This window comes from Oncorhynchus clarkii, chromosome 23 (genome assembly GCF_045791955.1).
Source record: "Oncorhynchus clarkii lewisi isolate Uvic-CL-2024 chromosome 23, UVic_Ocla_1.0, whole genome shotgun sequence".
In the NCBI taxonomy this organism is placed as follows: domain Eukaryota; kingdom Metazoa; phylum Chordata; class Actinopteri; order Salmoniformes; family Salmonidae; genus Oncorhynchus; species Oncorhynchus clarkii.
Window position 1 is genome coordinate 17,127,060 of NC_092169.1, and position 208,763 is coordinate 17,335,822.

At 42.0% G+C, this 208,763-nt stretch overlaps 2 protein-coding genes and 1 pseudogene across 3 annotated transcripts; 1 reads left to right on the plus strand and 2 right to left on the minus strand.

Moving 5' to 3' along the window:
* The first annotated feature begins 21,433 nt into the window (after nt 1-21,433).
* On the plus strand, nt 21,434-81,517 carry LOC139381250 (formin-2-like; annotated as a pseudogene).
* A 2,644-nt stretch (nt 81,518-84,161) lies between these two features.
* LOC139381693 (gremlin-2-like) lies at nt 84,162-92,245 on the minus strand. Its single transcript, XM_071125395.1, has 2 exons — nt 91,924-92,245; nt 84,162-85,339 (listed from the first exon to the last, which is right to left on the minus strand). Exon 2 carries the CDS (start codon nt 85,336-85,338, stop codon nt 84,784-84,786), a length of 555 nt encoding a protein of 184 aa, XP_070981496.1. The 5' UTR covers nt 85,339; nt 91,924-92,245; the 3' UTR covers nt 84,162-84,783.
* A 1,251-nt stretch (nt 92,246-93,496) lies between these two features.
* LOC139381170 (regulator of G-protein signaling 7-like) lies at nt 93,497-207,033 on the minus strand. Of its 2 annotated transcripts, XM_071124554.1 has the most exons (19): nt 206,857-207,028; nt 205,866-205,981; nt 142,147-142,243; nt 141,370-141,441; nt 115,314-115,364; nt 112,217-112,323; nt 111,786-111,837; nt 110,537-110,601; nt 108,680-108,756; nt 108,400-108,481; nt 107,168-107,242; nt 106,966-107,064; nt 106,818-106,879; nt 106,309-106,419; nt 105,948-106,073; nt 98,050-98,236; nt 97,777-97,866; nt 94,598-94,634; nt 94,089-94,175 (listed from the first exon to the last, which is right to left on the minus strand). In XM_071124554.1, the coding sequence occupies exons 2-18, from the start codon at nt 205,941-205,943 to the stop codon at nt 94,614-94,616; spliced, it is 1,452 nt and encodes a 483-aa protein (XP_070980655.1). In that variant the 5' UTR covers nt 205,944-205,981; nt 206,857-207,028; the 3' UTR covers nt 94,089-94,175; nt 94,598-94,613. The 2 variants fall into 2 exon arrangements, with proteins under 2 accessions (XP_070980656.1, XP_070980655.1); XM_071124555.1 differs by lacking the exon at nt 141,370-141,441 and having other exon boundaries at nt 93,497-94,175; nt 206,857-207,033.
* Nucleotides 207,034-208,763: the final 1,730 nt, after the last annotated feature.

Genomic DNA, 208,763 nt, shown 5'->3' on the forward strand with positions numbered 1-208,763 from the left:
CAATGGCCGCCTCTTTCTTTTGCGCACAAGCCCCCACTTGTCCACTTACGCAATGTGGTTGTTCACGCTCATTCTTCATAATAAAAGCCTGAAACTATGTCTAAAGGCTGTTGACACCTTAGGGAAGCCATAGAAAAATGAATCTGGTTGATATCCCTTTCAATGGGCAATAGGGATGCATAGAAAGACAGGGGTTGCAAAATAAGAGTCACTTCCTGATTGGATTTTTCTCAAGCTTTCTCCTGCAATATAAGTTCTGTTATACTCACAGACAATATTTTTACAGTTTGGAAACTTTAGAGTGTTTTCTATCCCAAGCTGTCAATTATATGCATATTCTAGCATCTGGTCCTGAGAAATAGGTTGTTTACTTTGGGAACGTTATTTTTCTAAACATAAAAATAGTGCCTCCTAGCTTCAATAGTGCCCCCTAGCTTCAATAGTGCCCACTAGCTCCAAAATGTGGAAAAAGTCAGTGTCTGAACCATTTCCAAATTCACTATATGTAGGAGAGTTTCAATTGGTTAAGCAAACGGAGGAGTTTGCTCCTCTCCTCTGGCCAGAAATCAGATACAAAACAGATACAAAACTCAAAAGAGTCTGGATAGACTATATGGAGCTGAATAGTGGTGCTTTTCATTTCAGTGATTTCCAAAATTGAACATTTCTATCAATTGTACATAAAGTTATTTGGCTGTGCAAACAGTGTGATTTATGGTGATTTCTATACATGTTTTAATATCACACAGTGCTAAAATAATGTAATAGTTACATTTTAATGTATTGTTATTATGTGATGCACAGTGGTTCAGGCCTAAATGTGATGAATACTGTTTGAAATATTTTTGCTGTATAATTGTATGTATTACACTTAGGTTTGTAAAGGGATAGTGAAAACAAATACCATACATGTACCACAGGCATGTTGAGTATGTGATATTGAGTAGAATAACAGAATGCTACCATGTGGGGAAACACTTTCTAATAACGATCAGACAGGAACGTTATTATAAAGTGTCACCCAATGGGGTATGTAAGCCAGATAACGATGAAAGAGAAATTATTCAGTGTCTGAATTGCCAATGGATATTTCAGCTGCTTTCAACACCACGTGCTACGGTGTTATTATACTCCTGATCAAGGGAAGTGTTTATGTTTGAGATGTGAACTACCTGAAGTAAGATAAAATGACTAACAAAATATTACTTTCATTGTTTTTTGTTACATTTCAAGTATGCTAATCGTATCCATGTTATGTCAATAAACACAAATATTTTTATTGACAGAAGATGGTCTGTATCATGTTTACCGGCCAAAAAAACATTTATTTGAATGTTTATAAAATTGTATTCCTCCAGTGTCTGAGTGATATTTGAAATCACAGAATATTGAAGAAGATGACAGTGCAGTACAGTCCCGTAGGTCTAAAGTACAATTTGTATAGATGATGATCGAATTGTTTGTTTTAGCATATTAGAGCATTTCAGTTACCACCCCTTTTCCGTGGGCCTAAAAGCAAAGAAAGTAACAAAAGTCTAAATAAATATACACTGCTCAAAAAATAAAGGGAACACTTAAACAACACAATATAACTCCAAGTCAATCACACTTCTGTGAAATCAAACTGTCCACTTAGGAAGCAACACTGATTGACAATAAATTGCACATGCTGTTGTGCAAATGGAATAGACAACAGGTGGAAATTATAGGCAATTAGCAAGACACCCCCAATAAAGGAGTGGTTCTGCAGGTGGTGACCACAGACCACTTCTCAGTTCCTATGCTTCCTGGCTGATGTTTTGGTCACTTTTGAATGCGGGCGGTGCTTTCACTCTAGTGGTAGCATTAGACGGAGTCTACAACCCACACAAGTGACTCAAGTAGTGCAGTTCATCCAGGATGACACATCAATGCGAGCTGTGGCATGAAGGTTTGCTGTGTCTGTCAGCGTAGTGTCCAGAGCATGGAGGCGCTATCAGGAGACAGGCCAGTACATCAGGAGACGTGGAGGAGGCCGTAGGAGGGCAACAACCCAACAGCAGGACCGCTACCTCCGCATTTGTGCAAGGAGGAGCAGGAGGAGCACTGCCAGAGCCCTGCAAAATGACCTCCAGCAGGCCACAAATGTGCATGTGTCTGCTCAAACGGTCAGAAACAGACTCCATGAGGGTGGTATGAGGGCCCGACGCCCACAGGTGGAGGTTGTGCTTACAGCCCAACAAGGTGCAGGACGTTTGGCATTTGCCAGAGAACACCAAGATTGGCAAATTCGCCCCTGGCGCCCTCTGCTCTTCACAGATGAAAGCAGGTTCAAACTGAGCACATGTGACAGACATGACAGAGTCTGGAGACGCCGTGGAGAACATTCTGCTGCCTGCAACATCCTCCAGCATGACCGGTTTGGCGGTGGGTCAGTCATGGTGTGGGGTGGCATTTCTTTGGGGGGCCGCACAGCCCTCCATGTGCTCGCCAGAGGTAGCCTGACTGCCATTAGGTACCGACATGAGATCCTCAGACCCCTTGTGAGACCATATGCTGGTGCGGTTGGCCCTGGGTTCCTCCTATTGCAAGACAATGCTAGACCTCATGTGGCTGGAGTGTGTCAGCAGTTCCTGCAAGAGGAAGGCATTGATGCTATGGACTGTCCCGCCCGTTCCCCAGACCTGAATCCAATTGAGCACATCTGGGACATCATGTCTCGCTCCATCCACCAGCCACGTTGCACCACAGACTGTCCAGGAGTTGGTGGATGCTTTAGTCCAGGTCTGGGAGGAGATCCCTCAGGAGACCATCCGCCACCTCATCAGGAGCATGCCCAGGCGTTGTAGGGAGGTCATACAGGCACGTGGAGGCCACACACACTACTGAGCCTCATTTTGACTTGTTTTAAGGACATTACATCAAAGTTGGATCAGCCTGTAGTGTGGTTTTCCACTTTAATTTTGAGTGTGACTCCAAATCCAGACCTCCATGGGTTGATAAATTTGATTTCCATTGATAATTTTGTGTGATTTTGTTGTCAGCACATTCAACTATGTAAAGAAAAAAATATTTAATAAGAATATTTCATTCATTCAGATATAGGATGTGTTATTTTAGTGTTCCCTTTATTTTTTTGAGCAGTGTATATAATTGGTTTGTATGTGTGGGGCTTTAGCTAAGATTGTTCTTTACAGAGTCAAGTATCTACTGTATGTCCAGGCGACCAGGCCTCAATTTTTCCTTGACTAGCACCATTGATTCTCACTGTCGAGTTTTAATGTTATAACTTCTTATAGTAACAGAATCCACTGGTTAAATGGGAGAGAGTGAGGTGGTTGGCATCTTAGAGACAACAGTGTTTCCCTTCCAGCAGTAATCATCTCTGATTGATTGAGAAATTCAAGGGGCTATCATCATTAAGTAACATAATAGATGCAAAGCATTGACTATTTCAATTCCTGCACTTCAAAATATTTATTTTGACTTTTCCCCAGAAGCATTTAACTGCAGGGCACTACCACATCACATGAAGGAATGTGCCTGCCTGATTTAGGGGACACAGTAAACATTTGGGAGTTGGGGCCAATTTCATTGTAAAATGTTTCCTTGGTGTTAAATACAGTCTGTGAACAAACTTAATGTATACGTTGATGGTTTGGATTACGGGATGCCAAGGTCATATTTTTTTCTTGCATTTGTTATTGTTTTTGTTTAGATTTTTAAAGAGATGAGTATCCAGCATCCTGATAACATTGTTGTACATACTCTGCTGTTCTATTGCGCGTGCAATGATGTCAGAGGGACCAAAAAGCTGTTTGCTGTTTGAAGTAACGTCTTTGTTGTTGTAATATCGCAAAACATACGTGGCAGTTTCACCACTAAGGATTCCAGCTTTAATGGGGACAGCGGCTATCCAACTCACAACCACATTCACTTTCAGACAGGAACACTTCAATTTCCACGTGCTTTGTCAAATGTAACACTTTCCGTAGGACTAACACTCAACAAACACTTCAATGTAGTATAAAAAGTATGCCTAATGCGTTTTGCTTCTAAAGATCCTTGCATTGCATTTTGTTATACAAGGGAACCATGCACTATCCTCCGTAGCGCAGCCCCATAGTGGGACATTTTCCTGCAAACACTTCCGCCACAGCGCACTCAAACACAGTAAACGTCTGCAGGAAGCTTAGGAGACCATCGAGGCGGTGAATGCAAAGTGTGCCACTGGGGAAGACCAAGTAGAGGCTTAAGGGAGAGGTAGAGTACCTCATGATTGACGTGGAGAGGGACAACACCTTGGCTGCCAAGCCTGACAAGAAACAGAGGAACTTTGACAAGATCCTGACAGAATGCAATTAGAAGACTGAGGAGGGCCAGCCTGAGCTGGAAGGAGTCTCGCTCTCTCAGCACTGAGCTTTTCAAAATGAAGAACTAGCATGAGGAGGCTCTGGATCTGCTGGAGACCCAGAAAAGGGAGAACAAGACAGTATATCGCCAGGAAATCTCATTATAAACCAATTGTGTGTGCAAAGGAGATCTCTGATCTGGCTGAACAGATCAGAAAGACTGTCAAGATCATCCATGAGCTGGACAAGGCAAAGAACACTGTGGAGATTGAGAAGCCTGAGATCCATACCGCTCTGGAGGAGGCTGCTGTAGAGCCTACTGCTGTTCAATAAGAAAGGTTGAAAGCACTGTACGGACACATTTTATGGACAACTTTGCCTTGTCCACCCTCATGGAAAAAGTACTACTAATAACCAACAATGACGAGTCAGCCTATAGCGAGCAGGTAAGTGAACTGGCATTGTGGTGTCATGACAACAACCTCTCCATCAACTTCAGCAAAACAAAGGAGTTGATTGTTGGCCACATCAATAGGATTGCAGTAGAATGGCTTCCGTCTGGTCACTCTACCATAAAGGCCTGATTGGTGGAGTGCTGACGAGATGATTGTCCTTCCGGAAGGTTCTCCCATCTCCACAGAGGAGCGCTGGAGCTCTGTCAGAGTGACCATTAGGTTCTTGGCCCTTCTTCCCCGATTCACAGTTTGACCGGGCGGCCAGCTCTAGGAAGGGTCTTGCTGGTTACAAACTTTTTCCTATTAAGATTGATGGAGGCCACTGTGTTCTTGGGGACCTTCAATGCTGCAGACATTTTTGGTACACTTCCACAGATCTGTGCCTCGTCACAATCCTGTCTTGGAGCTCTACGGACAAACGTATATAGACAGGTGTGTGCCTTTAAAAATCATGTCCAATCAATTGAATGTACCACAGGTGGACTCCAGTCAAGTTGTAGAAACATGTCAAGGATGAACAATGGAAACAGGATGTACCTGAGCTCAATTTCGAGTCCTATAGCAAAGGTTCCGAATACTTATGTAAGGTATCAGTTTTTATTTGGAATACATTTGCAAAAAGTTTTGGGAAAAACTTGTTTCCCTTCCTCATTAAGGGGTATTGTCCAAATTCGATGAGGAAAAACATACATTTAATCAGTTTTAGAATAAGGCTGTAACGTAACAAATTGTGGAAAAAGTAAAGGGGTCTGAATACTTTCCGAATGCACTATATGTCTATGGTTGAACATTACATAAACTCAGACAAAAAGAAAACGTCCCTTTTCAGGACCCAGTCTTTCAAAGACAATTCGTAAAATCCAAATAACTTAACAGATGTTCATTGTAAAGGGTTTAAACACTGCAGATGTGGCCAGGGAAATAAATTGCAATGTCCGGACTGTGAGACGCCTAAGACAATGCTATAGGGAGACAGGACGGACAGCTGATCGTCCTCGCAGTGGCAGACCACGTGTAACAACACCTGCACAGGATTGGTACATCCGAACATCACACCTGCGCTACAGGTACAGGATGGCAACAACAGCTGCCCAAGTTACACCAGGAACGCACAATCCTTCCATCAGTGCTCAAACTGTCCGCAATAGGCTAAGACAGGCTGAACTGAGGGCTTGTAGGCCTGTTGTAAGGCAAGACCACACCAGACATCACTGGTGCGGAAGGTAGCCTAGTGGTTAGAGTGTTGGGCAAGGTAAAAATCTGTCATTCTGCCCCTGAACAAGGCAGTAAATCCACTGTTCCTAGGCTGTCATTAAAAATATATTTTTTTCTTAATTAACTGACTTGCCTAATTATATAAAGGTAAAATAAATTCACTGCCAACAATGTCGCCTATGGGCACAAACCCACCGTCGCTGGAACAGACAGGACTTGCAAAAAGTTATCTTCACTGATGAGTCACGGTTTTGTCTCACCAGGGGTGATGGTCGGATTCGGGTTTATTGTCAAAGGAATGAGCGTTACAGCGAGGCCTGTACTCTGGAGCGGGATCGATTTGGAGGTGGAGGGCCTTCATGGTCTGGGGCAGTGTGTCACAGCATCATCAGACTGAGCTTGTCATTGCAGGAAATCTCAACGCAGGGGAGACATCCTCCTCCCTCATGTGGTACCCTTCCTGGAGGCTAATCCTGACATGACTCTCCAGCATGACAATGCCACCAGCCATACTGCGCGTTCTGTGCGTGATTTCCTGCAAGACAGGAGTGTCAGTGCTCTGCCATTGCCAGCAAAGAGCCCGGATCTCAATTCCATTGAGCATTTCTGGGACCTGTTGGACGGAGGGTGAGGGCTTGGGCCATTCTGCATTTGAAGAACAATGGAAAAGGTATTCTTCTTTGAAAGTTGATAGACTTGTAACCCCACTTTTGAGAAAATGGACCTTGAATATTTTGGTATACCCACTGAAAAGCTCTTCTTCGTGTACACACAGTCAGCATTGTTCACACCCTCTTAAGCCAGCACCAACCATCTCTTTAAGGATTCACATGTGAGGTCATGTGCTAAACAATGAGTAGTGTAGTAAAGATTAAGACTAAAAGTGGTAAACGTAGTAGCCTACAATAAGGAACAATTCTACGTAAGCAGTATCGATAAAAATATTTTATAAATGTTAGATGACGCTTACCCAGACACTCGTCTAAATGGATGGGTCATGTGAAAGAAATGCTATAACACCCAGCCACATCTTGCTAAGAGGATGTGTCTCTACAGAAGGTGTAAACGATACATGAAAATGGTTACTTGCATAATAGTAGCAATATCAAAAATATATGAAGAAAAATCTTTAAAAAAGGGTCATTGCGGGCCTCCCGGGTGGCGCAGTGGTTAAGGGCGATGTACTGCAGCGCCAGCTGTGCCATTAGAGTCCCTGGGTTCGCGCCCAGGCTCTGTCGTAACCGGCCGCGACCGGGAGGTCCGTGGGGCGACGCACAATTGGCCTAGCGTCGTCCGGGTTAGGGAGGGATTGGTCGGTAGGGATCTCCTTGTCTCATCGCGCACCAGCGACTCCTGTGGCGGGCCGGGCGCAGTGCGCGCTAGCCAAGGTTGCCAGGTGCACGTGTAGCCTCCGACACATTGGTGCGGCTGGCTTCCGGGTTGGATGCGCGCTGTGTTAAGAAGCAGTACGGCTGGTTGGGTTGTGTATCGGAGGACGCATGACATTCAACCTTCGTCTCTCCCGAGCCCGTACGGGAGTTGTAGCAATGAGACAAGATAGTAGCTACTACAACAATTGGATACCACGAAATTGGGGAGAAAAAGGGGTAAAAAAAAGAAAATAAAAAAAGGGTCAATGCCAGTAGAGAAAGAACAAAATAATATACAGCATGTATACGAACAATATCAATAACAACATCAGTGATAGATGAGGTAGGTATATACATACAATCAGGGGTAAAGTGGCTGAGCAGCAGTGGCTGAGCAGCAGGATGAATAAATAAATAAATAAATAGGAGCAGCATCGTATGGCATGTGTGGTTGGAGAGAGTTATGCGAATAGAAGCACTGCAGATAATGCTGATGACTGAGAGCTCACCCCAGTGATGAACTGGTCCAGCTGAACCGCGCATGAACAAGGGCATTTCTGTTTCTGTCCTGCCCTTGACTTTGTCCCAGGGCATGTGATGTCCATAGCCTCTTCATTGCAAAATTCCCTGATCTTCTCAAAAATATAAGTTTGTCTAGCTTTGTCCAGTCAAGGTGGTGCTTGTACAGGCAGACCATCTATGGGAGGAAGGATTTCAGCGTTGCGCAGCAGCAGGTCCAGACTGAGTCCGAGCGCTACTTGGAGACAACACCAGGCTCCAGAGCATCGAAGCTGTTAAACACAAAATAATAAAAATAATTTAGAAGACATTACAAACAGAAGAATAACCTCGTACAATGCAATGGAAATGACATTCACCTGAAGTGCTGATACTGCTTGATCTGTGGCAGCGGCCTGAAGTATGGAGTCAGGTGTTTCCAGCCATAGCTTTCCGCCAGCACTGTACCATCCTCCAGTCCAACCAGCTGTGAGATATTGACCCCTGTCACAGTTCTGTCCTTCACAACACCAGCAATCTCAGACAAAGTGTTCACAATGGTCTTTCTGAAGCGCTGCTTGATGAGGCGCCAGCACCAGTCGGGGGCAAACTTGGTGTGGCCTGTGATCAGGAAGTGAAGGCCCAGACTGTGGTGGAGCTTGAGCATCGTCTGCCATGCACAATACCAGAGCACAAACTTGTTCTTCTTTTGGCCACTGCAGTTATCACAATTCAGGTCCACACATGTTTCCCCATTCCGTAGTTGGTGAAGAAATGGTGCATGTAGTTGATGACTGCTGCTGCCTTTGCTGGATGACATGCCTTCATCAATCAAGTGATTTGTGGTATTCCTTCACAGCAGACACCAAACAAGCCACACTTGCGAGGAGTTAAATAGTAGATAGCTGCATAGGGTCATACGGATAGTGCCCCTGCAAACAAATTAACTCTTCGGGATAGGGGGCAGTATTCGGAAGTTTGGATGAATGAGGTGCCCAATGTAAACTGCCTGTTACTCAGGCCCAGAAGCTAGGATATGCATATTATGGTAGTATTGGATAGAAGACACTCTAAAGTTTCCAAAACTGTTAAAATATTGTCTGTGAGTATAACATAACTGATATGGCAGGCGAAAACCCGAGGACAATCCATCCACATTTTTTTTTCAGCTCAGCCCTGATTACTATGGCTGTAAATGGGAATATAAAAGGAATACCTCCCAGATTGCAGTTCATAGGGCTTCCACTAGATGTCAACAGTCTTTAGAAAGAGTTTTCAGGCTTGTTTTTTTGAAAATGAGCTAGAATTTGTAGTTTTTGTAAGTGGCTCCCATTTTGTATGTAGAGTTTGTATCGCGTACCGGTGAGGGCGTGCACTTCGTTATATATCTCCGGTAACGAATATACTATTCTCTGTCTTAACTTTAATTGTTTATTTACATATAACACAGAACCCAAACCAGCTGCGCGCGTGCGCCATCGTGCACTATCGTGTATACATTTAGTTTGCCCCCCCACGCCAAACGCGATCACGACACGCAGGTTAAAATATCAAAACAAACTCTGAACCAATGACATTCATTTGGGGACATGTCGAAAAGCATTAAACATGTACGGCAATTTAGCTAGTTAGCTTGCACCTGCTAGCAAACATTAATTTGTCCTATTTAGCTAGCTTGCTGTTGCGAGCTAATTCGTCCTGGGATATAAACATTGAGTTGTTATTTAACCTGAAATGAACAAGGACCTCTACTCCGACAATTAATCCACACATAAAATTGCCAACCGAATCGTTTCTACTCATCTCTCCTCCTTCCAGGCTTTTTCATCATTTAATTTATATGGTGATCGCATCTAAACGTTCATTGTTTTACCATGACTACAGGCAAAACATTTCGTCTTTCATTCACCCACGTGGGTGTAAGGACTTGCAGCGTGATCTGCGTCAGAAATAGAAATGAGTTATATTTTATCCCTTGGCGTCGCAGACCCTCGTTGGCACGCGCGAGCAGTGTGGGTGCAATAATTGAATAACAAGGATTTCTAAATGTATTTTGCGACGCTCGCGCACGCGACGTGTCCGGTCTGGTCTGCATGTTAGGGTACCTGAGGATCGATTTGGAATATTTTTGACTTGTTTGGAAGAAGTTTATTTGTAATTTATGAGATTCATTTGTATGCATTTTGAACGAGGGGAAACAGGTGGATTACTGAGTGAAGCGCGCCAACACAACTTACTTTTTTGGATATAAAGAAGGACTTCATCGTACAAACCGACCATTTATGATGTAGCTGGGACTCTTTGGATTGTAAACAGAGGAAGATCTTCAAAGGTAAGTGATTTATTTTATCGCTATTTCTGACTTTCGTGATGCATCTGCTTGGTTGGAAAATGTTTTTAATGCTTTTGTATGCGGGGCACTGTCCTCAGATAATCGCATGGTATGCTTTCACCATAAAGCCTTTTTGAAATCTGACAAAGCGGATGGATTAACAAGAAGTTAAGCTTTTAACCAATGTATAACACTTGTATTTTCATGAATGTTTCATCATGTATTTGTATTTTTGAATTTTGCGCTCTGCAATTTCACCGGATGTTGTTGAGGCCGAGCTCTAGCGGTACGCCTTTCCCTTTAATTGCAATTTATTTTCTCACCCCTGACAGTGTCTTTACACAGCTTAGTGTAAGGCATTTCCCTTCTTTCCGTATATATACACACAGTATCAGTAAAAAGTTTGGATACACCTAATTCATACAAGGATTTTTCTTTATTTTTACTATTTTCCACATTGTAGAATAATAATGAAGACATCAAAACTTAACATATGGAAACATGTATTAACCAAAAAAGTTTTAAATCCAAATATATCTGAGATTTTATATTCTTCAAAGCACCCACCCTTTGCCTTGATGACAGCTTTGCACACACTTGGCATTCTCTCTGGTAGACAGACATGTTCTTGCTTGGGCCAGCTCTCTTTTTTGATGGGAGACATTAAACCATTCTCCTTGTATGACTGGTGGAGGAGAGTCAGGTGCATTCTACTTATGCTGAAAGACAAATTCCAGAGACAAATATTTTAGCATTATTATACAATAGATAGCCGTAATCACCGTCAGACACACCTGGATAACTTGATGGGTCATGTAATCTGACGAAGTTGAGTCTTTTGTTTAGACATGTAGCTAACTGGCAATTTTTTTAACCATAATCCCAATCCATAGAGTACTAGCAATACAAACCGATTTTCATAGCTAGCTAAAGTTAACCAAATAGGTTAAATGTTAGCTCGTTAGCTAGCTAAAATTACCGTCAGACACACCTGGATAACTTGATGGGTCATGTAATCTGGCGAAGTGGAGTCTTTTGTTTAGACATGTAGCTAACTGGCAATTTCTTTAACCATAATCCCAATCCATAGAGTACTAGCAATACAAAGCGATTTTCATAGCTAGCTAAAGTTAACCAAATAGGTTAAATGTTAGCTCGTTAGCTTGCTAAAATTAGAATATAACTAACTTGAGCCAGAGAGAGCCAGCATGGTACAATCGTACAATCCCCTGAAAGTAGTCCATCACAACTTTTCCCCCACTGACCTTTGTCAATAGCGCCTGATCAATTCCTGGCAGGAAGGTTATTGAGAGCAGTAGCAACATAATTGCAGTTCTCCATGGCTTACGCTATATCTTTCGGGAAAAAAACTGCATTAGAAAAGATTATCCACCCATAACAAGCAGCTCATTTTATAGACATGGCAGACCAATCCGAAACTAATCTCTCGGCATGTCCAGCCACCAAAAAAAATATCATTTTCTCAGCCAATCACGGGTAGGGGAAAGGTTCCTGTCTTTCTCTGCGGCTAAACCAACGAGGCTCATAATTGAACAACGTTATTCGTATTTACAGATGGCATACAAGTTTGTTGTTAAGGCACATGAAAGCTCAAATGTTTAAGAATGCATTTCTGCCAAAAAACGCATTTAGATTAAAAATACATGTTCAAACGCCTCTCCTGTGAAGTCGTGACTTGCGACATATGCCTAGTTTCTTGAAACGAGTCACATATTTCCTACTCAAATCACTACAAAATCTTTCTTTAATGGCTACTGTGTAACTGAGCTTTTGGGTATCTACCACTTAAATCCTCCACATTCCTCCATGTTCATCAAACAAAAAAGAAGCTTATACAAACTTAATTGCATATTTTTATTAAATTAATTACATTTTACAATCCTTAATTACAATTATGCATTCAGCTTTGACTTAACTATCTTCAGATCTTATTTTTTGTTGTAGACACATTTCTCCACCACGTAACCTTTTAGAAAATAAAGACATATTAAGCCAGTACCAATCAGACAACACAAAACAATGATGATAAAAATGTTTAATCTTATCAACAATGGCCTCCAGTCTTAGGTTGAGGGCCTCCGTTGCAACAAGTCAAAAGAGGTGAGGGTAAGCATACTAATTTGAAAATATTGCACATTTGCATACAAACACATAAAGTACTTATTAGCTAGTATGACAAAAACAGAGGTACATAGCTCATTTCAATGGGGCTAGCAAAAAGGTATGTATTATGTTTAGCATCTCTTTTACAACGGCTAAGACCGTTTTGGCAAGAAATCATTTGGATATAGTAAAAGGTTAAGCAATGACATAAAGGAAAGTCACCTTACAGATGGTGTCAGCATAAGGGATATGAAAGACAGAACGACAAAGGATGTAAGGTGATTACATTCAGGATTGTGAAACAGTATCTAGATAACAACAACCAACTACTTCCTTTGTCTTCTTCTGTGGTCACAAGCACAGGAAGTGCAGCCACAAGTTGCAGAACTCTACTGATCCCTACTGAAAAGCGGGTGTAGTCTACCTGTAGTGTTTTGTCTACTTATTCATGATACACTGAGGGTACAAAACATTGTGTGTTCAACCTGCTCTTTCCATGATTTAGGCTGACCAGGCGAAAGCTAGGTTCCCTCATTAATGTCACTTGTTAAATCCACTTCAATCAGTGTAGATGAAGGGGAGGAGACAGGTTAAAGAAATATGTTTAAGCCTTGAGACAATTGAGACATGGATTGTGTATGTGTGCCATTCAGAGGGTGAATGGACAAGACAAAATATGTAAGTGCCTTTGAACAGGGTATGGTAGTTTCCCATGTGTATCAACAATAGTCCACCATCCAAAGGACATACAGCCAAATTGACACAACCTTGGGAAGCATTGGAATCAATATGGACCAGCATCCTTGTGGAAACAACTCCCAGGTAGTAAGTGTCAAATGTCATCCCCAGTTCCTATCATTTGACTTGTACATTAATGTCTCCCACGATGAAATCGGGGATGGGACTGTGGATCGGTCTCCATCCTTTTGTTCGACCGTTTGTTCGTTCGTTAGTCACTCGCGATATCTCAGACAGCAGTAGCCCAATTTTGACGAAACTTGGGTAAATGATGCATCTTGCAATAGAGATCCGGCATTTACTAAATTAAAATGCAACCTCTTGGGCAGGGAAAAAGGGGGGTTGGTAACCCAGAGCACACTCGAAGGGTCACATACCTGACGAGGTGCTGGTGAGGGTGTTGTGGGTATATTCAACCCAGGGTAGCTGAGCGCTCCAGGAGAAAGGGTTAGCAGAAGTCATACAGCGTAGGGCAGTCTCCATCTCTTGGTTGGCCCGTTCGGTCTGGCCGTTGGTCTGGGGGTGATATCTAGAAGAAAGACTGACATTGATACCAAGAGCTGAACAGAAGGATCTCCATACCTGGAAGGTATGCTTGGGTCCTCTGTCGGAAACGTTGTCAGTGGGGATGTCATGCAGACAAAACACATGGGATACTAACAGGTCCGCAGTTTCCCTGGGGGACGGGAGCTTGGAGAGGGGAATGAAGTGAGCCATTTTGGTAAACCTGTCAATAATGGGGAGGATGACAGAGTTACCGTTAGATGGGGGAGGCCAGTGATGAAGTCCAGAGCTATGTGTGACCAGGAGTGACTGGGTATGGGAAGAGGGCTGGGCAGACCAGAAGTGGGTTTACTGGAAGTTTTGTTCCGGGCACAAGCGAGACAGGCTGAGACAAACTCCCGGACATCTCTCTACATGGTGGGCCAGGAAGGCGAGTGCCTGGTTCATACCAGAGTGACAGATGAGACGGGTAGAATGGCCCCACTGAAGAACATCAGAGCAAACACAATCTGGAACAAACAGAGCATTACTAGGACCTTTACCCAGGTCAGGCTGGTTCTGCTGAGCCTGGCGGATACGGGACTCGATCTGCCAGGTGACGGCGGAAACGATGCAGGTGGATGGCACAATGGCTTCTGGCTGAGTATCCATGTTGTCGGTGTTGAACTAGCGAGAGAGGGCATCAGGCTTGGTATTCTTCGAACCGGGGCAATAAGTGAGTGTAAAATTGAATCTACCGAAGAACAAGGCCCACCTGGCTTCAGATATTTGGCAGTCTGGATGTAGGATAGGTTTTTATGGTCAGTACACACGATGAAGGGTTTTGCAGAGCCCTCCAGCCAGTGACACCATTCCTCCAGAGCCAGCTTAACTGCCAGGAGTTCCCGGTTTCCGAATTCAAAATTCCTCTCTGCAGGTAAGAGCTTATGAGAAAAAAATGCACATGGGTGGACCTTCTGATCCGAGTGGGAACGTTGAGACAGAACAGCACCTACCCCAGTGTCAGAGGCATCCACCTCCACGATGAACTGGAGTTCTGGGTCGGGCTGAGTAAGAACCGGAGCGGAGGTGAAGCGACACTTGAGTTCCAGGAATACTGCCTCTGCCTCAGGAGTCCAGTGGAACGGAGTAGAGGTGGAGGTGAGAGTGAGAGGTGAGAGTGGTGAGAGGTGCTGTCAGACGGCTGTAGTTACGGTTGAAAATTCTATAAGAATTTGCAAACCCCAGGAAATGCTGTAGCTGCTTCAGGTTGGAGGGTGCAGGCCACTCTGTGACTGCCATGACCTTGGCGGGGTCCATACATAACTGTCACTAGGAAATAATATAACCCAAGAAAGACTTCAACCACCCAGTCTGCTGTAAGGATGCCGCTAAACGACTCGTTCCTTGTCCTCCTTCTCCCTCTGTCTCTCTGGAAATCACCAGGAAATCACCAGGAAAAGATCAGTTTCCACATAATCAACTGTCCTTACTCTCCCCTGGTTCTTGGCAATCCTTGGTTAAAGCTACACAACCCACAGATTGACTGAACCGCCCGGAAAGGTAACCCCCTTAAAAAACCCCTTAAAAAAACTGTGGCAGCATGGGACTCACATTTTTCAGGTTTAACAAAAAGCCTATTCTCCAACAGCCGTTTAAGGACTTGGCAAACGTGTTGCTGGTGAGCCTCAGGGTCCTTGGAAAAAAATTAGGATGTAAGATAAATAGACAAAAAGAAAGCATCCAATCGCATCCCCATGCACATCATTGACTAGGTTCTGGAAAACAGCAGAAAGCATGACCAAATATGCAAGGTGACCAAGTGGGGTGTTGAATGCAGTCTTCCACTTGTCCCCCTCTCTTTTGAGGACACGGTGGTGGGCATTCCGGAGGTCGAGTTTGGCAAACACCGTGGCACCATGGAGGGAGGCAAAAGCAGAGCTGGGGTACTTGTTCTTTACAGTGATATTACTCAGCTCACGGTAGTCTAGGCATGGCTTCAGTGACCCATATTTATTCTTCACAAAGAAAAACCCACCAACCACCGGGGAGGAAGATGGCTTGATAAGTCCTGCAGCCAGAGAATCCTGGATGTACCTCTCCATAGCCTCTTGCTCGGGACAAGAGAGGTTAAACTACCGGCTACTGGTGAGGGGAGCTCCAGGCTGGAGGTCAATGGTGCAGTCGTACGGCCGATGAGCCAGCAGCGACAGGGCGTGGTGCTTGCTGAACACAGGAGCTAGATCGTGATACTCAGGAGGAACTGATGACAGGTCCGGAGGTATTGGAATGAACTGGGGCACAGACAAGGCAGGGAGAAGGGCAGAATGTAAACAATTAGAGTGACAAAATGAACTCCAAGGGGTTACCTTTCCGGGCGGTTCAGTCAATCTGTGGGTTGTGTAGCTTTAACCAAGGATTGCCAAGAACCAGGGGAGAGTAAGGACAGTTGATTATGTGGAAACTGATCTTTTCCTGGTGATTTCCAGAGAGACAGAGGGAGAAGGAGGACAAGGAACGAGTCGTTTAGCGGCATCCGTACAGCAGACTGGGTGGTTGAAGACTTTCTTCATCTCCTCTGGAGTGGGAGAAGCAGATGGGGGGCTGTCTTTCCCACACCGCTGTGGCCAAGGATAGCACTGCTCCACCGAGGCAGCCAGTCAGACAGGAAATCTTGGCCCGTTCGCTAGCATAAGAGTAAAGCTGTTGCTCAAATACTAGTGAACATTGTACCAAAAGGGCTCTTTAAGCTCCGAGGTTGTCATCGTAATGCTCGGGAGTCAGAACAAACGGCTTCCGGAGCGGAGAAGAAGGGCTTGGGACTGGTTGTGAGCTCTGGGCGAAGGTTCGGCCCTGTAGGTCAGACAGGCTCTGTGAAAACTCCTTGATGTGCTCCAGAAGGGTTTTCAGAGCTTGGTTAAGTTGCTCGAGCAGGGCGCCTTGGCTGGCGAGGGTTTGGTAGAGAGTATTTAAGTCTGCTGGGTTCATCTCTTTGGCCAGATCGTACTTTTATGCGGAGTGGAACAGGGGAGCCCAAGAGCAGACTGAGGTGGGGAGACTAGGATGAAGAAACCAATGTATTTATTGAAAACACGTGGGAAGATGGAGTGCAGGCCAGGGGAAGCTGGGGCTGTTAACAGGAACCCAGGTGTGGAGGCTGAGGCTAGAGGGGTTGGGACAGGATAAGCAGGTCATGAGGGGAATCCAAGGGAGTAGTAGAGTGGGGAATCCAGGACAGAGTAGCAGGATGACGAGACGTGGGACTGGAGACAGGGACCAGAGTCAGAGAGGGCAGAACTGTAGGGGAGAGGAAAACAGCGTCAGGCAAGGGAAAACAGGCACGACTGGATCTAAGCAGGAACAAACGGCTAGAAACATAGACTGACTGAGCAGAGATTACGATCTGGCAGCGTGGAAGTGGCAGGGCTGAGTATTTGTTAGAGGTCTTGATAATGGAACAGGTTGCAGCTTGTAGGGATCTGCTCTGACTCCAGCACACCTGTCTCCGCCCACACAATCACACACACACACACACACACAGAGAGAGCGTGAGAGGGAGAGAGTACTGGGGGAGTGGCAGCAGGTCAAGGAGACACAGGATGAGCAGTAGAGGGGTGTTGCAGGAGCAGATGTGACATAGTCACCTCATAAAAGTACTTGGAAGTATGGCAAGACTGTTCACTGTGATTCTCTCAGCAAATATCAAAGCTGCAGACTAAAGTTAAATCTAGACTTGGTTTCCTCTATCATAATCACTCCTCTTTCACTCCAGCTGCCAAACTAACCCTGATTCAGATGACCATCCTACCCATGCTAGATTATGGAGACATGGAGGGTGCGGAGGGTGCTCTCCAGCGGCTAGATGTTCTTTACCATTAGGCCATCAGATTTGCCACCAATGCTCGTGGCTGGGTCTTCCAGCATGACAACGACCCAAAACACACAGCCAGGGCAACTAAGGAGTGGCTCCGTAAGAAGCATCTCAAGGTCCTGGAGTGGCCTAGCCAGTCTCCAGACCTGAACCCATTAGAAAATCTTTGGAGGGAGCTGAAAGTCTGTATTGCCCAGCGACAGCCCCGAAACCTGAAGGATCTGGAGAAGGTCTGTATGGAGGAGTGGGCCAAAATCCCTGCTGCAGGGAGTGCAAACCTGGTTAAGAACTACAGGAAACGTATGATCTCTGTAATTGCAAACAAAGGTTTCTGTACCAAATATTAAGTTCTGCTTTTCTGATGTATCAAATACTTATGTCTTGCAATAAAATGCAAATTAATTACTTAAAAATCATACAATGTGATTTTCTGTATTTTTGTTTTAGATTCCGTCTCTCACAGTTGAAGTGTACCTATGTTAACAATTATAGACCTCTACATGCTTTGTAAGTAGGAAAACCTGCAAAATCGGCAGTGTATCAAATACTTGTTCTCCCCACTGTATGTAAATGTGATATTTCAGTTGTTGTTTTTTACAACATTTGCAAAAGTTTCTAAAAACCTGTTTCTGCTTTGTCATCATGGGGTATTGTGTGTAGATTGATGAGGATAAAAACTATTTTATACATATTTTAAGAATGCTCTAAATAACAAAATGTTGAAAAAGTCACTGGGTCTGAATTCTTTCCGAATGCACTGTACGTAGCATTTCTGGTTGTTTTTTGCCCTTTTTAATACAGTGCATAGAAAAAGTCTGCACACCCCTAGCACAGTCTTCAAAATGTGTTATCTTGAAATGTTATCTAAAAAGGGATACAACCTTCAGTAATTATTCACACCCCTTGACTTAATCCAAATTTGATTGTATTACAGCCTAAATTCAAATTGATTTAATAGATGTTTTTCTCTCATCCATCTACACATTTTTTTTCCCCTCAAAATTTATTGAAAATGAAATACAGAAATATCTAATTAACGTAAGTATTCACACTCCCGAGTCAATACATGTTAGGATTACCTTTAGCAGCAATTATAACTGTGAGACTCTCTGGGTAAGTCTCTAAGAGCTTTGCACACCTGGATTGTACAATATTTGCAAAATTCTTCAACCTCTGTCAAGTTGGTTGCTGATTATTGACAGCCTAACCAGCCATTTTCAAGTCTTGCCACAGATTGTCAAGCCAATATTAGTCAAAACTGTTCAGTGTCATCTTGGTAAGCAACTCCAGTGTATATTTGGCCTTATGGATCACCTTATTGACCGGTTTTCTGACAGGTTTTCCTCTAGAATTGCTTACCTCTATTCCGTTTCTTTTTATCCCCAAAAACTCCCTAGTCCTTGCCAATGACAAGCATACCCATAACATGATGCAACCACAACTCAGTGGTGTGTTGTGTTGGCTTTAGCCCAAACAAAAAACGTTGTATTCAAGAAAAAATGTTAATTGCTTGCAACATTTTTTGCAGTTTTACTTTTGTGCGATATTGCAAAAAGGATGCATGTTTTGGAATAGTTGTATTCTGTACATGTTTGTCATTTAGGTTAGTATTTCGGAGTAACTACAATGTTTTTGATCCATCTTCAGTTTTCTCCTATCACAGTCATTTAACTCGGTATCTGTTTTAAAGTCATCCTTGGCCTCATGGTGAAATCCCTGAGCGGTTTCCTTCCTCTCTGGCAACTGAGTTAGTAAGGATGCCTTTATCTTTGTAGTGACTGGATGTTTTGATACACCATCCAACGTGTAATTGATAACTTCAGCATGCTCAAAGGGATATTCAATGTCTGCTTTTTTTATTTTACCCATCTGGCAATAGGTGCCCTTCTTTGTGAGGAATTGGAGAACCTCCCTGGTCTTTGTGTTTGAAATTCACTGCACGACTGCACGTAATTGTACATGTGGTGCACAGAAGTGAGGTAGTCATTCAAAAATAATGTTAAACTATTATTGAGCCGCTTGCAACTTCTGTGAATTGTTAAGCACATTTGTACTCCTGAACTTATTTAGACTTGCCGTAACAAATCGGTTGAATACTTAATGACTCAAGACATTTCAGCTTTTCATTTTTAATTAATTTGTAAACATTTAGAAAAACATATTTCCACTTTGACAATATGGGGTATTGTGAGTAGGCCAGTGATAAAAACATCATTTTTAAATGGAGGCTGTAACACAACAAAATGTGGGGGAAGTCAAGTGTGTGAATATCTTCTGAAGGCACAGTATGTTGCGCTAAACGTTGTCCAAGGTTAGTAGAATCTTAATCAAAATTACTCACAGCTGTAATGGCTGCCAAAGGTGCTTCCATCAAGTATTAACTCTGAGGTGTGAAGACACGGAATCAATACATCCTCATTTAGTATTTTTTTGTCATTTGGAACAATTTCTATAATTTTCTTTCACTTTGATTCAGAATCAGAACATGTGATGATGAACATCACTTCTTCATGTTACCAAGGAAAAGGAAAAGCCCAGTGGAGATCACAAACACTTGATTGTGTTCCACTCAATGCTGGAGAGAAACTGCTAAGGCAAGGACTTTCTTTATCTTCTCTCCTCTGTGTGTAGCGGGACTTCTACTATATATTGAAGGTATGTATATCTAGTATATTATTAATGTAAACTGTGTTGTAGATTTTCATGTTGGCCCATTGTGATAATTGTGGCGTACAGCAGGTCAGCCACCAGGGGGAGACTCGTCGAGGCCTGGTGACAGACGGTATATACATCACGAGGCAATGGCTCTATCTGCTGGACGTGCCAGGTCTCAACGGGTGCTCCAGGCCAGGACTAATTGCGGCTGATTAGGAGTTGGTGAGTAATCAAGGGCTGATTGCTCACCAGCTGTGCAAGGCCCATAAAACTGTCAGAAGGGCAGCACACAGGGACACAGTGGGGGAAGAAAGGACTCCCTTATAGTTGGGGACGGTTACAGAGGTAACAGGAGTGAGTGCAGTTTTGATCCCGACAGGATACAGCAAGCCCTGGAGCCCAGAAGACGGTACCCCAGAGAAGGTCTCACGGGGAGACCTTTTCTTTTTGATTTATTATTTAAATTAACACCCTTGAAACTAAGCTAATTCTACTCTGTCCGTGTCTAATCTGTGTAAACGTCTTGACCAAACCCCCCTGGTCTGCCACATGATGTATACAGATAAACAGTAGCCTACTGCAGACAGTTGCTTGGTGATGTTTACTGGGCAAGTATTTTATTGGTTCGACTATACTGTATGCGTAGTATACAGTAGACCTAATGTAGTTTTTGTTTATTACTATGTAGAAAACAATTAATATTCATGATAAGAAAAGTGAAACTTAAAGTAATTACACTGCTCAAAAAAATAAAAGGAACACTAAAATAACACATCCTAGATCTGAATGAATGAAATATTCTTATTGAATACATTTTTCATTACATAGTTGAATGTGCTGACAACAAAATCACACAAAGTATCAATGGAAATCAAATTTATCAACCCATGGAGGTCTGGATTTGGAGTCACACTCAAAATTAAAGTGGAAAACCACACTACAGGCTGATCCAACTTTGATGTAATGTCCTTAAAACAAGTCAAAATGAGGCTCAGTAGTGTGTGTATGCCTGTATGACCTCCCTACAATGCCTGGGCAAGCTCCTGATGAGGTGGCGGATGGTCTCCTGAGGGATCTCCTCCCAGACCTGGACTAAAGCATCCGCCAACTCCTGGACAGTCTGTGGTGCAACGTGGAGTTGGTGGATGGAGCGAGACATGATGTCCCAGATGTGCTCAATTGGATTCAGGTCTGGGGAACGGGCGGGCCAGTCCATAGCATCAATGCCTTCCTCTTGCAGGAACTGCTGACACTCTCTAGCCACATGAGGTCTAGCATAGTCTTGCATTAGGAGGAACCCAGGGCCAACCGCACCAGCATATGGTCTCACAAGGGGTCTGAGGATCTCATCTCGGTACCTAATGGCAGTCAGGCTACCTCTGGCGAGCACATGGAAGGCTGTGCGGACCCCCAAAGAAATGCCACCCCACACCATGACTGACCCCCTGCCAAACCGGTCAGGCTGGAGGATGTTGCAGGCAGCAGAACGTTCTCCACGGCATCTCCAGACTCTGTCACATCTGTCACATGCTCAGTGTGAACCTGCTTTCATCTGTGAAGAGCACAGGGCACCAGAGGCGAATTTGCCAATCTTGGTGTCCTCTGGCAAATGCCAAACATCCTGCACGGTGTTGGGCTGTAAGCACAACCCCGACCTGTGGACGTCGGGCCCTCATACCACCCTCATGGAGTCTGTTTCTGACCGTTTGAGCAGACACATGCACATATGTGGCCTGCTGGAGTTTGCAGGGCTCTGGCAGTGCTCCTCCTTGCACAAAGGAGGAGGTAGCGGTCCTGCTGCTGGGTTGTTGCCCTCCTACGGCCTCCTCCACGTCTCCTGATGTACTGGCCTGTCTCCTGGTAGCGCCTCCATGCTCTGGACACTACGCTGACAGACACTGCAAATCTTCTTGCCACAGCTCGCATTGATGTGCCATCCTGGATGAGCTGCACTACCTGAGCCACTTGTGTGGGTTGTAGACTCCGTCTCATGCTACCACTAGAGTGAAAGCACCGCCAGCATTCAAAAGTGACCAAAACATCAGCCAGGAAGCATAGGAACTGAGAAGTGGTCTGTGGTCCCCACCTGCAGAACCACTCCTTTATTGGGGGTGTCTTGCTAATTGGCTATAATTTCCACCTGTTGTCTATTCCATTTGCACAACAGCATGTGAACTTTATTGTCAATCAGTGTTGCTTCCTAAGTGGACAGTTTGATTTCACAGAAGTGTGATTGACTTGGATTTACATTGTGTTGTTCCCTTTATTTTTTTGAGCAGTGTATTTTCATGATCAAAAGTGATAATTCTCAGGTAATTGAATATGCATTTTACATCTGAGTGCAATGCTAACCATTGATAGTTGTATCATAGTGGACATTTTCTGGTGAAGCGATCTTCATCAATGATCTTCCAATGAGCCACACCCAAAGTTCAATTAGTTATCATTGTTTGAATGAACTAGATGTATTGATAACAGTGAACCTAGTGTGTCTAACAAGAGTCAACCGTGTCTAACAAGAGTCAATAGAATGCCCTTGTATAAATATCTTGCAGGTGTTAACGGTAACTACTTAGATAAAACACAAGTGATGTGTTTCCTCCCAGTTCAACCTACTGTACTGAAGATGGCACTGTGGTATGTGTTAGTTCAGGATCAAAGTAATATCAAGCTCACTGGGTTTGTACTAGAGCAAAGACAGGCAGGCTGGAATAAACACCACAGCTATTAATAGATATGCAGGCTGTGGAAATTGAATTATGTGAATCATATTGTCACTCAGACTATAGGCATGACACAAACAACTGCTGACATATTTGTTACAGTACAGGGAATACGCAAGATAATAAAACGTGAGAATGAACAAGGCAGGGTTAATAACCACAATGGATATTTGAAATGTTTATGATGCACAAACCAGAGAGCTATTATTATATTGTATTATTTTTCCAGACGATGGATTAATGATAATGGCAATAGCAGACACTTTGAAAGCATACATTATGGTCCGACTACATTATGTGACTGAAAGTGATAGGGAGTTTGAACAGGAATTTTCCATTGCGGTTTGTTTAGTGTCTTAGCTATCCCATCTGGTTTGCGCTTAGTGGGACTATCATTTGTTTTTCAAAAGCACAATGACCCAAAACACACCTCCAGGCTGTGTAAGGGCTATTTGACCAAGAAGGAGAGTGATGGAGTCCTGCATCAGATGACCTGGCCTCCACATTCACCCTACCTCAACCCAATTGAGATGGTTTGGGATGAGTTGGACTGCAGAGTGAAGGAAAAGTAGCCAACAAGTGCTCAGTATATGTGGGAACTCCTTCAAGACTGTTGGAAAAGCATTTGATATGAAGCTGGTAGAGAGAATGCCAAGACTGTGCAAAGCTGTCATCAAGGCAAATGGTTGCTGGAATGAGTAGGCGTGTCCAAACTTTTGACTGACACTGTACATAAACACATTGTCACAAACACTCAGACAAATATCATGCACACAAACTCACATAGAAATACAGAATGTCCCTGAAATGTATGCACACACACCAATATAGTATCATATAAACAGGCACAAATTGACACACGCTTTCATTCAAGACACACACACACAGGCTCCATTGAAAACAAAATGCATCTCATCTGATTGTAAAGATGTTTAAATATAAACTGAATGAATGGCTACTGAATACTTCCACTCTCTCTATTGTTCATTTCGACTGTCCAGCTTGTACCCTCCTGCAGACAGAATTCAGACCATACAGTCCGCAGAGTCCTAGGTGCTTTTCCTGACAGAGATCTTCTTCGCCAGAGCCTTTAAAGACTGGGTGAAGATTAGTGTGACCAAGATGTTCCGCAGACAGCAGCAACAACACCATCATCCTCACCGGACGCTTCCGCCTTCTCTGGACGGGGAGGAGCCTCGCATTGAACATGCTTGGGTGGGTCGCTCATCCAGCAGCCATTATGCAAGAGAGCAGATAGGAGGTACGGGGAGGAAGAGAGTGAGCCTGTCAGCCTCCTCTCAGAGACAGCATCCTCATAGCGGCTCGCAACAATGGTGAGCAGGCAGGGATTCGTGCTGAGCTCCCAAAGAGCCAGTTCAACAACAGGAGCAGCAGCCCCAGCCCCAGCACCATGGCCTGATTGTCACGGGGGTCCGCCTGTTTAGGAAGATGGGGAACCAGGAGGCCAAGCAGAGGAAGGCAGCAAGGGAAGATGTCCCCTGTGATGGGGAAGTTGAGGACAGGGAACCTGAGAGCTCCAAGAAAGGCAAGTCCAAAGGGGGAGATGGTGGCAAGAAGAAAATCTCAATCGGAAGCCAAAACCTCTTGTTTTTGGGCATGCAAATCAGGAAGAGTCTGTCAAAGTCAAAGGGGCTGTCCAAGGAGGATATCCTGGATGGCAAGGGGTCCCAGTTGGAGGGAGCTGGTGGGGTCAACCTTAGCCTCTCTGCAGACGAGCTGGGAATGATGTCGGATGGTGACCCAGAGCATGGCCACTTGACAATGTCGGATGAGGGCCGGAGAACGAGCTCAGAATCAGACGGGGACCTCTACAGCTTCTACTCTACTACGGATGAGCATGTGATTCATGTGGATCTGCTCTCTGACATCCAGCAAGGTATCAGGGGGAATCATGGGAAGACTGATGTGGTCCTGGATAAAGTCACTGTCCCTTTGGCTGAGGGGGTCACCTCCCCCACCACAGATGGTGATTTTAAATCCCTGGCTCTTGACCCCTCTGACCCACAGGAGGTAGGCTCCACTCTGGGGCCAGAACTGTAAAAGGGACAGGTTGATGAGACACCTGTTGGTACTGATACTGCAGGACCAGACCAAAGTGCTGAGCATAGACAATCAGAGGCAGAGGAAAGGGTTGCATCTGGGGGGAGTCAGATTTAGGTTCACTAAGCGACAGTGGCCCCTCCTCGGCAGATATGGAGGGGAGCAGCAACAGCCCCCTGCCCAAAACCACCAGCACCTACAGCTTCCCAGACACCAACTCCACCACCACGTCCTATGAGAGCGCTGAGGAGACCCAGGACGACCTGGAAAACCTGGTGCTGACCTCCCAGCTGACTAAGAGCCAGAGCTTTGATGGGGCAGGTAGCACCATTGAGGGGTTCAGGTTGGGACCGGGCTCAGGTTCATCCAGAAGTGTGAGTAACATATAACTGAATGTGTAGAGGGAGGGGGACATGGGGAGAGTCTTCCGGTCTCTGAGCAGGAGGAAGAGTAGCTATTCGGTCTCTCTGCTGAAGAGTTACAGTTCCAAAATATCTCTTTCCAGAAGGACGTCCTCCACTAGCTCCACTATCAAGCCCTGTCCTCCCATCCACCCTACCTACGTGAAGATCACCACCAGGCAGCTGCCCTCGTAGGACGGAGCCAGCCTCTGGGGCAGGATTTGGGGGCCACAAGCCCCAGGGATGGAGAACCCCCAGGCAGAGGTCCTGCAGTATCGCCGGGCCTTTCAGTCATTCTGCAGACTGGACCAAGGATATGGAAGGCCTCAGATTGAGGCATGAGGCCGCCACTGACCTCCAGGAGCGTGGGGGTTCAGAGAGAGGCTTTCCAGGGGCGAGTCTGACCCCATGCACCAGACAATGCCTCTCAGGTGTCCAGACCACTACCACAGGACCCTATCAAGATGTCTTCTCTGGTAAGTGACTGAGCGTAGAGGTGCTTCATGAGTTATAGAGTAACATTGGTGAAAAGGAGGTAAATATTGCGGCTAGATGCCTTTTTGCCCAACAGGGATTATGGGATTGTGTAATGATAATTATCATCATGTAAAACTACAATAACCATGAATAAATATTTAGATTTAAACATTAAACATCACGTCATGTAATGTAATGATACAGTATACTGAATTTGAAGATCGACCCCCTGTAAGAACACTGTGCTGTTCCTTATTAAGCAGTATGTTGACATGAATATCCTCCTATCTCAGTATTATTAGGCTACAGAATGCTGATGGTCTGTGGCTTAGCCGTTTTTGGCTCTCAGCTCCTGCAGCAGAGCAGGGAGTGTGAAAATGATCACTCACCCATGGCAATGCCATTCTTTGCCTGACTGTCTGGGAGGGATGCACACACCCACAATCACACTCCTTCACATATGCACAGTACAACTATAGCTAGCTATTCAGATCATTCCTTGATACAGTGGTAAGTTGCTATGTCTTGCCCAAGATTTGAGCTGTCAAGCTTGATGATTAGTTTATCACTCTATCCGGGTCAGCCAGACTATTTTGATATCCAGCCTGGCCCTGGTTTACCTCAGCTATTGGAGTAATCAGTCATGTGACATGGATCTGTTTCAGAGGACATCAATAGCAGAGTTTAAATTGGACAGAGGTCACTAGCCTGTCAACTGTTTTGCTGGTGCTGTTGTTGTTCTTTGTTCATGTGTGTCACTTTTATTCCTTTGGATAAGGTTGTTCATCATAATACTGTACGTGTATCTGAAAGAGTGGTGGCTATTGCATGAAATCGGAGCAACATCGTATTTTAGTAATCATTTCAATTTCTTCATGTTCTTTTAATCACACTGCTAGATAGCTAAAATAGCTTTCCATTTTTACCTGATCAAAATCCAACAAACAAACCAGAATTAATTTTATATTGCTAAATGTTTTTTTGCTACCTCGCGAACAAGATCCAATCGTATTCACAGCGCGGTTAAAACCTAGTTTGCAGCATCGCCACGGATATAACTTTTATACTCCTTCATTCCTTCATTGTTAGTGGTATGTAATTGAAATTTGCCAATATTTTCATTAGTAAATGTGACATTTAAACATTTAAACCACATTTTTCTCTGTGGCTCACATGTTTTAGTGTTAATTTAGCGCTAAATCAAGTTATAACATGTTTACAATAGCATTAAAGAGGATTTATAGTATGAATGTTTAAATGAATCACCTGCCAGTAGAACATGGATCAGTAGGGGAGTTCTTCTCCTCACCAAAGGCTCCTCTGGTCACAATGCCATGACTTGCAAGGCCCAAGTCATGGCATTGTGACCAGAGGAGCCTTTGGATTACAAAATCAGGCCTTCCCTGTCTCTTCCCTGTCTCTGTCTAGGCCTGTTCACAGATTTTCAGAATATCACAGTGATTTCTATAATAATTCCACCATCTGCGACTCTATAATAATCCCATCATCTACAACTTTCTCCATCACTTTCATACCACACACAGCTGAGCAATGTGGTATGACTATTCCTCCCCTCCTCCTAAGGCGGATTGACCAGGATGGCCCTGATAAATACTGTTATTTTGATGGTTTGTACAGTACTGTTTAAATGCCAGCTGTTAATGTGAAGGTTAAACTGTGGCATTTGCAGAAAGACATTTTCATCATGTGATTTCTAAGAAGGTGCCCTCTTTTGGTCTCCCCGGGACCAATACATGTTGTGCAGAGCAGTGGAAATCACAGTATATATAAAATAATAGTGCTAACACAATACTGTTTTACAATACTATATTTAAGTGTTAATACCAGAGAAGCCAGTGTTTGGAGGATATATTGGCACGAGTGTTGTTAGGCACGAGACAAAATAACACACAGTGATACATTAGCTACTTAGTGGGAGCTAAAACTATCCATACAATGTGTATCTGGTTTTGTTTCAGCATTTTGTAGGATAATTAGCACATGTCCTCCTCTCTCACCATGTAATGATGCAGATCAAAAGCTCGAGGCTGAATCTGATATCTGACATATCCCCTAAAAAAGCCCTCTGCTCTATCATCAATATTCATGTCTTTATATGCAGTATCTCTATCTTCATAACAGTGTGTGTCATCTCTAGATATCTATTGTCTGAATCTCTCTCTCTCTCGCTCACCAGCTCTCGCCCTGTTGGAGCGTCTATGTCTGCAGGTGGGGGAGGGAGCGAACGGTGAGGCGGAGAGATTGTGTTGTCGTATGATGGGCCTGGGGCTGCTGCAGCCCCTCAGTGGCTTTTTCAGAGAGCAGCATGAAGACATTGTCAGTCCAGTCACAGCCACCTTTAATGTGAAAACCAACTCTTTACTTCAGCACATTGTTTCACTGCTGCCATTTCAACAAATATCACATTGATCATTGTTAGTATTGTTCACTGAATGAGAGTACATGAAAAAAGTTATTCTAACAAATGTATTCTGGGTTATGTATCAACTACATTATAGACCATCTATCTCCCTATTTACTCTACCTTTTAATCTTTTAGCATTCCATTATGTTGAGAACTGTTCTTATGGACAGGCTTACCATATGAAAGCTGATTTCATAAATGTAAAAATGATTTTCCAAGTAACAGTTCACAGATGTAATCTCATGTGTGTGATTATAATATATCCCACATAGTTCGTCAGGCACGCACGCTGTCAGTGCCATTTTTATCACAGGCCCGTGGCAGCTGAATCCACTCAGATGAAAGGTTCTTAGAATGAGGATTCAAATATAGATTTCGCAACTTAGTATTTTTTCATGACTAGAAATACATTTCATATATTTTCTGTTAGCATGCATGTGTGCGTGTATGCACGTGTGTATAAGTGTGTATGTGTGTGTGTGTGCTCCCTGTTGCAGTATCTTCATAGGGACTGAACTTTGTGTCGTGCGGCAATGGGTTGTCATGTTTCCTTCATTGGTGTGACATGTTGTCAGAGCTGCTTTTCTTTTGCTCAGCCACCAAAGCAGAATTTGTATCTGAACAGTTGAGCATTTGTCTCTGGCTGCACTGTGTGTGTGTGTGTGTCACAGAATGACTGTTTGTAAGGCATGTGTGTGTGTGTGTGTGTGTGTGTGTGTGTGTGTGTGTGTGTGTGTGTGTGTGTGTGTGTGTGTGTGTTGAATGAAAGCGTGTGTCAATTTGTGCCTGTTTATATGGTACTATATTAGTGTGTGTGCATACATTTCAGGGACGTTCTGTATTTCTATGTGAGTTTGTGTGCATGTTATGTCTGAGTGTTTGTGACAATGTGTTTATGTACAGTGCCAGTCAAAAGTTTGGACACACCTACTCATTCCAGCAACCGTTTGCCTTGATGACAGCTTTGCACAGTCTTGGCATTCTCTCTACCAGCTTCATATCAAATGCTTTTCCAACAGTCTTGAAGGAGTTCCCACATATGCTGAGCACTTGTTGGCTGCTTTTCCTTCACTCTGCAATCCAACTCATCCCAAACCATCTCAATTGGGTTGAGGTATGGTGAATGTGGAGGCCAGGTCATCTGATGCAGCACTCCATCACTCTCCTTCTTGGTGAAATAGCCCTTACACAGCCTGGAGGTGTGTTTTGGGTCATTGTGCTTTTGAAAAACAAATGATAGTCCCACTAAGCGCAAACCAGATGGGATGTCGTATCACTGCAGAATGCTGTGGTAGCCATGCTGAATAAGTGCGCCTTGAATAATAAATCATTCCCACAACAATGTCACCTGCAAAACCCCCTCACACATCACACCTCCTCCATTCTTCACGGTGGGAACCACACATGCAGAGATCATCCGTTGACCTACTCTGCATCTCACAAAGACACGGCGGTTGGATCCAAAAATCTCACATTTGCACTCATCAGGCCAACGGACAGACTCCCACCGGTCTAATGTTCATTGCTTGTGTTTTTTGGCCCAAGCAAGTCTCTTCTCATTATTGTTGTCCTTTAATAGTGGTTTCTTTGCAGCAATTAGACCATGAAAGCCTGATTCACGCAGTCTCCTCTGAACAGTTGATGATGAGATGTGTCTGTTACATTTATTTGCGCTGCAATCTGAGGTGCAGTTAACTCTAATGAACTTGTCCTCCGCAGCAGACTCTGAGTCTTCCTTTCCTGTGGCGGTCCTCATGAAAGCTAGTGTCATCATAGCGCTTGATGGTTTTAGCAACTGATCTTGAAGAAACGTAGTTATTAAAGTTATTGAAATGTTCTACATTGACGGACCGTTGTACTTGGTCTTTTACCAAATAGGGCCAAATAGGGCTATCTTCTGTATACCACCCCTACCTGGTCACAACACAACTGATTGGCTCAAACGCATTAAGAAGGAAAGAAATTCCACAAATGAACTTTAAACAAGGCACACCTGTTAATTGAAATGCATTCCAGATGTGCAAAGCTGTCACCAAGGCAAATAGTGACTACTTTGAAGAATCTCAAATATAAAATATAGTTGTATGTTCATAGTTTTGATGTCTTCACTATTATTTTACAATGTAGAAAATAGTACAAATAAAGAAAAACCCTGGAATGAGTAGGTGTTTCCAAACTTTTGACTGGCACTGTACGTAAACACATTGTCACAAACACTCAGACATAACATGCACACGAACTCACATAGAAATACAGAACTTCCCTGCAAAGTATGCACACTAACAAACAGGCACACACATATTCACACATGTTTTCATTCAGTACCTACACACACACGCATGCATGCCGTAAAAAACAGTCATTCTGTGACACACACACACACACTGCTTGCGTAGAGCATCTGCTGACCGCTTTGCATAAGAGCTCCATGTTCCCAGGGCTCAGGCTGCTCTTACACAGCAGAATGCTCACTGTGCCTGGGTTGGTCAGAGCATTTTGTCCCCTCTCACTGTCCCTACCTGGTCCTGGTCCCCAGCTTTGCATTATTCAACATGACCAGAGTCAACATCTCCCCGTGTCTTTTGACAATGCTGCTCTCTCTCACCCATTGTTCTCCCTTCTCTCTCTTTTGTCTCTCTCTCTCACTCAATCTCTTGCCCTTTTTTCTTTTTTCTTTCCTTTCTCCCGTTTTTGTAATGCTACCTTTTATTAAGGTTGATGTTATAGAGTAGGATGCTATAACAGGTTTTGATCATGTTTTCCTCTGGGTCTGTTCTGTAGTTGTGATTCTAGTTGGTGTTTTGTTCTGGCATTAACTGCACAGAAAGAGCGATACCTAAGGTCAGCTCTTGCGTATTGTGTATTTGTCCCTAAAGTGTAGACACACACTCATAAACACACACACACATGCACAGTATTGGAATGGCTTGAGATTCTTGCATAGATGGATAGTCATTATGTAATGGTCTCTGAATTATGATTTGCAATACGTTCATACTAAATTGGGCCCTGAGAATTGTCCAATTCTATCTGGTTATGTAGTCAATATCATATTACTGTGCCGTGCTGAAACTGCTTTCTACAGTGGAAACCATTCACAGCCATTTCCCAGGAAAATAATTTGCTCAGTTGTTAAGGAATACACTCTCATGCATTAAGCGGAACTAATAGAATATACACAGTAACAAGAAGACTTTTCATACCTCAGATGAATGAGATTGGCTTTGAAGGTGGTGTTAACTTTTAGCTTCTCGCAATTTGCCAGAGCTTGCATTCTACCATAGGGAGCCTTGTGCTTAGCAAACACTGTACCTTACCTCACTTTTGAAAAGTAGACATTTGTATTTGTTCAATTCGGAAAGTAAAAGCCCTCTCTATTTGGCATTGTTGGTGAATGTCATCTGAACTGGAATCAACAGACATAGGATTTATTCCTTGAAGATAAGTAAATATGATTTCCTGTTTGTCTGTCAGCTATTGGACTGTACATTAAATAGATGTCTGTCCGCTGTCCTCTTTTGGACAATTTTCTTTATTTGTGTGTATAAGTAAACCAAATCAATTTAAATAATGTTGGTAAAACGTTCCGGTTATGATCACTGTGTTACTGTGAATAAAATATAGATCTAAAAGTAGATACTGAAAAATGCATGTTCATTGCCTTCTCTCCCCAGGAGGACCAGCTATATACCTGGGCTACTTTCGGCCTGCCCTCCTACCTCTGGGTGCCCCATGAAGGGCATACCCCAGGCCGCATCAAGGCCTTGAGGCACCCTCCACAGCCAGCTCAGGTATGTTATCAACACTGTTTTTTGTTGTGGACCACCTCAAGCAGAGTTTCAGAGAAGAACGTTTGTTCAAACAGGAAGACATTGAAAATGTTTGGCCAGATTCAACTGAATGGAAAATTACTGTGAGTGCCTCAGGAGGATAACAGATCTTTGTAGTCTTTTATTTGCTCTTAAGTTAACCAATACCCCGTCCCAGACAGGTTTTGATACAATACTGTCCTCTTGTGGTTATATTTTATATATTTTGTATAATGACAGAGCATGTAGATATCACTCCTGTTCTTCCAACAGAGGTCAGGCTTGTCCTATAATAACTATACAGGTTTCATAAGTATTCACCCACTGAATTTTTTCACAATTTTGTGTAATTACAAAATGGGATTGCTATAGATTTAATTGTGTTTTCTTTTTGCAATTATTCTACACAAAATAACCCATGATGTCAAAGTAAAAAGAAAGTTCTACAAATGTTTATCAATTAATGTAAATTAAATAACTAAAATATAGTTTTTGCATAAGTATTCACCCCCTTTGTTTAGGTAAGCCTAAATTAGTTCAGGAGTAAAATATGTCTGAACAAATCACATAATACGTTACATGGACTCACTCTGTGTGACATCATAGGGATCGACATTATTTTTTTATGACTACCCAATCCTCTGTCCTCCATACTTACAACATCTGTAAGGTCCCTCAGTCATGTATTGAATTTCAAGCACAGATTCAACTACAAAGTAAGGGGAGCTTTTCGAAAGCCTCATGTAAAGACGGGCAGTGATTGGTAGACGGGTAACAATAACAAATCAGACATTGAATATCTCTTTAATATACACGGTCAAGTTAATAATTATGCTGTGGATGAAACCACCCAGACACAACAAAGATACAGTTGTCCTTGTGAACTGAGCTGCAGGATAGGAAGGACACTGATCAGGGGTTCATAAAATCATTCATTTGCTAGTAACAGACATTCATATTCTGGCAATCTCTGAAATTTACTTAGATAATACCTTTGATGATACAGTGGTAGCAATACATGGTTATACGATCTACAGAAAATACAGAAATGCCAAAGGTGGAGGTGTGACTGTTTATATTCAGAACCACATTCCTGTAAAGCTTAGACCGGATCTCATTAAATACTGTTAAAGTAATATGGCTATAGGTTAATCTGCCTCATCTAAAGCCCATTCTGGTGGGAAGCTGTATTAGACCACCAAGTGCTAACAGTCAGTATCTGGATAACATGTATGAAATGCTTGATAATGTATGTGATATAAATAGAGATATATTTTCTGGGTGATTTAAATATTGACTGTCTTTCATCAGGCTGCCCACTCAAGAGAAAGCTTCAAACTAGTGCCTCCAACCTGGTCCAGGTTATCAAAAATGTTTTTATCTTTATTTTACTAGGCAAGTCAGTTAAGAACAAATTCTTATTTTCAATGACAGCCTAGGAACAGTGGGTTAACTGCCTTGTTCAGGGCAGAATAACAGATTTGTACCTTGTCAGCTTGGGGATTTGATCTTGCAACCTTTCGGTTACTAGTCCAACGCTCTGACCACTAGAATGCACTGCCGCCCCAATCAACCTACCAAGGTAGTTACAAAAAGCACAGGAATGAAATCATCAACATCTTTACTAATGCTGCAGAAATTTGTTAGAAAGCAGTATCCAAATCCATCGGATGTAGTGATCGCAATATAGTAGCAATATCTAGGAAAACCAAAGTTCCAAAAGCTGGCCCTAATATAGCTTATAAGAGGCCATACAATAAGTTTTGTAGTGATTCTTATGTTGTTGATGTAAAGAATATTTGTTGGTCTGTGGTGTGTTGAGGAGCTACCAGACGCTGCACTTGACACTTCTATAAATTTGCTTATCCCAGTTAAATAATAAGCATGCACCCAATAAGAAAATGACTGTAAAGCCTGTTAAATTATTAACCATGAAACAAAGATAAATAATGATTGTAAAAAGCTTTGGAGCACCTACGCCCTCGTCATTCATTGAATCAGATGGCCCATTCATCACAAAACCCACTGATATTGCCATCTACTTTAATCATTTTTTCATTGGCAAGATTAGCAAACTTAGGCATGACATGCCAGCAACAAGGCCAAGTATCAGACCAAATTATGAAAGACAAGCATTGTAATTTTGAATTCCATAAAGTGTGGAAGAGGTGAAAAAATTATTGTTGTCTATCAACAATGACAAGCCACCAGGGTCTGACAACTTGGATTGAAAAGTACTGAGGATAATAGCGGACAATATTGCCAGTCCTATTTGCCATATCTTCAATTAAAGCCTACTAGCAAGTGTGTGCCCTCAGGCCTGGAGGGAAGCAAAATGTACTCCCTTACCTAAGGATAGTAAAGACCCCTTTACTGGCTCAAATAGTTGACCAATCAGCCTGTTACCAACTTTGTAAACTATTGGGAAAATGGTGTTTTACCGGATACATGCCCGGCCTCTAGGTCACTTAGAGCTCCCTCCCCTCCTTCTAGGTCACCAGACTGCTTGGTATGGGGGCACACCTGTCACCATCATTACGCGCATCAGCGCATAATGACACTTACCTGGACTCCATCACCTCCTTGATTACCTACCCCTTTGGTTTCTTCCCCAGGCGTCATTGTTTCTGTTTCGTGTCTGTGTGTTGTTCGGGTTTCTTGTTTTGTATTATGTTTTGTTTATTGATTCATTTATTCACTCCCTGAACTTGCTTCCTGACTCCCAGTGCACACGTTACAATATAATTATATTTTACAGTAAACAAATTGACGACAAACTTTCAGCACGCGTTATAGGGAAGGACATTGAACAAGCACAGCAAATAGCCCCACAATCGTTTTATTATCTATTTCTATCAGTCAATCAACAGTCATAACAGTCATAACTGTTGATTGACTGATAGAAATAGATAATAAAACGATTGTGGGGCTATTTGCCTTAGCAGCAGCTAATGGGGATCCATAATAAATACCATGAGGCCATGGTGACAGAGTTCAATGGCTGTGATAGAAGAAAACTGAGAATGCATCAACAACATTGTAGTTACTCCACAATAATGACCTAAATGAAAAGTGTCTTGTAGGCACTAAAGTTATACTGCAAGAAAATACTGCATAGAAATACACTTAATGTCCTAAATGCAAAGCCTTATGTTTGGGGCAATCCAACACAACACTTCACTTACTAACTGCCTCCTTATTTCCAAGCATGGTGGTGGCTGCATCATGTTATGGGTATGCTTGACATTGGCATAGACAGGAGTTTTTCAGGATAAAAAGAAATGGAATGGAGTTAAGCACAAGTAAAATCCTAGAGTAAAACCTGCTTCAGTCTGCTTTACACCAGACACTGGGAGAGGAATTCACCTTTCAGCAGGACAATAACCTACAACACAAAGCCAAATCTATACTGGAGTTGTGTACCAAGAAGACAGTGAATGTTCCTGAGTGGCCAAGTTATCATTTTGACTTGAATCTGCTTGAAAATCCATGGCCAGATGTGGAAATTGCTATCTAGCCATGAACCCCAACACTGTGACCGAGCTTGAAGAACTTTGCAAATAATATGACTATCTAATGAAAGTATATTAGTGTTTCATTCATTTTTTGTGTAGACCGTTGATATATATTAATCCCATTTAGTAACACAGTAAAATGTGAAGAATTCCATGATAGGTAGGTCATTGTCAGAAGAAGGTCAATTCTTGATATGCTGTTGAGCTTTTTAGCTTGTAATGGTATCCTGAACTTCACTTAAAAATATTTGAACTGTAAACTCAACACAAACTGTAGAGTAACTATAGACATGGCTGGAATGTGTGCATCTAACTCTGGGCTCTGCACTCTTCACAAGGCCTCTTTGGAGCTCATTGAGACTTTGATCGTCTTGCGGGTTAAATCTTCGAAGAGTCTCCCCATCCCTGTTCTATCTACCCAGGAGCTACAAGAATGGAGTCTAGACATGTGGCCTTCCCTGATCCTGACCTTACCCTCAACTTACAATGGTCCAAACCCCTGCAACCAAACACGCTCAGTTGTGGGTGTTTACCCTTTTCACTCAGGGTGTGGCGTGTCACATCCACTAGCTTTTAAGTCTGAGAAATTATTCAAAATATAGCATGTGGTATACTAGGCCTAGAAAGCACATTCCTTGAAAAGTGTTAATGTAATCCTGCTTGACAGTTTACATCCTTCAAGAAGGGCTTCAAAACATCACTTCATGTAATATTAATATGTACAATGTTTTGTATTTTTTATTGCTGCTGCTGGAAGAGTGGGTCTGAAATTATTTTTTCCTGACAGAATTCATCAAAGTCAGGGAATCTGTCACAAGAAGATAATGGCAGTGATATTCCAGGGCTGGAGCGGATCATCAATGACTTGAGGATAAAGATTGCAGCACTGGAAATCCTGCATGCATCTCTGGAGATGGAGGTCCACTCTAAGGAGAGTGGGGATAGGGACAATACTGTGGCCTTAGGGGGTGTCAACCACACATGGAAGAAGAGGATGGAGGTTTCCGTATAGACATCACCTGTGAAGGAGGGATTTAGATTTGAAGTGCCTTTCAAGGGAGGATGAATCCCCTCCTCAACCTCTGTCCCATTGATCTCCTCCTCCTCCCTCCCTAACCCTGGCTTTGTCTGTATCTGCCAACAGCAGCAGCAGAGTGGTACCCAGCCACCACCTCCCCCCACCCCAGATATACCCCCTCCTCTTCTTCCTCCTCCCCCTCATCCTCTACCTCAGCTCTCCTCCTCCTTTACCTGGTATGTGCAGACCCTGTCCCCCATCTCCACCCCCTCCCCTGCAGAGCTTTGGACCTCCACCCCCACCCCCTCTACCAGGTAAGGGCCCCCCTCCTCCACCCACACCCCCCAGCAGTGGACCTCCATCTACCCCAGGCTTTGGCCCTCCTACCCCTCCCGGAGGTTTCAAGGTCTCCATGGCCCAGGAGGCTGGCCCCCAGAAGCCCCCCTTCGAGCCCCCAAGCCCATGAAGCCTCTCTACTGGACCAGGATCCAGCTGCATTCTAAAAAGTAATTACTAGTCCACTTTAGTCCAATCACTTTAGATATACACTGAGTGTACAAAACGTTACATTGCCAAACATTACATTTGCCTTCAGAATAGCCTCAATTCGTCAGGGAATGGCATTCCACAGGGATGCTGGCCCATGTTGACTCCAATGCTTCCCACAGTTGTGTCAAGTTGACTGGATGTCCTTTGGGTGGTGGGTCATTCTTGATACACACAGGAAACTGCTAAGCATCAAAAACCCAGCAACGTTGCAGTTCTTGACACAAACCGGTGCGCCTAGCACCTACTACCATTTAAGTTCAAAGGCACTTAAATAATTTGTCTTTCCTATTCACCCTCTGAATGGCACAGATATAGTACACAATCCATGTCTCAATTATCTCAAGGCTTAAACATCCTTCTTTAACCTGTCTCCTCTGCTTCATTTACACTGATTGAAGTGGATTTAACAAGTGACATCAATAAGGGATCATAGCTTTCACCAGGATTCACCTAGTCAAGGAAAGTGGAGGTGTTCTTAATGTTTTGTACAGCCAGTGTGTATGTTTATCCATAGTTACCTTTTTAGCTATATGAGAAAACCATCAACATAACTCATGGATGAGAATGCAAAAGGTAGAGATGGATCATTGACATTTATGGAGGCTTTCTTTACCAAACTATAGAAGGGGTTTTCTGCTGAAGATAAAGATCAGCCATGTTATAGAGATGGGAACCCAGTGTAAAATGAGAGAAAGATGTGGGAAAAGAGTGTGATGAGATGGTGTTTGAGTTGAAACGGGTGTTGTGATGTGCTTTGGTACTGATGTACTTGACTTCACACATAAAGATGTCATGCATGCTATAATACTGTAGTACTGTGACATGTCAGAAAATAAGTCCACCTTATAATAACCAGTGGACATAGTGGTGGGTTTATATTAAGTTATTGGAAATGTAATGTACTGTACAGTAGTTGTCTGAAGAGGTACTGTGGTACTGCTCTCTGCATTCAGGGGCTCGGTAAAGCACAACATGTCAGACATGTTGTATTGTAAGTTTGAGGTGCACTCTTTAGAAAAAAGGGTTCCAAAATTATTCTTTGGCTTTCCCCATTGGAGAACCCATTTTTGTTCCAGGTAGAACCATTTTGGGTTCCATGTAGAACCCTCTGTGGAAAGGGTTTTATATGGAAGCCAAAACTGTTCTACCTGGAACCAAACAGGGTTCTTCAAAGCGTTCTCTTATGGGGACAGCCGAAGAACACTTTTAGGTTCTAGATAGCACCTTTTTCTCTAAGAGTGCATACATCAACAGGATAAAGATCCAATGATAGAAATGTAATGCTGGGAGAAGATCGAGGAGCCATCAGTGGATTTTGATGAGTTTGTCGAGTTATTCTCCAAAAGTTCTATGAAGGAGAAGACGCCATCACCAAGTCCAAGGCCAAACAGGTACTGTACATTGTGTGTGCATACGTTTGTCAGTCGGTCCCATCCCTGTCTCTGTCTCTTGCTGTCCCTCTCTCCGTCACTCTAGTCCCTTGCCTGTGAATGACATGAGGAAGTGATGTACTGTAGCCAGACAGTGATTATGTGGTGTGGGGTCTGGCTCCCCCTGGCTTCTAGGCCTAGTGAGGTGCAGAGCCAGTGAGTGGCGTGTGGCGAAGAAACCCACACTGATGACTGGGAGACGCTGTGGCAGGCCAGTCTGTCATTTTCCTCCCCTGAGACTGCTGCTCTGTGGCTCTGACCCAATAGTCTTACACAGCGTCCCATCCTAAGTTTCTACTGTCCTTTTCTGTCAGCCACTGATCGAAAATAATTTGATAGATTTAAGTACCATGGTAGAGCACTAGCCGAGTATTTCAGCTCTAAGTGGTCACAGAGGAAGGGAGGATATTAAAGAGGGGTTAGTAGAGTATTGGGACAGAGCCTTGTGTGTGCTCTTCCCTCTAGAGGGACTACCTCTGTGTATTCAGAGGTATACAGACAAACTTGAATGAATGGCGAAGAGCAGAACCCAATGCTGATTCACTTTTCATACTCTCTCAGTCAGAGCTGCAGTGAAGAGCATACACTATATATACAAAGTACACTACCGGTCAAAAGTTTTAGAACACCTACTCATTCAAGACTTTTCTTTATTTTGACTATTTTCTACATTGTTGAATAATAGTGAAGACATCAAAACTATGAAATAACACATATGGAATCATGTAGTAACCAAAAATCAAAATATCAAAATATATTTTATATTTAAATTCTTCAAATAGCCACCCTTTGCCTTGATGACAACTTTGCACGCTCTTAGCACTCTCAACCTGCAATGCTTTTCCAACAGCTTTGAAGGAGTTCCCACATATGCTGAGCACTTGTTGGCTACTTTTCCTTCACTCTGTGGTCTGACTCATCCCAAACCATCTCAATTTGGGAATTGTGGAGGCCAAGTCATCTGATGCAGCACTCCACCACTATCCTTTTTGATAAAATAGCCCTTACACAGCCTGGAGGTGTGTTGCGTCATTGTCCAATTGAAAAACAAATTACAGTCCCACTAAGCCCAAACCAGATGGGATGGCATATTGCTGCAGAATGCTGTGGTAGCCATGCTGGTTAATAATGAATTCTAAATAAATTACAGACAGTGTGACCAGTAAAGCACCCCCACACCATAAAACTTCCTCCTCCATGCTTTACGGTGGGAAATACACATGCGGAGATCATCCATTCACCCACACCACATCTCACAAGGACACGGCGGTTGGAACGAAAAATCTTCAATTTGGACTCCAGACCCAAGGACAAATTTCTATCGGTCTAATGTCCATTGCTCCTGTTTCTTGGCCCAAGCAAGTCTCTTATTTTTGTTGGTGTCCTTTAGTAGTGGTTTCTTTGCAGCAATTCGACCACGAAGGCCTGATTCACAGTCTCCTCTGAAAAGTTGATATTGTGAAGTATCTGTTACTTGAACTCTGTGAAGCATTTATTTGGGCTGCAATTTCTGATGTGCAGTTAACTCTTATGAACTTATCCTCTGAAGCAGAAGTAACTCTGGGTCTTCCATTCCTGTGGCGGTCCTTAGAGCCAGTTTCATCATAGCTCTATATGGATTTTGCTTGAAGAAACGTTCAAAGTTCTTGAAATTTTCCAGATTGACTGACCTTCATGTCTTAAAGTGATGATGGACTGTCGTTTCTCTTTGCATATTTGAGCTTTTCTTGCCAAAGTATGGACTTAGTCTTTTACCAAATTGGGCTATCTCCTGTCCTTGGCTCAAACGCAATAAGAATGCAAGAAACTCCACTAATTAACTTTTAACGAGGCACACCTGTTAATTGAAATGCATTCCAGTTGACTACCTCATGAAGCTGGATGAGAGAATGCCAAGAATGAGCAAAGCTGTCATCAAGGCAAAGTGGCTACTTTGAAGAATCTCAAGTATAAAATATGTTGATTTGTTTTACATTTTTGGTTGCTAGATTCCATATGTGTTATTTCGTAGTTTTGATGTCTTCACTATTATTCTACAATGTGAAAACAGTAAAGATAAAGAAAAACTCTTGAATGAGTAGGTGTTCTAAAACTTTTGACCGGTAGTGTATGTGTACACCCATTCAAAGTATTTCAGCCACAGCCGTTGCTGACAGGTGTATAAAATCAAGCACACAGCCATTCAATCTCCATAGACAATCATTGGCAGTAGAAGGGCCTTACTGAAGAACTCAGTGACTTTCAATGTGACACCGTCATAGGAAGCCACTTTTCCCAAAAAATTCTGCCCAGCTTGAGCATCCCCGGTCAACTGTTATTAAGTGCTGTTATTGTGAAGTGGAATGTCTAGGAGCAACAACAGCTCAGCCATGAAGTGGTATGCCACACAAGCTCACAGAACGGGACTGCCAAGTGCTGAAGTGCGTAACAATATTCTGTCCTCTGTTGCAACACTTCCAAACTGCCTCTGGAAGCAACGTCAGCACAATTCATCAAATGGGTTTCCATGGCCTTGCAGCTACACACAAGCCTAAAATCACCATGCGCAATGCCAAACGTCGGCTGGAGTGGTGTAAAGCTCACCGCCATTGGACAAATTTGAGTTTGGCGGAAGCCAGGGGAACTTTACCTGCCCGAATGCATAGTGCCAACGGTAAAGTTTGGTGGAGGAGGAATAAGGGTCTGGGGCTGTTTTTTCATGGTTTGGGCTAGGCCCCTTAGTTCCAGTGAATGGTAATCTTAACACAGCATACAATGACGTTCTAGATGATTCTGTCCTTCCAACTTTGTGGCAACAGTTTGGGGAAGGCCCTTTCCTGTTTTCAGCATGACAATGCCTCCGTGCACATAGCGAGGTCCACTGTCACGACTTCCACCAAAGTCGGCTCCTCTCCTTGTTCGGGTGGCGTTCGGCGATCGATGTCACCGTCTTTCTAGCCATCACCGCTCCATTTTTCATATATCCATTTGTCTTGCCTTGTTACCATACACACCTGGTTTTCATTTCCCCAATCAATCTACTTGTATTTAACCCTTCATGTTTTGTGTGTAATTGTTTCATGTCATGTGGTGTTAGTTCACGCGCTTTATTTTTTTATGTTCCGTTTTTTGAGCGCGTCTGATTGATGTAGTGATCTCGTTTTTTGGAACTATAATAAAAGTGAGCCTGTTCATTATGCTTTGCTCTCCTGCACCTGACTTCGCCTCCATTGACACACCATTGACAGAATGACACACCTCCAATGGAGTCAGCAGGAGCAGGTACCCCGGTTAGAGTAGCGCGTCCAGGAACATTCGGCCATGTTACATCATCTTGGTGCCATGATGGATCACGTTGTCCAGACCATGGACCGCTGGGAGAGACAGGAAGTCTCTCCAGTGCCTGGACCAGCACAAACCGGGGTTGTCTCCACCCGTTCCATCCGGAGAGAATTCCAGTGGGATACGTCTTTCCCTTCCCAGGGAGTATGATGGAACGGCAGCACAGTGACAGGGATTCTTGTTACAACTGGACCTCTACCTGGCCACTGTGCACCCAATTCCCTCAGGAGGGGAAAGAGTGACCGCCCTCGTCTCCTGCCTCACAGGAAGAGCGCTGGAGTGGGCAAACGCCGTGTGGAGAGAAGGAGACACGGTGCCAGACCACTTCGAGGAGTTTACCCGTCGCTTCAGGGCCATCTTCGATCATCCACCTGAGGGCAGATCGGCAAGGGAGAGGCTCTTCCATTTGAGACAGGGGACGAGGAGCGCCCAGGACTTCACCCTGGAATTCCGGACCTTGGCCGCCGGAGCAGGCTGGAACGACAGGGCCCTCATCGACCGTTATCGATGCAGCCTACGAGAGGATGTCCGACGTGAGCTGACCTACAGGGATGCCACTATTTCCTTTGACCAACTGATAGATTTGTCCATCCGGTTGGGTAACCTGATGGTCACCCGCGGACGTCCAGAGGGGGCTCTGTCGGTTCCATTGTCCAGCACCCCCCACTCTGGTGCCCATGGAGTTAGGAGGGGCTGCTCATAAGGAGACTGTAGGAGGAGCCATCACGTGCACCATCTGTGGCCGCAGAGGACACACTGCCGGTCGGTGCTGTGTAGGTTCCTCTGGGAGTTGAAGCAACAGGCATGGCACTCTGGCGTCACTCCAGGTGAGTTTGCACCACACTCCTCCAGAGTCCTCTGTTGATCAACTGTTTGTGTCTGTTTGTTTCCCTGAGTTTTCCCCACATTCCCAGCATAAGGCGCTCGTCGATTCAGGCGCAGCTGGGAATTTTATCGACAGAGCATTAGCCATTAGGTTAGGGATCCCCATTTTTCCTATAGCTAGACCCTTCCCGGTACATGCTCTAGATAGTCAACCATTAGTATCCGGCATAATCAAGGAGGACACCATCTCCTTGGCCATGGTTATGCAGGGGAATCATGGGGAGAGAATCAGTCTCTTTCTCATTGACTCTCTTGCGTTTCCTGTGGTACTATGCCTTCCTTGGTTGGCTCTGCATAACCCCACAATTTCCCGGCAACAGAGGGCTCTCACGGGGTGGTCGTGAGAGTGCTCAGGGAGGTGTGTAGGGGTTTCCGTTGGTGCTACCACGGTGCTACCACGGTGGAAAGTCCAGACCAGGTCTCCACCGTGCACGCGGTGACTATGGATACATGTCTCTGAATCCCTGCGTCAGGGGTACATTCGGCCCTCTACTTCACCCGCCTCCTCAAGTTTATTTTTTGTGAAGAAGAAGGATGGAGGTTTATGCCCGTGCATTGACTATAGAGGTCTCAATCAAATTACAGTGATGTACAGTTACCCCGCTACCTCTTACCGCCACGGTGATTGAGTCATTGCATGGGGCGCACTTCGTCACGAAACTGGATCTCAGGAGTGCATATAACCTGGTGCATATCCGAGAGGGAGACGAATGGAAGACAGCGTTCAGTACCACCACAGGGCATTATGAGTACCTCGTCAGGCCATACGGGTTGATGAATGCTCCATCAGTTTTCCAGTCTTTTGTAGAAGAGATTTTCAGGGACCTGCACGGGCAGGGTGTAGTGGTGTATATCGATGACATTCTGATTTACTCCGCTACATGCACCGAGCATGTGTCCTTGGTGCGCAAGGTACTTGGACCACTGTTGGAGCATGACCTGTACGTCAAGGCTGAGAAATGTCTGTTCTTTCAGTAGGCCGTCTCCTTCCCAGGGGCGGAGATGGAGAGTGACCGCCTTGCAGCCGTCTGTAATTGGCCGACTCCCACCACGGTAAAGGAGGTGCAATGATTTTTAGGGTTTGCCAATTACTACCGGAGATTTATCCGGGCTTTTGGCCAGGTTGCTGCGCCCATTACCTCACTGCTGAAGAGGGGTCCTGTAAGGTTGCAGTGGTCAGTTGAGGCGGACAGGGCTTTTTGGCAACTAAGAGCTCTGTTTACTTCGGCTCCAGTGCAGGCCCATCCGTATCCCTCTTTGGCATTCATAGTGGAGTTGGACGCGTCTTTCCTAACGGATCTTCCTCCCTCACAGGGAAATAACACGATCCTGGTCGTTGTGGATCGTTTTTCTAAGTCCTGACGTCTCCTCCCGCTGCCTGGTCTCCCTACGGCCCTACAGACTGCGGAGGCCCTGTTTACACACGTCTTCCGGCACAACGGGATGCCTGAGGATATAGTGTCGGATCGGGGTCCCCAGTTCACATTGAGAGTTTGGAAGGTGTTTATGGAACGTCTGGGTGTCTCGATTAGCCTTACCTCAGGTTTTCACCCCTAGAGTAACGGGCAGGTAGAGAGAGTCAACCAGGATGTGGGCAGGTTTCTGCGGTCCTATTGCCAGGACCGGCTGGGGGAGTGGGCAGCATTTGTGCCCTGGGCCGAGATGGCACAGAACTCGCTTCGCCATTCCTCCACTAACCTCTCCCCCTTTCAGTGCGTATTGGGGTACCAGCCGGTTCTGGCACCGTGGCATCAACGTCAGACCGAGACTCCTGCGTTGGAAGACTGGTTTAGGCGCGCAGAGGAGACATGGGAGGCCGCCCATTTCCATCTCCAGCGAGCCGCGCGTCGCCAGAAAGCCAGCCCGGACCGTCACCGCAGTGAGACCCGTAACCAGCCCCTCCGCCTGCCCTGCCGGAAGCTGGGTCCGCGGTTTGGGTTCGCGGTGGGGCCACCGTCCTGTGGCCCCACCGCGTGTATGTTATAGATTACAGCTTCCCTCTGATTATCATATTAACCCCTCATTCCATGTGTCTCTCCTCAGGCCGGTGGTGGCTGGTCCGCTCCAGGAATCTGTCCCTCCGCCCCCTTTGGACATCGAGGGGGCCCCGGCGTACATCGTTCGTTCCATCCTGGATTCGAGGCGTCGGGTGGGGGGCCTTCAGTACCTCGTGGAGTGGGAGGGGTATGAACCAGAGGAGAGGTGCTGGGTTCTGGTTGCAGATGTTTTGGATCCTGAACTGCGAAGGTGAAACTCCCGCAGCAATTCACATCAGGAAAATGTTTTGAATGGTCAATTTACTGTAAATTAATAAAACAGTTTATGATTAAAGTGTTATTATATTCTCCAGGTGAATGGTTATTCTGTAGATCCTGTAAAAATTATATACAATGTGATATATCTTCACTATGAACACATCAGACAATATTATCTGCAGTGTAGTACCACCATTATGCACCCATAATTGCTCATGCTGTGCGTCTTTTAGCATTGAAATTAAATTATATCATGTCCACAGTGTGTTTGGAAACCATTTAGCTAGATATATAGGCAGGAGTTCAGTGATGTAACTGACTCTATGTTCAATTATTATATTTTTATCTCCACTGTGAGTTGTGTGATCTGGAGCACATCAAAGTGGTATGACTGAGGCTGGGGTTTACTATCTACACTCACCACACAACCTTATTACCCAGCAGTCACTCTGTATACTCAGCCTGACTGTGGTCACAGGGAAAATCTACTGTAAACCATACAGGTGTACTATCTTAATGTAATCACTGTTGTCACTGACAATTGCCCTGAACAGCAGGAAATGCACACTTGTAGTGTATTCTAGGTTATAAAGGCTTCTAAAGTTTGTAATTTCCACTTTAAAATGTCAGACTTGATTTGTCCTAACTAAAAATCAACCCCTACAAAAATGTCAATGAATTATAATCCACATTTTAATTCATATGCACATGTCCTGATGCGGCAGGATTATTTTCATGTTATGATCAACTGGTCAAATTAAGATCGAACATCTGTACTGTATATGATACTGTCCATGGCTGTTGGCTTACAGCCATGGACAGTATATGTCACGGCCGTCAAAAGGAGGAGACCAAGGTACAGCGTGGTGAGCGTACATATTATTTTTATTAGAAAAGACACCGAACAAAAAAATAAACACTACAAAACAAACCGTGAAGCTAAAGGCTATGTGCCATAAACAAAGTCAACCTCCCACAAAGACAGGTGGGAAAAGGGCTACCTAAGTATGGTTCTCAATCAGAGACAACGATAGACAGCTGTCCCTGATTGAGAACCCTACCCGGCCAAACATAGAAATACAAATAATAGGGCCGCCCGGGTGGCGCAGTGGTCTAGGGCACTGCACAGTGCTAGCTGTGCCACCAGAGACTCTGGGTTCGCGCCCAGGCTCTTTCGCAGCAGGCCGCGATTGGGAGGTCTGTGGGGCGACGCACAATTGGCATAGCGTCGTCCGGGTTAGGGAGGGTTTGGCCGGTAGGGATATCCTTGTCTCATTGCGCACTAGCGACTCCTGTGGCGGGCCGGGCACAGTGCACGCGAACCAGGTCGCCAGGTGCAAGGTGTTTCCTCCGACACATTGGTACGGCTAGCTTCCGGGCTGTGTTAAGAAGCAGGTTGGGTTGTGTTTCAGAGGGCTTTTGACCTTTGTCTCTCCCGAGCCCGTACGGGAGTTGTAGCGATGAGACAAGATAGTAACTACTAACAATTGGATACCACGAAATTAAAAGAAATTAAAAAGAAATACAAATAATAGAACATAGAATACCCACCCCAAATCACACCCTGACCAAACCAAATAGAGACATAAAAAGAATCTATATATATTAAAACTTCTTCAGCAGTTGTAAATGTATGATTTACTAGGCACAATATAGTGACATATAGTTGTCACGAAGCTCATCAGGGAAATGACTGGACCAGGGATATGACTGCAGCGTGGTGAGGGTACATTTTATTTTAATGTTATAAAGGTCGCCAACAAAACAAGAAACAACAAAAACGACTGTGACGCTGACTAGGGCTATACAGGCCACTAACACAGACAGCTACCCACAACTACGGTGAAAAAACAGGCTGCCTATGTATGATTCCCAATCAGAGACAACGATAGACAGCTGTCCCTGATTGAGAACCATACCCGGCCAAAACATAGAAACAGAAAACATAGAAAGATGTTAGAATGCCCAAAAGAAACTAGAATGCCCACCCTAGTCACACCCTGGCCTAACCAAAATAGAGAACAAAAGCCTCTCTATGGCCAGGGCATGACAATAATAAAAGAGAGTGATGATGGATAATTATTGTACAAGTAAACAATATTTTGAGACTCCACAATCTTAAGCAGTTAACTAGATATATTTGTGATCTGCCAATCTTTTCTCACATTGTTGTTGTGACATTTGACTTTTAAATACTCAAATGTCTTGCCATTGATACCCAGCCTGAAATTTGTGGTTTGTGGAAAACGTAAATTGATGAACATCTAATCACAGGAAAAAAGAGCACAATGAACGTATACTACTGTATATTTAGTGGGCAATATTTGGAAATGCTCTCCTACATATCTCCATATGAACTGCATTATCAGTGTGATGGGTTCAAGTGATAAATAAGTCAAGATGTCTCTAAGATCTACAAATTCTAGATCCCCCTCATCGAATATATGATATATGTAGAGAACTGAACTGGAAGGGAAAATTAATCACATTAATTCGACTAGACAAGTTTATAATTTGCATAATGTTTGTGGGATAAGTGGCAACAATTAATTTCCAATAAAATGAAAAGATAAAGGGGATAGAGATTGTTATGGCCTGTTTTGGACTAATTCTAAAGCTTGATCCTCTTTCCCTTCTCTGTTCTCTCTCTCTCTGCGCTCTATTCTCGCTCTCTCTCTCAGGTGGTGAAGCTGTTGAACACCAAGCGATCACAGAACGTGGGGATCCTCATGTCTAGCATCCACTTGGACATGAAGGACATCCAGAATGGTGAGTGGTGATGCTCCACCTCAACCCACTTCACTCAACACAGCATCATGAAATCATTGCAAGCAGTTTTGCCCAGCTAGTTTCCTCAACTCAAGTTTCTAAGACAATGCATTGACCTCTCAGGTTTTGGCATTGCGCCCGGCCTGCCAAAACCTCCCCTAACCTGAACGACACTGGGACAATTGAGTCTCCCAGTCGCGACCGGCTGCGACACAGCCTGGGATCGAACCTGGATCTGCTGTGAAGCATTAGACTGCTGCGCCACTCGGGAGGCCCCAACCTCTCTACACTTTTGATGCATACAGTGCATTAGGAAAGTATTCAGACCTGCTGACTTTTCCACATTTTGTTATGTTACAGTCTTATTCAATCTACACACAATACTAAAAAATTAACCCATTTTAGATATTTTTGCAAATTGCAAATTGTACAGAAATATCTTATACAGTATACATAAGTTTTCAGACCCTTTGCTACAACTTGGAGTCCACCGGTGCTAAATTTAATTAATTGGACATGATTTGGAAAGGCACACACCTGTCTGTATAAGTTCCCACAGTTGACAGTGCATGTCAGAGCAAAAACCAAGCCATGAGGTTGAAGGAATTGTCCGTAGAGCTCCGAGATAGGATTGTGTCGAAGCACAGATCGGGGGAAGGGTACCAAAACATTTCTGCAGCATTGAAGGTCCCCAAGAACACAGGGGCCACCATAATTCTTAAATGGAAGAAGTTTGGAACCACCAAGGGCCTTGGTCAGGGAGGTGACCAAGAACCCGGTGGTCACTCTGACAGAGCTCCAGAGTTCCTCTGTGAAGATGGGAGAACATTCGAGAAGGACAACCATCTCTGCAGCACGCCACCAATTAGGCCTTTATGTTAGAGTGGCCAGGTTGAAGCCACTCCTCAGTAAAAGGCACATGACAGCCCGCTTGAAGTTTGAAAAAAGGCACCTAAAGGACTCTCAGACCTTGAGAAACAAGATTCTCTGGTCTAATGAAACCAAGATTGAACTCTTTGGCCTGAATACCAAGCGTCATATCTGGAGGAAACCTGGCACCATCCCTATGGTGAAGCATGGTGGTGGCAGCATCATGCTGTGGGGATGTTTTTCAGCAGCAGGGACTGGGAGACTAGTCAAGATTGAGGGAAAGATGAACGGAACAAAGTACAGAGAGATCCTTGAGGAAAAACCTGCTCCAGAGTGCTCAGGACCTCAGAATGGGGCGAAGGTTCACCTTCCAACAGAACAACGACCCTAAGCGCACAGCCAAGACAACGCAGGAGTGGCTTCCGGACAAGTCTTTTCACCCAAAAGTACATTCATCTCTAGGAGACAGAACGCATCTCCTTCCTGATCGGGATGACGGCTGCGTGGTCCCATGGTGTTTGTACTTGCTTACTATTGTTTGTACAGATGAACGTGCTACCTTCAGTCTTTTGGAAATTTGGATGAACCAGACTTGTGGAGGTCTACAATTTTGATTCTGAGGTCTTGGCTGATTTATTTTGATTTTCCCATGATGTCAAGCAAAGAGGCACTGAGTTTGAAGGTAGGCCTTGAAATACATCCACAGGTACACTTCCAATTGACTCAAATGATGTCAATTAGCCTATCAGAAGATTCTAAAGCCATGACATAATTTTCTGGAATTTTCCAAGCTGTTTAAAGGCACAGTCAACTTAGTGTATGTAAACTTCTGACCCACTGGAATTGTGATACTGTGAATTATAAGTGAAATAATCTGTCTGTAAACAATTGTTGTAAAAATGACTTGTGTTATGCACAAAGTAGATATCCTAACCGACTTGCCAAAACTAGTTTGTTTACAAGAAATTTGTGGAGTGGTTGAAAAACTAATTTTAATGACCCCAAACTAAGTGTATGTAAATTTCCGACTTCAACTGTAGTCGCAAGTCAGCCAATATTTATCCCCATAATGCAACACACTTTGAAAGGTGATGACCAATAATGGTCATCGACTTCACCATTTGTTTGGTGGTACTTTTTACCCCCAATTTAGTGATATCCAATTGGTAGTTACAGTCTTGTCTCTTCGCTGCAACTACCGAAAACATACCCTACCAAGCCGCACTGCTTCTTGACACACTTCTCGCTTAACCCAGAAGCCATCCGCACCAATGTGTCAGATGAAACACTGTACAACTGTCGACAGGAGTCAGCGTGCATGCGCCCGCCCCGCCACAGGAGTCCCTAGTCCGCCCCGCCCAGCGTCGTCCCCTAACCCGGACGATGCTGGGCCAATTGTGCGCAGCCTCGAGGGTCTCCAGCTCGCAGCCGGCTGCGGCACAGTGGGAGGCACTATTTGTCAAAAAATCAGTAGGGAGTTTTTGGTTGACCCATGCGAACGTGACCAAATACGTCTAAACAGGAACCGATTCTAAAGCTACAGGCAGAATGAAATGAAAGTGAAAAAAAAACATTCAATCCCCACTTGGTCTGCTTATCTCACGTAGACAGATTTTGGGGTGAGGTAAATCCTCTCGCTTTGCCTCTTCCTTTCTGAATTAGCACACAGTCACACAGAGTATCTACGCATGTGCACTGGTGCGTTTCATGCTGCTACAACTTGGTAGCTACAGACCAAAACAGCAGAGAAGTTTAGCCTTGAAGTTCAAAGTTGTTGAGGAAATTGACCCACTACTACTGTATATTTTGTGCATCTGGGTAGCAATTAAGTACATTACTGTCATTGTTTTCAAATTTTTAAAAAATCATTTTTTTTTTTTTTTTAATTGCTTCTTAGCAAAGTGACATTTCTGAAGCTAGAATTTTGCTAAGACTGTCTGGGAGTGGTCTGAGTGGGGTGTGGAAAACAGAAAACTATGTGTTATTTGCAGAGATGTTTGGAACTCTCTTTTTATTATTGGTCTCTTAACTGATTTATCGCCTGGTGATGTCTCCTGGCAGGCCAAAACTCCATTCCACCAAAACAGGTTGAAATTCCAGCTTCTACATTTTTGATTTACCTAGGCAGGTCAGTAAAGAACAAATTCTTATGTTAATTGACGGCCTACCCTGGCCAAACCCAGACGATGCTGGACCAATTGTGCACCGCCCTATGGGACTCCCAATCACGGCCGGATGTGATACAGCCTGGATTTGAACCAGGGACTGTGATGACAACTCTTGCACTGAGATGCAATGCCTTAGACTGCTGCGCTACACGGGAACGCTCTTTTAAGTGTGTAAATATAGAAAAAACACCGAAAAATCACATTTTTGACAGCACTGGGGCTTTAAACCTAACCTATGACCTAACCCATCACCTTATGCATTGCCCCCCCACAGTGGCAAGAAGGTACATCGCAAAAACTACACATCATAAATGACTCCAAGCCTTCCACACACAGGCTACATTCTGTCCCTAACACTAAAACTGAAACGAAATAGAAATCTAAAACAAAATAGATTTTTTTTAATAAGAATTTCATTAAAATAACAACTAGTAAATCAGATCTGAAAATGAACTGAAACTAAACTTAATTAAAAATAATCATCATCTTAAAATGAATAAAAATAAAAGCTAATATTCAAGCATAAAACTTTAATTTTGATGTGTTACCCTCAAATGAGAGACCTCATTATTGGGTTATCACTAGACTTTGAAGTATAAATGATGTATGATTATCTTTGTCTCTGTGTTTCCATCTTTCATTTAGTTTACTATATTCTCCTTAATCCTGCTCTCGCTCTTTCTTTCTCTAATCTATTGTCACTCTGCTCCTTAGTCTAAAAGACCTTGTTAAAGCGGAACTACTCCAGACTTTAATGAGAATGGATTCTCCTCCTGTTATAGTCCTCTGATTGCCTCGCCATTCATCCCTCATCCGTGTGTCTAAACACTGCTTACAGGATCTACACTGGGGACGGTCTGTCTATCGTATAAGTCCTCTCTATAGGCTTATCTCAATGGGAGAATGTGTTGAAATAAATTTAGAGGATGAAAAATGCTTTCAGTGTAAACTTAAATGACCAAAATCAAATAGAAATTATGTAGAAAACATAATGAACCTATATATATTTTTTTACAATAGCCTATAATCTTTTGTTGCGTTACAAAGTGGCTTTGAAATAAATTCAACAGACTCACTCTGTTGGAAATAATAGGGGTTGACATGACTACCCCTTGCTCTGTACCCATACATACAACATCTGTAAGATACTTCAGTCAAGTATTGAATTTCAAGCACAGAATCAACTACAAAAACCAGGGAGTTTTTCAAAATATTTTCCAAAACATGCATATGTATGCAACAAGGCACTAAACTAATTCTTCACAAAATGAATAAACTTTTTGGCCTAAATGCAAATCCTTACATTAGGGACAAATCCAACACATCTTATTCTCTTACCTAATTTAAATAATTACTGCATTGTAACCGTCATCACTGAAGACTCGCTAGTCTATACTGGTGCCAAAATCTCTGCTGCAGTGTGTGCAAACCTGGTCAAGAACTACAAGAAACGTATGATCTCTGTAATTGCAAACAAAGGTTTCTGTACCAAATATTAAGCTCTGCTTTTCTGATGTATCAAATACTTATGTCATGCAATAAAATGCAAATGAATTACTTAAAAATCATACAATGTTATTTTCTGGATTTTTGTTTTAGATTATGTCTCTCACAGTTGAAGTGATAAAAATTACAGACCTTTACATGCTTTGTAAGTAGGGAAACCTGCAATATCGGCAGTGTATCAAATACTTGTTCTCCCCACTGTAGATCAAAACAGCGTGAAAAGCCGTTATGCGTACATGGTCTCACTGTGCTCAATTCCAGTGCATAACTCAACAGCTCAGATTAAACAAGGTAGACTCACAGGGTCTGATCGTCTTTAAACTTTCTAAGTATTGTACTTACAGGTGTACCTTGACAGAACTCATATTTATATTTTAGTTTAGGACTTCCAGTGTTACAGGGGATTGCTGAAAACTTTGAGACTCAGAGCCAATAGTACCTGCGGTGTGAGAAAGTAGTCTGTACTGCAGTGTGTGAGACAGTGACGTGTGGTAGATAACAACATAGCCAAGATAAACAAATGATAGCCTTCGATGGCTGCATATTTCATATCATCCGACAAAATGACACACTCAACTCAGTTCACCTCAGCTCAGTCATAGACCGTAGCATCGACAGTTACAACCAATAGGTGGCACTAAAAGAACTATATATGTCAACATTTCATCCGAATAGTTTGCAACACAAACTCCGTAGCCTTTCACAATGGATTTACAATTCTTCCAATTCACCGCACAAACATTCACACACACAATAATATTATTATGTTAAATATTATTACGCGCACATATATAATAAATAATGTTCTAACGAAAGGTCCATATCAACAATCAAAATGATTGAAAATGCAGGTCAAAACATAAAGAAAGTGTCTAATCAAAACTAAATTCTATCTTCATAAATCAAATGCGTCAAAGGGATGTTGTCTATTCTCATGTTCATTGAACCCGCAAATTGCAAAGTTAAATGCATTTAGGCCTACCTATCCTTGTAAATTAAGTCCATTCATCGTCCTTCACGGTGAACCTCTCTGTGATCCAAACGATCATAGAAAGTGTCAAACTCTTGTCTCCGGGCATCCACAACTTTCATTAGGTCACTGATACTGTATGTGCACAGCAGAACCCCATTCCATTATTTTATTCTGCATAACACGAAAGAGTGCATCAGTTTATCTGAAAATCTCCCAATAGACCATCAGCCGGAAGACGGTTGATGCCTTTGACAGCCAGATATCATATCCAGAGGCCATCAAGCAGTGTGTCATCCAGAATAATACCAAGTTTGCCTTGAAAATCAAACTTGGAAAATGATTTGGGGTGCAGTATAGTGTCTATTTGTCAGGTTGTTATTTCTAGCTAGCTAGATATGTTCAGTTCAAGGTATGCGATTACCAAACGATGTAGACACGCCTAAATGTGCAGAGCTTACCCCAGGCTTACCTACACAACATGTTTAGGCAATTTGTGTGCGCAAAATATGAAATTGGCTCAATGCAACAAATGAAGCTAGGCAAAGCAGCGAGGCCCATGCTGACCCTGTTCATCAACAGTGTCTGGAGTCAGTAACAGGCGTCAACGATTTGAATGGATGGGAATGAAGGCATGCATACTCTGACACCAGTCCTGAGGTTTTGTATGCAGTTTTAGCAAATAGATTTGGAGAATAAAAAACACCAGTATCATTGAGGAAAAAACATTAGATAACAACAAAGATTGACCATTCTTTATATAATTGTGGCTTTTCAAAATAGTTTTTTTTAAATAACGTTTTATTATCACTGGTTTCGCCAGCTCATCAGAGGGTCAGCAAGAACGGCCCTGGTACAAACAACCTTAAACCAAATGTACTTCAGATATGGGTATTTGTTTTTGTACTGTAGATTATTCATGTGTTGAAGTCACTGTGTTTACAGCAACAGGCCAACGTCTGTTTCTCATATTCGTCATGGAGAAAATCCAGGATCAATTTCTCCACACATTTTAATATCAGTATTTAGTAGGGAAATGGGACTGGAATCAGTTCAGATATCTTGACATGAGTTATCTTTCAGTCCAGCATGAATGATAACTCAGAGGGCTAAAGGTATGAGTTTATGGCAGATCTGCCAAGGTTGAAATACATTAAGTTGTTTTACTTGTCATGACTGGTTAAGAGTTCTTCGTGAGATGGGACCAAAATAATTTGTCCAATAGGAACTTGGTATAGCTTATCTTTAAACGTATATTCTTTCCCTTCCTTTACAGCCATTCTGAACATGGACAACACTGTAGTGGACCTTGAGACCTTGCAATCGCTGTATAGCAAGGTAAGTTGTTTGTAATGTATTCATGATTATATACTATGCTTTTTTGTTGTAAGTGTTTAATGACAAGAACTTTCACTGAGTGAAAATAGTTTTTGGCAGTGTTTATGACATGTGGAATATGGAAGATCAATCAATGGACAAGGAAACATGTCTACATTACCACAAGTCAGGTAAGATACATCAATTACATGTATGCACAATAATATGAAATCAAATTGTATTAGTCACATGCGCCGGATACAACAGGTGTAGACCTTACAGTGAAATGCTTACATACGAGCCCCCTAACCAACAATGCAGTTTAAAAAAAATATGGATAAAAATAAGAAATAAAAGTGACAAGTAATTAAAGAGCAGCGGTAAAACAACAATAGCAAGACGATATACAGGGGGTGCCGGGAAAGAGTCAATGTGTGGGGGCACCGGTTAGTTGAGGTAATATGTACATGAAGGTAGAGTTATTGAAGTGACTATGCATAGATATTAACAACAGAGAGTAGCAGCGGTGTAAAAGAGGGGGAGAGGGGTGGGGAGGCAATGCAAATAGTCTGGGTAGCCATTTGATTAGGTGTTCAGCGGTCTTATGGCTTTGGGTAGAAGGTGTTTAGAAGCCTCTAGGACCTAGACTTGGCACTCCAGTGCCGCTTGCCGTGCGGTAGCAGAGAGAACAGTCTATGACTAGGGTGGCTTGTGTCTTTGACAATGTTTAGGGCCTTCCTCTGACACCGCCTGGTATAGAGGTCCTGGATGGCAGGAAGCTTGGCCCCAGTGATGTACTGGGCCGTTCGCACTACCCTCTGTAGTGCCTTGCGGTCGGAGGCCGAGCAGTTGTCATACCAGGCAGTGATGCAACCATGCTCTCGATGATGCAGCTATAGAATCTTTTGAGGATCTGAGGACCCATGCCAAATATCAACTAGATTTGTTAAAATGTTTGCTCATGATTCATTATTTTAAGTTTCATGCCATATAAAGTGGGGTCTGAAATTATTGACACCATTTTTGACCCCATTTTTATTTAAAAAAATAATATAATATGTTTCTACACACTTCTACATTAATGTGGATGCTACAATGATTACTGATAGTATTGAATGAATAGTGAATAATGATGAGTGAGAAAATTACAGACACACAAATATCATACCCCCCCCCCCCCAAAAATGCTAACCTCCCCTTTTATTGTAGTGGTGAGAGGTTAGCATGTCTTGGGGGTATGATATTTGTTCCTCTGTAACTTTGTCACTCATCATTATTCTCGATTAATTGAGGACTATTACTGAGTACCGCTCTCCATATTTTCAAGCAAAGTGGTGGCGGCATCATGTTATGGGTATACTTGTAATCGTTAAAGAATGGGGAGTTTTTCAGGATAAAATATAAATGGAATGGAGCTAAGCACAGGCAAAATCCTAGAGGAAAACCTGTTTCAGTCGGCTTTCCACCAGACATTGGGAGATTAATTCACCTGTAAGCAGGACAATAACCTAAAACACAAGGCTAAATCTACACTGAATTTGCTTACCAAGAAGACATTGAATGTTCCTGAACGGCTGAAAACAACCAATTTGACAGAGCTTGAAGAATTTGAAAAGAATAATGGGCAAATGTTGCACAATCCAAGTGTGGAATGCTCTTAGAGATTTGCCAAGAAAGACTCACAGCTGTAATCACTGCCAAATGTGATTCTAACGTGTTCATTCAGGGGTTAAATACTTATCTAATCAAGATATATAGTGTTTTATTTTCATGTATGTTTTACAAATGTTCAACCTTTTCCTCCGCTTTGACATTACAGAGTATTTTGTGTCGATCGTTGACAATCAATTTTAATCCAATTTTGTAACACAACAAAATGTGGAAAAAGTCTATGGGTGTGAACTTTCTGAAGGCACTGTAGGTATCCGTCTTTCGACGCCATACAAGAGCTATATGCTATATGTTCATCTCACCTGGCCATAGCAACGCTTCCAATCCAAGTGCCATTTAGCAAACTCCAGACATATACATTTGTTGGTTGCTCTCAATAAAGGCTTTCTTCCTGGCAACCCTTCCCTTAAAGCCTATTGGCATGGGGGTGGCGTCTATTTGTAGATTTGGTGAACCGAATATGCCACCAGGTTATGTAATTCTCCAACTTTGGCCGTTTAATTTTTCTTTGCCTCCCTAACATCTTCCTCACTCTGTGTTGGGACAATATACGCATGTGACCAGTACCAGGCAAATTAACCACTGTTCCAGTGGTTTTAAACTTCTTAGTTGTTGCAATAATAGTGGTAAGTGGTATATAGTAATTTCATAGTTGTTGTTTTTTACCCATTGCCTGATTTATGAAGTTCAACAACCATGTGTCTCTCTTCGTGCTTTGCCTTTTCCCATGGTGATGGATGACAAAGGGATTTTAAATGCATGTCACCTCATGAAACAGGAATCCGTGGAAGGCCACAATGCAGTTCCTTAAGATTGCCAACGTGAGTAAGACATTTAAGCGTGTTAACCCTCGCAAGGCTGCCAGCCAGATGGATTCCCAAGCTGCGTCCTTAGAGCATGTGCAGACCAGCTGGCTGGAGTGTTTATTGACATACTCAATCTCTCCCTATCCCAGTCTGTCCCCACTTGCTTCAAGATGTCCAACATTGTTCCTGTACCCAAGAAAGCTAAGGTAACTGAACTAAATTACTATCACTCTGTAGCACTCACTTCTGTCATCATGAAGTGCTTTGAGAGAATAGTTAAGGATGATATCACCTCCACCTTACCCAACACCCTTGACCAACTACAATTTGCATACTGCCCCAACGGATCCACGGATGACGCAATCGCAATTGCACTGCACACTGCCCTATCCCTATGTAAGAATGCTGTTCATCGACTACAGCTCAGCTCAACCCCACCCTGTGCAACTGGATCATGGACTTCTTGAAGGGCCGACCCCAGTCGGTAAAGGTAGGCAACACATCTCCGCTATGCTTATCCTCAACGCGGGGGCCTCTCAAGGGAGCATTCTCAGCCCCTATCTGTTAACCCATGACTGTGTGGCCACGAACAACTCCAACTCAATCACCAAGTTTGCAGACGACACATCAGTGGTAGGCCTGATAACCAACAACGTTGAGAAAGCCTACAGGGAGTAGGGGGAGCCCTGGCGGAGTGGTGCCAGGAAAATAACCTCTACCTCAACGTAAAAAAAAAGAAGGAGCTGATCGTGGATTTCCGGAGAAAACAGAGAGAGCAAGCCCCCATTCACATCAACAGGACCTCAGTGAACAGGGTGAAAAGCTTCAAGTTCCTCGGCGTGCACATCACTGACAACCTGAAATGGTCCACCCACCCAGACAGTGTGGTAAAAAAAAGGGGCAACAGTGCCTCTTCAACCTCAGGAGGCTGAAGAAATTTGGCTTGGCCTTTAAGACCCTCATGAACTTCTATAGATGCACCATTGAGAGCATCCTGTCTGGCTATTTCACTGCCTGGTAAGGCAATTGCACCATTCGCAACTGCAGGGCTCTCCAGAGGGTGGTGCGGTCAGCCCAATGCATCACCGGGAGCACACTGCCTGCCCTCCAGGACATCTACAGCACCCGGCATCACAGGAAAGCCAAGAAGATCATTAAGGACCTCAGCCACCCGAGCCGCAGCCTGTTCACCCTGCTACCATCTAGAAGGTGGAGGCAGTACAAGTGCATGTTACTAATTATCTGATGTGCAAAGACTAATACTGGTACAGTTAACATTTTGAGTTCCACAACAATCTTGTTTTAATGTGTTATGTATATGCATGTGTTGGGCGATTCATTGTTCTTCAAATAGGCTAGTTGTCCTTTTCCTTAAAAAGACAAATATACAGCTTTAATTTGAAGGAGTAAATTGATTGTAAGGAGCAAAACATTTACTGGGAACGAGCCTAGTCAAGTCAACACCACACAGAGGCCTCCAATTCTTTTCAAAACAGCTTTATTCGGCTGTTGCTGTGTCTTTTTGTAAACTAAAATATGATATTATGTACTGTATGTCCAAAAATGAAAAACAAAACAAAGCATTATCATTGTACATTTTACTATAGCCAATGCACAACCTATTCATATCCCTGCTTTATTAGGCTACATTCTTTTCAATTATTTTCTTTTTACAGCTTTATTCGCCTTTTGATGTGTCTTTTGGCAAACACATCCATTAAAATCATCAACAGTTATGGCCCAAGCCCTTCTTGACTCTTAACACCCCCGAATTGCTCAATCTCTTGTCACTCACTGTATTTCTCAAGTCTTGACTTTAGCACAGAAAAACTGCACTCGCATGCTGCAGTGCTCACAGGTAATACAAGTGCAATACTGAAAGGTTTAAACATCTTGTGGAACACCTCCCTATATAGCTCAAGGAAGACTGTGAGCTCTATTAAACTGGTTGGTGTTTCCAAGCCACTAGTTTGCTTCCTATCAATATTTCGCTGAAGCTGAGCGAGCTCATATTCTAGATCCTCAGTGCTGCAGTTGTATTGTGAGGCAAATAGAAACACTACATTACATGCTTGTATCCCTTGCATTTTGACACAATTTTGTTCAGAAAATCTTCTCTTCACCTCAGAGAGAAGCACATCAACAATTGGAATGAATGAACCTGCCCGAAATGACTAATTTTCTCTGATGACCTGTCTTTGAACTACTGGAGTAGAAATGTAGTACCCTACAAGCCTAGAGCTTGGTGTGACATGACGCCCTGGAGGGCCTGTAGGTGCAACACCGATGTTGCATTGCTCGGCAAGGGTCACAGTATCAGTCGTGCCCATATTGAGTTGTGGGGGACTGTCAAATATCTGACAGATGTTTTATATCACCAAAAACATTGGTGAATGTTACAAGGAGGCCAACAAACTGTAGATATATTTGGGCTAATAGACCTCTTGCCTCTACAGCTCTGTCACCAATTCTCTTCAGATATTTCTTTCAGTAGATGTATGATGGCTGGCAGTCTGTCCCTCACTGTCTTGCAAGCATTGTACCTACATGCCCACCGTGTCTCCATCAGCCTCTCTCTGGGCTCGCTGAAACATCTCCCTTTGCACCTTTGGTGCACATATGACCATGACACAACGACATCGAGTTTCTGCAAAAGAGAAAATAAACAATAGGCTCCAGGGATGCATTTCACACTGTCAACTAATACTACATTTAAGCAATGTGCATTGCAGTGAACATAAAAAGCTAATTGGGCCTTTGATTTCATGTGTGCTTGCACACCTGTGTTCTTTCCACTCATGACAAATTCACCATGATATGCTTGCCCTACTAGGTGGTTTCTGTAGTCAAGGCTTCTGCAGTATTTGTACAATGTTCTGTGCTGCAGCATCCAGGCGCTCTGCTGCTTCAAAGGTGAGGAAACTTTGAAATATTGACCCATTGTAATAGTATTGAATTACAAAGGACATCTGTTCCTTCTTGCTAATGTCTTTGGTCTCGTCGACCATAACGCTGAAAGCCTCACTTTGTGCAACTTCACAAATGATTGAGGTGTGGATCATTTCAGCCAGGCAATCAACTATTTTGTTTTGTGTACTATGCCCAAGGTATGTTGCATTTCTTTGACTTGTTATTTTCTTTAGAATGTGTGATCATGCTTGGCTAGCAGTTCCATAATTAAGAGGAAATGTCCTTTATTCTGACCTTCCGTTTCTTCATGTGCTCTCTGTGCAATGTTTTGTGTAGCTGTGAGGAGCAGGGTTTCTCCAACAGTTTTAATGTACACTCTATTTTCCCTCACAAATGTATTATATTCTGTATTTAAGGAGGCTGAGAGAGAGCATTTGCTTGCAGTTGACTTTTCATATTATGCCCATGCTAACATAGCATTATTATGTGATTCTGATTTTGCATGGCTTACAAATCCTCCATCTTTGTAAGTTGCTTTTTTCCAATTTTTTAAACCCCTCTTCAGGTGTAAACACTGAATCACCTGAGGAGGTTGAGAATGAAGTGCCGGCAGGCATATCAGTAGGCAGAGTCTTTACTCTGAGACTGAGAGTATTCCAGCCATTTATGCGTACTGTACCACTCTTTCATGAAGCCCCTTCTTCTATCTCCCTGAAGGCGGGACCCCTCTGCTCTTGACTGGGATATATCTAGGATGAACAAGAGGCAAAATCAGTTATTCTGATTTTAAAATAATAAAAGCAATAATAATAATAACATGAGTAGCTAGCCCCTCTCCATAGTAATTACCCATTACATTTGTAATATCAGCCTATAGACAATTCTATTCAGACTATTCAAACTCAACTACCAATAAACATGAATCAGAAGGCTTTATGTGATTGTGTCATGACTCATAAATCAATGTAGACACACTATAACCATACATTTATCCAGATAATGTTACTCTCTAGCCATCCATTTCATTATCAGGGTCACTGTCACACCGTCCTAACTTCACCTGCTAGTCCAGGAACGGGTGGAATAGCTCTAGCTGAGTCCTGCCTCGCTTGGTTGTCAACCTCTGTGACTGTTGTTGCTCTCTGTTCCGCACGTTCGTGCCATGCTGCTGTCTGTTGTTCTTCACTGTGCTCTGTCACTGATGCTGCCTGTGCCTGTTCGTCGCTGTCATGTTCTGCCTCTGTTCTGTCACACTCTCTCACTGCCTCTGCCTGTTCATTGGCTTGCTCAATGACGTTATCATCATCTTCGACTGCATCCTCTCTAGCGTCCTCTCCTCTGCTGCTGGTCCCCTGTCGGCTGCGTCTCCACTGTACTACTTTTCTTCTTAAAGAAAGAAGAGATATCCATGGATGTTCTCTTCATTGTCTGACAATTGACATAGCTACAGTGACTAATCATAGCTAGTAAGCTAACGCTATACCAGCTCATAACGTCAGCTAGATGCTCTGGCAGTCCTAAGTTCATCAAGTGGTTTGAAAATCGTTCAAGAAAGCTACGAAAACTTTAACTATAGTTAGCTACCACTCTCTGTGCTGCAGAGTAACCTTAAGACATAAACTAGCTAGCTAGCCAAACCCCCCCCCCCCCCCCCCCCCCCCCATCCTTGTTTAATTAGGCCCGAGATGGCTTCGAGGGCATTATCACTTCTATACAACGGTTTACCAACATATTCAAATTATGATTGACATATATTCACTTTTTTTTTAAATGAACACTCTTGACATTCTCTCAACCAGCTTAACCTGGAATGCTTTTCCAAAAGTCTTGAAGGAATTACCAAATATGCTGAGCACCTTACTGGCTGCTTTTCCTTCCCCCTGCGGTCCAACTCATTCCAAACCATCTCAATTGGGTTGAGGTCAGGTGATTGTGGAGGCCAGGTCATCTGATACAACACTCCATCACTCTCCTTCTTGGTCAAATACTCCTTCCACAGCCTGGAGGTGTGTTGGGTCATTGCAGTAGTGTTTTCTGTGCAGCAATTTGACCATGAAGGCCTGATTCACGTAGTCTCCTCTGAACAGATGATGTTGAGATGTGTCTGTTACTTGAACTCTGTGAAGCATTTATTTGGGCCACAACTTCTGAAACTGGTACCTCTAATGAACTTATCCTCTGCTGAAGAGGTAACTCTGGGTCTTCCTTTCCTGTGCCGGTCCTCATGAGAGCCAGTTTCACCATAGTGCTTGATGATTTTTGTGACTGCAATTGAAGAAACTTTCAAAGTTCCTGATATTTCCGGATTGAATGACCTTTGAATCCCAGAGCTGACAACGTAAAAATCTGTCGTTCTGCCCCTGAGCAAGGCAGTTAACTCACTGTTCCCCGGGCGCCGAAGAGGTGGATGTTGATTATGGCAGCTCCCCGCACCTCTCTGATTCAGAGGGGTTAGGTTAAATGCGGAAGACACATTGAATTGACATGAATCACATTAACATGAAAGCATTCAGTTGTACAATTGACTAGGTATCCCCCTTTCCCTTTCCCTTTCATGTCTTAAAGTAATAATGGACTGTCGTTTCTCTTTGCTTTTGGAGCTGTTCTTCCCATAATATGGACTTTATGGTCTTTTACCAAATGGGGCTATCTTCTGTATACCACCCCTACCTTGTCACAACACAACTGATTGTCTCAAACGCATTAAGATGGAAAGAAATTCCACAAATATATTTTTATCAAGGCACACCTGTTAATTGAAATGCATTCCAGGTGACTACCTCATGAAGCTGGTTGAGAGAATGCCAAGAGTGTGCAAAGCGGTCATCAAGGCAACGGGTGGTTAATTTGAAGAATCTTAAATATAAAATATATTTTGATTTGTTTATCATTTTTGTTATTTGTTATTTCATAATTTCGATGTCTTCACTATTATTCTACAATGTATAAAATAGTAAAAACATAGAAAAACACTGGAATTAGTGGGTGTGTCCAAACTTTTGACTGGTACTGTATACATACATATATTTCAGACTCTGACATTGCTCGATCTGATATTTCTTAATTTCTTTCTTTGTATTTTTGGAAGTTATGTGTATTGTTTTGTTTTGTTCGGTATTACTGCCCTGTTGGAGACAGAAACATAAGCCTTTCGCTGCACCTGCGATTACATCTACAAACTATTTGTACACAACCAATCAAATTTGAATTAATGTAATTGATTCATTAAAAAAAGTTGAATGTTAATGCAGATTGTATTTTGTTTGTTTTTATTTTGAGGAATTTTTAAGGGTGCCAATCACTTTGACATGTATCTTTCATTGAGAAAATAAATATGACTTCTTATTCTCATGGGACCTAGTGGTTAGAGCATTAGGCCAGTAACCAAAAGGTTGCTAGATTAAATCCCCGAGCTGAGAAGGTAAAAATCTGTCTATCTGCCCCTGAACAAGGCAGGTTCCTACAGTAGGCTGTCATTGTAAGTAAGAATTTGTTCTTAACTGACTTGCCTAGTTAAATAAAACATATCTTCAAATTAACCACCCGTTGCCTTGATGACTGCTTTGCACACTCTTGGCAAAAAATATTTTTCTGAGTACAATATAATAATAATTTTTTGGGAGCATACAATAATAGCTCAGTATTTGTATGATTTATTTTATTTTAAAAATTCTTCTCATCTTTATCAAGGGAGCCAATAATTTTAGATCTGACTGTAGTTACAGGAAGCTATGGTTTTATTATATAATGAAATATGTAATAGTCAAGCCCCAGTACTAGCAACTAGTTGAAAATCAGTCAGTAATTTATTTTATTTTATTTGGACTACAAAACAAAAACCACAATTCCCATAAATGAAGTGGTCCTTCCTTGGAACATGTAGGAAGGTGACATTTTAATAACAATCTTTTAATCTTTAGTTATTTACAGTTTAAGGAATTTGTTCTGGTTGTCAGTTCCACAGCGTCTGCTCTGAACATTACTCTGTATCTGGAGTTCATGTTCCATCTGGTCTACTTGAAAGGCCAACTAAAGAAAATGTGCATTAAATACCAAAACAAACATGGAAACCACAAGCCCTACTGGTATGTGTGATGTTTGGCCACAGAGTCAGTCCGAGTGTACAGTATGTCTGCTGGAAGGAGATATACAGTACTATTTCTCGAGTAAACATCTATTTAAGCAATAAGGCATGAGGGTGTGTGGTATATGGCCAATATACCACGGCAAGGGGCTGTTCTTATACACAGCACGGAGTGCCCGGATACAGCCATTAGCTGTGGTATATTGGCCATATACCACAAACCCCCGAGGTGCATTAATGCTATTATAAACTGGTTACCGATGTAATTAGAGCAATAAAAATAAATGTTTTGTCATACACGTGGTATACAGTTTAAAGGAAAAACCTCGGTCTGATATATCACAACTGTCAGCCAATCAGAATTCAGGGCTCGAACCACCCAGTTTATGGGTTGAAAGGTGTTGTCTCCACTCTTATAAGACATGCATCATCATACAAGGGAAGTAGAGACATATTATCTCTTGGATTTGAATGTATCCCTCTCCAATGTTATAATGGGCACTTTTAGTAAGTACAATGAGATAACGGGATAATGTAATAAAGTGTGTTATTATTTAAATGCTTTAGAATAAGACTCCATAGTACACCCTGCTGGTTGTGAAGGTTCCAATAGCTACAGCCAAGCATTGTCATCAAAAGCCCTGCATGACATTAATCCTGTCTCTTTCAGCAGAACATTCAGAGCCCGATGCATTGTTATGTCAATAAAGAGAAGAGCATGAAAAGGGGCATGTTTTTTACATTTCAACCGTGATACAGTTTTAAGACGCTATGACATTCCTGAGAAGCTTTTGGCTGGACAACACAAGAGGCCCGTCCTTTGACTGCTAGAGCCACATTAATAATATTGATCATGTTCAAATTACTGTGACTTGAGACATGGTGTATTTTTTAGGAAATGTGTCACAACGGAGGATCAAAAAGAGTCTTTTAGCTGCTTAACCCATCCTCATCTCTCGCACCCCGCTCCCCACGCCCTTCTCTCTCCTGCCTGAGGCTATGTTATTGAGTTGTGGAGCCAAATTGTTTCTATTTTGTATTGTGAGACTCCATCCTGTCTCCCAGTCTCTAAACCCTAACCACAGTTGGCAGCGTAGCCACCCTGACTTAGGAATGATGGGTTCTAATGGTTACACCCTCACAGTTCTAGAACACACACACAAACACAGAGCCATGGAGGAGTTCACTCCTCACTTCACAGGAAGAAATGGAGTCACCCTGTCTGTGGGCTCGTACAATAAAACCACTTCTGCTCTCACAACACAAACCCACAGGCAGGAAGGGGTCACTGTGAGGTACCCGTCCCCGCAAATATCAGGAGTCGGAACCTTCTGACACGACTCTTAGAAGTTCAGGGAACCACTCCCAACACCACATCACTTTGCACATGATAAGCAACAACATGACAAACCACAACAGTTACACTCATGAAATATACTCATAGGCTGTGACTGCAGAGGTTGAGGGACATTATAACAACACTGTCACTTTGTATGGATAAACACAGAATTGATGACAGTGACATACAGCACCAGTCAAAAGATTGGACACAGCTACTCATTCAAGGGTTTTTCTTTATTTTACTATTTTCTACATTGTAGTATAATAGTGAATACATCATAACTTTGAAATAACACATATGGAATCGTGTAGTAACCAAAAAAGTGTTAAACAAATCAAAATATATTTTATATCTGAGATTCTTCAAAGTAGCCACCCTTTGCCTTGATGACAGCTTTGCACACTCTTGGCTAATGCACGCTCAAGGCTAATGGTGGCTACTTTGAAGAATCAAAAATATAAATTTTTTGTTACTATATGATTCCATATCTGTTATCTCATAGTTTTGATGTCTTCACTATTATTCTACAATGTAGAAAATAGTTTTTTTTTAAATAAGAAAAACTATTGAATGAGTAGGTGTGTCCAAACTTTTGACTGGTACTGTATTTCAGTGGTACAATAATAGCACCTCAGGCTACGTTCTCATAAAAGTCATTCATCAGAAAACAACATTGACTTGAAGTTTAGCGCCATACATGGGAAGTTAAGAAAAAAACTGTTGACCAGAAATGTGGGGACTGCGGTGACATGTGTCTTTCATGTTGTCATAGCCAAAGACAAATGCACCAATTGACAGATCTCACCATCATATCTTCTTGTCCCCAAATTACTGCTCACATTGGTACACCCACACGTTGAAAAGGGATATGTTTTGTGTTAGATGTATTTAAACATGTCGAAAACCAGAACCAGAGCTTGCCCTCGCGGACCCAAGGCTGAGTGTGTTGAATACTAATTTGCTCGGTGTTTGATGCCCATATTTGATGTGCTGCTGCTGAGTTATGCCTGGGCCAGACCCTGGAGTCAACGTCGGCTCCCCTAACCTGCTTCTCAGATGAACCGGAACTCATGAAAGACATACAGAGTTTACATTTCTCTTTGTCGGACGTTTTGTGGTTTTGCCAGCCTGCGCCAGGTCTGTCAACCTCTATTGTCTTTGTCTTTGTGAAATGAGAGGGCATCTCTGGCCTGGTTAATTTTGTATAAAACTGTGGTTTTGTGTCTGGAAAGTGGAAAACATGTTGGAAATCGAAACAATACTGTAGGTTTCACCCTATAGTGTTTATAAAGTATCTACAATGGCTGTATTTGCCTATATTCAGTTCCCCTGAAAGTGAAGGAACAGAGTTTGTGTGCATGTATGGTATATCTCAAGTACAGGGTATATTTTAAGTGCCACTTACTGTTTACCCAATATCACACTCCTTACTTATTTAAGAGAGTCCAGCAAGATGAGATGGAGAAGATTGAGAAGCACATCAAATCATCCAAAGGCAAGAACGACGCAAAGCCATTGGACAAGCCTGAACAGTAAGAGCAAATCTTTCTTCTGTAACAAGTCTGTCCAGTTTCTGTTTCTCGCTCAATTGCTGGTGATAGGAAAGGTCAGGAAAATGGCAATTTCTAAATAGGCCCTGTTTAAGTATTTTAACACTATAATTTTGTTCTTTCACTTTCCTATTTTCTAAGGTTTCTCTTCCAGTTGTCCCAAATCCCCAATTTCTCAGGAAGGGTGTTTGGCATCCTCTTTCAATCAACCTTTGTTGAATGTATCTCCTCCATCATCTGGAAAGTAGAAATCTTCAGAGAGTGTGTACAGTAAGTCTCCTCTTCTCTACATCGAGAGTGTTGAGTACATAAGGAATGAGAGCCATTTTCTCTGCAGATGGCAAATATACAGTATGCCTCATTGATACTAGAGGCACTGAACTGAACTATCTCTCTCTTCTTCTGTTTGTGTTTACACCTCTGTCTCCTCATTCTCTTTCCAATTCTCTTTTTTATTCTCCATATTTTTTCACTCCCTCTTCTCTACCCCTCTCTTATATATTCTGTCCCTCATTTCTCTACATCTTTCTCCTTTCATTTCTCCTTCTCTTCTCTTCCTTCCTTCTCTCCCTCCCCTTCCTCTACCTCCATGTCTTTCCCCATGCTGTCTATCAGACTCTGCAGAGTGATCAGTGTGTGTTGCAGGTGCTAGGTCTCATCTTAGCTTTTGGGAACTTCACGAACGGAAGGAACCGATCGCGTGGGCAGGCTGACGGATTCACTCTGGACATCCTGCCAAAACTCAAGGACATCAAGAGCAGTGTGAGTGTGTTGAGCTCTGACCGTAACTACCCTATTATGGTGCTTAGGCAATTATTTGCCCCCAAATGAGTGAGTGACTGACTGTTTATTAGATTTTAGTGTATGATCAGTGCTGTCATGTAAGAACATAGTGCTCAGTTTTTACGGTATTGGAATCCTAGAGAGATGCCCATAAAGAACATAAGACACGTTACCAGCTCTAAGTTATGACATTCTCCCCAGCAGAGATTTCACTCGTGTTTGATCCATTGCTTTGAGGTGATGAACTTTTAAGTCCTCTTTAGATATGTATATATAGATATAGATATAGATATATAGATATGTTCTACATACCAATCGAAACATTCTGCCCTAAAATGATTAGATGAATGACAAAAAGTAAATTATGGTTTATTTATTTGGATCCTTTTCCCCCCTCTCTCTTTCAGGATAACTGTCAGAGTCTTTTGTCATACATTGTTGCTTACTATCTAAGGAACTTTGAGGAGGTATGTTTTGGTTCCTGTTTATTTGAATCCCTTTCTGATTTACTTAGATATCTATCCAACCACCTTTTCATCTTCTCTCTCGCCCGAGGATAGCGTGGCTTTTCTTATCAAATTATTTATTTTCCTTTTCCTCATTTGCAAAAGAAATGAATGTCTCCTTCCCAGTTCGCCTGGACCTGTAGTACGTTAGCTTCCACAGGATCCAAAGGAGGCCTATTGTAAATAATTAGGTTAGCCAGATGAGATGAACTCAGCCAAAAGTATATTGCCAAAATCAACATACACAACGTGGTTCTGGGCTCCTAATGGCTCCCTAGTAATACTGATGGACATGACGAACGTATGCTTTGATTACAATGGCTCCACTCTAGCTGATGGCCATTACCACCATGCAACATTATCTTACTGGAAATGTTTGGACTACTGATAAGAATGGCAGCGACATCCATCCCAATCTTACCTGAGATGTATGTATCTTTGATGATGATTGCCTTTGACTGTGTGTGTGTGTGTGTGCGTGTGCGTGTGCGTGTGCGTGTGTGTGTGTGTGTGTGCATGCGTGCTCAGGATGCCAGTAGAGAGACCTGTGTCTACCCTCTCCCTGAACCCCAGGACCTCTTCCAGGCCTCTCAAATTAAGTTTGACGGCTTTCAGAGAGACCTACGCAAGCTAAGGAAAGATCTTAATGGTGAGACTGACTACCACAAATATATTCTGGTCCATTTGTAGCTCTATTTATAATCCTTGAGCTATATATGTTGAACGGTAGGTAGTAAACCTGAATCAACGTTGATTATGACAGGTGTCACATCATGTTTATGATACCGTTGTGTAGGATTTATGAAAGTATTACTTATTTTAAATGCATTCCTGTATCTCTATAACGGAAAATTCTTCAAAGTTTGCAGAGACATAGTGATGTTTTGATCACAAAACAGGGTCAACAGATAGCATCTGTTTGTCATACAAACCCCCAAACTAGAACCAGATGGAGATTCCGGAGCAGGCTCCTCCAGAATCTGCTAGGCGCCCTTTTACTGTCCTCACAACACGGAGCTCCAAAAAAAATGAAGGTTCAGGGTGCTTCTTCTACCTGTGCTCCAGCTCATGTCCCTCAGAGTGAGTCAAGGGCCTGGAGAGGCTGCCTTATTTATGCAGCACCCGCATAGGCACATTACAAACCATAAGATCTGAAGGTCCCATGATAAAAGCCATCAGTGTACTGTATGGGTAGCAATAATGTTTGACTGCCATCTAGTTGAACAAGAACAGAATATTTTTTGTAAGTCTGTGTATCCTTTTCATAATACTTCAAACCAAATACTAGGTCACTTCGCATATAATATGAGTCCAGGTAGCACTTATAAACATGTTAGAGGTTTACAGGGAATTACCTCGATCAGACTAGGGTTAGGCTGAAAGTCTTTCAAGTTTTTTCCCAGGGTAACATGAGTCAAATAGTAGGAATTAGGGAACAACAAAAATCCATGATGAAGTGTGGAAATCAGATTAAACATTTAAAGCCAAGTTCACGGTTAAACAAATTCCCTGTGAGACCGATTGAATGACTGAATGGGGAAACACGTACATTCATTACTCAGTTCTAACTCATTAACACATTATAGGGGTCAGGTGGGGGAACATTAATGCTAACGGAGTACAACTTTTTGTATGTGTCGATCAAGAATAGTCACCCAAATCTCCTCTGTTCTCTATCACGTATCTTACCGTTAAACCAATCAAGGCTTGTATTTTGCCAACTATGTTTTTTACTGCACTGCAATCAATCTTGTGAAGCATCTCATTATTTGTAGTGCATGAAGATCGAGTTGACCAGGTCCATTGGGATACTGACTTGCTTGCTCATTCCCAATAGCAGAGGCAGGTTGACATTTACTGTCATGAATCTTGTCCTGGAGGCAGAAATTAGTGATTTCTCCTTAGATAGCAAGCTGCCAAAAAAATAGCTTATTTTAAGGTTAATCATTAGGGTTAGCAGTGTGGTTAGGGTTAAAGTTAGGTTTAAAATCAAATTGTATGGCTTTGCGCCCGTACCAGCCAGTGACCATTCTGCAGAGCTGCCTCCAGAACAAGATTCATGACGAAATACACTAACCTACATGGCAGAGTACCATGATGGCGCACATAAATGCTTCATCACAAACTGTATAGGGTTCACTTTACAGGGACCAGCTGAGTGCTGTAACAGATGTGGGCTTCAATGACAGTTGCCTGGGGGTTAGGTTGAGTAGGCGTCCCATAGCAGTGGGCTGGGATGGCCCTCAGGACAACAGCTAGCTAACTACCTCCACAGAGGCGGCCATGTGGTCAAACAATTAGCTTCGGGAACTCTAACATGCACTTTTTGGATTCATCATGGGCGCTGATGGACCATGACTCTGGAGTGCTCCAAGGGATGCTTAAGGGGTCTGCAGGTTCCAAGGGCATCACTCATTGTTTGGAGAAAAGTAGTAGGGTGAATGGGAATGCATCATGACTGGTTAGCTTAGCCCGTTCCATTATGTTTGGTAGTTAGCTCTAATTACATAAACAGGTAGAATGTAATACTGCAATGTCAAAAATGGTCTTATGATTTACAAGCTCATTCTTTTTTGGACAGAAAAACTCATCAAAACATGTTTTTCTTTCTTCCTCATCCACTCCAGTATGCTCGGCCGAGACAGAGATGGTCAACCAGGTCTCTTCTGGAGAGCACTTGCAACCCTTTAAGGAGAAGATAGAGGAATTTCTGAGTGAAGGTGTCCCAGTTGTGGTTACTTTACAAATGACTCAATCACTGAGGCCATTTGGGGTTGTGGGTGAGGCAAATGGACCATTGATCATTGACAAGGGAAGCCATTTTGGTTTTTCAACTCAGAGTCAAGCTTCAAGATGGGTCATTGATCCCCCTTATCCTTGGTTAGCTAAACTATAGCTGCCCCAAAGACGAAGGCCAATGACTAATGTCTCAGATATCTCCCTGGATTATGTTCAGTGTCAGAATACCTGAAATGAGGAAGCCATCTTGGCACTGTATATAGAATAGAACGTAGAGATGGGCCATTGATCATCATGCTAACCCTTGGTTAGACTGCACTGCATCTGTCCAGCCAAGACTGATGTCTCAGTTGCTCTCCTGGTTAATGTACAGTGTTTGGAAGGAAGATGTGTACAGACCATCATTCAACGCAGTTTCCATGGGGACCTCTGCTTATCCCAGACTGTATTGAATAACTCAAGGCTATTGTTTCAACTTTTTCCATCTGTTATGATAGGTTGCAGCAGCACTTGGTAGTTGAGCCTTTGACCTCTGTCTGAAAGATATTTCAAGAGCAGACCTACATTTTAGTCATTTAGCAGACGCTCTTATCGAGAGTGACTTACATTAGTGAATTCATCATTAGACAACAATGTATCACAATCCTAGAAAGTACATTTTCCCTCAACAAAGTAGTTATCTGCAAAGTCAGTGCTAGTAGGAAAAGACAAGTGAATGTTAGTATTTTTTGTGTGGGGGGTATTTAAGAAACTCTTTAAAGAGCTAGGGATTAAAATATTTTCAGAAGATGGGCAGGGACTTTGCTGTTCGGACATAAGGGGGAATCTTGTTCCACCATTGGGGGCCAGGAAAGAAAAGAGCTTTGACTGGGCTGAGCAGGAGCTGCCATCCCATAGGGGTGGGAGGTCCAAAAGACCAGAGGTGGCAGAACGGAGTGCTCGGGTTGGGGTATAGGGTTTGAACATAGCCTAAAGGTAGGGAAGGGCAGTTCCCCTTGTTCCCCTTGCTTGTAGGCAAGCACCAAGGTATTGAAGATTATGTGAGCTTCGACTGGAAGCCAGTGTAGTGTGCGGAGGAGCAAGGTAGCATAGGAGAACTTGGGAAGGTTGAACACCAGGCGTGCTGTGGCGTACTGGATAAGTTGCAGGGGTTTTGATGGCACAAGCGGGGAGCCCAGCCAACAGAGTTGCAGTAGTCTAGACGGGAGATGACAAGTGCATGGATTAGTACCTGTGGCGCTTCTTGTGTGAGGAAAGGTCATACTCTACGGATGTCAATGCTTTGATGTTTGCAGAGAATGACGTGTTATCCAGGGTCACGCCAAGGTTCTTTGCTCTCTGGGAAGGGGACACCATGGAGTTGTCAGTCATGATTGAGAGGTCTTGGAGCTGGCAGGCCTTCCCCGGGAAAAAGAGCAGCTACATCTTGTCGAGGTTAAGCTTGGGGTGGTGGGCCGACATCCAAGCTGAGACGTCTGCCAGGCAATCAGAGATGTGCGTCGCCAGCTGGGTGTCAGAAGGGGGGGGGGGGGGGGGTAGTTCAGTGTCATCCACATAGCAATGATAGGGGAGACCATGTGAGGATATGACAGAGCCGAGTGACTTGGTGTAAATAATCGACGACTGAAGGACACCAGTAGTGAGAAGCAGTTGGAGCAGACACAGACCCTCTCCACGCCTGCTGGTAGGAATGTGCCGAGCCTGAGCTGCCCATCCCTGAGAGGGTGGAGAGGAGGATCTAATGATTCACAGTGTTGAAGTCAGCAGATAGTTCTCGGAGAATAAAAACAGAGGAGAGAAAGTCAGATTTGGCAGTGTGGAGAGCCTCCGTGATAAGAGGAGAGTGGTCTCATTTGAGTGAGCCACCTTGAAGCCTGACTGGTTAGGGTTAAGAAGATCATTCTGAGAGTGATAACGAGAGAATAGGTAATAGACAGCATGCTCAAGTGTTTTGGAACTAAAACACAGAAGAGATACCGTTTGGTAGTTTTTTACTTTGGAGGGGTCAAGTGTTGGTTTCTTGAGGATGGGAGAGACTCTGGCCATCTTGAAGTCAGAGGATGCAGCAAGTGATGAGTTGATGAGGGAAGTAAGGAATGGTAGGTCTTCAGAGATGGACTAGAGAAGGGAAGAGGGGATGTGGATAAGTCGGTAGGTGGTCGGGCTGCCAGACATCACTAGTCGCAGGATTTTATCTGGAGAGAGAGGGGAGAAAGAGGTCAAAGTGTAGGGTAGTTCTGTTAGAGTGGGACCAGTGGAGTCAGTAGGCTAAGTGAACGAGGAACAGATGTCGTCAACCCTTTTTTCAAATTGGTCAACAAAGTCATCTGCAGAGGGATGAGCAAGGGGCAGGAGGTGGTAGGCGAACAGCTTCTAGTGAGTGGGCAGGGTATACTAAATTAGAAGGGGATGTAACCAAGGGGTGGGGAGCGTCTGTAAAACCTACAGGGAGAGAAGAGAACAGGGATAGGAAAGACACACATACTTGACAAAGCTGCAAAAGAGCCCAATTGGATCATCAGAAGATAACTAGGTGAGATACTCAAGTGAGAGAGTGATGTGGAGCCTTCCTCCTCTTTCCTTCCTCAAACCGCTTGGCAGAAAGTCTTCATTTCAGCGACAACACCACCGCTTGACAAGACCGCCAGCTGCCACTGAATAAACACTCGGAGACTGAAGCACTAACACTAATCGTGTATTGCCCAGCAGAGGTGAAAGATGCAGCTCCCACCACTAATTGCTGGTAGAGTTGAAGAAAACACAGAAAACACCCCCTACAACACAAGACAATTACTGAAATAGGCCTGAAACTAAGTCCACAGAAACTGACACAAATAATGAGCGAACAGACAGTTCAAACAGCAATGATTAAGTAGGCTACTAGGTAGGACAGCACTTAAATTCAGTTGCCCTAGCAAGACAATACCAACAGATACTTATTGAATAAAAAACAGATACTTTCTTCTCTTGTAGGAGCTGATCTCCTTCCAAACTATAGATGATGTACATCCAGGCCAAATGTGAACACATAATGAGGGCTGTTGGCAGAATTGGACCCTGACAAGGTAGATAGTGTTATCTCGAGGCGAAAGATACGAACACCTATTTAGGCGAGGTGCTAGCTAGCGGAGTAGAACACTTGAAAAATGAAAGGAGAGCCACACACTCTAGGAGCTCAGATACAATCATTTAATAACCTAATATCCAACGTTTCAACAGACAAGCTGTCTTCATCAGGGTATAATGACAAACACTGCAGGGTGACTAGTTTACAGTATATAGTGTCAAAGGACACACACAGGTGTTTGTAATCATGGCCTGAGGTGGCCTGATATCATTGGTTAATTCTCCGATAGATAAAAAAAATAACATACCATGAATGGATAGCATACGATCATAGATACAATTTGGCTACAGAGGCCAACAGACATTTACAAACTGCAAAATCACAATAATCACAAGAATGGCTTCAGATCAAAGTCTGCATTGAGGCCGAAGTGAGCAAGGGTCTTCAAATTAAAGATCCAGGCAGCCTCTCATTTTAACAATAAATTGTCAAGGTCACCCCCTCTCCTAGGGAGGGTGACATGTTCGATGCTGATATAACTTAGGTACAAAATCGAGTAGGCCGCAACTGGATAAGTTGATTTTTTTGCACCTAATGATGCTACGATGCTACGAGATTAATACTTTTAATTTATGCTTTGTTTTACCCACATCATTTTTATCACAAGGACAAGTTATTAGATAAATAACTGCCGTAGTGGAGCACGTGATAACACCTTTAATTGGGATCTGAAGGATCTACATTTATAAGTGCCATTGCATTGAGCACATCCATTACACTCATAGTTTCCATCCAGTAGGAGTGTAAATAGACGTTGGGCAGGGATCAGAGTTTATCAATTGATCTCTGAGATTTCTGTCCCGTGAGAATATGACCAAGGAAGGGTCCCAATTAGAATGTGCCACTGTTTGTGAACGATTCCTTTAATTTGTTCAGAGCACTTTGAATAGCGAGTAGTTAGAACACAAGAATGCTTCTTTTTGCGAGACTGTCCTTGAAAAAGATAATGTCTCGGTTTGCTTTGAATTTTCTCAATGGCAGTATTAATCTGACAATTGTTGTACCCCTCTCTTATACCCCGATGAAGACAGCTTGTCTGTTGGATATTAGGTTATTAAATTATTGCATCTGAGCTCCTAGAATGTGCGGCTCTCCTTTAACTTTTCAAGGTTGATAGTGTAACCATAATGGCAACCTGGTTTATCTTTGTTTTCCTCCTCCTGTTCATTCTTCACCTCTTTCACTCCCTCTGCTCTTACTATTCCCTATCCGGTCCTTGACCTCTACCCCAGTTTCACCTCTTTTTTTATCCTCTTTCCTCAGCACTATCTGTCTCTCTCTATCTACCTTCTGAAGAAGCCCCTCTCTCGCCGTCACTTGTTTACTCTCTGTTCATCTCCATTCCTCCCTCTATCATATCAGGACATCAAATAAACACTTGGAGGGAGCTGTTTACCCTGAGAGCAGTTAAAACAGAGATTATGAATTAGCAGTGGAACGAGGGTTGATGATGAATCCACCTTCCCTCTGCGATCGGCCATGTTTGTTTTCATTTGACCACAGTGTGTTTGTTATCACCTTCCCACAAAGACCCATTCAACAACCTCCCGTGAAAGAGTACCTTTCGCCCCTGCATATCAGACCCTTTAACTAACTTACCTCTGAAGTAAAGCCTCCAAAACTCTAAAATAATGGAACTATTCTCATCATAACAGACAAAGTATTGTGTAAAGCCAAGATTAAAATGTTTATTGATGAATGTTTCACAACTCTTAAGTGTAAGGTTTGGTTGTCATGTCTATTAAAACATGTGGGATGTCTTTCTAGGCAGTTTTACATAGGCTTTGCGGCAGGCTATTTCTAGCTAACTGTTTCCATTCTTGTTGTAAGACTGAGCTCACTGACCCTTTCTCAAGTGCTTTTGTATTCAAATGAGAGTTGGTAATTTGTAACACATGTTCTTCCACTATGTCGCTCTCTGTCCTTGAGTCGCAGTTTAAAGGAAGCCTGGATGAAAGTGTCCCTCTGAAAGAAATATTGGGTTTTCCCTTGAGGCAAATGACGAGGTTGTCCACAGAGAGAGGAATGTTCGATATAACACTGACATGTGACTTGGAAGGCTCCAGACGAAATTCACTGGGTGCCTCCATTGCAGAAAAAAAAGCAACAACAGCAATGTCTTATTTGTGTTATTTCTATAATTTCAGACCCCGGGGTTAAACAGTTTCTGGCTCCACAGTTTCGACCACTCTTGTTTATTTTCTGACCATGAAACTAACCACAGAATAACAGTGGAAGCGGACTCGTAGGAACGGCACTGTTTGGTCTAGCTCGATTTTCCCCACTCGTTTCACAGATTCTCATGCGTGCGATGCCTTTGATGGAGCCTCTATTCCTCTGAACAGAACATTGGCCATGTGATAATCTGTTTCTGATGTAAATAACGATTAGTTATACTAGCTGCATGCTCTCTTCAGGGGACTGACTACTGCCTTGGCTAGTAGAGTTGTCTCCAGGAGTAGGCCTAATCTACACGTAACATCATGTCAGATAAGATCTATTCATTGTTGTCCTAAATGTATTTTGAAACCTCTAGACTAGCACTGTAAAACTCAAATGGGTCACTATATTGATTCACTGCATCATGGATTCCATACTCCTTTGGTGACTGTTGTTGCATTGATCTGATGACATCTATCCTGTTCTGATTTCTGATTGGTTATTGATGAGCAACAGAAAGCAGATGTAAAAATGGGGATCAGTTATAGGATGATTTAGTATGGGGAGCCGTGGACAAAAGTGATCGTCCCATTGGACATGTCAGGGTTCCTTAGATGTGGCTCTGGCTTCAATTACACACAGCAATTTGATATTCCCTGAATAAAGGCAGGCCAGAGATCCATGCCAGGAGAGATTCCTGATCGTCTGCTTTAGTGGATGTCTTGGAAAGCTATGAAGAGGTTATGGGTAATAAACGGTTTTAGGCTGCTATGGATTTGGAATATGCTCTTGAAAGCTACTAAGACATTTCTTAGAATTGTGTGTGAAAGCAAAACCAACATAACTGGAGAGACACGCACATGCGATAGGCTGGGTTTGAACCCGGGTCGACTGCACACCAAAATACTCGGTTGTTAGCCCAAGCGCCATTGTGGTTCACGGAACCAACTCTCTTACACTTCACCTTAGCTTTAAAATGTTCCTCTGCTCATTGCACACTACAAGACTGTGTTAGCCTGCTAAACTAAAACCTTGGTCTATAGGCATTATCTCTGGGAGCTAATGCAAGTCATTTCTCAAACAAAATTGGTTCACCGGACCACCTTGGCTACAGTATCACAGACTTCCTCGATATCTCTATGAAGTTAGCTGGAAGGAGAGAGAATTATGAAAAAATCCCTCCTAAGGCTAAGGATATCCTCTGGAATTCCTCTGCCTGTTTGAGGCTTTGCACAACGTGATGCTGATCTCTCACATCAAGTTATTCTGTGGACGAGTTTGAGGACATTTCATAATAATTTACTGAACTCAATAATACTAAATGTACACAAAGAATACTTGCCCAGAAAACCATGGAGTTCATCTATCAGTGGTGCGACCACAATCATTTCAACACTCAATTACATGAACTAACCCTGAAAATGACAGCAAGTGTTATTAATGTTGATGTGTGAAATCCTGTGTAAACCGTCTGTATATGCAAAACCAATCATTCTGCCTTTATTGAAAATGGTTGAATCTATTTAGTACTGATAATAAAACCTTGTTCTATGCCTTACGTGAAACCACATTGTTATCATCACCGCAATGTAGCTTTATGTTGTCCATAATGACTTAACTAGTAACTAGCTCATGGGCTGGAGTGCCACATGTTTCTATAATGATCCATTACTGCTGTCCTTGCCTTTACATAGCCTACTACTTCACTTCCTGATGTTGTCCTGTTGAGTGGCTTGTTATCTACAGTATGCCTATATTCTGACCATGTTTTCTTTTTATAGCTAAAACTGATCTGGAGGCACAAGAAACACAACTAGAGAACACTCATGAGTTGTAAGAATAAACCTGATATTATTATTTTTTTTTTAGATTTTCGAGCTGCAGTATGATAACATTGGCTCAAAGGATAATGTTGTGTCAGAACAATTTTCAATACAGCCAGCTGAGTTCACTCACTTCTATTCTCTACTACTGCATGCCAGTACTACAGGTCCTGTGTCGATGTTTAGATCCCGAGGCTACATGGAACCTCTACCTCTAGATGGCCTTGACTGCGGGTCCTATGATAGACTGAAGGCCTCCAGTGTCTGTGTTGTTTACCTAAGCAAAGCCAGAGTAGACAGCGTTGGCTCCGGGCTTCTGTTAACACTAGACAGGAAAGTGTTCCCTCCAAACTCCAAACAAAGGGTCCCCAAACTGTCCAGAGCATTGATCAAGCGCAACGCCAGGGCATTTGTCACTTTCACGTGTGCTCCCTCTTCCTCTATTTATCTTTCTCTCCTTTCTGTCTCTCTCTCTCTCTCACTCCCTTTCTTTATGTGTTTGTCCCTCTTGAGACTTGAGCACATCAAGATTAATTTCCTTTTAAGGGTTTATAACCTGTACGCCTAGAATTGTATCTGTGGAGGGAAAATATTTATGTTATCGACTTAGGAAAGAATGCCATTGTGGCAGCTAATACATTCTAATATTTGCTGTGTTTTATTACGAAATGGCCAGTCGCCTCTATTTAGTATACTTCCATATCAAGTTTAATGCATGAAATGGTCTTAAGATTAACTTCCACATTTCGCATAATTATTATAAGCATACAGGTTTCACAATGACTTAGTCTTTCTGTAATCTATTGTTGTAATTTTGGTATTTTAGGTTTGATTTCATGTTTTTGTTCTATCTATCCTCAGTTTCTTGTAGTTTAGCTTGTTCTTTTCAGTCAGGCAGGTGAGAAGGAAGTGTCTCCCAACACGCTGTTCTCGGTGAGGCATGAGTTCTCCACTGATTTCAAAGACCTTTGGAAGAAGGAAAACAAAGGATGTTACAGGAACCGTAAGGATTGGTGTAAAATACACTTTGCAGTCCTTTCATGTGTGTTGAGTCTAGCCTATTCAATGAAAGCCACTCTTTCTTTGGGGATTGTTGTACAATGTATGTTCTGACCTTCTACAGACCTACCACAGAATGACTGTACATGTCAAAATGACATGTCTACTGCACTACTATATCCCCCTGCGCATGAACACAATGAACATACTGTTTCACATTCACCTTCAAGCACATTACCTTGACAAGCCAATTGAAGTCATCTGTCAGCTTAATGTGTAGAATAAAGCACCTTGACTGTGGTCAAATGTAGTGCACATTGAGCTCTTCAACTCCCTTTGAAACAATAGAGAAGGGTGTGTGTTGTAACAACCACGGATGCTGTAGCAACCGAACAACATTAATCCCAGTATGCAGTATATGTTTTATGTAATCATTTCGTAGCAGGGAGAAGCATAAGACAAACTAACATTTTGCTTCCTATAGAAGTTAAAGATGGAATCTGCAGTAGGGGAAACAGCGCCACACCGCCACCGCCATTGTTATGGTTTTATTTGTTGACGAAGTGGAGGTGCACTGCAACAACAACAAATTGCAGTGCATATTCTGCTGTCTGTCGCGTGTGCAACGATGTCAGAGGGAAGAAAACAGTGTTTGTTGTTTGCAGTAACTTCTTTGTTGTAATATCTTAAACGGATAGGTCAGGTTCACAATTAAGGATTCCAGCTTCATATCGCTGAAAAGTTAAACCAACCCTGTTAGGTCAATATCAAGCAGAAAGTCAGGAGTTCTCATAGATGAGTGTTGAATCTTCAGTGTTGGAATGATCCCCAAACATGAGTTTCCAATAGCATGCATCACATGTTCACTATTAGATCCTATCAGAGTCATTCAAATTCATAGATAAGATGAGAGAGAGGAGGGTTGAAATGACCCAGATCGGTTTCTTAACCCCACCAATAAAAAGAACACATGAGTGATTCTGTTAGCTTCCAGTGGTTTGATGGGTTTAGAGATAGCATTTGAAATGCAAATTGTTTTGTTCTGCTGGATGTAGATTAGATTGTGATATGTATTTGCTCATTTGCTGGATAAGTAATAAAAACAAATTTGTAATCATTAACTATTTGGCCTACAGTGTACCACCATCTATAAAATTGAGAGCCCCCCCCCCCTCCGACTTACTACAAAGGCATACCAAATTTGGACAAACACGCACACACATTTGAATTTAATGGTCTAGAATTGGGATGGGCAACTGGTGGCCCAAGGCCCCCCTTTTATAGGCTCGTGGATACATTTCTGAAGGCAAAAAAAAGTATATTGAGAGTGTAATTTCAAAATTTGGTTGTGCATCAGAAGTCACTAACAGTCACTTAATTAGCACGTCAGCAAACATTGTTTAGATTGGTATGTTAGTCTAGCAGCCACCTATCTAAACTTGTAGAAATCATGGTCGATTTACCGACCGGGGGGCCCCCATTGATTTTATTAGTCACTCTCAGTCAGATATCATATTAAAAACAGTTATCTCTGCCCCATGGCAAAATGGGCAGGAAATTTGTTATAAAATTGCAAAATCTTCTCTCTGCCCCACCGCAAAATGTGTAGAATGGATGGGGGCAGAAAAACTAAATTTCGCTTAGGCCCCCGAAAAGGCTAGGGCCGGCTGTATGTGTGGGTAAGGATGTGGGTACGCAGAACTGCGAGCTACTGACGCCTCCCATGATGAGTTTAGATTTTTTTTATAGCCCCCACCCCCATCAAAGTTGCCCGTCACTGGTCTAGAATGTATCTTTTACCTCGTGCGGTGTGGAAAGTTGTGCCACTGAATGGTTTAGAGCTTGCACTATCGGTACAGTAGATCAGAAAGCGGTTTCTTAAAACAGTGAAACTGGTCACCCAAATCTTTCTTGTGTGTAAACAGCACAGACCCAAATCTTTCTTGTGTCTAAACAGCACAGACCCAAATCTTTCTTGTGTGTAAACAGTACAGACCCAAATCTTGCCTGGAGAACCTCATTGCTGAACTGCCTGACCTTTTACTACTGCAAACATACCCTATCTCCATTTCTAGGAGAATATACATTTTAAATGGCTGAAACTGTTGGTGTCTTTTCAGACTGAAAATGGCAGAGGTCTTCAATCAAGCCAGAGAGAAGGCCTCGTACAGCATCAAACCCAAACAGTCTTCTGGAATAGCGAGTTCTCTTTTTTGTCTCTTTTGTCTTTGTCCTAACCCCTTTATGTCTTTCTTTTGTCTTCTTATTCTTTGTATATTTCTCCCGTTCTCACTCGTTTTGAAAATCTCTGTATAAATTTCCCCCCACCCGTCACCACTTTGAGTGCATAGGATTCTCGCATACCTTATTTTTGTTTGAAAATGCACGGATGAATTAATTTACGTGCACCATTGTAATGTCTGTAACTCACTTTCATCTGTTTTGTGTTCCACAGAAAGCCAAACTGGGTCAGTAGATCTGAGCCAATGGACTGGTCTTATCCAGGATAAGTTTGCACAAGTGAGATCAACACAAGCTTTTTAGCTATTGTATTGTGTTTAAAAATATATTTACTGTGTTATTTTCTTTTTTAATTGTTTCTTTCAGTCACCTAACTGGGTATATGTATGCCTGACAGGTTGTCACCTTGTTGGAAAGTGTGATATTAACACAGTACCACACTTTGCCGTAATCTGTCAATGATACATTTCCCCTAGTTTCAAACAGCGCATTCTGCTGTCCAAAGTAAGAATGTAGATTTAATTAAAGAGCTAATAATTTTTGGACAGGTGCCATTGTAAAGAGAAATACATTGTTTTACAGTGAGACATGTGTTGTGGTATCAGCCTATCCCCTGTAGCTATAGATAAGACACCAGTTAAGACAATCATGTTTTACAGAGAAAATAAGCTATTTATATCAATCTCTGCACGGCCTTCAAGTATAAAGAGGAGCACAAAAGTGGGCCTATATAAATATTTGCCTACCGGATAGCAAGTGCCTAGTTATAGACAAATGAGCCAATGAAATTCAACTAAATTACTCTGCCAATACAACCTGTATGGAAACCAGTCCTGCTCAGTGAAAACCTGCATTGTGACAATCATCAGTTTATCATACACCATAGTTCAAGAATGATACGTGATGTACAGTTGTGGTTTATGCAATAAATCATGAAATGAACCGTGACTTGAGCTTAGCTGCTAAGGTATTTAGTACGTCATCAGGACTTCTCATCCTCCTCTATTGTTTTGATTAGCTACAGCGCCTCACTACGTTTTGTTGTGTTACAGAATGGGATTCAAATGGATTTCACTGCCGTGTTTTTGTCAATGATCTACACAAAATACTCTGTAATGTCAAAGTGGCTTTTTGCTTTGAACATTTGTAAAAGATGAATGAAAAATAAAACACTAATATCTTTATTAGATAAGTATTCAATACACCTTTGGCAGTGATTACAGCTGTGGGTCTTTTGGGGTAAGAGTTTTCCATACCTGGATTGTACAACATTTGCCCATTATAATTTGTTTAATTCTTCAAGCTATGTCAAATTGGTTGTTGATTATTGCTAGACAACCATTTTCAGATCTTGACATAGATTATCAAGCAGATTTAAGTCAATACTGAAACTCGGCCACTCAGGAAGATTCACTGTCTTCTTGGTCCAGTGTAGATTTGGCCTTGCGTTTTAGGTTATTGTCCTGCTGAAAGGTGAATTCATCTCCCAGTATCTGGTGGAAAGCAGACTGAACCAGGTTTTCCTCTAGAATTATGCATGTGCTTTGCAACATTCCGTTTATTTTCAAGCTTTCTCTTCCCTTAATCTTGTTCTGAACACCTCCAAAATGAGGGTCATGTGGTTTGGTAAGAAGAATGCCCCTCTTCTCACCGGTGTGATTACTACCTGTGAGGATTTAGAGCTTGAGGTAGTCACTTCATACAAGTACTTGGGAGTTTGGCTAGACGGTACACTGATCTTCTCTCAGCACATATCAAAGCTGCAGGCTGAGGTTAAATCTAGACTTGGTTTCCTCTATCGTAATCGCTCCTCTTTCACCATAGCTGCCGATCTAACCCTGAATCAGATGACCACCCTACCCATGCTAGATTACGGAGACATAATTTATAGATCGGCAGGTAAGGGTGCTCTCGAGCAGCTAGATGTTCTTTACCAGTCGGCCAACAGATTTGCCACTCTCCTTATAGGACACATCACTGCACTCTATACTCCTCTGTAAACTTGTCGTCTCTGTATACCTGTCGCAAGACCCACTGGTTGATGCTTATTTGTAAAAACCCTCTTAGGCCTCACTCCCCCCTATCTGAGATACCTACTGCAGCCTTCATCCTCCACATACAACACCCATTCTGCCAGTCACATTCTTTCTTTGGTCCCCCAAAGCACACACATCCCTGAGTTGCTCTTCTTTTCAATTCGCTGCAGCTAGCGACTGGAACGAGCTGCAAAAAAACACTCAAACTGGACCGTTTTATCTCCATCTCGTCATTCAAAGACTCAATCATGGACACTCTTACTGCTTGGCGTGATGTATTGTTGTCTCTACCTTCTTTCCCTTTGTGCTGTTGTCTGTGCTCAATAATGTTTTTACCATGTTTTGTGCTTCTACCATGTTGTGCTGCTGCCATGTTGTGTTGCTACCATGTTGTTGTCATCTTGTGTTTTCATGGGTTGCTGCCATGCTATGTTGTTGTATTCGGTCTCTCTTCATGTAGTGTCGTGGTGTCTCTCTTGTCGTGATGTGTATTTTGTCCTATATTTTTATTTAATTTTTAATCCCAGCCCCCGCAAAAGGAGGCCTTTTGCCTTCTGGTAAATAAGAATTTGTTCTTAACTGACTTGCCTAGTTAAATAAGTGAAAATGAAAAATAAAATGTAAAGTTGTTGAGCCTATTCTTATCAACCATTGTTAGTCAACCATATCCTTCAATGCCACAACATTGTTTGCATTCAGACCACACAGATGTTTCACATGAAATAGATTGTATATATATTTATAGTGTCTTATCTTTTGACATATACTTATATAGTACCACAGTTATACATAATATAATAATATAATTTCTTTACTGGTTAGCTTGATGTTTTTCAGAATTATTTCACAGACGGCTCTTGAATCCAAAGGCAGAAACTTAGACAGGCTATGGGGGCTTTCTCTCAGTCCGTAGCCTTATTGGCTGGAGAGTTCCCCCAGGTAAACCCAGTAAAACATGACACAGCCAGCTTAAGAGCTCCACTTTCAGTCTAGAACTTGTTTGTGTTTGTGGTTTTATATGTATGTTCCTTCTAGAGCCAACAGTCAGATGAAAGGGGCCATCAGTCCATGGCCCTAGGTAAGGTAATATCACAACCTGTATGAGCTTATAGAGAGTTGAAGGACCCAGTTGTTTCATATGATTGACTGCGTTGAACTGAAACATGCCTGCGCTTCAGTTGGTGTTGTGCTATGCATCCATCCATTTATGTCTGCACATTGTAGTTTTCACCATAGCTGTCCATATAGTCAAAGGTCTTATAGCTGGGTCAATCTGTACTATCAGTACCTGTCAGGTTCATTTTGTGTGACCAATCAAAGTGATTATGCAGAATAACCCAATATAAGGGAGAAGTACTAGCATGTCCCCTGTCATATCTATGCTATTCATGTTCATGTTAATGTTCACTTTCACTGTCACATTAGTATCCATGGTGACTGTCATGGTATGGTTCCAAAGAACTCCTCACAGTTTCCCGTTGCCAGTCACGTCCACCGACATACAGCGACACTGTTTGACACGCTGTACCTTGCGATGGCGAAAGGTAGGTTGCAGGCCCGGACAGTCCAGCTGAACAGTGAGCTGGGTAAAGCGGTGTGGCCTGCAGAAGGAACAGGACTGGAAGGGCTCCTGGACCTTGTTGTGGTTTTTCCGGCTGGACCCTGGGCCTCGATTTGAGCTGGGGCCCATGAGGTGGGGGATGTAGAAGGAGTTACACTGGCCGTAGCAGAAGCGGTTGACCACCGTACGACTTCGGCAGCCCTCCTCGCTCACCGTCTGGCGGAGGGGTTGCGTCTTGCACCAGTCACGTCGGAGGTACCGGCGCTCGGTGACCACCAGGGCCTCCCGACTTGACGAAAGGACTTCGGGTTTCCGCGGCAACAGGCGCTGACGATCTGACAGGTTGCCTTTGGTCTTGAAAGGTGAGGGGATGGAGCCTTGGGGACGGGGCTTCCTTGTTTCTGTGGCTACGCAGAGTACCCCAGCCAGTAGGACTGGAAGAGTGATTCTCCAAAACATTCTGGGAAAGAGAAGACAGAAAGATTAGTAACAATGTTACTAAACCAAGATTGAGCCTTGTACCTTCACAGTATAAGCAGTGAATCTACCGTGAGCAGCATCTATTGGTTTAAGAATGTAGCGAGGTTAGGTCTACTAGGTATCTATCAATCCTTAAGCTATTCCAGTGTAATAGCACTCCGTCAGTGTGTGAATGTTTTGGTGTTTAGCCTATGTATGTGTGTGAACGTGCCCTTTTCAGTCTAGCCTTTCAGGCATCATTGAGGAGATCAATCTATCATCTGCAACTCCATTTGTCAATGTCTCTTTGTCATTACTTATATGTGCTTCTCAGCTACAGAACTTTATCCAGAAATAAACACTGGATAAAATAATCAGGCGTAATTAATGAAATAATTAGGCGATGCTTACTCTAGTTATAAACCATGCACCAGATATGTAAACATGCATTAGCAGGCCAATCGTAATGCTATTAGGGGAGTGAAACATTACACTGTGAGTCCAGATCCCCACTCTGTGACCAAGCCCTATAGAGCACAATGAACTGAGAGTGACCTAGCAAGTCTCTGTCTCTCTCCACACTGCCGATAGACAGATGTGAGACTGGGATGAAACCCCCCCCGTAAACACACACACACAGACATACATATACACACACACACAAAAACATACATACACAACCACACACACAATTCACAATGTCATCTGAAACGTTCTCTAGAATTTGACTTTCTGATTTGTGTTGAGAAAAGTATGCTTTAAGTTGAATATCCTTGTTGGGACTCTGAGGATTACTGGTATGTATGTATCTGTACATAACTGTCAGTGTTAATGCCAGTACAATTTGTCAATCACTCAAGAATCTTTGCAACAGATGTTGTTCTTGAATTGCATAGATAGTATAAAGTAACAATTCTGAATGTGGACCAAAACGCCCCAAGGTAATTGGCTGTTCCTATTCCCTATAAGACTTTTACATCCCTTCTCCATTTCCTGGACTTGCACACATTTTGACAGGGGACAATGACTTTATCATAATCCACTTTGGGTTTCTGTCTCTGTTTAGTTTCTGCTCTTGACCCTGGGTCATGGCGCTCTACCCTGTTAAGCTCTCTCAGTCTCAATGAAACTGTTCTAATGTTCACAGTAATCTATTGAGCAGCTGGGTCTACTGGGTCTTTGACCAGAGAGTAATTAAGTATGGAACAGTATACCCAGGAACCATGAGGCTGGTGGAGGGCTAGGAACTTTGAGGCTGGTGGAGGTCTAGGTACACTATACACAGGAACCATGAGGCTGGTGGAGGGCTAGGTACAGTATACCCAGGAACCATGAGGCTGGTGGAGGGCTAGGTACAGTATACCCAGGAACCATGAGGCTGGTGGAGGGCTAGGTACAGTATACCCAGGAACCATGAGGCTGGTGGAGGGCTATGTACAGTATACCCAGGAACCATGAGGCTGGTGGAGGGCTAGGTACAGTATATCCAGGAACCATGAGGCTGGTGGAGGGCTAGGTACAGTATCAGGAAATTCATATCTTGAAATTCATAACATCATATCTTGAAATTATATCTTCAAATTCTCACTCATCATCACAAATTGTAAAAAGCTAGTGACAGTGTCTCCTGAATAAATGATTGACATTGGGAAAAGAGGGTGTGCTATCATCCGAGCAATGATGTTGATGATTGATGTAAATCTGCTAGTTAGCTAGCTCAATTTATTTTACTAATTGTGATATTCCTCTGTTTTTCTACCTCTCTCAGCTGTGTGTATCAGCCAATCAGACTGAATATTGATGATGATGTAGGCTAAATCAAGTGGTAATAAAATGTTATGCTGCTGTCCCACATGAAATAATACTACAGTTTACGGTAGAATACTAGAGTGCTTACTATAGAAACATATACTGTAGAATACTATACTGCACACTGTAGTATCCATTGATCATGTGTAGTACTTACTATAAAATGTTGTAGTACACTGTAGAATACTATTGTGAATAAAAAGCACTGTCGTAAGTACTACACTAATGTCCGCAAAAATACTACAGTCTGTCAAAACACTACACTACACTTCTAACTATAGTAAATACTACAATATTAAATTTGCATATACCTTGCCCATTCCCCTCTGGGTCTACTGGGTCTTTGACCAGAGAGTTATTAAGTATGGAACAGTATACCCAGGAACCATGAGGCTGGTGGAGGGCTAGGAACTTTGAGGCTGGTGGAGGTCTAGGTACACTATACACAGGAACCATGAGGTTGGTGGAGGGCTAGGTACAGTATACCCAGGAACCATGAGGTTGGTGGAGGGCTAGTTACAGTATACCCAGGAACCATGAGGTTGGTGGAGGGCTAGGTACAGTATACCCAGGAACCATGAGGTTGGTGGAGGGCTAGGTACAGTATACCCAGGAACCATGAGGTTGGTGGAGGGCTAGGTACAGTATACACAGGAACCATGAGGTTGGTGGAGGGCTAGGTACAGTATACCCAGGAACCATGAGGCTGGTGGAGGTCTAGGTACACTATACACAGGAACCATGAGGTTGGTGGAGGGCTAGGTACAGTATACCCAGGAACCAGGATGGTAGTGGCAGGTTAAAAGGAGAAGACTGAATGAAAGGTGCATTGTGGATAATGGTGGTCATGAGAAGGACAAGGGAAGTCGAACCTCACCTCTTCAGTGTCATCCAGAGAAGAATAATTTTTTAAACGTAATTTATGCGTTGATGTCAGTAAGATATTTATGTTACGCACGACTGAGTCTGGCTAAACTCTAGCATGAAGACAAACGTCCTACATGCACATACACACTCGACCACACAGTGTCAAACCTAATCATGATTTTTCCTTTGGTCCCCACTGCATCTCATTGTCTTAACCCCATCCATAATTCTGTAATTTATTCACCAGTTAAACAAATGCAATTTGCCCTAAAAATGTTCATATTGTATGAACTCAGTCCTGGAAGGTGTTGTCTCTCTATTTCCCCTTCATTAGATAAGACTATCCCAGGTCTGGTGACTTACAAGGCCCTGGGGGTTGGAGGGATATCCTGACTGTGTACACAGCAGATGACATATGTTATACAGTCACGGCTTCAGTCCCTTCCCACTTCCAAACTTTGCCTATGTATGATACAGCCGACCCTGCCAGCTATCGTCATCATTCTCCCAGCTAGACAAATTGTGGTTTGGAAGTTGGGGTGGAAGTAGGGGGGTTAATGATAGTGTACAGAGAGACTGTTGGAAAACAAAACAAACTCTTTAGCCCTGACTTTAGTACTTGAGGCCTCCCTCATCTACCCCCTGACTCTCTTTCTCTCTCTCTCTCTCTTACTAATCATCATGGAGACTGAGCCGGAGGGAGACTATTGCATTTTTTTTTATCAGTGAGACAGAGCTAAACTGGACCACGCTATTATTGCACAATTACAAATACTAGGGTCTATATGCTTGAATAAACAGTCTCAGTCCTCGGGTCTACAAATACTGGACTCCAAAAACAAAACTGGGATAGCCATCTCCCAGAGTAAGAATTGCCAATAGCAACTTGAGCTTTACTGACTCCAGTGGGCAGCAACACTTGGATGGACATTCCGTCTGCACCAAAGTACATAGTTCCTTTATTGGAGCAGATCAACCATGTCAGGTCAAGGGTCCTTCAATAATCCAATCCGCTAATTATTCCGTCAATAAGTTCAAAGCAGTACCTTACACATGGGCCCTGAAATAAATTGCTACCAATGACAAGAACTGGCCCAAAAAGACAGGCCAAAACAAAGCCTGAGCCAGACTATAATTATAGCTAGGTGCGCCAGGAAGTTTCATAGACAGATAACTCACGTCAATTATTGTATTCAATTCAACAGGCCAAAGCTCACACACAGAAAACAAAACTCTGTGTTTTTACATGAAAGCAATTACATTAGGTGCAAGCATGTCATTATCTTAATTTGTGGCTTGTATTTCCCAAAACTGGCCTCTTCCGGCTCATTAAAAGTGAAAACGTCCATTTTGAAGAACTTTGGGTGAATGTGTCGAATGCCAACATGCCATGAGGGGACCCTGAGCTGTTTGGACAGCCATTTGTCACCACAATCCATCTTCATAATTTCTACTAGCTGAGAGATGCTATGCTGGTCTATTACAGTTAGGAGAGGCAGTTTGGACTCCATCGCCCTCAGCATTGGTGGAGATGTTTACCCTGCTCTGTACAGTACACACAGAATGAGAACAACATATTGTAGCAAACAGCAGGGCAGAGAAGTGAACCTGGGTCACTGGCATGAAAGACAAACCACCAGAGGCATTGCACCAATAGGGTTTAACCCGCATTGTGGGAATTGTAATGTGGCTCATATAGCGAGGATCGCTACAATATCATTGAAAGGGTGTTCCCCACCTAGAGGGAGTTAATCACGGCATAACATAACCAACCCTAAATTGGAGCTGAACACACAACGACAGGCCTGTACAGTCCCTACCAGTGTCTGTTTGGATAACTTAAATCTGTCAAGTGAGCACAGGAGGTTGGTGGCACCTTAATTGGGGAGGATGGGCTCGTGGTAATGACTAGAGCGGAATAGATGGAATGGTATCAAATACATCTCAAACATGTTTTGATGCCATTCCATTTGCTCCGTTCCAGACATTATTATGAGCCATCCTCCCCTAAGCAGCCTCCACTGCAAGTGAGAAAAACAGTGTTAAAAAATATACCGATTACAAGTCTAGAGAAGGTGGTATTTGAATAAATTAAACTTGTGAGATTCAGTGAGAATCAATTGCTCTACTCCAACAAGGCAAGGCATTGTTTAAATTTTAAAAACAGAGAGTATGTTTGGAAATGTATATTTAATATGCATTTTAAATCTGGTTGTTTGGATCCTGGATACTGATTGGACAAGCAGCGTTCCCCAACCGTGCTGTATTGGAAGTCACAGTCACACTATGGCTGCTAACAGTTCCATCTGAAAATGATCACTGCTCCTCCATAAGAATATCATGTTCACATTGCCATCCAAATCATTTCTTGTATTTATCACTACTCGCACATTATTTCACCTTGCCTCCAGCCTAGCATTTAGTTTGGTAGAGCAGGGTTAATGTAAGACTTGCTGTCTGCCTGTCCAACCTCGGAAACAATGTGTCTCTTTAGAATTTCTATCACTGTAGCTACAATACATAGAGTAAACAGTGCCCAGACTAGACGAGACAACTTCTTATGAACCAGGTGAAATCACGCATCAATGTCATTATCATGGACATATCCAAGTAAATGCCAATAGAAAAAAAGCTCAAACAAACAAAATATACAGCTAACGTCAATGTGTACTGTCACTTCAGGTTCAATGTTTGACGTGACTAAGTTATGTGAAGTTGGCTTGCTAGCTAAAACATGACAATAACGTTATCCAGCCTGCACAGCAAACATTTTGTTTAGAGCTGATAACCAGTCCTTTTGCATAGCAACTATGCAAAAATCATTTGTAGCAACATGACCAAAATAACTAACAACCAGAATTTCGTCTGGACTATATCTTCTCGTGGAAGAATGAAAGTATATGTAATTCATTGTTATTTGTATTTGTCGTTAACAGTTTTATAAAAGAAATAAGGCACGAGAGGCAGTGCTGCATCATGAATTAATTAAGCAAAAAGGCACAAGAGGCAGTGCTGTATCATGAATGAATTAAGCAATAAGGCACAAGAGGCAGTGCTGTATCATGAATGAATTAAGCAATAAGGCACAAGAGGCAGTGCTGTATCATGAATGAATTAAGCAATAAGGCACAAGAGGCAGTGCTGCATCATGAATATCGGGCCGAACATCGGCATTTACCTGTGACTGTATTCATGATACAGCACTGCCTCTTGTGCCTTATTGCTTAATTAACAAAGAGCTTGTTGGATTAAATTGGATATAATAATGGTGTGGGAAGGGTTTATATCAGGACAAAGATGTGTGTCCTGCCTAAAAATCATCTTTGGAATTGACATTTCAGCCATTTAGCAGACACTCTTATCCAGAACAACTTACAGTAGTGAGTGGATACATTTTCACACTGGTCCCCCATGGGAATCAAACCCTCAACCCTAGCATTGCAAGCACCATGCTCTACCAACTGAGCCACATGGAAATCAGAGTCTGTGACGCTAGGTGGAGCAGTAACCGGTGAGTCAGATCAGAAGCCATGCTCGCTACTCACACAACATTCACTCATGTCACACACATAATTCATCTCTCACATATTCACACTCTCTCTAATAGACACATGCACACTGATGGATTTACACTTTGACACAAAGTTACATTCTTACCTTAATGCTACCATACCTCTCACACCTACGCACATCAAATCATTGCTTACTAAAGGTCTTTCATTCATTAGCCAAATCAGCAATCACCCACACACCCATTAACTCACAAACGGCTCTCACCTTCATTAACATTCAGGAAAATGATTCCTATGATTGAATCCCACCCTCTATACTTGTCTCTCTCCAGCCTGAATAACTGACCAGCCACCAAGGACCACAGCATGTCCTGAAGGAGAAAGACAGTGACTGTACCTCTTGCCACAGTGTCCCGGGACAGTGGGGTGATCCTGTCTCCGTTAGGGGTAGCTGTCCACCCTTACCAGTCCTGGAGAGTGAATCCTGGTATTGGTTTCCATGGGAACAGCAGTGGTTGCTGAGGTGGATTGTCAGTTGCGTGTCCCAAGGTCTGTGGTCCTGTTTCTCTCCACTGAGTCTGTATTTTTGAGTTTATTAATAATGCATGTCTATCTCATATCCATCTCAAATATATAATACATGTAATTATCTCTTAACCTTTCTCTGTAATCTTTCTTTCCATGCCAATGGGTTTCTATGTCTGTGTATCCTAGTTCTGTGTCTGTAGGTCTGTGCGTCTCTGTATGTCTCCTGCTGGGTTTGGACTCTCACTTCTGCTTCCTCCTAGACATAGACGGGGGCTTTCTATTGGCTCTGATCACAACATGAATCAAACCAAGCCTCACCTCTCTCCCTTCCCTACCTCTTTTTCTCAATACTTATCCCCCCTCCTCTTTCCACAAACATACTCACTGCTGACTCTCCAGTCTTGAAATCCCGTCAGTCTTTTGCTCTCTCCCTCCCGGTTCCCTTCTTCCCTCTATTACTCCCTCTCTTAGTCTGATACCCCAAATCCCTCTTGCTCTCCCACCATTTCCCCTTCACGCAATTTCCTCCCTGGCTTACCCTTCGTCTCTAGCTCACTTTCATACTCATCTCTCTCTCTCTCTCTCTCTTTCCATCTATCCACCTTTCTTCTCACCTGAACATGAGGTGGGTAAAATGATTAGGGGTGTTCCAGTGCCACTGGAAAGTCTTCAATACAGAGCTCTCTTTGGGTGTGTGAAATCACATAATCCATAAATCAGTCTTACTCCTGCGTCGACTCCATACTCCATACGTCGACAGGACCCTTTGAAATTGCCATTCCCATTCCTTTGGTTTAGGCATACAGAAGTAAGACAATTATGTGTGTGGTTCTGATTTCTGACCACTGGAACTAAGACAAAAAACACTGTCTGTAATTCACCATCAAAGATCTGAAACGTCTACAAAATAAAAGAGCGTCAGACTCGCCAAACAATAACTATTTCATCATTTCATCATACCAGTAGAGAATGGCACGACACTACAGCAGCAGAATTCAGGCCTCAGTCTTTGTCCATACTTTGACTAATGTCTTTAGTCATGGTTTCTCATTGCTTAAATATACTGAGTGGCCTAAAGGTTATGGTTGGTGAAACTTTGAATATTGTATTAGAATGAAGCCTTACTTTTTGTACAGTATAGGAAATGTCTACATTTTTTGACAAATAACACATTTGAACAAAATCAAGCAAAGCATAATTTGTTGTAAACATAAAACGTATTCCCTTAAGTTACAGTAAAATAATAGAAAACGAGCTACTGCTCTGTTAAATCTACCACCATCTAGCTGTAACAACTAAAACTGCAGATGACAGTCTGTCCCCTCAGCAGACAGAGCAGAGAGAGATTGATAATGATCTATTACAATGACCCCAGATCAGTATGTCCATCTACTCTTTGCTGGCCAGTACAAAATGTATTGATTCATTACCAGGACAGTGAAAACAGATAAAGGGACAACTTTAATACATTTTTAAGTGTCTTTAAATATGGTATAAAAATAAATGCAGGAGAGAGTAACAAAGAATTACGTTTTACATTAGACAGAAAACACCTTTTCTTACAGCTCAAATGTGACTTTACAAGTGTAATGAAAACTGTGCTAATTATTGTAGTGCAATAAAATCAATGCAAAATGAACATAACAATTTACATTTATGCATACCGCACAACACTTCCCTTAGCGTGACCAAAGTATCAGTGATTACAGATCGAGTATTGTATAGTGATGATATTTTGAATAGATTTTACTGTTAAGCTCATGTTTCCTTCATTTTTTTTTTCTGACATTATTAGCTCAGCGGGAGAGGGACATACGTGTCCATCAGATATGGTGTAAGTAACTGGACGCTGACTTTCTGGAAAGGCATTATCCAGCCCCAATATTTGTAAAAGTCTCCAAATGCCTCTCCTTTCCAATAGTAGACATAGATCAGGTAAAAGGAATAACAAGTCTTCTCCTTGGACATGCAACATCTGATGTACTGTCCCGCTCATCGTCTGAGTGGAAAGCAAACGGCGATGATGTAGAAATGATATGGTCCTCCTCTATATCCGAGAGTGGCTATGTTTTAGCATGATGGCACAAGACTGGTCAGCCTCTTTGATGTAAGGGGTTTCCCCTGTCAGAAGAAGAAGAGGATAGGGATTGAGAAGATACAGTAGAAAATGTAATCATATATCCATCCTGACACCATCCTGTAATCTTAGTGTGTGGAAAAGTCATACTGTATGTCAGCAGAGGGTGTAAGAGTTCTACCAGTTTGGAATATGGAAGTGTGTGTGAGGGAATGTCTGGTTTATACTGACATCCTATGGGCATCAAGTGTACAACTTGATATGGCATCATACTGTGTTATGTGATGTCAGACATGCTGTAGGTTCCTGAATCTGAGTAAAGTTCATTCAATTAATACAGTTTACATCAAGAGCTATCAAGAGCTTAATGCACTCATGTGAGGGAAAACACAGGATGACAGTAAGTGAGGTGAGCAACCACATGCAATTTACTGTAACACTCGGCACAGAGCTTTGGCATTATTACCTGGAAGCAAAATCCTTCAAAACAAGTTCTTACTTTTCTGTGGGGACAAGGAGAGAACACAGAATGAGGGAGGACATTTTGGCAGGTTGGTTTCAGAGGCCAAAATGTGAGACATGCAGGAGAGGTCACATGCCTCTGTCCTGAAACAGCTCAGCTGACTCATCTAACTCTCAGAAGAGTTAACTCATCAAATGCATCCTACATTAATAAAACATTAATAAAACGTGACTTCACAAGAATAGACGGGTTGGTTGTTCTCCACAAAACTGACATTTGTGCAACTATGGGGCAAAACAGACGGGGTTGGTTTAGACTGTTGACAACATGTAAACTATGGTTAATCTCCAAATGAGCACTTTTTTGCACAATGAGCACTTTTTTCTCTGAAATACATCGTTATAGTTGTTAGTTAGTTAGCTTCCGAATTTTTGCCATATTAGCATAGACATGACATCAGTCAAAACACCTTAAAACAAGACATGGTATCTATAACAAGATACGAGCTGAAACGAGCTACCTATGATACCCCACATGGCAGCTTCTTGTAATTGTTGCTAGCTATCTGACGGTTCAGAATCATATCAATGAACGCCTTCCGGCCACAGCGATGCACGTGCATAATTTTTGTGACGTTTACAGCCAACCCGTCTACTGTATAAAAACAATATTAATAGGTCATGTCCAAATATACACTGACGTTCAAAAGTTTGGGGTCACTTAGAAATGTCCTTGTTTTTGAAAGAAAAGTCCATTGTAGCTGAAAACGGCTGATTTTTAATGGAATATTTAGATAGGCGTACAGAGGCCAATTGTCGGAAACCATCACTCCTGGCATGTTGTGTTAGTTAATCCAAGTTTATCATTTTAAAAGGCTAATTGATCATTAGAAAACCCTTTTGCAAATATGTTAGTACAGCTGAAAACTGTTGTTCTGATTAAAGAAGCAATAAAACTGTCCTTCTTTAGACTAGTTGAGTATCTGGAGCATCAGCATTTGTGGGTTCGATTACAGGCTCAAAATTGTCAGAAACAAAGTTTCTTCTGAAGCTTGTCAGTCTATTCTTGTTCTGAGAAATTAAGGCTATTTCATGTGAGAAATTGCCAGGAAACTGAAGATCTCGTACAACGCTGTGTACTACTCCCTTCACAGAACAGCACAAACTAGCGCTAATCAGAATTGGAACACAGGAATGATGGTTGCTGATAATGGGCCTCTGTACGCCTACGTAGATATTCCATAAAAAAATCTTCCGTTTCCAGCTAAAATAGTAATTTACAACATTAACAATGTCTACACTGTATTTCTGATCAATTTGATGTTATTTTAATGGGCAAGAAATGTGCTTTTCTTTCAAAAACAAGGACATTTGTAAGTGACCCCAAACTTTTGAACGGTAGTGTACTTGTGCTCTTATTGCATCTAGCTCTTGAAATGTAATGGTGAATGTCTAACTACCATTGTTGCAAAATTATTGTTTTCATTATTAAATGTCTTATCAATCAGTTAATCGTGAAATATATAGGCACTTTTTTCAAATGAAACACAATAATTCTGTTCAAAAGGAACAAATCTCTTAGGGCCGGATTCAATTAGATCCGCTTTAGCCGACATCTGATGTTTCGATGGTGTTGGAGGTGGAACTGCTTTAGAGCTGTCAAATCCACAAGTATTTCACTTTTGTCCATGTTGACTTTGTAGCTTGACATAGAGCTGTATGTACCCAAAAGCTATTGTAGTTTTGAGAGGGATCCGGTCGGGTCAGGGAGGAAAAATAATGTTGTCTAAGAACAATGAGACCTTGTGCGTTATCTGGCCTACCTGAAAGCCCTTTAGGCCAGGATCCGTTATTATGGCCTCTGCGAGGGATTCTGTGGCTAGCACAAAAAGGAGTGGGGAAAGTGAACACCCTGTCTACTACCTCCGAAGAGTGGGAATGTGGCTGACATCATGCCATTAGTGGTGATCTTAGCTTGCGGTTCATGGTATAAAGTCATAACCCAGTTGACAAACGAAAGTTACATTTACCAAGGACCTTGAATAGGTATGGCCATAATAGGTATGGCCACTTGTTGGGGAATAATCAGAATAGTTGGGTAACATAGATAAGATGTTTTATTTTCATTATATGCTTGTGAGTTACTTCTCATCAGAATGTATCTTGTTGTACTATAGTGGTGGCCATTTGCAGTTATCTGTTCTCTGTCAAGGTTTCAGTTACTTGGCTCGCAGAGAGGGGAGAGGTCAAGCTTGTCTTCATATGTAAACATATCTTTTAAACCATGTTTAAGGGACGATTGAGTGGGAACCAATTATCTCTTGGCTACACAATGTCTGTGTGCCAGTCACAGTGTCTCTGTGATCTTATCAAGGAGGGGTGTATTTGATATATGCCTGTTGATGAGGTTTTGTTTTATGGTCCTGAGAGCGAGATAAGAACATAGTTTAGGAGACAAAGCTGAACGATAATTTATAGCCAATGCTGTCTGGCTATGTGTGTCTTTGCTATAAAGGATCTCAGTTGCAATATGTAAGGACTCTCAGAGAATTCATTTATAGATACTGAATTGATCCGAGAGTCACAGGGTTGTGATGGAGCTCATATAATTAAAGATGGACTTTATGATAACTCTGACTTGTGTGTGGTTTGCTCTCATGATTTGGTAAATACAGGAAATTTCCACGACACCTCTCCAGCCTATAAAAGGCCTTTTCAGCGTCTAGAGATACTGTTATACTATGATCACTCCTCACACTGTGAATTACGTTGAATAACCAGCACAAATGATTGGTGGAGGATCAGGTTTGGCAAATATTGTCCTAATCTGTTAGCCAACACCTTAGAAATTGATTTATAGTTGGCATTGAGGAACCTTATCGGCCTATAGGAAGAGCATTGTAGAGGATCTTTATTTTTTGATGTATAACTTTTATAATAGCCGTGGAAAAGGAGTCCGGAAGGCTCTGCGTCTCAGCAGATACATTTAGAACATCCATCAAGAGAGGAATAAGCAAATCCTTAAACTCCCTATAAAACGATTTCTGTTTTTGTAAAGGGCCGATCTAGTTCGTTTTGGTTTTCAATTGTAGACAGTATATCATTGCTGGTTCCGTTCCATCAGAAGTGTCTAACTTAGAATAGTATTGTTTAAATTAATCATTAAGGCTTTGAAGACCTTACCTTCTTCTTGGCCTGTAACAGCTCCTGATAGGCACTGGAACGGATGAAGCGGCTATAGGAGTCACTCTTCATCAGCTTGAAGATGTGATCCTGTAAACCACAAGGAAATGGTACAACCACAGGTCACGTAGTAAGAACCCTTGATAAGATTCAACGTTCCAGAATACTTTATGTTCTGAAGAATGTACTGAACAGTATAGTAGCTTATCCAGCTGATACATAAGTCAGTAACTTGCCTATGTAAAGTTCACTGACATATTATTATAGCGTTACCTGTGCGTCTTCAAAGGCATAGCGTCCAGGGTCCTTGACATTCTGGGTGGTCTTGTCGTAGCTCTTAGAATCAACATTGATGGCACTGGGAGCTCCAGAGGCCAGGAACTCCTGCCAGATCTCCTGAACCCGGGTCGGGACCTCCCGGATTGGCCTCTTCTTCACCTCCTGGACCGCTAGCCAGAACCTGCAAGACACAACACAGTGTGTAAAAAAATATATAGAATTTATATATAGTACCAGTCAAAAGTTTGGACACTCATTCAAGGGTTTTTCTTTATTTTTACTATTTTCTACATTGTAGAATAATAGTGAAGACATCAACACTATGAAATAACACATATGAAATCATGTAGTATGACTTGATGACAGCTGTGCACACTCTTGGCATTCTCTCAACCAGCATCATGAGGTAGTCACCTGGAATGCATTTCAATTAACAGGTATGTCTCGTTAAAAGATCATTTGTGGAATTTCTTTCCTTGTTAATGCGTTTGAGCCAATCAGTTGTTTTGTGACAAGGTATGAGTGGTATACAGAAGATATCCCTATTTGGTAAAAGACTAAGTCCATATTATGGCAAGAACAGCTCAAATAAGCCAAGAGGAACGACAGCACATCATTACTTTAAGACATGGTCAGTCAATCTGGAAAATTTCAAGAACTTTGAAAGTTTCTTCAACTGCAGTTGCAAAAACCATCAAGCATTATGATGAAACAGGAGGACCGCCACATGAAAGGACGACCCAGAGTTACCTCTGCTGGAGAGGATAACTTAATTAGAGTTACCAGCCTCAGAAATTGCTGCCCAAATAAATGCTTCGCAGATTTCAAGTAACAGACATACAGTTGAAGTCGGAAATATACATACACTTAGGTTGGAGTCATTAAAACTCGTCCTTCAACCACTCCACACGTCTTGTTAACAAACTATAGTTTTGACAAGTCGGTTAGGACATCTACTTTGTGCATGACACAAGTCATTTTCCAACAATTGATTACAGACAGATTATTTCACTTATAATTCACTGTATCACAATTCCAGTGGGTCAGAAGTTTACATACACTAAGTTGACTGTGCCTTTAAACAGCTTGGAAAATTCCAGAAAAGCTTCTGAAAGGCTAATTCACATAATTTCAGTCATTTGGAGGTTTACCTGTAGATGTAACATCTCAAGACATCAGTCAGGAAGTTAAAGCTTGGTCGCAAATGGGTCTTCCAAATGTACAATGACCCCAAGCATACTTCCAAAGTTGTGGCAAAATGGCTTAAGGACAACAAAGTCAAGGTATTGGAGTGGCCATCACAAAGCCCTGACTTCAATCCTATAGAAAATTTGTGGGCAGAACTGAAAAAGCGTGTGCGAGCTAGGAGGCCTACAAACCTGACTCAGTTACACCAGCTCTGTCAGGAGGAATGGGCCAAAATTCACCCAACTTAAAGCTTGTGGAAGGCTACCCGAAACATTTGACCCAAGTTAATCAATGTAAAGGCAATGCTACCAAATACTAATTGAGTGTATGTACATTTCTGACCCACTGGGAATGTGAAGAAAGAAATAAAAGCTGAAATCAATCAATCACTCTCTGTCACGCCCTGACCTTAGTTATCTTTGTTTTCTTTATTATTTCCGTTAGGTCAGGGTGTGACGAGGGTGGTATGTGTGTTTTTTTCTATTGTCTAGGGTTTTTGTATATCTATGGGGTTTTCGTATGTCTAGGTAAATGTAGGTCTATGGTGGCCGGAGTTGGTTCCCAATCAGAGGCAGCTGTTTATCGTTGTCTCTGATTGGGGATCCTATTTAGGTCGCCATTTTTCCATTTTGGTTTTGTGGGTTATTGTCTATGTGTAGTTGCATGTTAGCACTCGTGTTGTATAGCTTCACGTTCGTTTTGTTTCTTTGTTAGTTTGTTTAGTGGTTTTCCTTCATTAAAAGAAGAATGTATGCTTATCACGCTGCGCCTTGGTCTCATCAATATGACGAACGTGACAGAATAACCCACCACATCAGGACCAAGCAACGTGAAAGGGAGGAACGGCGCTTTGTGGAAAAATGGGCCTGCGACGAAATACTGCACGGTAAAAGATCCTGGACGTGGGAGGAGATTTTGGCAGGAGAGGATCGCCTACCATTGAGGCAGGTGGAAACTGCGCAGGAGGAACGGCGAAGTAAGAGAGGACATCAACGACGTCGGGGAGGTAGGCCACAGAAACCCCAAGAACATTTTGGGAGGGGACACATGGAGCAGTTGGCGAAGTTGAGGGGTGAGTCTGAGATTGTCGAGGAGTTATTGGACAGAATGGAGGAGAGTGAATGGAGGGGAGATTATGAGACAATCGAGGAGTTGTTGATGAAATTGGAGGAGAGTGAAGAGAGAGAGCTGTTGGTTTGGCGTAGTATGCACGGCATTCACCCTGAGGAGCGTGTTGGCTGTCCGATGCCACCTGTGTCAGTTCCTCGTACTCATCCTGAAACGTGTTAAAGTTCCGGAACAATTGATGCCGGCTATACACACCAGGTCTCCAGTGTACCTTCACAACCCAGTGTGTTCTGTTCCTAATCCTCACACTCTTCCTCCAATGTGCCTCCAGGGTCCAGTACGCCCTGTTCCTGCTCCTCGCACTCGCCCTGAGGTGTTTGTCCCCAGCCTGGTACCACCAGTGCCGGCACCACGCACCAGGCCTACAGAGCGCCTCGGCAGTCCAGTACACCCTGTTCCTCCTCCCCGCACTTGCCCTGAGGTGCGTGTCACCAGCCCGGTACCACCAGTGCCGGCACCACGCACCAGGCCTCATGGTCGAATTGCTGCAAAGAATCCACTACTAAAAGGACACCAATAAGAAGGGACTTGTGTCATGACTGTCCTGATCAGATCAGGTTACAGGAGACCACAACCCTACAGATTATCGCTCAACCCCAACAGAGGAGGAGAAATATAGGGGTATGAAGATGTGGGGGTTTCATGACCCCTCACGCCCATTGTAAATCTTAGGCAACAGACAAATTTCCTTTGTCCCCTCACTATGGAGAACCGGCCTCAGAACATTAAACATGCAATAAATGGACTTCGGAACAATAGTTTCCGTCAGCCACAATGATGGTAATGACGATAGATGGAATATGAAAATTAATGTCATTTTTGTTTTGTTTTTAAAGGGCAACGTTATTACGAAAACATTGTAACTTCAAGAGTTTTCCTAGTATATGCTTGATGTTTATACATTGTACGTTGTGTGTAAAATGTCCAAATCAAAGAGAATGTTTTGGTAAAGATGAAATGTGAAGTTAGTGGTCTAAAATTGGATTTGAATAAAATCTAGACCTTGCCTCTTAACTTGGTACGCCCAGAGAATTTCCCTAAAGGCGGTTACACCCACTTCTGACCCGAGGGTATAAAACCTCTTTGGGCTGCAATCCCATTAACGGGATGATATGACAACAGCTAGTGAAAGTGCAGGGCGCCAAATTCAAAAACAACAGAAATCTCATATTTCAAATTCCTCAAACATTAATGTATCTTATACTGTTTTAAAGGTATTCTTGTTGTTAATCCCACCACAGAATCCGATTTCAAATAGGATTTACGGCAAAAGCACCACAAACGATTATGTTAGGTCACCACCAAGCCACAGAAAAACACAGCCATTTTCCCAGCCAAAGAGAGGAGTCACAAAAAGCACAAATAGAGATAAAATGAATCACTAACCTTTGATGATCTTCATCAGATGACACTCATAGGACTTCATGTTACACAATACATGTATGTTTTGTTTGATAAAGTTCATTTTTATATAAAAACATCTGAGTTTACATTGGCGCGTTACATTCGCTAGTTCCAAAAACATCCAGTGATTTTGCATAGCCACATCGATTCAACAGAAATACTCATAAATGTAGATGATAATACAAGTTATACACATGGAATTATACCTGTCCTGTTTTTTTTAAACGTACGGAAAAAGCAAACCATGCAATAATCTGAGACGGCGCTCAGAACAATCAAGTCAAAATAGCCGCCATGTTGAAGTCAACATAAACCATAAATGACATGCTAAATATTCCCTTACCTTTGATGATCTTCATCAGAATGCACTACAAGGAATCCCAGGTCCACAATAAATGCTTGATTTGTTCGATAATGTCCGTTATTTATGTCCAATTAGCTACTTTTGTTAGCGCATTCTGTATACATATCCAAACGCTCGTTCTGGTCAGCGTTACGTCGGACAAAAACTTCAAAAAGTTATTACAGGTCGAAGAAACATTTCAAACTAAGTACAGAATCAATCATTAGGATGTTTTTAACATTAATCTTCAATAAAGTTCCAACCGGAGCATTCCTTTGTGTCTTCAGGAGCCATGGAACGCAGGTCGCTATCATGTGGAATGCGCGTTACCAGAAAATGGCTGACTGCCAGACACCTGATTCATTCTGCTGTCATTCAGTCCCACAACACAGTAGAAGCCTCATTCAAGTGGAAGCCCTAGGAAGTGCAGCATCATTAATATCTCAAGGGGATTTCAATGATAACTGTGTTGAGTACATACCAGCCTCAGATTTCTCACTTCCTGTTTTGATTTCTCCTCAGGTGTTTGCCTGCCATATGAGTTCTGTTATACTCACAGACATCATTTTCATTTTTCTATCCAATACTAATAATAATATGCACATATTAGCAACTGAGACTGAGGAGCAGGCCGTTTACTTTGGGCACCTTATTCATCCAAGCTACTCAATACTGCCCCCCAGCCATAAGAAGTTAAGAATGAACATACCAGACTAAGTGACCCGAGCTGCAGCAAAGGTCTGAGTAGACAACAAGCCAAAAACGCAACACAAGGCTGAAGACAAAGGAATCATTTTCTACCCATACTACGGATGAATAGCTGCGTCTAAGCGGGTGAATTCAAGCCGGACCACCCGGTCTCCACCCCCCCATCGAATCGTGGTATATACACTGTTTTCATTCCTACGCTGTGAGCCCTGAGCTACAGGGCTGGCTGTCCTCAGAAGAACCCTTTCAGAATAAGGGGGAGGAATCAGACCGTTAAGCAAAAAGGACACTGACATCATGAGGACAACCAGAGAAGTGCGCCATCCGAGAAGACGAAACGGTCCACACAGAGACCCACAGCGGAGACCTTCAACACATAATTACATCATTAGATTCTGACCCATAAGAGCGGCAGTTCGGGGCAAGGTTAGGGTTCAAATAAGCATAGCTGATAAATGCACCCAAATGTATATTTCTCTCGTGTACTTTCTCTTTTTCTCTTTCTCGCCAGAGTGTGTTGGCCCGTTGTACTCAGTTCTAATCAATAGCCTAGACTGTGTTTTGTGTATCTTTTACTATCATTTTAGCTTTCTAGTAAATAAATAATGAACTACAATTGGTGTGGTACGAACTCATTGGTGGGACTCGGGATTTTGCAGATTCACGGATTATGCGACGTTCAGAATGAGACTGTAGAGGAAATTGATAAATTAGCAACTATTGTAAAATCGATATTCTGATCGATATTCTAAAACAAATTTTCCCATGGTGCCTCAGGTTAATGAGTTAATAATTGCCTGATTCATTTAATAATCACGCAATTATAAACCGTTAATCATTCGATGAGCAGCAGTCATCACATTAACTAATACAACGTCACGACAATTACTTGGGCTAAGAAATACAAGCAATGGACATATGGAACATTTCTGGGATCTGTTATTTCAGCTAAACATGTTGCATTTATTTGCGTTTATCATTTTAACTCCTCTATTCTTGCCTTTTTCTATCAATCTTGAGCCTAATACAGGACTACCAACGTATTAAGTGTGCATGCTTGTGCATGTCTAGTCTAGAAAATGTTCTCACCATGCCTTCTTAAAGGAATTTCTGTATAGTATTAGAGATTTTCTCTGGAAATATTTGTCTGATATACAGTTGAAGTCGGAAGTTTACATGCACCTTAGCCAAATACATATAAACTCAGTTTTTCACAATTCCTGACATTTAATCCTAGTACAAATTCCCTGTCTTAGGTCAATTAGGTCACTTTGTTTTAAGAATGTGAAATGTCAGAATAATAGTAGAGAGAATGATTTATTTCAGCTTTTATTTATATCATCACATTCCCAGTGGGTCAGAAGTTTACATACACTCAATTAGTATTTGGTAGCATTGCCTTTAAATTGTTTAACTTGGGTCAAATGTCTTGGGTAGCCTTCCACAAGCTTCCCACAATAAGCTGGGTGAATTTTGGCCCATTCCTCCTGACAGAGATGTTGTAACTGAGTCAGGTTTGTAGTCCTCCTTGCTCGCATACGCTTTTTCAGTTCTGCCCACAAATTTTCTACAGGTTTGAGGTCAGGACTTTGTGATGGCCACTCCAATACCTTGACTTTGTTGTCCTTAAGCCATTTTGCCACAACTTTGGAAGTATGCTTGGGGTCCATTTGGAAGACCAATTTGCGACCACGCTTTAACTTCCTGACTGATGTCTTGAGATGTTGCTTCAATATATCCACATATTTTTCCTGCCTCATGATGCCATCTATTTTGTGAAGCGCACCAGTCCCTCCTGCAGCAAAGCACCCCACAACATGATGCTGCCACCCCCGTGCTTCACGGTTGGGATGGTGTTCTTCACCTTGCAAGCGTTCCCCTTTTTCCTCCAAACATAACGATGGTCATTATGGCCAAACAGTTCTATTTTTGTTTCATCAGACCAGAGGACATTTCTCCAAAAAGTATGACCTTTGTCCCCATGTGCAGTTGCAAACCGTAGTCTGGCTTTTTCATGGGGGTTTGGAGAAGTGACTTCTTCTTTGCTGAGCGGCCTTTCAGGTTATGATATAGGACTTGTATTACTGTGGATATTGATACTTTTGTACCTGTTTCCTCCAGCATCTTCACAAGGGTCTTTGCTGTTGTTCTGGGATTGATTAGCACTTTTCACACCAAAGTACGTTCATCTCTAGGAGACAGAACGCGTCTCCTTCCTGAGCGGAATGACGGCTGCGTGGTCCCATGGTGTTCATACTTGCATACTATTGTTTGTACAGATGAACATGGTACCTTCAGGAATTTGGAAATTTCTCCCAAGGATGAACCAGACTTGTGGAGGTCTACAATTTTGTTTCTGAGGTCTTAGCAGATTTCTTTTGATTTTCCCATGATGTCAAGCAGAGGCAACGAGTTTGAATGTAGGCCTTGAAATACATCCACAGGTACACCTCCAACTCACTCAAATGATGTCAATTAGCCTTTCAGAAGATTCTAAAGCCAATACATCATTTTCTGGAATTTTCCAAGCTGTTTAAAGGCACAGTCAATTTAGCGTATGTAAACTTCTGACTTACTGGAATTGTGATACTGTGAATTATAATTTAAATTAATCTGTCTGTAAACAATTGTTGGAAAAATTACTTCTGTCATGCACAAAGTAGATGTCCTAACCGACTTGCCAAAACTATAGTTTGTTTACAAGAAATTTGTGGAGTGAAAAACGAGTTTTAATCACTCCAACCTAATTGTATGTAAACTTCCGACTTCAACTGTATTTGAATTCATTTTCAGTACTCAGTTATGTCCTTTGCTGGTGATAACATCACATCTATCTAATTATAGGGTAATTCATGTGATGGATTAGGTGTAAAATTTCACCTCTGACTCTCACTCAGTTAGATAATATCAACTCTCACTTAGTTACATTACCAGATTGACCTAAAGATTACCCCTGGGCAAAACAGTTCAGAGAAGTACCAGCAGAGGGAGTACAGGCAACGTGAAAGTTTATGCAAGGATACATTATGATTGTGTGAGAGAAAGGAAGTGAGTGTATGCATGTGGGGGCGTATGTGCGTAGATATGTGTTATGTGTATGTGTATGCACTGTATCCCCTACCTCAGGTTCTCTGAGCTAAACTCAGACTCCAGGAACTTGAGGAACTGCTCCCTCCCCACCTGATCCTTGAGAACCTCATTGATTCCGAACGCCCACCTCTTCACCCTCTGCTGACCTGGCTCCTTACTGGGGAGAGACACACCCAGTCAGACACCACGGTGTATAGCGGGAAACCTCAGTGAACAGTACACACTACACAGCTACAAATCATTATATTATTACCTGACATCCCTCGGGAGATGGTTTTCAGCAGTGCAACTTACAAAGAATTTACTGGTACCACACACTATACTTGTACCAGTGTAAAACAACACAGATAAAACATTTTAAAAAGTAAAAAAGACAGTACAAGAAGACAAACCTGGCCTCCAGCTCCCACACAGTGGTGTCGTCTGAGATCCAGGGGTTGGATGGGTCGGTTGGCGTGATGAAGGGGTCATATTCCACATATTGGTCTGTATAGGCCAACAAACTGGGAGAAAGAAAACAAACTATTCAGTTCAGTCAGGTAAAGTGGACAGAAAAGGTAACAATGTTTCATGCCGCCTGGGGAACTCAGGATATGACTAAGAGCAGTGCTATACAGTATTTGACCTTCGAAGATAGCAGGAAGTGAAGTAGTCTAGCATATTTACTCTAACACAATAGTGAGTAACCCAGGCAACTAAGGATGGGAATCTACATTCTGTTCAGTGTTACGGCACAGTAAATGACAAAAAGCCTTAGTGCTGATGATACACATCCGGGTATTGTTTGGACTAAACACTTTTCAAGGTTGTCTAAGCTCTTAATTACTGGCTACAATAAACATTAAAGAGTTCAACAATGGATCAATGGGGGGGGGGTGGAGAGAAGGAGAACGTAGCTCACCTCTCGGCCACTTTGGACATTTTCAGTCGATGTCTGTCTAATTGCCCTCCCCAATAAGTGATCTGGAAAAACAAGGGGAAGTAATATTTTGTGAATATATTATTGTGAAGAGAAAACCAACCAGGCAGTCCAGCACGCCCTACATTACCTGGTCCTGTAGCTCCTCCTCTGTGGCCGGCTTGGCCTCTGGGGCAGGGGTGTGGGTGGGGCTGTGGGTGCGCACATCATTCTGAGGCCCATATACAGACTGAGGCAGAGAGACAAACAGAACTCACCAAAGTCAAACTGGAACAACAGTGTTTTCAAGTGACCTGCTATGCAGAAGCAATGGATTTATCAGACACTCAAACCTTTCTTGTCTTGTGGGGGTTTTTCATTCTGGAGGACTTCTTTATGTCAACTTCTGTTGTGTTTACACATCCGGGCTGGAGAGCAACAAAAATTAGCAGTATAAATTAATAAAATAAACACCTTCAGAGAGCATTCCCTGCTTCTTCTTATTGATTCACTAGCGGCTCAGGTAGGACTGTTTAGTGAACCCAGCAAACCATAGCCTACTTCTTCTATTGCAATTTGCTGCATGCGCAGTCAAACATGGTCTTGTGAAATATTAATGTAAAAATTCGAACAAAAATTCCAAACAATCAATGTGTCACTGAGAAATAAAACATATTGTCGGTACGTCGTGCATGGTTAAACAAAGGGTACAATCAAGGCATCCTCCAGGATCACGGTGGTTAAGTGGTTTGACGAGGCTGCTGTGAAATCAGAAAGGAACCTGATTATAATGCTCCGAGAATGCATCAATTAATCCTGTTATTTTCCAATTAAGTTCATGGCCGGAGAGGCAGATCCATTCCCGAGTGGAAGGTAATCCTAAGAAGGATATGTGTCTGAATGGATGATGAGGTCAACCAGACCACTGGAGACCTCTATGTTAATTTTGGGGGGAGAGGAATTGACAGTACAGTAATAACATTTAGATATTACAGTAGACAAAGAAGAAAGAAAAAATCTCTGCCTTTACCAAGCTCTGAAAATGTGACTATTATCCAAATCCATTACATTATTGACACTGAACGGTGAAGGAAATTGCTTTGAAGACTGAAAAAATGCACAGGTTACGTCCTTTGTCATTTTATAAAAAAAACATCTAATAAATAATCAATGAAAATTAATGCAATTTCTAAGATAAGAACAACTTAGGTTGTTGACAATTAATATTTCTAAACATGTATGTATGACAAACGACAACAATATTGCACAAAGTAATACTAAGTTTACTCGATTCAATACCTATCGTGGAAGTTCAGCGCTATAGCGCGATTTAAATTTAAAGGCAATGTTACGGTGTTCACGGAGACTGCATTCACAGTATGCATATGTCGGCTCAATCGGAAATTAACTTAAAATTGTAATTATGCTACAAAGCTGAACTTCAGCGATATGGATTTAATTTGAGCACAGCCTCCAATTAACTGAATACTGCAGTGGAAAATTTGCCCAAATACTGTAGCTAGATGTTATGTTATGGAAATAATGTGACTTGAAGCATAAGATTTTAAAAGCACAATAAACTCACCACAGGTCTGTGCACATCCCAAAATGCTCTTTCTTGACTATCGAGAATTTTCCTCTCAATCTTATCCCTTTTCTTGTCAACTCTGAGGAGATACACAGTACAGGCAATTACTTTTTTGGTATTTTACATAAACATATTTTGTGTAATTATTACTGTTTTTTCTTTGCCACTTCCCCTGGCCTAAAATTTGGTGTTATTAGGAAACTGATGAGAAGTGGTAGTTAGAGATGAGGGCATATCAACGCATAGAGTACTACATTTGTTTCATTTGGAAACTTACTTTGCTTGTGCTTCTGCTTGCATAAATATGAACTCCCATTTTCTTGCAAATGCTCTCTGTAGCCTCGCTAAGCTCTCCTGAATCAACAATAAGCATAAAAAATCCAGACAGTTATTCCATGACATACAGTGGCTTGTGAAAGTATTCACCTGCCTTGGAATTTTTCCTATTTTGTTGCCATACAACTTGGAATTAAAATATATTTTGGGTGGGTATGTATCATTTTATTTACACAACATGCCTACCACTTTGAAGATGCAACATATTTTTTATTGTGAAACAAACAAGAAATAAGATATAAGAAAACAGAAAACTTGAGAGTGCATAACTATTCCCCCCCCCAAAGTCAATACTTTGTAGAGCCACCTTTTGCAGAAATTACAGCTGCAAGTCTCTTGGGGTATGTCTCTATAAGCTTGGCACATCAAGCCACTGGGATTTTGGCTCATTCTTCAAGGCAAAACTGCTCCAGCTCCTTAAAGTTGGATGGGTCCCTCTGGTATATGGCAATCTTTAAGTCATACTACAGATTCTCAATTCGATTGAGGTCGGGGCTTTGACTAGGCCATTCCAAGACATTTAAATGTTTCCCCTTAAACCACTCAAGTGTTTCTTTAGCAGTATGCTAAGGTTCATTGTCCTGCTGGAAGGTGAACCTCCGTCCCAGTCTCTAATCTATGGAAGACTGAAACAGGTTTCCCTCAAAAATGTCCCTGTATTTAGCCCTTGTATCCATTCATTCAATTCTGACCAGTTTCCCAGTCCCTGCCGATGAAAAATTATGGTATTTTTGGGTTGATGAGAGGTGTTGGGTTTGCGCCAGACATAGCGTTTTCCTTGATGGCCAAAAAGCTAAATTTTAGTCTCATCTGACCAGAGTACCCTCTTCCATATGTTTGGGGAGTCTCCCACATGCCTTTTGGTGAACACCAAACGTGTTTGCTTATTTTTTTATTTAAATGGCTTTTATCTGGACACTCTTCCATAAAGCCCTGCTCTGTGGCGTGTACGGCTTAAAATGGTCCTATGGACAGATACTCCAATCTCCGCTGTGGAGCTTTGCAGATTCTTCAGGGTTATATTTGGTCTCTTTGTTGCCTCTCTGATTAATGCCTTTCTTGTCTGGTCCGTGAGTTTTAGTGGGAGGCCCTCTCTTGGCAGGTTTGTTGGGGTGCCATATTCTTTCCATTTCTTTAAATAATGGATTTAATGGAGCTCTGTGGGATGTTCAGTTTCTGATATTTTTTATAACCCAACCCTGATATGTACTTCTCCACAACTTTGTCCTTGACCTGTATGGAGAGCGCCTTCGTCTTTGTGGTGCCACTTGCTTGGTGGTGCCCCTTGCTTAGTGGTGTGCAGACTCTGGGGCCATACAGAACATGTTTATACATACTGAGATCATGAGACAGATCATGTGACACTTAGATTTCACACAGATGGACTTTATTTAACTAATTATGTGAATTCCGAAGGTAATTGGTTGCACCATATCTTATTTAGGGGCTTTATAGCAAAGGGGATGAATACATATGCACAAACCACTTTTCGTAGTTTTTTTTAAACAAGTTATTTTTTCAATTTCACTTCACCAATTTGGACTATTTTGTGTAGGTCCATTACATGAAATCCAAATAAAAATCTATTTCAATTACAGGTTGTGATGCAACAAAATAGGAAAAACGCCAAGGGGGATGAATACTTTTGCAAGGCACTGTAATAAAAGTAACACAACAATACCAACAGAACAAAAGGCTTTCGCTGTGAGGATACAAATCAGGCTGATATCAATATGAATTACTCTACTGCTAACAAAATAAAGAGAGAATTGCGATATGAACAGAGAAGACCTCTTACCGCCTCATAATCTGCTAGCTCCAGACGAGCTTTGTTTTGCATTGTTCTTTTGCACAGGTAAACAGCTGAGAGACAGAACAAACGTATCAGAAAACAGAGAAAACTACTGTTGACAGATGCTGGCTGTTGATCAAGTTTTACTTTGCCAAACCCTTCCTGCAACAGCTGCAGACTAGGCCGCAACATTGAGATGCCTCTGGAAAAGTAAATCCCTATGACCAGAGTATAATGTGGCTTGTTGATGCACCTTAACAAAATCCTTAACTGGTCCTAACCTGTTTACCGAAACCACTCAATGTCCAATCTAAACTAGCCTGTAAATTACACAGGTCAATAACCATAGCACGTCTGTGAAATTGAACAGGGACTTGGATGGAAACACCTTCCCTCCCATTCCATCAATATTACTCCAACCCTCTATCCCTCTCTACACTGACCATCTGTAGAGATTTCATTATTCCATTACCCCTGTATGTGTATTCATTAGAAAGTGTCAATCATGCCAGTCTGTTGTCTAGTACAACGTAATTAGAGGTTCCCTAATGCTATGGTTATTCCCATTTCATTCATTAGTCTTCCTACCCCAACACAAAAGGAGAGGAAATGAATGTGCTTGGTGTTAGCTATGCGCTACAGGTGTTTAATAAACTCAGCTTTATTTCCTCTTTTATCGGTTTACACAATCAAACATCTCCCTCGCCTGGTCAATCCCTTCCCCCCATCTCCATTTCCCTCCATGCAATTAGCACTTCAACAACACAATAGGGACGAATCAAAGAGCTGCATTGGGGATGCAAATGGGTCTCTATATGGCTGGTGTGGTTCTTGCAACTCACATACAAAATAAGACTCAAATTAACATAGCCCTATCTTTTCCATTAAACCACCATTTTTGGTTCTGTTTTCTTCTGCTAAGCTGGAGCTTTGGGTTACAATGTACAGCATGTCAGATGCTATACAAATGTGTGCCTAGATTCAATCCAAAGGTTTGAAGATCCGTGCTATAGCGCACTTGAAATTTAAAAGCAATGTTCCTGCGTTTGCGGGGACTGACTGCATTGATGGTAAACGCCGCATATGACGACTCAATCAAAAATACTATTTTAATTCCAATCACGCTTTAAGGCGGATCTTCCGTACTACGGATTGAAAGTAGCCCAAAATCTATTTTTATCTATATATGGTTACATTCAATGCACCATTCAGCCTTCCATTGTGTAATACTATTCACTTCTGCTAAGGCTCTTACCATAGTCTGTATTTTCTGGCTCCCAGCAGTTTGATGGCCAGAAGTAGGGGGTCTGAGAAGAGTGATTGTAAGAAGAAAAGAGTGAGGGACGAGGCAGCTAAAGAACTGAGACACCTTGATCTAAGAACTTATCTAAGAACTGAGACACCTTTATCTAAGAACTGATCTAAGAACTGAGACTCCTTTATCTAAGAACTGATCTAAGAACTGAGACGCCTGGCTAAAATTCCCATTAGGCCCTTGAGCGAGGCACTTTAGTTGCCTCGGTAAAACATCTAGCAATATAAATGGATTAAGTGTAAAAGATATAGCACTCAACAAAGACATATGGATTGAGTCCTGCCTGTGTGGTCTGATATGGATTGAATGAGATAAAGAAGGAGTACATTATAGTACATATAAGAGCCATACAGCCTATGAATTCACTGTACCTGAAACCTGTAAAAAGTGCCGTCGTCTTTGAGTGTGAGTACGTGGTCTGAGATAGGGAAGAAGTAGCCATGGGCAGCCATCAGGGTCCCTATGTGAAGGGCCTCCACTGGACAACACAAACAACATCATATAATTTTCCACCACAGCTCCCCTAATATTCCCATTGTCCTCTTTGAAACATCCCACTTCCCCCCTCTACCGGAGTATGGCATATGAGGTCAGCATAGTACCTTTAGGGACAGCCTCAAAGGTAATTCTGACCTCATATGCCATATCCGTTACCCCTCCTAATGTAAAATGAAACACATTATATTTTTATCACTATTTCCACCTTGTCTCTCTGTATCTAGAATGTGTACGACCCAGCTATGCATTAATAAATGATCACTCATTAATGTTTAAAGATACACTATATACAAAATGGACACCCTTTCAAATTAGTGGATTCTGCTATTTCAGCCACACCCGTTGCTGACAGGTGTTTAAAAAAACAGTACACAGCCATGCAATCGCCATAGTCAAACATTGGCAGTAAATTGGCCTTACTGCAGAGCTCAGTGACTTTCAACGTGGCACTGTCAGTTCGTAAAATGTCTGCCCTGCTAGAGCTGCCCCGGTCAACTGTAAGGGCTGTTATTGGGAAGTGGAAACGTCTAGAAGCAGCAACGGCTCAGTCACGAAGTGGTAAGCCAGACAAGATCACAGAACGGGACCACAGAGTGCTGAAGCGTGTAGTGTGTAAAAATAGTCTGTCCTCGGTTGCAACACTGACTACTGAGTTCCAAACTGACTCTGGAAGCAACGTCAGCACAATAAGTGTTCGTTGGGAGCTTTATGAAATTGGTTTCAATGGCTGAGCAGCCGCACACAAGCCTAAGATCACCATGTGCAATGCCAAGCGTCAGCTGGAGTGGTGTAACGCTCACTGCCATTGGACTCTGGAGCAGTGGAAACGCATACTCTGGAGTGATGAATCACACTTCACCATCTGGCAGTCTGACGGACAAATCTGGGTTTGGCGGATGCCAGGAAAACGCTACCTGCCCCAATGCATAGTGCCAACCGTAAAGTTTGGTGGAGGAGGAATGATGATCTGGGGCTGTTTGACATGGTTCAGGCTAAGCCCCTTAGTTCCATTGAAGGGAAATCTTAACACTACAGCGTACAATGACATTCTAGACAATTCTGTGCTTCCGACTTTGTTGCAAAAGTTTGTGGAAGGCCTTTTCCTGTTTCAGCATGACAATGCCCCAGTGCACAAAGCGAGGTCCATACAGAAATGGTTTGTGGAGATCTGTGTGTCCACATACTTTTGGTCATACAGTGTATGTTTAGCTTACTCATAAATGTGCCCTTTCAGTGTATTTGTGTGTGGATGTGTGTGATATGTTTTATGCATTGTATGCTTGTGTGAGATTTTTAGTCTGCAATTTGGATACAGTGTTTTGAACCAAAACAGCAAAATTGTTATAGATAAATCAATTACAGAAAGAAAGAGACAGATATTATCTTATGTTGGGAAGCTACACAGATGGCATACTGTATATTCAGTAATTCTGAAAGAGGATTTGCACATTCATCTATATTACTGTCTGGTTAGAGCTTCAGACACAGTGGATATCAAACAGGATTAAAGACGAATGACTGGATTCGTCTTTAATCCCCCAAAATAACTTTTAACAACTTTATGGATTGTTAGCACATAGCCCTAAGTGCTAAAGCATGCATTTATATTCACCAACTGTGCATACAAGTGTCTAGAACCAAGAGGTACATAGCTGCTTTGTAGGCTAATCGGATTCATATCCTAAACAAAGGAGGGAACAGGAGAATAAAAAATATCATTTTTTAAACTGAAATAGAAATGAGTATCTGGCTTGGGGAGTGTCCTCAAATTGTTATTCCCTAGCTAATGTAAAGCTATCTGACTTTTTGACCCCCGACTCCACTCGTGTGCCCTGTAATCGTCTTTACAGTGACTCAGCCATTAAAATGTACTGTACTGTCCTTGTGAATACCCTGGCATGCAGATTATAATTAATTTGAGGTCATTTCTATACTAGAATGTTCTAATGAGTGTATTGGGTCTTTTGTGTTCTATATCATTTGTAATCAAATGTTTCTCACAGGACCATTGGGACCTCAAACAAGATTCTCTCAAGCTTAAATGTGTTTCTGTGCAATTTCCTGCTCGTCAGACCTTGTGAGTGACGACACAGTGCAATGAGATTCCTCAATCATTCCTCTTGAAGTAAAGGAATCAGAGATTCAGTCTGAACCTGTTTTCTGCTGAAGCATAGGCGCAGGTATTTCAGCCTGACTGCAGTGCTTTTGAGAGTTCTCCAGTGCTCCCCGGTCCATGCGCAATTTGTGGAGTGCTGTTGAGTCAGCTTTGTTTTAAAAAGTGAAAATAAAATCACTAATGCGGGTGAATCGGCCCTTCCATACCAAGGCATGCACCAGAAGGTACACACATAGGAAAACACACACACATCAAGGGTTCTTTGTGATTGTCTTATTGAACAGGCCGTGTGTGGAGCTGTTAACTGAGTGCTTTGAAAACAGGTAGGTAGACGAGGAAATACAATAGAGTCTCAACAGACTTTTGCCGGGTATGGAGCCTGAGGGAGAGAAGACAGGCCAATAATTTTTCTGTCCAGCACTCAAAGGCTTCCCCTCTCCTCTAAATCAGTGACATGGGTTATACCTATTGCCTCCCCCTGTCCGCCATTGAAAACCTTCCCCCTTCCTCTCACTCCATGGCAAAGTGATAATAACCAACCTTTTGAAACATGTTGTTCCCTTCGAGTGACGTGACCTAACATGATGGCGCCTACTAGGTTATATAATCAAATCAATTGCTTTAGAAAAGCACTGCTACTGAATGCATTGAGGTTTTAGAGAAACAAAGTCTGACTTTAGGCTACTTTTCAACTAATGTTACAATGATTCTAATTAGCCATTGACATGTTAAACATGGAAGGAACTTCTCAAGAATAAGGGTGTTGTATGTAACATAACTGCAAATGACTCACTCTTTCACATGTCTAGTGTCACATAAGTAAAGACATGAGGACACTAATGAGCATACATTACCTTGATCATCAATGTTCAGGTTTTTGATCATCCACTGTACAATGTCAGAACCTGAAATGGAAAACAACATACATAAATACACCCAAAGCATACTGTACAGCACCTTTTAGCACAGTGATGTAAATTATAGAATGGAGTCGGCCTCTTTATTACATGCAAATTCCTCTCAGGTAGAACAATTGCGAGGGGGTAATTGTCAATCCAAAACAATATGCTTTTATTACAGCCATTCAAGAACTTGGGACTATAAAGTTTCATCTGCATTTTTGTCCAAATGTAGTTGTTCTTTTCAATGTTCTCTACCTACAGTGGGGAGAACAAGTATTTGATACACTGCCGATTTTGCGGGTTTTCCTACTTACAAAGCATGTAGAGTAGAGGTCGACCGATTAATCGGAATGGCCGATTAATTAGGGCCGATTTCAAGTTTTCATAACAATCGGAAATCGGTATTTTGGGGCGCCGATTTGCTTATTATTATTATTTTTTTAAATACCTTTATTTAACTAGGCAAGTTAGTTAAGAACACATTCTTATTTTCAATGACGGCCTAGGAACAGTGGGTTAATTGCCTCGTTCGGGGGCAGAACGACAGATTTTCTCCTTGTCAGCTCGGGGGATCCAATCTTGCAACATTACAGTTAACTAGTCCAACGCAATAACGACCTGACTCTCTCTCGTTGCACTCCACAAGGAGACTGACTGCATGTTAAGCGAATGCAGTAAGCCAAGGTAAGTTGCTAGCTAGCATTAAACTTATCTTATAAAAAACAATCAATCCTAATCACTAGTTAACTACACATGGTTGATGATATTACTAGATATTATCTAACGTGTCCTGCGTTGCATATAATCTGACTGAGCATACAAGCATACAAGTATCTGACGGAGCGGTGGTAGGCAGAAGAGGCACGTAAACATTCATTCAAACAGCACTTTCGTGCGTTTTGCCAGCAGCTCTTCGTTGTGCGTCAAGCATTGTGCTGTTTATGACTTCAAGCCTATCAACTCCCGAGATGAGGCTGGTGTAACCGAAGTGAAATGGCTAGCTAGTTAGCGCGCGCTAATAGCGTTTCAAACTTCACTCGCTCTGAGCCTTGGGGTGGTAGTTTCCCTTGCACTGCATGGGTAACGCTGCTTCGATGGTGGCTGTTGTCATTGTGTTGCTGGTTCGAGCCCAGGGAGGAGCGAGGAGAGGGACGGAAGCTATAATGTTACACTGGCAATACTAAAGTGCCTATAAGAACCTTCAATAGTCAAAGGTTAATGATTCCTATAATAACTACAACCTAAAACTTCTTACTTGGGAAAATTGAAGACTCATGTTAAAAGGAACCACAAGCTTTAATATGTTATCATGTTCTGAGCAAGGAACTGAAACGTTAGCTTTCTTACATAGCACATATTGCACTTTTACTTTCTTGTCCAACACTTTGTTTTTGCATTATTTAAACCAAATTGAACATGTTTCATTATTTACTTGAGGCTAAATAGATTTTATTTATGTATTATATTAAGTTAAAATAAGTGTTCATTCAGTATTGTTGTAATTGTCATTATTACAAATAAAAAAAATATATAAATCGGCCGATTTAATCGGTATCGGCATTGAAGAATCATAATCGGTCGAACTCTAATGTAGAGGATGACATAAGTAAGTATGCATGACATAAGTATTTGATTACCTACCAACCAGTAAGAATTCCGGCTCTCACAGACCTGTTAGTTTTTCTTTAAAACCTCTTAGGGCTCCCCTGAATTATTTCAACATTTTGTTAAAAATCGCGCAACATTTCAACGTCCTGCTACTCATGCCAGGAATATAGTATATGCATAGGATTAGTATGTGTGGATAGAAAACACTCTGAAGATTCTAAAACTGGTTAAATAATGTCTGTGACTATAACAGAACGTGAACAGCAAGCGAAATCCCAAGAAAAACCTGGTCACAAAAACCACAAAAAAGTATTCATCCGCCAGTCTCTGAATTGTCTATCGCAAGAGAAAATAGATAACGGTGAGGTTGCAGTACCTACAGCTTCCACACGATGTCGCCAGTACTGGCATTTTCATTGGTTTAAATCCTTGGTGGAATAAGAAATAGGCCCTTCCTGTCCTTCAGGAACAGGAAGAGGCTTATGGGAGAGAGACAACGCACGCTGATTTCAAGAGTAGCTGCTATTGAATACAGATCGCCCAGTGATCAATTTGATCGATTATTAACGTTTACAAATACATAAAGTTGGGTTACAAACGTAGTTTGAAGTGTTTTGTAAAAGTTTATAGGCAACTTTTATCATTTTAAAAATGACGTTGCGTTTTGGAACGGAGGATTTCCATGATTCAGACGGGCTATATAAATTGACATTTTGGGTATACATGGATGGATTTAATCGGGAAAAAGACCCAATTGTGATGTTTATGGGACATTTTGCGTTTTGTGTAGCGCCGGCTACGCTAATTCTTTTGTTTACGTTCCCTTCAGGTATTTCGGGGTGTTGCATGCTATCAGATAATAGCTTCTCATGCTTTCGCCGAAAAGCATTTTAAAAATCTGACATGTTGGCTAGATTCACAACGAGTGGTGCTTTAATTGAGTACCCTGCATGTGTGTTTTAATGGAAGTTTGAGTTTTATCGAGTACGATTAGCATTTGGCGTTGCGCATTTCCGCAGATTATTGGCCAGGAGAGACGCTAGCGTCTTAAGAGGTTTCTTTAAGAAGTCTTCCTGTTCTCCACCCATTACCTGTATTAACTGCACCTGTTTGAACTCGTTACCTGTATAAAAGACACCTGTCACACACTCAATCAAACAGACTCCAACCTCTCCACTATGACCAAGACCAGAAAGCTGTGTAAAGACGTCAGGGATAAAATTGGAGAGATGCACAAGGCTGGGATGGGCTACAGGACAATAGGCAAGCAGATTGGTGAGAAGGCAACAACTGTTGGCGCAATTATTAGAACATGGAAGAAGTTCAAGATGACGGTCAATCACCCTCGGTCTGGGGCTCCATGCAAGATCTCACCTCGTGGGGCATCAATGATGCTGAGGAAGGTGAGGGATCAGCCCAGAACTACACGGCAGGACCTGGTCAATGACCTGAAGAGAGCTGGGACCACAGTCTCAAAGAAAACCATTAGTAACACACTACGCCGTCATCGATTAAAATCCTGCAGCGCACGCAAGGTCCCCCTGCTCAAGCCAGTGCATGTCCAGGCCCGTCTGAAGTTTGCAAATGACCATCCGGATGATCCAGAGAAGGAATGGGAGAAGGTCATGTGGTCTGATGAGACAAAAATAGAACTATTTGGTCTAAATTCCACTCGCCCTGTTTGGAGGAAGAAGAAGGTTGAGTAAACCCCAAGAACACCATCCCAACCGTGAAGCATGGAGGTCGAAACATCATTCTTTGGGGATGCTTTTCTGGAAAGGGGACAGGACGACTGCACCGTATTGAGGGGAGGATGGATGGGGCCATGTATCGCAAGATCTTGGCCAACAACCTCCTTCCCTCAGTAAGAGTATTGATGATGGGTCGTAGCTGGGTCCTCCAGCATGACAACGACCCGAAACACACAGCCAGGGCAACTAAGGAGTGGCTCCATAAGAAGCATCTCAAGGTCCTGGAGTGGGCTAGCCAGTCTCCAGACCTGAACCCAATATAAAATCTTTGGAGGGAGCTGAAAGTCTGTATTGCCCAGCGACAGCCCCGAAACCTGAAGGATCCGGAGAAGGTCTGTATGGAGGAGTGGGCCAAAATCCCTGCTGCAGTGTGTGCAAACCTGGTCAAGAACTACAGGAAACGTATGATCTCTGTAATTGCAAACAAAGGTTTCTGTACCACATATTAAGTTCTGCTTTTCTGATGTATCAAATACTTATGCCATGCAACAAAATGCTAATTAATTACTTAAAAATCATACAATGTGATTTTCTGAATTTTTGTTTTTTTAGATTCCGTCTCTCACAGTTGAAGTCTACCTATGATGAAAAATTACAGACCTCTACATGCTTTGTAAGTAGGAAAACCTTCAAAATGGCAGTGTATCAAATACTTGTTCTCCCCACTGTATATAGTGCTCTAAATATCCCAATGCATGTTGTTGAATTCAAAAGAATAGTAGATAAAAATTGCTGACACCATTCAAATCAGAACGTTAAAGCCAATTACCTCAGAATCATCTTTTTGCAGATAGAACCTTAGAGTACCAAGCTCTCTCATTAGAAACCACCTAACTCTGTTCCCATTAATACAAATTACACCCCTGATAAGAGTGGCTGGAACAGTCATGGCACAACCTGTCTAACTAACGCTAAGGAGGACACCTTAATACATATACACTGATTATACCAAACATTAGGTGCCCTCAGAACAGCCTCAATTCCTCGGGGGGTGGACACTACAAGGTGTCGAAAGCGTTCTACAGGGATGATGGCCCATGTTGACTCCAATGCTTCCCACAGTTGTGTCAAGTTGGCTGGATGTCCTTTGGGTGGTGGACCATTCTTGATACGCACGGGAAACTGTTGAGCTGTTGAGCTCGAAAAACCCAGCAGCGTTGCAGTTCTTGACACAAAGCGATGCGCCTGGTACCTACTACCATACCCTGTTCAAAGGCACTTAAATATTTTGTTTGACCATTCACCCTCTGAATGGCACACATACACAATACATGTCTCAATTGTCTCAAGTCTTAAAAATCCTTCTTTAACCTGTCTCCTCTCCTTCATCTACACTGATTGAAGTGTTTTGTCACATACAAGTGACATCAATAAGGGATCAAAGCTTTCACCTGGTCAGTCTATAGTTATGGAATGAGCAGGTGTTCTTAATGTTTTGTATACTCAGTGCATAGTGTAATGCTGAAGAGTCGCCTACACTCAATGAGACATCTTATCTGCAGAACATCAGTGTTACCGATGTAGTTAGTTAGTTAAGATAGGCTAAAACAACTGGACAGAATAGAATACGCTTGGAAAGTGGAAATGTAAAAGGACGTCAAAAAGTAAACATTGCTGGAGACACCTTGCCATTTTGGATACTAGAGGTAACTAATTAATGGTAAATATGTGAATTTGTTCACCTCACAGTTATCCAAGATGCCAGATAAAATTGTTTACAGTTAGTTAACAATCGCTCCTACTGTCACACTGATCTGTTTCACCTGTCGTTGTGATTGTCTCGACACCCTTCCAGGTGTCGCCCATCTTCCCATTTATCCCCTGTGTATTTATACCTGTGTTCTCTGTTTGTCTGTTGCCAGTTCGTCTTGTCACGCCAACCAGCGTTTTTGTGTCAGAGCCTGCTTTTCTCGAGTCTCTCTTTTCTCGGTCTCTGTGGTTTTTGACCCTTGCCGGTCCTGACCCTGTACCCACCCGCCTGACCACTCTGCCTGCCCCTGAGCCTGCCTGCTGTCCTGTACTGTTGCCCAACCTCTGGATTACTGACCTCTGCCTGACCTGAGCCTGCCTGCCGTCCTGCACCTTTGCCCCTGTTGCTGTAATAAGCATTGTTACTTCGACACGCTCTGCATCTGGGTCTTACCTTGATACCTGAAAACGACACTATTTTCAGCCTGACCACATTAGCCAGACATAGGATATGTTACTTAAATGTGTGTACCTCCATTTAGTACATGTGACATTACAAATGGAATAATGGTCTGGTTACTTAAAGTTGCAATATGTAACTTTTTGGGTGACCAGACCAAATTCACATTTGGCTTATAGATCTGTCATTCTCATTGAAAAGAGAAGTATTAGATATGTTCTATGTGCGCTATTTCTATGCATCCTGTTCTGAAGTTTCGTTTTTGCTTCTTTTACTTTTGGTTTTGTACACCAGCTTCAAACAGCTGAAAATACAATAATTTTTGACATGTTAAAGATATTTCACAGTGGTTTAGATGGTACAATGATACTCTACACTATACTTGCTTGCTTTGTCACATACACTGAAATTAGGTGAACTATTAGAGCAATTTCTGCATAGTGCATCTTTAAGACCGAAATGAAAGTAGGGAGGTTGGTCAAGGAGTATGGGTGGGCGTATAACGCAACTGTCAGAGACAAATGTGGCATTTTATATAACACTTCCCCTAACCATACGTTAATTCTCCAAAATGTTACAGATGTAGGATCTTAATTTGAGCCAGTCCCTTACAAAAATGAATTTGTTGCTGCAAGGTTCATCAAGTTCTCCACATGAATAGTGAAGCTCAGCTTGTCATCCACCCACATTCACAAATATTTGTACTTGCTCTATGTACAGTGAGGGATGATTTTGTACATTTGCCCACTGACAAAGAAATGATCAGTCTATAATTTTAATGGTAGGTTTATTTGAACAGTGAGAGACTGAATAACAGCAAAAAAATCCAGAAAAACGCATGTCAAAAATGTTAGAAATTGATTTGCATTTTAATGAGGGAAATAAATGCAAAACATGACTTAGTACTTGGTGGCAAAACCCTTGTTGGCAACCACAGAGGTCAGATGTTTCTTGTAGTTGGCCACCAGGTTTGCACACATCTCAGGAGGGATTTTGTCCCACTCCTCTTTGCAGATCTTCTACAAGTCATTAAGGTTTCGAGGCTGACGTTTGGCAACTCGAATCTTCAGCTCCCTCCACAAATTTTCTATGGGATTAAGGTCTGGAGACAGGCTAGGCAGCTCCAGGACCTTAATGTGCTTCTTCTTGAGCCACTCCGTTGTTGCCTTGGCCGTGTGTTTTTGGTCATTGTCATGCTGGAATACCCATCCACGACCAATTTTCAATGCCCTGGCTGAGGGAAGGAGGTTCTCACCAAAGATTTGACGGTACATGGCCCCGCCCATCGTCCCTTTGATGCGGTGAAGTTGTCCTGTCCCCTTAGCAGAAAAACACCCCCAAAGCATAATGTTTCCACCTCCATGTTTGACGGTGGGGATGGTGTTCTTGGGGTCATAGGCAGCATTCCTCCTCCTCCAAACACGGTGAGTTGAGTTGATGCCAAAGAGCTCCATTTTGGTCTCATCTGACCACAGCACTTTCACCCAGTTGTCCTATGAATCATTCAGATGTTCATTGGCAAACTTCAGACGGGCATGTATATGTGCTTTCTTGAGCAGGGGGACCTTGCGGGCACTGCAGGATTTCAGTTCTTCACGGCGTAGTGTGTTACCAATTGTTTTCTTGGTGACTATGGTCCCAGCTGCCTTGAGATCATTGACAAGATCCCTCCGTGTAGTTCTGGGCGGATTCCGTTCTCATGATCATTGCTACTCCACGAGGTGAGATCTTGCATGGAGCCCCAGGCCGAGGAAGATTGACAGTTCTTTTGTGTTTCTTCCATTTGCGAATAATAGCACCAACTGTTGTCACCTTCTCAACAAGCTGCTTGGCGATGGTCTTGTAGCCCATTCCAACCTTGTGTAGGTCTACCATCTTGTCCCTGACATCCTTGGAGAGCTCTTTGGTCATGGCCATGGTGGAGAGTTTGGAATCTGATTGATTGATTGCTTCTGTGGACAGGTGTCTTTTATACAGGTAACAAGCTGAGATTAGGAGCACTCCCTTTAAGAGTGTGCTCCTGATCTCAGCTCGTTACCTGTATAAAAGTCACCTGGGAGCCAGAAATCTTTCTGATTGAGAGGGGGTCAAATACTTATTTCCCTCATTAAAATGCAAATCAATTTCTAACATTTCTGACATGCGTTTATCTGGATTTTGTTGTTGTTTGTTGTTGTTATTCTGCCTCTCACTGTTCAAATAAACCTACCATTAGGTTTATTTGTCAGTGGGCAAACATACAAAATCAGCAGGGGATCAAATACTTTTTCCCCTCACTGTATGTCCATCCAATGTTCAGTTGTGGCCAAATGTTTTGAGAAGGATACAAATATGATTTTTCACAAGTTTGCTGCTTCAGTGTCTCTAGATATTTTTGTCAGATGTTACTATGGAATATTGAAGTATAATTACAAGCATTTCATAAGTGTCAAATGCTTTTATTGACAATTACATGAAGTTGATGCAAAGAGTCAATATTTGCAGTGTTGACCCTTCTTTTTCAAGACCTCTGCAATCTGCCCTGGCATGCTGTCAATTAACTTCTGGGCCACTGATAGCTGCCCATTCTTGCATAATCAATACAAAACCCAGATTTTGTCGGTTTTGTTTGTCCACCCGCCTCTTGAGGATTGACCACAAGTTCTCAATGGGATTAAGGTCTGGGGAGTTTCCTGGCCATGGACCCAAAATATCAATGTTTTGTTCCCCGAGCCACTTAGTTATCACTCTTGCTTCATGGCAAGGTTCTCCATCATGCTGGAAAAGGCATTGTTCATCACCAAAGTGTTCCTGGATGGTTGGGAGAAGTTACTCTTGGAGGATGTGTTGGTAACATTCTTTATTCATGGCTGTGTTCTTAGTCATAATTGTGAGTGAGGCCACTCCCTTGGCTGAGAAGCAGCCCCACAAATGAATGGTCAGGATGCTTTACTGTTGGCATGACACAGGACTGATGGCAGCGCTCACCTTATCTTCTCCGGACAAGCTTTTTTCCGGATGCCCCAAACAATCGGAAAGGGGATTCATCAGAGAAAATGACTTTACCCCCGTCCTCAGCAGTCCAATCCCTGTACCTTTTGCAGAAATCAGTCTGTCCCTGATGTTTTTCCTGGAGAGAAGTGGCTTCTTTGCTGCCCTTCTTGACCACCAAAGGTCTTTGCCTCACTGTGCGTGCAGATGCACACACACCTGCCTGCTGCCATTCCTGAGCAAGCTCTGTGCTGGTGGTGCCCTGATCCCGCAGCTGAATCAACTTTAGGAGATGGTCCTGGCACTTGCTGGACTTTCTTGGGTGCCCTGAAGCCTTCTTCACAACAATTGAACCGCTCTCCTTGAAGTTCTTGATGATCTGATAAATGGTTGATTTAGGTGCAATCTTACTGGCAGCAATATCCTTGCCTGTGAAGCCCTTTTTGTGCAAATCAATGATGACGGCACGTGTTTCCTTGCAGTTAACCAAGATTGACAGAGGAAGAACAATGATTCCAAGCACCTTTTGAAGCTTCCAGTCTGTTATTCGAACTCAATCAGTATGACCGAGTGATCTCCAGCCTTGTCCTCGTCAACACTCACACCTGTGTTAACGAGAGAATCATTGACATGATGTCAGCTGGTCCTTTGTGGCAGGGCTGAAATGCAGTGGAAATGTTTTTTGGGGATTCAGTTCATTTGCATGGCAAAGAGGGACTTTGCAATTAATCTGATAACTCTTCATAAAATTCTGGAGTATATGAAAATTGCCATCATACAAATGTAGGCAGCAGGCTTTGTGAAAATGTATATTTGTGTCATTCTCAAAACGTTTGGCCACAACATGATTAGTAACATGCCTGGCATTTGAAAATAACATGAATTTTGTTTAACCCAAATTCAAAACCAGCCTCAAATCATACAGATTCTGTTGTATGGTGCTAAGTGCTCTTTGGACATTTTCAAATGCTAAAGAAAAACTACCACCACTTGAATAAAGAACAGTATCATCTGAATAAAAATGAACATCCGCTGTTTCAATATAATCCTACGTTGTTGATATATTGGGCCAAAAAAGAACCTTTGGGAACGCCTGAGCACAACTCTAATACACATTGTGTATGATTTAATAGATAATTGTTAAACCAATCTAGAGCATGACCAGTCATTCCACAACATTTGAACCTTTGCACCAACACGGCATGGTCCACGGTGTCAAATGCCTTCGACAAATCAATAAAGACAGACACACAATGTAATTTCACATTTAGTTGATACCAGTTCCAATCTGTCAATGCACTGACTGACTGACTAGCGCTTAGCTAGCTAACGTTGGCTATTATATTTTTTCACAATTCAGGTCATAGGTAGCTAGCTAACTAATGATTTGTCGAAACACTTATATTTTTATGTGAATACATTGCTGTCTTTTAATACCAAGATGCAAGTCAATATGCTAGTGTCACAGTTCAGTAGCATGTTAGCTAGTACAACAGCTATGGTAGCTATTTAGCAACAATATGAGTTGATTTGAAATCAAAGCAAAACTTTACTTTTGCAGATGGAGACCCTTCCCCTACCCTTGATGTTGGAAGAGGCTGTATTGGGAGGAGGATGCATCAACACCCTGGAAATATGTTTGTGTTGCACTCACTCAAACATTTTTTGGGTGATAAATGAGTGTAACATCTTGTCCTGACTGTCCGAATGGGTCAGATCAGCTTGGCAATGGATGACAATAACCAGACCTTTCTCACCCACAGAAGAGGGGAGTAGGGAACTGGGCCGGTTTGACAGCTCACACCCTGCAGTAAATTAAAGGAAACAGAATCTAGGGTCTCCCTCTCCAGTATTAACCAAAGGAATGTTCCTTTGTCTACACAGTCTTCCCGACAAAACTCTAACACGTTCAACAAGGGAATTCTGGAACAATATTTTTAACCTAAAGAACGTGGGGAATGGTCGGAGATGATCTATAGAAAACTAATGTCACATTGGTTTTTATTTTGTGATGTCATTAAAAAGGTTATAAAGGAAATACTGTAACTTTAAAGTATATCCCCTTTTTCTGTCAAGTTTCCATCCTTAACATTATATAACATTATATATGAAGTAGTTTTGTTAACTTCTTATGGCTGGGGGGCAGTATTGAGTAGATTGGATGAATAAGGTGCCCAGAGTAAACTGCCTGCTACTCAGGCCCAGAAGCTAAGATATGCATATGATTAGTAGATTTGGATATGAAGTTTCTAAAACTGTTTGAATGATATCTGTGAGTATAACAGAACTCATATGGCAGGCAAAAACCCGAGAAAAAAATCCAACCAGGAAGTGGGAAATCTGAGGTTTGTAGTTTTTCAACTCTTTGCCAATCCAAGTTGGTGTAAATTTGGTCCGATTGCACTTCCTAAGGCTTCCACTAGATGTCAACCGTCTTTAGAACCTTGTTTGAGGCTTCTACTGTGAAGGGGGAGAGAATGAGAGCTGTTTCAACCAGAGGTCTGGCAAAGTGCCATGAGCTCAGTCAGGCGTGTGCCCGTGAGAGGTAGCTGCATTCCATTGCATTTCTAAAGACAAAGGAATATTCCGGTTGAAACATTATTGAAGATTTATGTTATAAACATCCTAAAGATTGATTATATAAATCGTTTGACATGTTTCTGCGAACTGTAACGGAACTCTTTTGACTTTTCGTCTGGCTTGCGCGTCGTGAATTTGGATTTGTGAACTAAACACGTGAACAAAAAGGAGGTATTTGGACATAAATTATGGACTTTATCGAACAAAACAAACATTTATTGTGGAACTGCGATTCCTGGGAGTGCATTCTGATGAAGATCATCAAAGGTAAGTGAATATTGTGAATATAATGCTATATCTGACTTCTGTTGACTCCACAACATGGCGGGTATCTGTATCGCTTGTATTTGTGTCTGAGCGCCGTACTCAGATTATTGCATGGTGTGTAATGGAAGTTATTTTTAAATCTGACACAGCGGTTGCATTAAAGAGAAGTGGATCTGTAATTCCATGCATAACACTTGTATCTTTTATCAATGTTTATTATGAGTATTTCTGTAAATTGATGTGGCTCTCTGCAAAATCACCGGATGTTTTGGAAGCAAAACATTACTGAACATAACGCGTCAATGTAAACTGAGATCTTTTTACATAAATATGAACTTTATCGAACAAAACATACATGTATTGTGTAACATGAAGTCCTATGAGTGTCATCTGATGAAGATCATCAAAGGTTAGTGATTCATTTTATCTCTATTTCTGCTTTTTGTGACTCCTCTCTTTGGCTGGAAAAATGGCTGTGTTTTTCTGTGACTAGGAGCTGACCTAATATAATTGTTTGGTGTGCTTTCGTCGTAAAGCCTTTTTGAAATTGGACACTGTGGTGGTATTAACAACAAGATTATCTTTAAAATGGTGTAAAATACTTGTATGTTCGAAGAATTTTAATTATGAGATTTCTGTTGTTTGAATTTGGCGCCCTGCACTTTCACTGGCTGTTGTCATATCGATCCCGTTAGCGGGATTTCAGCCGTAAGAAGTGTTTAAGAAAGGAATGTGATTTTAGGATCCATGACAGAATCTATCTTCTATAAACTGTACACAGTAAGTAGCCAAGCACCCGAGTGAGGTCAGAGAGTGTGTCAGGCTGATGGAACCGTCCCCTTCGGCCAGAGTGCATAAAATGCTTGGTAGAAGAGATTAACATTAGACCAGAAAGACATGAGGTGGTAGCTACACGTTTGAAATGGTTGGAACGTTGAATCTCAACATGAGGTGAAGAAGATAAACTAACCTCCCAGACTAGACCAGAACATCACCAGGCTGCAGCTGCGCGTTTAAAGTGGTTCAAACTCTGACTATTGACACGAAGTGAAGAGAGGAGAAAACTCCCCTATCGGCGACACCAACACCGAACCTACACATCCGGCTTCTTAACTTGCGGGATTGTCTGAGATCAGCCACCTGGACAGCTGATGAAACTGAGGTGTATTTCTGTCTGTAATAAAGCTAGGCCTGGCTCCCCAGTGGGTGGGCCTATGTCTGCGCCACCTGCCCAGTAACCACCCTTCGCCTTGATGACAGCTTTGCACACTCTTGGCATTCCCTCAACCAGCTTCATGAGGTAGTCAACTGGAATGCATTTCAAATAACAAGTGTGCCTTGTTAAAAGTTCATTTGAGAAATGTCATTCCTTAATGAGTTTGAGCCAATCAGTTGTGTTGTGACAAGGGGGGGGGGGGGTAAACAGAAGACAAGATATTTGGTTCAATACCAAGACCATATTACAGCACGAACAGCTCAAATAAGCAAAGAGAAATTACAGAACTTTGATATTTTCTTCAGTGCAGTTGCAAAAACCATCAAGCGCTATGATGAAACTGGCTCTCATGAGGGCCGCCACAGGAATGGAAGACCCAGAGTTACCTCTGCTGCAGAGGATAAGTTCATTATCACTGTGTGAATCAGGCCTTCATGGTCAAATTTCCGCAAAGAAACCACTACTAAAGGACATCAATAATAAGAAGAGACTTGCTTGGGCCAAGAAAAATGAGCAATGGACATTAGACCGGTGGAAATCCGTCCTTTGGGCTGATGAGTACAAATTTGAGATGAACGGATAATCTCCACATTTCCGACCGTAAAGCATGGAGGAGGAGGTGTTATGGTGTGGGGGTGCTTTGCTGGTGACACTGTCTGTGATTTATTTAGAATTCAAGGCACACTTAACCAGCACGGCTACCAAAGCAACAATTGTAGGATATGTACACACACACTCATACACACTCAACCCCTTTCCCCCCACAAACAACCATAAACTTAGATGCTCAACAGTCATTCCATCTCAGAACTCAATTAATTAATTAACTTGATTAATGAATGCATACAGTTGCAGCTGTATGGGAAAGCATGCAAAATTTAGCAAAAACGGGCAAACATGGGGAGATTTGATTAACCATTGTCAAGTACTAGGTGATGGAGATCAGATACACCCCCTTCCCCTGAAACACCCACACGCTGGTCACATGTTGTGACCATATACCCAAGCATCTATGTGCAGTCAGACATTTGATGATTTTGTGCCACCAGGGCCACAATAATGTGTACCCTCTCTGAATGTGTGACCCCCTCCCCATGGGATACTGCAGCTAGTGTTGCCAGCACTGCCTGTCCCCACCGGCTGGGTACAAGGTCGTCAAGGTTCCCATTAGCAGCTTTGAGAATTTACTTGTATATTATGCTCTCCCCTCAGGGGGCTTTGGTTTTGTAGAACCAACCCTGCCAGGCAGGCTTGGAATCTTGAGGGGGCGTTGCTGCTTTAGTACGTCTCCGACCACATTCATCTTTCTGATTTGGCTGCGTATAGGCTACTTACAGTAAGCACATAAAACATTTAAGGACTTCTCCTTAGTGTTTGGGTTGCTCAGGTGTGTGTCTAGGGTATAGGGTTGGGGACCATTCCATCATGATAGGACAGTAAATAAATAAACTATATTCATAATTTATTTTAAATGTATATCCCATATCTGCACGAAATTGAAAGCTCTCTCTCACAACCCCTGCTCAGAAACACACATGGACTCTGGGATTTGCAACCCCTATCGTTTTTCACTCACTTAACTAGATCACGGTCTTCAAGGACAAAACTTTGCTTCGCCAGCCCAGAGAGGATCAGGGCCAAGATCTTCTCTCTGAAATGCAGGTTTAGTTTGAAATGACCCTGCTGGTGGGGTCTCAGATGCTCATTTATTTATAGCCTGAAACAATTAAGTTATTCACTAAACATTCTTCTCTCCAGATAAACAAGGTGACATTGCTTTAAGACTTCTGCCAGTGATCCTCCCAACACCAGTCTACAAAATAGGCAGGAAGATATTCATACACAGCTTCAATGAGACCAGACAGTCCTTCATTGACCTGCAGCCTGTAAGTTTAAATAGTGGATAGGCATTGGGATATTGATGGGGAAATTAAATGGCATTTTGTAAATCTTGAATGAAAGGAACAACATTCCAAAATCTGTTACGCATAACAGAACACTCCAAGACATAAGCTATGTTTCCATCCAATTTGAGACAGATTTTAATGCAAATATTCTGCACAATATAATATGTGCGTTTCCAGCATACAGACTTTTTGCGGATAAAAGGCTGTGCATGATGACGTTTTGCAAATACAAATAACTTTCGCCGTTAAATTCTCATGTACCGGAAAAAAATTCAAATGAGTTCAATCGCATGTTCAACTCTACTGATAGTTTTGTCACAAATTGTTGCATTATATACAGGGTGCCTGCGGATCCTTAAAAGGTCTTAAATTAATTTCTAAATGATCTAAATTAACTTCTCTGGGATATGTGGGACGCTAGCCAACAGCCAGTGAAAGGGCTCCAAATTCAAACAGAAATCTCATAATTCAAATTCCTCAAACATACAAGTATTGTACACCATATTAAAGATAAACTTCTTGTTAATCCAGCCACAGTGTCTGATTTCAAAAAGGCTTTACAGCGAAAGCACACCTTGCGATTATGTTAGGTCAACGCCTAGTCACAGAAAACCACACAGCCATTTTCCAAAGAAGGAGAGGTGTCACAAAAGACAGAAATAGCGTTAAAATTCATCACTAACCTTTGATGATCTTTACCGGATGGCACTCCCAGGACTCCATGTTAGACAATAAATGTGTGTTTTGTTCGATAAAATTCATCTTTATGTCCAAAAACATCATTTGAAATTGGTGCGTTATGTTCAGAAATGCATTGTCTCAAACAAACATCCGGTGAAAGTGCAGAGAGCCACATCAAATTACAGAAATACTCATCATAAACATTGATCTAAGATAAACTTAGATAAACTTCTTCTTAATGCAACCGCTGTGTCAGATTTCAAAACAACTTTACGGTAAAAGCACACCATGCAATTATGTTAGGTCAGCACCTAGCCACAGAAAAACATAGACATTTTTCAACCAATCAGAGGTGTCACAAAACTCAGAAATAGCATTATAAATATTCACTTACCTTTGATGATTGTCATCGGAATGAATTCCCAGGAATCCCAGTTCCACAATAAATGTTTGTTTTGTTCGATAAAGTCCTCCTTTCTGTTCGCACATTTAGTTCACAAATCCAAATTCACAGGCACTTAGTCCAGACGAAAGTCAAAAGAGTTCCATTACAGTTTATAGAAACATGTCAAACGATGTATAGAATCAATCTTTGGGATATTTTTATCATAAATCTTCAATAATATTCCAACCGGACAATTCCTTTGTCTTTAGAAATGAAAGGGAATGCAGCTCGCTCTCACGGCCGCGAGCCTGACTTAGCTCATGGCATTCTGCCAGACACCTGGTTCAAACAGCTCTTATTCGCTTCCCGTTCATAGTAGAAGCCTGAAACAAGGTTCTAAATACTGTTGACATCTAGTGGAAGCATTAGGAAGTGGAATATGACCCCATAGACACTGTATATTTGATAGGCAATGACTTGAAAACCTACAAACCTCAGATTTCACACTTCCTGGTTGGATTTTTTTCTCAGGTTTTTGCCTGCCATATGAGTTATGTTATACTCACAGACATCATGCAAACAGTTTTATAAACTTCTGAGTGTTTTCTATGCAAATCTATGAATATGCATATTCTAGCTTCTGGGCCTGAGTAGCAGGCAGGTTACTCTGGGTACCTTATTCATCCAAGCTACTCAATACTGCCCCCTAGTCCCAAAGAATTTAAAAGCCTTAATAAAAATCTTACATTTTCTACAACACATTTTTCAAAGGTCTTAAAAAAAGTAGACTGGGAGATGGACTGATTTTTATTACGTTCCGATTTACTTCAATGGAACGCATTTAAGCTTGAGTTATGCACAGAGCGGAACCACACTTAGTAATTTTCCCGCAACTGTCAGAAGTCAGCGAGACACTCCTGACTGTTGGCTGCTTTTCTCTCATGCTGCTGGTGCATTCGTCTGTTAGCTAGCAAATATTGGCTACGGTGAAGTGGTAATGAAGGTAGACTCTAAACTATGCTAGACAGTTAATTTTAGTCTGCAGCTACCATCGGAAAGTGCAAATTCAACCAGAATTGGTTGGAGAACAGCAACATTACTTCGTGGTTGAAATCACTTGGCACTATGGGAATTAAAGCTGTAGAATCCCACATGCAGTGTGAAAAACACCAAACCGCTGTGAAAAGCCGCCAACGCCCGGAATTTCTCAGTTCTGTTCAGTCGTCTCCGCCACAGTACCACAGAGGACAGTCCCAATTACAGCCAGACACATTAGCACTCAAACAACCTTGTTGCAGGGAACAGCAGCATCACGCAATCTCCCGAACAACGTTTGGCTCTACGCCCACACTTAAAGCAGAGGTGCTATGGAGTCTAAACTCCGTGGCGAGGCGTCAGTCCTATTTTGCCAATGAGCAATTTGGAGAGGTCTTTCAGGCGATGTTCCCCAACAAAAGCCTCAACCAAAGGACAAAAAGTTAAAAACTGGACCTGCATGTATGCAATTGGGAGGGAGATTGCATTCAGTCAAGGTACCTGGGGTCACAGTTCATGGGGCATGCAACAGCTCGGGATTTACTACATTTCAAAGTAAATAATCAATCAATTTATTTAATTATTGTTAATGTTATTTATATGATTTATTAGCAAATGTTAGTTAATGTCACAGGTGCATTCACAATATTTTGCTCATTAGCTAATTATGGAAATTTATTAGGATCTATTCAACAGAAGCATAGGGAAATCTACAGAAGATGCCATTTAATAGCATTAGCCTATTCCATATTTTTTGTTGCCTCATTTTGGTCAGTAGACTTGGAATGTTATACAGTAGGGATGCACGATATATCGGTGAACATGTCAGAATCGGCCGATATTAGCTAAAAATGCCAACATCGACATCGGCCCATGTCTAGTTTAACGCTGATGTGCAAAACTGATGTCAAAGCTGACGTGCATACCTATATAATGTAGGTACATGACGTAATGATGCCATACAATTTTGCGCTACCCGTGCAACATAGCATTCCTAACCTAGCCCACAGTGTCAGCTGTGTGGATCGAGCAGTCAACAAGTCAAGCAGTCATTTGAAAGAGTAAGAACATTTCAGTGAGACAACTCAAAGGCGAAATCCATTAACGCCAAGATAATGGAATTCATTGCCCTTGACAAGCAACCATTCCCTGTTATGGGTGATGTTGGCTTTCGCCGACTGGTCGAGCACCGGTACACACTACCAAGTGCGCCATTTTTCATATGTTGCCCTACCGGAGTTACACAGTAATAGCGTCACTGCTATTAGCTTCACAACTAACATTTGGACCAGCGATATCAGCCCCATGAGCATGCTGAGTCTCACAGTGGGTCGTCGAGGATTTCATACTGAGAAAAGTCGTATTGCATGCTCATGAATGTGCTGGTTGAATGTGCATTTGATGGCATTTGATAACATGTCTAAAAACTAGGAAACATGAACTTGGAAACCTGAACACACTAGCTAGCTCTATTCAAACAACTGACTAGAGAAATAATCTCCTCAACTGCGCCTGCAGCAGACGTGATACCCTCTGTCATGGCATTGAAATGCCTGCTCAACAAAACTGCCGACACAGGCTGTGAATAAGCGATTCGGTGGCATTCTCTCTTTACTGTGTCGCCACCATGCTCGATGCTATGTACAAGAACCGCTACTTCGATGCAGACAAGAAACAGGGTTTACGTGAAATGTTACATACACAGCTGGATAAGTTGGAAATGGACACAGTGACAGTGCACCCCCGAGGAAGAGAGACCACGGACAGACAGAGATGAAACTTCACTGCTTGACATGTATAAGGAAATCCTGGTTGACAATAAAACGACTGAACAAATGAACAACGAAACAGCACAGCAAGTAAGTGAAATAAATAGGTTTTTATTATGTTTTACTGGTAATGGGGACTTACGTAAATGCCAACAAAATAACTTTTTGGTCAGTGTGGTGTGTGTGTGTGTGTGTAACCTTTATTTAACTAGGCAAGTCAGTTAAGAACAAGTTCTTATTTACAATGGCCTACCCCAGCCAAACCCGGATGACTCTGGGCCAATTGTGCGCCGCCGTATGGGACTCCCAATCACGGCGCGGATGTGATACGGCCTGGATTCGAACCAGGGACCGTAGTGATGCCTCTTGCACTGAGAGGCAGTGCCTTAGTTAACACACACACATGGACACAGTGGTCAATTTAACTGTACTAGAATGCTTAAAAGGCCGCAAAAATGTTTAATATTGGTTATCAGTATCGTTGTCACGTATACTCCCTCTCCAGCCTCTAGGTCATCAGGCTGCCGATTATCCCACACACCTGTCACCATCGTCAAGTGCACCAGTGCCTGATGACACTCACCTGGACTCCATCATCTCCTTGACTTTCTTCCCCATATCTGTCACTCCCCTTGGTTCTTTCCTTAGGTGTTATTGACTCTGTTTCATATCGGTGCGTTGGTTGTGTTTCGTGTTTATTGTTTAATTTATTTAAACACTCACTCCCTGTCCTTGCTTCCCGACTCTCAGCGCACTCGTTATAGAATAACACCTCACCTAAGGGAAGCATAAGGGAGTGTTTTTTTGTGTCAGTGTAAATGATGTCGGGTCCGGGAGCCGCTACAGGCTCTCATGCCTCAGCCAGATCGTCAGGTTCCCGCGCCTCAGCCGACGTGACGGGTTCCCGCGCCTCACCCGACATGACGGGTTCCCATGTCTCAGACGACGTGATGGGTTCCGGCGCCTCAGCCGACGTGACAGGTTCCTGCGCCTCCGCAGGGGTGACAGGTTCGCTCCGCCCCTAATCCCCAGGTTCATCCCCTTTGTTGGCATCCTGCGGCAGGAGCCGTGCGTCGGGGAGGGGTTACTGTCACGTATACTCTCCCTCCGGCCTCTAGATCATCAGGCTGCTGATTATCCCGCACACCTGTCACCATCGTCTTTCTCACCTGCGCCTCATGACACTCACCTGGACTCCATAACCTCCTTGATTATCTTCCCTACATCTGTCACTCCACTTGGTTCTTTATTCCGGTGTTATTGACTCTGTTTCATGTCGGTGCGTTGTTTCGTGTTTATTGTTTTGTTCATTTATTAAAACACTCATTCCCTGTACTTGCTTCCCGACTCTCAGCGCAATTGTTACAATCGTTTTCTTTTTTGGCAAGGAAAATATCAGACATTGGCATCAGCCAAAAATGTCATACCGGTGCATCACTATTATACAGTACCTGTCAAAAGTTTGGACACACCTACTAATTCCAAGGTTTTTCTTTATTTTTTACTATTTTCTACATTGTAGAATAATAGTGAAGACATTAAAACTATAGAATCGTGTAGTGACCAAAAAAGTGTTAAATAAATCAAAATATATTTGAGATTCTTCCAAGTAGCCACCATTTGCCTTGAAAGCTTTTCACAATCTTGGCATTCTCTCAACCAGCTTCATGAGGTAGTCACCTGGAATGCATTTCAATTAACAGGTGTACCTTGTTAAAAGTTAATTTGTGGAATTTCTTGCCTTAACTTCTTTGGGGTAGAAGGCAGTATTCAGAAGTTTGGATAACTGAGGTACCCAAAGTAATCTGCCTGTTACTTAGGCCCAGAAGCTAGGATATGCATATAATTGGTAGTATTGGATAGAAAACACTCAAGTTTCTAAAACTGTTAAAATAATGTCTGTGAGTATAACAGAACTGATATGTCAGGCAAAAACACGAGGAGAATACATCCAGAATTGTTTTGTCTGTTGTTGAGCTCACCACTGATTATAATGGCTGTCTATGGAAATATAAAAGGAATACCTCCTAGATTGCAGTTCCTAGGGTTTCCACTAGATGTCAACAGTCTTTAGAAAGAGTTTCAGGCTTGTTTTTTGAAAATCACATTTTGGCTGTAGTGTTGTGTTGTGTTGTGGTGCACGTGGATGAGAGCGCGCACTTCGTTATTTATCTCCGGTAATGAACATACTATTCTCTGTCTTAAATTGTATTGTTTATTTACATATTAGAGTACCTGAGGATTGATTAGAAATGTTGTTTGACTTGTTTGGATGAAGTTTATTGGTAACGTTTGGGATTCATTTGTATGCATTTTGAATGAGGGAAACAGGTGGATTGCTGAGTCAAGCGTGCCAACTAAACTGACTTTTCTGGGATATAAAGGACTTTATCAAACAAAAGGACCATTTATGATGAAGCTGGGACTCTTTGGATTGCAAACAGAGGAAGATCTTCAATGGTAAGTGATTTATTTTATCGCTATTTCTGACTTTTGTGACGCCTCTACTTGGTTGGAAAATGTATGTAATGCTTTTGTATGCGGGGCGCTGTCCTCAGATAATCGCATGGTGTGCTTTCGCTGTAAAGCTATTTTGAAATCTGACAAAGTGGCTGGATTAACAAGAAGTTAAGCTTTTAAACTGTGTAAGACACTTGTATTTTCATGAATGTTTAATATTAAGAATATTGTATTTAGAATTTTGCGCTCTGCAATTTCACCGGATGTTGGCCAGGTGGGACCCTAGCCCAAAGAGGGTTAATGCATTTGAGCCAATCAGTTGTGTTGTGACAAGGTTTGTGGTATATATGGCAAGAACAGCTCAAAAAAGCAAAGAGAAATGACAGTCCATCATTAAGACATGAAGGTAAATCAATCTGGGACATTTCAAGTCATTTGAAAGTTTCTTCAAGTGCAGTCGCAAAAACCATCAAGCGTTATGATGAAACAGTCTCTCATGACCACCGCCACAGGAAAGGAAGACCCAGAGTTACCTCTGCTGCAGAGGATAAGTTCATTAGAGTTAACTTCACCTCAGATTGCAGCCCAAATAAATACTTCAAAGTTCAAGTAACAGACACATCTGAAAATCACCTGTTCAGAGGAGACTGCGTGAATTAGGCCTTCACGAAGATTTACCACTACTAAAGGACACCAATAATATGAAGAAGAGACTTGCTTGGGCCAAGAAACACACACAATGGACAGTAAACTGGTGGAAATCTGTACTTTGGTCTGATGAGTTACAATTTGAGATATTTGGTTGTAACCGCCGTGTCTTTGTGAGATGCAGAGTAGGTGAACGGATGATCTCCACATGTGTGGTTCCCACCGTGAAGCATTTAGGAGGTGCTGTGGGGGTGTTTTGCTGGTGACGCTGATTTATTTCGAATTCAAGGCACACTTAACCAGCATGGCTACCACAGCATTATGCAGCAATACGCCATCCCATCTGGTTTGGGCTTAGTGGGACTATCATTTGTTTTTCAACAGGACAATGACCCAAAACATCTCCAGGCTATGTACGGGCTATTTGACCAAGAAGGGCCCTGGTCTACCCAATCGACCGACCTCAACCCAATTGAGATGGTTTGGGATGAGCTGGATCGCAGAGTGAAGAAAAAGCAGTCAACAAATGCTCAGCATATGTGGGAACTCCTTCAAGATAGTTGGAAAAGCATTCCTAAATGATAGATAACTATCTGCTGCCTGCATCCTCACTATTGTATTAAGTTAATAGCACTATTTATCCATTATCACTCTGTCAGGAACTGCAGAGAAAATCCAATATAGGAGAGCCTACTGTCCTAGAGTTTAGGAGGAACTGCATGAAGGGTATTTCAAACATCCTAAAGAAAATGCAGGACAAGAGCCCCCTGAAATACCCCACCAGGAGACAGATGGCGGGTTTGGACCCCACTCTCATGTATTCTGACCCAGACTGGAGCGAGGGAAGGATGAGCAGTCTTGTCCAGAAAATTCTGGAAAATGTTTTGTTCCCGATTATTACCAAATGTATACACAATTATAACTTATATAAGTGAAAGAAGCCTATCTGATGTAATATAATGACACATTTTCACTTATTTCCTTTAATCTGTTTTGTTTCAGGTGACGTGATTACCCAACTGTTTGGGAACTTCCTATCCCGAGGCCAAAAGTGAGAACTTCCTCTCTTTCCGGCCCACAGAGACGAGGCTGGATGTGTTCCTGCATGGCTTCCCATGGGCAAGCAACCATCGAGAGGCATCTCCATCAAGAAGGAGGTGGAAACCTGTAACATGCAGGAAGGCCCAGTCATCACCCAGAGACTGGTGTGTGATTATGTCATTGGGGGTGTCAAGGTCCCACTCACCAAGGTCAAAATACAGAGCACACCTGGACCAGGAGAAGAGGAAGAATGAAAGTGCTCTACAAGGTCAGAAGAAAAAGGCTGCAGAGGACCACAGATTTTTTAAGTAACCTTTATTTATCTAGGCAAGTAAATTAAGAACAATTCTCATTTTCAATGACAGCCTACCAGGGAACAGGGGGTTAACAGCCTTGTTTAGGGGCAGAACAACAACAGATGTTTACCATGTCAGCTTGGGGATTCGATTCAGCAACCTTTCAGTTACTGGCCCAACACTCTAACCACTAGGTTACCTGCCAGCCCAAAGATGAGATGGAAAAAAATAACTCTGCTGAAGGTATGACAGCCTGGAGAAGAATGCGGACAAATTTGCAGAGCAAGCAGAGTGCAAATCCGGCACCTTGATGGATCAGCTCATCACCAGGTCCAACACACTCAGGAGGAGATAATGTGTGAATTAGACAGAGTTGGAGAGTAAGGCCACAGAACTAAGACACATGCCATGATAAAAGAGAGAAAGAGGAGGGCAAGTCAGTGAGGCCCTATGTTTTTTCCCTTCATTTTGAGTGTGAAATTGAGTGTGAAATTACAGTTGTCCCAGGACTGGTCAGTGGATTGGCACCAGCAATTGTTTATGTTTGTTTTATATGCAGCTAACATTGCACTGTTGGTTATAGTGTAACACGGTACATTAAATGTTTCCATGCTAATAAACACATTTGGACATAATGTCCCTAAACTTAAGTAATTTATGTCCTTCAGTTCTTTTTGCAGAGGTTTTTTTTGTCACGAAATTGGTCCAAAGTACACTCAAAAAGGCAATAGTTCTGAACTGGACTTGATTTCATTTTTGTTTTAATTATTAACATTTTGTTAATTATCTTTTAAACTTCCATTGGTTAATCTATTGCTCAGTAATCACTTGGCTCCTGTAAAAATTATTTCTGGATTTTTTTCTCATTTTGTCTGTCATAATTGAAATGTACCTATGATGAAAATTACAGGCCTCTCTCATCTTTTTAAGTGGGAGAACTTGCACAATTGGTGGCTGACTAAATACTTTTTTGTCCCACTGTACCTCATACCCCTGTACATCGACTTGGTACTGGTACTCCCTGTATATACTGTAGCTATGTTATTTTGACTCGTTATTGTTACTCTTTATTCATTTTGTATTTATTCCTCGTGTCACTATTTCAATGTTGTTGTTTTTTATATTGAACTCTGCATTAGACCCAAGCCAACCCCTGTACTCGGTCTTGGAGCTACTCCCCTTTGGGCGCAGGTATAGGGCACCCCTCAGCAGCAAAAACAGAACTAGACAATATTTTCTGCCAGGTGTGAAATCCCTCTTAAATAACTCGGGCTAATGTTCCTATTGACTCAGTAAGGCCAGCAGGCTAGTCTTTAAAAAATAATGTTTTATTGGTATGTAACTGTTATGAAAGTTATATTATCAATTTTGTTTTGTATTTAAACGCCACTTTAAGCGTGTACATGACACTGCAACAAAACTTCCCCATGGGGCAATAAAGTAAGTAAGTATTGTTGGAAAATTACCAGTAAGTAAGTATTTCAGTGTTAGTTTACAAAGCATGTGACAAATTACATTTCATTTGATTTGCTCATTTGAGACCCCTCTTTTAAAGTCACTGATATCTCTTCTTCTGGCCATGGTAGCCCAAATAATGGCAAACTGGGAATTTATATACATGACAATAAGCAAGATGGGATGTTAATTGCTTAATTAACTCAGGAACCACACCTGTGTGGAAGCAGCTGCTTTCAACATATTTTGTTTCCCTCATTTACACAAGTATTTCCTTTGTTTTGGAAGTTACCCGTGTGTATGAAAATACCCTCAAATAAAAGGTGACATTCTGTAGTTAAATCCAAAATGATGGAGTATAGAGCCATGTTTAAAATATGTAGCTTCACTGTCCAAATAAATCTGGAGGAGAGTTTATGTGTCTCAATTAACACATTATTGAACTGCAGCTATTACTAAATAGAGGGCATTTCATTTTAACCGAATGCTGAGCAACACTGAATAAGAATGAACAGAACAGCTCATCCATTCATCCTGTGGCTGTGCTATTAATTTAGTCATCTCGGCCCCGGAGTGCTTTACTGTTCCAGGAACCCTACTCGCATTACATCAACTGTTCTGTTTGTATACTCTGGGGACTCACTAGTGACATACTTAAGTGATAATGCCCGAGAAGCCGGTGTTTGGAGGATATATTGGCACGGGTGTTGTTAGGCCTGAGACGAAGTCGAGGGCCGCCAAACCGTGCCAATATATCCTCCAAACACCACCTTTGAGGGCATTATCACTTTGTTACAACGGGTTACCAACATATTCAAATAATGATTGACAGATGGTCCTTAAAAACATTATTTTGATGAATTAATTCATACTATTTCATCCTTCCAGAAGATATAGTCCCGAAACAAATCTAGGGTTGCAAAGCCGGCTGGTTGTTCGTTCTATTTGTTCGGTTGCCAGAGACGCGACCTAGTCGTTCAGTCTTTTTGTTCTGTATCTATGGACGCGACTTAGTTGTTCATTCAAAATGTTCCATTGCCATTCTGGCTGGCAATGTTCTTATCCCTTGCTAGCCAACTACGGCTAACTTACAGTCACGTCAAACAGTGCAGACAGAATAACAACAGTAGCTGCATTTGTTTTCTAGTGACATTTATTTGGATACATCCATAACAATGAGCTAATGAGGCACGATTTCACCTGGCATAGAAAATGTGCTCTCTCATTAGGACAGTGTTGTTCAGAGGAGCTAGCCAACAACACAGCTAACACAATGAATTCAAACTGAAGCTGGAAAGACTGCAAACCAACTGCACATGTTTCGTTTGACATTTTTTCAATTTACATTTCTTTGTATATATCCATAAAAATGATGCCAGCTGATTCATGATTTCGACTGACTGAGAAACACTGCCTGCTTCTCTCTCTCATCCCGACTCCCGACCCCTACATGTGCAGTACTATGGGACACTTGGAGATCGAATTTGAATATTGAAACAATGTTACAAATGTCGGAGAGCCAGACAACAAAGTTTATACAAATCTCCGCTGTTGAAAACAAAATGTTTTCTGAAAGAAATGTGAGATAATGTCTTGATGCTTTTTATAGTGGAGATCAAGTTTATAACTTGATCTCAGCCTGCCTAGGCTGGTGAAACAGTGGATTGCGCAGTCAGATGGAACAAAGTACATAGGCATTTTAACATCATAGATTTAGCAGGTGGTAACTTGTGAAATAGACACCGGCTGGAATGCGCTTTCAACCAATCAGCATTCAGGATTAGACCCACCTGTTGTATAATGAATAATATCAACTAAGAGACACCCTGGCCGATTCCAGATCATATCTGTTGTTTGCAGTCCTGCAAAGGGAATAAGCATACCACTTTTTTACAAGGTGTTATAGAGAACAAGCCACATTTATAAGGCTATCTAGCCTTTCCAATTTCCATAAGCATTGTTTTTAGCTTTGAGTTTTTGTTACTCGGCCTTAGGTTCTCTTTTCAGAACTCTGGACAGTTCCCTGCAACATTATTCTGTCTACTCTCTGGTTTACGTAAATTAGTTTTCAGAACCACCGACGGCTCTCCAAGTCAGTCAGAATCCAAAAGTCCTTATTACCTGGCATTACCATTTTAATATACACTGAGTATACAAAACATTAAGAACACCTGCTCTTTCTATGACATCGACTGACTAGGTGAGTCCAGGTGAAAGCTATGATCCCTTATTGATGTCACTTGTTAAAGCCACTTCAATCAGAGTAGATGACGGGGAGGAGACAGGTTAAAGGACTTTTAAGCCTTGAGACAAGTGAGACATGGATGTGTATGTGTGCCATTCAGAGGGTGAATGGGATAAGACAATCGAAGTGCCCTTGAACAGGGTATGGTTGTAGGTGCCATGTGCACCGGTTTGTGTCAAGAACTGCAGCGCTGCTGGATTTTTCAACCTCAACAGCTTCCCTTGTGTATCAAGAATGGTCCACCATGCAACTCAAGGTGTTCCTAATGTTTGGTATACTCCATGTATTAGCACAAAAGCTTTAGTTAAATCAAGACTTTTACCTGAAAAAACACTTGGAATCTTGGACAAAAAACTTTTCACAGTGCGGATAGGAATTCCATTCTTCTCATCCTGCATGCGTGCTATTACGTCCTCCATCTGGAAGAAATGAGAGAATACATTAGTTAAGATAACATAGGATTATTATTGTCTGGAGGAGAGACTGAGGAAAGAGGCTGAAGTGAGGGAGTGGTGGTGTCTTACTGAGTTCTGAATGGCCTCTGTGACACAGATCTGAGTTGGATATTTGCAGCAGAGACCCTTCTCTTATCAATGTCAGTCTATGTTATTGGATTAGTGCTAATCTTACAGCAAAGTTTCTGCCTAATGTTTCCCCATCCCGCGTGTCTTAAAACAAACAGGACAGAACTAAATGTCACATCTCAGGTACATTTAAAAGGGCACTGTGATGAATAAAATCACACCTTTGAGCTAAAACCTAAAAGAAATGTGACATCAAATCAAAGTTTATTTGTCATGTGCGCCGAATACAACAGGTGTAGACCTTACAATGAAATGCTTACTTACAGGCTCTAATCAACAGTGCAATTTGTAAGTTAAAAAAAGGTATTAGATAAGTAAAGAAATAAAAACAGTTAAAAAAGACAGTGAAAAATAACAGTAGCGAGGCAATATACAGCACCGGTTAGTCAAGCTGATTGAGGTAGTATGTACATGTAGGCATAGTTAATGTGACTATGCATATATGATAAACAGAGATTAGCAGTAGCGTAAAAGAGGGGTTGGCGGGTGGTGGGTGGTGGGACACAATGCAGATAGTCCGGGTAGCCAATGTGCAGCGGCACCGGTTGGTCGGGCTAATTGAGGTAGTATGTACATGAATATATAGTTAAAGTGACTACACATATATGATAAACAGAGAATAGCAGCAGAGTAAAAGAGGGGTTGGGAGGGAGGCACACAAGGCAAATAGTCCGGGTAGCCATTTGATTACCTGTTCAGGAGTCTTATGGCTTGGGGGTAAAAACTGTTGAGAAGCCTTTTGGTCCTAGACTTGGAACTCCGGTACCACTTGCCATGCGGTAAAAGAAAGAACAGTATATGACTGGGGGTGGCTGGGGTCTTTGACAATTTGTATGGCCTTCCTCTGATACCGCCTGGTTGTAGAGGTCCTGGATGGCAGGCAGCTTAGCCCCAGTGATGTACTGGGCCATACGCACTACCCTCTGTAGTGCCTTGCGGTCGGAGGCCGAGCAGTTGCCGTACCAGGCAGTGATGCAACCAGTCAGGATGCTCTCGATGATGCATCTGTAGAACCTTTTGAGGATCTGAGGACCCATGCCAAATCTTTTTAGTTTCCTGAGGTAGAATAGGCTTTGTCGTGCCCTCTTCACAACTGTCTTGGTGTGTTTGGACATGACAACCTGGCTCAAAACATGTCACAGAAAGACAGATCTGCATTACAACTCTCCAGGACAGGAGCACTGCTCTGCACCATGGCTCAGCTGCCCTGGCAGATGGCCCTATTTCCAGGAACAGACAGGACGGAGTGGAGCAGAGCGTGGCCTGTATTTGTCTGCCTTCAAGGATGGATGCCAAGAGATATCTCAAACCAGCCCTGTGGCATGAATAAATACATGCTAACAATGTGACACACACACAATGCAAGGCCTGCTTCTCTCTTTCTGCTACATAGACTACAATGCACTGCCCATATACTGTATCATATTGGATAGTAATTGGGAACCATTAAGGTTTATTGGTTAGTGTTGGTTACAAAAGCTAATTTTCTATCCTTCATTTTGCTAATCTGACTGGCTTCCCTGTGCCTCATCAACTTTCGCCCTAAGTCTGTACAATATCTTGACAACTACACTAATATCTTGACAACTACATTTTATTCTGGCAGCTGTGCTCTGGAAGGGATTGTGTAGGCAACATAACCATAAAACTGTTTTCTAGCCTGAGTTAAAAAAAAATTATCTGACCAGGCAAGTCAGTTAAGAACAAATTCTTATTTTCAATGACGGCCTAGGAGTGACGGCCCCTGTTCAGGGACAGAACGAAAGATTTGTACCTTGTCAGCTAGGGGGTTTGAACTTGCAACTTTCCGGTTACTAGTCCAACACTCTAACTACTAGGCTACCCTGCCGCCCCAGAAGTTACATGGCCCCTGAAGTTGCCATGTAAGTCTCAGTTACCGTTACCTAAGCACTGGATCTTTGTACCATAGAGTCTAAAATAGAGGTACTTACTTACTGCAAAATGTTGTTCAATCATCAGATCTGTTGTATTTCATTTAAGATCTTAAATGAAGGTCAGGATTTTATTTTTTTGTTCTAATGGACTATTTGGATGTCCTAAGAATTTGCTGACGAGAACATGTAATTGTAAATGCTAGATACAGTACCATAGCAATTTAGGATGTACCAATGTATCAACTGAAATATATTGAATATGGAACAGTGGAGAGCAGACTCCACTGTAATCAATAATAATCAACTATAGATAAGTAAACAATTCAAAAAAATTGAATCAATTAAATATTTTTAGAAAATGGGACCAGCATCTTACAAAAAGAGTTTGCCCTATTTCAAGTACACTGAAGCCAAAACCTATCGAGTAATTGGTTTGTAATGGACTGATAGAACACAGACATAGAACATAAAGAGCTGTAGGTAGTGTATGGGGTTACAGAGATGCCTATCTAACATGAGATCAGATTTATAATTATGTATGTCCTCCCCACTTAACAGGTGAAATTGGTGCCAGACAGAGGATTGAGAGCCGTGCTGGACAGCTCTCATCAGATCATTTTGAGCAGTCTAACAAAGCACTGTCACTTTGACAAACAGATATCCTTAGGTCAAAGACAGCCACTTCCAGTATTCACATTGCCAATAGATCAGCCATAGCTAAATGACATCTGGCAGATTGACATCACATTGGCTGACACTTTTTAGAACTAAGTTACGTAATTCACTGAGCTAACCAGCAGGATAACAGAGTGATAATCGAGACTTCGCACTGTCTCTCCCTCCCACTCAGTGTAAAATACCATCAGCCTGAATATTTTGGATTTAAGATATTCATGCGTGTACATGTCATGAAGAAGAAGTGTTTGTCTCTTACGCAGACTATAACTAGACCCTGCTGGGTATGTTTTCTGAACAGTGGTTTATTAAATATTGTAACGTCTGCTTCCAACTCACACCCTCAAACACGTAGAACCCATGAACACAGCTCACTTTCCAGCCCACTTTCCAGATCACACTCTCAAACACCTAGATCCCCTGAACGCAGCTCACTCTCCAGATCCCAATCACCTGAATTCTAATATCCTGTTCACACGCCTGTGTTATTATCACACACTATTTAGTTCAGTTCTTTGCACCCGATCACTGTGAGGCATTGTTTGTTTTGTACCACACGTCGTTCAGAGCTCTGATTTACTCCTCCCGTGTATGATAGTTTTTTCCTGCCTCACTAACGGCGCCTTTTGCCTATTCCCTGCCTGTACTTAGTCAGATTTCCTGTTGCCTACCTATTGTCTGTTCTCCCGGACTACGTTACTAGCCTTTTCCCTGCTTGTACTGTTGCCCTTTTGGAACCGTTGTGTATGACCTTCTGCCTGCCCCTGAACCCAGCTACCTGCCTCCTCCTATGGTCCTTTTCAAATAACACCTGATGTGCCCTGCGCTTGAAACCAGCTCTCTGTCTCCCCGTGTGTTCATTGCAGAATACCTCACCAAAAATGACAGATGGATTCAGCGGAGCTGCAGCTACGTCTGGCCCGACAGGAGGAACGTATCGATGAACTCTGCGACCTCCTTCGCCAGTTCATTCCTGCTTCACCGATATCAAGTGCCACAGCCTCCTCTCGTTCATCTCCCCCTATATCCATGCCTAATAAATGCAACGTCTCCCCATGGAAATATAAAGGATTTCTCATGCAGTGTAACCTGTACATTGACCATCACCCCGCTGACTTCACCTCTGACAAACACAGGGTGGACTTCGTCATCTCCATACTCACAGGCAAAGCTCTGGATTGGGTCACAGCCCTGTAGGCCACCCAAAGTTCTGATCTGTCCTCTGAATCACGTTTCCACGCCCTCTTCAATGAGGTGTTCGACCATTCAGTTCCAGGTCGTCACACCGGGGACCTGTTATGTAAGCTGTGACAGGGCCGTTGCTTCACCACTGAGTATGCCCTTGAGTTCCGTACCATGGCAGCCAGCAGTGGATGGAGTGAACCAGCTCTCAATACAGTCTACCGGAGGGGTCTTAATCGGGAGTTGCAAACAGAAATGGCATGCAGAGGAGATTTAACAGACCTAAACCAATACATTCGGATGTCCATATTCTTTAGCAACCTACTGGTGGACCGCAGATCTATACAGTTGCCCATGGCCTGCGAGGCTTCCACGTCCTTCTCTCTTCCACCACGGTCCAATAGCCCCGAACCCATGCAACTTGACCACGCCCCTCTCATGCCTGCCGAGAGACACTGGAGGTTACGTGAACCTGTGCCTCTATTGTGGAGAGAGCTGTCCGATTCGCCCCCACGAAGGGGTGACCACAACCCCTCCACTTCCGCCGGGGTAAGCACCTCTACGTTTTTGAACATTACCAAAAGGCAGTTTGGGATCCTGGCTCTTCTTTCTGCTAATGAGGTCACTCAGTTTGTGGACGGACTAGTGGACTCGGGGGCTGCGGGAAATTTCATTCACGAACAATTCGCACAACAGTTAAGGGTCAAATAAATCCCTGTTAATCCTCACTTTAGGATTAATGCGCTGGACGGACAACCTCTCGGAACTGGTCTTGTGACTCGCATAACCGACAGTATAACCCTTCAGATTGGTCTCCTTCACTCTGAGGTCATTCGGTTAATGGTGTTGTCTTCACCTAAAGAACCCCTCATCCTCAGTCACCCCTGGCTAAGCCTTGACAACCCTGCCATCTCCTGGCGGGCAAAGGGGAACTGCTGTCATGGTCTCCCGCCTGTTTCAAGAACTGCTTCAGTCTACCCTGTTGAGCCACCTATAGAAGGATCGGGGTCTGCCATTCCAACCCACATCCCACCTGTATATGCCCAGTTTCTGAGTGTCTTCAGCATGAAAGGCGTCTATTCTGCCCTCATCGCCTATAGGACTGCGTGATCGACCTTCCTGGGGCATCGCCGCCTAAGGGTTGGATCTACCCCTTGTCCATCCCAGAGAATGAGGCTATGGACACATATATAGAAGAGGCTCTCGACATGGGATTCATCCATTCATCCACGTCTCCGGCTGCATCCAGTTATTTTTTGTAAAAAAAAAAAGGATGGTAGTCTCCGTCCCTGCATAGATTACCGACCCCTCAATAAAGGAACTACAACGGTTCACCAACTACTACTGCCGGTTCATCCAAAACTGCAGCAGCACAACCGCTCCTCTTTCAGCTCTCACCAGTCAAAACACCCGTACCCTCCAATTGACCGACGCCGCCCTTACTGCATTTGAGACCTCGAAATGCCTCGTAACCTCTGCACCCATCCTTAGGCAACCAGATCCTACCCTTCCTTTTGTTCTGGACGTGGATGCAACCGAGGTCGGCGTGGGAGCGGTTCCCTCTCAGCGGTTTGGGACACCTCCCAAATTACACCCATGTGCCTTCTTTTCCAAGAAACTGTCACCCGCTGAGAGGAACTATGATGTTGGGAACCCGAGAGCTCCTCACCATTAGGTTGGCTATCGAAGAGTGGCGCCACTGGTTAGAGGGAGCTCATCACCCATTCCTTGTCCTTACCGACCACCGCAATTTGGAGTACTTAAAAAGTGCTAAGAGGCTCAACCCCAGACATGCTTGCTGTGCACTCTTCACCCGCTTCACCTTCACCGTCACCAATCTGTCTGGCAAGAAAAATGTGAAAACGTATTCCTTATCCCGTCTATTTCACCCCCCTTCCTCTAACCCAGCTCCTGAGCCCATTCTGCCTCCGGCTTGTGTCATGGGACCCATACAGTGGGATATCCGTCCAAGAGGCCCTATGCCGTCCAAGAGGCCCTATGCCACGACCCAGCACCTCCTGACACCCCTACCGGTAAGCTTGAGCCTTTCCCTACACCACACAGACCATCGTCTCACATCGCCATGGATTTCCTCACGGATCTGCCCTGACTATTCGGGCTTCACAACTATTTGAATTGTAGTGGACCGGTTTTCCAAGATGTGCAGACTCGTCCCCCTTCCGCATCTATCTAATGCATGAAATTGGCCGAGTGCATGTTCCAACATGTGTTTCGTCTGTATGGGATCCCGAAAGACATCGTTTCGGAGACCCCAGTTCGTCTCCAGGGTGTGGTGAGCCTTCCTTGACCTATCCTCCGAATACCATCCTCAAACCAATGGGCAGACGGAACGCCTGAATCAGGAAATAGGGAAGTACCTTCGCCAACACTACACCCACCAACCACATGAGTGGCGTCGCTATCTAGCCTGGGCCGAATACGCACAGAACTCCCTGGTGCAAACCTCACTCCATCTCAGTGTGTCCTCGGATACCCCCTGCGTTCCGATGGGAGACAGAGCCCGGAACTGTGCCTGCCGTCGATGAGTGGTTTCGACGGAACGAGCAGGTTTGGGAGACCATACATTGGCACCTCCATCAAGTTTCCCTCTCCCAGAAATGGTTCGCTGACCGGCGTCGCCAACCTACTCCACTCTTCCACCCTGGGCAATGTGTGTGGCTCTCTACCCGGGACATCCGGCTTCGTGACCCCTGCAAAAAGTTCAGTCCTCGGTTCATTGGTCCCTTCAAAATAAAATACAGCATCAATCATGTCACCTACTGTCTCCAGTTGGCCCGCCATTACCGGATCTCCTCATCCTTCCATTGTGTCCCTTCTCAAGCCTGTGAGGTACAGCCCTCCATCCTCCTGTGGTGCACACCTCCATTTGACGTCGGTGGCTTATTCTGTCCAAGCCCTCCTTGACTCCAAGTGTCTGGGTGGTTGCATCCACTACCTGGTGGATTGGGAGGGGTATGGACCTGAAGAATGGTCCTGGGTCCCTGCCCAGGACATCCTTGACCCAGCCATGAATGAACCTTGCTTTCCATCGTAACCGTCCTGACCGCCCAGCTCCACGCCCACGAAGGAAGGCCCCCTGCTCAGCTTCCTAGGCTATCAATACTGTAACGTCTGCTTCCAACTCACACCCTCAAACACGTAGATCCCCTGAACGCAGCTCACTTTCCAGCTCACACTCTCAAACACCTAGATCCCCTGATATCTACCTATTGCCTGATCTCCCGGACTACGTTACTAGCCTTTTCCCTGCTTATACTGTTGGCCTTTTGGACCCCCTGTGTATGACCTTCTGCCTGCCCCTGGACCCAGCTACCTGCCTCCTCCTGTGGTCCTTTTCAATAAACACCTGCTTGTGCCCTGCGCTTGAAACCAGCTCTCTGTCTCCCCTCGTGTTCATTACAAACATGACTAAACACAAGTCTGCAAATATGGCATGACCATATTCTTCTTACTGCTTCTTACTCTGCATCTAAGTGCTTCATACATCTATCTACTCACTTGAACTGCTTGCTACCCGGAAAAAGACAGAGAAAGGAAGGAATAATACATTCTAAGAAATATTGATCCAATTCCATTATGAATGTCTAATAAGCAGTTCAAGTCTGTTTGTGGTTTACACAGAAAATAAAGCCCTAGCAGCAGGCCCACTGTAATGAAATGAAAAGCTCCTCCATTATTCTCCTACTCTGTGATAGATGATTGTCCAACTGCAATGCTGAAACACAGGTGGGTGAATGGAATTATCCAGCTGCTGTTATCTGAGTACACAAAGCGTATAGAATTTCACACAGCTAGAGACCCCACAAACACTCCACACAGAGACCGACACCTTACACACTATAGAAAAGCAACATTTTGGAGTAGCACACAGTACACCACACATTATGGAGCACACAGGCAGATTTCATGCAGATTTGAGTGAGAGTTGGTCATGTACACTTCTTCTTCCCGTAGCATTTTTAAATCATCCACTGCAATCAGAAACAGAGGATTGTTCATAATACTTTGGCAAAACGTGTGATGTTATAATTTAGAACACAGTATGTTGACAAGCAATAGTAAACACAATGTTGAACAGTGTGATGCATTTGCGTATTGACTCGTTCCAAAAACAATTCTCACCATAGGGCAGAGATCATCAACTAGATTCAGCCGTGGGCCGATTTTTTTCTTGAGCGGATGGTCAGAGGGCCGGAACATGATAACAAATAAATTTGTAGACTGCAAATTGTCCACAAGAAGCCGAACCAGATATAATATTTGACTAAAACATTATAATTTCAAACCTTGCTGACATTTTTATACGGTCACATATATCTCTCTCTATTATGCGTGGGAATACTTTGAAACATACTTTCAAATTAAAATCACTTTCTGGTGTTTTTACAGATGTTAATGTCCCAAACATGTAAGAAACAAATAAAACAAGTCGTTTTTTTTTTGTTCAGAACAGCTGTGGGGCCCACGGGCTACCAGTTGGGTGACCCTGCCTTACGGAGAGATGAGAAAGTCACGCCTTCACTGGCAAAACAGGACATAGGCTTGTTTGTGATCCTCATTCAAATGAACAGGCCATATGAATAGATCTAAAGAATAGAGTTAAATTTGAATAGATCAAATATCTGATATGGTGGCTATATCAGCTAAATCCATCCAAGACTGTGCCCTTTTAAATAAACATTCAAGCTCATATAGTGTAAAATATATGGAGAAATTCATTATTAATTTACTAGCAAGTGTTAAAGAGGTGTTTTAATACTTTAAGCAGTCTTCATGAAAATCATGCAATATTAGCCTGTTTGGTTTTCATAAAATACCTTTCTATTCATCAAAATGTAAGTCAATCTGTCCCCCACATTTTAACCAAGCAACCATTCTCTCCTCATTTTAACAGGATAATTCACTATCAAACATATCAGGCTTGAAGCTGTCCTTCTGAGATAACAGTCAGACAGTGGTATGAGCTCACCGTTTTGGGGAGAGACATGATATCAAACCCCAAATTATGGATTATATAAACTCAGCAAAAAAAATAATCGTCCCTTTTTCAGGACCCTGTCTTTCAAAGATAATTTGTAAAAATCCAAATAACTTCACAGATCTTCATTGTAAAGGGTTTAAACACTGTTTCTCATGCTTGTTCAATGAACCATAAACAATTAATGAACATGCACCTGTGGAACGGTCGTTAAGACACTAACAGCTTACAGACGGAAGGCAATTAAGGTCACAGTTATGAAAACTTAGGACACTAAAGAGGCCTTTCTACTGACTAAAAAACACCAAAACAAAGATGCCCAGCGTCCCTGCTCATCTGCGTGAAAATGCCTAAGGCATACTGCAAGGAGGCATGAGGACTGCAGATGTGGCCAGGACAATAAATTGCAAGGTCCGCACTGTGAAACGCCTAAGACAGTGCTACAGGGAGACAAGACAGAGAGCTGATTGTCCTCGCAGTGGCAGACCACGTGTAACAACACCTGCACAGGATCGGTACATCCGAACATCACACCTGCGGGACAGGTACAGGACGGCAACAACAACTGCCTGAGTTACACCAGGAACACACAATCCCTCCGTCAGTGCTCAGACTGTCTGCAATAGGCTGGGAGAGGCTGGACTGAGAGCTTTAGGCCTGTTGTAAGGCAGGTCCTCACCAGACATCACCGGCAACAATGTCGCCTATGTGCACAAGTCCACTGTCGCTGGACCAGACAGGACTGGAAAAAAGAGCTCTTTGATGAGTCGTTCAAAAGTTTAGGGTCACTTAGAAATGTCCTTGTTTTTTAAAGAAAAAAACATTTTTCGTTCAATAAAATGACATCAAATTGATCAGAAATACAGTGCAGACATTGTTAATGTTGTAAATTACAATTGCAGCTGGAAATGGCAGATTTTTTTATGGAATATCTACATAGGCGTATAGAGACCCATTATCAGCAACCATCACTCCTGTGTTCCAATGGCACGTTGTGTTAGCCAATCCAAGTTAATAATTTCAAAAGACGAATTGATCATTAGAAAGCCCTTTTGCAATGATGTTAGTACAGCTGAAAACTGTTAAAGAAGCAATAAAACTGGCCTTCTTCAGACTAGTTGAGTATCTGGAGCAGCAGCATTTGCGGATTTGATTACAGGCTCAAAATGCACCGAAAAAATAACTTTCTTCTGAAACTCGTCAGTCTATTCTTGTTCTGAGAAATAATGGCTATTCCATGCCAAGAAACTGAAGATCTGGTGTACTACTCCCTTCACAGAACGGAGCAAACCGGCTCTAACCAGAATAGAACTAGAAGTGGGAGGCCCCGGTGCACAACTGAGCAAGAGGACAAGTACATTAGAGCATCTAGTTTGAGAAACAGATCCTCACAAGTCCTCAACTGGCTGCTTCATTAAAAAGTACCAGCAAAACACCTGTCTCAACGTCAACATTGAAGAGGCAACTCCGGGATGCTGGCCTTCTAGGCAGAGTTGCAAAGAAAAAGCCATATCTCAGACTGGCCAATAAAAAGAAAAGATTAAGATGGGCAAAAGCGCACAGACACTGGACAGAGGAACTCCTATACACTTCTTGATAAACTCAGTGACCGTCTCGGTGAACACGTCCATATTATTCTCAGAAGCTACCCAGAACATATCCCAGTCCACGTGATCAAACCAATCTTAAAGTGTGGGTTCCGATTGGTCAGACCAGCGTTAAATAGTCCTTTACACGTGTGCTTCCTGTTTGAGTTTCTGCTTATAGGAAGGGAGGATCAAAATGGAGTCGTGGTCAGATTTGCAGAAAGGAGGGCGAGGGAGGGCCTTGTATTAGAGTAACAATGGTGCAGTGTTAAATTAACATATACACTATCCATAAAAAAGTATGTGGACACACCTTCAAATTAGTGAATTTGGCTATTTCAGCCACACCCGTTGCTGACAGGTGTATTAAATCGAGCACACAGCCATGCAATCTCCATAGACAAACATTGGCAGTAGAATGGCCTTACTGAAGAGCTCAGTGACTTTCAATGTGGGACCGTCATAGGATGCCACCTTTCTAACAAGTCCGTTTGTCAAATGTCTGACCTGCTATTGTGAAGTGGAAATGTCTAGGAGCAGCAACAGCTCAGCTGCGAAGTGGTAAGCCAGACAAGCTCACAGAACGGGACCACAGAGTGCTGATGGGCGTAGCGTGTAAAAATCATCTGTCCTCAGTTGCACCACTCACTACCCAGTTCCAAACAAGCCTAAGATCACCATACGCAATGCCAATCATCAGCTGGAAAGATGTAAAGCTCACCGCCATTGGACTCTGGATCAGTGGAAACACATACTCTGGAGTGATGAATCACGCTTCACCATCTGGCAGTCCGACGGACAAATCTGGGTTTGGTGGATGCCAGGAGAATGCTACCTGCTCCAATGCATGCCAACTGTAAAGTTTGGTGGAGGAGGAATAATGGTATGGGGCTGTTTTTCATGATTCGGACTAGGGATGAATTGGAACGCCGACTGCAAGCCAGACCTCACATCAGTGCCAACCTCACTAATGCTCGTGGCTGAATGGAAGCAACTCCCCGCAGCAATGTTCCAAGATCTAGTGGAAAGCCTTCTCAGAAGAGTGGAGGCTGTTATAGTAGCAAAGGGGGGACCAACTACATATTAATGCCCATAATTATGGAATGAGATGTTCGAGCAAGTGTCCACATAGTTTTGGTATTGTAGTGTAGTACCTTCCAAACCATAAGGCAAAGCAATTCAGTGGAGCATCCATTCATTGAAAGTCTCCTCTTGCTAAATAATCTTTCCTTTCTTTCTTTTCTTTTTTTGTCTAATTTTGTAACGCTCCCTCATTGGACACAACATTTCCCTTCTGGCCGAGAAATAATTACATTTTAACTGACAACTTGAACTCACACAACATCCTGAAAAGTTGGTATAAAATGTGCAACAGGGTGAGAGAGCTAGAAACATTTAGCTGCACATGCCACAATAAACAATAACCTTTGATTTTGATTTGAAAGTTCTACCCCAGTTCACAGTTAATAATATATTATTGTGATTTCTACGAGGGTTTTGACAGATGGCATTCTCACTTTCTGTATTCCATTTAGCTTGTGCTCCAGATGGTTGCCGACAGACTGACACCAACGTTCCTATTTGGCTTTGAAGCTTTCCCAGACGTATCACTGATGATCTGTTGGCAACTTTAACTGATCTAATCAAACACAGTGTATTTGCCATGCTAAAGTAAATTGAGATGAGAGAATAATATGAAAGTAATGCTGGGTTATTTTTTATGTGAGTAGAGGTATAGATAGATAGATGTTAGTTGTTAGAGATTGTTCACCCTCCACCTCAGCCAATCACCCATCTCTTTGAATTGTCAAACCAGTGTATTTTCATCAACGGCAAGCATTTGGAACATGTTGCCCCCATTTTCACATCTCTCCTACGTATGAGCTTTCAGAGAGACACAGAGGAGAGAGAGAGAGAGAGAGAGAGAGAGAGAGAGAGAGAGGAGACTCCCTGGGGCTAACAAAGCTCACAAGATGTGGTTGCTCTAACCCGGAGTCCAGAGGGAATAAGCCAAATGTCTGGATACCTACAGGGAAAGGTTGAATTTCCCCCCCCCCCCCCCCCCCCAGGGAATTCCATGTATTGGAAGCTGAACTGTGTCGCATGGATGAGAGGTAAGCCTGCTGCCTGGAAAAACAGCAGCATTTATCCTCATTTGACATTTTTTGGGGTTAACACAGTTCACAGGCGAGATACACTGCCTTCAGAAAGTATTCATACCCCTTGACTTATTCCACATTTTGTTGTGTTACAGCCTGAATTCAAAATGTATTAAATACTTTTTTTAATCGGCCATCTACACACAATACCCCATAATGACAAAGTAAAAAAGAATTTAAACATTTTTGGGCAAATATATTGAAAATTAAATACAGAACATGTAATTTACATAAGTATTCACACCCCTGAGTTAATACATGTTTGGCAATAATTATAGCTGTGAGTCTTTCTGGGTAAGTATCAAAGAGCTTTGCACACCTGGATTGTACAATATTTGCCCATTATTATTTTCAAAATTCTTCAAACTTGCTAGACAACCATAGAGTTTAAACCAGATTTAAGTCAAAACTGTAATTCGGCCACTCAGGAACATTTACTGTCTTCTTGGTAAGCAACTCCAGTGTAGATTTGGCCTTGTGTTTTAGGTTATTGTCCTGCCGAAAGGTGAATTCATCTCCCAGTGTCTGGTGAAAAGCATACTGAACCAGGTTTTCTTTTAGATTTTGCCTGTGCTTAGCTCCATTCCATTTATTTTTTATCCTGAAAAACTACCCAGTCCTTAACGATTACAAGCATACCCATAACATGATGCAGTCACCACTATGCTTGAAAATATGAACTGTTGGCACAAAAGCCATGACAGGGAGACATAGTGGTGGTAACGCGCATCAAGCAGTTGCTCCCGACGCCAATTGGGTACACTGCAGTACCCACCGAGAGGCTCTTGCTGCCAAGGGAATGCCTGACAGTTTCAAAGACATTTTGGACACTACAGTGAAAATGGTTAACTTTGTCAAAGCAATGCCCCTGAACTGTCATGTATTTTCTGCACTATGCAATATGGGCAGTGACCATGTAATGCTTTTACAACATACAGTATTGACACATTTTTTTTTAAATTGAGAGACGAGCTTAAAGTTTTCTTTACTGACCATAATTTTCACTTGTCTCACCGCTTGCATGATGACGAGTTTCTCACACGATTGGCCTATCTGGGTGATGTTTTTTCTTGTCTGAATGATCTGAATCTAGGATTACAGGGACTCTCCGCAACTATTTTCAAATTGTGGGACAAAATTGAGGCTATGATTAAGAAGTTGGAGCTCTTCTCTGGACAACACACAGATAGGCTAAGATTGTAAGATTTTTTTGTGTGCAAATGAACTCAAGCTTACGGACAATGTCAAATGTGATATAGTCAAGCACCTGAGTGAGCTGGGTGCACAATTACGCAGGTACTTTCCCGAAACAGATGACACAAACAACTGGATTCATTATCCCTTTCATGCCCTGCTTTCAGTCCACTTACCGATATCTGAACGAGAGCCTCATCGAAATTGTAACAAGCGGTTCTGTGAAAATGTAATTAAATCAGAAGCCACTGTCAAATTTCTGGATCTGGATTGGGCTGCGACTCAAGATATTTTCAGATTTGATTTTTTAATTAATTAGTTAAAATTTCAAAAAACATTAGTCCACTTTGACACTATGTGGTATTGTGTGTAGGCCAGTGATAAAAAAAGACATTCAATACATTTTACATTCAGGATGTAACACAACAAAATGTGGAAAAAGTCAAGGGGTGTGAATACGTTCTGAAGGCATTATATGTCTGACAGGAGTTTTATGCCAGTCAGCTTTCTCATCTCTTTGCTGGTTTATTTCCACCTACCATTCTCATACACCTCCCTAGATAGAGGCTCACTCAGATTGCAGTCATATATATCATCGCTGTTGGATAAAAACGTATTATCTTCAAAACATACATTTTTTAGAAAATGCCATATTTTTTTTTACCAAAAACAAAACAAAAATTGTCTGACAACAACAATATGCTGCTGTCTCTGATTCTATCGCTGATATCTCTCTGCAGTTAGCACAGACTTGGCAGTGGTATATCATGGCTCTGCGGTTTCTCTTACTGACACTACTAATTCAGTTACGGTCCCAATACTCAATTTTGCTGATTCTAATACCGTTATTGTAACCATAGTCATTGCTTCTATAGCCAAGTATGCCTTTACAACCACTGTTTAGAACTCCAATGCTGTCTCTATTGTTTTCTGTTGTTCTTCATACGCTGTCATACATTATTGCGTCTAGGTTCAGTGTTGTTGTTTTCTATTGTTTGGCTTGCTGTCTGTATAATGCCTCTAGCTGGGTCTGTGCTCTCTGTTATTGTTTCTACTGTTTGGATGGCTATCTCCCTGGTTGATGGTGGGATAGAGATCCTGGGGAAAGGCCTATCTCTCTCGCTGTGTTTCTTAGTGGGCGGACGGTGGGCGAAATGACTAAGCCAAGGTTGGTCGTGTGCTGGAACAGATTCTACCGAGTGCATATATCGCTGCCCACCTACTGTGGTTTAATCACTCAAACAGCCTGCTGAAAATGTAAAAATAAAGTACAAATAAAAGCTGCACATTTTTGGGATCCAGGCAACATTTTCTGCAGTGACTAATTAAGCTGGCTGATTTGCACTGTTGAAGAATCAGCCACAGGAGTTAATGATGATTAAGAAATCCGAGAAAAGGAAAATACATACTTTGACCATGTTTATAAGGGTATTTACAAAACAAATATAAACCCTGGCCTATCCTGTAAATGTATTTTATATTATTGCTGCTACTGTACGTGTTCATCTATAATGTATTCTATGAGCGCACAATCAATTCATCAAAAGCAGTTTTATAATGATGTAGCAGCATGGGGCATTTGCTATGTACAGTGCATTCGGATAGTATTCAGACCCAATTTACTTTTTCCACATTTTGTTAAGTTACAGTATATTAACTTTCAAAGTTTACCTGTAAACTACCAGCATTTTGGTAACTTTCAAGGATTTCATGGTATTTTATCTCCAGCGAATCTTACGGGGATCGGGACATGGTCGGGTGTCTGCAATATATCCCTGGCCTCCGACTCATTGAAGAAGAACTCCTCGTCCAATCTGAGGTGAGTAATCCCAGTTCTGATGTCTAGAAACTCTTTTCGTTCATAAGAGACGGTAGCAGCAACATTATGTACGAAACAAGTTACGAACAACAAACAAAATAGCATGATTGGTTGAGAGCCGATAAGACGGCAGCCCTACCCTCCGGCGCTAGGAGTCTGTAATTATCTATGGAAAGGAAAAAATCATCAAATATAATTTATTTTAGAAAATGAATGACAAAGCTGTAAAACATTATCCTAAATATAAACCATCAATTTAGTGAATACCATTGGTGTTTAATATGAGGGTTTCAGCATGGATTATCCTTAGTATATTTGTTTGCATACTTTTATTTATTCTCCTATGTCAATATGTCTTTGTTGTAAATGTTTTGGCACCAAACTGGTGGCAGTAGTGAAGAAAGGTCAATAGTTGGAAGAGTTAAAGTGTTAATTGAAAAGAATGCCATTGTTGATTAGATGCCTTTTTCATTAATAAGCCTATTTTCTCTTGAACCATATGGTCTATCCAATAGAAACTCATGGACAATATGGAAACATAAAAATGAAAACTATATATGAATACATTTTTTTACAAGTTATTCAAGTATAAATTACTAAAATGACCATAGATTGCCCTAGATTACCTGTTTATTATCAAAATTACAGAAAATAATATTAACTTTGGTAAATTACTGGTAGGTTTGGGGGAGGGCGGGTGGGGGTCATCAAACCCAGCTTAGAGATTCAGAGATGGTTGCATTTTAACAGTTGCTGATAATTTGAAACGAGGAAATGTAACACAGCAGTGGGTTTTAATGAATAGCCAGCTAGCAATGAGGAATCGGCCCAGAATTGGGTGTCGAACTCAGCCTGGAATCAAAATGAATGACTGCCCAGAATCGGCCCAAGTACATCGGGCCGTTTCCATCTACCGGAATTCAGCCGACTTTGCCGGCATCTTACCAGAATCCCCCAGAATTACCCGATTTAGTCATTTTAAATATTACTATTATACATTTTATAAATTTTATAAATACAAATTATACTCATCCACAAAAACAAAAAACATTTTGTGTCGGAGGAAACTCCATACACCTGGTGACCATGTCAGTGTGTATGCGCCTAGCCCGCCACAGGAGTCGCTACAGCACGATGGCACAAGGACATCCCGGCCGACCAAACCCTCCCTTAACATGGACGATGCTGGGCCAATTGTGGGTCGCCTCATGGGTCTCCCGGTCGCGGCTGGCACGGGTCTCAAACCAGCATCTGTAGCAACGCAGTTTGCACTGCGATGCAGTGTCTTAGAACGCTGCGCCTTAGGTTCTAGCCACAAAGTTTTTCATGCTTATCAATTGCTTTGCACAAAGTATCAAAATACTAAAATACTACACAGGACTATTAAATCATTTTATTTAAATGTTGATTGTATCTTTTGATCACAGAAACAATGAGGAAAATATGGAAAAATAAATAAATAATGAAATGTTAATTACATAAAGCAGCCCATGTAATCATCTGCCAGAGAGTAGCCCCAATCAGCTCGAACCCCAAGTAATACATTTGGGCCAGATAACTCACATCGGAATCGGCCCGAGCTCAATCCCCGCATCCTAGTAATAAGTAATACTTCCGAAGACGGTCCAGACTCAGGCCACGTGATGTCGGCCGAGTCTGACTCTCAGCCGAGTGTCCCAACTCTCAGCCGGAATCGGCCCAGATCCACTGTGCTAGCTGTGTATGGCTTCACCCAAATTGGGGCAAGTGCGTAACTACAGTCTAAATAGTCTGGGTATAGATGTGAAGAGTCTTATCTGTGAACACCAGCCATGTTTACTGAGACAAAACACAGACAAGGATGGAGAAGGAGGGAAGTAGTAGAGGAAAACAGAGGTGCATTGGGATTGGAGGGAGGATGGCTCCTATTTTTAGATCCTAATAACATGAGAGAGAGAGAGAGAGAGAGAGAGAGAGAGAGAGAGAGAGAGAGAGAGAGAGGAGCATCTCTAGCCCAGCCAAGCACCTCCTTGACACGTGCAACAGACGCTCGGGAATGCGCTGTCTCCTGAATACCAATAAGTTGGAAGCAGCTGGATCCCGATTGGCATTCCGGGCCACATCCCTGTCTCTGGAGAGAGAGACGGGACTGAGAGTCAGATTGGACAGACACTCAGCCATGAATGTTATACCGACAGGCAAAATAATGCACAAACTGTGAAGCAAATGTATAGAGATCATAAGCTTTTTGATACATACTATTGATACATCTACACTGAGGATACAAAACATTAAGAACACCTGCTCATTCCATGACATAGACTAACCAGGTGAATCCAGGTGAAAGCTGTGATCCCTTATTGATGTCACTTGTTAAATCCACTTCAATCAAACTGTAGGTATGAATCACGCTTCACCATCTGGCAGTCCGACGGATTAATCTGAGTTTGGCAGATACCAGGAGAGCGCTACCTGCCCCAATATATAGTGCAAACTGTAAAGTTTGGTGGAGGAGGGATACTAGTCTGGGGCTGTTTTCATGGTTCGGGCTAGGCCCCTTTGTTCCAGTGAAGGGAAATCTTAACGCTACAGCATACAATGACATTCTAGACGATTCTGTGCTTCCGACTTTGTGGCAACAGTTTGGGGAAGGCCGTTTCCTGTTTCAGCATGACAATGCCCCCATGCACAATCCGAGGTCCGTACAGAAATGGTTTGTCGAGATTGGTGTGGAAGAACTTGACTGGCCTGCACAGAGCCCTGACCTCAACACCATCAAACATCTTTGGAATGAATTGGAACACCATCTACGAGGCAGGCCTAATTGCCCAACATCAGTGCCCGACCTCACTAATGCTCTTGTGGCAGAATGGAAGCAAGTCCCCGCAGCAATGTTCCAACATCAAGTGGAAAGCCTTCCCAGAAGAGTGGAAGCTGTTATAGCAGCAAAGGGGTGACCAATTCCATATTAATGCCGATGGACCCCAGTTAGCTGTTGAAATTGGTGTCGGGTAATGGGAATCCTAATAAATCAAATAAATTTCAATCAAAATGCCCATGATTGTGGAATGAGATGTTCGACGAGCAGGTGTTCACATACTTTTGGTCATGTAGTGTACGTATACATATATATATACAGCTCTATAAAAAATGTAGAGACCACTGCAAAATTATCTGTTTATCTGGTTTGATTATTTATAGGTATGTGTTTGGGGAAAATTTAAAATTTAGTTTTATTCTTTAAACTACTGACAACATTTCACCCAAATTCCAAATAAAAATATTGTCATATAGAGCATTTATTTGCAGAAAATTACAGCTTGTTAAAATAACAAAAAATATGCAGTGTTATTTGACCTCAAATAATGAAAAAAAAAAAAATTCAAAATGAACACACACACACAAAATCTGACACATTCCTCACTCCCTCAGTTACCAGGGATCTGTCGGACATCCTGTTGGAATGCTATCCATCAGTAACCCCAGTGGAGCGTGGAGCAGAGTGAAAAAGCACAACTTTCCCAGACACTAGTATTGTCCACTGGAATGTCACTTTCCAATCAGTAGATAACCAAGACAAGGAGACTGAAACACTCTGTGAGACAAATAATGACAAGACATGTCACATGGAAGAATGACTTGCATTTTCCTATGGTGGTTCCATTTTGTGAAATCTTGAAAACTTCCTATAGCATTCCTGCAACTGTTTAACCATCCTGAATGGAGACCCTGTCATTAGCTTCAGGAGAATTTCCAGGGATGTATACAGAGTTGCACACTACCATCTACTTTAACTAGGGAGGCTGTAATTAATTGCACCATGTTAACTGAATGAAAATAGAAATGATTTTGATTACAATTATAATGGTTCATTTTTAACAGAGTTGTACATTAATTTCATCACATTGCAAGTATGATTGCATCTTCAAACTTATTCAGAAATGTACTTGCATGATTTGAGTACCTAATGTAGACTGGAGACTGAAAATCCCTACATAAATGAAAGTTTATCAAAGTAGTTTGCTTTTGTAGTAACAATATTGTCATCATTATCAATATCAAAACCATGGTATATATACGGAAACGAAACACAAATAATATTACAGGAAGACATTCTCTGGGTGAACAGAGACAAAGCAGAGAGCTTGGATGGAGAATGGGTAGTTGAGGTGAGCTAGGGCTGCCAAACTGAACTAATGGCATGAAGCTGTGAGCTGGGTTGCAAGTGCTGTGACCGCTGGCCCATGAATAATGTGACTTTCCATATTGAGGTCTCAAATATTTTCCAGCATTCAGCACTGCACTGTAATTTGTATGGTGAATAAGTATACTGAACAAAAACATAAACTCAACATGCAACAATTTCAATTTAAAGTTTTATTAAGTTTTCTTGTTTTTCATTCAACCAACAAAACACAGTCCACATTCACAGATGTGACAGGCTTAAAAAAAAAAAAAAAATTTAATTAAAAAAAATAAAATAAAAAAATAATAATACTTTTGAAAAAATAAAAATACAATTAAAATGAATGATAAAGTCAAATAAAAGCATTTATTTTTCTTAATCTATATATTTTCCTTGGTACATATATATATATACATACGCACATATACATACACACACACACGCACACGTACTCAAAAACTAAATAAAAATAAATAAATAAATAAATACAAAAAAACATATAACACTTGCAGCAGCACTATCAAGGTTCTTATCAGCTATTTCAAGCATTCGCTGAGACGACGGGCCAATAATTCGTTTTTAGGTTTTACAGTACCTTACACAACATGTGTCTGCGCATTTCCCTAATCACCCCGTTCACTCTGTCCAGTTTGAAATATAGTTGAATAGTGGAGACCAGAGTCTATCACACTTGGGCTGTCTCTTGTGGAGGTCATAAGTGAGCTTTTCAAGAGGAAGAAAGTCAACAATCTGGTCAATCCACATTTTAAATGTAGGGGGGGTATTAGAGGCCCACAATAGAATAATACATTTCTTAGCAAAGTATGTAATAGTCATAAGCAAATTTTCTCTGTCAGGATCAAGGACAAAGTCCTGCTGGGCATTAAGAAGATAGATACACGGGGTCATATCAAACTGTACCTCTAGTATTTTCTGTGCAGCAGTATGTACAGATTGCCAGAATCTGGCAATCTCCCTACAGCTCCAAAATACATGCATATAGGTTCCGCTTTCAGAGGTACATCTTTTACAGTTAGGAGACATATCTGTTTTCATTCTATGGAGTCTCAAAGGAGTATAATACAATTTGTACAAAAATGTGTAATTAGATTCTTTCATTTTTACACTGGTAGAGGAGCAGTATACCCTGTCGCAAACCTCCGCCCATAACTCATCACTGATAGTCAGACCAAGGTCCTTTTCCCATATTATTTTCAAAGGAGTAAAGGAGGAGCTTCCTTTCTCAGAAAGGAGTCTATAGATGTATGATATTTTGCCTTTAATGGATTGTGCTGTGACAAGAAGGGTTTCAACTTCATTCAACTGAGTTCTAAACCTCCTATTGGAGGTAAATGAGGAAATTACATGTCTAATTTGAAGATATTTAAAAAATGCAACAATTTCAAAGATTTTACTGAGTTACAGTTCATCGGTCAATCAGGAAATCAGTCACATGACTGGGCATACCGATATGCATCTGTTGGTCACAGATACTGGTCACAGAAATAAATACATCATAGAACAGAAGTAAGACCCTCGAATAACAGTTTTGATGAAACTGCAACAAAAAAGGTAGTCTAGTGTTCCTACCAAAAAAAGCTGTTACTCATGAGCGAATCAACATTTCATATAGGGGGGGAAATAATTGTGCTACGCAACACCTAAATACAATCTCTCTCTTTCTCTTTCTCTGGACTTCACACTGGGGTAAGAGAGAGAGGGGGGGGGTACAAATAATGAAAGAAAGGAGAGAGCAAGAGAGAGAGAGAGAGTGAGGGGGGAGAAGAGGTGGTACCAGAAAGAGGAGCATGAGTGAAAGTGAAAGAAATAAAAAGCAAGAGATGGAGAGAAAGAAAATCAAGTCATGGTACCAATATTAGCATTTGTCATGAATCATGTTCAAACCACATCTACAAGTGACTGTTATTCACAAATCAATTTTAGATACTTCTGGATGCTTATGTTGGTACCATGAATCGAATAGGATTTGTGCCACTAATGCTAAAATGTTAGCATTTAAAAACAGTGCCAGTCATACGTTGTCCATAGACTGCTTACAGGGTAAGGAAACCAATGTGTAATTTTGTAATTTGAGTGAACTATCCCTTTAAGCCAATCTGTCAGCTTTTCTCCCTCTGTGGAGTTGTTAAGAGCTGACCATCTACAAGCTCATTAAAGATGGAATCCGCAGTAGGGGAAGCAGTGCCACTGTCTGCCTCATGGCATTGTTATTGTTTTGTTGACAAAGCAGAGGCAGAGCGGAGATGGGGAGCAATGTAAGAAAAAAGCTGTACATATTCTGCTGTTCCATCGCACTTGCAATGCTGTCTGACGTCTAAAAAATTTTTTTGTGGTTTGCAGTAACTTCTTTGTTGTAGTAATATTGCAAACGGACATGGCACTTTCACCATTAAAAAGGAACTGCACCTGCTGATTTGACTTTTTTTTTCGCTTGCTCCTCGAAATGCTGGCGGCCATGACAGAAGCCAAATGTGAGTTGGCTCGGGGGTGTGGTTTGATGTAGGTGTTTCTTGGGTGTGTTCTTGCCACCACCGACACACACTCATCTGTCAGAATCTTGCCCACTGCTGTTTCCCCCCACTCAATCACAACATACAAACCTCCTGCAGATTGAGTTCAATAACTACGGGCAGTTGTACAGTGGGATGCAGGAGGAAGCTTTGAATAGGTCAGTAGCCTACAGAGTCATATGATTACTGAATTACTGAATTTATGTATTCTAAATCAAGCATTTTTATAACTTTAACATGTAGTAACAAGTGCATATAGAATAAACAAACCTATACATAATAACATAGAAACAGTTTCTGCTAATATAACAATGTGCACCTTTCACCTTTCATTCTCATTCCGAGCCGATACAGATACTGTGCCTATCTGTATTTTGTCTATTGCTAATGGTGCTACCTTGTGGTCATACCTTCAGAGTGGTCATACCTTCCTTTGTGGTGTCCCGTTAAATACCTTCTATTCTCACTTCGAGGCTAGCAACACTGAACCATGCATGAGAGCACCAGCTGTCCGGACGACTGTGTGATCAAGCTCTCCATAGCTGATGTGGGTAAGAACTTGTTCTCAACTGGCCTACCTGGTTAAATAAAGGTGAAATAAAAAAAATACAAAAGATATATATATATTTTTAAACATTCACAAGGCCGCAGGCCCAGACAAATTACCAGGACGCGTACTCAGAGCATGCTGGCAAGTGTCTTCACTGACATTTTCAACCTCCCTTGACCCAATCTGTAATACCAAAAATTTTCAAGCAGACCAGCATAATCCCTGTGCCCAAGAATGCCAAGGTAAGCTGTCTAAATGACTAGCACTTACATCTGTAGCCATGAAATGCTTTGAAAGGCTGTCAATGGCTCACATCAACACCATCATCGCATACACCCTGGACCCACTCCAATTCGCATACCGTCACAACAGATCAACAGATGACACAATCTCTATTGCACTCCACACTGCCATTTCCTACCTGGACAAAAGGAACACTTACGTTCATTGACTACAGCTCAGTATTCAACACCATAGCGCCCTCCAAGCTCATCACTAAGTTAAGGACCCTGAGATTAAACATCTCCCTATGCAACTGGATTCTGGACTTCCTGACGGGCTACCCCTGGTGGTGAGGGTAGGCATCAACACATCTGCCACGCTGACCCTCAACACGGGGCCCCTCAGGGGTGCATGCTTAGTCCCTTCCTGTACTCCCTGTTCACCCACAACTGCATGGCCGGCACGACGCCAACTCCATCATTAAGTTTTCCCACACCACAACGGTGGTATGTCTGATCACCACCGACGATGAGACAGCCTACCGGGAGAAGGTTGGAGACCTGGCAGTGTGGTGCCAGGAAAACAACCTCTCCCTCAACGTCAGAAAGACAAAGGAGCTGATCGTGGACTACAGGAAACGGGCCGATCACGCCCCCACCCACATCAGCGGGGCTGTAGTGGAGCAAGTCAAGAGTGTCCACATCACTAAGAAATGATCATAGTCTACACACACCAACACAGTCTAGAAGCGGGCACGACAACACTTCTTCCCCCTCAAGAGAAGAGCCGAGCTCCCTGCCATCCAGGACCTCTATACCAGGCAATGTCCAGAGGAAGGCCCTACAAATGTTCAAAGACTCCAGCCACACAAGTTATAGACTGTTCTCTCTGCTACCGCACAAAAAGCAGTACCGATGCACAAAATCTAGAAGCAACAGGACCCTGAACAGATTCTATCCCCAAGCTATAAGTTATATTTTCATGTGCTCCTTCTCTTGTTCATGCTGTTGAAGAGCTGTTTTTCAAAATGGTATTGAATGTACAAAGAAACTAAAATCATGACCTTTATCAGAGCTAGAACTCTGCCAGAGAACGTTAGCATTGTCACATCTGGTGGCTTATCCATTGAAAAAGTGTCAAGTTGTCCTTTAAAGTTCATGTGGATAATCTTGTGACAAAGCTAAAATTGAAATTGGGTTTTATTTTCGTAATAAGGCTAGCTTCTCGCTTATGGCTAGAAAGAAGCTTGTTCAGGCCACTTTTCTCTCTGTAATTGATTATGGTGACTTGTTGTATATGCATGCAACCTCCTCCGTCTTAGAGACTGGACTCTGTTTATCATGCATCCTTGCGCTTTATTACAAATGCCAAGTCACTCCCCCACCATTGCACATTGTACTAAATGGTAGGTTGAACCTCACTTTATATGCACAGAAAGATACATTTGTATGTGTTCATCTACAAAGCCCTTTTGGGTAAACTCCCTCTTTACCTCTTTAGTCTGGTCTCCTTCACCACCAGCAGTTAGCATACCCGGTCTGCTAGGTGGTTGCTACTTAAAGTCCCCAGGACATTCACAGCATTAGGCAAGACTGCCTTCTCTTCTTGTGCACCAGACGCATGGAATAGTCTACAATACATGCTTCATCTGGATATGATAGTGCCACTGAATTCTTTAAACATATTGATGGGAGACTCTGATACAGTGGAGTGTAAATGCTTTTTTTGGATTATGTTGTTGTATTGTATTGTTGTATTGTTGTAATTTTGTAATGTATTGATTGTTGCTGCCTTCTTGGCCAGGTCTCCCTTGAAAAAGATACTCTGGGTCTCAATGGGCTTTTCCTGGTTAAAAAAAGGTTAAATAAAAATAAATCGTTGGTTAAATAGGTAACCAATAGCTACCCAGACTATCTGCATTGACAGTTTTTGCACTCTTTTGGCTCATCACATTTGCTGTTGTTACTGTTACTATTGTTACTATTATGTTGCCTATTCACTTTATCCCTACCTGTATGTACATATCTACCACAATTACCTCATATCTCGAGATCGACTCGGGACTGGTATAGCCAAGTTATCGTTACTCATTGTGTATTTATTTTACTATAATTTGTCTATTTTTCTGTTATTTCTATTTTCTTCTCTGCATTGTTGGGAAGGGCCTGTAAGTAAGAATGTATCTGTTAGTCTACACCTGTTGTTTACAAAGCATGTGACAAATACCATTTGATTTCATTTGTATACAACAGGAGTTCCCTGATTCTGGTGTAGAATGCACAGGGTTCTCCCTCCCCATATTGACTGGTACCATTCAATTCAATAATTGAAAAAAGACAATACAAGTAAATGTTGTGTCTAGTAAAACTTTAATGCCGAGTGCCAGGTCTATTTCCATTTACAGACATCAGAATCAAGCCGTATGTCAGTCATCACCTCATCAAGTCTCTATGTGCTGGTTCCATACATGTTTCTGTGAACACATACACATATAGTCACTGTTATATTACCAATGGCAGTTAGTATAGGTCATATCTGACACACAAACAGGTACTATGTTGAAGTTTGAACAGGTCAGATAAAACCTATCCAATTATGAGTCTCCCCATCAAACAACCGAGGCAAAAGCATCTACAGCCCTATCCATCTGTAAAAATAGGCAAGGTTGAGGCAGAGTTCATCAGTGACACAAGGAATGGAAAAGGTGTTTCAAATACCGGACATTTCTGATGTACTGTATTATCAGTAATCACCTTCAGTCCCACATTGTGGATGTGTTGAGTGCAAGGCCTGTCTCCATTCAGAGACATCAGCATCAAGCCTGTCTGTCGGTCAGGACTCCATCACATCATCTTGCAAGTTTGCAAGTGCTGGCTCCATTGACACATCTGTGAACACATATACAGTCAATATTGTAATACCAATGGCAATTAGGATAGGTGATATCTGACTAACGAGCATATACTATGTTGATGTTTGAACAGGTCAGACTAAACCTACCTAATTCTGGTCTCCCCATCGACAACGTTGAGCTCTTTGCCAGCACCCCATTTATGGGCATGGCAGCGTAGATCATCTTCTGTGCCCTCAAAGATACTGGTCGGTCACACACAAACACACACAGTACTGATTACTGATTAGTACTGATTGCATTATCAATGGTGGCTATGATTAGCACGGTGGAACCAACCTGATCGCTGCAGTCACTTTTTTATTTCACTTCTCCATGCTGCTGTGCTGTTTGTTGCTACTTTGTTGCTACTTTGCTACATGCCAACTTTATGGTTTTTACTTTCTATAACCGTTTCATCAAAATCTTAATTTTACACATTTATCAACGTTATGTTTTTTCCTCGCTCTACTTTTTTCATTCAACTTTTTCACCCGGGAAGCTTAATCTGGACAAGGTTCTCCAGGACCTCCACCAGCCAAAGCTAAGTAGTAATATTAACACTATGCCATCTAATTGCAGTCGCTGTACTCATAATATACAGAACAATTATCACCTAATGGTGAGGATAGCCATGCTACAAGCCCAGCTTCAGATACAATCGTTAGGCAATGGTAATTTAAGTGTAGGAAAGGATGAAACAGCGTCTGTGCCGCCAGTAAGTACAGATAGGAGTCTCCACAGAAAGACAATTTTCTCAAGGCTTCTGGAAGGAAATGCTGTCGGCATGCTCAACCGGTTTCGCTCATTCAGCCGACAGAAACTTTCAATCAGTCCTCCCCATTAAGCAATGAGTCGGAGTCAGGGGCCGAGCCTTCTCTGGTCTCTCCTCCACCCATTACAGGGTCTGAGCCGACCAAGCCTCCCACCATTAGCTCTGACAAATTGAAAACCCCTAGTCATTGGTGACTCCATTACCGGCAGTACTAGACTTAAAAATAATCATCCCGAAGGGCAGTGCTACCGAAATAAAGGCTAATCTGAAGAGGGTGCTGGCTAAGGTTAAAACTGGCAGGTGTAGAGAGTATAGGGATAGTGTTATTCCTCACGTGAGTGTTAACGGTCGGTAGTAATTTAGGCAGGTTACCTTAGTGTTCTTGGGCACAGGGACTATGGTGGTCTGCTTGAAACATATTGATATTACATACTCAGACAGGTAGAGGTTGAAAATGTCCGTGAAGACACTTGCCAGTTGGTCAGCAAATGCTGGGAGTACATGTCCTGGTAATCCGTCTGGCCCTGCGGCCTTGTGAATGCTGACCTGTTTAAAGGTCTTACTCACACAGTCGTCCAGAAAAGCTGATCCTCTCATGCATGTTTCAGTATTACTTGCTGCGAAGCAAACATAGAAATAATTTAGCTTGTCTGGTAGGCTCATGTCACTGGGCAGCTCGCAGCTGTGCTTCCCTTTGTAGTCTGTAATAGTTTGCAAGCCCTGCCACGTGTGTCGTATGATTTGATCTAAGTCCTGTATTGATGTTTTGCCTTTTTGATGGTTCGTCTGAGGGCATAGCGGGATTTCTTATAAGCTTCCGAGTTAGAGTCCCGCTCCTTGAAAGCGAAAGCTCTACCCTTTAGCTCAGTGCGGACATTGACTGTAATCTTTGGCTTATGGTTGGGGCATGTACATACAGTCACTGAGGGGACAATGTCATTGATGCACTTATTGATGAAGCCAGTGACTGATGTGGTGTACTCCTCAATGCCATCGGAAGAATCCCGGGAAAAAAGTAATAGATTGATCGCTTATCATAAAGTCAGAACTGATCCCAGATCAGTTTCATGATTGCTGTGCTAGTCTGTGCTAGCAAAACAGCCCTATAGCTTAGCATCTGCTTCATCTGACCGAGTCACTAGTGCTTCCTGCTTTAGTTTATGCTTGTAAGCAGGAATCAAGATAGAATTATGGTCAGATTTGCTAAATGGAGGGCAAGGGAGAGCTTTGTTCGCGTCTCTGTGTGTGAAGTAAAGGTGGTTTACAGTTCTTTCCCCTCTGGTTGCACATTTAACATGCTGGTTGAAATTAGGTAAAACGGATTTAAGTTTCCCTGCATTAAAGTCCCCGGCCACTAGGAGAGACACCTCTAGATGAATGTTTTCCTGTTTGCTTATGGCCGTATACAGCTTATTGAGTGTGGCCTTAGTGCCAACATCAGTTTGTGGTGGTAAATAGACAGCTACGAAGAATATAGATACACTCTCTTGGTAGATCTACAGCTTATGGTTCCTTTCTAGGTTTCTTCCTAGGTTCCTGCCTTTCTAGGGAGATTTTCCTTGCCACCGTGCTTCTGCAATTCTTGTTTGGGTTTTAGGCTGGGTTTCTGTGTAGCACTTTGTGACATCGGCTGATGTAAAAAGGGCTTTATAAATACATTTGATTGATTATCATGAGATACTCTACCTCAGGCGAGCAAAACCTCAAGACTTTCTTAGATATCATGCACCAGCTGTTGTCTTACCAGAGGCTTCTGTTCAATCCTGCTGATACAGTGTATAACCCGCCAGCTAAATTTTATTCATGTCGTCATTCAGCCACGACTCGTGAAACATAAGATATTACAGTTTTTAATATTCCGTTTGTAGGATATATTGTAGTTCGTCCACTTTATTATCCAGCAATTGTATGTTGGCCAATATAACTGATGGCAAAGGCAGATTAGTCACTCGTCGCTGGCTTCTTACCAGGCACCCCGATCTCCTTCTGCAATATTTCGGTCTCTTTTTCCTGCGAATTACGAGGATGAGGGCCTTGTTCGGTGTCTGGAATAAATCCCTCTCCTCTGACTCATTAAAGACAAATTCTTCGTCCAATTCAAGGTGAGTAATTGCTGTCCTGATGTCCAGAAGCTCTTTTCGGTCATAAGAGACAGTAGTTGCATAATTATGTACAAAATAAGTTACAAACATTGTGAAAAAACAGTGATGAATTCAACAGTGATGAATTCATTAAAAACTTATTTGGGATAGGGGGCAGCATTTTCACTTTTGGATGAATAGCATGCCCAGAGAAAACTGCCTCCCAGATGCTAATATATGCATATTATTATTAGTATTGGATAGAAAACAATCTGAAGTTTCTATAACTGTTTGAATGATGTCTGTGAGTATAACAGAAGGCAAAAGCAGGCAAAAATGGTAGGCAAAAACCTGAGAAAAAATCCAAACAGGAAGTGGGAAATCGAAAGTTTGTAGTTTTTGAACTCAGCCCCTATCGAATTCACAGTGGGATATGGGTTATGTTGCACTTCCTAAGGCTTCCACTAGATGTCAACCGTCTTTAGAATGTTTTTTCAGGCTTCTACTGTGAAGTGGGACCCGATGAGAATTCTTTGAGTCAGTGGTCTGGCAGAGAGCTACGCGCTGGTCACGCGCATTTCACATGAGAGCGACCTGCATTCCATTGCTTTTCTACAGACAATTCTCCGGTTGGAACATTATTGAACATTTATGATAAAAACAACCTAAATATTGATTCTATACTTAGTTTGACCAGTTTCTTCGACCTGTAATATAACGTTTTGAACTTTTAGTCCGACTGAACCTGATCCCGCTTTTGGATTTGTTTACCAAACGCCCTAACAAAAGAAGCTATTTGGACATAAATGGACATAAATGATGGACATTATCGAACAAAACAAACATTTATTGTTGAACTGCGATTCCTGGGAGTGCATTCTGATGAAGATCATCAAAGGTAAGTTAATATTTTTTATGCTATTTTTAACTAATGTTGACTGTGCAACATGGCGGATATTTATTTTGGCTGTTTTGGGCTCTGAGCGCCGTACTCAGATTATGCTTTTTCCGTAAAGTTTTTTTGAAATCTGACACAGCGGTTGCATTAATGAGAAGTGTATCTAAAGTCCCATGCATAACAATTTAATTTTCATCAACATTTATAATGAGTATTTCTGTGAACTCATGTGGCTCTCTGCACAATCACCGCATGTTTTAGAACTACTGAACGTAACGCGCCAATGTAAAATGCGATTTTTTGATATAAATATGCACTTTAGCGAACAAATTAGTTTTTTGATTAGTTTTATCTCTATTTGTGCTTTTTGTGACTCCTCTCTTTGGCTGGAAAAAAGGTTGTTTTTTCTGTGGGTTGGTGGTGACCTAACATAATTGATTGCGGAGCTTTTGCTATAAAGCATTTTTGAAATCAGACACTGTGGCTGGATTAAGGAGAATTTTATCTTTAAAATGGTGCCTAATACTTGTATGTTTGAGAAATTTGATTCATGAGATTTCTGTTGATTTATATTTGGCGCCCTACAATTTCATTGGCTGTTGGCGAGGGGTTTCGCTAGCGGAAAGGGGTTCTAGACAGGTTAACTTCCTGAAAAAAAAGAGAATGATCAATAGAAAGCAAATTACGGACTCTTTGAATCTGCGTATTTCTCCAAAGCTCAGTTGTCCTGAGTCTGCACAACACTGCCAGGACCTAGGATCAATGGAGACACTCAAGTTTTTTTATCATATTTCTCTTGACACATTCATGAAAATAGTCATGGCCTCCAAACATTTAAGCTGCATACTGGACCCTATTCCAACTGAAGTACTGAAAAAGCTGCTTCCTGTGCTTGGCCTTGCTATGTTGAACATAATAAACGGCTCCTTATCCCCTGGATGTGTACCAAACTCACTAAAAGTGGCAGAAGCAAAGCCTCTCTTGAAAAAGCCAAACCTTGACCCAGAAAATCATTAAAATGATCGGCCTATATCGAATCTCCCATTCCTCTCATATTTTGGGGAAAAAGCTGTTGTAGGCAAATCATGTATATGAAATGCTTCAGTCTGGTTCTAAACCACATCATATCACTGAGACTGCACTTGTTTTGGTGGTAAATTACCTTTTAATTGCATCAGACAAAGGCTCTGCATCTGTCCTCATACTCCTAGACCATAGTGCTGATTTTGACACCATAAAACACCACATTCTTTTGGAGAGATTGGAAACCCTAATTGGTCTACACCAGTGATTCCCAATTGTTTTATAGTCTCATACCCCTTCAAACATTCAACCTCCAGCTGCGTACCCCATTTAGCAGCAGGGTCAGCACACTCTCAAATGTTGTTTTTTTGCCATCATTGTATATCGAATCCTATTTAGACTTTGTGGTCAATTTTGACACTTTAATACATTTTTCTGACTCATATCAACCATTTTCAGAAGGAAAAGTTGCTCATTACATTCAGTTGTTCTTTAAGCATGGGGAAGCACATGTGCCAGCCAGGTATTCTTTGGGGTGGAGATCACAGAAATGGAAGTGTAGCAGTGGTCTGTCTACAAATACGCCATATACTGACCTTGACTTAATTCCCTCATAATACCACCTAGTTGTTGCGCGAGGAAGCGATGAATAAGGTCGAGAAACCTGTCGGTTCCTGGTGGAACAACATCTGCTTAATTTTTTTCCAGATAGAAATAACATGATTCTCCAAGCACTGCAACTTACAAATTGATAAGAGATATTGATAAGAGCTAGCGAAAACAGTCATATGGCAGCAAACTGAAGCATATGAACATTCAACTTCAAATCAAATCACATTTTATTTGTCACATACACGTGTTTAGCAGATGTTATTGCGGGTGTAGCGAAATGCTGGTGTTTCTAGCTCCAAAGGTGCAGTAATATCTAACAAGAAATATCTAACAATACACACAATCTAAAGTAAAGTAAGAATTTCCACTGGAATTAAGAACATATAAATATTTCGACCAGCAATGTAAGAGCGGCATAGACTAAGATACAGTAGAATATGACAGAATACAGTATATACATATGAGGTGAGAAATGCAAAATATGTAAACATTATTTAAGGGACTAATGTCCCAATTATTAGTGGCCAGTGATTTCAAGTCTATGTATATAGGGCGCCAGCCTATAATGTGCAAGTGATGGCTATTTAACAGTCTGATGGCCTTGAGATAGAAGCTGCTTTTCAGTTTCTTGGTCCCAGCTTTGATGCACCTGTACTGACTTTGCCTTCTGGATGATAGTGGAGTGAACAGGCAGTGGCTCGGGTGGTTGTTGTCCTTGATGATCTTTTTGGCCTTCCTGTGACATCGGGTGGTGTAAGTGTCCTGGAGGGCAGGTAGTTTGCCACCGACGATGCGTTGGGCAGACCGTACCACCCTCTGAAGAGCCTTGCAGTTGCAGGTGGTGCAGTTGCCGTACCAGGCGGTGATACAGCCCGACAAGATACTCTCAATTGTGTATCTGTAAAAGTTTGTGAGGGTTTTAGGTGCCAAGCCAAATTTTTGCAGCCTCCTGAGGTTGAAGAAGCGCTGTTGCGCCTTCTACACCACATTGTCTGTGTTTGCTGGACCATTTCAGTTTGTCAGTGATATGTACGCAGAGGAACTTGAAGCTTTCCACCTTCTCCACTGCGGTCCCGTTGATGTGGATAGGGGGGTGCTCCCTCTGCTCTTTCCTGAAGTCCACGATCAGCTCCTTTGTTTTGTTGACGTTGGGTGAAAGGTTATTTTCCTGGCACCATACTCCCAGGGCCCTCACCTTCTCCTTGTAGGCTGTCTCGTAATTTTTTGTAATCAGGCTACAACTGTTGTGTCGTCTGCAAACTTGATGGTTGAGTTGGACGCCTGCGTGGCCACACGGTCATGGGTGAACAGGGAGTACAGGAGGGGGCTGAGCACGCATCCTTGTGGGGCCCCAGAGTTGAGGATCAGCAAAGTGGAGGTTGTTTCTTACCTTCACCACCTGGGGGCGGCCCGTCAGGAAGTCCAGGACCCAGTTGCACAGGGCGGGGTTCAGACCCAGGGCCTCGAGCTTAATGATGAGCATGGAGGGTACTATGGTGTTGAATGCTGAGCTATAGTCAATGAACAGCATTATTACATATGTATTCCTCTTGTCCAGATGGGATAGAGCAGTGTGCAGTGAGTTAGAGATTGCATCATCTGTGTATCTGTTGGGGCGGTAAAGCAAATTGAAGTTAGTCTAGGGTTTCAGGTAAGGAAGAGGTGATGTGACCCTTGACCAGTCTCTCAAAGCACTTCATGACGACAGAAGTGAGTGCTACGGGGCGATAGTCATTTAGTTCAGTTACCTTTGCTTTCCTGGGTAAAGGAACAATGGTGGACATCTTGAAGCATGTGGGGACAACAGGCTGGGATAGGAAGAGATTGAAAATGTCCATAAACACTTCAGCCAGCTAGTCTGTGCATGCTCTGAGGACGCGGCTAGGGATGCCATGAAATGTGTAGACCCACGCTATAGGCCAATGCGCAAACGACTATAGCAACAACCTACCAAGTTGAATGGTTTAATTATATGGCCAGACTTTTCAGGGAATTATTTTATAATTTGTATGGTGTTAAATATTAGCCACTATCGGTAGCCACCGTCAGCTATACCCACATACATTTATAACTGTCACTTCAGTTTTCGTTTCCTTAAATGTTGCATCATTCCATTCTTTGCTATGTCACGTGCTAGCAATAGTAGATCATATCAGGCTAACATATTACAAGTTGTGCAATCATTTGGGACATGTAGCCTATTTTAATTGTTATGGAATGCAGACCATTTGTAGATGTTTAAACCTGGAGCCTAGCACATGGTCACTATGAATGGACATTTGTCATCACAGTCCCCCGACCCCCCCACACAGGAAACTGTTGAGCAGAAAAACAAAGCAGCATTGCAGTTCTTAACACATACCCCATTCAAATGCACTTAAATATTTTGTCTTGCCCATTCATCATCTGAATGGCACACATACACAATCCAAGTTTCAATTGTCTCAAGGCTTAAAAATCCTCCTTTAACCTGTCTCCTCTCCTTCATCTATACTGATGGAAGTGGATTTAACAAGTGACATCAATAAGGGATCACAGCTTTCACCTGGTCAGGGTATGTCAACGTAAACTCAGCAAAAAAAATAAACGTCCTCTCACTGTCAACTGCATTTATTTGTGTAAATATTTGTATGAACATAAAAAGATTCAACAACTGAGGCATAAACTGAACAAGTTCCACAGAAATGGAATAAGGTGTCCCTGAACAAAGGGGAGTCAAAATCAAAAATTAACAGTCAGTATCTGGTGTGGCCAACAGCTGCATTATGTACTGCAGTACATCTCCTCCTCATGGACTGCACCAAATTTGCCAGTTCTTGCTGTGAGATGTTACCCCACTCTTCCACCAAGGCACCTGCAAGTTCCCGGCCATTTCTGGGGGGAATGGCCCTAGCCCTCAACCTCCGATCCAACAGGTACCAGACGTGCTCAATGGGATTGAGATCCGGGCTCTTCGCTGGCCATGGCAGAACACTGACATTCCAGTTTTGCAGGAAATCACGCACAGAACGAGCAGTATGGCTGGTGGTATTGTCATGCTAGAGGGTCATGTCACGATGAGCCTGCAGGAAGGGTACCACATGAGGGAGGAGGATGTCTTTCCTGTAATGCACAGCGTTGAGATTGCCTGCAATGACAACAAGCTCAGTCTGATGATGCTGTGACACACCGCCCCAGATCATGACGGACCCTCCACCTCCAAATCGATCCTGCTCCAGAGTACAGGCCTCGGTGTAACGCTCATTCCTTCGACGATAAACGCAAATCCGACCATCACCCCTGTTGAGACAAAACCGCAACTCGTCAGTCAAGAGCACCTTTTGCCAGTCCAGTCTGGTCCAGCGACGGTGGGTTTGTGCCCATTGTTGCCGGTGATGGGGTATGTGGTATGTGATGGGGTATGTGAGGACCTGCCTTACAACAGGCCTAAAGCTCTCAGTCCAGCCTCTCCCAGCCTATTGCAGACAGTCTTAGCACTGATGGAGGGATTGTGCGTTCCTGGTGTAACTCAGGCAGTTGTTGTTGCCGTCCTGTACCTGTCCCGCAGGTGTGATGTTCGGATGTACCGATCCTGTGCAGGTGTTGTTACACGTGGTCTGCCACTGCGAGGACGTTCAGCTCTCTGCCCTGTCTCCCTGTAGCGGTGTCTTAGATGTCTCATAGTACGGACATTGCAATTTATTGCCCTGGCCACATCTGCAGTCCTCATGCCTCCTTGCAGCATGCCAAAGGCACGTTCACGCAGATGAGCAGGGACCCTGGGTATCATTCTTTTGGTGTTTTTCAGAGTCAGTAGAAAGGCCTCTTTAGTGTCTTAAGTTTTCATAACTGTGACCTTAATTGCCTACCGTCTGTAAGCTGTTAGTGTCTTAACGACCGATCCACATGTGCATGTTCATTAATTGGTTAAGGTTCATTGAACAAGCATGGGAAAAAAGTGTTTAAACCCTTTACAATGAAGATCTGTGAAGTTATTTGGATTTTTACAAATTATCTTTGAAAGACAGGGTCCTGAAAAAGAGACGTTTCTTTTTTTGCTGTGTTCATTGTGTGTAAAGGCTCTCCATACCTGTTTAATTTTATTATTTATAATGATGATGAAACTATCCAAGCAGTCGATACATCTCTTTTTAATGTTAATATTTGGTTGCATTGTCAATCAAAAATAATTCTATATTGCTTTTGTAATAGAGTAAATAGCCTAAATGTAAGGCTATTTTACAAACTAATGTAACATTCAACCTTAAAATGAGTAAGACGTCCATGGCCACATTTTGAAGTTACCGTAACTATAAATGTCTTCTTATGTAATCATATAAAGTGTGCATGTTCAAGATATAATACATAGGTTGTTGCAGGTCTGTGGAGATCTTTAAAATTGCTGAATAATCTGTGCAGAGTGTTGAACAGCATTGATCACTTGTATCATGTACATTTAATGTAATCTCAACTGCAATCCAGGTCTTTTGGTTCTGCTATTAGAATAAGCACAGAGATAACACTTTAATCTGTCGTATAAATAAACAAAATATCTGACATTTTATTCCCATTTGAACTTTGCTGTGCTTTTAAATGTTTCAAAGCACAGGGATAGACATTTGAGTGACAACTAAACCAAAAATGAGACATTGTTTTTCCATTGGAATTTGGTTGTGCTTTTAGATGGTTGAAAGCATAGTGATAACACATTGGAAATTGAACACATTTTTGGCCTTTTTGAGTGGGTGAATACAGGTTGTAATCTAATCGATCAACCAAATATTACCCAATTACCCACGTTGAAATTACATGGTGTGCCCAGTTGGTAGTCCTTTCCGCTGGCCTATATAACACACAAAGGGCTTCACACAAAGGTTCCTCTGATCTTCCAATTAATGAGCCTCTCACTGATTGCTGCTTGGGGAGCTTGGCATTTCACAGCTCTTCACTCGGTTTCATATGTACAACTGCAAGGGCCTGAATAGACCTGATAACCAGCTGATGATTCACTGTAGTGTCTGTAGACAAGATACATTTTCCACAGCTGTATTAGTGTGACGAAGACAAACCTAGGCTTGTTCCTACATAATGACCTGCATACACACTATGCCCTCATCAATCAACAAATCAATAACATAGTGTACAATTAATTAACACAGGCGTCTTTCTATAAATAATGGGGCAAATGTCTGACATTAGGATTAACGTTTCAAAATGGTTTTAAACAAAAGGATTTTCATGCTGTTCCACATGTGTACTTGAAGGAATAGAAGTATAAATATATGCAAATTGACCCATAACTCCAGCTATACAACAACATAGGCCTAGGACTATACATCCTTCAGGCAGGGTTCATACAGACATCGGCAACTCAAATTCTCCCCCCATATATATATATATGGCTGTGGCCTGGCTCTGGCTCTGGCTACTGGGGGAGGATGTTGTTCTCTCCTCCGTGTGACTCTGTACTGAGTGTCTCGCCAGGGCTGTTTTTGGCCCACATGAAAAATTCAATACTCTCTCTTAGCATCATTCGGCCTAGATACAGAACACAGCAGAGCATTATTCATCATAGCACACTCACAATAGCCATATGTTTTATATATGATTGGGAAGAATACATCAGAGGGAGTAGACAATGATTGGGCTGTGACTGGAAACACCACAAATTTAAGTACCAATGTAGTACCGATCTTCATTTGAGCAGTTTGTTACATCAGGAAAATAATCCTGCAACAACAGGAAATGTAAATTATAATGAATGGACATTTTTGTAGTGGTCCATACAAAACCAATTGTGAAATTACAAACATCAGAAGCCTTTTTAAACCTCAAAGTTCTCCTGCAACAGGGTGATCAAATGAAGGTCCTACATCTATCTGTATGTGCATCTGCCAAGCATCATTAAGGAGATGTTGTATAGGCTACTGTAGCATTCTCCTTGATATTAAAAGAGCAAATGTTCCATAACCTGGAGGTAGAAAATATTGAGTTTTGCTCTTTTATATAACCTTCAGGGTTATATATATGGTCTAATTAATACAAAAATAGTTTTAAGTCAAATATTAGCTTTTGTCTGAAGCTGAAAAAGACAGACATTTCCGAAGTAAATAGCTGCCTTCTAGGCAGAGTTCCTATATCCAGTGTCTGTGCGCTTTTGCCCATCTTAATCTTTTGTTTTTATTGGCCAGTCTGAGATATGGCGTTGTTTTTGCAACTCTGCCTAGAAGGCCAGCATCCCGGAGTTGCCTCTTCACTGTTGACGTTGAGACTGGTGTTTTGCGGGTACTATTTAATGAAGCTGCCAGTTGAGGACTTGTGAGGCGTCTGTTTCTCAAACTAGACACTCTAATGCACTTGTCCTCTTGCTCAGTTGTGCACCGGGGGCTCCCACTCCTCTTTCAATTCTGGTTAGAGACAGTTTGCTCTGTTTTGAGAAAGGAGTAGTACACAGCATTGTACGAGATCTTCCGTTTTTTGGCAATTTCTTGCATGGAATAGCCTTCATTTCTCAGAACAAGAATAGACTGACGAGTCTCAGAATAAAGTTAATTGTTTCTAGCCATTTTGAGCCTGTAATCGAGCCCACAAATGCTGATGCTCCAGATACTCAACTAGTCTAAAGAAGGCCAGTCTTATTGCTCCTTAAACAGTACAACAGTTTTCAGCTGTGCTAATATATTTGCAAATGGGTTTTCTAATGATCAATTGGATTAGCTAACACAACGTGCCATTTGGAACACAGGAGTGATGGTTGCTGATAATGGGCCTCTGTACCCCTAAGTAAATATTCCATTAAAAATCAGCCGTTTCCAGCTACAATGGTAATTTACAACATGAACAATGTCTACACTGTATTTCTGATCAATTTAATGGACAAAAAATGTGCTTTTCTTTCATAAACAAGGGCATTTGCAAGTGACCCCAAATTTTTAACGGTAGTGTACATTTTACAGACAGTATATTTTACATTTGTTATCTTGTTGTTATTAGTCCCACCCTTCAGCTTCCTTCAACCCCTCCCATCTATCTCTTAACACCATCCGTATTGGATTTCTATTTGCCATATATTTTTCAACTGTGCTGTGATGTTTCACAAAAGTGGTAGCAATATCTTAACTATTTTTGCTAACTTTCTGTTAAAATGGATTGGAGTGAGATCATTTCTTTCTTTCGGGATATGTATGCCGAGTATGTCCACATCCCAGTCAGACCATTTTATTGGTAAACTACACGGTAATGTAGAAGTTGTATTTTTTTGTGATCCAATATGTAATATACACATATCATCATTTAGTTTAATCCAGAGATGTAACGGTCGTCGTATGAAGAAGAAAGTGAGGACCAAAGCGCAGCGTGGTATGTGTTCATGGTGTATTTATTTAAACTCCAAACACTAAACAAAATAACAAAGAGAATCAAACGAAACCGAAACAGTTCTGTAAGGTGACGAAAAACACTAAACAGAAAATAATCACCCACAAAACACAGGTGGGAAAAGGCTACCTGAGTATGATTCTCAATCAGAGACAACGAACGACACCTGCCTCTGATTGAGAACCATACCAGGCCAAACACATAACCACAACATAGAAGAAAGAACATAGACAACCCACCCCAACTCATGCCCTGACCAAACTAAAACAAAGACATAACAAAGGAACTAAGGTCAGAACGTGACAAGAGAGGTGAGATAAAGTATATAGATCCTCTATGAGGCTGTGGAGGGATTCTAATTGTGGATTTAAGCATACATTAACACCTTAGTTTTTAAGCCCTGGATTTCTAATCACTTAATATTATTGTTGGATTTGATTTTAAAAGCTAATATTTCGATATATTTCGATGGCAATAATAAATAGATATGCCGATAGTGGACAACCTTGTTTTACTCCTCTTGATAGTTTAAAACTTTCTGAGATGTAGCTATTATTTACTATTTTACACCTAGGGTTACTATACATAACTTTAACCTATTTTATAAGAGATTCTCCAAAATTGAAATATTCCAGGCATTTATATATAAACTCCAGTCGTACTTTATCAAAGGTCTTTTCAAAGTCCGCTATGAATACCAGGCCTGGTTTCCCAAATATTTCATAGTGTTCCATTGTTTCCAGTACTTGTCTTATATTATCTCCAATGTATCGTCCATGTAAAAAAAAACCTGTCTGATTAGGATGCAAAATATCCGACAATACCTTTTTAATTCAAAGCACTAAGCATTTAGCTAGAATTTTTGCATCACAACACTGAAGAGTAAGAGGCATTTTTTTAAATGGACTGGATCTTTTATATTTACCACTTGGATCCTGTTTCAGTAATAATGAAATCAGACGTTGTTTAGTGTCCGATAATCTACCATTTATATAGGAGTGGTTAAAACCTGCTAATGACGGTCTTCTGAGAATATAAAAAAAAGATTGGTATACCTCCACTGGTATACCATCCAGCCCTGGAGTTTTCCCAGCCTTAAAAGCTTTAATTGCATCAAGAAGTTTCGCCTTTGTATTTTGGCCTTTACATGAGTCTTTCTGTACAGATGTTAATTTTACATTATTAATCAGGAAAAAATCCATACAATTAGCTTCAGTTAGTGGAGATGGAGGAGACTGAAACTAAAATATTTGCTTCCTCTTTCAAAATATTGTTTGGTGAATCATGGGTGACTCCATCATTTGTAACAAGATTCAGTCAATTATTTTTGGTAGCATTTCTATGTTGAATATTAAAAAATATTTTTGGTGCATTTTTACCCATATTCTATCCAGTTCGCTTTATTTTTCTGATATATTATACAGGATCTTTCTTGAAGAAGTTCCCCCCTTTTCTTTTTCTTCTAACTTATTCTGAGCCTCTATGGTACAGGTTTTACTGCTATACATCTGTACTGTTAGTCCTTCCATTTCCTTTGTTAATATGGACTATTTTTGACCTAAATTGCTTTTGTTTTATACATGAGTACTGAATTGGATGGCCTCTAAAGGCACATTTAAAAGCGTCCCATACAATAAGGGGATCTGCTGTACCTATGTTATGTTGGAAAATAACAGTTATAAATTCTTCTGTCCTCGTTAAAAACAAGTTATCATCCAATAGACTTTGATTCAATTTCCAATATTCTCGCCCAAGTGGAAATTCTGTAAAAGTAATATATATATATGCCAATGATCAAAATCAAATCAAATGGTATTAGTCACATGCGCCGAATACAACCTTACAGTGAAATGCTTACTTACGAGCCCTTAACCAACAATGCAGTTTAAAAAAAATATGGATAAAAATAAGAAATAAAAGTAACAAGTAATTAAAGAGCAGCAATAAAATAACAATAGCAAGACTATATACAGGGGGGCACCGATTAGTTGAGGTAATATGTACATGAAGGTAGAGTTATTAAAGTGACTATGCATAGATGATTACAACAGAGAGTAGCAGCGGTGTAAAAGAGGGGGAGAGAGGGGGGGGGGCAATGCAAATAGTCTGGATAGCCATTTGATTAGGTGTTCAGGGGTCTTATGGCTTGGGGGTATAAGCTCCAGTACCACTTGCCGTGCGGTAGCAGAGAAAACAGTCTATGACTAGAGTGGCTGGAGTCGTTGACAATTTTTAGGGCCTTCCTCTGATACAGCCTTGTTTAGAGGTCCTGGATTGTAGAAATCTTGGCCCCAGTGATGTACAGTGCCTTACGCACTACCCTCTGTAGTGCCTTGCGGTCGGAGGCCGAGCAGTTGCCAAACCAGGCAGTGATGTAACCAGTCAGGATGCCATCGATGGTGCAGCTGTAAAACCTGTTGAGGATCTGAGGACCCATGCTAAACCTTTTCAGTCTCCGTAGGGGGAATAGGTTTTGTTGTGCCCTCTTTCCGACTGTCTTGGTGTGCTTGGACCATGTTAGTTTGTTGATGATGTGGACACCAAGGAACTTGAAGCTCTCAACTTGCTCCACTACAGCCCCGTCGATGAGAATGGGGGCATGCTCGGGCCTCTTTTTCCTGTAGTCCACAATCATCTCCTTTGTCTTGATCACGTTGGGGGAGAGGTTGTTGTCCTGGCACCACACGGCCAGATCTCTGACCTCCTCCCTATAGCCTGTCTCGTCGCTGTCGGTAATCAGGCCTACCACTGTTGTGTCACTTGCAGACTTAATGATGATGTTGGAGTCGTGCCTGGCCATGCAGTCATGAGTGAACAGGGACTACAGGAGGGGACTGAACACGCACCCCTGAGGGGCCCCTGTGTTGAGGATCAGCATGGCGGATGTGTTGCTACCTACCCTTACCACCTGGGGGCAGCCCGTCAGGAAGTCCAGGGTACTTAGCTTATTGATGAGCTTTGAGGGCACTATGGTGTTGAACGCTGAGCTGAAAGTCAATGAATAGCATTCTCACATATGTGTTCCTTTTGTCCAGGTGGGAAAGGGCAGCGTGGAGTGCAATAGAGACTGCATCATCTGTGGATCTGTTGGGGCGGTGTGCAAATTGAAGTGGGTCTAGGATTTATGGGAAAATAGTGTTGATGTGAGCCATGACCAGCCTTTCAAAGCACTTCATGGCTACAGACATGAGTGCTACTGGTCGGTAGTCATTTAGGCAGGTTACCTTAGTGTTCCTGGGCACAGGCACTATGGTGGTCTGCTTAAAACATGTTGGTATTACAGACTCGGACAGGGAGAGGTTGAAAATGTCAGTGAAAACGCTTGCCAGTTGGTCAGCGCATGCTCGCAGTACACGTCCCGGTAATCCATCTGGCCCTGCGGCCTTGTGAATGTTGACCTGTTTAAACCTCTTGGTGTTAGGGGGCAGTATTTTCATTTTTGGAAAAAAAACGTTCCCGTTTTAAACAGGATATTTTGTCAGGAAAATATGCTAGAATATGCATATAATTGACAGCTTTGGATAGAAAACACTCTAACGTTTCCAAAACTGTAAAGATATTGTCTGTGAGTATAACAGAACTGATGTTGCAGGCGAACGCCTGAGAAAAATCCAATCTGGAAGTGCCCCAGGTTTTGAAAGCGCTGCGTTCCAATGACTCCCTATTCAGCTGTGAATGTACCATCAACGACCTTACGCTTTCTACGTATTCCCCAAGTTGTCTACAGCATTGTGACGTAGTTTTACGCATTTCTGTTGAAGAATAGCCGTAGGCAGCCACATTGCGTAAGTGGTCACATGGTGGCTCCGAGAGAGATTCTCGCGTAAAATACAGAGGTAGCCATTACTCCAATCGGTCAGAGTGAAAAACGAATTGTCCCGACTGATATATTATCGAATAGATATTAGAAAAACACCTTGAGGATGGATTCTAAACAACATTTGCCATGTTTCTGTCGATATTATGGAGCTAATTTGGAATATTTTTCGGCGTTGTGGTGACCGCAATTTCCTGGGCGATTTCTCAGCCAAACGTGAAGAACAAACGGAGCTATTTCGCCTACAAAAATAATATTTTGGGAAAAAATGAACTTTGGCTGTCTACCTGGGAGTCTCGTGAGTGAAAACATCCGAAGTTCATCAAAGGTAAACAATTTAATTTGATTTCCATGACAAGTTTGCCTGCTGCTAGCAAGGCATAATGCTATGCTAGGCTATGATAAACTTACACAAATGCTTGTCTAGCGTTGGCTGTAAAGCATATTTTGAAAATCTGAGATGACAGGGTGATTAACAAAAGGCTAAGATGTGTTCCAATATATTTCACTTGTGATTTTCATGAATAGGAATATTTTCTAGGAAGATTTATGTCTGTTGCGTTATGCTAATTAGTGTCAGATGATGATAACGGTCCCGTTCACGGGCTGGGCGTCACTCCAGGTTAAAGGTCTTACTCACATTGGCTGTGGAGAGCGTGATCACACAGTCTTCTGGAACAGCTGGTGCTCTCATGCATGTTTCAGTGTTATTTGCTTCAAAGTGAGCAAAGAAGTAGTTTATCTCATCTGGTAGGCTCGTGTCACTGGGCAGCTCTTGGCTGTGCTTCCCTTTGTAGTCTGTAATGCTTGGCAAGCCCTGCCACATCCGACAAGCATCAGAGCCGATGTAGTATGATTCGATCTTAGTCCTGCATTGATGAGTAATCTCGGCACATAATCCAGTCTGTGCTTGCAAAACAGTCCTGTAGTTTAGCATCGGTTTCATCTGACTACTTTTTCATTGATCTAGTCACTGGTGTTTGCTGCTTTAATTTTTCCTTGTAAGCAGGAATCAGGAGGATAGAATTATGGTCAGATTTGCCAAATGGAGGGCGAGGGAGAGCTTTTTATGTGTCTCTGTGTGTGGAGTAAAGGTGGTCCAGAGTTTTTTTTCCTCTGGTTGCACATTTAACATGCGGATAGAAATTTAGTAAAACGGATGTAACCCTTTCATGTGTGAGTTCCAAATATCTCTAACGGTCGTCCCAGCGTGAGTTTTTTTATGCACGTGATGTTAGAACGTTCTCTCCATTCCAGAATGTGATTGTTATGTAACAGTACATTTCATCCGCACTGCCCTCAAACCAAGGCACTGTTTTTATTTATAGGCAATTTTCAACTTTTCAACTATTTTCAAAAAACAAATGTTTTTTCTAAGAACAATTTGAATTGAGGTGTGTTCCACCTCATGCATTCACATAAAAGTAGTCGTTTTTACTTTTGCAGAACAATTAATTTTTTGGACATTTCTGATCCTGTCAAAATTCCCCAAACACTTCCCAATTGTTTGTGCATTTCAAGTCTGCAGAAATTTGCTCATCTCTCGTCCTGCACACACATGTTCACATCTTCCGTCTGTTGCCTGCATCGCAGTCATAGTTGTTTTCATTACCAATACTAACTTTGGAAATGTGTGAGTTTCTATCAAAGTAAGTGCCTTATTACGTTATAATAGTTTCTGCATATCGTGTTATGTCGTTTCTACTGTAGCATAATATTTTGTGTATATTCCTTATAACCGCGGACACGCGAGGTAACGTTACTCATTTTTTAACCTTTATGGTGTTATACTCAATGATTAGGTAGCTAGCTACATTCCTCTATTAGCTCTGGGAAACAATACTAATTGCGTCAGAGAAGTATTATCATGTGTTGTATTTTAAAGCTACCCTGGCCTCTCAGTGCTAGAGGCGTCACTACAGACACCCAGGCTCAAATCCAGACTGCGTTTCTATCAAAGTAACTACCTTATTACATTATAATAGTTTCTGTATGTCGTGTTATACCGTTTTTACTGTAGCTCACTGTGTGTATGGAGCATCATTTATTTGTTTATATTCCTTATAACCGCGGACATGCGAGGTAACATTACTCTTTTCATAACCTTTATGGTGTTATATTTAATTGTGCTTATATAGCTAGCTACATTCTTCTTTTAGCTCTGTAAAACAATGCTAATTGCGTCAGAGAAGTATTGGCTTGTTGTATTTTGAAGCCACCCTGGAAAAATTGAAAAATATCTTCTGATACCACTTGGTTGTTTTCCATGTCCATGTTTATCATGTCTGCCTTATCCACTGTCCCCATTTTGAGGTTCTAGTCAAGCACGCAGTCTGGTTTAATTTTTCTCTCTCCCGTCAGGTGGTCCACCTTCCCTGTGGCCAACATGGTTGCTGTATGGACAGTGGAGAGGTCATGGATGTCTCGTTTGTCATGCCACTTTCCTGCCAGCTGTTGACATTTCTTATTTTGAATAACGGATCATTTAGGATGGCAGTAGCATTGTTGATGAAATGCAGTCATCGCAGCAGAACTAGGAAGCAGTCTTGGTAAACGATGGTGGAAAAGAAGGGAGTTGCAAACATAGGATCTGTGCTCCAGTATTCTCTTAGGGAGTTCTTCTTTACTATTCCCATGAGAAGGACTGTCACCAGGAAGGTATACATTTCACTAATTGTGGTTGTCACCCATTTAGCGAGTTTCCCCCAACTCCTGGCTCTCTCTTCTCCTGTAACTCCAAAGCATAATGATTGGTCTCTGATATGTCTCCCACCAGCTCCTCTGTCAGAAACAACTTGAAGCACTCAGCCTCAGATGGAAATGGCAAGGGGAATGGCACTCCAGACTGGGACTCATCAAAGCAAACAGCAGGGTCAGGAGGGGTGAAATGGCTGGCAGCCTTCCAGCTACCACAGAACTCCTGTACTTCATCCACTGTCGGTCTGCCTCCATCACCACCAGTATCTTCAAAGGGAACTGGGACTTTGTCAGTGGACAAGGGGTCTTCAGATTCAGGGTTCTCAATGGCTGGGGGGGAAGCTCCTCACTGTCACTGGAAGAATCTGATTCCTGACTTTCAGACTCATTGTCAGAATTTTTTTAAATCTTCAGAATTTCCGAGTTGTCTCCTTTTATAAGACATTGCTAATGCTACATTGTAGCTCACTAGCTACATACATAAACAACAACACTAAATGGCTCAGTGAGAGGGAGTGAGAGATGACGTGATTGACTGCCTGCACGCACCATTTGTATCAATAAATCACTATCAGAGAATATTTTGTGTGGTAATTATTGATATATTTACTGTTTTATACATGTTTTTCAAGTCCCGGTGATAAATCATGCATTCCGATTCTTGCATAGATTGTAATGGCATATAATATGTGTGTAAAATACTTTTTTGAAGGTTGTACTGATTATGATGAGCTAAGCTAATTCCAGCTATGTGTGGAGCCATGTTTGTTGACATACAATGAATTCTGGGATTCACGTAATCGTCTGTCAGACCAAAGATGCTATAATAAAATGAGGTGAGTAAGGGTTCACTCATTTTTTGAGAACTTCAGGAAGTGAATGGTGGAATGTGAACGATGGTAGACGACACACCCCTTCAACATGCGTACTATAAACAGACCAAACTCATCTAGTCTTCTCTTATCTTTGGTTTCTGTGAGGAAAAAAAGCATGGCGGCACGCTGAAACTAATCAGCGTCGGATTACTTTCGATTTCTAGAAAGTGTTTTACTTTAATTATTTTGACAATGGTGAGCTCACCCGTGATGTGATTAATTATAAATAGTAATTTCTATTAGCTAATTCATGTTGTAATTTATGTCAGCCGGGAGTTATAAAATATGACCGTTTCCTCAGTTAACCTACATTTTTCCGGTTTGGATGATTGCATTATGCTATAGATACTTATGTGAATATCTGAACATTGCATCCAAAAATAAACTGCTCACATTCTGGACATAACTTTGTAAGGACTGTGTTTGTGTAAATAGTTTCTGAAAAAAGTGTGGCCAGCTCAAATGCAGATTGTTGCGTCATTCGAAACTGGCCGTTCTAAATAAGCATTCTAATCACACGGGTGTGATCGTACGCATATGATGGTAGGTGTGAAAGGGTTAAGTTTCCCTGCATTAAAGTCCCAGGCTACTAGGAGCGCCGCCTCTGGGTGAGCGTTTTCTTGTTTGCTTATTGCGGAATACAGCTCATTCAATGCTGTTTTAGTAACAGCCTCTGACTGTGGTGGTATGTAAACAGCTATGAAAAATACAGATGAAAACTCTCTCGGTAGATAGTGGGGTCTACAGCTTATCATGAGATACTCTTCCTCAGGCGAGCAATAGCTCGAGACTTCCTTAGATATCGTGCACCAGCTGTTACTTAAAAAAATACATAGACGCCGCCCCTGGTCTTACCAGACGCTGCTGTTCTATCCAGCTGGTGCAGCGTATAACCAGCCAGCTGTATGTTGATTGTGTCGTCGTTCAGCTACGACTCCGTGAAGCATAAGATATTACAGTTTTGAATGTCTTGTTGGTAGTTTAATTTTCCGCGTAGGTCATATTTTTTTGTCTAAAGATTGTATGTTTGCCAGCAGAATGGAAGGAAGCGTCCTTCCATTCTCAGAAGGCAGCCCGCCCTCCGGACCCTTTTTCTCCGCCTCCTCTTCACACAAATCACGGGGATCTGAGCCTGTTCCCGAGAAAGCAGTATATCGTTCACGTCGGGCTCGTCAGACTTGTTAAAGGCAAAAAAGGGTTTTGCCAGTCCGTGGTGAGTAATCACAGTCCTGATGTCCAAAAGTTATTTTTGTTCATAAGAGACGGTAGCAGCAACATTATGTACAAAATAAGTACAAAAATAAGTTACAAAAAACGCAAATAAACAAACAAAAAACACAATCTGTTGGGGGCCCGTAAAACGTCTGCCTTCTTCTCCGACACCATTATGTGATGGTCCGACCGCATTCTGTCCCCTATCAACAATTTTTCTTTACTTTTGGTGCCAGAGAGAATGACTTAAGAAAGTAATCAAGATTGTATATCTCACTAAGTCAGGGTATTTAAGCCTCCATATATCCGCTAATTCCAATATATCCATGACATTCATGATTTCTTTAAGTGCCTGATGGTGATAGTTTGTGGTGTGATTTCCTTTATGGTCGGTAGAGGTATTTAAACCATATTATAATATCCCACTTTATCTAAAATTGTTGAATTAATTTCCTGTAAACAATATATATTATATTCCTTCTCTTTTAGCCAGGTAAATACTGACCGTCTTTTCTTATTATCTGCTAAGCCATTACAATTATAACTGGCTATAGTTATTTCACCATTTACCATTATGAAAATATTATGAAAAGTTTCAAATCTATATATCATAATATATGTTCGTAAACTCACCATTAAAAGTACTATAGTGATTGAGTGTCCATATATCTATACCATGATATTTGCATTGCTACAAAGTAAACCTCCAATTTGTCCCCACTATTCCACACGCTAAAACCCCTCCCCATCCTGAGTTGGGTTGTCCTCCCAGTGACCGGCAGACCACCCTCGCCCCCCCGGATACCAGGGCCCCCAAGACACATCCTTTGAAAAGAGCACACAGTGCCACCCACAGAACAGAAGCAGATCAGCCGGCAAAAGCATTTCCATCGCCCTCACCTCAATTTGTATTATATATAGCAACAGTTGTGGGACACACACACACACACACACACACACACACACACACACACACACACACACACACACACACTCAACCCCGTCCCCCACAAACAACCATGAACTCAGATGCTCAACAGTTGTTCCATCCCAGAGCCCAACTCAAGAAAGGCCTTGATTTACGAATTCATATACAGTTGCAGCTGTATGAAAAGGCATGTCAAATTTAGCAAAAACTGGCAAAAATGGGGAGATTTGATTAACCATTGTCAAGTCCTAGGTGATTGAGATCAGATACACCCCCTTCCCCTGAAATACCCACGTTGGTAGTTAAATACTTTCTCTAATCTCTATGGAGGACCTTGATGAAGAAGGAAAGGGTCAGTTATTCTCTTTACAACTAGAAATGGACTGAATGTATGAAGAGAGAGCAAAAGGGGCATTTGTAAGATCAAGAAGGAGATGGTTGGAGGAAGGTGAAAAAAATACAAAATGCTCTTACAATTTAGAAAGAAAAAATTCTGAATTGACATCTATTCATAAGCTTAATATAGATGGCAAAGAAAATGAAAAACCCAAAGATATTTCAAAATATGTTTCAGAATTCTATGGTAACCTTTATACCAGTAATGCCTGTCCTACTATTGACATATCTGCCTTTCTAGACTGTCAAAGACTTCCAAAAGTCTTGTGATGAAATTACTTATATCAATGAAATAAAAATTTTTAACAGCAAGTTAAAAAGAGAACAAATCTCCAGGGAATGATGGCATTATCAGTGAATTCTATAAATATTTTCAGGAGGATATTATTGAATTTATATTTGTTTTTAAGGAGGCAATTGATTTAGGGGTCCTGCCTGTTTCTATGACACAAGGTCTGTAAAACCCAAACCAAACAAAGATTCTATGTTAGAAAATTGGAGACCAATCACATTAATGAACAATGATGTAAAGCTACTTGCATCCATCGTTGCAGAAAGACTGAAAAAAGGTCTTGACCAAATCATTGATGATACCCAGTCTGGTTTTATGAAGGGGAGACATATAATGTTATGGAAGATAGCTTTATTTTATTTGTAGACTTTTACAAGGCATTTGATACAGTTGAATATTATTTTCTTTTTGAGACTTCGATTTTGTGGTTTTGGTCAATATTTTCAAAGTGTAATTAAGACATTTTACAATAATAGTAACAGCTCTGTTAAATTATCCCATGGAACTTCACAGATTCGACATTAGACTTGGAATTAAACAAGAATGCCCAATATTTCCTTTCTTATTTTTATTGGTCACACAAGTTATGGCACTTCATATAAATAAGGATCGTTTTTGGGGTATTCAGATACAAAACAAAGAGATAAAATGTTCACAATTGGCTGACAACACCAGCATTTTTGTAAAAAGATCATAATGAAGTCAGGAAAGCTATTGAGTGTATTAATGCCTTCTCACACGTATCAGATTAATCTCTGAATATTAGGAAATGTGATTTTTTTTGCGTTGAAAAGATGTGACTTAAACTCAGTATGTAATATCCCTGTAAAAGACGTGATCACATATATTGTGGTACTACAGTTAGCAAAGATCAGAAAGAAAGGGCCAACTTAAATGTATCTCCTATTGAGAGAAAATTGGAAAGAGATTTAACCCCTGGTTATTAAGAGATCTTTCTTTATCTGGACGTGTACTTTTATCACAATCTGAAGGTCTGTCCAGATTAGTTTTACACCTCTCTTGCCTTGGGTGTTCCTCTGTCAGTAACTAAACTGGTTGATACTAAATTATTTAACTTCATATGGAGGAATAAAGCTCATTATTTAAGAAAAGCGGTAATATGTAGCACCCAAAGTGAGGGAGGGTTGAATGCTCTGGATTGTAAAACCTCTAATATAATATGTAAGGTTAAATGGATACAAAACTATTTAAGAAATAAGGATTGCATTTGGAATATCATCCCTAATTTAATATTCCAACAGATTGGATAAAATCCCTACTAAGCGTGCAAACTTTCATATACAAGTACTTCTAACTTGGAACCTTATGTACAAACACTATGTTTCCCCTCATAGGTAATACAATCTGGAATAATAAAGACATAAAATACAAAAACAAGTCAAGTCTGTTTTGACAACAACATTATTTGGGTTAAACAATTATTGAGTTAGAATATTTTACTTTAAAATAAATTACTATTCATGTTAATTTGAAAGACTCTGATATTCTGTTTAATTTTGATCCAAATGATATGGACCCTGATTTAACTTTCATTGTTAATTTGTTTATCTTTCATGGAATATTCTTTGTCCATAAAATGAAGTGGGCAGAGAACAAATATATAATTGAAATATTATTCTGAAATGATCAGTTAATGTAAAAACAAAAAAGAAATACGCACCATAAAAGTATTTAACAAATTGAAAATGAATCTTGATATGTCTGTTAGGTTTATGTACTCTTGTTTGTATATTCGTTTTTTTGTATTTGTTGTGTGCATAATAAAAATAAAATAGAAAAAAAGAGCATGGCTAGCATACTAGCTAGCTATCAACTAACATTACAACGTCAACAAACGAAACAGATTCAATTTCAATAATGTAGGGTTAGGGTTAGGGTTAGAGTCTTTGAACTGGCTTGAATTACATTTTGAATATGGCTTAGATATGGCTGAGAACAAAAATATATTGAGCGTCAATGTTTTTGGGATATAACGTTCGCTATCTAGCTAAAAACCTTGTGTCACTAGCTACTGTTGCTTAGATACGAGGGTGGCTAGGTTTCAGTTTTGCATCACCGCTCGGTACATAGAACATATAGATTTCCATTGAGGACATGCAGCAATTCTCCCTTTGAATGAGACTATGATCTCCCTATCCTTTTCTTTCTCCTTCAACAAAAATGTAATATTAGCCTGTTATTCTACATGTAATTTTCAAAGAAAATATTTTTTTATTACATCAACAACACCATTCTCAGATATTCAAATGGAAGGCACTTCTTATATGTAATCGTTCTCTGTCATTTGGGTGTCACTGTTGACAATTTTGTGGAATTTATTAATTGTCTTCTTAGAGAATCCCTATGGGAGAATGCAACATATCTATCCATCCTTCCAGCAAGAAGACGCCGCGATCTGCTCACTAGTTATCTGATGACCAATTAGGTTCTCAACCGTTCTGTAATATGTAGTATTGACAGAGAAATTAAGAGGGGAAAAACTCACTTTAACTAACACCTATTGTCACATCTATAATACTTGATATGTACAGTCATGGCACAAAAGTTTTGAGAATGACACAAATATTAATATCCACAAAGTTTGCTGCTTCAGTGTCTCTAGATATTTTTGTCAGATGTTACTATGGAATACTGAAGTATAATTACAAGCATTTCATAAGTGTCAAAGGCTTTAATTGACAATTTACATGATGCAAATAGTCAATATTTGCAGTGTTGACCCATCTTTTTCAAGACCTCTGCAATCCGCCCTGGCATGCTGTCAATTAACTTCTGGGCCACGTCCTGACTGATAGCAGCCCATTCTTGCATAATCAATGCTTGGAGTGTGTCAGAATTTGTGGGGTTTTGTTTGTCCACCCGCCTCTTGAGGATTGACCACAAGTTCTCAATGGGATTAAGGTCTGGGGAGTTTCCTGGCCATGGACCCAAAATATCAATGTTTTGTTCACCGAGCCACTTAGTTTTCACTTTTGCCTTATGGCAAGGTGGTCCATCATACTGGAAAAGGCATAGTTCGTCACCAAACTGTTCCTGGATGGATGGGAGAAGTTGCTCTCGGAGAATGTGTTGGTACCATTCTTTATCCATGGCTGTGTTATTAGGCAAAATTGTGAGAGCCCACTCCCTTGGCTGAGAAGCAACCCCACATATGAATGGTCTCAGGATGCTTTACTGTTGGCATGACACAGGACTGATGGTAGCGCTCACCTTGTCTTCTCCGGACAAGCTTTTTCCGGATGCCCCAAACAATCGGAAAGGGGATTCATCAGAGAAAATGACTTTACCCCAGTCCTCAGCAGTCCAATCCCTGCACCTTTTGCAGAATATCAGTCTGTCCCTGAAGTGGCTTCTTTGCTGACCTTCTTGACACCAGGCCATCCTCCAAAAGTCTTCGCCTCACTGTGCGTGCAGGCCATATTAGCAGATGCACTTTTGGCCACGACTGTAGGTTTCTCACTTATGGGTGGCACAAATAGAGATATGGGGGAGGCTAATGGGCAGGGTATGTGCAAATGAAATACTGTAGTATAATATACTGTAGCAATTACAGTAGTGTTTTTGCGGACATTACTGTAGTATTTACTATAGTGTTTTAGCGGTCTGTAGTATACATAAGCAATCAGGCCCGAGGGGGTGTGGTAATATGGGGCCAATATACCACGGTTAAGGGCTGTTCTTATGCATGACGCAATGCTATTATAAACTGGTTGCCATCGTATTTAGAGCAGTAAAAATACATGTTTGTAATACCCATGGTCTGATATACCACGGCTGTCACCCAATCAGCATTCAGGGCTCGAGCCACCCAGTTTATAATGTAGTATTTTTATGTATTCTACAATATACTACACAATTCTATAGCAAGTAGTAGACATGATCAAGGGATACTACAGTGTGTAGTATAGTATTCTACAGTATTGAAAGATTATTGGGATCTCTGTGTGTGTAGCCAGACAGGTAAGATGACTGACAATAGTGAAGGTGAACAGATGGTCACGGGTCAGGTGACTGAGAAGAATGGAGGAGACTGAGGCAGAAATTAATTTAACCACAAAGTGGTATATTTACTTGATTCTTGGATGCACACAATGTCTGGATTAGAAGGAGTTAAGGGAGAGAAAGCCGTAAGGTTGGGCGGTGGCGATTTCCTCCTTTTAATGAGTTGAGATCTGTTGGACATTCCCACCTGACCTAATTAAAGTGCTCTGGCCCAGCTGCGTAAGTTGCCATGAATTAAAGGGTGATTCCACCAACTTCATGGGCCTTTTCCATAAGTATACTGCAGTTTACTACAGAATTCTATAGTAAACTGTAGTATTTTTTTCATGTGGGATATTCTATACAAATTAACATCAGTGTAACCCAAGAGCACTGTCAATAAATCAGGTAATCACAGTGCATGCTATTCATATGTGTGTGAAGGAAAAGCTGCACACAGCTCCCCAGTAATCAGGTCAGCACCTCTACCCCCCTTTCCATCCATTTTCAATAGAGGTAAACAACTAGAGCTGAGAGAGGATATGGAGTGTTACTCCCAATGGAGTCCCTGTAAAACCGCCATTCACTATCAGAAAGTGTATCTTTATTTGATGCCTAGTGAGCAGAGACCAATATCTCATGAAACTCTTTGCAGGAAAGGAATTTGACGATGGCCTACAATACATTTTGAAAAAGGGAATTCAAACAACTGAGAAATGGCATGATTGTGCAAATATTGTGCAAGGAATGGATAGTGGAATGGAATTATGAGAATAGTGACTAGTTGGGTTTTCTGAACTTTGAGGATCTCTGACAACATTGTAGAGCTTACCAAGCTTACTCATAAAAGTCATTGCACATGAAAGTATGTGCATCTTAGCCACTTGAAAATATTCCTTCCTATTGAGGGCCAGACTACCAATACATGTCCATGTGAAAGCACTTGGGTCATCAGTTCACCCAAACACACTCCACAGTACTTTTCTAATTTGAGTTAGCTCTCTTAGAAATGTCTTCAGATGTGGGTCATCCAGTATTTCGTGGCTGTGCAGTGGCCACATGTGGTCAAGAAGTGACCGAATGGAAAAGTATATGAGATCAGGAAAGATCACAGTCATAGAACAGAAATAGATCTGATGATACATTGATATCGAAGCCAAGTGTAAGGAGGTTGCTTGGACATTTATTTTACAGACGCTACTCATTTATTCACATTACCATACCAATTTTCTACCCTGATGAAAATGAAGGTTCAATTTCATAGTCGTGAGGATGAGATGTGTGGAAGCCTGAGGTGTGTGGGCTAAATGTTGATACAAAAAGACAAAAAGGAGATCAGAGATTTGTACTTAAACAATTGGCCAGAACTGCACAGGATGAAATATTTTGTAGAATTGCATTTTAACATTATTATATCCCATGACCAATCATTAAGTGATTAAAAAGGGTTTGAGATCAATAGTGGGAGGAAGGAAGAGACATCATATGTGTAATTGAGTAGCCAAAAAGACCACAAATCAATAGGAATGCTCTTAGAGGATGCTATGATTTTCTGCCTGGGAGTCTTTGATACTGTTTCTCCAAACTGCTTCCTTTGTTTAATCAAATAAGTAACAAAATGTCCCTCCCACACTCTGGCTAAAACAAATGTAGAATAACAAATCTGTTGAAATATACCAACCCAACCCTCTAACCCTTAATGTTTTCCCTACTTTTCAAACAGTCCAACGTTGAATGCCATTCTCTTCCAGTGGAGTAGGAGGCAGCTGTAGGAGGAGGATATAAAGTACTGTACCATTGTACATCACTAGCTACAGCATGAAAGGAGACACTTTGAAAAATACTAAACAGCTGATCCAGGAAGACCATGCAGAACGGGCACTAGAGAGCTATAGGTGCCAGCGGATAAGGTTCAGCCACCACAATTTAGATGTCTTCAGAACTGGTTTATTAATGATAAAGGTTCACCCACACACCAGACTGAGCCCTCTGTACTGACAGCTCACAGAAGTGACAGTTTTCAAAAGTGAAGTGTTTCTAAGATGGAATAAATAATACCCATAAGTAAAGGTTGAGGGTAGAGGAAGGACAGGACTAAAAACAAACAAAATATAACTATTGTAAAATAGATTGTCTCTGTAAAATGTATATAGTGTGTATAAGCTGGAAGAAGAAGCCTAAATGTTGTTGTTCATTCGTTTACTCCAATTAGGGGAGGAGTGGGGAGGTTAGTGGAAAATAATGAAGGAAAATATATTTTAAAAATAATGAATGAAATATTTTTATTAAATACTTTTTTCTTTACATAGTTGAATGTGCTGACAACAAAATCACACAAAAATTATCAATAGAAATCAAATTTATCAACCCATGGAGGTCTGGATTTGGAGTCACAGTCAAAATTAAAGTGGAAAACCACACTACAGGCTGATCCAACTTTGATGTAATGTCCTTAAAACAAGTCAAAATTAGGCTCAGTAGTGTGTGTGGCCTATACGTGCCCTATACGTGACCTCCCTACAACGCCTGGGCATGCTCCTGATGAGGTGGTGGATGGTCTCCTGAGGGATCTCCTCCCAGACCTGGACTAAAGCATCCGCCAACTCCTGGACAGTCTGTGGTGCAACATAAGGGGGTGGCGTTGGTGGATGGAGCGAGACATGATGTCCCAGATGTGCTCAATTGGATTCAGGTCTGGGGAACGGGCGGCCCAGTCCATAGCATCAACGCCTTCCTCTTGCAGGAACTGCTGACACACTCCAGCCACATGAGGTCTAGCATTGTCTTGCATTAGGAGGAACCCAGGGCCAACCGCAACAGCATATGGTCTCATAAGGGGTCTGAGGATCTCATCTCGGTACCTAATGGCAGTCAGGCTACCTCTGGCGAGCACATGGAGGGCTGTGCGGCCCCCCAAAGAAATGCCACCCCACACCTGACCCACCGCCAAACCGGTCATGCTGGAGGATGTTGCAGGCAGCAGAACATTCTCCACGGCGTCTCCAGACTCTGTCACATGTGCTCAGTGTGAACCTGCTTTCATCTGTGAAGAGCACAGGGCGCCAGTGGTGAATTTGCCAATCTTGGTGTTCTCTGGCAAATTCCAAACGTCCTGCACGGTGTTGGGCTGTAAGCCAACCCCCACCTGTGGACGTCGGGCCCTCATACCACCCTCATGGAGTCTGTTTCTGACCGTTTGAGCAGACACATGCACATTTGTGACCTGCTGGAGGTCATTTTGCAGGGCTCTGGCAGTGCTCCTCCTGCTCCTCCTTGCACAAAGGCAGAGGTAGCGGTCCTGCTGCTGGGTTGTTGCCCTCCTACGGCCTCCTCCACGTCTCCTGATGTACTGGCCTGTCTCCTGGTAGCGCCTCCATGCTCTGGACACTACGCTGACAGACACAGCAAACCTTCTTGCCACAGCTCGCATTGATGTACCTTCCTGGATGAGCTGCACTACCTGAGCCACTTGTGTGGGTTGTAGACTCCGTCTCATGCTACCACTAGAGTGAAAGCACCACCAGCATTCAAAAGTGACCAAAACATCAGCCAGGAAGCATAGGAACTGAGAAGTGGTCTGTGGTCACCACCTGCAGAACCACTCCTTTATTGGGGGTGTCTTGCTAATTGCCTATAATTTCCACCTGTTGTCTATTCCATTTGCACAACAGCATGTGAAATTTATTGTCAATCAGTGTTGCTTCCTAAGTGGACAGTTTGATTTCACAGAAGTGTGATTGACTTGGAGTTACATTGTGTTGTTTAAGTGTTCCCTTTATTTTTTTGAGCAGTGTATTTATATGTATGTACAGTGCATTCGGAAAGTATTACGACCCCTTGACTTTTTCCACATTTTGTTATGTTACAGCCTTATTCTAAAACGTATTAAATCGTTTTTATCACCTCATTAATCTATACACAATACCTCATAATGACAAAGCAAAAACAGGTGTTTAGACATTTTTGCAAATGTCATAAAAATAAAAAACTGAAATATCACATTTACATGTAAGTATTCAGACCCTTTACTCAATACTTTGTTGAAGCACCTTTGACAGCCTGAAGTCTTCTTGGGTATGACGCGACAAGCTTGACACACCAGTATTTGGGGGTTTCTCCCATTCTTCTCTGCAGATCCTCTCAAGCTCTGTCAGGTTGGACGGGGAGAGTTGCTGCTCAGCTATTTTCAGGTCTCTCCAGAGATGTTCGATAGGGTTCAAATCCGGGCAATGGCTGGGCCACTCAAGGACATTTAGAGACTTGTCCCGAAAGCACTCCTGCATTGTCTTGGCTGTGTGCTTAGGGTCATTGTCCTGTTGGAAGGTGAACCTTCGCCCCAGTCTGAGGTCCTGACTGCTCTGGAGCAGGTTTTCATCAAGGACCTCTCTGTACTTTGCTCCATTCATCTTTCCCTCGATCCTGACTAGTCTCCCAGTCCCTGTCATTGAAAAACATCCCCACAGCATAATGCTGCCACCACCATGCTTCACCGTAGGGATGGTGCCATGTGTCTTCCAGATGTGACGCTTGACATTCAGGCCAAATAGTTCAATATTGATTTAATCAGAGAATCTTGTTTCTCATGTTCTGAAAGTCCTTTAGGTGCCTTTTGGCAAACTCCAAGGGAGCTGTCATATGCCTTTTACTGAGGAGTGACTTTCGTCTTGCCACTGTACCATAAAGGCCTGATTGGTGGAGTGATGCAGAGATGGTTGTCCTTCTGGAAGGTTCTCCCATCTCCACAGAGGAACTCTGGAGCTCTGTGTGAGTGACCATCAGGTTCTCTGACCAAGGCTATTCTCACCATATGGCTCAACTCTAGGAAGAGTCTTGGTGGTTCCAAACTTCTTCCATTTAAGAAGGATGGAAGCAACCGTTTTCTTGGGGACCTTCAATGCTGTAGAGATTTTTTGGTTCCCTACCCCAGATCTGTGCCTCAACACAATCCTGTTTCGGGGCTCTGCGGACAATTCCTTCGACCTCATTGCTTCGTTTTTGCTCTGACATGCACTGTCAACTGTGGACCTTATATAGACAGGTGTGTGCCTTCCCAAATCATTTCCAATCAATTGAATTTACCACAAGTTGACGCCAATCAAGTTGTAGAAACATCTCAAGGATGATCAATGGAAACAGAATGCACTTTAGCTCAATTTTGAGTGTCATAGCAAATGGTTTGAATACTTATGTAAATAAGATATTTCATTTAAAAAAATTGTATTACATTTTCAAAAATTTCTAAAAACCTATTTTCGCTTTGTCATTATGGGGTATTGTGTGTAGATTGATGAGGGAAATAATTAATTTAATCAATTTTAGAAAAGGACTGTAACGTAACAAAATGTGGAAAATGTCAAGGGGTCTGAATACTTTCTGAATACACTATATTTCAGTCCAAGTCAAACACTGATAAGAAGTAATCAGGCCTATTTTATGACGTTTCCACTGGATCAGAGCATGACATTTTTCCCTTTCACGCTGAGTGGTTATCGAAAGGGAGAGAGCTGGAAAGATTTTTCAAATACATTGTAATTCTTAATGGAAGTAAAAACAGACTCTGTTTGCTTGCTGTTTGAGGTTAAGAAAACATTTTACTTTGAGAAGCTCCACAGGTATTTAGTGGTGGTGCGTTAAGCCAATCAGAAATACTATCAGGTCCCCAAATGGGCACATTGATATGCCTATATTTGCGAGCAGGCCAGGGAGCCTATAGGCCTACTTCTATGTGTCCATGTCCTTACTAAACATTGACAGCGCTCCAAACAAAAGACAGTGACTAAATTGACAAAACTCCAAAATGGAATGGACTTAAACTAAAACTTGTTTCTCACAAGCTTAGCATAGGTTGTGAACTGCAAACAATGTCCACTCCAGCAATGATAACGGGAAGACTACAATAATAATAATATTGAATGCATTAACTGAAATTACCATAACCAAAGTAACAAACATTGTAGATTATAAATTATAGGAATTAACGGTAAATGTACTACTGATACTGTAATGGGAAATTGACATACACCAACAATCAAACACAAACAATTCACACAATGAAGTTATGAAACAATGAATGTGCACAAATTTGCGAGAGAGAGAGCGCATTCTGGAGAGAAGTGCATTGTGCATCTGGGCGCATGGTCAATCCGATCTGCATTGGCCATCCAGCATTTACGATGATACAGCCACAGCAGAAATCAGGGCATTCATACTTCTTGCACTTCGCGGAGCAGTACAGAGCTGTTGTCAAGGAAGTGAGTTTGTGTTTTCTACAGGATGTACCGTCCCCACCTACCGTCAACCAATCATGTCAATGCGGAGATATACAGGGCCCTCTGCATTGTTAAACATTTGGGAGGCACATGGTGATGCAGTATGGAGCTTGATTTGACCTCTGCATGCCCCTGGAGGCTATGCAATTGCATCACACCCTCCATATTGAGCCTCTAACCACATTTTGGCTATTAGTCTCCGTAATGGATTAGTTCACTGAGAAGGCCTCAAATACAGATAGATTATTTAACTTATCATTCACTGTATCACAATTCCAGTGGGTCAGAAGTTTACACACACTGACTGCCCCTTTAAACAGCTTGGAAAATTCCAGAAAATTATATCATGGCTTTAGAAGCTTCTGATAGGCTAATTTACATAATTTGAGTCAATTGGAGGTGTACCTGTGGATGTATTTCAAGGCCTACCTTCAAACTCAGTAACTCTTTGCTTGACATCATGGGAAAATCAAAAGATATCAGCCAAGACCTCAGAAAAAAAATGGTAGACCTCCACAAGTCTGGTTCGTCCTTGGGAGCAATTTCCAAACGCCTGAAGGTAACACGTTCATCTGTACAAACAATAGTATGCAAGTATAAACACAATGGGACCACTCAGCCATCATACCGCTCAGGAAGTAGACGCGTTCTGTCTCCTAGAGATGAACGTACTTAGGTGCGAGAAGTGCAAATCAATCCCAGAACAATAGCAAAGGACCTTGTGAAGATGCTGGAAGAAACAGGTACAAAAGTATATCCACAGTAAAAAACGAGTCCTTTATCGACATAAACTGAAAGGCCACTCAGCAATGAAGAGGCCACTGCTCCAAACCGACATAAAAAAGCCAGACTATGGTTTGCAACTGCACATAGGGACAGAGATCGTACTTTTTGGAGAAATGTGGTCAAACAGAAATGTGGCCATAATGACCATCGTTATGTTTGGAGGAAAAAGGGGGAAGCTTGCAAGCCAAAGAACACCATCCGAACCGTGAAGTACGGGGGTGGCAGCATCATGTTGTGGGGGTGCTTTGCTGCAGGAGGGACTAGTGTACTTCACAAAATAGATGGCATCATGAGGTAGGAAAATGATGTGGATATATTGAATCAACATCTCAAGACATTAGTCAGGAAGTTAAAGCTTGGTCACAAATGGGTCTTCCAAATGGACAATGACCCCAAGCATACTTCCAACGTTGTGGCAAAATGGCTTAGGGACAACAAAGTCAAGCTATTGGAGTAGCCATCACAAAGCCCTGATCTCAATCCCATAGAACATTTGTGGGCAGAACTGAAAAAGGGTGTGTGAGCAAGGAGGCCTACAAACCTAACTCAGTTACACTGTCTGTCAGGAGGAAAGGGCCAAAATTCACCCAACGTATTGTGGGAAGCTTGTGGAAGGCTACCCAAAACGTTTGACCCAAGTAAAACAATTTAAAGGCAATGCTACCAAATACTTATTGAGTGTATGTAAACTTTTGTCCCACTGGGAATGTGATACTATTATTCTGACGTTTCACATTCTTAAAATAAAGTGGCGATCCCAACTGACCTAAAACAGGGATTTTTTATTAGGATTAAATGTCAGGAATTGTGAAAAACTGAGTTGAAATGTATTTGGCTAAGGTGTATGTAAACATCCGACTTCAACTGTATATTTGTTACTGCTCGACAAAAACAATCTCGGTCGACCAACAGCCTAACGACCAAACAATCGACCAGTTGACTAATTGGGGTCAGCCCTACACACACAAGTCATAGACTGTTCCCTCTGCTACCCACAGCATGCGGTACCAGAGTGCCAAGTCTGGGACCAAAAGACTCTTGAACAGCTTCTAACCCCAAGCCATAAGACGGCTCAACAGTTACTCAAATGGCTACCCTGACTATTTGCACTGACTCTTTGCACCGGCTCTATGCACACTCACTGGACTTTACTCACACATACAACACTGACACTCCCACACACTACATATGCTCACACACACAAAACACTCTTTCACACTCTTTCATAATAATAAACACTCTTTCACACTCTTCACATACGCTGCAGCTACTCTGTTTATTATCTATCCTGATTGCCTAGTCACTTTTACCACTACCTACATGTACATAGTACCTTAATTACCTCAACTACATCATACCCCTGCACATACTCCATGTATATAGTCTCGTTATTGTTATTTTGTTGTGTTAATGTTTGTTTTTGTATTTTCTTTGTGCCAATTTTTCAATTTTTTTTACTTTGCATTGTTGGGAAAGGGCTCGTTACTTTACATTACGTTTTTCAAGCTATTTTGAAGCTTGAAGTAAGAATATATTCCAGTAAGAAGATATCTTGACAAAACATCAATACATGTATCTTTCTCAGGGGGGAGTTGCATTGATGGACTAGATTCCACAGCTGAATCTAAAGAAATACTGCATTGACAACATACTAGACATTCTAATGCAATTTCCTTTCTTTTGCTCCAAAATATGTAACTCAATTGGTTCAAAATGTCTGAATGTCATACATTTAGAACCAGAGCAACTAGAACAAACCAGAGCATGTGACCTGAGTGTGTCGGCATGCAAGCACAAGTGTCTGTCTATGCATGTTTGCAACTGTGCACCCGGTGACAGTCATTTGCCTCTGTGCACCCGGTGACACCCCTGTCACACGCTCATTCGAAGCACACATAGCTAGCTCACGCTACAACACCAAATCAAGGACATAATTCCAGTACAGTCAAAGTCTTTTAGTTCTACATGTATAGCCTTAAGCATTGAATTTGTATCAACCTATAAAGGTGTCACTACTAAAGTACAGTGCACTGAGGTTGAATGGGTTTTCACCCAATTTAACCCTTTACACTCGTACCCGAAACACAGGTTGAAAATGGCTGATTTGGGCACTGATACACACCTATATTGGAATGCAGTGGCTGTACAGTAACGAGCTATACATGACGTCAGAGCCCTGTCTCTGCGCCTCACAGCGCTGTGTGGGTTTTGACTGACAGACGTTCTGAACTTGAGCACCTTGTGCGACAAGAAGTTACCCCTATCCCTTCTCCTAATTGGGCAACTTTTGCAAATTTTGTTGTTGTCTGAGTGAGGGAAATACTGTAAATTAAGAGGACTATATATTTTCGAAGAGGAGACGTTGAGGATTATAATAAATACAGCTTTAGACCTCCCGGGTGGCGCAGTGGTTAAGGGCGCCTGCTGTGCCACCAGAGACTCTGGGTTCGCTCCCAGGCTCTGTCATAACCGGCCGCTACCGGGAGGTCCGTGGGGCGACGCACAATTGGCCTAGTGTCATCTGGGTTAGGGAGGGGTTGGCCGTTTCAACCTTCGTCTCTCCTGAGCCTGTACGGGAGTTGTAGCGATGAGACAAGATAGTAGCTACTAAACAATTGGATACCACGAAATTGGGGAGAAAACAGGGTAAAAAATTAAATGTAAAAAATAAAAATACAGCTTTGATGTCATACAAGCAAGACCTTTGAGTCCAAATGTGCACTTTACATTTCCATGGCATAAAATGCATGTCATACAGAGTGTCAATGTTTATGATCACTATGTTTGATATACAGTTACAAGATGACATGGGTTGCTCTGAACAGAATGAGCCTGTTGTAAAGCAATTTGGACGAACAATTTCTTTCTATGCACACAGAAATTATGATTTGTTTCCCTGAATTGCATTGTGAAAGCCTAACACTGCAATATTGAATTGTATAATTTAGCTAGTCATGTTGGCAATAGAACAAGCTTTCAAATGATGCCCACCGGATCCAGATTACAATTTATAATGGACGGTTTTTGGACTTCGTAAACAACAGCAGTAATTGTTTGATGGTGTGGATCCAGTGTTGTGTTCCAAACAAAACAAATTCAAGTGTGCTTCCTCTAGTTCCTCAACAGCACAGCTAGGAGAGCTCAAAAAAGCACCTTATAGTTGAACACTCTTCTTTGAGGCATAAAAGTGCATTGAAATTACTTAGGAACTGTGTTCACTTGGAGACACCAGTTAGTCCTCTCACGCAAACCCTTTTAATTGTTTTGTCTTGTTGCACCTACCCCATATTTTCCAGGAATATTCTTATCTTGTTACTGAATGTATCCAGAATATTTTCAGATATCAACAAATTCAACAAAAAGTACAATAAATGTAAAATGCACACAAAAATCAACAGTGCAATGTTTGGATTCAGTCTTGGTCAGGTCAACTGTTGTGTTCTCCCTTTGGTCTAATAATCTTCCCATAATATACACACTGTTCCCTTTCATTTGCTACCATGGTTATGCATTTCATACTTCTTCTGTAAGAAACATTTCAGGCCAATTCCCACTGTTCTGCACATCTTACCTTTCTGTATACAATCATATTCGGCGATTCATCGGCTACTCCATTGCACCCCTGCCCCACGCTGTTGGTCTGTGCCATGATCCAGAAGGGTGAACAGAGTCAGCAATGATCAGGTGCTGAAGCAGAGAGATTGGACAGTGGAGAACATTATAACATGGATACATTATAGAAGAATCCACACAAAACAAAACAAATGCAACTCTCTCCTTTGCATGGCTATGCACATTTAAATAACCTATCCGTTGTTAGTCTGTTTTTAATCATAGGCTAACATGGTAGAAATGTTAATGGTGATCAACGAATTGATGTATTAACGACATGTTATGGCTGGTTCATTTTAGTACAAATTGTAGTAATTACAGTGATGTGATCCTCATCATTATTATTCTTGTCTTCTGTCATTATTAATTCCTTCAGTATTCCACCTTTTAAACAAATGCATAATGTCTAGCTTAAATGAAAGCTGATACAAAGACATTATTGATTTCTGTATTCATTATCATATGTAGCCTAAGATGACTGCTATAGGATAGTGCTTATTGACATTGGAGAATTCAATAGCCAGGGATCCGAGAAGGCAGCACACACCGTGGCAAGATAACGTACACCCAAGCTCTAAATCGAAAATAGGCCCGAGTTGTTACACAAATATTTCATTAAGTGTCATTTTAAGATAAAACGTATATATAAAGGATACAAAAGACCGTTTAATTACAGACGGTGAGAAATGTTCGAGGGTATTCTGTATCGCCACCCCCAAAGACACCCCCAAAGACACCCACAACATCCGTTCAAGGATGTTTCCGATAAAGACAAAGCTCTCATCATCACATAGCTAATAGTCAATGAAATGTCTCCTTCAAGACAAGAACCCGATGATATCAGGAACATGGACAGATACTGCAAAAATGCCCGCTCCCTTTATCGACCGTTAATCTATGGCGAATAAAATACAAATAAATACATAAGAAATCGTTCTTGGATGATTTACCTGAAAATCACACAGCCTGCGAATATCCTGTTTCTTTGCAGAACTGGTGTGCCGTGCGTGCAGTATGTCAACTGGAAGACATAGGAATGCGAGGACAATTCATTGGCAATGGGAAAAGGCAGGCATACGATGCAGACTTGGTTGTTACTTTTACCGCTTCCCTCCTCTCCACAATGACGCTGAAGAATGGACGCGCAGAATAACGTGAACGTGCATCGATCCATGACCAATCATGTGCAAGAAATCTAAACCCCTTTCTGGCAAATTTACAGGGGACCATCAGCTTGAAGTAGGATAGCGCTATGTTGTTGTTATAAAACAGTAATGATGATGATGATGACGATGATGATGATGATAATTGGGAATACACATTTAGTAAATTGCATTTAATAGTGTAATGAGTACCGACCAAACCAATAAATAAATGTATCCCTGTATACTTTATGAATTGATTATATTTCTGTACACACTGTTACATTTAGCATATTCAAGAGTCATTTCAATTTGTATTTTCTAAGCATACATTGCTAGAATGTTAATCATATTGACATAGCCTAGAGATATCTGATTAGCATTTAGGTCATTAAATCTCCTTTTTTCTCCTTTATTTAACCAGGTAGTCCAGTTGAGAACAAGTTGTCATTTACAACTGCGACCTGGCCAAGATAAAGCAAAGCAGTGCGACACAAACAACACAGAGTTACACATGGGATAAACAAACGTACAGTCAATAACACTATGGAAAAATTGATATACAGTGTGTGCAAATGTAGTAATATTAGGGAGGTAAGGCAATAAATAGGCCATAGTGGTGAAATAATTACAATTTAGCAATTAAACACTGGAGTGATAGATGTGCAGAAGATTAATGTGCAATTAGAGATACTGGGTGCAAAGGAACAAAAAAATAAATAACAATATGGGGATGAGGTAGTTGGATGGGCTATTTTCAGACGGGCAGTGTACAGGTGCAATGATCGGTAAGCTGTATATGGGACTTTGGTGACAAAACGGATGGCACTGTGATAGACTGCATCCAATTTGCTGAGTAGAGTGTTGGAGGCTAAGATAGTGAGTTTTACGAGGGTATGTTTGGCAGCAAAAGTGAAGGAGGCTTTGTTGCAAAATAGGAAGCCGATTCTAGATTTAATTTTGGATTGGAGATGCTTACTGTGAGTCTGGAAGGAGAGTTTACAGTCTAGCCAGACACCTAGGTATTTGTAGTTGTCCACATATTCTAAGTTAGAACTGTCCAGAGTAGTGATGCTAGGCGGGCGGGCGGGTGTGGGCAGTGATCGGTTGAAGAGCATTGCATTTCGTTTTACTAGCATTTAAGAACAGTTGGAGGCCACAGAAGGAGTGTTGTATGGCATTGAAGCTCATCTGGAGATTTGTTAACACAATGTCCAAAGAAGGGCCAGATGTATACAGAATGGTGTCGTCTGCGTATAGGTGGATAAGAGAATCACTAGCAGCAAGAGCAACATCATTAATGTATACAGAGAAAAGAGTCGGCCTGAGAATTGAACCCTGTGGCACCCCCAAAGAGACTGCCAGAGGGCCGGACAACAGGCCCTCCAATTTGACGCACTGAACTCTTATCTGAGAAGTAGTTGGTGAACCAGGCGAGGCAGTCATTTGAGAAACCAAGCCTGTTGAGTCTGCCGATAAGAATGCAGTGATTGACAGAGTCGAAAGCCTTGGCCAGGTCGATGAAGACAGCTACACAGTATTGTCTTTTATCGATGGCGGTTATGATATCGTTTAGGACCATGAGCGTGGCCAAGGTGCACCCATGACCAACTCTGAAACTAGATTGCATAGCAGAGAAGGTACGGTGCGATTCAAAATGGTCGGTGATCTGTTTGTTAACTTGTCTTTCGAAACCAACCTTTGAAAGGCAGGGT

Excerpts from the sequence above, each read along its gene's own strand:
- LOC139381170 (XM_071124554.1), bottom strand. The coding sequence starts at position 205,943 with ATGGCACAGACCAACAGCGTGGGGCAGGGGTGCAATGGAGTAGCCGAT. Across the intron at positions 106,880-106,965 it reads AGGAGGAGCTACAGGACCAG|ATCACTTATTGGGGAGGGCA; the intron begins GTAATGTAGGGC and ends TTGTTTTTCCAG. Across the intron at positions 97,867-98,049 it reads ATGCCTTTGAAGACGCACAG|GATCACATCTTCAAGCTGAT; the intron begins GTAACGCTATAA and ends TGTGGTTTACAG.
- LOC139381693 (XM_071125395.1), bottom strand. The coding sequence starts at position 85,338 with ATGTTTTGGAGAATCACTCTTCCAGTCCTACTGGCTGGGGTACTCTGC.